The sequence below is a fragment of the Canis aureus genome, chromosome 5 (assembly GCF_053574225.1).
Source record: "Canis aureus isolate CA01 chromosome 5, VMU_Caureus_v.1.0, whole genome shotgun sequence".
Taxonomy (NCBI): Eukaryota; Metazoa; Chordata; class Mammalia; order Carnivora; family Canidae; genus Canis; species Canis aureus.
The window spans coordinates 57,985,364-58,273,721 of NC_135615.1; the positions used below are offsets into that span (position 1 = coordinate 57,985,364).

At 42.3% G+C, this 288,358-nt stretch overlaps 5 protein-coding genes, 3 long non-coding RNA genes and 2 pseudogenes across 28 annotated transcripts; 5 read left to right on the forward strand and 5 right to left on the reverse strand.

Annotated features, from left to right (window-relative positions):
• Window positions 1-11,307: 11,307 nt before the first annotated feature.
• LOC144313463 (uncharacterized) lies at window positions 11,308-16,059 on the reverse strand. The gene is made up of 3 exons (XR_013379110.1): window positions 15,785-16,059; window positions 13,688-14,503; window positions 11,308-12,220 (listed from the first exon to the last, which is right to left on the reverse strand). It is a non-coding gene; the product is annotated as an uncharacterized LOC144313463 (long non-coding RNA).
• Window positions 16,060-16,661: 602 nt separating this feature from the next.
• Window positions 16,662-45,727, forward strand: HEXB (hexosaminidase subunit beta). Its single transcript, XM_077898200.1, has 14 exons — window positions 16,662-16,888; window positions 19,651-19,796; window positions 23,136-23,201; window positions 25,261-25,307; window positions 25,540-25,650; window positions 37,340-37,441; window positions 39,602-39,731; window positions 41,069-41,249; window positions 41,864-41,950; window positions 43,094-43,166; window positions 43,835-44,009; window positions 44,813-44,903; window positions 45,071-45,175; window positions 45,559-45,727. Exons 1-14 carry the CDS (start codon window positions 16,677-16,679, stop codon window positions 45,605-45,607), a joined length of 1,575 nt encoding a protein of 524 aa, XP_077754326.1. The 5' UTR covers window positions 16,662-16,676; the 3' UTR covers window positions 45,608-45,727.
• Window positions 43,833-102,154, reverse strand: GFM2 (GTP dependent ribosome recycling factor mitochondrial 2). Of its 6 annotated transcripts, XM_077898186.1 has the most exons (22): window positions 102,009-102,151; window positions 101,438-101,496; window positions 96,478-96,564; window positions 94,421-94,505; window positions 92,816-92,873; window positions 92,274-92,371; window positions 81,286-81,411; window positions 80,345-80,433; window positions 75,063-75,151; window positions 73,463-73,523; window positions 72,824-73,003; window positions 69,184-69,264; window positions 67,054-67,202; window positions 65,663-65,803; window positions 65,479-65,578; window positions 63,259-63,448; window positions 60,296-60,372; window positions 57,055-57,193; window positions 52,039-52,218; window positions 50,534-50,649; window positions 46,520-46,702; window positions 43,833-46,122 (listed from the first exon to the last, which is right to left on the reverse strand). In XM_077898186.1, exons 3-22 carry the CDS (start codon window positions 96,538-96,540, stop codon window positions 45,985-45,987), a joined length of 2,343 nt encoding a protein of 780 aa, XP_077754312.1. In that variant the 5' UTR covers window positions 96,541-96,564; window positions 101,438-101,496; window positions 102,009-102,151; the 3' UTR covers window positions 43,833-45,984. The 6 variants fall into 6 exon arrangements, with proteins under 6 accessions (XP_077754312.1, XP_077754311.1, XP_077754313.1 ...); XM_077898185.1 differs by lacking the exon at window positions 101,438-101,496 and having other exon boundaries at window positions 102,009-102,154; XM_077898187.1 differs by lacking the exons at window positions 101,438-101,496; window positions 102,009-102,151 and adding an exon at window positions 97,235-97,378.
• Window positions 102,155-102,215: 61 nt separating this feature from the next.
• NSA2 (NSA2 ribosome biogenesis factor) lies at window positions 102,216-109,681 on the forward strand. The gene is made up of 6 exons (XM_077898201.1): window positions 102,216-102,373; window positions 103,719-103,906; window positions 103,994-104,144; window positions 106,042-106,221; window positions 108,176-108,368; window positions 109,437-109,681. Exons 1-6 carry the CDS (start codon window positions 102,371-102,373, stop codon window positions 109,502-109,504), a joined length of 783 nt encoding a protein of 260 aa, XP_077754327.1. The 5' UTR covers window positions 102,216-102,370; the 3' UTR covers window positions 109,505-109,681.
• A 945-nt stretch (window positions 109,682-110,626) lies between these two features.
• On the reverse strand, window positions 110,627-175,236 carry FAM169A (family with sequence similarity 169 member A). 9 transcript variants are annotated; one of them, XM_077898192.1, is made up of 14 exons: window positions 173,467-173,560; window positions 161,502-161,595; window positions 153,087-153,221; window positions 151,926-152,025; window positions 151,486-151,571; window positions 149,249-149,420; window positions 133,108-133,287; window positions 126,991-127,119; window positions 126,147-126,259; window positions 123,124-123,163; window positions 122,471-122,621; window positions 118,737-118,893; window positions 115,465-115,668; window positions 110,627-114,739 (listed from the first exon to the last, which is right to left on the reverse strand). In XM_077898192.1, the coding sequence occupies exons 3-14, from the start codon at window positions 153,216-153,218 to the stop codon at window positions 114,191-114,193; spliced, it is 2,013 nt and encodes a 670-aa protein (XP_077754318.1). In that variant the 5' UTR covers window positions 153,219-153,221; window positions 161,502-161,595; window positions 173,467-173,560; the 3' UTR covers window positions 110,627-114,190. The 9 variants fall into 9 exon arrangements, with proteins under 9 accessions (XP_077754318.1, XP_077754319.1, XP_077754322.1 ...); XM_077898193.1 differs by lacking the exon at window positions 173,467-173,560 and adding an exon at window positions 172,170-172,620; XM_077898196.1 differs by lacking the exons at window positions 161,502-161,595; window positions 173,467-173,560 and adding an exon at window positions 175,140-175,236.
• Window positions 173,894-188,322, forward strand: LOC144314268 (uncharacterized). 3 transcript variants are annotated; one of them, XR_013380095.1, is made up of 6 exons: window positions 173,894-174,104; window positions 174,869-175,032; window positions 175,283-175,423; window positions 180,966-181,122; window positions 182,837-182,941; window positions 188,027-188,322. It is a non-coding gene; the product is annotated as an uncharacterized LOC144314268 (long non-coding RNA). The 3 variants fall into 3 exon arrangements; XR_013380093.1 differs by lacking the exon at window positions 174,869-175,032 and having other exon boundaries at window positions 173,897-174,104; XR_013380094.1 differs by lacking the exons at window positions 174,869-175,032; window positions 175,283-175,423 and having other exon boundaries at window positions 173,902-174,104.
• Window positions 188,323-200,102: 11,780 nt separating this feature from the next.
• On the reverse strand, window positions 200,103-219,860 carry LOC144314269 (USP6 N-terminal-like protein). Of its 6 annotated transcripts, none has more exons than XR_013380099.1 (13): window positions 219,655-219,860; window positions 219,063-219,169; window positions 217,624-217,951; window positions 217,458-217,501; window positions 211,497-211,592; window positions 211,275-211,321; window positions 210,304-210,373; window positions 208,788-208,924; window positions 207,907-207,946; window positions 207,551-207,630; window positions 207,142-207,241; window positions 206,667-206,776; window positions 204,631-204,782 (listed from the first exon to the last, which is right to left on the reverse strand). XR_013380099.1 is itself a non-coding variant. In XM_077898203.1 (9 exons), the coding sequence occupies exons 3-9, from the start codon at window positions 206,771-206,773 to the stop codon at window positions 201,485-201,487; spliced, it is 966 nt and encodes a 321-aa protein (XP_077754329.1). In that variant the 5' UTR covers window positions 206,774-206,776; window positions 207,142-207,241; window positions 207,551-207,588; the 3' UTR covers window positions 200,103-201,484. The 6 variants fall into 6 exon arrangements, 2 of the variants coding, with proteins under 2 accessions (XP_077754329.1, XP_077754328.1); XR_013380098.1 differs by having other exon boundaries at window positions 207,907-207,944; window positions 208,821-208,924; window positions 210,304-210,496; XR_013380097.1 differs by having other exon boundaries at window positions 210,304-210,496.
• A 22,174-nt stretch (window positions 219,861-242,034) lies between these two features.
• LOC144313464 (olfactory receptor 2AP1-like) lies at window positions 242,035-242,968 on the forward strand (annotated as a pseudogene).
• Window positions 242,969-249,474: 6,506 nt separating this feature from the next.
• LOC144313567 (olfactory receptor 6C74-like) lies at window positions 249,475-267,901 on the reverse strand (annotated as a pseudogene).
• A 2,258-nt stretch (window positions 267,902-270,159) lies between these two features.
• Window positions 270,160-276,464, forward strand: LOC144314270 (uncharacterized). The gene is made up of 2 exons (XR_013380101.1): window positions 270,160-271,216; window positions 276,083-276,464. It is a non-coding gene; the product is annotated as an uncharacterized LOC144314270 (long non-coding RNA).
• The last annotated feature ends 11,894 nt before the right edge of the window (window positions 276,465-288,358 follow it).

Below are 288,358 nucleotides of genomic sequence, written 5' to 3' on the forward strand. Positions count from 1 at the left end.
AGCTCTGACTTTTGAACCTGATTCTAAAGGAACTTCAGCACCTGCAGGTCTAAAGTCACAGGAAAACTCATTCACGTTCTGGAAGGAAAGGCCGTTTCACAGACTGCAGGGCTTTCTCCAGGAAGGAGCCACGTGACCCCCAAGCTCCAGGGCGACCCGGGGAGCTGCCCCACGGTCGTCCGTGCGCCCAAGCACCCTGGGGCATAGCAGGACTTCGCCATCGCGTCCTGACCCTTGTGACAATGTGGTGATGGTGACACAACAGGTGTGACTTCCAAAACCATGTTTTAGTTCAAAGAGCAAATATTCGTTTGAAAAGTAGGTTTACTCTCAGCTGATTGTGCAGGTGTCCATCGCAGAAAGTTACAATACGTAGAAAAGTAGAGAAAAAGGGGGAAAAAAAATCCTCCACACCCCAAAGTAAACTACCATGAATTTAAAGTAATTTTTTAAATGAAACATAGTTGACGCGTAACGTCATGTTTCCAGCGTACGATTTGATGTTTGTATGAGTTGCAAAGCGCTCAGCATCGAGAGTCTAGTACCGGTCACTGTACCGGTCCCCACGCAGAGTTACATAGTTTTTTCCTTGTGAGGAACACTTTTAAGGCCTGTTCTCAGCGGCTCCCAAATACGCACGAGTGTTGCTCACTGCGGTGCTTGCCGCGCCTTCCGCCCCGTGAGCTTCTCATTCAGTCTTTGCACCTTCACGCTATTTTGACTCGAGCATTCCACCGCTTGGACGATTTATTTTGCACTTTTTTTTTTTACCTGCCATTGTAACGTGCATATTTTCTCAGGATATTGTTACTCTTATTGTCCTTTTTTATGGTTGCATACTACGATTTACTTATTACCAGTAAAGAAATGCTTTTCCCGTTTGCTTCCGGATTACCTTGTTAGTGTCCTTCAGGCAAAAATCTTCAAGAGTTTGGCCTTCGTAAAATCTACCCGGCTGACGAGTCCTCCTAACGGCGCGTTTTTCCTCAATCCTTCATTGTCTCATGAACATCCTCAGGTACGAATTCCTTCTCCATCTGCTACATCTACTTTTCCAGGCTGCATTATCACAGGTGGAGCTACTGCTCTAAAAGAAACAAAGCTTTGAGGTGCCTGACTGCAAAGCTGCCTCCCAAGCTGTGGTGCCAGCCTGGGCGCCCCAGGCGCCTGTACAGCCCGCCCTCGCCGCGCCGGGTGGGCATTTTAAAAAATATTTACTTGCTGGTAAAAGGTCATGTCTCATTATTAGATCAATTTACATATCTTCGATGACCACTGAGATTGGTACATCTTTCCAGCAATTTATTAACCACCTATATTTCACCTTTTCTGAAGGATTTTGGTCCTGGGTTAGAAGCAAACCTCACTTTCCCGCTAAGGGGGAAAGGTGGCTAAGTCGGGGAGCCCGGGAAATAAGTAATTTCCCACCCTGGCCCCCCACCCACTTTTGTCTTTAACTCCTCAATATCTAACAAAACAAGTACTTTTTAAAAGACATGCCGCAAGCTGGTGCGTCTCTGCCAGTTTACAAATGGGTAAACTGAGGCCCACAGCCTCACAGGAGCGTCTGTTGCAGACTCGGAATCCACTGTCCAGGGACGAGCTGCCCGGGGCCGTGCGCCCTCCACTTCTCTTAGGCTTAAGGCCTCCGAGGCCCGCAGCACAGAGGCGGTTCGTGTCGGAACTTCCTGCGCAACGGAGGAGCACAACTGAGAGCAGGCGTGTCCAGACCGGGCTGTGGGGACGAGGGCTTCGAAGTCAGGAGCCGCGGCCTCCGTCCGTGACAATAGAGGGGTCCCGCCTCGGGCGGTGCAGATGCACGAGGGAAAACTCACATGTGGGGGGACTGGCCAGCGTGAGCGCAAATCCGTTTTTAAAAGACCAAGACACAGAAATACCACAACCTCCACTTAAATCTTAAAAGATGGATTATTTTACAACGGGATCCTGAGCACGTGGCAGCGACACAAGCCGCCGACCTCTGGCAAAGGACAAGTCGGGCCCAACCTCGAGCAGCGCCCAAGGCGCTCTGGTCAAACGGGCAGCCCGGGAAGGTGAGACCTTAGAAAACGGGAAAACCCCACATTTAAGAAAAGCCTAAGAGCTAGAATCTGATTTCGAGCTGGCAACGCCTAAAAGCTAAGAAAGAGAAGATTCCTCAAAGGAAAAGATACAGAGAAAAGAAGTTTAAAGCATCGAGACAAGAGGGGAGAGAGGGAAGAGAACCTGGCCAAACAAACCGAAATTTCCAGCTCCTCATCCAAGCCGAGGGGCGAGGATCAAACCGGGATCGCACCGGGGACGCCCAGAGGAGGCAGAGCCGGCCTCGGTCACTGGTCACTGGTCCTGGGCCGGGTGGAACCAGCGAACACCGGGAACGGCGCACAGAACACAGCCGTGGAGATAGGAGCCCATACGCTCGCTCCGCTCCAGTAATTCGACTTCCAGGAAAGAACCCGAGCTATAGAGAGGTTTTCACATCCAGGGACCTGTCATAGATTATTTATGGAAATGACAATTTCTGAAAAATGTAAATGTCTCAGAATGAACTAGTTCGATAAAAAAAAGATCTCTCCATCAAAAGATATTTAATAAAAAGGGGAAAGTGTTAGTGGTGTTCGTAGTGACAAAAATTATAAAGTACGTGTGTGAGCAGTGGTGATACTCAATATAGTCACGGATAATTCCTTGGTTTTCTTCTTATACCTTTCTGTGTTTTCCACACTTTCTAAAATAGCTGCTGTGAGTGTGTGTGGTGCGTGGTGTTGGTTGTTGGTTCGTGAGATTTGTGGAACAGCAGCCCAGAGAAGTGTTCTAGATAGCCCTGCTCCCCTCCCCCTCCACACATGTTTAAAGCATCTTGTTGGAGCCGCACAAAGGACTATAAAATCGAGACTACACAGGTGGGTTACCAGCTAAGCTTTCTTAATGAGAAATTGGGAAGAGTGAATAGCAAGTTTGACGAAATCATTTCTTCATAAAGCTGTAAATATTACAGAAGACACATAAGAGCATAAACGACTGCAAGATCAAAGACTCTGTGGAACACATCCACTAGGAGCGAAGGAAAATTTATAGACCGAATTCTTTTTCTGAAGCCAGTTCTCTGTGAGTGTCCAGTTTAGTGACTGCTTAAGTTATACCTGCAATTTTCTGAGCCGTCCACTTACTTTTCAAGTTTGTAAACCAACACATCGACAATTCCCAATCAATGGGATAGCATTTCTCCAGAGAGCTACGAAAATATACCTTGCATTTTAAATGTAATAAAAAGCATGACTAAACATGCCTCTGTTCTTCATAACATAGAAGGACAACATCTGGTCATAAAAAAAATGCATTATACAGACTTGTAAGGATGCCAGATTCTTATTACAGAGAACTGTTTTATCCATTTAGCCCAATTTTCCAGATGTTTTATTACTTGGAGACAGGAGAATTGTTGAAACTAGTGATTGAAGCCCATTTATTTCAGAGGGCTCGTCTGCAAGCCATAGGAAGCGGTTCAGGGACAAGTAATTTATGACAGGCCACAAGGCGCTGTTTGAAGAGGGCTGTCATCTTATCCGGGCACAAGTAATCCCAACAAAGGGCAAAATACCCTCTTTTAGAAACACCCAGCTTCATTTGCAAAAATCGCCTCTCACTTAGTTGTCATTTCACATGCAGATATTATGCGTGTAATTGGAGCAATTTCCATAATAGTAGGTCAAGTTGGCAGTGATCCCGAGACTGGCCCGGGTTGGCTGTGACCAGAGCCTGGTTTCTCATCGTCCATGTGCAGCAAAATTCTCAGTTGGACCAGTTGGAGGTCTTGTGCTCAACAGGATCAGGTTCAACAGGAGCAGGTGTCACTTCCCCCACCTTTTCACCAACAAGTCTCCATCGCGCGTGTGCGCACGCACGCGTGTGTGTGTGTGCACACACACACACTAGCCTTGGGGCATTAGTGGAGGGGGGCCTGGCAGCCATAGTCACTGCAGCTAATTAGAAGGCACCAAACTGTGGCCCATTCTCCCCATCTGTCAATCCAAGCAGGGATTCCAAGGGAGTGGAACCCTTCTAGCGTCACACCTCTGAAGGTAGCATCCCGGCCTTCCCTTCACACTCAGAGGCAGGAGAAAGCCCTCGGGGCATCGTGGAGATGTATTCTCAGGCTAAAGGGCCACGTTGCAAACCGATTCAAGTCCCCGTGTCTACAGCAAGTGTTAGGTAGCTCACGCGTGTTCGGTCCTACGTGCTGGGGCCTCGGTGCTTGACTTGGCAGGATACAGGGAGAGGACTGTGTAGCCTCCGCATATGCCGGTCCTCCGCCTGACAGCCTCGTTTTATTACGATGAAAAGGATTCCCAGAGCAGATTGTGCAGCGTGTGCCCCTGTTCCCTAACATGCAGGATGAAGATGACCCGAGTCCGCTCTGCTGAGCTGGGCAAGGTCCCCTCCTCGGGCACTCCCGCATTCCAACCAGCTTTCTGCCTGAGAGGCTCACTCCGGGAAGGAAGGAGGTTTTTCCATCAGGATTAACCAGATTCCTGGCTGGGTCAGGGAGCTCAGTGCACGACCACCAGGAGAGCACAGGCCGTGCAAGCCTGAGCCGCGCTGCTCCGGCGGAGCCAGGCTGGGCCTGCGGACTCCCGTCCTTGCTCAGCCTTTCCAGTCAGCCTCGGATGCCAGTTCTGTATTCCACCAATGGGAAACCACTCCAGGCATTCCTTTATTTTATTTTATTTATTTATTTATTTATTTATTTATTTATTTATTTATTTATTTATTTTTAGGATTTTATTTATTCATGAGAGACACAGAGAGAGAGAGGCAGAGACCCAGGCAGAGGGAGAAGCAGGCTCCACGCAGGGAGCCCGATGTGGAACTCGATCCTGGGTCTCCAGGGTCACGCCCTGGGCGGAAGGCGGCGCTAAACCGCTGAGCCTCCCAGGTGCCCCACTCCGGTCATTCCTTATGCTGGTCAACTGCACTTTTGTCATTAAATTTCAAAGACAATAATTGAATGTGTAGTCCCGGGGTGTATCTTCTTGGTTAGGGTCCTTCGGGGACTCACTTCTCATGCCTCAAAGTGTGAATTTCTGATTACGGGTCCTCAAAGGCTGTTTCCACATGCATCACACAGTTTATGCTGGATAATGGTAAGCTGAATCATCCCCAGTTTATGGCATCCACCATCTAAGAAGGGCAGATTGGTCAGGGTCGAAGGTTCCCAGAGCACAGACACCTGTTCTGTTGCTCCACCAAAGGGTGGAGACTGGCTCTTTGATATGCGGCTGTAAACCAGCCTCTGTGAGGCTGGGCTGGGGGCAGAGTCCCTAATGGAGACCCGGATCAGTTGTGGGGGCGCCTGGGGGGCCGGGTCGTCTCCTGAGCAGCAGCAGTGAGTCTCTTCCAGCACCTACTTTTGTTTTCTCTGCACACTTTGTCTTTGATTTTGAATTCTGCTTTTTACTTCTCAGACTTCACTCTGATCTCTTCTTTATAACCTCTTCATCTTTCTTCTAGAAGGGGCATTACGGGGGAGGGAGGAAGCAGTTCTTTCAGATTCAGGCTTCAACAGCAGAGGCTGCCACCTTCTTTACCAGCTAAGAGTGTCTTTTCTTAATGTTTGTCTATTTGTTTAGGTAGTCTCTGCACCCAGAGTGGGGCCCGCCCTCGTGACCCCAAGATCAGGAGTCACATGCTCTCCTGCCCGAGCCAGCAAGCCATCGAGCCAGCGGGGGGCCCCTACCAGCTGAGAGCACTTCAGAGAGGAGCCTACCCCGGTGGGAGGAGAATGTGCGTGTGTTAGGCCAGATGGGGCCCTAACCCTGGCCCTCGAGCCTCCCAGCTGTGCCCCTCTGAGCTGCACTTTCCTGATCTGTAAAATGAGCCGAGCCCTCCGCATCTTGGAAGGTGGTCCTAAGGGTTTGAGAGACTGTGCGTAAAGATTCTGGGAAAAGCAGGGCTTTTCAAAGGATGGCACCTTAGCCCCCAGGAGCCGCTAGCTGTGGGCACAGCACCCACGGAGACACAGACACACAAGTCATGGGCAGTTGACCGAAGCGTAACCCATGAAGTGTTCTAACCATCTTTAGTCTTGAGTAATTTAGTCTATAAAGGATGGTGTCTCATCTCATTCTGTTTTTAATTGTACACGTATTTGAACACAGCAAATAGGGTTGAACATTTGTCCATAAGCTCCTTAGCCAACCTCACCAACTGTTCCTATGCCATTTATCGACCATCCTTCTCTGCCCTGCCCTGTGACGCCTTCTCCAGCCCTGTCACATTCTCACGTCTAACATGTGAGGCCAGAGCTCACTGTTGTTGGCCTGTCCCATCGGCCGAGCGGCAGCGCACTCAGTGCTGGAGAGTGCTGGCGAGCGGAGCCAGGCCACAGGGGCGCAGCACGGGGTGGCCACCCAGGGGCAGGCCTTCCAGGCCACACAGTGCCATCTGAGCATGAACAGGGCCAGGGGGCAGGTCAAGGCCTCATCAGAGAATGGAAAGCAGATATCTGGGCTTGGCTGGAGATGAGGGATATAGGGGATGAGGGAGAAGGATGGGAAAGTAGCAGGGGCCGCAAAGTGTGATGGGCTGGAGCCCAGGTCAACAAGGAACTACCCCGGGGGCTGCTATAGGGGTGTGTGACTGTGGAAGACATCGACTTGCTGTCCTTCAGGCCCAAGGCCGTGCGGCCACACCGATGACAAAACGCCAGCTGTAAGCAGGGACGAGGGTGCCACAAGAGCATCCCCACCAAAGTGCTCCAGGCTGGTAGACTCCCTGTCTTCTGGTTCATCCTACCCAGATGTGACCTCACCTCCGCCAAATCTCTGGAGGACTAGAAGCGACCCAAAGGTCCATCACCTGGTGAAGGGGAAAAGCCATTTGTGGTGTATCCGGTGGAGTATGACTCAGCAGTTCATGGGAATGAAGAGGGACACACGCCACACGAATCTCAAAATAATTATGCTGAGTGAAAACAGTAAGATCAAAGAAGAGGACAAACTGTGTGGCTTTATTTCTATGATATTCTAGACAATTCCAACCGATCCGTGGTGATAGGGAGCTGATCAGCTGTCGTCGTCTGGGTGGGGTGGGCGAGCTGAGTGGGGAGGGGAGGGAGGAGGAAGGGAGCGCAAAAGGACTAGAGGAGACATTTGGGGGTGATGGATCAGTCCGTTATCTTGATGTGGTGATGGCTTCGCTGTCACACAGATAAAACCTACCAAACTGTATACTTTAAATACGTATACGCGGTTTATTATATGTCACTTACACTCTATAAACTTGTAAAGAAAAGTCACCTTGCCTTACTCCTGCTAGTTCTCACTGGACAGATCTGGGCAGGGGCGCCTGGGTGGCTCCGCGGTTGAGCAGCTGCCTTCGGCTCAGGTCATGACCCCGGGCTCCCAGGATGGGGCCTGATCCCGCTCAGCCGGGAGCCTGCTTCTCCCTCTGCCTCTGCTGCTCCCCTCCTGTGCTCGCTCTTCCCATCTCTGTCAAATAAATATATAAGTAATCTTTAAAGAAAATGGATCTGGGCTGAAGCTCAACCGCCGACTCCTAAGGTGAGCCTGGTGCACGAGGAAGTTGTGACCCCTGGATATCAGAGCTGCTTCCTGGTCCTCAGACTCTGTCTCTCTACAGTCGGGTGCTGGGGCTTCCTCCACAGATACTAGGAACGTATTTTCCTCTCGAGTGGAGTCCGGCACCTCGGAAGGCCCAGGCAGTGGCCACTCCCTGACTATATTGTCCCTGCCTCTCTTCTCACCCAGGCCCTCATGCACTTTGCTCCTGGGGACGCTGCGATCTGAGCTCTTTCAGCTGTCCCCGCGGATGTGCTGCTTGCTCTCGGGCCACGGCCCGCACCCTCACCCTCTCTGGCCTCATGATGTCGTGAACTGTCAGGTGCGGTGACCAGGTCTTCGTCCCCCTGCCCGTGGTGTACCCGTGGGCCACTTAGGCTGCACCCCTTGTTCAGATGGGGTGGCTCTCCGAGAGCCACAGCTCCCTCATCCAACCAGTGCACCTTTCTTTTTTTTTTAGATTTTTATTTATTTATTCATTCATGAGAGACCCAGAGAGAGAGGCACAGACCCAGGCAGAGGGAGAAGCAGGCTCCATGCAGGGAGCCTGACGTGGAACTCGATCCCGGGACCCCCCAGGTCACATGCTGGGCTGGAGGGGCCGGCCAGGCCCGGACGCCTGCTGTGGCCAGAGCGGGAGCGCCAGGGCCACACTCACAGGCCAGACCCGGCTCAGGCCTGTTCCCGGGGTCGCGGCGCCCGAACCCCACATGCTTCAGGACCAAGGCTGTGCGTGGAGAGCCGAGAAGTGCCGTCGGGGGGCCATACAGGGCCAGGGTCGGAGCCGTCCTGCTTCCTCGGGGGCGGGGGCTGCCCAGGCCAGGCTGTCTGTCCCCCTCAGTCAAGTGCATCAGCTTCTGGGGGCGCCTTACCCTCCCACCCCGCACCCCCGCTCCAGCCCCGCACAGGCCTTTCCTGGCCTGAAGGCAGAGCGCTCCTGTCAACACTGTCACAGGCCCAGGTGGCATGAAGCCAAGAAGCGATGATCCTTAACTCAGGTGGAAAAAATGCTGAGCTTTCCCAGACCCCCAAAATAACCTCTTTTAGCTTTCCTGATACCAGAAGACACTCGTCACTAATGACACGTGGAGACCAAGCGCGGGGGCTCGGTGGCGGTCCGAAGGCTGGGCGGCCTGAGGCTCAGATGCTGAGTGTGGTCCTGGGAAGGAGGTGCCCCCCACCCCCCGCTGCCTTTTTTTTTTTTTTTTTTTCACAAAAGTGAAAGTCCTCTTTGAATTTCCTTCAGTCAGTGGAAACTACTGCTAAGGCAGGTCTTCTGCGATGCGCGGTGCCTGCTGTGACCCTCCAGTAAGTGGGGCACCTGCAGCAGGGAAGCTGGGGACTCCCCTTGCTCTGAGGTCCACGTGCTGACCAAACTGAAATCACAAGTGACTAAGTGACAGAGACGGCGCCCCAGGAACCCCTTTCCTGGCACCGCTGGGAGCTGAGCCGGTGCGACTCCAGGCTACAGCTGTAGCACAGGCTTCTGCACAAGGCGCCCGGCTTTCTAGTCCCACAGGAGCAGTCGCCCGAGGGAGTTCTGCCGCAAGTGGCTGTGGGCTCTCACAGGCCTGAGTGAGTCACACTCCTGAGTTCATAGCCTGTGCCCGACACCCTGTGGCTGATGCTGCTACGGCGGCCTGGAGTGGATCCTGCTCCTCACAAATAAGCCTTGAATGACGAATAAATTGCCCTCCAGGCTGAGTGAGAAATATAAATTTCCCGAATGCCTCTTTCCCCCTCAGTCCCCACGGCTCATCGATCCACAAATAGTATCTAAATAAGCTTGTTTTAAAGAAAGAATTTTTCTGGCATCTGTTAAAATGGGAAGGAAGGGACGCCTGGGTGGCTCAGTGGTTGAGCATCTGCCTTTGGCTCAGGGCGTGACCCCGGGGTCCCGGGATCGAGTCCCGCATCGGGCTCCCTGCAGGGAGCCTGCTCCCTCTGCCTGAGTCTCTGCCTCTCTCATGAATAAATAAATAATATCTTTTTTAAAAAAGGAAGGAAGACTTAATTCAAGACCATCACAATAGGTGTTAAGACTACCAAGAGGGGGTGCCTGGCTGGTTCAGTGGATAGAATATGCGACTCTTGATCTCAGGGACGTTGAGTTCAAGTCCCACAATGGGCATGAAACCTACTTAAAATTAAAAAAAAAGGGGGGGGGGATTGGGATCAACTCTGAATACAACAAAGACAGCTGGGGGTTTATAGCCAATGAGCGGAGTTGGGCTGGGGGATGTCAGTGGATGGAAAGTTACTGAAAGGAAACCTCTGCAGTAGGGCAGATGCTTGCTAGATGGCCTAAGAGGGTTGTTGTTAGAGGAGGCCAAGGTGATGGGGTATGGAAGCTGGAGGGAGACTTGAGGAACAGACTCAGTAAGAGTCTTGCTGGGACTGGGCTCTGCTGGTCAGGAAGAGGGCTCAGAAAGGCTTGACCCAAGTTGAGTCGAAGAGAATGTCTCTGTCAAGCGGTACATGCAAATATGCTCGGCCCAGGATATAAGAGGCTGTGCTAGTTCTGTTTCTCTTCCCCATTTTGCTAACGTCTTAGGTCAGGCTGGGAGAGAGGCTTTAAAGCTCAAGGAATGGAAGTCACCGAAGGTCAGAGCGTCCGGAGCAGGGTCATCCACGGAGGAAGTGCTGTGATCAGAGAGCTGGGCAGACAGATCCTGTGCCACTGTGTGAATCACCGGAAGGAACATTGTATTTTGTTCTTTGGGCAGGAGGAAACGAGCCGTTGATATGTTTTGAGGAAGGAAGTAGCATGACCTAGTTTATATTTTACAAAGATTTGAGCAAATGTTTTCACGCTGGTTGAGGTGGAAATGAGGCTGGTGGTATAAGTAGTCAGTGGAAAGATCTTTCCAGGCCAATGGCCTAAAGCTCTACTTCATTCTTTTGTCATTTCTGGGGTGGACTGGGGGAGGAATTCTATAATCAACAAAAAAATGAAAGACCTAGGAACATGCCTAAGAAATAAGAAAGTCCATGTAAAGTCATCTATGAGACTTTGGTGGCAAGCATAAAAACTTTATAAATTAAGGGAATTATTTCTAAGTGAGCAGACTCAGTGATGACAGTTCTTCCCCAGTTCATATACAGAATCTATGCCATTCTAATAATATTCGACAACTTTTCTGAACGTTGGCAATCAAGTCTTTTTTATTTCAGCAATCAGGTCTTTAAGTTAATGCGGAAGGACATATGATTTTAAAATGCCCAGAAATTTTAGAAATAAGAACAGTGTTTGTGTACGTCCTTCGAGATATCAAAGCACTATTCAAAATTATAGTGATTTTAAATATTATAACATTGATAGCTTAGCACTTGGACCAGGAAAAGATACATAGGCCAACAGAACAGAGATCCTTAGAATTACATATCTCTATGAAAATTTAAAATAAAGCATAGAAAGTGTTTTAAATCAGTGAAGAAAGAATGGCCTATTCAATAAATGGCATTTTGACAACTGGCTATCCATCAGGGTGGGAAAAAATTTACAGCCTTACCTCAACTATGCACAAAAGTAAACATCAGTTGGAGAAAAGCATATACTTCAAAAAGGAAACTGTAGAAGCATTAGAAGAAAATAGGAGAATTTGTATCATCTTTGAATTCTAATCAAGACAAGTCTTAAAGCCATAAAAAGAAAATTGAAAAATAAGAGCTCAATCTTTTTTTTTTTTTTTACGATTTTATTTATTTATTCATGAGAGACAGAGAGAGAGAGAGAGAGACACAGAGACACAGACAGAGGCAGAAGCAGGCTCCATGCAGGGAGTTTGACACGGGACTCAATCCCAGGACCCCAGGATCATGACCTGAGCTGAAGGTGGCACTAAATTGTTAAGCCACCCAGGCTGCCTGAAAAATAAGAGCTCAAAAATAGTTAAAACCACTTTAAGGCAAAATGTCACATAAAGACAAAAGAAAATGGAGGGACTGGTAGAACATTTTTGCAATATACAGTAGAGATTACTGTCCATAATTTTTAAAACATTCACACAAATCATTAAAGAAAGAAAACCCAAGGGATATGAAAAAAGCTCTTACTGGAAGAATATATAAAATGGTCATTTTATTCAACTTCATGAGTAATCAAGGAAGCACAAATTAAAACATGTTTTCAAATTGGGAAAGATTAACAACATTGTGATATGAAGTTGTGGGGAAATGGATATTCTCCTACACTGTTACCTATTTTGGAAAGAAACTTGGCACCATCTATCAAAATTGTGTTTGTATACATCTTTTAAGTGTTGTTAATGTGTCAGACAGCAATAGGTTAAAAACAACTATTTTGATCCCTGGAAGTCAGGTGCAGCCATAACGCACACCTAAAATGCAGGAGTGCTCTTGGACTCAGGCAGGGGACAAAAGCTGGAATGATTTTGAAGACAGTATTAGTGAAATCATGACCTGCCTTCAAAAGACTGTTAGTAGAAGGATATAGACCTGAGGAGGCTCGGTTACACTAAGGAGAGCGAGGAAACTCTTGCTGGAGCCTGGAGATGATATGATCCTTGTCACCCTGGCAGGAAGCCAGCAACGCACTGGCCTACAGGAAGATGTGCCTACTAACGAAGATTTCCAGCTAGAGTATTCAAGGTGCCTCCATGCTTCATCTTTCTGCTGTACTGAAATGTAAAAGGAACAAGATAAAGGAAAGGAAGGACTGGTAAACATCTCGCTGCCAAGACAATCGTTTTTTATAATTTCCAAATTTTCAGGGGCATTTGGGTGGCTCAGTGGGTTAAGCATCTGCCTTTGGCTCAGGTCATGACCTCAGGGTACTGGGATCCAGCCCTGCATTGGGCTTCCTGCTCAGCTGGGAGTCTGCTTCTCCCTCTCCCTCTGCCCCTCCCTCTGCTCATGCTCTCTCTCATATACATATATCATATATATATATATATACATATAAATATATATATATAAAGATTTTATTTATTTATTTATTGCAGATAGAGGCAGAGACATAGGCAGAGGGAGAAGCAGCCTCCCCGCAAGGAGAGCCCGATGTGGGACTCCATCCTGGATCCTGGGACCACGCCCTGAGCCGAAGGCAGACGCTCAACTGCTAAGCCACCCAGGCGTACCGGTCATCTAAATATTTTAAGGGATGCCTGACATCTAAATATTTTAAAGGTATGTTTCAATAAGACAATAGGGTTTCCAAGGATGCCATTCTCAGCAGAAGCCCAAAGTAGAGAAGTGCGTACCTTAAAAAAATTGGTGGGCATAGCTTTTGTGTAATGGCATAAGCCTTAGTCAGATTCACAGGGAATCAATGGTTTTTAACAGAAATACATCAGCAGAAATGCCTCCAGTCTGAACTGAGAAATAGGGGCAGTGCCAGGAGAAAAGACGTCCTTGGACTCCGAAGTTCCACAGGTGGGAGGGCTAGTCGGTTGCAAATATGTACTACCGTGAACAAGAAACTGTGACTCAGAAGGTAGAACCCAAAGCCAGAGAGTGGAGTCAAGAGACCTGGAGAATTATTTCCAGGCTTCGAATCCTAATCAAGGATCCTCCAAAATTTGCCTGGCTGGTTTTGGGAATTGCTATAGACCCCTTGGTGCTTCTCATTTTCCCTCTTTTGAACAGAACTGTCCATACTGGTTATCCCAGATCTTTTGCACCATAGTATTTTACAAGTGTACTTGTCTCAGATTATTTATTTATTCAAGAGAGTTCTGAAGTTCAAGAGAAACTGTACTAAAGGATTTTAAGGATACACTTAGGAGACTCATCCATACTTAGAACTAACTTAGATGCCAGCATTCTGGATTTCAAGCTAATGTTCTAAAAGAATGAGACTTTGGGGTTTCTTGGGAGGAAGGGAATATATTTTATATGTGGAAGGAATAGAAGTAATTTGTGGTCAGGGAGTAGACTCCTCCCTTCAAAAAGTGTAGCCTAACCTCTCTCCCCATGGATGTGACTGTCGTTAGCAACACATGTCTGTGAGCGTGAATGTTGCGGAAGTGTCACCTACAAGACGAAGCCATGGAAAGGTGTCGTAGCTTCCTCTTTGCTCTTGTTCTCTTTTGGATCACTTGGTCTGGGGGAGGCCAGCAGCACAATAAACCCATGGAGAGACTCACGTGGCAAGTAACTGAGGCCTTCAGCCAACAGCCAGCAAGTCACTTGGGTCTCTTGCCGACGACCGCGTCAGCCAGCTTAGACTCACATCTTTGGCATTAGCCACGCCTTAGAAAAATGTCTTCGGATGATTGCAATCTCATGAGAGACTGAGCCAGAATCACGCAGCAAAACTCCTGAATTCCTGATTCACAGAAATGGTGAGATGTTTATCATCTTATCATTTGTAGCTGGTTTTTTTTTTTTAAGATTTTATTTATTTATTCATGAGAGACACAGAGAGAGAGAGACGGAGATGTAGGCAGAGGGAGAAGCAGGCTCCATGCAGGGAGCCCGACGCGGGACTCGATCCCGGGTCTCCAGAATCACACCCTGGGCTGAAGGAGGCGCCAAACTGCTGAGCCACCCTGGCTGCCCTATTTGTTGCTGTCTTAAGCTATGTTTTGCAGTAATTTGTTGCAGCAAGAGACAGCTAATACACAAGGTAAAGTTGTCATTAAGGATATGGTAATTGCAACAATATGAATTGGAGATTAAATCTTGGATAAATTATGCTGTTAGCCTTCAATTAACAGTAAAAAGTGGCAGTGAAGGTGGATACTGCAAATTAAATTTATATTAATTATAAAAAAGGGAAAAATAGTGTGCCACTGATGCTTGGTCTTATGGAAGAAGTATATTTTAAGCACGTCCCATAAAGTTTCTTTGAAGTCTTTTCTTACAGCTCTTCGCCAAAATTTTGAGAATCCTTACTGTAGTAGATATGCAGTTTGGGCCTGTCTAGCATCCCTTTCTCTTTCTTCTGGTAACAGACCACCCTGTTAAAAAAAAAAACAAAATTCAACTGAGTAAATTTTAAGATCTAATTGGCTTTATTCAGCGATTCATGAATCAGACAGCATTCCCATCCAGCAAATAGAAGGGAGCTCTGCTGAGCTAAATAAGAGAAATGTTTTTAAAAGCAAGAGAGGGCATTTAAAAAAAAATGGAAAGCATTTATTAGCAAGGAATACATTGGTTAGGCAAGGTTGCCTTCCTTAGGAGTGTATGGGGTCTATCAGTTAAGTTTCCTAATGTTGACTGGGAAAGCCCATGGTGACTGGTTAAAGGTTATATTCCTGGGGGGTCGAAATCATATTTAGATTAGGTATTAAGTCTTGGTTTACTGACTCAGGGCTTTAACGTAAGTGATGCCGTTTTGGGACTGGAGTTCTTTTGTTTTGTTTTTCAGATTATTTATCTATTCAGGAGAGGCAGAGGGAGAAGCAAGCTCCCTGCCGGGAACCGATGCAGGACTCGATTCCAGGCCCCAGGAATCATGACCTGAGCCGAAGGCAGATGCTCAACCGCTCAGCCACCCAAGTGTCCCTGTAGTTTTCTTTTTAATTTGGGGAATATCAGCATCCTCCATTCCATGTGGGTCATGTGACTTCACTCAGTCTGCCTTAGGGGTGGGTGTGAAATTGAGCTTTTCAACTGGGATCCTTTATCAGGAATGACAGGGATGAGTGGAGGACCTAAGCTTCCTGGACAGGTTGTTCCTGCTACCCATGAAAAAGGCTATCACGAGGCCTGTCTGACAATGAAGCCAACAGGGAGAAAGACTGAGTTGAAAAATAGAGGCATATATGGAGAGGAGAGAGGAAGGGGGGGAGAGGGGACATCTGATCCTCACGGGGTCTGGTGACATTGTTTCTGCTTGCTTGTAGGTCTGCTATTTTATCTCCAAATATTTAGAGGGGTCTGCCACAATAAGTATTTAAGTTGTTCTTAGGAATTCATTATAAACGGAATCTTTCTTTCTTCCTTTTTTTTTTTTTGTAGGACGGGGGTTTCCACGTTTGGTCAGATGATGAGGGCTGAGTCATTGCAGCACACTTCCTAGTTGTAGAGCTAGTTTGCGTCCTTAAACTTTGCTCTATTAAATGGTCTTTGAACCAGACTTATTTAATAGTCTAATAAGGCCAATAAAGTATTCGACATATTTTTGTTCTCTTTTGTAATTGTCCTGTTTTTAGTTTTCTTGAAAATGACAGTCTGGCAATAATATTAATCCTTGGTTAAAACCTATTGCCTCTTTATATCAACTGCCTAATTACCTGGGTCCCTGGTGTCCTGCAAGCGCTTCAGGCGTCCTCGGCCCACAGCCTCTTTTAACCTGCCCCCTGTCGCGAACTCTGCCCGGGGCGGGGGGTGGTCCGCCGGGAGGTTTCAGTTCGGGCTGAGCTGGGTGGAGGACGGCCTGCGCTGCGGAGCCACCGACCCCTGCGTGGGCGCCCCCCAGCCCCAGGCTGGCTGCGGCGGAAGCGGGGCCGGGCATCGGGGGCGGGGCCTGGGCTTGGCCCGGGGGCGGGGCCCGAGGCCGGCTGTGGCGGGGCGGGGCTTGGACCGGGGGCGGGGCTTGGACCAGACGGCGGGTTTTGGATCAGGGGACGGGACAGGGGCGGTGGCGGCGGGGCCTGGGCCTGGGCCTGGGCCTGGCGGGGGCGGGGCTTGGGTCGGGGCTTGGGCCGGGGGCGGGCCCCGAGCTCGGCTGGGGTCGGGGACTGGGCGGAGAGGGCGGGGCGGGGGCGGGGCTGGGAGCAGGAGCAGGGCCGGGGCGGCACCGGGGCCTGGGTCGGGAGCATGGGCGGGGCCGGGGCGGAGGGGGCGGGGCTGGGTGCGGGGCTGGGAGCCGGAGCAGGGCCGGGGCGGCGGCGGGGGCGGGGCCTGGGGCGGGGGCGGGGCCTGGCGGGCGGGGCGGGGCCGGATCGGGCGGGGGCGGGGCCTGGTGGGCGGGGCGGGGGCGGGGCGGGGGCGGGGCGGGGGCCCAGCAGCCGCGGGGCAGGCCCGGGCGGGGCGCGCGCTGTCAGCTGACCCCTCCGCCCTGGCGCCGGCGCTTCCTCCCCGGGCTCGGGCCGGAGGTCGGGTCCCGGGCTGCGCGCACCTGCGCCGACCGACCGACCGACCGACGGACGGACCGAGCGAGCGAGCGCGCGCATCCGGGCGGCCATGGGGCCCCGCGGGCTGGGGCTGCTGGCGCTGCTGGCGGCGCTGTCCCCTCGCTCCGCCGCCGCGTCGGGCCCGGCGCTGTGGCCTCTGCCGCTGTCGGTGCGGACGACCCCGCGCGCCCTGCACGTGTCCCGCGAGAACTTCTCCGTCTCCCACGACCCCGGGTCCAGCGCCGGCCCGTCGTGCGCCCTCCTGCAGGAAGCCTTCCGGCGGTGAGCGCTCCGGGGCCCGGCCGGGCCGGGTGGGGGGGCTCGGAGGGGCCTCCTGGGCGCCGGGGGCTCGGGGGCCGCCGGAGGAGGTCTGGGGAGAGCCGCGCCCCCGGGACCCCGCGCCCGGCTGGGCCCCGCACCCCGAAATCCCTCCAAGGAACCGTCGGTCTCCGTGCGGCGCCCTGGCCGAGCTCGGGCCCCCGCCCCGCGGCCCCCCTCGCAGCCGCGTCGCCCCCCGCAGCCCGGACCCCGCGGAGGCCCCCGGGCTCCCCGAGCTGCCCTTGCTCCCCCAGGTTGCGCCTCCTTCCAGTGCACACTGCGGCGTGGTTTTCCCTGCAGGACAGAAGGCAACTGGTGGGGAAAGAAAAAAGCGAAACCAGAGGAACCTGCTGGCCCAGATAGGCCTGGAACGTGAGGTCGGGGTGCAGAGACCCTGCATGGCTTATTTCTCGTCTTCACTTTTGCACTGGACACGGCCACCTTAGACTCGTGCTTCAATGAGCCTTTGGGACTGAATCTGCTAAACCCCATCCGATGGCCAGACTCGGGGTGAAGTAGTAAAACCAAGCTGGCTGGTTGCCTCGGGATACTGAGGAGAAAGGTCATCAGGAAGGAAGGTCGGGGCTAGGAAATCTTTTTAAGAGGCAAACAGGGTGAACACATTTGCATTGGGACTCGGTCTGTAAAATTGTATTTTCCTTCTGTGCCATACCGTCCGTTAAACAAGGACTCAGGAATATGCTTAAAACGATGAGGAGTGTGGCAAGAAGGCGTGGGAGACAAGTTGATGGTGTGATGCCCGAGGCTCGAGTCAGCTGTGAGATGGTTTAAAAACAAGGCTTGGCATTTTGAGGCAGCGCGGGTGATTAGCTGAAATTTGGCTAATTCGTGCCTGGTGTGTGAGGCAGCTGTTGCTAATCATACCCTACATTGTTAGGAAGCAGGTTATAAAGCATCAGCCCGGACGCCTAGGACGTGAAGGTATTCGGGCGAGCATTCCAGGAACTTAGAGGGGTCAGTGTGGGTGTGGACTGCAGGGATGACAGGGATGTCCCAAGGCACTAGGTGCTGGGGAGCACACAGTCCAGGCCCTAGGTAGGTCAGAGGCTCCTGTCTTCGAAGGGCCCAGCCTACATCACAGACCCTGCTTTCAAATGCATTTTGCAAGCAGAGAGTTTGCTCTGGTGCGTGACAGCTTCCTCAACTTGTAGAGCAGGATCCATCACTCATACATCTTTTTTTTTTTTTTTTTTTTTTTTTTTTACAATGAATAACTCCATTCCCTCAGCTCCTGAAAGGCAAAATTAACCCCTGGACACCACTGCTTTAGAACCCTTTGAGTTTTCGGTTAGAAGTTTTAATACCCAGGACGAAGGTTTTCCTTATTTGGGACAAGCCAGCACCTAAGTCAGATCTCAGAACTGCTGGCAACTTTAATTTCCTTGTTTGTTTGTTTGTTTATTTTAATGTGCTTCACTGTGGTAAATATAGACGATAAAGTTTACCTTCTTAGCCATTTCTGAGTTTATAATTAGTGATCTATTTTTTTTTCAAGATTTTATTCATTTGATAGAGTGTGTGTGCACACCTAGCAGGTGGAGTGACAGGAGAGGGAGAAATAGACTCCCTGCTGAGCAGAGTCCAACGTGGGTCTCCGTCCCAGACCCCTGGGACCACGACCCGAGCCCAAGGTGGATGCTTAACTGAGCCACCCAGGCGCCCCAGCAGTTCAGTGATCTTAATTTTCTGTCTGGTACCCACATACCAGAGAAAGGGGAAATTAAAACAACATTTGAAAGTATCAGAAGACCAAATAAAGCTTCAAAGTAATTCTTTAAATAACATTTTAAATAGATTTTGATAAGCCAGAGAGGTTGTGTATGCTACTTATGTGTAAGAACATCTTGTGTGTTTCCAGAAAAGTAAGGAGAAGTAGGAAAGTTCCAATGAGTCTGGAAGCGTATGGAAGTTAACCAGCGAGAGTGGAAAGGATGAAGGGGCTGAGAGCCCTTCCCGTGGGAAAACTTTGGCAGATTCAGGAGAAAATTAAGATCGCTGAATTGTTGGGGTGCTTGGGTAAATTTTCAAGGCCCTGTTGAGAATTCTGTGGGCTGATGACCTCTTGGAGGGGGGAGTGGTGGTTATATATTAGCTTTTTGGGGAAGATAACAGGAACTGTGACTGAATCAAGCTTAAGCAAGAACAGCTCTTATCTCATACTTGAGGAAGTCCAAAATCAGAGAGGGTTTTAGTTGCCTCGGTGGCTCAGGTGGCTCAGCAGTATCGTTAGGAAATCCATGCTCTTGCCATCTCTGCCATTTTTAGTGTGGCTGCCACCAGTCCAGGTGTCACATACTGAAGAGTGGGGCTCTTGTGGCTCACTTGGTGTGGGAAACCTCTGCCCCCAGCACCCCTGATGGCCCACCTCCTGCTGGTGATCATCGGCTTAGGTACCCAAGAGGGTTGGGATTGCCATTACTGGTTCTTAACAGCAACTTCATACGAGGCACTTGGAAGCGTGGGCATAACTTCTCAAGTTCCCGTGCCTGTATCCCACTCTCAGAGATTCCGAGACGGTTTGGACAGCCCTATTTTCAGAAAGCTCCCCCAGAAAATCCAATGTGCAGTTGGAGTGAGAGCCTGTCATTGGACCAGGTCTGGGTAGCAGGGATTGGAGGGGTCAGCTGCAGGGTCCACGGCCACATATGCATCGAAAATGTGGTTACAGTACTTTAAAAGTTTGTTTGAATTTATTTCTCACACAGATACCATGGCTATATTTTTAATTTGGACAAGTCACAGCGTGGCCCTGCTAAACGTAACAGTGCGGTGGAGTTAAAGCAACTTCTCGTCTCCATTGTCCTTGACTCGGAGTGTGATCTTTACCCCAACGTCACTTCAGATGAGTCCTGTGAGTACCTGTGCAGCGCGAGTGCAGCGTGTTGGGAGCTGCTCGTTCTGGCCTTACGTGCCCCAAATAGGTTCCGTGGCATGAACTATTCTGAGTTCGTGGTCAATGAGTTAAGAAGTTTTAGTTTTAAAATTATCATTAAAGTTTGATGATAAAAGTAAGACCTAGTCATTGTAGAAAATCTTTAAGTGCAGTAAGTGAAGAGGAGGAAAGAAATCGTTCATAACCCCAGTGCTTAGTTAATGACCGTCGCCTTGGCTGTGTTGTTTCTGTAGATACGTTTAAATATTATACATAGATTTAAGTATAAACCTATAAAAGGGACACGAGAATGGGGTAATTCTGCTCATGTGGCTTTTGTATTCTGCTCTTTGGCCTAACGTCATAAACATGTATTAAATATTTTTCTGTGACATCATTTTTAGTGCAAGGACTTAATTGGCTAATCCCTTATTTTTGGACATCTAGTAATTTTTTTATTTTGAAGATAAATCTATGCTTATATCCATGATCTCTATTTATAATCTAATTTGATACAAAGATAATGCAGAACGGGGAGTGGGGCGGGGCTATTTCATTTTATAATACAGTCAACATTTACCTATAGGATCCTTTTGTTGCCTAAGACGTTCGGGCCTTTCCCAAATTGTGCAGGAAGGAAATAATTGGGCGGGCCTTTTTCCTGGTCCTCCTGACTAGGAAGAATATGGAACTACAGCAAGGAGGCAAGGGAAGCCACGCGAGGCCGTAGGTGCTAGATCAGTACGCACAGAGCAGACTGTGGGCAGGGCGGAAAGATAGAGGGTAAGAGAGGGGCCACTCCTGTGTCCTCAGACTGCTTAACAGATGGTTGAGTGTATCTCTTCATCCTTTGCGTAGAGATCAGGTTTCTTTCTTTCTTTTTTTTTTTTTAAGATTTAATTTATTTATTCATGAGACACAGAGACCCAGGCAGAGGGAGAAGCAGGCCCCTGCAGGGAGCCCGATGCAGGACTCGATCCCAGGACCCTGGGGTTACACCCTGGGCCGAAGACAGACGCTCCACCGCTGAGCCCCCCGGTGCCCCGAGATCAGATTTCATAATACATCTCAGAAGAATAAGTACATTTCTCTTCAATTCTCTAGCTGTTCATAGAGAAACAAGATTTTCCGACACCATGTGACATGTGATTTCAGTTGGCAGCACTCAGACCCTTCACGAATTAGGTTTTGTAATCTGAATTGAGACGGAAGTGGTCATTCACTCCCTAAGGAATCTCTGCTGTTAGCAATACTGATGACCTATTGTAAATCCCAGAAAATGGTAGTGTTTTGAAACTGGAGGGTTATAGCTTGTCATCAATTTGGCTTTGCAAACTTCTTTATTCTGAAAGGGAGGCTTCTTAGGACAAGCTGGTTGTGAAATTTTCTCATTTCTCATAAACTAGTCAAGTTTTGAACTAGTTGATAAAATGAACACAGATGCAAATATCAACTGTGGTTCCGGAGTGTGAGAAAATGTTGAAGGAAGTGACAGGTGCTACAGCATCACGTATTAAAATGAAATTATTATGCCCTGGGACCCAGAAGTGGACTAGTTTCTGCTGCGGAGAATTAATTACATGTAACGAGGATGTTCGATGCAGCTTGCTTGGGAGTGAAGAGCCCTGAACAAAACTACGGGTTCATCGGTCCAGGGATGACTGGGTAGACTTCGTGAGCTGGTGCTGAGGACTCCTGTGGAACAGTGAGGAATGAAGGCGCAGAGTGAGAGAGCGAGCTTGGAGAGCCTCAGGTGCACAGAGGCCCCGTGCAGGAGTTGCTGCCGTTAGTGTGTCCACACACGGGGCAGTACTGCGGTCGTTGCACGTCCGTGTGTCAGTGCGCAGGGGGAGGTCTGAGAAGTGTCTTCTGATGAAAGTAAAGGGAGGTGAGTGGGCATCTCGGGCCATTTTAGCCTTACCTGTTTTATTTTTGAAGAATCCTGTCTTGATGCTATTTGTGTGTCCGGTCCTAAACACAGAGTAGTTACAGTTACAGCACAGAGTTACAGTAGTCACAGTAGAGCACAGAGCGGGGTAACTGAGGTCAGGGGTGCCACTCCCACCCCACATCACGGAGGTCGTCGTTGACACCAGTAACTTGGTTTTGAAATAAAACTTGAAATTCTACAGCTTAGGTGTCTGTACGTACAGGACACAGTGTCCTTTTACCTGCTCTGTCTGGGGGTTTTGCATTGAGTTGAATCAGGACCCTTGTTACGATCGGCCGTCAGCTACCGGAAGTGTTTAGCCCGGAGAACACACACGTTAGTGGCTTTTAGGTGACTTGTGGGTGACCATGTCGCACTATTTCTGAGAGACCCCAAAACCATGTGCATTAAAAACTGTTGTGAAACAGCGGCCAGTGAGTCTGGTGGCCGAGAACTTGATGGAGACAGAGAGGAGGCGGGATTAGGCCGCAGCCGAGGAGCAGGCCTGCTAGCCCGGCCGCGAGCGCCCTCTGCGCCCCTCCCCAGGGAAGGCCGCCTCGTCAGAGGCTGTCACCCGGGAGGTCGCATGCTTCCTGGCTGTCGGTGGAACCCGCTTCTGGTAGGCGCTGCCGGGTGCCCTGAGAGCCGAGCCGGAGGGCAAGGGCGGCCCCAGCCCGTAGCGGGGCCTTCCTGCTCTGTGGCCAGTCCCCTCCGGGGTCTCGGGGATGGCATAGCCCAGCCAAGTGGCATTCAAGGCCCTGAAGCGTTGCCCCCTGTGTCCCCCCCCAAGCAGCCGGGAGCCGGAGGAGATGGGCGTGCACTAGTCTGTTGAGGGGCACGAAGCTGAGTGTAGCTCAGGTGAGGTGGCAGATGTGTCCTGGGGGGGGGGGGGGGGAACGTGCAGGCTCCATGCTCCACAGGGGTTCTGGGGGGGGGGGGCGCGCTTGCCCTCTGAAACCATAGCACGGGGGATCCCCGGGGGGCTCGGTGCCTGCCGTCGGCCCAGACTGTGATCTCGGGTCCCGGGATTGCGTCCTGCGTCGGGCTCCCTGCGCTCTCCCTCTGCCTCTGTGTCTCATGAATAAATAAAATCTTTAAAAAACAAAAACAAACAAAAAAACCAACCAAGGAACCATAGCCAAAGTAGGAAGCTCTCCGCCGAGGGTCATGGAGGGAAGCGGGGCTGGGGATTGTTGACCTGCGCCCCTGCTGGCTGGAGGCCGCCTGGGGACAGCGGGGACTGGGCCTCAGGAGCCCACGGGCGTCCCTAGAGAGTACGGCGGCCGAGGGAGGGCCTGCAGTGGGGGGCGGGGATGGTCCCGAGATGAGTCTGTGCTTAAATACATCGCGTGTCACTGAAGGATTAACCACCTTCTCCCCTCATGCAGATAGTTTGGTTGTGAAAGCACCGGTGGCTTTCCTCAAGGCCAACAGAGTGTGGGGAGCATTGCGAGGTAAGTTCTGTGTAGTCCGATTGTCGTTTTCGAGTAAAGATTTGTTTCCATTTGGTGCTTTGGAAAATCAAGCACAGCAGGAGTTTGCTTCCTCCGCCCCTCTGCAGGGGGTGTCGGGTATTCCCAAAATGACTTCCACGGAACGGGGAGAGATCCTTAGGCCTCGCAGGGGACGCGGAGGCGCGTTCGTCCACGAGCGGAGGTCGCTGGCCCCTTGGCTGTGTGTCCACAGGGCCTTCCCGGCCGCTGCGAGTGACCTCGTGCGGGGTGCGGCCTGGCTGGCTGCCTCGCCAGCGCGGTCTCCCCCTAAGAAACGGACTTAGTTATTCACAAACAAAAGGCCCGAATTGATTCCTGAACCTGCCAGGGCAGAAGCACAGAAACAGACTGAGAACATGGCCTGTAAGGCCCGCCTCCACGCAGCGGCCACGGTTCCCGCGGGCGGCCCTGGGAGGGACGCGGGGCCTGAGCTGCTCGGCTCCTCCAGGGGCCTCCTGGGCTCGGTCCTGCTTTTGTTACCGGTTTTCATCGGGACCCCTTGGAGAATTGGGTGATTCTGCTTTGGTTTCTGGGCCAGGAGTCACTTGATCCTGAGAGTATTGTGAGGGGACTGGGAGAGCCTCGGCCACAAACCCGGGGGGGGGGGGGGGGGGGGGGGGGGGGGGGGGGGGGTTGGTCCCCGGGGCTCGCAGACGTGAGTGCAGCCCAGGCGCGGGGAGCAGAGCCGCTCCCTGAGGGGCTGGAGGCAAAGGGTGGGAGGAAACCCCAGAGGCCCCTTCTGGATTTCAGAGCTGGGTCAGACTTTGGGTGTTGGCACATTTCCTTCCACTGTTCAGAAGCTGGTTTCTCTTCCTCTAATTCGAAGAGACTTCCAAGCAGTAGGGCTTTAAAAAAGGAGGAGACTCTTCCTTAATGTGAACGGACCAGGTTCGGGTCCTCGAACACCAGCGGCCTGGGTCTGCTGCGGGCTGGGCGCGAACACGGGGGCCCTCGGCTGAGGATTCCTGAATTTCTGTTCCAGGGGAGGCGGGCCGGCGGCTCTCTCCTCCCCTCTGGTTGCCTTCAGGGTAACACTGGGCTTGTAAAAGGAGTTCGAAACTCTTGCCTCCTCCTCCGTTTTTTTGGAAAAGTCTGAGAAGAGCTGGTGTTGCTTCCTTAAATGTCCCGTGGCACTCGCCTGCATGGGGGGCAGCCCTGGACCCCGCGGGGGGTGGGGGCGGCTGTGACCACCCGGCCTCCCTGGCCCAGTGAGCAGAGCTTCCCTCCGGCGTCTTCCCCTCTCGGTCCCAGGAGGGCGTCACACCTGTTGCCTTAATCGCTCAGCTGTCTCTCATGGTCTTTCTGTTCCCGCGGTGTCACTTAGGGCTCCTCCCTCCCTCCTGACCCCCAGGCTGCCTCGAGGGGCGACAAGGGTAAAGGCCCGGCTGCTCCCACGACTCTGTATCTCGGGTTGTGGGCTCCAGGCCCAGGGTGTGGAGATCAATTAAAAATGAAAATCTTTAGGGACAAAAATCATGGAAAAGTCAAGGGCAGTTGGAGGAACTGGCCCGTAATGTAGTGTATTAAGGAAACAATCCACTTAAGTGAAAAATGCCCGGGACAGAGTCTGCAGCTGTGAGCAAAACATCGTAGGCATTTACTTGGGCTCTTATTTATAGCTTCATGGTGGCTTGGGACCGTCTCCCCTCTGTTAACTTTCTGTGACCTCTGAAGTTTTGCTATATTTTATCATAAAAATTCTTTTTTATAATGCCATACATTTCCTTGGTAAGTGGTGTTTTGTATTAAATCGCTATTTGTTTTGTGTTTATCATTCAAACAAAACTCAGTGTGTGGGTACAGTGACGGTAAAACGTTTTAATGAAACAAAAGCAACAGGGATGTTTTTAAAAAGCTGAGCTTTGATTTTAGAAAATATGTTAGAAGGTGTAGGTCTAACATTATTTTTAGTTTTATTTGCCTTTTCTCATTATGAGTGTATGTTAGTATAATGCAACTTTTATTGACTCAATCTCATATATAAATTAAGGCAATAAACTATAAATTTTACTCTCCCTAGGTTTAGAGACCTTTAGCCAGTTAATTTATCAAGATTCTTATGGGACTGTAAGTATGATTATTATGTTACTAAATTGTTGGATAGATGTATTACTGTAAAAAAAATGTAAAGTCTTTAGTTGTTTATTGCATTTCTTCTTTCCAGATGTTTAACTTCTCTGGTAAATGTAAATTTCCTACTTGTTCTAAGTCTTTTATCCAGTGCTTGCATAAATGTAGGCCTCTTAACTAAGCTCAAGTCAAGAGAAAATTCTAAAGTTAATTTTATTTTGTTTTCTAGTTTACCATCAACGAGTGCAACATTATTGATTCTCCAAGGTTTCCGCACAGAGGAATTTTAATTGATACAGCTAGACATTTCCTGCCCATTAAGAGTATTCTTGAAACCCTGGTAGGTGATTATTTTATGTCACCCGTTTTCTGTTCTGAAGCTTCGTCCTTTCATGGTGTTACTGTGCCTGGGTTACTGACGCTGCTGTATGGGTGGGAACGGGGCGATTGCCGGTCCTGTACTCGGGCACTGAGCTCTGGAAGGGCTGTTTCCTCCACTGAGAAAGTCAGTGTTAAATATTGGGACTGCCACTTAATTTATTTGAAGTGGCGTAGAAAGGAGGCTGGGCGCTGCCCGTACCTAGGGAGAGGTTCCAAAGGAGCATGGACTTTTCCGATGGTGGGAGTTGGGGGTGAGGCTCCCAGGAACTGTTTCTTCCTGTCTGCTCCTTAGTGGTTCGTGCGCCCCGTCGCCACATGGGCAAGTTCTCCTCCCATGTTCTTCTGCATCTTCCCTTGATCGCTTATGAACGCACCATATTATTAGAAAGTGATTTTTACATTTGCATGAATATCCTAAATGTTTTTTCTCCAAAAGACATTATTGTTACTTTTGTGAAAGAAATAAATGCTTGGTGTAAAAAGTTTCAACAAATATGTGGCATAAAATAGGTAGCAATCCCATAATTGCTTTTACCAAAGGTTGACATAAATTTCGGTGTCCCATTTATCTCCTCAAACACTTAAAAATGTAATATATTAACACATAGGACATGGCTTTTTAAAAACCTTGAATGGAATTGCATTTTTTCTACCTCAAAAAAACTTGTTATGGCCATGTTTTTATGAAAAAATATGTAAGGTCTGTATCATCTTTTTTTTTTAATTTTTTTAAAATTTTTACTTATTTATGATAGAGAGAGAGGCAGAGACATAGGCAGAGGGAGAAGCAGACTCCATGCACTGGGAGCCCGATGTGGGATTTGATCTCGGGTCTCCAGGATCGCGCCCTGGGCCAGAGGCAGGCACCAAACCGCTGCGCTACCCAGGGATCCCCTGTATCATCTTTTTAAACAGTTGATTATTATATTTTATATACCATGATGTGAATTTAACCATTCTCATGCTGATGGACACCTAGGTTAATTTATCACAAACAGTCCTGTAGAGTAAGTATTCTAACATTTGCATATTCATCAGGATTATTTCCCAAATATAAATTCTTGCAAGTCAATTTCCGGGCTTAAAAATGGACACACTTTATTTTCGGGGAGATTTTAAATTGTTACATATGATCAGAGTGCCTTTTAGATGTGTGGGAAATATCAGAAAGGGAGACAGAACGTAAAGACTGCTAACTCTGGGAAACGAACTAGGGGTGGTAGAAGGGGAGGAGGGCGGGGGGTGGGAGTGAATGGGTGACGGGCACTGGGGGTTATTCTGTATGTTAGTAAATTGAACACCAATAAAAAATAAATTAAAAAAAAAAAAGATTGCCTTTTAGAGAGGTCGTGCAAGTGGATGCGTGGCCAACGGGGGCACACTTTTGCCATATTGTTTGTTCATCTAATATCTCTGTGTTTTAATTTTCACTTCTGTGATATTTTAGTGAATATAAGCCTCTCTTATTAGATACTTGTGTTTTTAATATTGTAAGCTGCAAATATATTTTCAGTGTCCATTTTTTTTCTTCTGGAATATTGATTCCTTGTTGATATAAGAGCTCTTTAATGTTATATTTGTTTATATATGTATCAGTGATACTTCGGTGTTTGTTTATATATGCTTATCCCTTGTATATTCTTGTGAAGTTTTCCAGATTTTTTTTTTTAAGATTTTATTTATTTATTCATGAGAGACAGAGAGAGAGAGAGAGAGGCAGAGATACAGGCAGAGGGAGAAGCAGGCTCCATGTGGGGACCCGATGTGGGACTCCATCCCGGGACCCGGGGTCACACCCTGAACCGAAGGCGGTGCTAAACTGCTGAGCCACCCAGGCTGCCCACCAGATGTGTTTTTTAAACTATAGTGTCTTTTTCTGTAGAAGTAAATAGTTTTATATGTAGTATAATCTTTCAATCTAACCTTTTATTATTTTTTGTCTTGGGAAGTGAGCTAAGAAAGGACTCCAGAACAAGGATATAAATATAAAAATAACCTCCCAAATTTTCTCTTAATATACTTTTTCAGGGTGAGTGGCTGGCTCAGTTGGTAGAGCATGGGGCTCCTGATCTCAGAGTTGTGGGTTTGAGCCCCACACTGGGTGTAGAGATTACTTAAAAAAAAAAATGTCAGGGGCATCTGAGGGGCTCAGTGGTTGAGTGTCTGCCTTCGGCTCAGGGCGTGACCCTGGGGTCCTAGGATTGAGTCCTGCATCGGGCTCCCTGCAGGGAGCCTGCTTTTCCCTTTGCCTGTGTCTCTGCCTCTCTCTCTGTGTCTCTCATGAATAAATAAATAAAATCTTTTAAAGAAAAAAAAAAGTAGGAAAAATATATTTTTTTAAACATTTTCTTTTATTTTTTATTTATTTTTTTTTAGATTTTTATTTAATCTAAATGATCATGCTGTCATCTACAGACCTCATTCTTTGATCAGTTGTTCTAATCAGGTCCTTTGTAAATTCAGTGTCTAATCTGGGATCAGGTGTTGAGTTTGTCATGTCTCTTTAGCACCTACAGTTTGGTACTATTTATCTCCCTTGTCTTTCAAAACCATGACATTTTTGAAGAGTTTAGCTCAGTCACTTTGTAGAATGCACTTCAGCCTGTGTTTTTACATGAGTAGATTCAGGTCACACATTCTGGCAGGAATAAGACAAAAGTGATGCCATGTTCTCTCCACGGCAGGTGGCACCTTCTTTATTCCATCACCGGTAATGTTAACAGCCAGGATGTTGACACAGGTCATCCGCCAGGTTTCTCACTGTGAAGTCAACTTAAAAGAATCTTGGATTGGGGCCCCAGGGGCTCAGTCGGTAAGGGTCTGCCTTAGGCTCAGGTCTGGATCCCCGGCTTCTGGGATTGAGCCCCATGTCAGGCCCCTGCTCAGTGAGGAGTCTCCTTGTCCCTCTCCCTCTGCCCCTCCCTTGGTTCGTGCCTGCTCCCTCTCACATAAAATCTTAAAAAAAAAAAAAAAAAAGTCCCCCAAAATGTATTTCGTATTTGTTAATAAAAAAAAAAGTCGGTGTGGGATCCCTGGGTGGCGCAGCGGTTTGGCGCCTGCCTTTGGCCCGGGGCACGATCCTGGAGACCCGGGATCGAGTCCCACGTCGGGCTCCCGGTGCATGGAGCCTGCTTCTCCCTCTGCCTGTGTCTCTGCCTCTCTCTCTCTCTCTGTGACTATCATAAATAAATAAAAGTTAAAAAAAAATTAAAAAAAAAAAAAAAGTCGGTGTCTTGCAGGTGGTATTTTGAGATGACGGAAGCTTGTTCTTCAGGCCGCGTTCCTCCGCTGGCCTTAGCATCCCCCCGGGGTCCTGCCTGGCCACTTAGCGCTGGGGCGGCCGCCAGGGGCTGGGTTCCCCGAAAGGGAGGTGCCGCGTCCAAAGGCATTTTCCTGTGAGGTGGAGCCTCGCTCGAGGTCCGCGTTTTCATCAGTAGGTGCTCGGGGTCTTTACCGAGGGCTGCGGGCCGCTCCTGGCCCTGTTGGCAGCTTGTGCCGCCGCCGCCCAGGTCGGGCTTCGCGCCGCATTCTCGGGAGGTGCTCTCGGCCCGTGACCTTCCGCACCCATCGTCTCTCTTTCCCGGTCCTGGAGCCACTCTTCTCCCAGGAACCCATGCAGCGGTGCGAGAGGCGGGGGCCTGAAACCTGGGCCGCGGGGACCCCTGCCTGCCCCCCCCCCCGCCCCCGGCGCGCAGGCCACAGCAGGGACCCCACTGCACCTCCACGAACACACGCACACATTTGCCTTTTCTAACACCCGAGCTCCGTTTGTTCCTGTCACTATTATTGAGCCGTAACTAGTGTGCAGCGGCCTGGCAGCTCCCGGGCACAGCCTGTGGCTCCAGCAGCGCCGCCGCCGTCCTTCCCGCCTCTTGTCACCCTGTCACCCGCGGCTGTTCCGGCCTCGACCTCCCTCCCCGCTGCGCTATGGGCTCCGCGTCGTCCACGTGTCAAGGCCTAAGTCTGTGTGTCTCTGTCTCCTCTAGCTGCTTGGACTCCCAGGCGTCCTCCGGGTTCAGGGGCTGCTGTCTTGCAGGTTCTTTGTTCACTGGTTTTGTTGTGGGGATTCGGCGCAGAAGGGCAGTCGTGGGCACCCGTCACTCTCCGACCTGCTTCTCTTGGCCTCTTACCTTCTGGGCCCTTCCGTGTTGTTGCAAAGGGCAAAATCTCATGCTTTTCCGTAGCTGATTTTCCGCTGTGTGACTGCGTATAAGCACGTGCTACATCTTGTTCATCCACTCGTCCCGCCGCGGACGCTGGCTGCTTCCGTGGCCCGGCCGCTGCGAGCAACGCGGGACAAACACCGAAAGCTGCAGAGGGGTTTTCAAATGAGTGTTTTTGTTTTCTTCGGGGAAACCACTAGTGGCATTACTGGATCATATGGTAATTCTGTTTTTGATTTTTTGAGGACACTCCCCATCCCACAGTGACAGCACCGGTGTACATGGCTAGTAGCAAGGCACAAGGGTTTCTTCTTTTTCTCCTCATGTTCCATATCCAACCCTTGTTATTTCTTGTCTTTTTTATCTTAGCCATTCTGAAGAGTGTCAGCTGATACCTCATTGTAGTTCTGATTTGCATTTCCCTGAGGAATGATGTTGAGCACCTCTTCGTGTGTCTATCGGCCATATGCAGATCTTCTTTGGAAAAATATCTCTTCAGGTCCTCTGCCCATTTTTAATTGGATTATTGGGGGGTTTTTGCTGTTGTATAACTTTATATATTTTGGATATTAACCCGTTATGGGATATATTATTTGCAAGTATCTTTTCCCATTCAGCAGCTCACCTTTTTGTTTTGTCGGTGGCTCCCTTCACTGTGCAAAAGCTTTTAATTCTGGTGTAGGCCCAGTAGTTTTGTTTTTGTTTCCCTTGCCCAGTGAGTCATATCCAGCAAGATGTTGCTCATGCTGAGGCCAAACAGATTACTGCCCATGTTTTTTTCCAGGATTTTTATGGCTTCAGGTCTCCCACGTAGGTTTTTAATCCATTTTGATTTTATTATTTGTGTATGGCATAAGAATGTGATCCAGTTTCATTCTTTTGCATGTGGGGGGGCCCAGCTGTCCCAACACCATTCATTGAAGATTGTCTTTTCCCCGTTGTATGTTCCTGCCTCTGCCTCCTCCTCCATAGACTAATTGACCTGTTCTGGGCTGTCTGCTCTTTTCCACAGATTCGTGTCTGCTTTTGTGCCAGTATCATGGTGCGATCCCTACAGCTTTGTAGTATATTTTGAAATCTGGGATTGTGATACTACCAGCTTTGGCCTTTCTCAAGATTATTTTGGCTCTTCAGGGACTCTTGTGGTTCCGTACAGATTCTAGAATTAATGTTTTACTTCTGTGAAAAATGCTTTTGGTATTTTGATGGGGATTGAACTGATTCTGTAAATTGCTTTCTGTAGTGTGGACATTTTAACGGTACGAATTCTTGCAGTCTGTGAGCCTGGGCTATCTTGCCACTTGCTCATGTTGTCCTCAATTTCCTTCATCAATACTTTATAGTTTTCAGAATATAGGCCTTTTTTCCCCCCTCATTGGTTATTTCTAGGTTATTTTATTCTTTTTGAAGCTGTTGTTAAGTGGGGTTGTTTTTTCCCTTTCTGCCATTTCATTATTAGTGTATAGAAATGCAACAGATTTCTGTACATTAACTTCCTATCCTGCAACTTTGTTTTTTGGTGGAGCCTATGGTGGACATATAAATATCATGTCATCTGCAAGCTGTGAGTTTTACTTCTTCCTTACCAATTTGGATGTCTTTTATTGTCCGCTTGCAGCAGCTGGGATCTCCTATACCTTGTTGAATAAAAGTGGGGAGAGTGGGCATCCTTGTCTTGCTCCTGACCTTTGAGGAAGAGCTCTCTCAGTTTTCCACCATTAAGGATGATGCTAGTTGTGCATTTTTCATATATGGCTTTTATTATGTTGAGGTGTGTTCCCTCTATACCCACCTTGTTGAGAGTTTTTATCATGATTGGATATTGTATTTTGTCAAATGCTTTTTCTGCATCTGTGGAGATAGTCACATGGGTTTCATCCTTTCTCTTGTTAAGAAAGTGATTGATTTGTGAATATTGAACCATCTTGCATCCCTGTAATAAATCCTACTTGATCATAATGAGTGATTTTTAATGTATTTTTTGCATTTGATTTACTGATACTTTGTTGGGGATTTTTACATGTATGTTCATTAGAGATAGTGGACTGTAGCTTTTTTGTAGTGTCTTTGACTGGTTGTGGTATCAGGGTAATGCCAGCCTCATAGAATGACTTTGGAAGTTTTCCTTTTTTTATTTTTTGGAATAATTTGAGAAGACTGGTTAGTAGAATTTACTTGTGAGGTCATCTGGTCCCTGGACTTGGATTTGTTGGTCGTTGATTACGGATTCAGTTCCATTACTAGCAATCCATCAGTTCAGATTTTCTATTTCTTCTGGTTCAGTTTTGGAAGATGATGTTCCCAGAAATTTACTCATTCCTTGTATATTGTCCAATTTACTGGCATATAATGTTTTATAATAATATAATCCTTTGTATTTCTGTGGTGGGGGTTCTTCCTCCTTCATACCTATTGAGTCCTCTCTGTTTTTCTTGATGAGTGTGGCTAAGAGGTTCATCAATTTTATCTTTTCAAAGAATCAGGTCTTAGCTTCATCTTTTCTATATACTTCTTTTACTGTCTATTTCATTTATTTTTGCTCTAATCTTTATTACTTCTTGCCTTCTGTTAGCTTTGCACTTTGTTCTTCTAGCTCTTTTAGGTGGAAGGTTATTTATTTGAGATTTTTCTTGTAACTTGAGATAGTCCTATACTGCTATAAACCTCTCCTTTAGAATAGCTTTTGCTGTATCCTAAAGATTTTGGACTGTCGTGTTTTCATTTTAATTTGTCTCCATGTATTCTTATTTCCTCTTTGATTTCTTGGTTGTTCAGTAGCATGTTATGTTGTTTAGATTCCATGTATTTGTGTTCTTTCCAGGTCTTTTCTTGTAATTTCTGGTTTCATACCTTTGTGGTCAGAGAAGATGCTTGATAGGATTTCAATCTTGATATATTGAGACTTGTTTTGTGGCCTCATATGATCCTAGAGGATGTTCCTTGTGCACTTGAGAAGAATGTATATTGTTATTTTTGGATGGACTGTTCTGTATATATCTGTAAGGTCCTCCATGTAGTGTAATATGTCATTCAAAGTCACTGTTTTCTTCTTGATTTTTGTCTGGATGATCAATCTATCTATTGATGTAAGTGAGGTGTGAAAGTCTCCTACTAGTATTGTAGTTTTGTCAATTTTTCTGTCTGTGTTAATTGCTTAATGTATTTAGGTGCTCCTGTGTTGGGTGCATAGATGTTTACAGTTGCGACAGCCTTTTGTTGAATTTTTCCCTTCTTCATTATATAGCACCTTTTTTGTTTGTTTCTTTCTTGATACAGAGTTTGTTTTGAAGTCTCTTTTGTCTCATGCAAGTATTGCTACCTGGGTTTTTCTTTCTCTTCCATTTGTATGATATATGTTTTCCAGCCCTTCACTTTCAGTCTATCTGTTCTTTTAGGTCTGAAGTTAGTCTCTTGTAGACAGCATGTAGATGGGTCTTGCTTATTATCCAGTCACCTGTGTCTTTTTTTTTTTTTTAATTTTTATTTATTTATGATAGGCACACAGAGAGAAAGAGGCAGAGACACAGGCAGAGGGAGAAGCAGGCTCCATGCACCGGGAGCCCGATGTGGGACTCGACCCCGGGTCTCCAGGATCGTGCCCTGGTCCAAAGGCAGGCGCCAAACCGCTGCGCCACCCAAGGATCCCACCTGTGTCTTTTAATTGGAGCATTTAGTCTACTTATATTTAAAGTAATTATTGATAGGTATGTACTTATAGCCATTTTGTTTATTCTTTTCTGGTTGTTTTTGTAGTTTTTGTCTGTTGCTTTCTTCCTTTGCTTTTTGTGGTTGATGCCTTTGTTTAGTGTTATGCTTAGATTCCTTTCTCTTCATTTTTGGTGTGTCTATTACAAGTGTTTGGTGCTTACCATCTTACGTATATAGCAGTCTATATTAAGTTGATGGTTGCTTAAGTTCAAACGTATTCCAAAAGCACTAAATTTTAACCCACTCTCCGTGTTTTATATATATCATGTCATATTCTACGTCTTTTTTGTATGTGTATCCCTTCACTGATTTTTGTAGATTGGAATTTACTACTAGGTGGTTTAACGTCCATACTGGCATTATAAGTAATCTGCTATTTTTATTGTGTTTGCTTTTACCTATGAAATTTTTTTCTTTCATGATTTTCTTCTATTTATTGCCTTACCTTTCCACTTAAAGAGTTCTCTTTGACATTTCTTTTAAGGCCAGTTAAATGGTGGTGAAATCTTTGAACTTTTTTTTGCCTGGGGAACGCCTTTTCTGAATGATAGGCTTTCTTGGTTGCCAGGTTTTTGCTTTCAGCACTTTGAATGTATCATTCTGCTCCCTCTGGCCAGCAAAGTTTCTGCTGTAAAATCAGCTGACAGCCTTATAGGATTTCCCTTGTGTGTAACTGTTGTCTGTTGTGGCTCTAAAACGCCTTCTCATTATGCTTGCTGGTTATTTATTTATTTACTTACTTACTTATTTATTTAGAGCAGGGAGTGGGGCAGGGACAGAGGGAAAGGAAGAGAGAATCTCAGGTAGGCTCTGCATTGAGTGTGGACCCCAACACGGGGCTCAATCCCACGACCCTAAGATCATGACCTGAGCCCAAATCAAGAGTGGGATGCTTAACCAACTGAGCAACCCAGGTGCCCCAGCATTTGTTGTTTTAGTTATTATGTGTCTTGAAGTGGACCTCTTTGTGTTTCCTGGATATGGGTGTTTATTTACTGCCCCAGATTAGCTAAGTTTTTAGCTATTTCTTCAAATAAGTTTTTTGCTTTCTTCTCTCTCTTCTCTTAGGATTCCTCTAATGTAAATGTTGTTACAGTTGATGTCACTGAGTCCCCCTAAACTATTCTATTTTTTTCATTGCTGTTCATTGTGGTTGCTTTCAGTTATTGTGTCTTACAGATCGCTGATCTGTTCTTATGCATCTTCTAACCTGTTCCCTCTAGTATGTGTGGTTCTTAAAAATTTCATTTACTGAATTCTTTATTCCTTCTTTGTTGATAGTCTGAGCTTCTCTACTCTTTTCTCAAGTTCAGGGAGTATCTTTATGACCATTTATTTTCTATAAATTCTAGTTAGTTAACATACAGTATAATATTAGTTTTAGGTATGACCATTACTTTGAATTCTTTATCAGGTGTATTGTTTTTCTCTGTTTCATTGAACTCTTACTTTGACTTTTGTCTTGTTCATTTGGGACCTATTTCTATCTTCTCATTCTGCCTCTCTGTTTCTATGGATTAGGGAGATCGGCTGTGTCTCCTGGTCTTGAAAATAGTGGCCTTGTGTAGAAGAGGTCCTTTGATGCCCTGTAGCGCAGCACTCCTGTTTCCTCAAACCAGCTGCTCGAGGCAGGTCTTTGGAGGCCACATGCACCCTACTGTTGTGCTTGGGCTGCGTTTGCCATTAGGACATTGCCGTTAGCCCATAAACCACCGTGCCTGCTCGGAGTACACACTCAGGGTTTGGTCCCTATACTGCTGAAGGGCCGGGGTCCATGGTGGGCTAATAGGTGGGGGGAGCAGCAGTCAGACTAGTTGTCTGGAGTTAGCCTCTCCGCCGCAGTTGCAGGAACACCGACCAACAGGACTTTATCTGTCAAGCCAGCTGACAGCTCAGCTGTGCAAACTGCAGGTGTGCTGGGATATGGGGTATCCTCCTCCTCTCCGCATGGCAGGAGTCACTTTGGAGGGACACCTGCTAAGGCTGGTGGGTTGAATGGGGCAGGGCATATGGTGTTAGCAAGATGGGTGAAGTGTTAGTGTTCAGCTGTCTAGGCTGGGGAAGGAGAGAGAGAGAAACGGTGCCTGCCAGCACTTAGCTTCTTGGAGAAGTCTCCTAAAGATCTCTGCCCTGTTCTGAGATTAGTAAATAAATCTCCTTCGGTCCACCCCAGGCTCTTTCCAAACTGCGACTTTGGTGCTGTGTCCATAGTTGCTTATCATGCTTGTTCTTTAAGGGCAGAACTTCGCTTCCTATTGCCCTCTGGCTCTTAGAGTAAGCCCATTGGTTTTTAAAGTCCCACTGGTTTCCAAACTAGATGTTAGACTCCTCTTCCTGGTTCAGGTCCCCAGTATCTGGGGTGCCTGGTGTGGGGTTTCATGTCTCTGCATGAGTCCCTCCTGCTTGTGGTTAGGTCTCACCAGGGCTTATGTTCCCGACCCCTTCTCCACTCCTGTTTCATGTGGCCTTCCCTCTGGGATCACCCGTGGAAGGTCTGTTGTGGCCGTCTTCAGTGTTGGCTGTCCACGTGCAGCTGTTACCTTGGCGTGTCAGTGGGACGAGGTGAACTTGGGAATCTTACTACCCTATCTTCTATCTGACTCCTACATCTCTAGGTCTAATTCTATATCTTATCCATATTAGGGGATGGCAAACTACAGCCCAAGGGCCAAATCCAGTCTGTCACCTGTCTTTGCTAATGAAGTTCTACTGGAATACAGCCACGTCCATTGGTTTATACTTTGTCTTGCTCTACAACTGCAGGATCAATTGTGACAGTAACCAAAAAATGCACAAAACCAAGATATGTACTGTTGGGCCCTTTATGAAAAAAGTTTGCAAGCCCCTGGTCTTTACTGAGGAACTCACTCCTCTGATGGTAAAAATCCTGTCACTATTCAATAAAAAACGTCTACTTCTTTGCATAATTCCCTTGTTAGGTAAACTATGTCCCAAATGCATCAGCAAATCCTTTAAGCCCTGATGAAGGAGAAGGGTTAAGTTTTTATCTTTTTCAAGTAGTCTGCTTATATTTTATATAAATATTAACATTGTTTATTCCTCCAGAATACACATAAAATTAATAATGATTTCCCCCCCAAATTTCTGGGAATATTGCGTTTTTACCAGGTTTCTTTAATTTCTAAAGGAAGGGATGGCACTCAAATCTTAGAATTGTGTTGAATTATGTAAATGACTTTTTCTGTAGGGATTATAAATCCTGGTGCTTCAATACCTCCATTGTTTCCCCTGCTCCATTCCCAAATATGATAGCAGCCAAGAACTCCTTTCCATTCTTGGCCAACCCTGAAATATTTGGAATGTACAAGAATGCTACCTTCTCACAGAACAAAGCTCTAGCTCCCTGTTTAGAATTAAATACAAATGCTGAATAGGCTTTTTGAAAAGTGATATGCCGCATGAAGTACAGATAAGTAACTTGGGGCACGTCGGTGGCTCAGTTGGTTACATGTCTACCTTCTGCTTAGGTCATGATCTCTGTGTCCTGGGATCGAGCCCAGCACTGGGCGCCCTGCTCAGCGGGGAGTCTCCTCCCTTTCCCTCTGCCTTCCACTCATGCTCTCTCTCTCCCTCAAATAAATAAAATCTTAAAAAAAAAAAAAGATAATTGAAATTTCTTTTGCATTCTTGCTTTGCTGAAAAGAATTTAAAAGGAAGTAGACACACTGGAAACAATCCTGAATACAGGTAAGTAAATTGAAATTGTATGGGTATCGTATCTGTGATATATAATTTTTTATATATGTTTGCTTGCAGGATGCCATGGCTTTTAATAAGTTTAATGTTCTCCACTGGCACATAGTCGATGACCAGTCTTTCCCTTATCAGAGTGTCACTTTTCCTGAGTTAAGCAACAAAGTGAGTAATTCATGTTATTGTACTCTGTCTACAAAAATGTTTGTATGGTTTCTTTGGAAGTTTTTAGCTTAAGTCTTACTTATGGATAGAATTAAAGTATAAAAGTTACATGTTTGTGGTTTAAAAGCTTTTTTAGTAGGCCGTGGCTTACCAATTTAGATCCATCCATAAAACTTACTATAATTGTTATTATGAATGAAAATAATCTCTAGTAGTTACACAAATAACTTTAAAAAACTTAATGTAAGAGACCTGAAGCACATATAACTAATGTAGGGTTGAGTATTTTTATCACGTAGTCTGCAGTTGTACTAGATTCTGTAAACGATGTTTTCTCTCTGAAAAACTACATAGAGAATTTTAGAGATGAGAGCTCCTTAGAAAATAATGGCTGTCTCATAAGTGTTCAAATTAAGTCTATTATGAAACCCTTGGAGGTGGGAGCAAGCCTCGGTGTCATCTTGCTTGGTAACTGACCTTCCCATCCAGAGTTGCAGTTAGGAAGGGACTCTGTGTGTTGTCCTCTGGTCACAATTCCCCACGCTTTCTCCAGTGTTATGTAGTATAGGTTGAAATGTTAGTAGTACTCCTGTTTGCACTTGCTTTTTATTACACAAAATCTCACACCTATGCAGAAGTAGATAATGACTTCCATGTTCTTGCCACATAACTTCAGTAATCAGTACTTGGCCAATCTTGTATCACCTGTACTCATCCTCCCTTGCCACCATTACTTTTAAGGAAATCCCACACACCATATCTCATTTGTAAAAAAAGGTATGTTTTTGTTAAAACAAAAACCCCATATTATTGCAGCTGAGAAATTAACAATCTAGCTAGCCAACAGTTATTTACATTTCCCCAAGTGCCTTTACCTTTTCTTAATGAAAAAAATTTTATTTGCAATAGGATGCAAATGAGTTACATATACTGTGGTCAGTTAATATGTCCATTAATTGTCTTTTGATCTATGGGTGTCCTCCCTGCCCATCTTTTTTTTTTTTTCTTGATAATTTGTTATTTTTGTTAAACTAAATCATTTGTCTAGTTCCCAAAGTCTGAGTTTTGCCGATGACATTTCCATACTGTCCGTTAACGTGTTCTTCTATCTCTAATATTTACTCTAAGTAAGTAGATCTGATCTTGCTTGGATATAAATTTGATGGGGTGCATGGGACAATACTACTTTTTAGGAGTTGAGCATTTATATTTATGTATAGCTTATAAATTATATGTAATATTTATTTATATCTTAAAGGTGCTACAGTAACACCTTTAATTGACCTTTATCTTTAGTCACAACCCATACTCATTATAAAGGGATTGAGAGAAATGATTTTTTTAAAAAAAAGCCACTTATCAGAGCATGTCTGAGGGAATTTTTAAAGCTGATAATAATTAAAATGACTTTGAAAGGTGACAGCCCAACTCTGTCATAGTGTGTGAATTTTCATTCTAAAACGGACAAGGCAGTGTATTCAGTTTTCACAGATTTGACTTTGGAAGTCAAACATTTTATTTCTCTTTTGTTGTATGGTTACGAGGTTGAAATAGCATGACGGTAAATGTTCCTGAAACAAGAGGAGCTAGTAGAGATAGTTCCATTAGTAAATCCAGAAATAACCCACAGTGTGCTAAGCCTACTGATAAGATATGGTAAATAGTTTAAATGAGTCCTCCAGGTGCCTGGCTGGCTCAGTCAGTAGAGCATGGGACTCTTGAGTGCATGAGTTTGAGCCCACACTGGGCACAGAGCTTACTCATGAATGCATGAATGATTAAGTGTTTTTTTTAAGATTTTATTTATTTATTCATAGAGGCACAGAGAAAGAGAGAGGCAGAGACCCAGGCAGCGGGGAGAAGCGGGCTCCATGCAGGGAGCCCGACGTGGGACTTGATCCCGGGTCTCCAGGATCACGCCCCAGGCTGCAGGCGGCGCCAAACCACTGCGCCACTGGGCTTGAATGAATGAATAAGTAAATAAAATGTGGGGATTAAAGAAAAATTTTTAAAACTGACTCCTCCAACATCACATAGGACTATTTAATACATTGTGATACTAGAAAAATGACTTGTTCCGGTATCATTGTGCAAATACAACTGTTGAGAGTATCCTGGACAGATCCACCCCATATATTTTAATAAATATGGCTTTTATAGGGAAGCTATTCTTTGTCTCACGTTTATACACCAACTGACGTCCATACAGTAATTGAATATGCCCGATTACGAGGGATTCGAGTCATACCAGAATTTGACAGCCCTGGACATACACAGTCTTGGGGAAAAGGTAAGGAGTGTCTGCAAGTTGCAAAGAATGAGTACCTGAGGTCCTCCATCTTTTATGAGCTGGTGTTTATTCATTTTGTTCATAAGTGTGGTTTGCACAAAAGTAGCACTGTTGACAGATGGAATTGAATAATTATTGTGAGCAAGGTACTTTAGGCTAGGCGCTGCCTAAAGTATGACAACAAGGGCTAGAGGAAGAATTAAAAGTAGAACATGCTAAGTGATTTTAAGAAATGGTTTCATGGATGAGAAGGACACTTAAAATGCTTTTGAGGGATTAAAAAATACATTTATGTTTCTGGTAAAGGGAATATCATGAGGAAAGGCAGAAGTTGGAGTGTAAGCGCAGCAAATAGTAAGCACTAGAGGGTGGTTAGGAACTGGCACTGGAGCCACAGAACCTGGCTTTGAATCCTGTTTCTGCCTTTTATAACCTGAATGGTCCTGAGCATGTTAAAGAATGTCTCATCTCAGTTTCCCCATATCTAAAATGTAGTAACTGTCATGTATTTTGTTGAGGGTTAAATAACAATTATAAATGCTAGCTTTATATTCATTCAGATAATACTGAGGGCAGACATGGGAGATAAATCTGATGAAATACATGTAGAGGGAGGTGGGGGGGCCTTGCGTGAGGAAGGTGGGCTCCATCAGGACACATGGAAACAAGTGAAAGTTAGAGGAGAATCATCACATGATGGGAACCACACTCCGGGAAAACCTATGTGAGGAAGAGGTGACAGACTGGAAGTGGAAAGAACCTGAAGTCCTAGACCAGAATGGCGATAATGGGAATGGAAAATAATGTACGGAACTGAGAGACATTCTGGATGTGTGGTCCATGGAACTTGGCAACTGACCAGCTGTGTGGAGAAGGACGGAAAGTTCCAGGGAAGGAGCAGGAGCAGCTACCCTAGGAACTTACTCAACGGAGAATTTAGCTTTTGTTAGACGGCATTTGAAGTGCAGCTGGAGTATCTAAAAGTGTCAAAAAAAAAAAAATAGGTAAATTTAAAAATAAAAAATAAAAAAAGAGTGTCGAGCAGGGAATCTGAAATACAGATTGAAGCTCAAGAAAAAGGGTTTGGGTGAGCTGGAGATTTGGGAGTTATTAATATTTGAGATATTTGAAGTAGATAAAATAGAATGATGGAAAAGGAAACAGGCACAGGGGATAGAACTCAAGAATCAGTTCCATCATCTTACTTGGAGGAATTTACCAAGGTAACTCCTAGTAAATGTGCTTATTTTTTTCTGTATAAACTCACAGCTTAAAAATAAAATAGTATAATCATGTGCAAAGCCTTGTCTTCGTGATTAAAATACTACTTCTTCTAGGTCAGAAAAACCTCCTGACTCCATGTTACAATGGACATAAGCAGTCTGAGACCTTTGGACCCATAAACCCTATTCTGAATTCAACTTACTCCTTCCTGTCTCAGCTTTTCAAAGAAGTTAGTGCAGTGTTTCCAGATCAGTTCATTCACTTGGGAGGAGACGAAGTGGAATTTAAATGTTGGTATGACAGTTCTTTAAAATCCTTATTTTTTTAACCATTGCATTTGAAGTAGGTATTTGAGGTCTCCACATGAAAAGGGAAGATGTGGGGAAAGATCTCTGCTTGCAAGGTTTTAAGTTAGTAAGATAACTCGAGAGTACAAGCTTTTAGGAAGGAGAATCAAGATGTGAGAGACAGTGGAGATTGAAGACTACAGTGAAGGGCGATGATTAAGCGGGGGAGAATTAAAAAGAAGTAAAAATGCTCTTTGCCAATAGCCTTAGATGGAGAAGAGAGGCATGAAATAGCAAACTAGGATAACCCATAAAGAAGTTATTCTCTTTTAAGATTATTGATTTGAGAAAGCGAGCGTGAGCAGGGAAGAGAGGGAGAAGCAGGTTCCCTGTGAGCAAGGAGCTCAATGTGGAACTCAATCCCAGGACCCTGAGATCCAGACCTGAGCGGAAGGCAGATGCTTAACCAACTGAGCCACTCAGGCATCCCTCATAATAAAGTTTTTAGGCTCAAAACTTTAAGTTTTAAATTTGCACAAATAAAGGTAGGGATGTGTGCTGCTTGACAGAGACTGGGTTTATCAAATTCTAATGCAATTGTAATCACTGTTTTTGTTGAAGGGAGTCCAATCCAGAAATCAGAGATTTCATGAAGTGGAAAGGCTTTGGTGAAGATTATAAAAAACTAGAATCTTTCTATGTTCAGAAGTAAGTTTTTGTAAGCCAACTTCTATTTTATTTGATCTGTGCCTTTTGTAAAACTTTTAGCTGTAGTAGTTGTTTCGTTTTCTCTCCACTCCTTGTCAAAGTGTAGATACTGTATAAACTTTGTTATACACAGTGTCAGTGAAAAATCATCAAAAGAAAATAGTATCCACGGCGTTCTTTGAAGCAATGCAATGATGACTAAGGCTTGCAGGAAGTGTCGGAGGGTAGCACTCAGCTGCTCAGAGATTTCAGTGCGAAGCCCTGGCTTCCCTGTGAAGTCTTTATCACTGTCCAACCTGTAGAATTCGTTCCCTTTGGTCAACTCCAGGAACATTTCTTTTACTTCCTGTGATGTCCAGTAGGATAGGCGCAGCTGCACGGGCTGTAATTCAGGGACTTAGATCAGCCACATTTCATGTGTTCAACAGCTGGATGAGGCTACTGGCTCCCATGCTGGAAAGCGTGAGATAGGATGTCTTGATCATTGCCGAAACTGGGCACTGCTCTAGATTAGTAATCAGTAAGCTTTTTCGTTAAAGGCCCAGAGAGTAAAATCTTTCATAGGCTTCATGGGCCCCATTCTTGTTTTTTAAACAATATTTACAAGTGTGAAAACCATTCCTCGCTGATAAGCCATACAAAATCAGGCTGTGGGCTATCGTTTGCCAACTCTTGAATCAAGGCAGCTCAGATTCCAGCCTTTTCCTGTTTTGCTCTTTGTGTGGTACATTCTAATTTTCTAATCCTGCAGAATAATTGGCATTGTCTAAATACCAGGAAGTATTTTTGAATTGTCAGCAATCGTTGAATGTTACGTAGTTGACATCACAGGCTAAATCAGTTTCTTCTAAGATAGCCATGAAATTACCAGAGATTGTGGTTTATATACTACGCTGTGAGTTGCCATGTCTTCCCCACTTTGGGACGTGCTAATTATTGGCCCATTCCTTCAGCACATGATTTTTAAGTCCTCTGCTGTGTGACATTCTGCACCATGTGCTTGAAAGAAGGAACCCCAACTTCAGGTTCTGCTATAAAGCTGTGCTGCAGTGAAAGGCCTGCCAACATGACAATCCTTTATAGAAAACTTTAAACATTGTTAAGCTCATGCTCTGAAATAACTTTTTTCCCCCCCAACGGTAGGATTTTGGATATTGCTTCAACTGTAAACAAGGGAGCCATAGTCTGGCAAGAAGTTTTTGATGATCATGTGAAGGTGAGAAGTATGAAGACTGCTTTTGATTCTGATAATAAGAGAGACTTATTAACATCTTGGAAGGAAGCAAAGTTGTCCTCAACATTACAGGGAAGTTAGCTTACCTTTTAAACTTTCTGTAGACTGAGATTAGTGCCACCTTTACATCTCTCCCTTCCACCCTCTCCCACGTTCCTCCCCCCACCATCACATTATGTCACAAATCAGAGTACTTTGAAGTAAATTCTTTTTTCACAAGGGCAGAACAAACAAGAATGAAGGAGTCTTTATAGCTACAAAGGTAGTTTTAAATTGTCAACAAACACGCTTTTTACTTTCCTTTGGGTAACTGACTGTTTCAAATCTAGTTACGCTATTACCCTTAGAGAAGGGTTAGCGACATCTTCCAAGTAAGGATAACAGCAGTGTACAGATGGGAAGAAAGCCTTAGTCCATTATACCTAACTGGTGTCCTGTATAGGCAGAGGTGAAATCTCCAACCTTAGGGTTGATGAAACTTCTAATTTCAAGTCCCTACAACCATTGTGTTTAGTACTAACTCAGAAGGGGAAAATTTTTTTTTTTTTTCCAAGAATCTTAGGTGGTTACTTTCCTAATAACTACGATGGCTTCAACTTTCATTTGTAATTGTTGGCCCTAATCGTACATATCCTTTGTAACTTTAATAGCTTCAGCCAGGCACGATTGTTCAAGTATGGAAATTTCAATCGTATAGTGAGGAACAAGCTCAAGTCACAGCCGCTGGCTTCCCTGTCATCCTTTCTGCTCCTTGGTACTTAGATTGGATTAGTTATGGACAAGACTGGAAAGGTTACTATAAAGTGGACCCTCTTGATTTTAGTGGTAAGTGACATACCCATCATTACGTTGATTGGCTAGTTTTCTTCCTTAATTTACCACTAGGATATTACCAACTCACTATCCTCACTTTTATGTTTGATTCTTGGTTTCTTAAGAAAAAGAGAAGGCCCTGTTCATTTTAAACCTTGTAAAAGTATCTCTTTCCACCAATGAGCATTGTTACTCACCCTACAGTTCAAAGACTCTGGATTGCATTAACCTTGTATCTCCTTCAATGGGCCTTTCCACTGTAAGACACTGAAGCAAGGCTATAGTCTACTTCCATGGGTTTCGGGCTGTGTCGTTTTTGGATCCTGAGGAGTTAGGCATCCTTCGAGGAGGCGACAGTAAGAGGAACAGAGTGGTGGAGCCTTAGGCTCTCAGATCCCTGTCCTTAAGACCAGCTCTGCTTTGTCCAGCTTTCTACACCAGATTTCACAAAATTTCCTTCAAGAAGAAGGATTTTAGTGTTAAAAAATACTTCAAAACTGTAGGTCTGTTAGGAATTGACCTTTCTGCAGAAGGTATTTTCTGAGAATCAGAAGGTGCATCACAGGAGTTAATTGTCATAAGTACCCGATTAAGTTTTCATAAAATTGAAATAAAGTAAAAATATGCTAACAAGCACTGTGGGGATAAAGTTTTCTACCCTTTTTGTGTGAAAAGCCATGAATACCTCCCATGGTTCTGTGGACCCCAGAAGTGTTGGCCTACAATAAAGGTAGAATGAGAAATCAGTTATTGCCTCTGTGTGAAAGCTTTGAGCAGCTTACTTCATTCATACCAATTCAATGATTTTAATGTAGGTTCTCCAGAACAGAAAAAACTTGTCATGGGTGGAGAAGCTTGTCTGTGGGGAGAATATGTGGATGCAACTAACCTCACTCCAAGATTATGGTATGGAATTTAAGTGGTAATATGTGAATTAAAAATTAAAGTGCCTTATTTTTCTTCTTCTCCATCCAAGTGGTGAAGCACTAGAAATATCCCCAAGCATATACTTTAGATACTTAAGAAAACATGCATTTAAATTGCTTTGGTGGACATGTTGGTTTACCTTTCAGGCCCCGGGCAAGTGCTATTGGTGAGAGACTGTGGAGTCACAGCGACGTCAAAGACCTAGAGGATGCCTACAACAGACTGACAGTTCACCGCTGCAGAATGGTCAGGTAAGACCTTGTCAAAGCAAGGACACGAAGTCCAGGGTGATTTTTTTTTCCTCTATAAATAGAAATGTATAGCCTCTAACAGTTTCCAGTTTATAATTAATCAGTAATTTCTGTAGGAAACGTAATTATTCCTATATGGAAAAGAGATACTTGATTTGAGAAAGAGCGAGGGAGAAGCAGGGAGCCCGATGAGGGGCTTGGTGCCACAACCCTATCATAACCTGAGTGCCCTGATATTGACCTTGGTGTAATTTTTAATTCCATCTTGACCACTTTAACAGTCTTTTTTCATTAATGAATGCTACAGCTAGTGATTCTGATTTAAACTATAACATCAATCATAACATCAATCTAAAACCTAATTCATACTTTATCTGTTCTAGCCGGGGAATAGCTGCAGAACCTCTTTATACTGGATATTGTAACCACTGAATACAAAACAAAAAAATGAGCCTAAACAAAGAAGAAAACGCTACAATCAACTTGATTATGAAATCATGGAAATTAAAATTTCGTATAGTTTTCAAATAAAATATCTTTTTAAAGATTGAACCTCTACCTCATTATATATTACATTTAGAAGACTGGCATCTTGTTAAAGAAGCTCAAAAAAAATATGGTGACACTGAACATATTCCATAGTAATAACTTTATACATAATACAGTTCATGTACATAACTTTCAACATCCAAGTTTATTATACAGAGCAGAATGTGCAGCTCCAGTGCCCCTGTCAGTTTAGTAAAACAATAAAAATTCTTCTTAAGAAAATGCAGTAGGTAGGTGCTCTCGAGTGTCTCTCCAAAGACCTAAAGCACTTGGGTCAAGCCACTTCGCCGGCTGAGCAGTATAGATTGGTCTTGAGGATTCATAGCTTGATAATTAGATAGTTCTAAGGCAAAAGTAGCTGAGCCCGATGTAAGCGTTCGAAGCACAGTTGAATAACCCTAATCAAAATAAAATTTAAGACCGTTGTCAAATTTAACCAGGAGGCTTAACCACTGTGGCAGGAACTATTTGATAGGGAGATACTGTGGAGGGCAGGTATCTAGTGTGGGTAAGCTTCAGGTGTATTCCCTGGTCTCCACACTCTGTAAGGTAAGTGCTGGGAAGGGGGAAAAATGGCCATTTAGGCTGGCGCCACAATTTGATATAGCTCAATCTTTGAGGAGAATGGAAATGATCCCACCAAGCTGATGTTACCCCTTGGATTTCCTTAATGATTTAAATCCAAAGACCTAACTAACCTGCCTCCTATAAATTAAAGCCCCGATTGTCTACTTTTCAGCATAAATATCCCCAGTATTAAAAAGAATATATACTTCACAGTCGTTGAGTACCTACCATAATTTCTGCTAAAGGCACAAATCCGATAACAATTTTGTTTTCCTGACGAGTCTGGATTTCCTGAATGGTCCCTCTTCTTTGTGCCAGATCTGCTAGCACAGGGCTGAGGTAATCTCCAGGCACCGTCACCTCGAGATTCATCAGGGGCTCTAACACTTGCTTATCAGCTTTCTTCAGAGCCTAAAGAAGTTAATAGAGTGTTAAACTCCCTTCCTAAAATTAGAAATCAAATTCCCATTAGATTCATAACCACTTGAACACAAATTTTGCCTGTCCTTGTAAGCCTAGAGCTCTAGCAACAAGACATAATAAGCCTGCTTTCACTGTCTACAAAGATAATAAACCAGGTACATGGCCAGGGGGTGCTTAGTAAAGCTTGGTTATATAGAGCACCTATGAACACATGGCCAGAGATAAAATGAAAGAAAATGGTTTTCCCTTTCCACTCATAGTCTGTGTCAGGGCAAATCAAGAAATGTACTACACAAACATTCTCAACAAAGGCAAGAAGAAAAAGCACATAAATAATGTATAAACTGAAAAAAGCCACTGAGGCACACAGGGCAAGTAGTTACTAGATAAAATGAAGGCATTAGGGTCCCCAGGAGAGACAGTCTCTCAGACTATCGCTACATCAGACAAACTGGGTAATGGGTTTTGGAGGACACTCCAAAGACCATAAGTATCAGTGGGTCTGATTTTAAAAGCTGCCTTACTGCTGGAGCCTGCCAGAGTTCAACAGTAACAAAACCATTTCCTATAAATTCTAAGCCTCTGGTTATTAGGTGGGATGTTATAAACTGAGACTAAGCAATGGCAACTAAATACGGGAGCTGGGGCTCTAGAATGTGCCCTCACCTTTACGGTTAGCTGTTCATCATTCTGTTCCCGCTCTACCACCCACCCCTCACTTCTTAATACTAAGGCCTTAGAGGGGGCATGATCACTGCCTGTATTGTTAAGTAAAGGTTCTGGGGCCTTGAACCCTTTCGTCCCTGATTTGTCACCACCTCCTTTCCTGCCCTTCACCCAACCATTAAAAATGGGATACATGGGCAGCCCGGGTGGCTCAGCAGTTTAGCGTCTGCCTTCGGCCTAGGGTGTGATCCTGGAGACGTGGGATCAAGTCCCACATCAGGCTCCCTGCATGGAGCCTGCTTCTCCCTCTGCCTGGGTCTCTGCCTCTCTGTCTCTCATGAATAAATAAATAAAATCTTTTTTTAAAAAAATGGGACGCATGAGTAAAACCAAGAGTATATTCTCTATCAAAATTTCAAAACACACATAGTAAAACAATCAGTTCAGTTCTTCATAGCTTTAAAATCTAGCCAACTGAAAGGGCTCGACTATAGAAAATACATCTAACAGTCCTTGAATGAAAATAATACTAAAAATAATGACCATCAATCAGCAAACAACTATAAATCCTTTCTTTTTGCAATTCTTATCCAGAGCTTTGTTGCCACTTCACGAAATATCTTTTGGCACAAAACGGAGTGGAACAAGATAAGAATTAAAAGGAAAAGCACTGCAACAAGGAAAGGACTGAATGCTGTGTTACTAAGATACACAGCATCTGTCCTCAGCTGCCTCTTCACATTCTTTCTCTTGGCAAAACCATACTTTTAAGTTTCAAAAACATCTATGTAGCTTCCTCAAAAACCTTTATACTCCACAGACTACGGTCTGAGTGCTCCGGCCTTTACACCACTGGCCTGCTTTGCAACAGTGTCCAAATGTCACAGAGCAACCCAAGATGACCTCATCATTTCCCTTCACAAACATTACTGTGTGCTTTCCTACTCTGTGGATGACTTCATAATCTTCAGTTCACCTGGACGTGCATCTCTGACTTTCCTTTCCCCAAGTAGCTGTAAGATTTCCATTCCCATTGCCAATAAGCTCGTTCAGACCCAGGCCCTTCTCTGTCCCGGACTGTCTCCTCCCTACTAGTTCCTCCTGTATTCCAGGGATCCCTGGGTGGCGCAGCGGTTTAGCGCCTGCCTTTGGCCCAGGGCACAATCCTGGAGACCCGGGATCGAATCCCACGTCGGGTTCCCGGTGCATGGAGCCTGCTTCTCCCTCTGCCTGTGTCTCTGCCCCTCTCTCTCTCTCTCTCTCTCTCATAAATAAATAAAAATTTAAAGAAAATAAAGATTTATTTGAGAAAGAAAGAACAAGCAGTAGGAAGGGGCAGAGGGAGAGGGAGAGAGCAGCAAACTCCCTGATGAGCAGGGAGCCCGATACGGGGCTTGATCTCAGCACCCTGAGATCATGACCTGAACCAAAGGCAGACACTCAACCGACTGAGCCACCAGGTGCTCCCAAGCAAACAATATTTAAATAATGCTTTTAGAATGTACAGCTTTTTTATTTTTATTTTTTTAATTTTTATTTATTTATGATAGTCAGAGAGAGAAAGAGAGAGAGGCAGAGACATAGGCAGAGGGAGAAGCAGGCTCCATGCACCGGGAGCCTGATGCGGGATTCGATCCCAGGTCTCCAGGATCACGCCCTGGGCCAAAGGCAGGCGCCAAACCGCTGTGCCACCCAGGGATCCCCTACAGTTTTTTTAAATAAAAAAAATCTTAGGAAGTATGGACTTGAGGGGTGCTTGGGTGGCTCAGTCAATTGAATGTCAGATTCTGGTACTCAGCTCAGAACTTGATCTCCACACTGGGCATAGAGCCTACTCTAAAATAAAAGGGGCGGGGGGAGAATGGGAACGCCTGGGTGGCTCATCAGTTAACCGTTTGCCTTTGGCTCAGGGCGTGACCCTGGGGTCCTGGGATCGAGTCCAACGTCAGGCTCCCTGCACGGAGCCTGCTTCTCCCTCTGCTATGTCTCTGCCCCTCTCTGTGTCTCTTATGAATAAACAAAATCTTAAAAAAAAAAAACACTACACACCTGAACACACAGAAACATTAAGGGCACCTTGGTGGGTCAGTTAGTGAAGCATCTGCCTTCAGCTCAGGTCATGATCCCAGGGTTGTGGAATCAAGTCCCACACTGGACTCCCTGCTCAGCGGGGAGTCGGCTTCTCCCTCTCCCTCTGTTCCTCCCCCTTGCTCATTCTTGCATTCTCTCTCAAATAAAAAAAATAAGATCTTTTTAAAAAAAGAGAGAAAGACATTAAATTCCACCTTCATAAATAAATAAATAAATAAATAAATAAATAAATAAATGAATGAATGAATGAATGAATTCCACCTTCCTAGGTCAGGGACTTAGGGTATTTACATCAACTTTTTATAATTGTGGATTCAAATGAGCTATAGAAAATGAAGTCTCAAACACAGTCTAAAATTTTAGAAAATTGTTTTAAAAAGCAAGTGTTTTAATGCACATCAGTCACCTACAAAACTATAGTCTTCCCACTCTGAGAGGAATGCATGGAGTCACCATTTAGCTTAATTCAGCTCTGGTAGCTTACTGAGGCAAGATGCTCAAGGACATGTAGGGAGGTAAACATTCCAAGAAGACCAGATTGCTTGATACTTTCATAAGGTTAGGTGCTTATCCTGAATTTTTTTTTCAATGAGACTTCTCTGATTTCAATGATCCTTGACTAAGGTAATCTTACTCAAACAGGAACTCCAGAATTGGAACCAACATTACATCTTTAATGTCCTTTATAGTTCATCTTGGGCCCAGGTGACCCCCAAAACATCCCCTACTCAAACCACCAAGCTTACCTCTAACACCTGTGTGTCTGGGATGGGGAAACCAGAAATGCCAGTTAAGGAAACCTGCCTCTTTGTCAAAATCAGAAGATATTTCCTGGCCATCACGTTAAAGAGTAATTTCCTAGGTCCTCTTTCAAAAATAACCCTGGTGATTAAGAAATCAAAGACTCTCTAAGGTAAAAAAAACTCTTATTGACTCTAAGGCTCAAAAAGCAACAATACAAGTTTAAGGCCATGCGAAGCACAACTGCCTGTGGAGCAATGGTGCACCGCTGTCAGGAGAGTCACCGTAAAGCAAAAAGGATAACACAGGACAGTTCTATACCTTTTGTACGCATCTTGAGACACAGGCGGAAATCATAGTTGTGGAGGTACCAGGATGGATTATCAGGGAATGTAAAGTAATTGCCACATCTTGAATTGGGGATCCAAGCAACGGTCCTAGGCAAGGGGAAAAAACAACTGGGTTAGCACTCAGTATGCAAAGAGCAGTAAAGACAGGGAGGGGACTTCTGGTTTCCAGTTCACGTAGGCAGTTTAGAAGTTGTTACTCTGTTCCAGCAAGAAAGAAGCAGAACAGACTGAAAAATCAACTCTTCTGGAATCCATAAGAGAGACAACAAAGGACAAAACCACTGCCCCAAAAAACTCGAAAGGCAAGTAAACACAGAAGTCACAGCTTCCTGGAGTAGAGGCTCACTAGCCCAGGAACCACTGCCAGGGTAGGAAAACCTCAACTATAATTGATGAACTGCTGGAAGCTCAGTGTGGACAAGTTTAGGAGTTAAAAACTCCAGGGGCACCCAGTCATAAATCATAAGGGGACCCCCACAACTCAGTGAGATTTACCTCCAGGAGCTCAAGCAGATTCTTACCAAAAGTGTCAGAGAAAAAGCTCCTTAAGCTGCCGACAGAAGGGAAAGGAAATCACTGAAATACTCCAGAGCACTCTGTTCTTACAAAGGCTTGCTGTCAGGAACTAGTTAACTAGAGCCTAACCAGCAGGGGCATCAGCAGGACCTAACTGACTTGGGTGAAGTACCAAACTCCAGTCTACCGTAGCCATCCTATCCATCCTATCCAACCAGGGTAGGGGTGGGGGCGTGGGGTTGGGGGAAACGCGTGCAGTTCCCAGTCCTGAGGCATGGGCTCACTGTAAGACTGAGTCCTAATCCTAGAATTAGAGAATGCTTCCCTTCCCCTACACTACCTCCACATTACTAAAGGTGTGTTTACAGCAGTTCCTTTTAAACAATACATCATTTCTGGCCACCAAGAAAAAATTACAAGGCATATTAAAAAGCAAAAGCACAATATGAATACAGAACAAACATCAGAACCAGACATGGTAAAGATACTGGAAGGATCATGTCACATGATTTACTACGGACTTGAACAAGGTAGACCACATGCAGAACAGAGAGATGGGCAATTGAAGCAGAGAGAGAGAGAGAAGTCCTAAGAAAGAACCAAAACAAATGCTTGAAATAAAAAACAGTAAAATAAATGAAGAATGTTTTTGATGGGCTTTTAAGTAGACTGGATACAGCTGAACAAAGTGCTGAGTTAGAAACTGTATCCATAGAAACCTCTAAAAGTGAAAAGCAAAGTGAAGACTGGGGAAAAAACAATCAAACAAAACCAAAAAAAACCCCACCCAGAACAGAATATCCAAGGACTGTGGGACAATGGAAAGGGTGTAACATACATATAATGGGAAGAAGAAAACACTATCAACGCTAGAAAGAAAGACTGAAATAATCTAGAATACTAGGAGCGACTCAGGGGTTGATTGTGATACTAAAGCTTACTCTTCTTTGAGTATCTTACCTTGGAGGCACGCACTGTGAATTCCATTTTCAATGGCCTCTTGGGAGGCCTTTGGAAGGTCTTCACTAACACATCCAGCATACTTGAGGACTGGCGTAACACAGCACGTTTCATTTGGTTTTACTTCCAGTTCTACAGTCACAAGATGTCGTTTGTCTCCTAAAGTTCTATCTAAGGTATCTATAAATAAATGGATTATAGTACCTCACAGATTTGTTCCAGAAAAGATATCAAGGTGCCACAACTCACAAAATTACCATCAACAAGTTCAAGGTCTTAAAGAAGATAAAGTGGGAGAAAACATTACAGTGGCACTAAATACAACATGAACAGGTAAGAGTAAAAAGTTCTACCAAGAAAACATTTGCTTCCGTCTTTACCAATGTTAAAAGCCAGCTATGAATCACTCATTAATGTTACTTCAGTGTTAAGATGTGTTATGGAAGAAGATCTCAGAGTTTTGATATGCAGATGACACATTTAAACTTTCTGAAATATCTTACATGACTGAAATTCTTTTAATTGCAAAACTGTTATTTAACAGTAAAACATTTAGAGTACAAAAGGTTATCGAATGAAAATTAAAAGGCTTTTTTAACCCTCTCACCCCACAAACTGCTAAATTCCATATTCTTCCAGTAATGTTTTTTTAAGATTTCATTTATTCATTCACAAGACACAGAGACAGAGACAGAGAGACAGAAACACAGGCAGAGGGAGAAGCAGGCTCCATGCATGGAGCCTGATGCGGGACTCGATCCCGGGACTCCAGGATCACGCCCCGGGACAAAGACAAGCCTCTAAACCACTGAGCAACCCAGGGGTCCCCTCTTCCAGTAATGTTTTATGCATTATGATTTTTCTCAAAACTAGTGACTTTTTTTTAAAGTATCTCTCATTTGCTAACAACCTATAGTTGTCACCAAAACTATGCTGTATTTACGTGAGGGACTGTGTAACAGAACGACACATAGCCCAAATTCAAACTAAGAATTATAACCTACAATTCCTCTTTATAATTCCTTTTTAAGCTTATTTCTATATTATGAAATATTTTTTACTTAAAAATATATAAATATATGCATAAGCTAAAAATAAAGGGAATATTTATGAAACCTAGAACTACTCAGAAATAGACCATTACCAGAAACCTACAAGCCTTCCAAAGCAACCACTATCATGATACAATCATCCCTGATTTTCCAGTCATACCACATATGCATGCATTCCTCAACAATACAGTTCACTCTGTTGTTTTGAATTTGCTATTCTATTATGTACCCTGCAACTTCTTTTGCTTCACATTTTTTTAAGATTTTATTTGTTTTTTTGTTTACTGAGAGAGAGAGAGAGAGAGAACAAGCGGGTGGGAAGGGCAGAGGGAGAAGCAGGCTCCCCGCTGACTAGGGAGCCCAATGCAGGGCTTGATCCCAGAACTCTGGGATCATGCCTGAGCCAAAGGCACCAAAGCAGACACTTGACTGAGCCACCTGGGACCCTCCATTCACTTTCAATCTGCAGGTGTCTGTCTGAAATGAGCCTCTTGTAGGCAGCATATAGATGGGTTCAGAGTTTCAACTTCTGGTGTTATGGAAGTCCTACCCTAACCTGGTTAGTAAGATAATTCTGTACTTACTTTCAAAATTTGAAGGTCTGCCTTTCATAAAATTTTGGGGTTTGCTGTTTTTCATATATTAGCATTTCTTTTTCTTTATACTTTTGTGCTATATAAGGAAAATTTGCGATTCTTCTTTCATGTTTAGGTTTTTAAAATATTTTATTTCTTAAATAATCTCTACACCTGATGTGGGGCTCAAATTCACAATCCTGAACTCAAGAGTCATACACTTTATTGGCTGAGCCAGCCAGGCACCCCCACGTTTAAGTTTTCTGATTCAGTTGGAAGTGATTTTTGGTTATGGCATGGGGTAGGAATCTAATTAAATCTCTTTCCATATGGATAATTATCACAGGCCCATTTATTGAATACTCAATCCATCCTTTGCCGACTGTAATAACACTCTGGCATAAATTAAATTTCCAAATATGTAGTAGTCTGCTTCTAGGTTTTCTGGTGTGTTCCAATGGTCTATTTGTCTGTTTCTAGCTTAATTAGTATCATAACCACTGTGGTTTTATAACATATACTCATGTCTGATACACTTCTTTGGGTAAACTTGGTGGCTTCACAATATTTAGTCTTCTTATCAATGAATACTATGGTTGTCCATTTAACTTGGTCTTTTAACTTTTGTTGTAACTTTTAACTTTTAAAAATTTTGTGGATGTACACAATGCCAACCTGCCCCTCATTAGTGATGCATCATATTACTACAGCATCTACTTAGTGGTTTTTTTTACCTTGCAACTAATAAGCACTCTGTGCGGAGACACTTCAAAGACTATGCAAAGATATGGTGCTCCTCAACAAGATACCCAATATTAAACAATCACAGTAACTACAAAATGACTATTTTCCCACTCCAACCCTCCTGTCTTAGCATCTAAGAGTCAGCAGTTGGCATTCCACTCTAAGGAAGAATCCCCTCTTCTTTCCCATTTGTTTATCTATTGTTAGTAGGGGACTCACGAATCCCTACTTTGTCTCAATGGCCTATACCTATTAGACTTAAATGCTATTCTAGTTCATTCAAATATGGCCAGTAGAGCCTCTTCAAGTTGGTTCCTGTATGCTTATGACCTGTCCCCACCGATATTGAGCATTTCCTTTCTTTTTAATACACCATAACGTTCTACTGCTTATTCCAATGGTCTCTTGTTCCTAATAGGTTTTATCTTTTATTTCTTCAAAAATAAATATCCTTCTTTTATATTCTGCATCCAATAATTCCAATATGAGAAGCCTTAACTGTTCTGACTGATGATGTTTCTACTGCTTTTATGCTCACTGCCTTTTCTCATATTGTAATTTTAAAATATTTTTTGAATTGTAAATTAATACTCCTTTATCTGTGGGATTTTCTTTGCAGAATGGGTTAAAGATACATTTATCTCTGTTTTTTCCATTAGCACTTTATTATTTTTTAAAGATTTTATTTATTTATGAGAGAGACAGAGAGACAGAGAGGAGAGAGAGAGAGGCAGAGACACAGGCAGAGAAAGAAGCAGGTTCCATGCAGGGACCCCAACACGGGACTCGATCCCAGGTCTACAGGATCACGCCCTGGGCCAACGTGGTACTAAACCGCTAAGCCACCCAAGGCTGCCCTCCATTAGCACTTTTTTTTTTTTAAAGATTTTATTTATTTATTCATGACAGACACAGAGGGAGAGAGAGAGAGGCAGAGACACAGGCAGAAGGAGAAGCAGGCTCCATGCAGGGAGCCTGACGTGGGACTCGATCTTGGGTCTCCCAGGTCTCCAAGATCAGGCCCTGGGTTGAGGAGGCACTAAAACGCTGAGCCACCCGGGCTGCCCCTCCATTAGCACTTTATACTAAATTCTTCTCTAGAGTTTTTCTTCCAAAACCTGGTTCTTATGAATTTAGACTAAAAACCCTATCAGAAGCCAATGATTACAAATTCTTAGAAATTTTGACTCTTGCCCCCAGATATAAACAAGTTTCCTTGTCCTCTTCTTTTATGGAGACTCTCCTAGTAGTTCATTATTTGCATGATCACGTGACCTTCAAGTATTAGGTAAGAGATAACTACTACAGATACCTCCAGAATAGCCAGTAGCTTTGGTGCAGACTTCTTTTCTGAGATTCCTGCTCCAGCTTCCTTTCTGACTTCTGGAAACTTCTATCATGTTCTAACCAGTTCAGACATTAATTAAAAAGATGTTATTTAGGGGCATATAGGTGGCTTAGTAGGCTAAGCAGCTGACTCTTGATTTTGGGTCAGGTCATGATCTCAGAATCATGAGATCAAGCTGAAGCTGTGCGTCGGACTTTGTGCTGCTCGTGGAGTCTGCTTAAGATTCTCTCTCTCTCAAAAATGAGTGAAAATAGCAGTGAGGGTGACAAAACATGACAGACACCTAATTCTGGGAAATAAACAAGGGGTAGTGGAAGCAGAGGTGGGCAGGGGGTTGGGGTGACTGGGTGATGGGCACTGAGGGGGGCATTTGGTGGGATGAGCACTGGGTGTTATGCTATATGTTGGCAAATTGAACTCAAATAAAAAAAATTTTAAAAAAAAGTTCTCTCTCTCTGCCTCCAAATCCCCAACTTGTACACACTAAGAAAATTTTAAAAACTAAAGATTTATATTTTTCCAGCATTTTAGTTTTTCCAAATAAAAAATCCAAAAACAGAAATCCTCAGATCATTTGCTCCTACATTCTGCTTGTTTAATTTTTCAAGTTTTACTGAGAAGTAACCACCCAGCCTTTTTTTTTTTTCCTAATAAATCACTGACTTCCATCTAGTTATCCTTTTTTTTTCCTAGTTATCCTTAGTATCTTTTTTTTTTTCCCCCCAGAAATCTATCCAGGTTTACTCCTTGGGGGATGAGCAAGCATGACTGTCATGTTTCTGTGCTTAAGAAAACCAAACTGAAACTACCATATACAGAAAAAACAAGAATTCTTAAATTTTGGGACAGAAATATAAAACTGTACTTTCTCAAGAACATCACCAGCAACAGATGATATTATTTTCCACTCTAGTGGTAGAGTAAAAATAACACAGGGACTTCAAGTTCTTATACTCATTCTGGTATTGAGTATTAGCATGAGCCACCTGCACCAAGGGCTTATTCTACCCCAAGACCACCACTGAAAAGCGTACTTCTTTGATGAGGCTTATCATTTGCTTGATGTAATGAGTGGTAAAGGAAGAGAGCTGGGTTAAAACAAAGCAGAACAAAATCCTAAAAAAACAAGAAAACATATAAAACCTATCCCCAAGGATGCAAGATACTAGTGAATGTGAACCCTGCTTTCAGAAAACAGATCCTGGAAAGACGGAGACAGAGACAGAGACAGAGAGAGAGAGAGAGAGAGAGAGAGAGAGAGAGAGAAATAGCAAAGTCTAAATGTTTTATTTTTTACCTGTGGCATGAACTACATTTAGGATGGTTTCTCGGTATGCTACCTGGAGAGGCCCTAAATAGGTTTCCAGTCCATATTCCCTCTTGATTCGGTCATGAATAATCTCAATATGTAACTCCCCCATACCACATAGGATGGTCTGGTTAAAAGAGAAAGAAAATAAAACCAAAATCAAAAAATTATGTTTATCATAGAATACTATATAAAGGTATGATATCAATGCTATTTTTTGATAATTAGAAACTAAGTTTCTTTGCAAATTTTTTTGGCTCCTCCTCAAAACAGTTTAACTTTTCTGAGTGGAAGAAGTCAATTAAAAGGGAATTAATTGCTGGGTACCTGGCTGGCTTAGTCAATAGAGCATGCAACTCTTGACTTCAGAGTTGTGAGTTCAAGTCCCATGTTGGGCATAAATCTCAGTTAAAAAAAGAAACAAAAAAATTAAAAAGTGAATTGGGGGGAGCCTGGGTACTCAGCAGTTTAGCGCCGACTTCGGCCCAGGGCGTAATCCTGGAAACCCAGGATCGAGTCCCACACATCAGGCTCCCTGCATGGAGCCTGCTTCTCCCTCTACCTGTCTCTGCCTCTGTCTCTCATGAATAAACAAAATCTTTTTAAAAAATTAAAAAATAAAAATAAAAAGTGAATTGGTACTATTCTGTCCTTATTACATGGTAGCTTAATCAGGCAAGTAGGATCTAGCTAGTACTATACTCCCCAACCATATAACTTGGTTCTAGTCAATGCGACATGAGTATAACTGATGCAGGCAACCTCTGGCTATCCCTTTAAAGAAATAATAAAGCTCTTTTCTTTTTTTAAAGTTTTTATTCATTTATTCATGAGAGACACAGAGAGAGAAGCAGAGACGTAGGCAGAGGGAGAAGCAGGCTTGATGAGGGACTCCATCCCAGGACCCCCAGGATCACACCGCTGGGCCAAAGGCAGACGCTCAACTGCTAGGCCACCCAGGCGTCCCAAGTCCTTTTCTTACTAAAGATGTAGGAAACTGCCTTGAGAAATGCAGATGAGGGCAGCATCTTGTTAACTGGAGGATAGGATAACCTTTTCCCCAAACATTCCCAACAACATGGGCATTTTCCAATCATCCTGGGCACCTTACAGTTTTGTGAGCAGTCAAATCTTTCAGGCTAGCTTGGACCTTTATTCAACAAAGAAACTGACTTTTATCTTCTTTGAACCAGCGTTATATTTAGGGCCTTTGTTAGAACAAGTCAAATCTCTATCAAAACCAATTAAGACATGCTTTTTAGAAAATTTCTGTAGAACAATGGTTATTCCTTAAGAATATCTTTGTGTATGAGAAACAGTGTAGTGCAAGGGACCCATAGCTGCTCAATCTAACTCCTATGCCACCTATGTAGTGTAGAATTAACCTCACCCAAAGAGAGATATGGTCCTTTCTCTCAGCTACTCTCTCAGGTACATTATCTCTAGGCCAGGATGCTGCCCGACAAAAGTGTCTTTGCTTGTCTGGAGGCTATGCCCACCAGATTTATGATGTAGGCTTTGAAACAGCCCCTATCAGTTCTAACCTGGAGAGTAAAAGTAGTGTAGTCTCAACTTAGAGGATTTACTAGTAACTACAGGTCAACCACATTAGCAGTGTGTATCAAGCCTTAATAAGAACTCTGAACAGGGCTGGGGTGAGCCTCCCTGGTTGGCAATACTCTTTAAAAAAAGGGTTGGGCAGCCTGGGTGGCCCAGCGGTTTAGCGCCACCTTCAGTCCAGGGCCTGATCCTGGAGACCTGGGATCGAGTCCCGCATCCAGCTCCCTGCATGGAGCCTGCTTCTCCCTCTGCCTGTCTCTGCCTCTCTCTCTCTCTCTCTCTCTTTCTGTCTCTCATGAATAAATAAATAAAATTTTTAAAAAAGGGGGGGGAGGGTTAACACATCCCTGAAGATGAATGAAGATATGCATTTAGCATCCTCCCAGATTTTGCCCTATTTGTCTCTTCCTTTGGCTGGTTCTAATTTTATATTTTTGCTACACTAGAACTATAAATGTAAGGAACAAAAGAAAGAGGAGAGGATTATTTTGTGTAAAATTTTTGTACTTTAATATAAAGTTATAGAATTGGATTATTTGTGAAAAATAAGTTGTAGAATACAAATAGAATGACTTGTTAGAATATTTGTGTGTGTATATATCATATATATATATGAATATATATGGCAAAAACATATTGTGCTTTAAAACATAGCATAAGACATCTGGTAGTGTGAAAAGTTATTCACATTTTCAGTGGTCACCTGTGTAAAAGACAATGAAAAAAAAAGGGAAACTTTAATTTTGTACTTTGTATCCTTGTGTGTTATTTGCTATTAAAAATATATATATTGGCATTTTTAACTTTTTAATTATTTTTATTGCTTTATTCATGAGAGACACAGAGAGGCAGAGACACAGGCAGAGGGAGAGCAGGCTCCCTGCAGGGAGCCCAATGTGGGACTCGATCCCACCCTGAGCCAAAGGCAGACACTCAACTGCTAAGCAACCCAGTGTCCCAATATTGGCATTTTTTAAATGAAAATTCTTTCAAATAAAAAGTTCGTTTTAACTGCTTGTTTTATCCTACAGTATTAATAAATCACTACCTCATTTAGCTGGCATTTAGGAAATAAAATATCTCGGTTTTTCAGATTAACTAAATCAATTTATCTGTAAAGACAAATGTATAATCTTTTAAAGAAACTTTCTCTAAAATTTTATATACAATTTACCCAGCCTTCTTAAAAGATGAAGAATGGAACATGTGTCCTTCTACTGTAATATAACATACACAAACTTCATACCACCTACTTTAGCTTTACTTCCTCCCACTCTGTTAGGGTGTAAGCAGTCACTGCTCCCCCACAGTGACATTAAAAGCACCTGTGCACCCTCCCTTTTGTATGCTGAGTCTATAAGCCTTAGCATTAAAGGCTCAAGGCTTTGTCTTGGGGCTGAACCTTATTTCAAAATTTCACAAAAGGTTGTCTTCTGGAAAGCTGAAATGATAAAGAGTGGTTTACAAAAGTGAAGTGTAAGTAATTGTATTGAGAAACTAACAGCTTGACAGTCAATGTTCTAATCAGAAATTTGTATTATGAGAGAAATTTTTTCTTTCAGAGGCCCAAATCAAGCTCTTTTAGATCTATGCATTTAAACACACAAACATACACACACACAAATGCTATTATTGAAGGATTTCTGGGATTAATTAATAAAATGTGTACCTGTCCAGAGTCAGGATCTAGCTTCACTTTCAAACTGGGATCTTCACGCTGAAGGCATTTCAATGCATAATCCAAATCTAGAGCATAAACGGTAACTGTTATCTCTACAATTCATTTTTTAAATAATGTAAAATAAGTATTAAAGGGGGAAAGAATGAACTAGCAAACAAACTTTGAAAAAAAAGAATTCAAATGGTTATAAATGCTTTATAGAGAACAAAAGAAGATAGTAAGATAGTGATAGGAGGTTATCTGAGAATGAATGATTTGCAAAAGGCCTCTCCAAGATAACTTAAATGAGGGCACAAAAAATCCTGAAGAAAAAGAATACCAGACACAGACTGCTAAAGGAAAAATAACAAGATATAGCCAGAATAGCTGGATATTAGTGGGTAAAAGGGGGAGCAGCATCAGATGAGGTGGTGAAGGTGTGCCAGGAATCATATCACATAAGGTTTCATAAGCTGAGGTGAAGAGTCTGTATTGACACTGGGAAGCCACTGAAGAGTTTTAATTTGGACAGTAACCATAGATCAATCTAGGAGCTGACAAAAGAGCAAAATGCCTTCAGAAACAGAAGCAATATTGAGAAACTGACAAAAGGAAACTAAATTAAACTGAAGAAAGAAATGCTAATATGATCATTCTATGCTGAATTATCGCACCCAAAGAGGAAATAAGACTATTTACATTAAATATGGGCTCTGAAGTCATATGACATTTAAATACAATCAACTAACTGTTAAATGTATTGTCCCTCTTTACAAGAGATGTTAGAAGTTTCACAGACATAAAATGTGGCTGAAGAGTTGAGCAATGGATTAAAGAACCAACCTCATCAGCCACACATTTAAAGTGGTTTTAGGGACATAAAGCAGGAATACAAACTTCTGGACATGCACTGTCCAAGCAGTAGTCAATAGCCGACTCATTAGGATATTACCAGTACAAACTGACATGTGCTCTATGTATAAAATACACACTAGGTTTCAAAGACTTAATATGAAAAGAAAGTAAAATATCTCATTAATTTATGTTGATTACATGTTGAAATGGTACTGTTTTTGATAAACTGAGTTAAATAAAATACATTATCAAAATTAATTTTGCCAGTTTAACTTTTTTTTTATGTGGCTCTAAGACAATTTTAGGTTAAAGTGGATATTGTATTTCTATTGCATCGTGCTCTTCTAGACTCCTGACATCCTCTAGTCGGGTCCAAGGACCAGCAACACCGGCATCACCGGGAGCCTGTTAGAAATACAAATCTCAGGTTCCAGACTGAATCAGAGTCTGCACTTAACAAGAATTCCAAGAGATGTATTATATACGTTAAAGTTAAGGGGCATTATTTTAGATAGTATCTTATCTTCAGATTTTCAAAGAAAGAAAGCAAGCTTATGACACTGTAGCTTTTGGAATGAAAACACAGAAAATTTATTATAAATAAATTCATTCAAAAACACTTATAAATCTATCCTTCAGGAGTGTATTGAGATGAAAACAGGGTGTCAAGTGCTAAAAACACGATTATGGGTTAAATACAATGGAGGGCCAGAAAAAAGAATGTGGAGATCTGTTTGAAAGAAGTCTAAGGAGGACTCTAGGACATCCCCTGCCCAGTGGGGCTTGGGACCTCTAAGCTAATGCCCGGAGACTTAGTTTGGACACCAAACTTCTCCTCAAGGAGTTAAAGCTGAGGCAGGAAATTTAAAGTTGGCCGGTATAATTTAACCTCAATCCCACAATTTGAATTCATGTGCTCACATTATGTTTGAAGTGACTTTCAAACATATTTTTAAAAACTCAGATATCTTGTTTGGGGTCTAATGTAAATGGGCAGTCTGATCCTCCTCCACTGGAGTCAAGACTACACTTAGTTGACCTCATGGCATTTTAAGGTGACAAGAAAACTGCTGCTACGCTTGTTTTAGGTTAATTGCTATTTCTTTGCCAACTAGAGAAGCAGAGACTTAGCTTCCTCCAGTATTTAGGGGGCTGTCTTAGACCAGTACTCAGACTTCTTTCATGTGAACTCCAGTTCCACAGGTGAGGAACTAGAACCCCTAATTTGGCTAAGGATCTTCCCCTTTCTTTCGTCCTCAGTACTCAAGAAGGAATCTTAAAAGGAACACATCTTCTTCCTCCTTACTCCATTCCTCTGTCAGGAACTACTCTGTGATGCCAAAGGCTCTAGTAGCCATTGTGCTGTAACTAAGGACTGGAGCTATGCACTCAGAGTCAAGGCGGAAAAACTGGAGGCTGGGTGCCTAGTGACCTGGTAGAGCCACCCTCTGACCCTGGGCTACCAACTCAAGTCATATTTTACAAGGGAGAGAAATAAACTTTTCATTAAAATATCTGTTATTTGGGGGGCTTCTGTAATATGTAGCCAAAGCTAAGTGGAAATAATACAGCTGAAATCATATTTATATACCATATTAAGGAGTCTGAATTTGTGCTGTAAATAATGAGGAGCCATTGAAGATTTCTGAGGAAACAGGCTAAAGAATGAAGTACACAACACTCAAAAAGGTCAAACAACTTTAACCAGAGTATGTAATATCTTCACTGAGTTCTAAAGGTTGGGTGAGGAAGAAAGGAAAAGGAGTATTTTATAAATGGTGATGAGAAAATGAATCAGTTATAAATTGGTAACTGTCTATTAATATAACTGGAAAGGCAGTCCCGACGCTGGTTACTTATAATGCCACAGACAGTACCACAAGAACAAGAGTAAGGAAAAACAGGATATGCAAAAAATGGCCAATATCTAAGAAAATAAATAAGTTTGTAAAAATCAAAGCATCTTAAATAATAAATGAGACTAATCACAAGTAATACTTATCCATAAATTCTGATAAAATTGAACTCAATCATGTAAGAAACCTTTTGAGGATATAACATAACTATTTCTATCTAAATTATCAGAGCACTAATTAATACATCAAAACTATTTGTACCTGGCTGCTTAGCCACTGATGGAGGCTCTATGGTACAGAAGAAAACAGGTTCTGGAATCTCCACCCCAGCCAATAAAAGTCTCTCTGCCTCACTGTTTTGCCTATGCTTCTTTTCTCCTTCCCTTTCGGCTCGACGAGCTGCAGCTAATGCACTGGACTTGGATGAGGCAATGGTGTCTCCAGTGGCTGTCTGTAAGCAAACAAGATGCCTTGGAAAAAAAAAAAAAACAAGCTCTTGGCAAGCACTCAGCTTCCACCAAGATTCACCAAACAGGAAAAATTTTCATGTGACACTTTCAACAGAACTTAAAACAGAGACAAATTCATAAAACTCGCTGTAACTTTGCATAGGTAAATTTGAGTAAAAATTCTATCCAAAATGCTGCTATAATAAATCCTAACAATAAAACATTCTCTCTCTCTCTCTCTCTCTCACACACACAGACACACACACACACACAGGCCATCCCCCCCCCCCTATTCCAAAATTCATCTGGTAAAACAAATGTACCTTCCTAAATTTTCAATCAGGGCAAAATAAGCTAGTTCTACTAGAAGTCCATTCTAGAGTTTTCCCACCAATAAAAAATTATTTTGGGGACGCCTGGGTGGCTCAGCGGTTGAGCGTCTGCCTTCAGCTCAGGTCATGATCCTGGGGTCCTGGGATCAAGTCCCACATTGGACTCCCTGCATGGAGCCTGCTTCTCCCTCTGCCTACGTCTCTGCCTCTCTCTTTGTGTCTCTCATAAATAAATAAAAAAATAAAATCTTTAAAAAATATAAAAAATTTTTTGCTCTTTTACAGAAAATCTATTAACTAAAATAAGCAATAAACCAGAATTTTCTATGCAAAATTGATAGCTTCTTAATAGACTCGTTATTTTTTAAAACTGTAATTTCAAAAATAAATAAATAAATAAATAAATAAATAAATAAATAAATAAAACTGTAATTTCACTTTTAAACTTAAATATTATAAAGTTGGGTGCCAGTTTCCTTCTCTGTAAAGATATTCCCAGGCAGCCCCAGTGGCGCAGCAATTTAGCACCGCCTATAGCCTGGGGTGTGATCCTGAAGACCCGGGATCGAGTCCCACATCAGGCTCCCTGCATGGAGCCTGCTTCTCCCTCTGCCTATCTCTGCCTCTCTCTCTCTCTCTCTCTTTCTATATGAATAAATAAATAAAATCTTAAAAAAAAATAGATATTCCTACTGAAGCAATAGTTCAAATGTATTTGTGTAACTCCAAATATGTACATGGAGCTCCTGCCTTTGGGTAGACAGAGGATATTTTCAATGCTGAAAGTCCAATATTTGGACTGTGGTAATTTTATTAATTTTTTTTAAAGATTTTTATTTATTTGTGAGAAACAGCGTGAGAAAGCGGAAGGGGTAAGGGGAGAAGGAAAAGCAGACTCCCCACTAAGCAGGGAGCCCAATGTGGAACTTGATCACAGGACCATAGGATCATGACCCCAAGCCAAAGGCAGATGCTTAACTGACTGAGCCACCAAGTGCCCTGGACTGTTGAAATTTTATACTAAGAGATCTTGAATCCATCAATTAATCATTAAGAGATTAAAAAATGTTCAAAGTAACAATGTTTATCCTAAATGCCAAATATACCAAAGTTTAATGAGAAAATGTATTCAATTTAATCCATATATAAATGAAATGTCTTTATAGTTTTAACCTAGCAAAAACACATACATCAACTATTTTCAGCCATTTACCTGACGAAAGTTATGAACTGCCTACTATGTGTGATGCACTGATCTAGGGACTAAAGATAAAGAAAAGACACTAAAATCCTTGCCCTCAGGAAGGATTCTTCTCAGGAAGGAGCCTTCCTTCATTAGCAAAATATCTTCAGTTATTATCTGGATCAGTTATGAGGTTAAACTGTCAGCAGTGATCAAAACAGGAGAAAACCCAGTAACAAAATATTTATTAAACTTATAACACAGGTATGTAACCATGAATAGTATATTATTTTACTCGAAGTTGAACTTCATGTGAATATACTCCATACTGTTTATAGTCTTCTGTAATCTTCTTTCCTTCTATTATGAAATTCAGCCACATTGATGACTAGGCCTACAATATTCATTATCCCCCTACTGATGCTATTTGGATTGTGGGGTTTTGTTACATCAAAATATCTGCTTTCAACTAAGCATTTAAGTTAGTATTTCCTGGAGAAACCATCTGGTCACTTACATGTTTAAGGCCAACTGTCAAAGCAATATTACCAGCGGTCAGTGAAGGGATTTCTATATGTTGGTCAGCAAATGGCAAAAGAAGACGGCTTATTCTCTCCCTGTAAAAATCATCACTCATATTAGTAAAAGAATTTTTAAAGAAATGAGTACAATTTTACAAAATAACCTAAGCTGCTACTTACGTGCAGTTTCCATTAATATTATAGATGGCCGACTGGGGTTTTATCGTGCCAGAGTAAATGCGCATAAACACCAGTGGTCCTCGCTGCTTGTCATGAAGAACTTTAAATGACAGGGCACATAAGTCACCCTTATACCACTGCCTATAAATTAAGACATTACAGAAAAGCCTTTAAAATACACTTCTCATGTTTCTATGAAGATCATATCAGAATCATTGTACAAACCTAACCTTAATGTCCTCCCTCTTATCTTCTAGTTTAGCTACTCAGACTGATTAAATAATGTCAGTACTGACTACAATTCCCTTCCTCCACTGGACTAAATTATTCCTCAAAACTAAAATAATAGATCCTTTCACAAATATTACCTCTACTTGCAAATAATTCCAATGCATAGAGTTAATTCCTCAGAAAATATACCTAGGGACATCATACTACTACTCACAAAAGCCTGCACACGGTATACATATAAGGTAGGTACTTTCCAATTACTACTTTCACTCCTTCCCACTTTCTCTCCAGTTGCATAACCACAGAAATCTACACTATAAACTTGAACTTGTTTACACGACCAAGATTCTCACAGATTGATGTCCTTAAATTAGTGTGCATTAGTAAGTTTCAGAAAACCCGAATCCTTATGAAATTACCAAATTTTAGAAACAGGCACATTTTTCTAAGGAAAAGCTCCCTGTTCTCCTCAGTTTCAAAGGAGCCCATGACTCAAAGTAGGTGAGACACTTCTATTAAATATTATTGTATATGTTATATTCTCTGCCATTTTACAGGTAAGAGGTTAAATAACTTGGAAGACCTGGAATTTAAATCCAGACAGCATACAGTCCAAGCTCATAATCACTTTACCATTAATGCTTCTCCAATTGAGAGACATGTAAAGTGATTCATGTTCTACTTAAAGGATTAAAGCCCATTTCTAACTGCCATTTTGTACAATGCTCACGCAGATTTTAGAGGATTTATCACTAAGTACAAAGCTGTTAGCAACAAAAGTAAAACGATGACCTTTCTTTATAGCCACAAAGTATTTTGAGCTTATTAAAAAGCTTGAAATCTAGTATAAACATAGTTACAGAATATTTATCAAACATCCCCCCCATACTGTTTTGTAAAAAAAATAAGACAGCTTAGTAAACACTTTTACTTTTATACAGCAAAAAAGCCACATATTCTACCTCTATCTGTAAACATAGCAGGTTACAAGAGATAATGACAAATGTCCCTTTCAAGTAACATAGAGTTCTGTATTATTTATAATTTATTCTTTGCCAATGTTATTCAAAAATGATGATTCAACTACTCTTTGTGAAACAAGACCTATCTGCCTGTTTTTTCAAGGATGTAAGATTTTAATTTAACACGTGCATACTTACAAAAATTCATAGTTGCGCTCTTCGGGTGAAGGCAAGTACATAGTGATAGCATCTAACAAGGGCTGGACCCCTTTGTTTTTCAGGGCACTTCCACAAAGCACAGGCACTGCTGTCTGAGCCAGGGTTACTCTGTGTATTGCAGTCTGTAGCTATAAGGCAGAGATAGAAGTATTCTGTGTGCGGTATACTGGCCTCGACCAAAGTAACTCAGAATTAGATGACCTCCCCAACAACTATGCAAAACAGAACTACTTAGCACACTTCCATTGTTCTTTCTGGCTTTATTATTCTTTACTTTTCTTTATAACATTAATCACTATTTGGTATCTTGGATATGTATTTATGGTTTATTGTCTGTCTCCCCACCCACTAGAATACAAAATCCATATAAGCATTATAACGAGTCCCATAAAAACACTGCTAAATCCCCAGAAGCTAGAAAAATTACTTCGAATAAGTAGGTTTAAAAATATTTCTTTTTTTTAATTTTTATTTATTTATGATAGTCACACACAGAGAGCGAGAGAGAGAGAGAGAGACGCAGAGACATAGGCAGAGGGAGAAGCAAGCTCCATGCACCGGGAGCCCAACGTGGGACTCGATCCCGGGTCTCCAGGATCACGCCCTGGGCCAAAGGCAGGCGCCAAACCGCTGCGACACCCAGGGATCCCCTAAAAATATTTCTTGAATATACTTCTGATTTAGCATTTATAGTCTAATAGAGGAACTGACCAGAAATTAAAAATGTAACTATGAATTATAATTGTTCAAAGGAATCAGACCCACATCCAATCAAATCCAAAGAAAAATGAAAAATCAAAGTGGAAATCAAATTTGAAAGACCTCAAAAACCTAGAAAAACTTGGGTGCGCTTGCAAGTTATTGATAAGAGACATGGTGGGTCAATTCTATCTCAGATTATAAGCTTTTGAAAACAGAAATCATGTTATGCAACTATAAGGCACAATAAACATCACACCTAACATTTAAACATTGAACAAGGGGATCCCTGGGTGGCGCAGCAGTTTGGCGCCTGCCTTTGGCCCAGGGAGCGATCCCGGAGACCCGGGATCGAATCCCACATCGGGCTCCCGGTACATGGAGCCTGCTTCTCCCTCTGCCTATGTCTCTGCCTCTCTCTCTCTCTCTCTCTCTCTCTCTCTCTCTCTGTGACTATCATAAATAAATTTAAAAAAAAAATAAAAAAATTAAACATTGAACAAAAAATAATTTCTGTAATTAAGGCATTCAAAAGAAAAATACTTTTTTCTGTTTCTAACTTCAAGGTCTCAAAATTAATCTAGAGACTCATGTTTTTCTTAATTCCTTTTGTGAAAAGTAAGTAATTTTGCTGGGCTCATCCTGGTCCCCATTACACATACCACCACCTAAAAACATGTTACTTGCAGGGGGTCCCTGGCTGACTCAGCTGGTGGAGCATTCAGGGCCTGACCTCAGGCTCCTAAGTTCAACCCTCCATTGGTCACAGAGTTTACTTAAAAAACAAAACAAAACAAAAATCAACTTTAACTGTGTAACTCTTGTTTCACAAAGAAAACTAAAAATTAAGTTTGCCAAATTTGTGGGGTAAGGTTCCTGGCAGAAAATAACAGAAATGCCTTGAAGAAATCTGTCCTAATTCAATGACTACCACTATTTAACATGGCTATTGTCTGGCTTAATGTATTTGAAAAGAAAACAAAAAATTAAAGACCTGTAATGAGCTTCCAAGAAAAATTAAATCATATTTAGAAAAAATGAGAAAAATAATCACTTGCAGCAGTCTATAAAACAAATTTTCAATACAAAATTTCTACCTGTAATTTACCTTAGCTACTTAGAAAAATGATCTCAATGAAAATGCTGCAAAGAAGGAACATTTAGCTTATGCTGACTCAACAGCAGTAAAGATTCAATTTCTGATTTTGTAAAGTATATATGACAAAAGCAAATCATTATCATTATTTAAGTACTTGTATTAATAGTGACTTTACCTTAAAGTTCTCCTAATGCTTTTTTTTCTCCTAATGCTTTCTAATGCTATGCAAAGTTGAAAAAAACAAGACACATGAGACAAAAATCATACCACATCTGATTAATAAAATTTCAAAGCAAATGAATAAAATTTACCTTTTCAGCTGGTAGCAAATCAAAATTTTCACTAAATTCTCCTAAAACCAAGTCAGCAAATTCATCATCCAAATCTGCAACCTATAAAAAAAGGTTTTAGTTCTGTTACTTTTATTGTCACAGCTGTTAAGTCCAAATACCATAAATGTGCATTATCCAAATATTTCAAGACAGCTACATGATCTATCTTATCCAGGTCAAGGAACTCTCCACATCTGCTCAGGAGACAAATACTGCTTCTTTCAAAGGAAAGGAAAAGGGATTAAAAGCTGAAGATAGGCTATTATGAGTTCCTTATATTATTCATGGAAGCAATAGCCAGATAAAGTATGTCAATAAAGTGCTATCTACTCAGAGTGCTCAAAAGAAGATACAAAATTTACCATCAGTGATAATATATATGATGGATTGCTGTTTTTAGGTAAATTTGGAAGTCTTAGTTCATAAAGTTTCACCTGGTAGTCCTTTCACATTATAAATGTTCACATCTCCTAAGGCACTCCAATTAAAATAACTCATCTTATTGTAATCCTGCACTGAGGGAACAGATTTAAGTTGGGGGTGGGGTAGGGATCAAAGGCATCATTTCAGCAATAAAAATGCAATTATCTAATTCATGTTCTTAATCATCTGCCTGTATGAAATAGAATTCAGCTGACAATAACTTTAATAAAAGTTTCAAAAGTTTGTGAAAGTACAAGGGAGCAAAACATTCAAACTTGAGGGAGAAAAACACACTTCTAACTGCTAACTACTGTAGAAACATAACTAATCATTCTACTGAAAAGCAGCAGATATGATGGTTAAACACAGCTTCTGGAGTAGCTCCACTACTTACTAACTTGTTCAAAATCTTAGGTCAGGTTACATCATCCCTCTTTACCTTGGTTATGCATGCAGATAATACTAGTACCTACCTCATAGGACAAGGATTAAATAACCAAATCCTCTTTCTAGGACATACATAAGTATACAGTAATTATCACTATTCACCTCCAGAACACAGGAAGTTGATTCTAGTCCACATTAATTTTACTCTCTAAAAAAAATTAATTGTGGTAAAATATAACATAAACATTACATAAAATTTACCATTTTAACCATTTCTAACTGAACAGCTGAATAGTGTTAAATATATTCACATTGTTGTAAAACTAAACTCTGGAACTTTTCCAATCCACAAAACCAAAAAATCTGATCCATGCAACAAATTCCTCCTCAACCTCCACTCTCTTAACCCTTGGCAACTATGATTCTAACTTCTGTCTCTATTAATGTGACTACCGTAAATACCTCATATAAAAGTGGAATCACTACAGTATTTGTTTTTGTGATTGGCTTATTTCAATTAGCATAATTTCATCAAGGTTCATCCACATTGTACTATGTATCAACAGCCTTCCTCTTTAAGGCTGAATAGTATTCCATTATATGTATATACCACATTTTATCCACTCATCTTGTTGATGAACACTTGGGTTGCTTCCACCTTCTGGCCATTATGAATAAGGCTGCTATGCATAAGGATATGCAATTATCTCTTCAAGACCCTGCTTCCAGTTCTTTTGGCTATACATCCAGAAGTAAAACTGCTAAATCATATGGTAATTCTATTTTCTGGTTTTCTGAGTAACCCCCCCACCCACCCACCCATTTCCCACAGTGGCTGCCTCATTTTCATTCCTCCCAACAGTACACAAAGGCTACAGTTTCTCCATATCCTTGCCAGCACTCTTCTGATTTGGAGGTTTCACAGGAGATATCCTAATGGGTGTAATGTGGTCTTAAATTCTAATTGTATACCTACATATATATTCCTTGTAATTAGCACGTTATTATTTTGTATAGTCTCAAATTTTATTTTCATTCTATACCATCATGTTCTAAGACATGCACAGACAACAAAGAAAACCTCAAAGGGGAACCAACTATGTACCCATTTATTAATAAATGTGAATTCCACTTTCATTATGTTTATGGCCTCCCAAATTAGAGAAGTGGTTTAGCAAAGTGGCTAAGAGCTCTACCTCCAAATGCAGACAGTCCTGGGTTTAGACTCCAGCTCTGCTACTTTTTAGCTGTGTAACAACTTATTTAAGGATTAAATTATAATGTAAAACACTTAAGCTAGATCATCATAGGTCCTCAGTAACTGTTACCCAATAATAAAAGTAACAACAATTGACATCCTGTTCATGATAAATTTAATGATTATTATGTAGGATAATGGAAAATAATTACTTCAAAAAATAAATTCATACAAAAGATGAATGAAATGGTGTGAGGATCTATTCTGAACAGTTTAATTTAGAACTAAAAAAAAAAAAAAAATCAGGCAGCCCCGGTGGCGCAGCGGTTTAGCGCCACCTGCAGCCCAGGGTGTGATCCTGGAGACCCGGGATCGAGTCCCACATTGGGCTTCCTGCATGGAGCCTGCTTCTCCCTCTGCCTGTGTCTCTGCCTCTCTCTTGCTCTCTCTGAATGAATGAATAAATAAATCTTTAAAAATATATAAATTGAATGAATGAATGAATGAATGAATGAATAAATCAATCAATCAATCAATCAAATGGTTTGGACTCCAATATTTTTCTCTACCAGAAGATTCAGAGAGTTTAAGGCATGTTTTACTTATTAATCTATATATACCAACAGTACTATATAAATATTATAAGTATTAAGAATCTTAGTATTTTCCATTAAAATTTGAGGGTGAGGGCACCTGGATAGCTCAGTCCATTAAGCATATGCCTTCAGCTTAGGTCATGATCTCAGGGTCCTGGTATTGAGCCCTAAGTCATGGAGGGGGTGGTGATGAGGGAGTCCCTGATCAGCAGAGAGTCTTTTTCTCCCTTTCCCTCTGCCCCTCCCCCTGTCGTACTTCACTGTCTCTCTCAAATAAAATCTTAAGAAAAAAAAAAAAACCTTGAGGGTGGATGAGGTCCAGAGTTCTTTATTAAATATAAAATTAATGATTTTAAAATTTTCTAAGTTAATGTGACTTTTGATACAGTAAAAGATGGACATAACTTTTGACTCAGTAATTCCATTCCCAGGTGTGATCCTAAACAAATTCTTTCACGTGTGCACAAGGAGATACCTACAAAGATGTTCACAATACTATTTGAAACAGCAAAAAATACATAACCTCAAAGTCTATCCACAGAAGAACAGACAGTAAGTTGTGGTATATTACTTCTTGAACACTGTGAAAGATTGCAAATGAAGCATAATCACACATAACAGGAATGAATCTGCAACAAAATGTTATAGAGTACAAACAACATCATTTCATTTATGAAAAGTTGAAAAACATGGAAAATTAAGTCCTTCATGAATATATCCATTTGTAGTAAAGTAAAAAGCAAAGCAATGAAAGAAAAACACTAGAGTCAGGATACTGGTGGAGACAGGTGTAAATGATTAGTGGAAAAGAGAGAGAGAGATAGTAAATGGCACACAGAGATTCAAGAGTATTGCTAATATTCTATTTCTTAACCTGGAATGGTGCAAATGTGGGTGTTCATTCTATTATTCAGTATACTTCATATCCCATATGCAATTTTATATAAAATTTCACAATATATGAAATATTTCTAAAGTTTCTAAATATGTATACAAATAAAAGTATTTATTTCACCTGTTCAATTAAGGCATTCCTTGCTTCCGTTGTCTCCTTCAACAGTTTAGCATCACTCATTTCCAAGAGAGGTTTCCTCTCAAAGTCTTTTCCATCCTCTGATTTACGATTCCAAACAAGTTTTTCTTTACTTACAACATCTACAACTCCTTCAAAAGCTTTGCCTTCACCAAGTGGTAACTGCAAATCAGAGATTAACTTCGTTAAATGACCACTCAATTAGAATTGCACTGGTGCTGATAAAACTGATCTTTCTCTACTTTCCCCCAACTGTCTATTATCATTATTACCACAGTCTTTATTTTTATGCCAACTTCTTTCAAAAAAGATGTGAGACAGTTTTAGAAATATGTCAGTTGCAATCAAACAAGCTGATAAGGAAATGTAGAGTTGTGTTTTTTTTTTTTTTTTTTTTTTTTGAGAAAGCGAGCAAGTGAGCACAGGCAGCATGTGCCAGCACAGAGGGAGAGGCAGAGAGGCAGAGGGCGAGGGAGAAAGAACCTTAAGCAGGCTCCACACATGATCCTACGACCCCGAGATCATGACCTAAGCCGAAATCAAGAGTTAGACACTTAACCAACCACGCCACCCAAGTGCCCCTGGAGTTGCTATTAATCAACCAAATATTTATCAACCAACCTGTAAAAGCAAAGGCTTTGCCTTCAACTTCTCTCTGATGCTTTCAACTGCATACTTAAAACTGCAGAAAGCAAAATAACTAGAGTTAAAAACATTAAGATTCGGGCACCCCAGGTGGCTCCACAGTTTAGTGCCACTTTCAGCCCGAGGTGTGATCCTGGAGACCCAGAATCCAGTCCCATGTCCGGCTCCTTGCATGGAGCCTGCTTCTCCCTCTGCCTGTGTCTCTGCCTTCCTCTATCTCTCATGAATAAATAAAAATAAAATCTTTAAAAACACAAAAATAAAAACATTAAGATTCTTAGAACAGGTTTAAGAATGTTCTCTAAAATTAGAACCCTTTGTACTGTCTCTCAGGTTCATCACTTAACAGTTTTCCATAGAACAATATGTTGAAAAAACTTTCAATGTCAATTTCAGATAAGAGTGCTTGAGTATTTACTGTAATCCTGCCACACAGGTATCCAGGGTACTACTGTAAGCTTCACTTATACTCTGAAATTAAGATTCAATAAACTGATTAAGGTCACTGATAATAAATTGCAATTAGGAGATTCAAATGCATGATTCGTGATTACAAGTCCATGATTCTTTCCAACAACTTGCTATCACAAACAGCTACCTTTTTTCCAAAAGGCAGCCTAATTTTTCTATACCTTTATCTTAGGCATTCTTAGTATCACGTTATCAGTTTTAGAATTACTGTAGATAATTAGATAGACAGCATACTGCGTGGTTTTAGGAGAAGGATAGTTTATGCTTTGTTTTTGCCATTCTCGTATCACAGACCAGGATCTTTTTTTTTTTTTTAATTCATTAAAGACACAAAGATACAGAGAGAGAAAACGTGAGCTGGGGGAGAGGCAGAGGGAGAAAGAGAATCAGACTCCCCACTGAGTTGGGAGCCCAACGTGGAGCTCGATCTTAGGACGTGGAGATCATGACCTGAGCCAAAAGCACACACTTAACCATGTAAGCCACCCAGACACCCTAGATCTCTCTCATCACATTTCCCCAAAATTCTTAATATTCTTGATTCTCTGAATTCTCATTTCCTCAGAACCATTTATCCATTTTGGATTAGCATCCTGTGAGTCTGAGCATTACCACCACATCTCAGGATTAACCTTTTTGCCCTATATGCAGGTCTTAAAACATCTATATTCTCTCCCAGTTGCCAAGGGAGAGCCCATTAGCCAGTAACTAAGGAAAATCAGAGGACAGGAAACAATCATCTATCCTCTACCTTTAGCAATGATGAGAAGCACCATAGCCTTCAGCAAAACAGTGATTATATAATACTGCCCTAGACAGAACCAGTGGAATCAGCAAGATATCACTGTCAGGATTCTAGAAAATAGGATACAGCCTCTCTGCGTTAGAATCATGATTCATCACCTGTCAGCTCTCTATTAATCCCACACTGCTATTCAAGCTACGAACTACCTGCTTTGAAACTTTTTAAAAATGGGATTGAACTGAGATTCCATGGAATATTTATACTCTACAGGAAACAGCTGTTTGTAAATTTAAGTTATAGTCCACTAAAGCTCGAAGTATATTTCTACTTTAATAAGTGAAAACACAACACTTACAATACCTTGCTCCAGTTTTGTCCATTTTGTTTAAAAAACAGATTCGAGGTACCTTGTGTTTATCAGCTTGCCTCCATACTGTGAGAGTTTGTGCCTAAAGCAAAGAAAAAGGAAGAAATACTCATACTAGACAAAAATAACTGTTACTATGTACGGAACAAACAGATCTAAGAAACTATTATAACATGGATTTGGGCTCTGTTCTAGCACAGAATTAGTCCTGTTGCATTCACACTTCTAGAGGCAGTCACTCTGCTGCTAGTAGGCTAACAAAGCTAAGAATGTAATGAAGTCTGATGAAGAGCAAACTTCAAACTAAGAATACTAATTTGGGTGATTTAGGTTGCTACACAAAGAGAACAATACATCTGGAAGGTACGGAGAGTCATGGAAAGATGCCTTAAAATTTAAAAATGTAATTTTTGTCTGGTTTCACCTTACTTAGTACAGATCAAATAATACTGAACTCCTAAGCTTGCCTGTGAAATATGGACAAATAATACTGAACTCCTAAGCTTGCCTGTGAAATATGGACTTTTGTCTTAATTCATATAGTTTTGTCTTAATTCATATAGTTGTTGTGTCATTAAAAGAATAGGAGTGTACTACAAAAATGCTATTGTAATAAAAACATGTATTTGTGAATGTGTGAATGTTGTTGTAAACTAAAGAGGATTTAAAGAAGAAAAAAAAGCCAGTAACTGTATTTTTTTTTAAGATTTTATTTATTCATGAAAGACAGAGAGGCAGAGACACAGGCAGAAGATCAACCACTGAGCCACCCAAGTGTCCCCAGTAACTGTACTTCTAAGTAGCAATTTTCATATACTTTTCTATTTCACTCCTTTTGATTCTACTTTTTTAAAATATATTTCAATAGTTCCAGTCTATTACAGTATCTGTGCCTAGTGGATCCCAAAGCCCTGAAACAGCATAAAAAGACTAATGTAATGACATTAGCTAAAATAGAAGCCACTTTATAATTTATTAACTAAAATTTATATAGAATAAAAACACTCATCTTAAGTGTACAGTGAGTTCTGATAAGTATAGTATAGCTATCCCAATCAAAATATGGAACATAAGTTTTCTTAAGCTCTATCCCCCAATAACAATCTGTTCTTATATTTGTCACCACAGATTCATTCTCCCTTGTTTTGAATCTCATAAATAACGGCTTTTTTTTGCTCAACATAAAGTTTCTGATACTCATTTATATTGTTGGGTATACCGGTTCATTTTTTCTTTCTCTCTTCTTTATTTTTTTTGGCTAAATTCCTTTGTATAAATGTGCCAGCTGGTTTTCCTATCTGCTTGTGGATGAGCACTTAGATTATTTCTAGTTTAGGGCTATTACGAATTTAGCTACTATAAACATTTTGAACAAGTCTTTAGAGGACAAATGTTCTCATTCTATTGGATAAAGATGTAGGAGTTTCAAGTGCGGAGTCGAAGGACATGTGCAAATTTCACTTTATAAGAAACTACCAAGGTGCCTCAGTAGCTCAGTCAGTTAAGCATCTGCCTTTGGCTTAGGTCATGATCCCATGAGCCCTGTGTCTGGCTCCCTGCTCAGTGAGGAGCCTGCTTCTCCCTCTCCCTCTGCCCTTCCCCACTACTCATGCTTGTTCTCCCTTGTGGTATCTCTGTCAAATAAATAAATAAAATCTTTAAAAAAAAAAAAAAACAATCTGCTAATCTTCTAAGGTATAATTAATATTTTATAGTCCCACCAACACTGTATAGGAGTTGTTCCACCTACAGTGGAACAGTGAGTTGTTCCACCTCAACCAATATTTGCCATCATTATTCTTCTTAATTTTAGCCATTCCTGTGGGTATGAATTGTCTCTTTGTAATTTTAATTTGCATTTCCCTGACAACCAGTGAGACTGACCATCTTTTCATGTGCTCATTGGACCATTCATATATCTTCCTTGGTGAACTATCCACTGAAGTCCTTTGTCCATTTTTTTTTCTTGGGTTGTTAGTTTTTATCACTCATTTGTAGTTCTTCAGATATCCTGGATACAAGTCCTTTATTATACCCATGTACTGTGAAAATTTCAGCACATACTTCCTAAAACTGATATTTTCCTACATACTCAGTAGTGTTAAAGCACTCTGGAAATTTAACATTCATACAATACTTATATAACATGACAAATTTTCTCATAGCCTATAACCTGTCTTTTAATTTTTTAATTTTTTTCATTTTAATAAGATGTAATTTTGGTAAGTTCCAATGAATCAACTTTTCTTCTGTGTTTTTTATGCTTTGTGTCATTAAAAACTGTTAACCTATCCCTAAGCTTGTAAACAAATGTTACTTTTCTTCTAGAAGTTATACAGATGTAGCTTAACACTAGATGCACTCCAAGTTAATAGTTGTGTATGGTGAGGTGGGGAAAGGTACACTATACATTTTCTAAGAAAAGATACTAAAAAATAAACAAAAACTCCCATCAACACCTGCTAGCTAAAAGTCCACCTACCGTTGTAGCAAATAAGTGGTTTCTGTGTCACAAATTCAGAAACTTTCTATTCCAACATTTTCAATCTTGTAAATGCCATCTGTCAATGACTATGAAATTTACAAGAGTCATAATGACAGAAGGAACACAACCATTAGGAAATGAAGTGATTCAGAAAGAAATGGAAATAACAATGCATAATCAACCTCAGACCTCAGGGTCAGGCTTTCAATAACTGTATTATTTCCCCCAATAATTTTACATTAAGAAAAATGTCAAGCCTATAAAAAATGGTGAAAGAATAATACAATAAACATCTTTGTACCCTTCATCTAGATTCACCACATATGAACACTTTGCCACACTTGCCTTTTTTTAAAATATGTACATATACACACATTACATGAGTGACTATGGGAGTGTGCCATTTCGATCTACAACAAAGAGCATAATTAACTGACAGCATGGTCTCCCAAAGCCCAGCTAATGGCTGAGTACAGCAGAAACGCTAATGTAAGCTATTCCTTTAAGACACGTGGAACTTAAAAAAAAAAAAAAAAAAAAAGACACGTGGGACTTCTCCAACAGGTGATTTTGGCTTGAGGATTCCCCATCAATTTCACCAAACCCTTTTGGGAACTGCACTGTAATCTGAGCCTCTTCCTACCCAAACCTTCTTTTATGGTCTCCTAATGGACAGATGTCAGATCTGCCCTGTGGTGTGACTCTTCTCTCCCATTGCTCTTTTCTCTTCTTTATTCTACACAAGCATTTCCCCCAGTAAATCTTCTATATATCTAACCCTATCTTGGCATCTACCGCACAAAGTACCCAAACTAACAATATACGTGTATGTGTGGGTGGAAGGTGAACCACTAGATTAAGATGCACGTATCATGACATTTTGATCCTAAATACTCCAGCCTGTATTTTCTAAAAATAGGGATATTCCCCTACATAATAATTTTCAATCATCACATTCAGAAAAATTTAAGCTGACACAATACTTTTTTCTAATAACATATAGGCCAAATTAAAATTTTTCTGGTTTTCCTAATGATGTCCTTTTTAACTTTCTGGTTTTGGATCCAGGATCCAAAAGATCATATTACATTTAGTTTTCTTGTATCTCTATTTTTTTTTTGTTTTTTTGTTTGTTTTTGCTTTTTTTTTTTAAAAGCAAATTCTTTTTTCTTTTAAGGTTTATTTATTTATGATAAACAGAGAGACAGGCCAGGAGGAGAGAGAAGCAGGCTCCATGCAGGGAGCCCGACGTGGGACTTGATCCCGAGTCTCCAGGATCGTGCCCTGGGCTAAAGGCAGGCGCTAAACCGCTGAGCCACCCAGGGATCCCCGGTATCTCTATTTTTAAAAAAGATTTTATTTACTCATTTTAGAGAAAACACAAGTGTGGGGGTGGGGTGGGGGTAGAGAAGGGCAGAGGAAAAGGGAGAAGCAGACTCCCCAAGGAGTAGGGAGCCCAATGCAGGACTCAATCCCAGGACCCTGAGATCATGACCTGAGCCAAAGGCAGATGCTTAACCAACTGAGGTACCCAAGCACCCCTTCTTTTATCTTTAGAATCATTTAAAACAAAACAGTACCTCAACTTTTTACTCCCAATCATTCACCTTCCTTGCACTTACTTTTTTTTTTTTTTCAATTTCTGAAAAGCCCCATCCAGTTGTTTTACAGAATGTCTTTCAATTTAAATTCATCTGTCTTCTCATGATCAGATTGGGGCCAAGCAGTGTGTCAGGAATATAACATTGGTAAAGTTGTGTCCTTCTTAGTGCATCCTATCAGGAAGCCCATGGTGCCAGTTTGTATCATTTGGAGTTATGTTAATTGTGATCACTTAATTAAGGTATCATTTTTAGTAAAACTTTAAAATTAGAAGAGCTGAAGATGATTCTATATTCAACTAGAAGAGCTGAAGATGATTCTATATTCAACATGGAGCCAATCTTGAGATTATAAGAAAAATGGAGATAGGTATCAGCTAAAAAGTGTGTAAATAACCCCAGTATAATTTATTATAAATCCATTTTTAAGATTCATTCAAGAATTTAATACGTATTAACTGTTGGGAGATAATTCTTCATTGGTTTTTAACCTTTCTACATATTTTGTTAAGAGAGGCAGTGAATGCCTTTGTTCTGGACTATGTTTTTAAAAGATGTTGATATAATCAACAGCTTAGCAAGACAGAGACAGTGTCTCCCTCTGGATTGAAAGGTCGATTTTGCTTGTAACCCTGGAAGATAATATCTGTCTCCAGAGCAAACAGCAAGTAGGTTTACTGCCCATTATAAAATATATGTGTTTTCCAACCACAGGGTTCCCCTGTATGTGCAGCTATCACTTGGCTCCCTTTGGGTCATCCTGTGGAACTGGGGCTTAGGGAACTAATGCAAGATAATATTGATACTCTGGCTATTGCTATTTCATTGCTATTTCTGTGACTAATAAAGTTCTTTGTCTCTGACTCAAGAGTCTTTTGTCTTCTGCCACCATGTCATAAAACTGTGGCAGATTAACTAGTTAGCTCGAAAGTAAGGTAGAAGAACCTCAAGCCCGTCATAGTTCTCACCACAACTTTCCTATTTCCTACAGAAAAGAAACTTTCCTCTTACTATGAAACATCTGAGATCACATATAGATCATACTACAATATTAAATTCCAATTCTTTCACCATAATTTGATTTATATAAACTTCTATCAGGTTATAGTTAATTAAATCTGATACATTCTACTTTAAAAAAAGATAATCATGTTATTGTAGCTTCATTTTACTTTGGCAGTATTTTTACCTCTACACCAGCAGAAGCATCAAACACAGCTACTGCACCATCCAACACTCTAAGGCAGCGCTCAACTTCCAAGGTAAAGTCCACATGACCTAAGAAAAAGATGAGAAACATACACTTAATCTTTAAAAAAGCATGATCCAGCAATCCTACTTTTGGGTATATATTCAAAAGAACTGAAAAAGGAGTCAAAGAAATATTTGCAAACTATGTTCATAGCAACACTTTTCACAATAGCCAAAAGGTGGAAACAACCCAAATGTCCATCAATGGATGAATGGTATAAAGTTTTGTATATATACAAATATGTTACATAGGTAAAATGGAATGTTATGCAGCCTTAAAAAATGAAGGAAATCTTCATATATTACAACACAGATGGATTCTGAAGGACTTCATGCTAAACAAAAAAAGCCAATCACAAAAGGACAAATACTGCATGATTCTACTTATATGAAGTATTAATCTCCTAGATAAAAAAAGGTAGACAGGTAGTTAGTTACAAGGGACAGGAGGTGGGGACAAACAAGAGTAGTTGTATAGTAGATACATAGTTTCAGACCTGAAAGATGAAGTACTTCTGGAGATCAGTTTTACAACAATGTAAATATACTTAACTACTGAACTGTACACTTAAAAATGGTTAGGATGGTAAGTTTTACCTTACATATATATTTTAAAGATTTATTTATTTGAGAGAGAGAAGGAACGAGTAGGGGGAATGGGTTGGCGGGGGGGAGGAACATCCTGCTGAGCAGGAAGCCTGACTTGGGGTTCGATCCCAGGACCCAGAGATTATGACATAAGCCAAAGGCAGACACTTAACTGTCTGAACCACCCAGGTACCCCAATATATATGTTTTGTCACAATTTAAAAGAAAACACATCCACAACAAAAACCTCCAATAATGTAGCATCTCTGCATTGCTAGAACAGTACCATACCTGGAGTATCAATTAGATTGACTCTATACCCCTTCCAATCAAATGTAACAGCAGCAGATTGAATGGTAATGCCTCTTTCTCGCTCTTGAGCCATAAAATCTGTCACCGTGTCTCCATCATCAACATCTAACAAAGAAAAAGACAACACAGTTAAGCTTGATACCAAATACATTTCACTGTGGTATGATATCTACTAGACAGTTTATTTATTTATTTTTTTGCAGAGAGAGAAAGAGAGATACTCTGAAACAGTGTGTGTGGAGTGTGAGCAGGGGTGGAGGGACAGGCAGAGGGAGAGAGAGAATCCCAGGCAGTCACCACCTGAGCAGAGCTTGATCCCAGGATCCTATGATCATGACCCTGGGCTGAAATCAAGAGTAGGATTTTTAATCAGTGAGCCATCCAGGTGCCCTTCTACCTGACATTTTAATTTGCTTTAAGACTGTTTATAAAATATTTGGTTTAAAAAAAAAATTTGGTTTAATATTTATGGCCCTTAGATTAAATAAGTCCTTATTCCAGAAAAAGCTTTTCCAGCAAAATTAGTAATTTTTCCATAAAAAATAATTTTTCTGTAATAATTAAGATAAAATTTGTTTAAATACTTTAATTTTACTGAACTTGATATTCCTTTCATTTTTTTCCCCCTAGTTTACCTTTCATTATCCTTTATGTTCCTCATGGCTGATTCCTTGACAGGGCAATGAAAGGGCCCAGACAGACCTAGATTTAAGTCCCAACTTTACCATTACTACTCTATTATCTTAAACAAGTTACTTAACCTAGTTTGTAAAATATGAATAAAGGCAACCTTGCAGGGTTGCTCTAAGAATGAAATGAGTAAGTAAATGGCAGGTACATGGAACAAGGTAGAGAAAAAATTCCTCCAAAGTTAAATTCTCCTTTTCAAACCCTTTTCATTAAATGTTCCCCCCAAAGGCATTTATTTGTACAAATGAAAATAAAATCTTGGTAGAATTTCTACAGTACAAAGCCATGGATAAAGTTCATCTTGACTACACAAAAGGTCAAATTATTCTGCATTAAAATTCTTGAATTATAAACATTGTATTCTGATTAAACTTATATAGAAGTAATGAAAATGAGCTCATCTTTATCATTCAAAATTCAAAATCCAAATTATCATGGCCTTATACTACCACTACTTATGTCAGCATTAAACCTCTGAAATCCTAGCCAGGTTCACCACTGTTTATGTATGTAAACGTGCATATAAATGTATAATGTACCAAAAAAGGGAGAAACAGCAAGAAATATGGATTTGTCAGGACCTCCAAATATCTATGTTAAAGAATTACATCGTTATTCACAACATAACCAAGCAAACAAGCACCATTAATGAAACAATAACCAAGTAGCTAACCAAAAGTTCTAAACAGTTTTTTAAACATCTGTAGGAGGAGGGAGTACAAGATGACAGAGTAGGAGGACCCTACACCCACCCCAGTCCACGTTTACCACTAGGTTATCACTCACATACACGTCCATTAACTGGAGAGCAATCTGAAGACTAGCAGAACAAACTCCACAGCCCGATGCAGAGAAGTAGCCAGCATGGGAGAGGTTAGGGAAAGCAGAAAGGTGGTGGAGAGGTGCCCGCAGGAGGGAGAGAAGAAGAGAAAGCACCAGGGAAAATAAATCCCTGTACAATCTGGCCTAGAAACCAGAAGGGCTGAATTCCATGAGTTAGTATAACCAGCAGACTTGGAGTCTGGAGCTCTGAAGGTCAGCTGACTCAGCACTAGATGAGCAAGGAGGATGGGCGATAGCCAGGTCCCTGCCCTTTAAGAGGTAAGAGTCTGCACAAAAGGCAACATAGAAGCAACAGATGGCACAAGGGGAAGGAGATCCATTTATTTGGATTTCAGGGCAGATTGGGGAACTTCCCTGGGAACAAAGGAGCTGGCAGGTGGCATTTTCCTCCCCTATTCCTCGGCATTAACACAGAGCCACCTGCCAGGAGAGTGCTGCACAGACACTTGCTACTAACTTGTGAGCAATGCACCATGACCATGAGTTCTCCCCAGGACTCGCCCACTCTAAGTCTGTCATCCCTGGACTCAAGGCAAATTTTTTCAGCATTATGCGTGCCCCACCTAGTCGATGCCTCTGCCTACTGTGCCACCACTGCACTCTGGGGGGATGTGGCCAGGCCTAGCAGCTTGGTGCAGACTTTGTGAAGACACGTGTGCCCTGCCCAACCGCCACAGGCCCCCAGCCACCATGCACACAGACCCACGTGCCCCTTGCTGTGACCTCAGACATGTGCCTTGTGCCAGGCTGCTAACATGTGCTGCACAAATGGCTACCACCACAATGTAGGGGATCTGGACCTAGGACTAGTGACTCCACAAATTTTGAAAGCAATGCTGTACCCGCCCCCTAGCCTTTCTATGGTCATGCCTCCTCATAGCCAGTCTGCCTGGGTCTCACTAACACCCAGAGAAAGCAAGTACAGCTCCCAACAGGGAGAGTCTGTGCAGAAGTCTAAAATGAAAAGGAAAGCAAAATAGTAGGATGCAAGAAACACACAGAGGGGACTCCATTGAAGTGTCACATTCTGCTGAACAGGAAACACTGTGCTGCAGGGAGATACAGAACCTCTCCTTCATGAAGCCACTACTTTAAAGAGCATGAGATTTTAACTGACTTTCCTACCACACAGAAAAAGAACACAGAGATAGACAAAATGAGGAGACAGAGGAATGTGACCCAAAGGAAAGAACTTGACAAAATCACAACTGGAGATACAAGTGAAAAAGAAGTTAGTATACCTGACAGAGAATTTAAAGTAATGATCATTTAAAAAATAAGTAAAAAGTAATGATCATAAAGATATTCACTGAACTTGAGAAGAGTGGACATTATCGGTGTGATCCTTAGCAAAGAAATAAAATAATATTATCAGACATAAAGAACTCAATAAATGAAGTTAAAAATATGATAGATGGAATAAACAGTAGGCTATAAAAAACAGGAACTTACTAGTGACCTGGAGGACAGAGTAATGGAAAGCAAATAAGCTGAACAGATGAGAGAGGAACAATGCATAACAGAAATAGACTTAGAGAACTCAGTGACTCAATCAAGTATAACAACATTCGCATTATAGTGATCCCAGAAGTAGAGAAAGGGGGGGAGAAAATGTATCTGAAGAAAAAATAGCTGAAAACATCCCAAATGTGGGGCAGGAAACAGAGATCCAGATTCAAGAGGCACAGAGACTCCCAACAAATTCAATGCAAGGAGGTTCACACCAAGACACATTAAGAATTAGAACAGAAAAAATAGTGATAAAAAAAGCACTTTAAAGAGAAAAGACAGTTACATACAAAGAAAACCTTATGAGGCTATCAGCAGCCTTTGAGTGGAAACTTTGCAGGCCATAAAGAAGTGGCATGATATATTCAAAGTGCTGAAAGGAGAAATATTTGCAGCCAAGAATACTCTATCCAGCAAGGCTATCATTTGGAACAGAAGGAGAGAGAGTTTCTCAGCCTAACAAAATCTAAGGGAGTTCAAGACCACTAAATTAGCCCTATTAGAAATATAACAGGGGACTCGCAAAGACCACAGTGAAAGTATAAAAGGTAAAAAACACAAAAGTATTAAAAATAATTATTTCTGTAAAATTCAGTCCATATACCTAAGATGTTGCGGGGAGAGGAGTAAAGAATAGGTTTAAATTTTAAAAGAAAGTGAAGGGACGGAGAAACATTTATCATGCAAATGGATGTCAAAAGAAAACTGGAGCAGCAATATTTGTATAAGACAAAACAGACTTTAAAACAAAGTCTATAACAAGAAACAAAAAAGAACACTATATAATAATAAAGGATACATTCCATAGCAAGAGAATATAATAATCACAAAATATTTATGCACTCAACATGGGAGCATCCAAATACATTAAACACTTAATAACAAACTTAAAGGAACTAATTGATAATAATATAGTAATAGGAGCAGATTGTAACGCACCACTTGCATCAAGAGACAGATCATTCAAAGAGAAAATACACAAGGAAACAAGGACTTTGAATGCCAAACTGGACCAGATGTATTTAACAGACACATTCAGAAATTTCATCCTAAAATAACAGAATATACATTCTTTTGAAGTGCACAAAGAATACTGTCCTACTGAGAAGATCACATATTAGGCCAAAACAAGTCTCAACAAATTATAAAATTATAAAAATCAAAGGTATATCACTAATCTTCCCTGATCACAACACCATGAACTAGAAATCAACTACAAGAAAAAAATCTGGAAAGAGCAGATATATGAAGGTTAAATAACACACTTCTAAACAATGAATGGGTCAACTGAGAAATTAAAAATTACATGGAAACAAATGAAAATGAAAACACAACAATCCAAAACTCTGGGATGCATCAAAAGTGGTTTTAAGAGGAAAGTTTATAGCAATATAGGCCTACCTCAAGAAAAAAAAAAAATCTCAAAACAACTTAAACTTACATTTAAAGGAGCAAGAAAAAGAACACATGAAGCCCAAACCCAGCAAAAGGAAGGAAATAATACAGATTAGACCAAATATGATACGTAAACTAAAAAAAAAAAAAAAAAATAGAACAGACCAACGAAACCAGGAACTGGTTCTCTGAAAAGTTCAAAATTGATAAACCTCTTGCAAGACTCATTAAAAAAAAGAGGACCCAAATAAAATCATTAATCAAAGAAGAGAAATACCAATACCATAAAAATACAAACTTTACAGAATATTATGAAAACCTATATGCCAACAAATTGGACAATTCATAAGAAATGGATGGATTCATAGAAACATATTATCTCCCAAAACTAAAGCAGGAAGAAATAGAAAATTTGAACAGACCAGTTACTGGCAATGAAATTGAATCAGTAATTAAAAAACTCAAAAAACAGACGTCCAGGACCAGACCGCTTCACAGGCAAATTCTACCAAACATTTATAAAGGTAATACTTATTCTTCTCAAACTGTTCCAAAAAATATAAGAGTAAGGAAAACTTTCAATTTTATTCTATGAAGCCAGTATCATCCTGATACCAAAACCAGTAAAGACACTGCCAAAAAAGAGAACTACAGGCCAATCTCTCTCATGAATATATATGTAAAACCCTCAACAAGATACTAGCAAACTGAATCCAATGTATTTTTTTTTTAATTTTTATTTATTTATGATAGTCACAGGGGGAGAGAGAGAGAGAGAGAGAGGCAGAGACATAGGCAGAGGGAAAAGCAGGCTCCATGCACCGGGAGCCCGATGTGGGATTCGATCCCGGGTCTCCAGGATCGCGCCCTGGGCCAAAGACAGGCGCCAAACCGCTGCGCCACCCAGGGATCCCTGAATCCAATGTCTTAAAAAAATCCAATTGGGGCAGCCCCAGTGGCGCAGCGGTTTAGTGCCACCTGCAGCCCGGGGTGTGATCCTGGAGACCCAGGATCGAGTCCCACATCGGGCTTCCTGCATGGAACCTGCTTCTCCCTCTGCCTGTGTCTCTGCCTCTCTCTTCGCTCTCTCTGAATGAATAAATAAATAAATCTTTAAAAAAAAATCCAATTGTATTAATCCAATGTATTAAAAAAATCATACATTCCTAGGATACAACAGTGATTGAATATCTGTAAAACAATTAACATGATATCTCACATCAATAAAAGATAAAAACTATATAATCATTTCTTTTTTTTTTTTTTTTTTTAATTTTATTTATTTATGATAGTCACAGAGAGAGAGAGAGGCAGAGACATAGAGGGAGAAGCAGGCTCCATGCACCGGGAGCCCGACGTGGGACTCGATCCCGGGTCTCCAGGATCGCGCCCTGGGCCAAAGGCAGGCGCCAAACCGCTGCGCCACCCAGGGATCCCTATATAATCATTTCAACAGATGCAAAATAAGCATTTGACAAAGTACAACATCCATTCATGATAAAAATGTTCAACAAGGGATCCCTGGGTGGCTCAGCGGTTTGGCGCCTGCCTTTGGCCCAGGGCGCGATCCTGGAGTCTCGGGATCAAGTCCCACGTCGGGCTCCCGGCATGGAGCCTGCTTATCCCTCTGCCTGTGTCTCTGCCTCTCTCTCTCTATGTCTATCATGAATAAAAAAAACAAAAAAAAAATGTTCAGCAAGGTAGGTCTAGAGGAAATATACCTCACATAATAAAAGGCCTTATATGAAAAATCCACAGCCAACATTTTACATAATAGATAAAAACTGAGAGTTTCCCCACTAAGGACAGGAACACGACAGATGTATCTACTATCACCCCTTTTATTCAACATAGTACTAGAAGTCCTAGCCGCAGCAATCAGACAACATAAAGAAACAAAAGGCAACTAAATTGGTAAGGAATAAGTCAAACTGTCATTACTTGCATTTGACATGACACTATACATAAAAAAACCCTAAGCACAGAGTTGGGCACCTGATGGGATGAGCACTAGGTATTACACTGTATGTTGGCAAATTAAATTTAAATTTAAAAAAATCAAACAGGATCCCTGGGTGGCTCAGTGGTTTAGCACCTGCCTTTGGTCCAGGGTGTGATCCTGGAGTCCTGGGATCAAGTCCCACATCCGGCTCCCTGCATGAAGCCTGCTTCTCCCTCTGCCTGTGTCTCTACCTCTCTCTCTCTCTCTCTCTCTCTCTCTGTGTGTGTGTGTCTCTCTCATGAATAGAAATAAAATCTTTAAAAATAAATAAATAAAATTTAAAAATGAAACAAAACAAAACCCTAAAGACTCCACCACAAAGTCAGGTCATAGGATACAAAATCAATGTTCAAAAATCTATTGCATTCTTACAAACTAATAGTAGAGCAGCAGCAAAAATTAAGAAAACAATCCCATTTACAACTTATAATTGCACCAAAAATAAAATACCATCAAATAAACTTAACCAAAGACATGAAAGACTTGTACTCTAAAAACTATAAAACGGGGCAGCCCGGGTGGCTCAGCGGTTTGGGGCCATCTTCAGCCCAGGGCGTGATCCTGGAGACCCTGGATCGAGTCCCATGTCGGGCTCCCTGCACGGAGCCTGCTTCTCCCTCTGTCTGTGTCTCTGCCTCTCTCTGTCTCTCATGAATAAATAAAATCTTTAAAAAAAAATAAAAATAAAAACTAAAAAAGATAAAAACTATAAAACGCTGATGAAAGAAATTCAAAATGACACAAAGAAATGGAAAGATACTCCATGCTCAAGAATACTGTTAAAATGTCCAAAATGCCTAAAGTGATCTACATATTTAATGCAATTCCTATCAAAATATCAACATTTTTCACAGAACTAGAACAAATAATCCTAAAATTTTTATGGAACTCAAAAAACCCTAAATAGCCAAAGCAATCTTGAAAAAGAAAAGTAAAACTGGAGGTATCACAATTCCAGATTTCAAGTTATATTACAAAGCTGTAGTAATAAAAAGTATGGTACTTGGCGTAAAAATAGACACATAGATCAATGGAATAAAACACAAAACCAAATATATAAATATTATATAAATATAATATAAAACTTAGCATTTGACAAAGGAGGAATGATTATCCAATGAGGAAAAGTCTCTTCAATATATCATGTTGGGAAAACTGGACAACCACATACAAAGAACGAAACCAGACCAGTTTCTATCACCATACACAAAAATAATCTCAAACAGAATAAAGACCTAAATGTGAGACCTGAAACCATACAAATCCTGAAAGAGAACACAGGAGGTAATTTCTTTAACCTAAGTTTTAGCAACATCCTTCTAAATATATCTCCTGAGGAAAGGGAAATAAAAGCAATAATAAACTAATGGGACTACACTGAAATAAAATGTTCTGTGTAGCAAAGGAAACAACAAAACTAAAACACAACCTATTGAATAGGAGAAGATATTTGCAAATGACATATTCAATGCTGGATTAGTATCCAAAAATATATCTAAGAATTGATACAACACCCAAAAACAATCCAATTAAAAGATGGGTAGAAGATGTGAACAGATGTTTCTCCAAAGAGGACATACAGATGACCAACAGATGCATAAAAAGATGCTCAAAATCACTCTTCATCAGGGAAATACAAATCACAACCACAATGAGCTACTGCCTCACATCTGTCAGAATGGCTGGGCTCAAAAACACATGAAAACAAGTGTTGGCAAAGATGTGGAAAAAAAGGAATCCTCTTACACTATTGGTGGCAGTACAAACTGGTAGAGCTACTGTGGAAAACAGTTGGGAGGTTCCTCAAAAAGCTAAAAATAGAACTACCCTAACAACCCAGTAATCAAACTACTGGGTATTTACCCTCAAAATACAAAAACACTAACTGAAAGGGAAACATGCACCCCTACGTTTATTGCAGCATTATTTACAACAGCCAAGATATGGAAGCAATCTAAGAGTCCAACAATAGATAAATGAATAAAGATGTGGTGTGTACATACATACACACACACACACACACACACACACACACACACACACACAGGAATAGTATGGCTATTTGTGGCTTTCAGCCACAAAGAATAATGAGATCTTTCCATCTAAACACAGATGGAACTAGAGGGTATCAGGCTAAGTAAAATAAATCATACCAAGACAGACAAATACCATATGATTTCACTTATATGTGGAATCTAAAACAAACAAAAAGCAGAAGCAGATCCATAAATACCATGAGAACTGACAGCTGCCAGAGGCAAGGAAGATAGGAGGATGGCAAATGAGTTAAGGGGACTGGAAGACTTCTGGTTACGGAATAAATAAGTGCTGGTGATGAAAGGTACAGCATATAGACTATAGTTGATGGCGTTGTAATAGTGTTGTGTGGTGTCAGATGGTAGCTACACTCATGGTGAGCACAGCATAACATACAGAGCTGTTGTAGAAGCAGAGCTGTAAAAACAAACCCTAAGGACATGGGGCTACATATTAAATAAGCCAGTCACAAAAAGACACTCTACGATCCCACTTACATGAGGTATCAAATTAACAGAAAGAGTGGAATGGTAGTTTCCAGGAGCTGGGCAGAGGAAAATATGTGGAGTTATTATTTAATGGGTTTAGGATGGGTTACACAAGATTAAAAAGTTCTGAAGACTGGTTGCCAACAGTATAAATATATATAACACTACTTAAACGTGCACTTACAAATGGTTAATATGGTAAATGTTACATGTTTTTTTAACACAGTTAAAAAAAAGGTAACTTGAACATTACTTGTGCCACCTCATCTGGACCCTTGCTTCAGGGATATCAGCTGGGATGTGAGGGAAGAATTAAGATCATATTTGTGTCACGACAAAGGAAGCCTGATAATGTTCCATGTTTTGCTGTTAGAGCAGTAATTTTATGAAAAAAGCATGTGTTCATGTTTTGGAAACTATCACCATGAATGTTCTTATGAACATTCTATGTGAAGTTTCAACCAATTTCAAGGGTCTAGAGAAATGGTTCCCAATAGAATGCATTTCAAAATTTCTGTGGAGCTTTTGAAAAAGATATTTATTTCCACTTCTGGTAATAAAGACATCATGACCTTGACATTTCAAATTTCAAAACAAAGTATTTTACCAGAGATAAAGAGAGGCATTTCATAATGATAAAAAAAAAAGTGGGTTTATCAGAGACAACAATCATAAATGTGTAGGAGATAAACAGGTTCAAAATATAGGACACAAAAATACACCAGGGGCAGCCCCCGTGGCCCAGCAGTTTAGTGCCGCCTTCAGCCCAGGATGTGATCCTGGAGACCTGGGATCGAGTCCCACGTCAGGCTCCCTGCGTGGTGCCTGCTTCTCCCTCTGCCTGTGTCTCTGCCTCTCTCTCTCTCTCTCTCCCTGTGTCCCTCATGAATAAATAAAATGTTTAAAAAAAAAAAAATACAGACACTAGGCCACACTACATACTTGCTGAATCTTAATCTCCAGAATAGAGCTAGGGCACTGTCATTTAAAAACAAAATAAACAGGGCAGCCCGGTGCCTCAGTAGTTTAGTGCCACTTTCAGCCCAGGGCCTGATCCTGGATACCCGGGATAGAGTCCCAAGTCGGGCTCCCTGTATGGAGCCTGCTTCTCCCTCTGCCTGTATCTCTGCCTCTCTCTCTCTCTCTCTCTCTCTCTCTCTCTCATGAATAAATAAAATCTTAAAAAAAAAAAAAAAAACACAACTACACGGGAATTCAAATGTGCACAACTGGTCAAGAACCACAGTTTTTGACACAATTAAAAAATAAAAACAGGTAAATACTACTACTACTGCAGGTTGGATTAACAAGACTTTCTTCTACAGGAGAATTTGACCTTTGGTTAACTTTCTGGTTCTTTTCTTCTAGAAGCCAGAAAACACAAGTATGTCAACTATATTGCAAGGCAACATATCACATAGAAAAAATAATTTGTGATTGGTAAGCTACATCTGAACTGGGAAGAGCTTTATGTGAACTGTAAATAGCTGATGGAGATACATAGCTTTACGGTTCGGAGTGGGATAGGACATGTCCTTTGTAGTAAACCTCAAGATAGCCCACGGAGCTAGAACAAAAGGTATCTATTCCTAAGGGACATGAGGATGGTAAGCCACATTGTTTCCTGTGAATCTTATTACGTTTAAGTAAACTATCACTTTTAGGGAGCCAAAGATGGATAGCTCCCAGAAGCTATGTGGACTTGAAGTGCGGAAACAAACCTCTATCACCGGTGTACTGGGAAACTATGGTTCCTGTCCTAATAGCCTTCTGAGTAGACCAGGGTGAACTATGGCCCAAAATAATCCTGTGAATCTGAATGTTTAGTTGAACCTAAGAAGACTCTTTAGTGGATGTCACAACTACCTTATCTTTGTGTTGTGGTTTAGATCATCATTGCTTCCGTGCCATACTCACGATCTCTAGGTTGACTTCTTAATCAAAATATTTTCCAATGATGTGTTTGCTAATGGGGGTTGGGAAGAGGAGGAATCCATTCTAACCTCCCAGTGATCTTGTGTATCCAGAATAGTACAATATTCTTTCTGTCGTGGTCGTTTTGCCTGCATCAATATGAGCCATAATTCCAATATTACGGATTCTGTTAAAACAGTAGGAAAATGAAGCACATAGTACAAGATGGACATTACTAAAAATGTAAAACCAAAATGTCTGTGCAATACAAATTTCAAAGCTGGTTAATATTTCAGGAATTTTTATAAGGCATAAAACCCAGATAAACAGAAAACATATCCCTACCAAATTATTCTGACAAAACAGCTAACAAAAGAGCGAACTATCTTACAAATCTTTTATTTCTATGCTGCTTTTATTTCTAATGCTGTTACTGCATTAAAAATACTTAGTATTGAATTGAGCAAAAAATAGCTTTTAAGATACATACCAACACTTATCTATAATTAACTATGATTTATAATTAGCTAGGGCAGAAAGCTGAATTAACAATGCTAAATTAAGCCTATGACAGAAACTCTTAACTTTTTAAGCAGTATACAGAAAAGAGTATATCAATAATAGTACTTACTTAGCTATGGGAGGACTGATGATAGAATGAAGAGATTTGATATCATTTCCAACTAAACCTAATGGAAAGAGGGTTATATATATAAAAGTTTAAAATTTTTCCCTTTAATTTACACATCAAAGAAGTAATTTTATGCAAATACTATAACTCCAATTAAAGAAAATTCCAAGCTCAATAAAACACTCATTTACCTAAAAATTATTTCCCTGTACTTTGTAAAGAAAAGGCAATGGAAAAAAAGAAAGAAGAAAGAAGAAAGAAGAAAGAAAGAAAGAAAGAAAGAAAGAAAGAAAGAAAGAAAGAAAGAAAGAAAGAAAGAAAGGACAATGAACAAGATAAAGTTTTTAAAAGTCAATTTCTAGATCATATTTTTAGAAAAATATAAATTTACCCCAATATTTGCCACCCTCTATAATTCTGTAATAGACATAGTAACAGATGTAGAATTAGAATATTCATAGCAATAATCTTAAGGCCACAGCTAGTGAAACAAAGAAATATAAAATGCAGTCCTATAAACCTACACTGTCAAGGCTTGAAGAGTTAAAGAGTGATCCCCATATCAGATAATAATGAATTTTTGTACAATTTGAATTCTATCTTCCCTCAGTAATTCCAAGCACACAGTACCTTTAAAGATGGCCTGAGAGAAATCACTGAACAGGAGCTATAACAATCTAATACTTTTAAAAGGTCAAGTAGTATTTCTGGAATACAAAAAGCCCTTAATAATCTACTCAGTGCTTATCATGTATTTTATTAATAATATTAAAGCAAAAATGCAGTTACACTTTTAATTTTAAGCTATACCTTCCTACTATTTAAATCAGTTCTGCAAAATTTCTCTAATAAGAACAGTTCTACTGTATTTTGAAAACCTCATGGCAGTTTTAAGACTTACAGGTGATCTGCATGGCTATAGATAAATCTGCATGACAAAATATAGAAATGCAGATACAAACCAGTAATGCAGGCCATTCAATTCACATACTATTACAACTCACACAGCTAATCAGTATTTTCACTCTATGATTCTCACATGAAAAAGATGGTAATGAGAACAGCCACATAAGGAAACCAGTTTCAAGTCTCCCATGTGCTAGCTTACTTCAAACCCAGGAGGACCATTCAGAATTAGTTCTTCAAGCATCAAGCTTTTAATAACCATTTTACCTAATACAAACTGTCCCAGATAAATATTTAACCAACTACTCTTAAGAACTTTCAAAATAAATTATTTAGGCAAACCTCTATTGACAGAAAATACTTTTGTATAAAAACCGGAAACGAACTAGACAAACAGTATTTTGCAGCAAGAGCACTCTACAAGTAGACAGCCCTCTAAACTTCTGAGGCAGCTGCTAAAGCCAGCAACACTTCTCTTTGTTTAGCTCATTTGGACAGCCAGTAGGTGAGAAGTACACACCTACTGTTACTCCCTCCTGGCATCTATCAGAATACTTCCAACTCCTAATAATGTCAAGAAAAGAGCCAAGAAGTAAAAAGAACTATTTTCAAAATGGAGACCCTTAATAAAGGAATGTTTGCCAACAAGAGAAAGCAAAAAAGCAGCTTAAGTACAGTGAGAATAATCAAAATTTGTACCTGGTAGAGAACTGTAATTTCTTCCAGGAGGCACATACGGCTTTAATCTTTTCAAACTTGCTCTTATTTTAGAGCAAGGCATATTCTAGTGAGGAGAAAAAGAAACTTGACATTAATTTTATTTTAGCATGACTTCTTAGAGTACTTTTAACATCTAACTATGCTTTGTCAGAGAACAAAGTACTCTTGAATCTCCTCAAAGTAGTCCCAATTTAACTCCAGCTCCTTTAAAACGTGACAACCCAAAACTAAACTACAGGAAATAACAAAAATAAAACTAATGGGGATCCCTAGGTGGCTCAGTGGTTTGGCGCCTGCCTTTGGCCCAGGGAGTGATCCTGGAGTCCAGGGATCGAGTCCCACATTGGGCTCCCGGCATGGAGCCTGCTTCGCCCTCCTCCTGTGTCTCTATCTCTCTCTCTCTCCTTCTCACTGTGTCTATCATAAATAAATAAATAGGTCTAAAATAAAATAAATAAAATAAAATAAAATAAAATAAAATATAAAATAAAATAAAATAAAACTAATACTGACATGGTATTTTGACCTGAGTTTAGAAGGTGGTTCTCTGAGATATGCAGCATTATCAACACGGGGAACACAAATTCTCTGGACTTACTCCAGACAAGAGAATCAAGAACTCGAGGATAGAGGCAAACAGTCTGTGGAGTTCCTTTTATTTTTTTTTTTCAATTTTTATTTATTTATGATAGTCACAGAGAGAGAGAGAGAGAGAGGCAGAGACACAGGCCGAGGGAGAAGCAGGCTCCATGCACCGGGAGCCCGATGTGGGATTCGATCCCGGGTCTCCAGGATCGCGCCCTGGGCCAAAGGCAGGCACCAAACCACTGCGCCACCCAGGGATCCCTGTGGAGTTCCTTTTAAAACTTGAAGTAAAATTAACATAATGCTATATTAGCTTCAAGTGTACTGAACAAGCTGTGGTTCAACAAGTCCTCCAGGTGATGTTTTTAAAGACTGATTTATTTAAGAGAGAGAGGCAGAGTCCCAAGCAGACTCTGCATGGAGTGCAGAGGCTGAGATAGGGCTCAAGCTCACGACCCAGAGATCAAGACCTGAGCAGAAACAAGAGTATGATGCTCAACCGACTATACCACGCAGGCACCCCAACCTCCAGGGGAGTCTGAGAGCTACAGTTTGAACACCAGAATCCTGAAATTTCCAGAGAACCAGAAAAGTTAAACGTAATCTCTCACACTGGCTACTCCTTGATTCTCCTCTATAAGTGCTAAGAGCTGGTGGGGGTCCCAGAACTCAGGATTTATTATAGTGGCTACACCTTAGAATCACCTGGGAAACTTTAAAAATATCTGAGGGGGAAGAAGTTGGAAGAACTAGGATCTGGCATTTCAAAAAAATTCCTGACGTATCTTCTCCCAGTGTTTCCACACAGAGGTTGAATATTCTCCATCCCTATTTATCCCCAGACCATTAGATATACACATTATGACTGGAATACATTTATTTCCACCATCACCACCCCACCAATACATTTAGAATTGTTACACTTAGTATATATAATAATTCTGGGTTGTCACAACATGCCCTTTTTGATATCTTGGAATGCATTCCTGTGTTTTCTGTATTACTTGTACATTAGTTACCAGATTTTTAGAAATAAAACACTATTATCCTAAGGAAATATTTCAAGAGTAGAGACTCAAAGCTATTTCAATTTCCACTGCATAATAACCAGGCCAAGACCGTAGCTACCTGTCACAGATGTGCAGTCTAAAAGCATCAGCAATGAAAACACCAAAGAAAACTTGTGTTAACTCCTCCCTCGGGCCACACTAATGACCTCAAAATGGAATATACAAATGGATAATCTTTAAAATGCTACAGAGGGAATTTTAAAGTAACAAGATAAATTTACAGACTAGTAATAAGGTGTGCTGATTCTTGGTCACAGTTTCTCCCTGTTAAGAAAAACTGATGAAAATAAAGATATGCTAGTTTAAGAGTACATTAGGCATTTTGGGAAGTAAAGTAACTGAAGTTGCTGAAGTACATTTAATTTTATAAGAAACGCTTACATTAATGTTCAGGATGGGTATTTTCTTATTATTTACTCCAAACTTCCTCAAGTTGGACAACATGTTGACCCTCTAAACTGTTATTCTCTGAAAAAGAAATAAACAAGATTTTAAAACTAAGTTTATGTATTATATGTAAGACATACACAAAGCAAGGCATATGTAATATATACGGTAAAATTCTATTTTATAAAGTAGGTACAATATTTTTAGCTATCAAAAACTCAGTGCATCATTCAGAAAACAAAAATTCTGAAAAATATGAGAAATGGTTCTCAAATTAAAATATTTTTTTCAACATGCTTTAATTCTTCAAGATATGAACATGTTAAAAAAAAAGATATGAACATATTCTGGAAAAAGACAGAAATTAAAGAAACTTACCACAGCAATTACAATGGTTTTTTTGTTTTTGTTTTTGTTTGTTTTTAGATTTTATTTATCCAATGAGAAACACAGAGAGGCAGACACATAGGCAGAGCTACCTAGGCACCCCAATTACAATGTATTTATGTAATTATACAAAATTTAGTATAGGAAGGTAAGCATCTACATGTTAAGTCAGTAAATTCTCATTGGCAGTCTTACTGGTTTATCTGTATATTCTGATTTTTCTACCATAAATAAGTAAAAAATATAGAAAATGAAGTCCTCTTCAGGAATTATAAAACTAAGTATCTTTAGTTTAAAAACATTCCCTGAATATTAACTACGTTTCAAGTACATTATCAAAGCTATGAAAAGTTCATGGAAGCACCTGAGACTGGTTGGAAGCAGACAGCAGGGAGACCCTGTGTGCCATGTTACAATAGAAGCCATGTCCAAACTCTTTACTTTGGGGCACCTGGCTGGCTCAGTTGGTGGAGTGTGTAACTCTTTACCTTGGGGTTGGGACTTTGAGCTCCACGCTGGGAGCGGAGATTCCTTACCAAAAAAAAAAAAAAAAAAAAGGTGAAATCTTTAAAAAAAATTCATTATTTTTACTCCTAAATCTCTTCCTTTTTGTCTCAAAACAGCCACACTAACTCTCATTTATTTTTTTAGCGAGAGCATAAAGAGTGAAGGGGGAGGGGAGGGAGAATCTTATGCAGGTTCCATGCTCAGCAAGGAGACCGATGTAGGCAGGGCTTAACGTCACCACTTTGAGATCATGACCTGAGCTAAAATCAAGAGCAGACTGATTAACCCACTGAGCCACCCAGGCACTCCTCACTAACCCTCATTTAAGAAGTCACCAAATCCTTTTGATTTTATTTCTTAAATATATCTTGAACCCATTGACTTCCAGTGCCAAAGTTCAGGATACTTACAACACTCATGCATGTTCGATCCATTCAATGTAGAACCACAGATTTTAACACTAGCAGATACAAATAAACTCCCTAATAAGGTTTGACTCCACATTGCAACTAAGCAACTACCACTTGTCAAAGGCTGGTAGAGCATCTAAGGTCATCTACAATTGTCTGAAAAGACTTAAAATACTCTTCCCTTCCCCAATCACCTATATGACCTATGTATAATGAGGCTGAATTTTCATCAGATAGTTCAACCAAAAATAAAAATCATACACACATAGTAACAAATACAGAAAGTGAGAGGAGATGCCAGCTATTTTCTATTATGCCCAACACTGAAGAAACTTGCAAAATTGTAAGGCAATGTAAAACTTTCCTCAAACTAAGTTATTTTTGCTTTGGAAATAATAGATATTTCTCATACATCTATATTACTTATATTAAGATTTAGTGGATTAAGTTTAAGTGAATTTCTAAAGTATTGTAAGGTTTTAATTCTTAACTAGTTGAATATAATAAACAATACTCTTTAGAGTTCTAAATCATTTTTAAGAGTGTTAAGGATTCCTACAGATTAAATTTTGAAAGCTTATTCCAACATCTTGTTTCCTCCAAGTGAATGCCCATGGTTATTTTAGGTTATAGAAAAACAAAAACGGTTTACTAGATAAATATTAGAAAAACTAGCCAACAGGACCCATTTTGCAGATACTAATGCTTAAGAAGGTAATTTTTTTTTTACTTTAAAATGTGAATTTGAGGAAAATTAAGTAAATAACACAGGTGACATTCAGATATAACCAGTCTTAAAAAGTAGTATTCAAATCACTGAAGTGGGAAATACTGCTTTATTCCATATCCTTCAAATAAAGAACCTCCTCTCGTCATTTACCTACTCAAAAAACATTTAAAGGTTTCTAATACAACAAAATCTATCCCCAACTACTGTCACAGCCTTATACTCTCCTATTCCCTACTCTGTATCAGGGAGCTCTTGCCAAAATTCCCCCAGAAACATTATACTCTGGTGCCTTCTCACCTTAGTATGTAACACAGCCACTGCCTGAAAGCAGTCCTAGAATCCTCAAGACCCTGCCCCCCCATACCTTTTCAATTACTATTAGATCTTCAAGGCCCCGCTTGAAAGCTTTTCCCAATTTCCTGTTTCCATAAGGCTTGGACCTTACATCTACTTGTGACAAATAGAGTATTTACAAGCTCTCCTTTATTGTGAGCTCTCCAAAAGGAGGGATCTTTTTCTAGCACTGCCCAGCAAAATGCTTCATTTCTTCACCTATTAAGTTGATTAGGGCCCTCCAGTGATTTTCTTCTTCCCCATGGATCAATGATTTTCAATAAAAATAGCTGCCTACCACTGGTGCCATCAAGTAAGTTATGCTATAAAAGGTCCAGACCTCCTTAAGGCCTAATATAGTACTCATTAAATGCTCTAACACCTGATGGTAAAAGAGCAATAATGAGGGAAAAAAAACAGGTAATACCCATCCTACGTTATTAGCAACAAGTTACACTACCATAAAAAAAGAATACATGGATTTCAAAAAAAAAAAAAATCAGTAGACTATCATGCCTGTGAAGCTTAATATACAAAAAGAGAAATCATAGGGGCACCTGGGTATCTCAGGTGGTTAAGCATATGCCTTTGGCTAGAGTCATGATCCCAGGGGTCCTGGGATGGAGCCCTACATCAGGCTCCCTGCTCAGAGGGGAGTCTGCTTCTCTCTCTCCCTCCTGCTCCCCCTTCTTGTGCTCTCACTCTGTTAAATAAATAAAATCTTTAAAAAAATCATAAAATATATCAGTATGCAAGCAAAATTGAAGGTGATGTTAAATCAAGTAATATAGGAAAGAAGATCCTAAAGCAAGCATCAAGTTAAAATGGTCTGTGTTTGCAGATGGTATGTTACTGACTTAGTAATTTCTCCCAAATTAGAAACTCCACTTTAGATTTGTATCATATCCAGTGCTTTTTAGAAAAAAATATCAAGTATGAATTAGGCCAGTATGTTTATTATTGTCAATCCTTAATATCATCTTTTTTTTCTATACTGAATAGATCATCTCATACTATTAAACATTCATTTTTACAATATTTCTAGCACAAGTTCTAAAATCTAAAGTTATGTAAATATTAAAATTTTAAATATCTAAATTTTAAAAATCAGTTCTAGCCTTTATCTTCGTTCATGAAAAAAGCTTACCAAAGTAACTTTTACTTGCTAATAAACAGCTCAAGTACTTACTTTTAAATTTAGGTCAACTGTATCGATAAAGCACTTTCCAATTCCCTTGTTTATCTAACATTTATTGGAGCAATGCAAGAAGCTGGTTATTAGAAAATGTAAAAATGAGTAACACATGATTCCCAACCTTGAGAATACCGTTAGCTTTAAAAACTCTAGTCTGTCTCCTGCGTATCACAATAGCAAATGGCTTCATTCATAGTAATTTTTACAAAGCTCTTACTATACCTGTTCCTCTTCTGTAAAACAAATAAGCTTGGCTTAACCATACACAATCAATAAAAAGCATCGTCTCACATCCTCCTGATTTCTCACTTATAATCTCACCTATAGCAATAAATACTATCTAAAGTTTCATCCAATCAGAGGAATACACTTCATGCTTCTGATTGCCAAAATGTAGAGTGGGTATCTACTTGCCAGGTATATAGGAAGTCAATTTTTCTAAAAAAGTTTGACGTTGATCTGCTTAGGCCATTTTTAGCTGGCAATCACCGCTGAAAATAAGATAAACAGCCAACCAGTATGCCGCCTCTATTTTACACAAATCAAAATAGGTCTACTGCCTAACCTTTAGAACTTACTTTCTATTCCTGGATCAGATGGCAAAAAAGGGCATGAGTGGATTTGAGAATCATAAATGGAAAAAATCATACTGATGAGTTCACAACTTAACAGCTACTAAAATTCTCCTTAAGCTGAAAGAACTATAACAGGAAAACAAGAAGGATAAATCTCACAATATTAAGCGAGCGAAGCCAACACAAAGAGTTCACACTGTACGATTCCAATTATATAAAATACAAAACAGGAAAAGCTAATCCGTTATGTTACAAGTCAGGATGGTATTTTCACGGGAATGGCAGTGACTGGGAAGAGGCAGGAGGAAGGCTCCCGGGGGGGCGCGGGTTAATGTAATTTCTGGACTCAGGGGCTGCTTATCTGTGTGGTCAGAGTCCGAAAACCCACTGAAGCATATGTCTACGGTACGCACTTTTTACGTGTGTTTTACGCCTCTTTTTAAAGCTTCCCATACACTTCTCATAACAGAAATATCAAGTGGGCAAAGACCTGACTAGTTTACAGAAGACTTGCTGGGGTCCCAAGTCTTCTGTGACCTCGGGTCAATCACGTAAAGTCTCTGCACCTTTCTTTCCACCTATCACATTCCCGGGTCATTCCCGGGTCAGTAGGAGAGCTAAGTTCGGGGGCGCCCGGGGGCTCAGCGGCGGAGCGTCAGCCTCGGCCCCGGCCCAGGGCGTGAGCCCGGGGTCCCGGGATCGAGTCCCGCGTCGGGCTCCTGCGTGGAGCCTGCTTCTCCCCCGCCTGCGTCTCTGCCTCCGTGTCTCTCATGAGTAAATAAATAAAAACTTAAAAAAAAGAACTAAGTTCACTTACTCAACAAGAATTCGTCGTTACTCTGTCCTATCACTGCCTCCTAGTAAACGTGTTGAAAGCTGAAACGAAAGACATCCCTGCCTCAGGCCGTGTCTATCCTGGCCAGTGGAGACCGGCGATAAACAGAAGAAATTAAACACTTGGCGGAGAATCAGGCAGGAAAGCGGAACCGGGTGGGAGCTGCAGGCAAGGCCCCTTAAGTGATACTTAAATGACGTTTAAGCAAAGACGTCAGGCGGTGGGGGAAGCAAAACCCGCTGGAGTTCTAGGAAGCGACATCACGGACTTCACTGCGCCTGAACATGCTGGTTCGCATTCGGGTCTTAAAGAAAATACCCTCCCCCCCCCAAAAAAAAAAAAAGAAAATAAATCGCCCTAGAAGAAGGGGCGTGAAGAGCCTCACACCGCAGACCCACCGAGGTGCCTCCACTCCGGGCACGAAGACTCGGGGACGGCCGCGGCCTCGGGCACTCGTCGTCCCCCGCCCCTCCCGCTGACCGTGTCCCCGTCCCCGCTCCCGCCCCGGCTGGCCGTCGTCCGGTGCCCGCGGGCGGCGGGTCCCGGTACCCACCCGGCACCAGGTCGCTCGGAGGCCGGCTTCCTCCCGCCGGGACACGCCACCTGCCCGAACGCCCCGCCACCCGCAGGACCCAGGGCCCTGGAGCCGCCGCTTCCGGCCGCCGCGCCCGCCACTTCCGGGAGTGCCACGCTCAAACGCCGCCTGCCGGCACCTTCCGTCCTCCAGGCCGAACGCGGAGAATGCGGGCCCGGAACCAACGTGGCGCGCCTGGCGCGCTTCCCCCGGAGTCGGTGGGCGCGGGGCCGTCTCTTTCCGTCGCGGCCGGCGCGGAGCGAGCTCGCGGGCCGGGAGCCCGAAGCTAGAGAGCCTCTTGGCGCCCGGCGGCTGCTCGCGGCGGCCCGGCGGCCGTCACCATGGTGAGGGGGCAGTTCGGGGCCCCGGGGAGGCGAGGGGAGGGGAGGGACGGGACGCAGACCGGGACGGCTGCCGGCGCCGCGGTGTGAGGTCTCGGGCTCCGCGCCGCGGGCGGCCGCTCACCCATGCGGAGCGAGCTTCCAACTAGGCCGCCCGCCACGCGCGCTCTTCCGGCCGCCGCCTGGTCTGCGGAGCCGCGCTGCGCTGGCTTCTCTCCCGGCTTCTGCCCGGGCGGCCACGGCCACGGCGGTCAGGTGGCACCCGGCATTGTTCCGCGCTGGGGCGGCTTGGCCTCGGCAGTTTATTTTTGCGTTCTTTAAATCCAAGCGGGCTGTGACCACATGTTCCGAGTAAAAGTGGCGCCTCAAGTAAAAACAGGCGCTTCGAGGCCACTTGTGAGGACGGCGTGGCGTGTGGCCACACGAGGCTTCCGGTTTCATTCGCTAAAGACGGGAAACAGCCCACATATCCGTGAGCCGGTCAGAGGGTCGGGGGTGACACGTTCCCGCGTGGACCGCTGTCTGGCGGTGGAAAGGGTCCGGGTCCTGACACGGGTGGGAATCCGAGGAGCCGTAAGTGGAGGCGGCCGTCCGAGGAGCCCTCCGTGGAGGCGTCGGAGGAGCCGTAAGTGGAGGCCGTCGTCCGAGGAGCCCTCAGTGGAGGCGGCCGCCCGAGGAGCCCTCAGTGGAGGCCGTCGGAGGAGGAGCCGTAAGTGAAAGCAGACACCAGAGGCTCCGTGCTGTAGGTGCCGCTTCAGGTCCTTCCCGGAGGGGGAAGGCTAGAGGGATACCTGCAGGTGCGAGGTGGACCACACTGTCCCCAGAGTACGGCGAGGTTTTCTGAGGTGATGGAATGTTCTCTATCCGATTGGCGGTCACAAAGCTGGGTAGTTTGTCGGAGTGTAAGACTGTACGCCTCTTAGCACATCTCATCATATGTGGATTGTACTTCGATAAAGCTGAGAGATTTCTCTGATAAAAACTATGAATAAAAAAAAAAACTATGAATAATGATGATGTCATTGAAAAACCAGATTGCTGGTGTTCCCGAGGGGAAAAGAGACCCTGGAATGAGGCCGTCCTCTGTGGTCCAGCTGATTTTGGACAGATCCCCTCAACGAATGGTGACTTTCCCTGAGATTCTTGCAGACGTAAATCCTCGCGTCTGATACCATCCAGGACCGAATGTACTGGGCGCGTGTCATGGACGTGGGCTTAATAGCACGAGAGTTACTTAAGCTAGGGAACATTGGGGTGACTTAAGGCCTTCTGTACTTTAGGTGGTGCTCAGAAAATTCTTTTAGTTTAGTTCTGTCAATTTTTTAAATTAATGTTTCTTTCGTTTTAGCCACAAAATGAATATATTGAGTTACACCGGAAGCGCTATGGCTATCGTTTGGATTACCATGAGAAAAAGAGAAAGAAAGAAGGTCGAGAGGCTCATGAACGTTCAAAAAAAGCAAAAAAGATGATTGGTCTGAAAGCTAAGCTCTACCATAAACAGCGCCATGCTGAGAAAATACAAATGAAAAAGACGTAAGTGCTGAGTTCTTTAACAAGCTAACATGTTTTGAGTAATAGTTTTTAAAACTAATGATCTTGAATATTTTTCCTTCTTGTCAGTATCAAGATGCATGAAAAGAGAAACACCAAACAAAAGAATGATGAAAAGACTCCACAGGGAGCAGTACCTGCATATCTACTGGACAGGGAGGGGCAGTCCCGAGCTAAAGTACTTTCCAATATGATTAAACAAAAGCGAAAAGAGAAAGCGGTAAGAGATAAAAATTGAAGTCTTTTATTTCTTTTTTGTTCAGGAGAATTACTAAAATTTAATACTAGTTACTTTCTTCAGTTTAATTGGAAACATGATGAAGTCCAGCTACTCTTCCCATTATTTAGACACAAAGTCTTTGTAAAGTTCATTTTGTATTAAATATTGGAGTAATAGGCAGGCAGCCTGGGTGGCTCAGTGGTTTAGCGCCGCCTTCAGCCCAGGGCGTGATCCTGGAGACCCAGGATTGAGTCCCGTGTCGGGTTCCCTGCATGGAGCCTGCTTCTCCCTCTGCCTGTGTCTCTGCCTCTCCCTCTGTCTTTCTTTGTCTCTCTCGTGAATAAATAAATAAAATCTTTAAAAATAAATAAATATTTGAGTAATAAAACATGCTTTCTCATTAAGAGAACATGTTAGCATTTAACAGGTTTTTAAAGTTATTAAAATAGCAGACATTTTTAGTGTTAAAAAAGTATCTAAAAAGTTAGGCATGAATCTTAAATTCAGTATTTTAACAGCTTCCTATACGTGACACTTCCTAATGCTGTGCTCCTATGGAGAAAGATACAACTGCTTCTATCTGTTGGCCTATGTTGGTAAAATTTGTTAAAAAGTAGAATAGTGGAAAACCCTTTAACTGATTTAACTTAAGTACAAATTTAGCATTTTTGTTTAATACGCTTAGTGTCCGTTTTGTGTATTATGTAATACATTTTGTGTATTATGCTTAGTGTCAGTTTAGAGTAAAGTCTGCAGAAATCAGAAAACGGCATAAATACTGTTTATAAACATCTGTAGATAAATTGACAAATCCAGGTAGCAACAGATCCTAATTTGATTTTAAAAATCACACAACCAGATACCTGGGTGGCTCAGTGGTTGAGTGTCTGCCGTGGGCCCAGGGCGTGATCCTGGGGTCCGGGGATCGAGTCCTGCATCAGGCTTCCTGCGAGGAGCTGGCCTCTCTCTCTGTGTGTCATTCATAAGTAAATAAATAATGAATGAATGAATGAATTTTGATCACACTGCTTATATTTTGGTGTGCGCTATCTAAAGTTAGAATGGTGTAAATTGAGAAATGTTAGAGGTTGTCCACTTAACTCCTCTTCACTTTACAGATAAAAAGAGTGAAGTCCAGTTGGTTGTAAATCATTCTGCATGGTCATATATTAATGGAGTGTGATAGAATTGCTTTTAGAATCTGTATTGCTTCAGTTTTTTCATAGAATTTTCGTTCTGCAGAGGTTCAAAGTATATGGCAATGATTTTGTCTCACTGGTAATGTGATCTAAAAGGCCACTCAAGGTAGATACAGAGATACATTTTTTTTTTTTAAAACAGAGATACATTAAGAGGTGTTTTGACACTACTAACCATCTAGTGGTAAGCACATACACTGTTTCGAGAAATCACTGCCTTATTACAGGTGGCATTTTTCATCCATAACAAGGCATTGAGATCTTTAGCTTAAGCAGACTATTTTATTTATTTATTTTTTAAGATTTTATTTATTAACAGAGCCAAGGGACAAGTAGAGGGAGCAGCAGGCAGAGGGGGAAAGGGAGAAGGAGGCTCCCCACTGAGCAGAGACCAAGATGGCCAGTCTTGATCTCAGGACCCCAGGACCATGACCCGAGCCAAAGGCAGATAGTTGTGTTAACCAACTGAGCCACCTAGGTGCCCCACAAACCATTTAATATATCCATGATAAGAAGCTTAATTAATTCCAATTAATTTGGGGCTTTTGAAGAGACCGTGCAGACCTCTAGAAAACATTGGAGTCAAAATCTTGATTTAGGAAAAAAGTGAATCCACTATTTTGTACACTAAAACATACTTAATTTTTTGTTCTCATTGCCTTTTACTAATATAAATTTTGACTGTGGTCTATTTTTAGGGAAAGTGGGAAGTTCCTTTACCCAAAGTTCGTGCTCAGGGAGAAACAGAAGTATTAAAAGTCATTCGAACAGGAAAGAGAAAAAAGAAAGCATGGAAGAGGATGGTCACTAAAGTCTGCTTTGTTGGAGATGGCTTTACTAGAAAACCACCTAAATACGAAAGATTCATTAGGCCAATGGTAAGTCCCTTGCTAGAGTGGGATGGATTAAATATTTGTTATGTTATATAAAATACAATTTCCTGTGAAAAAAGATTGAAAGACATTTTTAGGTTTTTTTTTTTTTTTAAGTTATTGATAGGGATGGCTTAACAGTTTTCCACTACCGTCAAGAATCTTGTCTTCATCTTTGTAAGACAGGAGATGAAAAATAATTATTACAGACAGTGCTGGTGAATCCTGATTTTTAAATATGTCATATTAGTATCTTCATTTTCCATGTGAGGTCATTGTACTCATTCCACAGGTTATCTATATGCTGATACTTGTTCTGAGAACAGTTAGAAAACGGGTAGGACTGCTTTTTCAAGAAGCAATTCCCATTTAATAAGAAAATTATCTTAATGCTTTTGAAAACATTCAGTATGTAGTCACTGGAAAAAGAATTTAATATAAAAGTGGAACTTTAATTTCTGTAGACAACAGTGATGGTCAAAACCATTCTCCTCCCCTTTCCCAAATGTAACTGAACATTTGGTTGACCATTGAACAGTGGGTGCCCACCCCCTGCAAAGATGTAAAATCCACATAAAACTTTGACTCCCCCAAAACTAAACAGCCTACTGTTGCCTATAGCCTTACTGATAATCTAAATGATCAACTAATATATACTTGTATGTTATGTGTATCATATATTCTTAAAGCAAGAGAAAAGTATTCAAATCATAAGAGAAAATAGATCTGTAGTACTGTATTTATTGAAAACATCTGCATGTGAGTGGATCTGTGCCGTTCAAACCTGTGTTCTAGGTTCAACTATCTACTTTTCCAGAATCCTTTTAAACTGACTGAATTGCTCCCCTCAGTGGATCTCCAACTTGCTTAGAAAAAGTCAGAGGAAGGTTAGCCGTGTTACCTTAGCTTTCACTTTGAATAATTCTTAATGGATTAAAATGTTGGCCAACAGCCTGTTTGTATAATTAAGATTCTGTTGGAACCTGGCCGTGCCCTTCTATTTACATATTGTCTATGGCTGTTTTTCTCCGCAGACTTTGAGTAGTTGCAGGAGACACAGTATGAGTGTTGACTGTCTATTTTCAGCCATCCCTGGATTGTATCATGAACTGCTCTGTGTTGATTTCATACTCATAATCTTCTAAATATAGTTTGGTAACTTTATCAGTTCTGTAGGGAGGAAATATACTAATAAGCTGTTACAGGCTTTCTGTAGCCAGGCAGGTACATCTCATGAATGAGTCCGTTACTAAGAACTTAAGTATCATTACCCTTTATTCTCCCAAACAGGCAAGAATCAGTTAAGAGACTGTAAAGTGTTGTGGCTTCTGAAGTGTTACACTCCACAAGGTCAGATGTAGGTGACTGGGGTGATTCCAGGTGATTAACAGACCTCTCTGGGCTCTCTCCAGAATCTGACCAGTATTCTCATTAGTGAAAAGCTGACAGTCCACCCTCCTTTTTCATCATGTAAAACAGCTGAGGTCTAGAGAGCCTTGAGGTCAGGATAATTTAATTCCATCCACACACACCACACCGTTCAAACCAGGAACCAGTCATTTCACCTGCCAATCTTCAGCTTATCATTCAAAAAAGGGGGCGGGGGGGGGGGGAGCTGTAAGGTTAATATGCTTGAATGAGCTATTTGTATGCTCCACCATAGTGCCTGGCATGCAGCAAGTCCTCAGGAAACATAGGTAACAGGATAAATCTGAGCACGATGCAAGGCAACATGCTGTGGTAAAAACTTAAGGAGAATGTGTTAAGGGTTTTCTCTCATGTATTTATTAGGTTTTTAATGTGTAGAATTTTAAGTATTTAGTTTGATGCCTTAATATTTGACATTGTTCATCCATGGGGGGATTTTTGACTTGGAAAACAATTGGAAAATCAAAAAGGAAGAAGCTCATCGTTGTTAACATTTTAGACTCGTATAATATTTTTGTGTTTGACTTACTAGGGCTTACGTTTCAAAAAGGCCCATGTAACACATCCTGAACTGAAAGCCACCTTTTGCCTGCCAATACTCGGTGTAAAAAAGAATCCCTCATCCCCACTATATACAACTTTGGGTGTTATTACCAAAGGTACTGTCATTGAAGTGAACGTGAGTGAGTTGGGCCTTGTGACACAAGGAGGCAAAGTTATTTGGGGTAAGTAAACTTTTGAATACGGAGCTGCTGCTGTTCAACAATCCTAAGATTAAAATTTTTCAAGTTGATAGAAAGCACACAGCAAATTTTAATGCAGAAGAGCTAGATTAAGTTAAAATAATGTAAATCAGGTTTAAATCTTTAGGAAGAATACTTTTTGTAGACAAAGTAGTGAATGTGATTCTTTTTAACTTAGATTATTGGTTTCAGTTCTATAAAGTGTACTTTATTGTTAGATTTAGGACTGTTTCAAAAGGCATTCATTAGGAGGGAAGCAGATGGAATAAGTTATAACCAAAATACATTGGAAGAAAATACAATATATTAACCATGAGCAGAGGAAGGGAGACCTATATTAAACACATCGCCACACTATTTCAGTAATTAAAAATAGGTGTCATGCAGCAATTTTAATTCTTCCCTTTTCTTAGTTTTCTGCTTTTAGTGTCCAGGTATTTTGAAACTTTAATGTTCTCTGAAATTAAAGAATACCTTCCAGCTTCTTGAATCTTTGAGTCATTCATACTTCATATTGGCTGACCTCAACTTTAAAATAAGTTTCAAATTAATTTAACCTAATTAAAACTTGTTGCATTTTCTAGTAAGAAAAGTATGTGGAAGGGATCCCTGGGTGGCGCAGCGGTTTAGTGCCTGCCTTTGGCCCAGGGCGCGATCCTGGAGACCCAGGATCGAATCCCACGTCGGGCTCCCGGTGCATGGAGCCTGCTTCTCCCTCTGCCTATGTCTCTGCCCCTCTCTCTCTCTCTCTCTCTCTGACTATCATAAATAAATTAAAAAAAAAAAAAAGTATGTGGAAAAGCAGCAATGCTCAGGTCAATCCAGAGGCTTGTTGATACAATGCACTAACAGAATGGAGCAGACCACCATTTGTAAAAAGTGTAAAAACAGTATATGAAAATTGTTTCCGGAACTGGTTTGATTTTGAGTAAAATCTCATTGATCCTACTATCACTTTTTTTTTCTTAAAAGTGGTAATAGAAATATTTTGGGCAAAGTTCATTTTTATTAGTATTAATATCCCTCTTTTTCCCATTTTGTTTTTTTCAGGAAAATATGCCCAGGTTACCAACAATCCTGAAAATGATGGATGCATAAATGCAGTCCTGCTGGTTTAACAGCAGTTTCAGACGAGTAATCCCTTATAATTACTGAAGACTACACACCTGTCAGGAAGACCATTATTGTTGTGGTTCTGGATGCTACCAAACAGCCTTACATATCTACAGTCATCAAGACATTTATTCTACTATAAAAAAGTTGAAATAGACATTTATTAAAATAAGTGGTCTTTATTTTTGAGTCTTTTTAGCATTTAGATGTTCATGAATTTGAATAATTTAGAAAAACAATCATAGTTAATATCTTGGCCCAGGGCACCTGGGTGGCTCAGTTAGGCGTCTGCCTTCGGCTGGGGTTGTGATCCCAGGATCCTGGGATGGAGCCTTGCGTCCAGTTCCCTGCTCAGTGAGGAGCCTGCTTCTCCCTCTCTTTCCCCTTGCTTGTGTGTGCGCACGCTCGCTCTCTCTCTCCAATAGATGGATAAAATATTAAAAAAAAAAAAAAAACTCTTGGTCCAGATCTGCATTAAGAAGTGGACTCAGCAATGCAGACCTTTTGTTCCTGGAAAACACAGTGTAGTTGAAATCCTCTTTTATCCTCTTATCATGAAGGTCAGTGCACACTTAAAGACTACAAAATGGTCATTTCTGAGACCTTACCTGAAGTCTCTTCCACCTCATTTTTCTTAATGCTACATTTCTTAAGATTAATAAACACACGGTAGCGTTCATTTAGAAAGTATTTATACCAAATTACAGGAGAAAGAAGGCACACTACACTAAGAGTTCAGAAGGGTTTAGATAAATCTTTTCACCTCTATTCATAAGTCAGTGAACTTATATTTTAAACATTTTTCTCTCCATCATGTATAGTAATACCTACCTGGAACTGTATTTTCTACTCCAAATATATGGAGAAAAATGCACCAAAATGTTTATGCTTTCACATTTTTGGAATGGTCACAAACTTAAGTAATGCCAGGTAAAACCATTTAAGAAAAAAAAAAACTGCACTGATACCCTTAAAGAGAAATTTGTTGGCAGTTACTTCAGTAATATAAAAAAAGGCCATGTTTTAGGTTTGTAAGCTTGGTCAAAGCACTTTTGTGATCTGAATTATGTTTGTGGCTTTGAGCTTTAAGGTGTCCATAGTATTACATTAATCTATGATCACGTTAATGGTTTTAAATTCTGTTTATTTTTAAAGTCTGTCTTGAAAGTACAACCAATGTGATTAATTGTGCCTTTAACAAAATCATTTAATGTTTAAACAAATTCAATATCTAAACACATCTTTGTCTATTAAAATAGGGAAAAGGGAAAGAATATCAAAACACAGGCCAAGAAACAATCACAAAACATACTACTTTTAAACTTAAAAAAAACTACCAAGAAAACAAACTTGAGTACTTCAGTAAGACTTGCTATTCTGAATAATGTAACATCTTTTCTAAGTTCTGTAAACAGAAGTTTTAGAACACACACACTTAGGAAAAGAAAGGCTAGTTCCTTGGGAATGACTATCCAATATGATACAATTACTTCAGGATGACAGAAGCTGGACCTTTCTCACAATTAGATTTTAACAACTGATTTTGCCACTAATAGAAGTGGGGAATGTGTGAATGACTAAGATTTGGAAGGTGAAAAAAAAAATAGACTAAAGGTAAGCACAATCCTACAAAACTCAGTCTGCTTATTTTTTAGAACCCAAAATAAGCAAATTATCTTGTACAAAGAAATCTTGATAGTAAGTATGCCAACAAAAGCATAACACTTGTAACTAATCACACCCATGAAAGACTGGATAACACCTTAAAAACACCAGATTATACAAGGCAGAAATTTCTAAAATGCTGTTACACAGATGAGTAATGTTAGTATAAATTCTGTATTTACATTAAGATCTGTATCAGTTTGCTGGTGTGACCAAACCTTAGACGGTAATCCCTAAAGGGAAAGCAGTACGTTAGAGCAGATATTTAGATACTAGGGAAAGACTCGATTTGATGTAATCCTAAACCTTCAAGATGATTTCTCAAGTCACGGAAACAATGTTTTAGGTAGTGTTCTGGTCAGCTAAAAGTGAACCATTAATCACCAGTGTGATCCTTGCCGTTTTATTCTCTGCTGTGAATGGAAACATCATGAATACAGACATTTTAAGTAGAAGACTGACATTGTCATGCTATTTGATTTTATAAAAAATCATAATAGATCCTCTCACCTTTAAAAGGTGCAGAGGAGCTTTATAATAAATTCTTAAATATATTTCTGTGATGTCTAGCAATTGGATAATTTAAACTTGAAGGAACTAAAACTCTGCTAATCTCTATGTTTTATATTACACAAGGAAATATACATGTATTTACACAAACTGAAGTGAAATCCTTTTCCAGAAATAAAACGTCTAAACAAGAAAAAAGTTCACAAAGGACTATATAGAATGTTGACAAGACACTCAACAACCAGACTGGCTGAAATCAGATTTCAGTCCTCTGTAATTTTTGAGTTTTTCTAATGCCTTGTAAAAACTAAGTATCTGATTAGTTTTATTTAGATTCCTTATGGAGAAGTTTGGTTATAAATTCTACACTTACTGAGTATAGAACTCATACTGAACATGAACGTGTTACTGAACACAGAAGTAAGGTTTTTCTATGCTACCTAGCTTTCTCTACGATCTACGAACCCCCAAAATAACATTTTCAGTCAGAGATGATATGCAATAAAAGTTTTCTTGAATGCTAAGCAAAAAGTACTGAAACTGCTTAAAATGCTCTTGCTGTTTAAGAATAAACCAAACAAGTTTAACAAGTATGAGTTTATACTGTTTAGTCCCGTTATATAAGAATAACCATGTTCTGTGAACTCCGCAACTATATTCAGATATCAATAGTTGTCAGTGAGCTCAATCTTAAAACTACACCCTTTTAAAGTATTCTCAAGAGAGCAATCCAAGTAAAAAAAGTAAACTGTTAGGTTTTTAAATCTATTTTGAGAAATTAAAAATGGAAAAGTTAAGAATTTACTAAATCTTCGTATCTTTATTTCCCTAATTGTGGTAGTAAAGTTTCTCACAAAATCTATAAAATAGCATAAACATGTGACAGATATACTAGTCCTAGTACCAGTCATACTTATTTTTTCAATTAATTAGCATTTGTTGAGAGAACAAATGGCCAAAGTGCTTTAATTTTCATTTGGGGTGAAATCATCTGGCTTGTCTCTGACAATTAAGGGAAATGTAAGGGATACAAGTATTCAAAATTTTACATGAATAGGAGGGTTTACTGTTTTGTCTGTTTCACATTTTAACTTAGCTCATTAGACCTAAAACATCAACATTCCAAAATAAAATTTAATGACATCACCGGACTGCAGACTGGATAAACCTTTGACATCAGTCCTCGTGAGCACCTCAAATAATGACACAAAGTCACAATGTGTTTTTATTTAAGGACCAAGTGGTTTTAAAAACAATCCACATGGTGCCAAAGCATTCTATGAGTTAACTGCAAATCTGAGCACACACAATACTTCCAAAGAGTAAGACTGTTTTAAGATTCTCTCTGGATTCTAAGAATAACCATTTTATTCATTTTCAGATAAATTATGTAAAAATTAACAAGAGAATTTGTTTTTTAAGTTTTACTAGGCAAAGGCCTTTGCTGTCATACCACAATGTATACACACAGGCTAGCTTGTAACCCTGTCGTCACAGAGCAAACTAAGAGTGAGCAAGACCAAAGCAACAAGCAAGGCCTCCAATGCAATCTCAGCTCATTCAGCTGTTCCTGCCATCTAGATCTAAGATAGTGGGGCACAGTCCAAACCCATCCAGAAGCCGGCAGACAGGCAGGCAGATCTCTCGGCAGGAATCACTCTGAGTTAGGGAAGTGGATGAAAGCTGAGAAGAACAGACGATTCTAGAGTAAAGGCAGTGGCAGGATTAAGGAGAAGCCTTAGGAAGGTTTCTCACACTTCTGAAGTACACGTTAATTACATGAGGACAAAAGTATCGTCCCCCGCTTCAAATGAAATTTTCTATGATTATATTAGTGCCCACACACCAGAGTTAAATCCCTAGCAGTACTATAAATATTAGACGTTAAAAGACTGAGGTGGAACCAGATTTTATACCTTTCCTCAGACACTAAAGTCAGAGAAGAAACTGCATCTATACAACTAATTAAGAAGCCGATATACCACCTTCATAAACCTTTCACCATAAATTTCTGTATTTGTGCTCTCGTTTAGTTGAAGTACATTTTCATTTACTGACATTTTTGTTTAGACATGCCTACATTTAAAAAAATGATTAGTTTTGATCTTTGAGATAAAACTTCTAGAACCCTCACCAAGTTTACTATTAAAATCCATAGTATAAAAGATTTCTGTGATCCTTACAAGTAACGGAAAGCCTACTACTTTCAGTTTAATTTAAATTTCCTGAAATATTAATGGTCAGATGTCTCCAATTGCTAAAGAAAATATAGTATGATCTGGTTTCCATGGTTAATAAAAATAAAAAATTGTATTTACACTGAACAGCCTGAAAAATTAAAAAGAATGGTGAATCTTAGGTCCTAAGGGGGAAGGGAAAACTGGTATCATAAATAAGTTCAAAGTGGAATTTTGGAATTTTTGCCCTGTGCCCCATGCCATTTATTAATTGCCATATTTTAAAAACAACAATTATTTTACAAAGAAGAGGGTTTATCATCTGCGTATCTTCTTCATTCATGTCAGCTTGGCTTTCTTCTTAGCAGGTCCTTTATGCCCTTTGGCCTTTCTTCTTAAATTCCGCCTGTCTACCACAGGTACTTCCACTTCTATTTCCTCTGAGCTGCTGTCCACAGTTTTTTCTGTTGCCTGTGCAAACTGATCCAGTTGCTCAGAAGATGCTTCAGACTGCTCCTCTGACTGATTCTTCTGTCCCGCATTCTGTGAAAACGGCACATCTTCAAGTTCAACCTCTATCAGAGAGCTCTGAGGAAGAGCTGTAGATGTTTCCTGGGACTCAGGTACCCCCTCCTCACCCTGGTCTTCCAATGAAGAAGTAGTGTTGGGTGATAAATTTTCAGAGATTGATTCCTCAGAAAATTCCGCTATCACAGAGTTTGGAAAACCACTGTCGGATCGTTCTTCATTTGGGATAGCAGCAGCATTGTCTGAACTCCCAAAATGTGCTTTCTTTCTTGAAACCAGCGGCAGTTTCTCTTCAGTGTGCCCTTTTTCATCAGATGGGCCTTCATCTAGCAACATTTCTGAGTCAGTTACATGTGAGGTCTAAAAATAAAGAACCCGGTGAACAAACTTTTGCAGTACAATTCTTACATAAATCACACACTAATACGCAATGACAATGAACTGCGTTGTCAAGAATTCAGTACGCATAGCTTTTGTTAATTAGGTGTACTTAGTCTGAATACAAGTCTTATTTCACAACTGTCTTACGTGATAATCTGCTTCTTGCTTTGAAGATACAATGAAAGTAATCATTTTATCTCAAAAAGTACTTAGAACATTTTAAACTTATCAAGTTTCTTCAAATCAAGTTTCTAGTTTCTTGGTATTACTGGAGCCAGAATCAAGAGCCCTTTGGAGTTTGACACTGGGCCAATCCACTAAGTTTGACTATAATTTCATTAGATGATATGTAAGGACAATGGAAATATTATTCATTTATTTATTTGAGACACTAATAAGATAACACTATACAATAGTTTTTTAGTCTTAGGTTGGAATATTTGAAAGTAAAAATGAAATTTCTCTTAAAATACTCTATCAGCAATCAGATATGTGGATAAGGTTAGAAAGATTTGAATTTATGGACTATTACTGATTGCATTTTCTGAAAATACCTAATTTAGCATAATAATTAACATATAACTAATCTTCCTGAAGGACTATATACATCAAGGTGGAGGAAAATATACAAACCACAATACCGCTTCCATTTCACCGACACTGGAACAGCTGGACTAGAAAAAATTAAGTTACTTCCCTCTTACCTTGTCCTGTGCAACAGTTTCAGGGGGTTTTGAAGGTTCTACCACCAGTGGAACAAAAGCAGTAGAGTCTTCACTGGAATTAAGAGACTGCAATTTCATTTCTTCATCTAAAACTTCACTGGCAGAGTCCTCCTCTTCAGTTATAAGTGAGGCTTTAAGAGTATCATCCATTATCTCACCATTCATAGGCTCTAATTCAGAGTCCTGCATCATTGGGGGGAAAGAAGTCAGGACACAATGATAGACTAACTTATCGGTCTTGCCAGGGGTCCACTCTCAGTCTCTACCTGTCATACAGCAGGACTCAAGATACAGTCTCCCAAATAGTCCTACTGAGGGAAAGAGGAAACTTTTCAGGCGGGGTCAGTAAAAAAAAAGAACCCACAAGAAACCCAAACTCCCTCTGTTCTCATGCAGACAACAGAGAGACCATGATGCTTTGCAGACGAAGTACAGGTCAGAGATGCAGGGAAGAAACCCTGCCCCCTTCTTGTTCTTTCTTATACAGCCATCAAGAGTGGAACCTTTTCGGTAATAAAAAGGCCCCAGATACTGTAGATTTGATGCCAGCCAGCTCTTTACAGGACACTAGCTAATCAGCACTTGGAATCTTTGGGGACCATGGGAAGTTAGGGGTTACCGTGCCAGGGGGAAGCAGCGGCACTACCAGTCTTGTGGGAAGCTGAGTTTGGATACAGCTTCTTACTGTAAGAAGAAAGCCCCCAATCTCAGTCAGCTCCCTATCCAGTCAACTTTGGGTCATTTTTTTGAACAATCTTACTCCTTATATCACACTAAATATAGAAATATCAGTGAAGTGATAACACAAACTTTGCATTTCTGAAACTCTTCTGCCAACATTTATCAATGTAAAATACTTCTATTTAATGTTTAATAGTTCTAATGAGTCTTAGTGACATTCTGATAGAGGGCATTTTATTACCATTATAAAAATTAAATAATGATGCAACTCAACTCAAGAGCTCAGTAACAGGTTTGTCCAGATTATGTAGGATCCCTAAAGTCGTAGGGATACTGAAATCAAGGACTAAAAAAATTTATCTTGCCAGACAGTATGCAGAGAATAGACTGCAAACAGAAGGTAATTATAAGAAAGCTCATAAAATGATCAACTAGGGTAGGAAAAAATGTTGAAAGGAAGAAAATGATATAATCAAGCAAAAGCTTAAAAAACTCAGAATGTTGGTAACTAACTAAATGTAAGAAGCAACAGAAGAGAGAAACCTGGTTTCTTTAAGTTTTAGGTTTGGGAAAAGAATGGAAGATTATTATTATTTTTTTTTAATGATGAGGCTCTATCTTCTTTTTTTTTTTTTTTTAAGATTTTATTTATTTATTCATGAGAGACACACAGAGAGAGAGAGGCAGAGACACAGGCAGAGGGAGAAGCAGGCTCCATGCAGGGAGTCTGATGTGGGATTTGATCCCGGGGCTCCAGGATCATGCCCTGGGCCAAAAGCAGGCACTAAACCACCGAGCCACCCAGGGATCCCAAGAATGGAAGATTAAAAAACAAAAACACACACAGGAAAAAAAGGCTCAATACAGAAGTGATAAGAAAGAATAGATTAGAATAGATTATGTTGAATTTAAGATGATAGAAGACATCTGTCTACATAGAATATTCAGAAGACAAGTAATACTGTGGCATTATAGACTGAATCAATATTCAAAGTCTAGAGTTATTGGTCACCCCACAGAATTGAGAGTTCAACCATCCAACTGGATGCATTTTCATAGAGAAGACATGAACCAAGAGCAGAAAGCCAAGAACTGAGTTTTCTAGAATGTCCACAAATAAAGGCGAAAAAAGGAAGAAGCACAATAGTCAAATAATAAATAAAACCAAGACAGAACTTCAGAGATAGGAAAACCAAGAAACCAAAATACAATGGTGTTGGGCAGCCCCAGTGGAGCAGTGGTTTAGGGCCACCTGCAGCCCAGGGCGTGATCCTGGAGTCCCGGGATCCAGTCCCATGTCAGGCTCTCTGCATGGTGCCTGCCTGCTTCTCTCTCTGTGTTCTCTGTCTCTCTCTCTGTGTCTCTATGAATAAATAAATAAAGTAAAAAAAAAAAAAACAATGATGTTATAAAGCCTACATTACAGGGGCCTAGAGAGTATTAAGGAAGACACAATGGTCAGTGCAGGTAAGGAAACCACTGGAACTCAAGTGTCAATGCTGACCTACGAGAGCATGTGCTCAATGTATCGCTGGACAAATGACACCTATTACATGAAGCACACACAGCATAGTCTTCAGTTTTTAAAAGAGAAAATAACACAAATATATATTCCTTTAAACATCTGGGTGCACATAAATCCCTTTTAAAGATGTGCTTAAGTGTCCACATTTTTTACAAGACAAGAAAAAAATGCATTTACAAATACAGTTTCATGCAACAGAGAAAGCAGGATCAAACTGGAGTAAGTTAAGAAAATAAAATTGGTAATGTAGTTTCACTTGTTTGGATGCTGGCTGACTTGGCAAACAGGTAAAAGACTTTTTTTTTTTTTTTTTTTAAAGATTTATCCATTTATTTATTCATGACAGACACATAAGAGAGAGAGAGGCAGACACACGGGAGGAGGGAGAAGCAGACTCCACGCCAGGAGCCCGACGCGGGACTGGATCCCAGGACCCCAGGATCGCGCCCTGGGCCAAAGGCAAGTGCCAAACCGCTGAGCCACCCAGGGATCCCCAGGTAAAAGACTTTTAAAGAAATGTAAGCACCTATAAAAAGAAATAAGGAATCTCTAGAGAGCCAAAGATAGAAGACACTTAGGGAAAAGAAGAGAAAAATAGGAAATGGTAAAGAAAACGAAAAAAGAAGGTTAAGGATAAATACTTGAGGAGCTACAGCCATCAGACAAGACCTTACAGCAATTCTAACTGATTCTACAAGACAGACCCTGTGGTCATATAATTTGTGTCACTTAAGTATGTTTACTCTCTCAAATTAATCTGTATTTTAAATGTACAGAGGGATCTTACTAACTAAACATCTTCAACTTTACCTTTACTGTAATTCAAACTTTTAAAAATTCAGTTTGATACAAGAAATACTTGTAACTTTATCCTCTCCCCAACTTGAGTACCTGACCTTGCTTAGTATAGATATATGCTTTTTAGCATTAAACACAATTCTACTACAACTCTAAAATATATCATATTTTTCTAACAATACATGATTACAAAAGTTAAAATTTAGTCTACGTTCATTCACTTTATTTAAGAAGTGAGATCTCGTACCTTTTCACCATCTTGCTTTTCCAGGCGTGGCTGGGCTTCTGGTGCAGGCCGAGCATCCTTATCACTACTTTCATCCTCAAATTCAATCACACTTTGTTCAGGTTCTTCTTCCAGGAATTCTTCTGAGCTCTCTGATGTGCGTGCAGTAGATTCCAATCTAGAAAAGAAAACCACTCTTACTTGTTTTATTAAGGATGAATAAAGTAACACTTTAGAGAATCAACCAAATGTTCTGTAGTCAACAACTAACCAATCTAACAGGTCCAAAACCAATCTCCTCCTCTCACAAACTTGTCCTCTTTCCTACCTTATTCTCCAGTCTGAGTAGTAACACCACCCCATGCCCTCAATCACGTAAGCTAGATTCTTCTTTTACTCTATCCATACCTCATTGGCTCTCATTCTATTAAATGAACACACATCCCAATTTACATGAAGACAGTCCACCTTCATAATTTTGTCCCAGCTTTGGCACAATCATTAATAATGCCCCTTTCATTCTCAAAGATATCAGTTTGGACAATAAATGATATAGTTTTGTTCTACCTCCAAAATGCCTTTCAAACATATCCCTAATTTTCTGTTCCCATTTCCATGGCCCTCCCTCAGGCCCCAATTCTCTCTGGACCACCATAACTTTGTTCCAACTCATCTCTATACCTGCAGTATGTACATTCTTTAGTAAAGCTGTCAGAGCTCTGTTTATAATACACCCATTTCTACCTGTGACAGTCCGGCTCAGAAAATTCTTTGGTTCTCTATGGCTTAAGGGAAAAAGTGTACCTTCTTACAAAGCCTAACATGACTAGACCCTCATATATATATGTATCTTAATCTATCAGTCGATTGATAGACATATTTTTTTTAAGATTTTATCCATCTATTTATCCATGAGAGAGAGAGAGGCAGAGAGGCAGAGAGACAGAGGGAGAAGCAAGCCTGACACAGGACTTGATCCCCGGACAGGGATCACACCCTGGGCAAAGGCAGATGCTCAACTGCTGAGTTGAGGGACATCCAGGGGTCCCTAGTTATATATTTTTTAACACCTGAAACATCTTGTTTCTTTGAATTAGGAATCTAGGTGTGGTCTAGCTGGGTATCTCTGGCTCAAGACCTCATAGAGTTGCAATCAAGCCGCCTATTGGGGATGCAGTCTCATCTGAAGCCCTGACTGGAAGTGTTCCCCTCTCCAATCACCCCATCAAAGCTCTCACTCATGCAGTTGTTGGCAGCATTCAGTTCTTCATGCAGGCTAATAGACTGAGGGCCTAATTCCTTGGGGACTCTTGACACATGGTACCTCCTCATAGTGCTGCTCACAGTATGGCTACTTGCTTCCCCTGCATGAGTTATTTTGCTGTGACACACCCACCAGGCAAAGGAGGTCTTCTTGCTCATCATATCACCAAGTACTTCAAGGAGTCATTCATGCTGCTACAGTACCTAATGGCCTGGGACCCAGACTCTCATATTTTTATTTCCTACTAGATGGTAACATTTACATTATAAATCAGTTATCCTTATTAGCTTTTTGCCTTTGCTCATGCTATTCCTGTATTCTAGATCTGCATGGTGCAAAGCAGTAGCCACAACACGTCATGATTTACATTAATTAAATAAAATGAAATTTAAAATTCAGTTCCTAAGTTGCACTGGCCACACTTTAAGTGCTCAATGGGCATACTAGGTAGGGCCATTTTGGACAAGGCAGATAAAGCATATTTTCATCATCACATTAAGTTTTCTGGACAATTCTGTTATACATCAGAAGTCAACAATCTTTTCTTTTAGGTTTTATGGGCTACATGGTCTCTGAACAACTACTCAGCTTTGCCACTGTAATGCAAAAGCAAACATTCAAACATGTAAACTAATGAACATGGAAGTGTTACATTAAAGTCTTATTTATAACAATAGGTAGTGGGTCAGATTTGATCTACAGACCATAGTTTGTGGACCCTTGGCCTAGAACATCTCTCTCAACTATGCTCATCGAGTTTCAAATTATCTTTCAAGCCCTGGTCCGAATGCCCAATCTCTCTATCCCCTCAATTAGATTCAATCAAATCTCTCCTCTGCATCTACACTGTTTTGTACCATCACAAGCCACCCTATATATTGAATTAGAAACCACTATGCAGCAAATTTTTCAAAAGCAAAGAGGAAATTTTGTTCTTCCTAACAGGTGAGTAAGGAGTCAACCATTTAGTTTTACTGTCACTGTTCTATTTAGGAAAAGCAAAATTCCAAAATAATTCTGGGATGTTCAAGAGAAAATGCACTGTGAAATTCCCTTCTAAAAAGGGTATTACATTGAAATGTTACACAGTAAGAAAACTATGCTTATCTAACCTCTTATCTTTTCACAAATTACTAGATTTAAATATTTAGTTAGATTTGCCTTTGGGCAGCCCTGGTGGCTTAGCGGTTTAGCGTTGCCTTCAGCCCGGAGCATGATCCTGGAGACCCAGGATAGAGTTCCATGTCAGGCTCCCTGCGTGGAGCCTGCTTCTCTCTCTGCCTCTGTGTGTGTGTGTGTGTGTGTGTCTAATAAATAAATAAAATCTTAAAAAAAAAAACAATAGTTATATTTGCCTTTAACATGAATTTTCCACTAATATAAAGCATTTACATAATTACTCAATTATTCTAATTTAAAATTTACATAATGAAATTAGCATAGCGACAGAATCTTCTACTTGAGTAAAATAATTTCACAAATAAAATGGCAAACCTATGAATGGTTTAAGTCCGGAACAGCTGGTAGGACTATAAGGATAAAAAAGTCTAGTTTTACAGTAGAATTTGAAATCTTGCTTTCTTTAAGATTCCAAGGAAGATAGAGGATAAAGGTTTTTTGACCCAAATGTTCTGTTGATGCACCTGGCTATTAAGTTCCTAGAGGAGATGACTGAACCACTTACAGTTATTGGAGATGACTGAACCACTTACAGTTATTGCTAATTTGTGTCAGAGCCAATAACCCAGTAAATGAATCAGTTATAAAATAAAACTTAGGGTTTTTTAAAAACTGACTAAACTTTAGCATTTTTTTTTCAAAGACTTTATTTATTCATGAGAGACACAGAGAGAGAAAGAGAGAGAGAGAGAGAGAGAGAGAAGCAGAGACACAGGCAGAGGGAGAAGCAGGCTCATGCAGGGAGCCTGAGGCGGGACTCAATCCTGGGACTCCAGGATCACGCCCTGGGCTAAAGGCAGTCACTAAACCACTGAGCCATCCAGGGATCCCCAAACCTCAGGATAATCACTAGAATATTCTCTTGGATTTTCAGACATGAGAGATTAAATCGTGATTTTACTCTCTTACTAGCAACTTCTCCCCATAATATGTCAAAGTGAGTGCAATCAGTAATCCTACCGAAGAACTGAAATACAAACTTTTACACGAAGGTGATTTGCTACACAAACAATATAATAATAGCCTCCACCTTAAATACTAAATACTAATATATGAAAATAAGAAGGGGCGCTTGGGTGGCTCAGTCAGTTAAGCGTCTGCCTTCAGCTCAGGTCATGATTTCAGGGTCCTGGGATTGAGCCCTGCGTGGGGCTCCATGCTCAGTGAGGATTCTGCTTCTCCCTCTCCCTCTGCCCCTGCCCCTTCTTCTGCTTGTGCTATGTCTCTCTCTCTCTCTCTCAATTAAATAAAACCTTTAAAGAATATGAAAATAAGAATAACAAAATAATGAGAATAAAATAAATAACTTTACTTGTTTATTGAAGCTGTAGGTAAAGCCTGGAGCGTCTTTTCATCTTCTCCCTGAGAACTACTAAATTCAGAATCTTGAAACCTCTTCCCAATCTTTGGCCGCTTTAGATGACTACTTCGAGTACGAGTGGAAACTGGTGTCTTATCTTGACCTGAGAAAAAGACAGCAGAACTATATAATTAATTCTGTATGTCCTGAAAGGATTACCTGTTACAATACACAGAAATGTAAGAACTATGCTAGCTTACATATATTCCCACAATTACACGTCTTTCTCAAACTTACATCAGGCCATGAAACAATGTCTTTTTTCAAAATTATGAAATAACTTTGTGTTTTCATTCCTCACATTTCCATATTGCCCTGAGCTCTGCAATGTATATTTTCATCTTCATTTATATTCCCTCCCCCCAGTAATCTTGGGAAATAAACAAGGAAGACATCACTCTCCCTATTTTACAGATAATAAAATGAGGAAGAGAGAGGTATGATAGCTTACTTTGTTCACACGGCAAGACCAGTGGCAGTGGTAGTAGCATTATAACTCCCCTCTAGATCTTAGAGCAGGATAAGTCTTCACTTACTTTAAGGGACATCTCCCAACTCTAAATTCTAAGCATCTCAAATACTGGTAGATTAGCTGAGTTTCTTACCTTCAGAAGTGCTTGCAAAGGCATCTTTTAGAGAGTCAATCTAAAATAGAAATACAGATTAAAACCAGAAGTTTTAGAACATTTTTTCTCCCTGTGAATCTACTTAAGTCGATGTCAAAGACAATCTTGTGAAACATTTTTCAAATAGTACTTTTTATATTCACTACTCATCAATTAAGGAAACTTAAGAAATTAAAAGGCTATGTTACAGCCTGTTTATCTTGAGGCTGAGCCCTCACCAAGCCATCTAATATGTTACCGTGTGACTCACTGGAGGTTCCTAGTGTCCCATCCTCAGCTACTCTCCTCTTCTCTGTCCATATGCTCTCCCTGTGTAATTTTATCTACTACCTTTACTTCAACATCTATTTGCTGACAAATCCAGATATACCATTTAATCTCCCCAACTTCTTTCTTGATTTCCAAAGCTCTTTTTCCAATGAAATGTGGATGCTCCATCCAATTTCACAACCAACCTGTTTCAAGCTGAACTCTTATCTATTCCCAATATTATTCCTATCTTAATTAATGGCAATGACCATTCAGTTAGCCATTCTGGCCAAAAACCTGTGAGTCAGTAATGACTTCTTCTTAACCTGCACTCAGTGAACTGCAAAGCCTCTCAATTCTAACTCCGAAAAAAAATCTCTCAACACTGCCCCTCCTTTGTATTACTAATGCTTTAGTTCAGGCCTTTATCATCTTTAATGTGAATTATCCCAAGAGCCTCATCTCTGGTATCCCTCACTCCAATCACATGCTCTGTAATCTGCAACCTGATGACAGAGATGCTTCCAAATCACAAACTGTACTACTCTTTGCTTTAAAAAAACAAAACCTGGGGCAGCCTGGGTGGCTCGGTGGTTTAGCGCCTGCCTTTGGCCCAGGGCGTGATCCTGGAGACCTGGGATTGAGTCCCACGTCGGGCTCCCTGCATGGAGCCTGCTATCTCCCTCTGACTGTCTCTTTCTCTCTGTGTGTGTGTCTCTCATGAATAAATAAATAAAATCTTTTAAGAAAAAAAAAAACCTTTAAAAGTTTATCATTGCCTAGAATACAGACTCTCAACCTCTTCAAAACTAAATACCTTTTACATACCAAATGTTCCATTTTCTATCACACCTGTTTTGGGGTTTTTTTTCCCCTCATGCTAGACTCTGGAATACCCTAACCTTTGTTATGTAACTCACAAATGCCCTATGAAAGTCAGCTTGGTTGCTACTTCACCTATTCCAATCCTTGGGTAGAGTTATGCATACTCTGCTATGTACCTTCAATCGCTTGCTATGTGCTCTATTAAGGCAACTGTAATCCTGTAGTCTTCTTATCTGTTTCCAATAATGGACTATCTATTTCTCCCAGGCTTGTAAGAACCATATCTTTGCATATTCAGTGCTTGCCACAGTATCTACTTTATTATATAAACTACAATTCATTCATTCATCACATACTTAATGTCACCCTACCATATAGTAGGCACAGAGACTTTAAGAAGGTCTACTGACAGGACACAAACAAGGATAAACTGTGACAGGTAAGACAAAAATCCTATCTTCAATAAGTCTGTAGTTCAACTAGAAGGTTAACACACAAATAAAAATTTTAAAAAGGTTACAAAGAGCATAAAACAAGTGCATGTAACGTTCTATGCCACAAAACAAGAAAAAGCAAGTAGAAATACCACCATCACCTAAAGAAGAAATTATGTAGTGATTAATTCACAGTCAAAATATCAAGTTGAAAAAAAAAATCAAGCTGTACACCTTAAATATATACAATTTTTGTCAATTATATACCTCAACAAGCTAAAAAAAAGTTGTTAAAATAAGCAAACAAGACCACTTCCCCATTTGTTTAGCAATAAAGAGATAAAATAGTTTAATGTGAGAAATATTTTCCTTGAATTAAAATCTTAAAGTAATCTGAAGACTATGAATTTCTAAAACAAAAGAAAGTTGAATTTATGCTGCCAACCTTATGACCTTTACCCAACCATTTAAAATTATTTGGCTTATTATTAAGGTAAGTTATTGCTCTCACCACATATATAGGAAGAGGTCTTTTTCTACGTTCCCTGATATTATGCTGTCTAACCAATGCTGAATAAATCTGAATATATCTGAAGAATTTGGACCATATATAATCGAATGCAGGCTTATCATTTAATTTCAATTTCCAAATGTAGAAAAAATAAAAACAAAAAATCTAACTCCTTATGTAATTGTGTGATTTATGTTATCCTTAAAAATGTTTCAAAAAAGTTGAGTCAACACTCATGCTAATTACGGAAGGAATAAGAGACACAAATAATTCCCCAAAGCACTTGTCCCTGGAAAGGTTTACCTAGTACTTTCAAAATGAATTATATTCTACAAAGACTTAGCAAATAGACTCAAACTTCCCACAGTAACTTCATAACCTTTGACCTACTATTAATTTCACTCCTAGAAATTTATCAATGCAAGAAAAGAATTACATAGGCAAAAAGATGTATGTATAAATGTGTTCACTGCTGGGTCACTTACATATGCAAAAACCTTAATATGTCAAAGAAATAAACAATGGAATTTACAAACAATAGAAAATAGTATGCTGCTATTTAACAATCATGTTTTAAAACAGTAATACCAAAAAAAGTAAATAAATAAAACAGTAATACCATGGAAAATTCTTATAATATCATGTTAATGGAGGAAAAACAAGCATGACAGAAAACAAAAATATATACACGTTTTATAACATATTAAATACAAACACAAAAATGTTAACAGTTGCTGTATTTACGTTAGTGGGATTACAGATTTTTATTTTCTTTTATATTATTTTGTGAAATTCCAATTTTTTTTCCAAATAAAGTCCTTAGTAAGCAATTAACAGGGGATACCAAGAAAACTAACACAGTAAAAATTTTAAAATTACGTAACTTTGATGAATGAACTGTAAGATTTACAAATTAAGTATCAGCTGAATATAAAGAAATAGAAAAATTATTATTTCCTACAATAAACATACATTGTACCTACAGTTAGCTGCATCTCACTAGACTGGTTGTCTTCAGTTTCTGCTTCATATTCTGGAACAGATGCAAGACCATATTCTCCAGACATAGATCTTTTAGCTTCATTTTGAGAAACTGCTGTGTATAGAAGAATTTTAAAAAATTGTAAGCCAATCAGTATTTCATTTTAATTATAACATGGTTTGTACTGATTTTCACAAAAGCCCTGAATAGCATCCTGAACAGAAGAGTGTTAAAAATCTAGGTGTGGAATAAAATCTCCTTCACCAGTATCTTATAATGAAACCCCGTAATTATAAAAGTACTAGTTATCTGTATTTAGTGAGTTTGAGGAAAGATGCATGAGACCAGGAACAACTCTTTGATTCCCTGATGCCTATTCTATGCTGATTCAGTATCTGTTTCCTTTTCACCCACCAATTCCTACCGAAATGTTAGATTCTGCTGGGCTACTATAATACTAGGTCTTCTTATTATTAGTGACTCATGTTAATACACAACAAAAATTCAAACTTTAAAAAAGAATGTCTGTTACTATAGAGGTCACACTACAATATAACAACTCTGGGGGATCCCTGGGTGGCGCAGCGGTTTGGCGCCTGCCTTTGGCCCAGGGCGCGATCCTGGAGACCTGGGATCGAATCCCACATCGGGCTCCCGGTGCATGGAGCCTGCTTCTCCCTCTGCCTGTCTCTCTTTCTCTCCCTCTCTCTGTGACTATCATAAATAAATTTTAAAAAAAATTAAAAAAAAAAAAAAAAACAACTCTGGGCTAAGTGACACAAACATTAAAAGGCACCGCTCTTTAAGCTGGACATGTGTTCAATCTTGAAACCTGTAATTATTACCTGTAATTTTAAGTGTTTCTCTCTGCAATGCTCTGGTGACTGGTATTCGCTGGTACCAGTGTCCAACACCTTCAACCTCCCAAAGGAGTTCATGGTCTCCTGGATACTTTTCAAAGTACTGCTTGCAAGCTGAAAAATACATTTACAATTTTCTAGAAATCCCAAATATCAACTTTTTTGGAAAACAGAAAGAAGACAGAAAGTTAGCTGCCCAACTCACTTAATGGGACTAGCATAACACCAATGCAACTCAATTACAGTCTCATTTATGAAAACTTTAATATGACCAAACAATTAAAAATCCTAATAGAAGATGTGCTTTACCTTTAAAAATTACTAAATATTACTGAGGGACGTAAAATTAGAATAAAACGATTATTAGATTCAATGAGTATAAAACTACCCATTCTCACCAATTAATTGGCAATTCCCAACAAGTTTGTTTTGTAAGAGAACTTGTCAAAACTTGATCCCAAATTCAAAATGAAAGAATAAAGGGTTAAGAAAGGACATGGAAGAAAAGGAAAAAGAAAAATTAAGGGGAAAAAAAAATCCCAACAGGAAAGCAGCACTTATACACTAAAACCTGGCAAACAACAGAGGAGGCATTATATCTCGGGGTAGGGGGTAAACTATCAAAACCATAATGCTAGAACAAAAATCCATATACAAGAAAATAAAGTCAGGGCAGCCCCGGTGGCACAGCGGTTTGGCGCCGCCTGCAGCCTGGGGTGTGATCCTGGAGACCTGGGATCGAGTCCCACATTGGGCTCCCTGCATGGAGCCTGCTTCTCCCTCTCCCTCTGCCTGTGTCTCTGCCATTCTCTCTGTGTCTATGAATAAATAAATAAAATCTTAAAAAAAAAAAAAAGAAAGAAAAAATAAAGTCAGATCCAGACCTCATATCAATACCATTAATAAAATTAAATTCTAGATGGATTCCAAAACCTACTAAGAAAAGCAAATAAGATAATATCTCCTGGACATAAGGGTGCTAAATCACTTCTCATGAAGAAAGATACAAAAATCACCATCCATAATGAAATATTATGATAAACTTGTTAAAGTTTAAAACTTTCAATCAGGAACTGTGCAAGAGAACTTTCTTTAAAAAAAGTTCTAAAATTGAATTAGAAAGACAAAACAATCCCCAAAACAAGCTGGCAGATACTATAAAAAAAGAAATTTACAGGTAATGAAACTTGAAAGGTCACTTAATAAAGGTAAAGATGGCAAACCTCACTAGCTGCCAAGGAAATGCAAGATGAAACAACTAGATACCTTTTCACAAACACCCAATAACTCAAGCATCCAAAGAATAAAGAAAATGGAAACTCCCACATTCTCCTGGTGTGAGAATAATTATGCAAAGACACAACGTATGCTACAATTCTACTGCTGGGTATATACCCTAATGATTTATACATATGCATGAGATGACTTCTATAATATTCATTACAGGGCCGTTTTTATTTATTTTTTTTTAATTTTTATTTATTTATGATAGTCACAGAGAGAGAGAGAGGCAGAGACACAGGCAGAGGGAGAAGCAGGCTCCATGCACCGGGAGCCTGATGTGGGATTCGATCCTGGGTCTCCAGGATCGCGCCCTGGGCCAAAGGCAGGCGCCAAACCACTGCGCCACCCAGGGATCCCACAGGGCCGTTTTTAAACCGGGGTGAGGAGTTCAACCTAAGAGCCCATCATTAAGAAATACATACATTAACTTTAAAAGTATATAAAATACCACACAGCCGTTACAACAGATTTCAGCTATATATCAACAATGAAAAAATCTGTAAAAAAGATCAGTAAAAAAATAAGTTAGTAAATGCAAAAATGTCATTTATATAAAGTTTAAAAACACATTAAACACGGGCAGCCCAGGTGGCTCAGAAGTTTAGCACCACCTTCGCCCCAGGGCCTCATCCTGGAGTCCCAGCATGGAGCCTGCTTCTCCCTCTGCCGGTGTTTCTGCCTCTCTGTCTCTCATGAATAAATTTAAAAATCTTTAAAACACATGCAGCCTCTGTGGAAAATAGTTTGGTAATTCTTCAAAAAGTTAAAACACAGGGGCACCTGGGTGGCTCAGTGGTTGAGCATCTGCCTTGGGCTCAGGTCGTGACCCCAGGGTCCCAGGATCGAGTCCCACATCCGGTTCCCCACAGAGAGCCTGCTTCTCCCTCTGCCTATATCTCTGCCTGTGTGTGTCTCTCATAAATAAATAAATAAAATATTTTTTTAAATGTTAAAACACAGAATTACCATATAACTTAGCAATTCTACTCTCAGCTATATATCCAAAAGAACAGAAAGCAGAGACTCAAACAGTTATCTGTATACCAATGTCCACAGCAGCATTTTCCACAGTAGCCAAAAGGTAGAAACAACCAACAGTCTGTCAAAAGATGAATGAATGAAATGTGACATATACACAGAGTAAAAATATACTCAGCCATATAAAGGAATGAAAAATTTTTAAAGGTTTATTTGAGAGAGAGACAGCACACGCATGCGCGTGCACTTAAGCAGGGGGAGAGGGAGAGAGAATTCTCAAGCCCACTTCCCACTGAGCATGGATCCAGTCATAGTGCTTGATCCCAGGGCCCTGAGATCATGACTGAAGCCAAAATCAACCGTGGGGTGCCTGGGTGGCAGAGTCAGCTGAGTGTCTGACTCTTGGTTCTGGCTTAGGTCCTGGTCTCAGAGGTGAGATTAAGCCCCACGTAAGGCTCCGTGCTCAGGGCAGTCAGCTTGTGTTTCTTTCTCCCCTTCGCTCTGCTCCTCCTTCCTTTCTATGCATGAGCTCTCTCACTGTCTCTCAAATAAATAAATCTTAAAAAATAAAAAATAAAAAAATTTTTTAAAAGTCAACCACTTAACCACCTGAGCCACTCAGGCACACCAGGAAAATTTTGATATATGCTACAACACGGATGGTCCTTAAATCCTATGCTAGGTGCAGTAAGACACACATAGAAAAACCAATATTATATGATTCCACTTCTATGAGGTACCTAGAATAGGCAAATAAAGACAGAGAGTGAATGTGACTAACGCCACTGAACTGCACATCTACATATAGTTTAAATGATAAATATTATATATATTATAGCCCCCAAAAAACTTAAAAATTAAAAAAATAATAAAGCAAACTAGGTACACCTCGCTGGCTCAGTCAGTAGAGCATACAACTCCTGATCTTGGGGTTATGTGTCTGAGCCCCCCACTGGGTGTAGAGATTACTTAAAGATAAAATCTTTAAAAATAGAACTACCCAGGGTGCCTGGGTAGCTCAGTCTTCAGCTCAGGTGGGTCCTGGGATCAAGCCCCATATGTTGGGCTTCCTGCTCAGGGGAGACTCTGCTTCCCCCCCCCCCGCCCCTCCCCCTGCTCATGCTTTCCTTCTCTTTATTTATTAAATAAATAAAATATTTTTTAAAAAGAATTTTATTGTAAGAGTGTCCTAATGCTGTATGTAGAAATACTCAAAACTTTTTAAGGAACAGCTAATACTGAGGCTCCTGGGTGGCTCAGCGGTTGAGTGTCTGCCTTTGGCTCAGGACATGATCCTGGGGTTCCGGGATCAAGTCCCACATCGGGCTCCCTGTATGGAGCCTGCTTCTCCTTCTGCCTGTTTCTCTGCCTCTCTCTCTTTGTCTCTCAGGAATAAATAAATAAAATCTTAAGAAAAGAAAAAAGAATAGTTAATGCTGCTTAGCTGATAAATGTTCTTTCTTGTGGGCTAGACAAATCGGGATTGGGAGCTTCAACTCTAGTCACTTTTTCTAAAATGCTTCTTTTGGACCTCATACTAATTATGTAAGGCATTCTCTCCTATTTTAGTCATTAAATTCAGACAACTCAATGTGGCCTACTGTGCTTCTTTTCTCCAGCTTGTTCCTTTAGGAAAAAAAAAAAAAAAGATTTTATTCATTTATTTGACAGAGACAGAGAATAAGCAGAGGGCAGGCAGTGAAAGTGAAGCAAGCCTCTGGCCAAGCAGGAGCCAAATGCAGGGCTCGATCCCAGAATCCTGGGATCACGACCTGAGAAGGCAGACACGTAACTGAACGAGCCACCCAGGCACCCCTCAACTTCTCCTTTTATAGGTATGGAAACTAAAACTAAAAAACATGAGAAACCTGTTTTATATATTTATACATACAGGGGGAGAAAATGAGAGAATAGTATCCTAATGTCAATGTCTCTATTAACCAGAGTAACAATATTAAAGTTTTGCCATATTGTTTTCATTTAAGGAGAATTAAATAAAACATTGTAGATACTGTTGATGTTCCCTTTGGACCCCTCCCTAATCCCATTCGCCTTTCTCCTTTTCTCCCCAGAGATAACTGTGTTCCTGAAGTTGGTGTATATCCTTCCTGTCCACAGTTTCAAACTCAGACCTATGTCCATAAACTCTATAAAGTGCTATTTAGTTTTTTTTTTCTTTCAGCCATGTGCCCAGGGTAGTTCTATTTTTAATTTTTTGAGGAAACTCCATATGGTTTTACACAGTGTCTGCACTAGTTTGCACTGCCACAAACAGTGCAAGTGGGTTGGTTTTTCTCCACACCCTTGCCAACACTTATTTCTTGAGTTTTTTATTTTAGCCATTCTGACAGGTATAAGGTGGTTATCTCATTGTAATTTGTTTTTTTGTTTTTTTTTTAAAGATTTCATTTATTTGGGGATCCCTGGGTGGCTCAGCGATTTGGCACCTGCGTTTGGCCCAGGGCGCAATCCTGGAGTCCCGGGATCGAGTCCCACGTTGGGCTCCTGGCATGGAGCCTGCTTCTCCCTCCTCCTGTGTCTCTGCCTCTCTCTCTCTCTCTATGTCTATCATAAATAAATAAATCTTAAAAAAAAAAAAGATTTTATTTATTTATTCATGAAAGCCACAGAGAGATAAGGTCATCAAAGAATAGTAGACATCTAGCAGCCTCAAGGAACTACGAATTAAGTTGAAAGAGAAAACCAAATGGAAATCCAAGTTCTTCAAATATAATAAGCATTGTACAAAACAGGAAGAGCAAGAAACAGAAAATGGAGATCGCACATAGTCTAATATTTTCTATTTTCAGTATATTCCTTTATTTTCACACTTCAAAGAGTGTTACTCACAAAATGATACAAGTGAGATCAATAAAACATTATCAGGCAATCTCCTACCTAAAGGATAAATGGCATTAAAACTCACTTAGACTTTATCCAAAAATAGACATGCACCTGTAATTCATTTGGTATTCAACTTATCATTAGAATTAGAAAAGAGGTTTTGTTTTTTTTTTTAATTTTATTTATTTATTTGAGAGACAGCAGAAGCAGTGGGGAGGAGCAGAGAAACAGATTCCCCACTGAGCAGGAGGCCCGACGTGGGGCTCAATCCCAGGACTCTGAGATCATGACCTGATCAAAGGCAGCTGCCCAACAGAGTCACTCAGGCACCCAGAAGAGTAAGTATTCAGAGATTCTGCCTACAGTGAGTGTGTTTACATTCCTTCCCAAATTCAATAAAGCCATAATTAGACTTTAAGGAAAAGGTCATTTTCAGATAATCCAGATGTACACAGGGGTCATTCCATTCTCATGTAGGGGTCTACCCAGCAATTACAATTCAAGATTGACATGCCATGCCTGTTCTTGTCTTCTGGATTTCTGATATTAAAATGAGGGAGCAAACTTAGAACAAAAATATATTTTCAGTGGAAATAAACATCTCCAACTAGACTAAAATCAATGGTAAATTATATTTTATGAAATATACTATATATACATATACATACAATATATACAATACACATATTTTATGAAATATTAGATACTGGTTCTGGTTGTTGCACAGCTATGAATATAGTAAAAACCGCTGAATTATACCCTTTAATAGAGTGAATTTTATGGCATGTGAATTATATTTCAACTTTTTAAAAAAACCCACCACACCTCCAAAAAGCCATATACATGAGATAAGGACACATTTGCAAAATGAAGCCCTACAGACCCAAAGAATTCAAATTTAGTTAACAATGACACATGCACATTTACAATATTCTGCAGAAACAACTCAGGAAGTGACGTGGAGACAAGTTTAATAAATGTTTTAACTTAATTTACCTGTGTACATGAGAGAGGAGAGAGGATACCGCAAGCCAAGTGCATCTTCTGTAAAGGAATCAACAAAGTCCTCCAGCATATGAAGTCCAAAATCTTTGCCTCGGTATTTCTTTCTTACAAACATTGTATCAAGAACTGGCAGTTGGTAGCTTTGGGTAAGAAATGAGGCACATATGCTTCCTGCAGTCATAAGAACAGAAACCCAACAATTTTTCACATTAAAAAGGCCATATATGTATCTATGTTTAAATAACGTGAGTTAGAATTTTTTTTTCGTGAGTTAAAATTTTTAGTTAAAAAAACTAAAAATGGTTAGTTTTTTTCCTACATCAAGAGTGTTAAAGAAATGTACCAATTTCACAACAGAAAATACTTCCCAGGTGCTATTACATCACAATGTATACATGTGATAATGAGAAAAGCTATGTATTTTATGTTTATCAACAGTATCATCTAATACAAATCACTATTACCATATTATGAACTATATACTAGAATATGTATGCATCACTGCCTACAGACTTGTACAACTTTAAAACTCATCAACTATTACATTTTAAAACTGGAAGAGTATCTGATGACTGTATATAGCATATAATGCATGAAGTATCTCATTATAACTTTAGTACCTGAACATCCATCTTCTCCCTTTTTACTAGAGAGTACACTTTCATTTTTATCTACTCCATGATGGCAAAGAAATGTATTGGTTCTCCAGATTTTTAAGGACTACAGATTAGGACTAAATGGAAACAAACATGTGTCTTAGAAATGGCTAAGTCAGCAATCTTTTTGCTGTGAATGTATTTTTTAAAATATCCTGTACGCTTAAGGTTAAACAGAAGAAATAATGTAACTAAATATGTCTATTACACAGCTATAGCGATTTATCTTTTTAAGGACACCTGATTTGTGTTCTGACCCTCCAATTAGATGTGTTATTTAACACATTTTAACACATTTTAAGACAGTATATAGGTTGTAGACATCATGGTGGGGCATCCCTCTATTAATTTGAGAGATAGTTCATAATTATCAGTCAATATTCTATTCTTTTTATGCCTCAAATTAAAAAAACCTATTAAAACAAATTTAAAAACCTATTAAACCTATTAAAACAAATTTTAAAAACCTGTCCTCAGATCATTCATATGATTTCAGGTAATTCTAATAATGTAGTTTAAGGAAGACATAAAATTTCAGGTAACAAACTTCTCACAAATTAACTTTCACTAATCATATCATTTGATGAATTGGTCAATATGACAAGATCTTTTTTAGTTGAACCAAATAATTTGAATTGTTTTTGATGAAATTGGAGAATTTCAGCAACTTTCAGCAATAGTTTCCAAGACCATCAACTAATTTAAGCTTAGAACAGGTAATTCTTACTGCTTAGATCCTAACTGGTGACATTCAGTTAAAAGGTCTTATATAATGGATATAGTTACCAATGCTATATACTTGAAATTTGATTTTTAAAAAGTAGATAATGTTATCACTACAAAAATCGAGAGAAAGAGAGAGAGAGAGAAAATGGTAACTATGTGCAGCAGTATCTGTCAATTAGCTTGATTTTGGTGAGTATTTCACAATGTACACACATATCAAATCACCAAGTTGTACACCCTAAATATGTATCACTTTTGTCAATTTTACTCAATAAAACTGAAATATATAAACAAATTACTTGTAAGAGTCTAACAGTTTCACCAACATGTTACTATGACCCTAATTATTTTTTAATGCCTTGAAATCAGAGTTCCTTTCATAACTGCTAGAAGTGATGACAAAAATCAAGAGACATTACTTTATAAGCACTAATAGTTCAAAGGACAAAGCAAAAATGAGAAGTGAAAGCACTATCTAGTTCTAATTCTCAATATAGAGTCTGATGATTTACTATGGTTGTTTTACTATTGTACACACTTCAGGTTTCTTACAAAAGTATAGTAATTATATGAAGGAAATTTTCCACAAATTGATTATTTTTGTTTCACACAAGCATTTCTTCTAACAGAGAAGAGGTAAATTCCAGAGTCTTATATTGTTAAAATGGTAAATTTATGGAACTAGTAGTATTCATAAGGTTTAAAGTTCTTCTATTATTCATTTGTCATGTACATATTCATTGCAAAAAATGATGCCGATTCTCTTCCTTTACTTAAAAAGTTATATACACTTACCCTTGAACAACTTGGGAATTGGGGGCACTGACCCCCTGAGCAGCTGAAAATCCACATATAACTTCTGACTCCACAAAAACTTAACTACTAATAGCCTACTATTGACTGGAAGACTTACTGATACCAAACAACACATTTTTTTGTTGCTGTTTATGTATCATATACTGTTATTCTCATCATACAGTAGGCTAGAGAAAATAAAATGTTATTTAAAAAGTCATAAGAGGTTCACCTGGGAAGGCTCAGTCATTTAAGCATCCTACTCTTGGTTTCAGCTCAGGTCATGATCTCAGGATCCTGGGATCAAGCCCTGTGTCAGCCTCCACACTCTGAGCTTGTCCCTCTTCCACCTCCTTTGCTCCTCCCCCGACTCATGCTCTAATAAATAAAATCTTTAAAAACATTTTTGAAAAGCCATAAGAAAAAATATGTTTATAGTACTATACTGTTTTTATTGGAAAATAAAACCCACATATAGTAGACCCATGGAGTTCAAACCTGTGTTGTTCAAGGGGCAACTATACTTTGTAAATGTTCTATCAGGGGATCCCTGGGTGGCTCAGCAGTTGAGCGCCCGCCTTTGGCCCAGGGCATGATCCTGAAGACCCAGGATCGAGTCCCATGTCAGGCTCCCGCATGGAGCCTGTTTCTCCCTCTGCCTGTGTCTCTGCCTCTCTCTCTGTGTCCCTCATGAATAAATAAAATCTTAAAAAAAAAAGTTCTATCAGTATACAATATCAAATAAAGAGCAGAAAAACTTCCCATGTTACCAGTCTTCAGACCCATCAACAGCTGTAAACAATAATACAATTACCTAGTAAAGCAAAACCACAATCTAATTTAGATGAAGTTTTCATTAAATTTATTAGCTATAATTGAATTTAGCATTGCACATATTAGGCTGAATACTTATATCCTCAAAATTCCATCTTTGGCCACATTCTTCTATATATTCTGAGAAATCTCACCTTCTCCTAAGGCTTCAACCATTGATCTAAATTTTTAATTTCCATAATGCATGAAACTTTTCCAAGATCAAGAATGGAAAAGCCCAAGGGACACCTGGGTGGCTCAGCAGTTGAGCGTCTGCCTTTGGCTCAGGGCATGATCCTGGAGTTCTCAGATTGAGTCCTACATCGGGCTACCTGCATGGAGCCTGCTTCTCCCTCTGCCTATGTCTCTGCCTCTGTCTCTCATGAATAAATAAATGAAATCTTAAAAAAAAAAAAAAAGAAAAAAAATGGAAAAGCCCATATAAATGTAACAAAAATCACACGATTAGTTGAATAGAGAAAAAACATTTGACAAAATCCAACACTTTTCATGATAAAAATTCTCAATGTCCTAAACCTGATAAAGGGACCTACAAAAAACCCACAACTAACAGCACACTTAATGGTGAAAGACTGGATGATTCCTCCTAAGATCAGGAACAAAACAAAACTGTTCACTGTCACTGCTTCTATTTAACACTGTACTAGAGGTTCTAACTAGGCAAGAAAGGAGATAAAGGGCAGCCAGACTAAAAAGAAAGAAGTAAAACTACATTTATCAATGACATAATTTTATATAGAGAAAATCTTAAGGAATTCACTGAAAAATTATTAAAACTGATAAAAGTTCAGCAGTTCAACAAGGTTGCAGGATGCAAGATCAATATACAAAAACCAATCGTATTTCTATACACCACCAATGAACAATTTTTTAAAAAGATTTTTATTTATTTGAGAGAGAAAGAGCACAAGCAGGGGAAGCGGCAAAGGGAGATGCTTAACCGATTGAGCCATTCAGGTGCCCCAGCAGTGAACAATTTGGAGATGAAATTAAGGAAAACAATTCCAGGGGCAATTGAGTGGCTCAGTCAGTTGAACATCTGAATCCTGATTTTGGCTCAGGTCATGAGATCAAGCCCCACATCGGGTTCCATGTTCAGCACAGAGTCTGCTTGAGATTCTCTTTTTCCCCCTCCCACTCACGTGCACTCTGTCTGAAATAAATAAAATCTTTAGGAAAAAAAGAAAATTCCATTTATCACAGCATTAACAAATAATAAAATTCTTACAGTTAAGTTTAAGAAATGCAAAGCTTGTATACATACTAAAACTACAAATACTGTTCAAAGAAATTTAAGAACATCTAAATAAATGGAAAGACATCCATGTTCATGAATCAGAAGACTTAATACTTTAGATGTCAATATGTTCCACAAATTGACCTAAAGAATCAAAATTCTCAGCTAAATCTTTTTACAGAAATTGACAAGGTGATCCTAAAATTCATAAAGAAATGCGAACGCCCTCAAAAAGCCAAAACAATCATGAAGAAAAAGTTGGAGGACTTGTATTTACCATCTTAAAGCTTACAAAGCTCCACTAATCAAGACAGTATGGTACTGGCACAAGAATAGACACAAAAATTAATGGAGAAGAACCAAGAGTCCAGAAACAAAACCTGGTATTCATGGTTAACTGATTCTGGCAGGGGTTCCAAGGCAATTCTATGGAAAAAGAACAGTCTTTTCATTGAATAGTTCTGAGGCAACAAGATATTCACCTCGGCAAAAAAAAATAAATAAATAAATAAAAAGTTGGACTCCTTTCCTCATACCATATACACAGATTAACTGCCAATGGATCATCAATCTAAATGTAAGACCTAAAGCTATAAAATTCTTGGAAGGAAACATAGCAGTAAACGTTTATCACCTTGGATTAGACAGAGCTTTCATACATAAATACCAAAAGCAAGAAAAAAAAATTGGATTTCATCAAAATTTTAATATTCTGTGCTTCAAAGGACACCATCAAGATAGTGAGAAGACAACCCACAAAATAGGAGAAAATATTTCCAAATTATATGTCCAGTAAGAGACTTGTATCTAAAATATATAAAGAATGTTTATAACTCAATAATAAAATAACAAAATCCAATCTTAGAATGGGCAACGGATTTAAATACTTATTTTTTCAAAGAAGACATACAAATGGCCAACAGGTATGTAAAAAACTGTTCAATGTCACCCATCAGTGAGGATATATAAGTCAAAGCAACAAAGGATGCCTTCACACCTGTAAGGATGACTACCACCAAAACAAAACAAACCAAAAACCCAAAGACAACAATTGTTAGTGAGAATATGGAAAATTGGAACCCTTGTACATTGTTGATGGGAATACAAAATGGTATAGCCACTATGGAAAACAGTTTAGAAGTTCCTCAAAAACTAAAAAATAGAACTACCGTATCATCCAGCAGTCCCACTTCCGGGTATCCAAGAATTGAAATCAGGATCCCAGACCTCAGCAATCAGTGTTCACTGCAACACTATTCACAATATCCAAGAGGTTATGACAACCTAAATGTCTACTGATGGATGAATAAAGAAAATTGTGGTATATACATACAATAGAATAATATTCAGTCTTTTAAAAAATAAATCTTGTGATACATGACAACATGGATGATGAAGACATGCTAAGTAAAATAAGTCAGCCACAGAATACTATATAACAAATACTATATGACTCCAACTATTTAAGTTATCTAAAATAGTCAAACTCAAAGAAGCACAGAACAGAACCATGGTCACCAAGGGCAGGGGAGATGGAAATGGGAAGTTGCCAATCAATGGGAATTTCAATTAAAGCTTCATTAATGCAAGATTAGTAAATTCTATGGATATTCTGTAACATTATTCCTATAGTTGACAATACTGTATTCTACACTTAAAACTTTGTCAAGAGTAGATCTTTTGTTACCTGTTCCTAAACCATTAAACATTAGAAGAAAAAAAAAGATAAAGATTTATCTTTAAAGATAAATAATCCAGACAGAACATAGTAGATTAGTGGTTCCTAGGGATCATGGGGTAAGGGAAATAAGTGACTGCTAATGGTCACAGGGATTCTTTTTGAGGTGATGAAAATGTTTTGGAATTTATGCTGATGCTTGTACAACTTTCTAAATATGCAAAAAAATCACTTTATAATAGAGTGAATTTTATGATACGTGAATCTTGAAATAACTACAATGAGTGAAAGAACCCAGGCTAACACAAAAATATATATACTGAAATGATCATAAAATTCCAGAAAAAGCAAGCTAATCTATAATAATAGACGGCAGATAAGTGTTTGCTTGGCAATTCATAGTGGGAGGAGGGATGGTTACAAAGAAACACAAATTTTGGGGGATAATGGGTATGTTTATTATTTTGATTATGGTAATAATTTCACAGCTATAAACATATATAAAATACAACAAATTGTAAATTTTAAATATGGGCAATTTTTTAATGTCAGTTACAATAAAGTGGGGAGGGGAGTAAAAAAAAAAAAAAAGACAAACCAATTTAAAAATGGGTAAGATTTACTGACCCAAAAAAAAAAAAAAAAAAGGCAAAGGATCTAAATAGACATTTTAAAAGGAGACATATAAATGGCCAATACTACATGAAAAGATGTTCCACATCCTTAGCCATTAAGGAAATGCAACTGAAAATGACAATGCCCTGACACTTCACATCTACTATACTGTCCTAAAATCAAAAAGATAAACAAAAACAAGTGCTGGTAAGGATGTGGAGAAACTGCACTTTGCTGATATGGGAATGAAAAATGGTGCAGTCATTTTGGAAAATCATTTGGTGGCCCCTCTAAAGGCTAAAATTAAGAGTTACTATATGACCCTGCAACTCCACTCTTTGGTGTATACTCAAGAGAAATAAAAACATATCTACACAAAAACCTGTACACCAATGTTCACAGCAGCCTTATTCATAACAGTCAGAAAGTAGAAACAATTCCAAAGTCCAACAAATGATGAAAGACAATATTGGTACGTCATAAAAGGCATGTTATTTGGCCAAGAAAGGAATGAAGTGGTAATGACATGCTGTAACATGGATGAAATTTGAAAATAGTACTCTAAGGCAAAGAAACTACTGTGTCTGATTATATATAATATGTATGATTCTATCTGTATGTCCAGAAAAGACAAATCTACAGAGACAGAAATCTATAGAGGCAAGTTTCTGGTTGCCTAGAGCCAGGTGCTGAGAGCTGAAAGTGATTGCCAATGAGTATATGGTTTCCTTTTGGGGATGATCACAGTGATCTAAAATTGGTTATGATGACAGTCGTACAATTTGGTGACTCTACTAAAAAAAAAAATCAAATTGTATAATTTACATGGGTGAATAGTATGAAATGTAAATACTACCTCCAAAAGCCATTAAAATTTTAAAAAGAACAGGGGCACCTGGGTGGCTCAGTCAGGTTAGTAGCCAACTCTTGGTTACAGCTCAGGCCATGATCTCAGGGTGGTGAGATTGAGTCCTGCATTGAGCTCGGCACTAATCGGCACTAAATGGGGAGTCTGCCTGGGATTCCCCTCCCTCCCTTGGCCCCTGCCCCCATGTATGCACTCACTCACTCTTTCAAAGTGTTCTCGCTAAATCTTCAAAACATTTAAAAAATTTTTAAATATAACAAAACAAATTTATACATGTGATTCTATTAAACCATTTATAATCAGATTTTTCACAGATTCTCAACCAACCTGACCTTCCCTTAGTGGACCTAAATCTCATCACTACTCACCCAGCTGCTTACAGCAAAAAGTCGAGAATTCATCCTTGACTCATTTCCTACATAGCTCATGTACAATCCATCAGAAGTCCTGCCTCAGTAGCTTCATAATTTATCTCAAATACGATTACTTCTATCTGTATCTCCCTTGGCTAAGCCACCATCACCTCTTACCTGCAAAAGTCTCTTAACTAACTAAACTCAATACCTGCACGCACCCTCTCCTGGTTTTGTTAGTTAAAAGAGAGTTAGTTACCGGTTTTAAAGGCAAATCAGATTGTGTTAACACCCATGTTCAAAACCCTTCAGTGAATTCTCATTACCCAAAGAATAAATTCAAACTCTTTCCTAGTCCTAGAACACCATTCAGGATACGGCCCTGCCCCTCTGCATCTCCATATCACACACTCCCTCTGTTGTTCTTTCTGAAACACCCTGAACTTGCTTCTGCCTCAGGGCTTCTGCATTGCAGTGCTTTGCCTCAAAATCTCTTCTCCCCAAGCTTCACATATCCCATCACCCCTAACTTCCCTCAGAGACCTTACCCTGACATTTCTATATAAAACAGTACCCCACACACACATACCCCCAAATTCTACTCATACCTACTTCAGTTTTCTTTATAGCATTGTCTACCTGATTTATTGCCAACTCCTCTAAAATCGAAGCTCCCTGAGGTGAGTCTACACAATTTTTATTACTAACTCTCCATTTCTCCTTCTTGCTCTTTCTCCTGCTCACTTTCTTCTGTTCTTCCTTCTCTATCTACATAGCATGTTTCAAAATAAAATTTTCACAGGAAAAAAAATTTTTTTTTCACAGGACCATTCAGGATCTATTCAAATTCAAGAACAGATAACTCTGTCACACTTGAGTGACCTTCTCCCCTTGTGGAATCACCATTTCTTCACTGTCCACCAGAAATAGGTCTTCCCTCACCATCAATAAATATTGGTCTAACGCCTCACAGAGGCAACAACATTTGGTGGTCCCCATAGAACACATACATAAGGTGAATTCTAAACAAATAATGTGATTATAGCTACATGAGCTCTCGTCATATACCATCAGACAAGTATTCTCACCACAGTCTTATTTTTTTTTTTTAATTTTTATTTATTTGTGATAGTCACAGAGAGAGAGAGAGAGAGAGGCAGAGACACAGGCAGAGAGAGAAGCAGGCTCCATGCACCAGGAGCCTGACGTGGGATTCGATCCCGGGTCTCCAGGATCACGCCCTGGGCCAAAGGCAGGCGCCAAACCGCTGCGCCACCCAGGGATCCCCTCACCACAGTCTTGATGCTTTCTAAATCAGTTACAGTCACATCAGCTGTCATTAGCAAACCAATACGAAAAGCTTAACATAAGAAAATACTCCAAATAAATAAATAAATAAATAAATAAATAAATAAATAAATAAAAAATACTCCTTTTTTCCTAACAGTCCCACATAGGTGTTCCTGCACAGTGAATGTACAGTCATCCAAGAACTGTTTCAGTTACCTGTTTTTGCTCAACAAACCATCCCAAAATGTACTGGTTGAAAACAAAATCTTTCATTTTTTATCACAACTTTCATGTGGTATCATATGGGTAACTGGAACAGCCAAACGTCCAAATGGCTTCACTCCTGTTAGGTAGTTTGTATTGGCTGCTGACCGGAAGCGGAGCCGGGCTCGCCACTGGGAACCTCAGTTCTCCTGACCGCAGCTGTCTGGGCTTCCTCACCACACGGCAGCCTTGAAGTAGTCATATTTCCTACAGGGTAACTTAGCTTCTAACTGCACCAAAGTGCAAACTTCCATGCTTTCCTAAGGTTTAGCACAGTGTCACTTGTGCTGCATTCTACTCGTAAACCATGTCACAGGCCCAGCCCAATACAAGCAGACTACACAAGCACAGAAATACTGGAAACATGTTCACTGGGGGACACCAAAGTAACAGGCACTCAGGTTCCTTCCATCTTGTGGTTTCCCATCCCCCAGGTCTTCAAAATCCTTTGCATTCAGCAGACAGATGAAGAAAAAGAATGAATCTTAACCACTTTGATCCAACATCAAACATACTATTTTTCATGATTTTAGGAACAACTAGTCACACAGCCCCATTTAGCTGTGAAAGTGAGTGGAAAACAGAATCCCTGACTGGGTAGCTACTGGCCAGTGACTAGAATATAGAAGATTAAGCACAAATATTTGGTGAACAGTTGGCAGCCTCAGCTAACTTTCCCCTTTCACTTATCCCCCAGTAGATTAACATTTCCTTTTTAACTGTCAGGAAGTCAATGAGCACTTCTCAGCAGACAGCACCTTCTGCTGTCAGACTCCCTCCACAGTTATATTTGGTTATCTCAGGCTGTTTCCAGTAACTTATATCCTCACACCAATATTCATAAACACACTCACTTTATATAAAAGTTTTGACTGATATCATCTACATTTTAAAATTACACTGATTTCTGAGACACCTGGCTGACTCGGTGGAGCATCCAACTCTTAATCTTGAGGTTATGAGTTCAAGCCCCACGTTGGATGTGGAGATTACTTAGAAATAAAATAATAAAAATCACAAATAAATAAATAAATTACACTGACTTTTGTCAAAACCCACACCTCCCCCATGTGACTGAACTTCATTTCTCTATGATCCACACACACACGCTTTCTGATCCCTATAAACGACCACTTTGAAATTGTTTAACTGATCTTTCTGGTATTTACTTCCATATCTCTAAACAACTCACTACTTTTCTCAATTGTTTCCATTTTAGGCATCAGCAACCGCCTTCCCAGTAGAGCAGATGAGAATTTAGCTCTTACATACATTCGTCCACTCCAGTCCCAGTTCCACAGAACCACACTTCCTTAGTGCCCTGCGGGCATCATTTCACTTCCAGGGTGCAGGACTCACATGGAGGAATCTAGTCATTCTGATTCTTGATCCTCTGTACAAATACTTCTCTCATTCTCTGGAGACTTAAAAAGTCTTCTCTCTATCCCAGATTTCTGAAATTTCATAATAATCTATCCCAATCCATTCTGACAGATGCTCAATGGGCCATTTTAATGTAGAAATGCATGTTCTATAATTCTGAGAATTTCTCTCGAATTTTCATTGATAACTTCTTCCCCTCTGGTTTCTTTGTTCTCTCATAAAACATCTATTATTCAGGCCATTCCTGTAATTTTCTTACATATTTTCCATCATTTAGGGTTTGGTTTTTGTTGCTCTTCTTTATGATGAATTTCCTAAACTTTATCTTCCATACATTGAATTGTGAATTTCCAAGAGCTCTACATTCTTTTAATGAATCTCGTCCTCATTTCATCAGTGTAAGGACTACTCTTACATTCCAAAATTAAGTCTTGTTTTTCATTGCCTCTTCCAAATTGCTTTAATTCTCTTTTGTTCTGGTCTCCATAATTCATACCAGCGGCTTTCCCTAACTAAGCTGTTTGTTCATTGTTATGAATGAGACATTTAAAAGCTGATTAGATGTTCTGCGTGCATGGCGGCGACTGCCAACAATGAACTTCATGGAAGGGTGATCTGACTGGGACCTTTCCTAGGCAAACAACTTATATTGGTATTTATGGAATTTTTCTCTCTTGACCAATTCAAATTCCTCAAAGGAAACATTTTTGCTCATGTTGTAACCTCTAAATAATTTGGGAATACCCTGTATTCACACATCTCTGGTAACATCTAAAAATTTCACCTTAAATTTCAATAATTTCAAGGATGGAATTTCTGGCATATTATCAATATTAACTTTTAAGAAACTATTATAAAATTATAGACATATAGAAAAGTCACAAAAATATACAGAGTCTCATATACCCTTCATCCAGCTTCCCTAATGTTAACATCTTACAACATCAAAGTATTATCATCAAAACCAGGAAATGGGGATCCCTGGGTGGTGCAGCGGTTTGGCGCCTGCCTTTGGCCCAGGGCGCGATCCTGGAGACCCGGGATCGAATCCCACATCGGGCTCCCGGTGCATGGAGCCTGCTTCTCCCTCTGCCTGTGTCTCTGCCTCTCTCTCTCTGTGTGACTATCATAAATAAATAAAAATTAAAAATATTTAAAAAAAAAAAAAACCAGGAAATGAATACTTGCAAGATACTATTGACTAGCAATCTTATTCAAAATTCACCAGTTTTGCCACTAATGCCTTTTTTCTGTTTTAGAATCCAATCCAGGATTCCATACTCGATTTACTGTAATCTCTTTAATTCTGGTCTTTGATAATTACTCCATCTTTCTTGTCTTTCATGATTTTGACACTTTAGAGATTACTGATCAGTTATTTTCTAGAACAACCTTCAGTTTGGCTTTGTCTAACATCCTCTCATTATAAAATTAAGGTTATGTGTCTTGAGCAAACAAGAAATGATGTTTTGCCCTTCTCAGTACCTGATAGATCAGAAGTCCATGGTATTGCTAGGTCTTATTTCTGGTGATATTAACCATGATCTATTAGTTAACATGGTGTCTGCCATGATGCTTTATGTAAATTTACTCTTTTTCCCTTTTCAATTAACAAGTAATATTAAAGATAAAATTACATCACTCTTCTAAATGTATCACATGGACCCTAGAAAGTATTTAGGGTCAAAATTTAATAACCTTCATCAAACATTCATTGAACATCTATCTATTCCTTGACTACTGAACTAAGCAATCCTTAACACTCAAAAATGTTACCATGTTCCTTTTTCTTGAACTTCTATTGTATTTTTTCTATAAAAGGTTATCCTGATGTAACATATTTTTATACTTGGATTACATACTTATTATCCAGCTGTTGTTCACTGCAAAAACATACCCCTACATAAATATTTTTTAAACTTCTTGTGACCATAGGGTTCTAATTATCAAACCAAAAGAAATTCTGGAATATCATTATCATTAACATTAGTACCCGATGGATCAAAACACAAGTGTATTATACACTGGGAAAACTAATTATTAGGCAAAAAACAAAATTTCATTAAATGTATATCTATAAAATAAAAGGAGCTTACTCATTTTTTTATGGTTTATGAATCCATGAATGAGTATTACTTAATATGAGAAGGAGACAAGGTTCAGCATTAATCCTATTCCCTTTTTTTTTTTTTTTAAGGTTTCACTTATTTATTCATGAGAGACACAGAGAGAGAGAGAGGCAGACACAGGCAGAGGGAGATGCAGGCTTCATGTAGGGAGCCTGATGTGGGACTTGATCCCAGGACTCCAGGATCACACCCTGAACTGAAGGCAGACAGACCCTTAACCGCTAAGCCACCCAGGCATCCCCTACTCCTATTTTTTTTTAAGACAAAAGTGCTTATTAATAACCACAGAAGGGACTGAAAACCTTGTTATAATGTTATTCAATTCTCTGAGCTCCCTTAGTTATATGCTAGATTTTGCATAACAATATACTGAAAAGAATGGTTTTTAATAATCTGACATCTATGTAACCCAAAAAACACACAAATAAACTCTAAGTCCCCCACAGTAAACTCTCTATTTCAGGCTAAAAAGAATTTATATAGTTTCTTAAATTTCATTGTACTGTAATAGGATTTGACTTCATATACAGTCTCCTCTTATATATCAAAACTATTTTTATAACCCAACAAATGTCCCAATATAATGATTTGCTATTTAATTTAAAAATCATAAACATAAGCGATATAAGGCTACAAATTTGTTTAATCAAGATTTAATCTTTTTGCTAATGGTACAGGTTTTTTTCCTGATAGGTATATTAGCAATATATCTATCACAAAGTGTTTAAGTATTTGTTTTGGACAGTTTTTCCAAAATGTTGTACATCTGAGTTTCCTTTAAAAAGAATACTTCCAGACTGAATTAAACGGTTACTAAGTCAGGACGCCTGGGTGGCTCAGCAGTTGAGTGTCTGCCTTTGGCTCAGGGCATAATTCCAAGTACGGGGATTGAGTCCCACATCGGGCTCCCTGCAAAGAGCCTGCCTCTCCCTCTGCCTGTGTCTCTGCCTCTCTCTCTGTGTCTCTCATGAATAAATAAAATCTTTTAAAAAAATGGTTATTAATGCAAAGCCTTGTATAAGCACACCCAAGTCCACTTTTATCTGGTAGATGACAGCCAGAGCTTAAAGAGGGAAAGAACTAGGTAGCCGGGGTGGCTCAGCGGTTTAGTGCCGCCTTCAGCCCAGGGCGTGATCCTGGAGACCCGGGATCGAGTCCCACCATCAGGCTCCCTGCATGGAGCCTGCATCTCCCTCTGCCTGTGTCTCTGCCTCTCTCTCTCTCTGTCTCTCTCTGTCTCTCATGAATAAATAAAATCTTTAAGAAAAAAAAAAGGGAAAGAACTAAAATAAATAGTAAGGAGGTAATCCAATTAGTAGAGAAGTATGGAAATGCTAAAAGTGGTAGACAAGTAGCATTTGAAAGCTCAAGGATATAAAATTTAGTTAATTTCCACAACAAGCAAAAATAGAGGTCAGGTTGTAAAGGAGAGAAGGAGCCACAAAAGCACATAAAAGAAAAAGAGGCACACTCTTGGAATCAAGTACTGATTAGAAAACTGAAAAAGGAATATTATGCCCTTTAACTGTGTACTTTTAAGCTCTAAATAAATTAGTATAAACTAGTATGTGCTCTAAATGTTTATGAGCTCGTTTCAAGTAAGAACTTTTCTGGAGGCAGTATGAGAAGCTTAAAAAAAAAAAAAAAATCTCCCAACTGCCATAGGAATAACCTTGTATAAAAATAAAGCATAAAGTAATCAAAATATACCCTAACCCCAAAGTTATTAAACATTTTTAAAAACCCTAATGCCGGGGATCCCCAGGTGGCCCAGCAATTTAGCGCCATCTTCAGCCCAGGGTATGATCCTGGAGACCCAGGACAGAGTCCCACATCAGGCTCCCTGCATGGAGCCTGCTTCTCCCTCTGCCTTGGTGTCTCTGCCTCTCTCTCTCTCCCTCTCTCTCTCTCTCTCTCTCTCTGTGTGTCTCATGAATAAATAAAGTCTTAAAAAAAAACCCTGATGCCTTTTATGCAATGCTTCCATCCAACATTATTATTCTGCCCTTGTGTAATGATATTTTTCTCAAGTTACATAAAGAATTGGTTCTATCTCAAATTTATACAAGAATAAAACAGCCTATTAAGGAGAACCAAAGTATTTATTAAAACAGCAAACCAGCTAGGATGCCTGGGTGGTTCAGTCAGTTGAGCATCCAGCTCTTGATTTCGGCTGAGGTCATGATCTCAGGGTTGTTAAGACTGAGCCCCATATCAGGCTCTGCACTCATCGGGGAGTCTGCTTGAGATTCTCTCTCTGCCCCTCTCTCCCGATTGTGCATTCTCCTTCTAAAATAAAAAAATCTTTGAAAAAATAAAATAAAACAGCAAACCAGTTTAAGCTACCGATCACAATTTTTTATTCCTGAGAAAAAGCAAACTTCTCACTGACTACATGAACTAATTCTTATCCTAAGTGTTGTCCTGATCATGTAATGAACCCATCAGTCACAACTGTCCTGCAAATCAACAGTGAATTTGGTATGATCTTTAGATGTGATCAAACCAAAAGGGATAAATTTGGAAGGCATGACTTGTGAAAAAGGCTGAAAATAATGTGAGTGTTCTCTATGAAAGGTCTTTTGTTCAAGGTACAGAAAAGGCCAACTTTTTAAAAACCACCTGGTGGTTTTAAAGTGTAGGGTGAATGTGTGTACATGGACCAAGCACATTAGATCTTTCTGGCTCCAATACCTCTATAGAGGAGAAATGGCAGGAAAATAGGGAAGGCATGATGAAGTTGCACCCATCTTTTAGGAACAGGGTCTAGTTGGATCTTAGGATCCAAAAACCCAAACTTTAGAAGATTAAGGATTTCGAAGCTAGCTGAATTCTATAAATATATTGTTTTTTATGATAATCAGCAAACCTGCCTTTGATAAATCAGGCTGAATCAGCTATGTGAGGCAGACAAAGACAATACATTTTGTCCACGGGTAGATAGCAGTTTTAGGAGGAGACCGTAATAGTGATAGCAGCAGGAATCAACTACTTTAAATGAAGGAAAGGACATGGTAAGGAATCAAGATAGCCAAATATGAGGCTCAATGCACAACTCTCTTTGTACATACATGGAGAAATCAGAAATCCTACCCTCTGTCAAATGTTTATTTTTGTTGTTTTTCAAACTTTCCTAACAAGCCTCATGTACACAGATAGGTAGACTCAAAGCACTCCCAAGAAATACTAAGTAAAGTCACCTCAATTTAAACTCTAAAGAGTCACTTGAAAGGATACTGACATAGTTGGGGTCTAAAAAGGAGGTTTCTATAATAGATACTTCAAGTAACTTTTAAAGACTCACCTGTAGGCTTAACTGAATAAAAACCAATGGCCTCTCCTTTCTTCCACAGAATCTTAGCGTAATCAGTACTGCTATGACACAGGAATGGTATCTCATTTCTCTCCATTTCCTGCTTTCTATAAATAATTCGATTCAGAACATACAGAACCACTCTCTCCCCAAGAGTTCTCACCTGGAAAGAGAGTCAGACACCAGGCACAACAGTTATGATACGCATCCATTCAGAGATGCCATCTACCTTGCTTCCTGCTTCTACAACTCATACTAGCATTCAAAGCACTGGAAATACACTCAAAATGATTTCTTAAACCTTCCATCACACAGATGAGATGAATCATTCACAGCAATAACAGTTCATATCTACAAACACATACTATGCATGGAATACTGCCTCTCAGCAAAATTCTAAAACAGGCAAATGAGTTTCTAATGTACCAATCCTCAGCATCTCTTCCTTAGCACTCAAGTGTTTTCTTTCCTCTTCCAGTTGCCCAGATCCAGAGTTTCCCCCACCATAAGTGCTGCCCCCAACACCTCTACTGCTTCAACTCTTTTTCACCCCATTCTAGCCTCAATAGTAAATTAAAAAAGAACAGGGGGAACCAAAAAAAGTTATGTTATCCTCGAAGACTTTGAGAACAATAACTTATTTGATGAGCAAGGCCATATTTATCCTCTTAGAAAAGGAATCTGTAAAAAAAAAAAGAAAAAGAAAAAAAAGAAAGAAAAGGAATCTGTCTCATCTTTTCCAGGTAAAATGTTCATTTAACAGTCATGTCTTGGGCGTCTTAACTATAAGGAATACCCACTTCACCCCACATACATACCCACAGACCCTACAGTGGCACAGGAAAGTCTGATAAAAACAAACATGGGACACTCACAGGATGGAGGCAGAGGTTCACTTCCTACATGCAGAGCCACATGGTCACCGGGACCCCCTCACCAACTTTCTGACATCAAAGGATGTGGTTTTCCTTAGACATCTTTTCACCACTCAAAACAAGAGTTCTATCCATAAAGTCTATTTCTCCTCAAGTCTCCTCAAGGAAAAACAAGAGTGCCCTCTAATTAAACGAATGAAGAACAAAAAGTGTTAACTATATACACACTACTCTCAAAAAATAAAACAACAACAACAAAACTACCTTAACCATACTACACACTAGGGGATGCCAGATACCAAATACAAGAAATGACAAAGCTCACTAGCTTTCAAGGCAACCCATTCCTTCCTTGAACAGCTCTGACCACTATAAAATTCTTCTTCATACTAAGCAGACTATAACCAAAAACTGTACTTTGAAGAAGCCAAAACATTCAACTAAAGAAAGAGACTGACTGAATGCAATGTGGGGTCCTCTCCCTTGAAACTGCTCCAGATCCTTAACGTCTCTCTTTCCACTGGGACTTGGCAGACATTAACAGATCCGAATGCTGAAGATATTGCTAAGACAATGGGACTTTGCTATATAGGCATATTTTTTATTAGCTGTTTTTCTTACCTTGGCTTTAGTCCCAATTAACTATAGCCCAAGCGTTTTCATATGCACTGTTTTAGCTTGTTCTTCATGGTGCACATGTGCAGTTAATTTTTTGAACCTCCGGGTACTACTTTTCATTGTGTTACATCCTGCTCTTTGTTTCTGAACTCTGCCTTTCATAGACTGGTTTCTCCCATCAAGCACTGTGGCAGGCAGAAGTGATCAGCATATCAGCTATGTATGCCTTCCTCTCAGTAAATGATAAAATGATGACCAGGACAGAAAAAAAATGACAAAGTTTGGTAGTACGCCCCCGAGGACCTCCCTTCTACTCCACTCTTTAGAACACTTGAGTAGACCACGTAAAATGGCCCCTTCTGATAGACAGGTTTCCTGGTCAGTCTCTCCTATAGACAGAGAATACAGGCAAACACACAGACATTACTAGCCTTTTCTCTACCCTTTAAGAAAACCAGAAGTTAACAGGTCGATTCAGGTCACTACATTTCAAGTAACCCCAAGGTATTCACTCTTCCTCACCCAAATTTGATACTTTTTGGAACCACGTAAAATTAAGGAAGTTCAATCAGACTACCAGTTTCATCATAACATTGAAACTCTAAGGGTTTAATACAACCTGGTTATACTAAAATGGAGACGTGCTCAATAATTTCATCAACTATCAATGTTTAGGGGAAACATACTGTAAAACAGCCTCAGAAGAAACACTTTTAAATTACAGGATCTTGTTACCTGCTTAAGCCCTTCTCTAGAAGGAACAGATGTTTTCACAATATCATCAATAGCCCACCACTGATCAGCAAGGTAAAGTGCCACAGCTAAAACAGAATAAATGATTATTAACATTTCAGTCTTATAGTATGCAATATTACTATTTGGAAAAGCTTATACAGATAACCTTATTAAATACACCCACACTTTTAAGACAATGTGGCCCCATTTACACCATTTTTATTTCACTCAGTAAACATTTAATTACAAATAAGTAAAAAAAAAAAAACAAAAAAAAATTACAAACAAGTGAAAATTTTATTTTCTGAAATTTAGTTTGAAACAATTTTTTAAGCTCCTTCAAGTAGCTACTTTTTTTTTTTTTGTAGCTACTTTTTAATAAAGATCTTATTGTTTGGAGAAAACTTCCTCAATTGATAAAGATTAAGCAGAAAAGAGACCTGTGAGTGAGTCCTCAGGTGCAAAAAGAGCAAGAATTTTCTCAGTCTGATCTCCACCATAAAGAGGTACAAAGCCTACATTTGACAGGCTAATAGGAATCTGAAAAGACAATTGATTAGAGTAGTGAAGAGTTTGTTAAGAAAACATAGGGCAAAAACACCATGCTTCTACCAAAATATTGAACTTTCTCTACATTAATACAAATTACATAATTTAATTTCATAGAAAATATTTCTAGTCTCAAAAAAATTAGTAATCAGACTTCCCTTTTGCAAGAATCTTGTTATTTGGGGGAAAAAATTAAAGTTTACTTCAATAAATATTACTACTATGCTCTAGCCACACATCTGAATAAAAACAAAGGCATGATACGGAACAAAAACTCATTAAAAAACAACTATGTTTATCATCTGTTATTTAGACAATCTCACGGGGTAAATCTCTCATTTTATGGTCAAAGACATCAGATAGGTACATTTGTTTTCCCTGTGAGACACAGATGATACTTTTAAGATTTTTCTACCTTCATTTATCTGACCATAATTCCCCATTTAGAGATAATATTACAATTCAGATAATTATAAAATATTGGCGGTTTATAAGAATAAAATTTTTAAATCCTCGTGCTTTGGAAGAATAGATTTTAAAGAATCCTTTAAACATCATTTTCTGGAAGAAAACTCTGAGGCCAGCAGAGTGTACAGAACTGGCCTACCATCTATTTCACAGTGGAATGCTAATGATCTTTCCCTCACAATACATCACACTTATAAATTAGAAAGTTGGATAGAAAAAAAGATAATTTGTGACATAAAAATATGTAATTGTTTTGCTGATTTTTTAATTAAAAATTTCTAAAGTCACAAATTCCAAATCTAAAGTAAACTTAATTTAGTTAGCTCAAATGCCATAACCAGTCTTAGCAAAACAACTTACATATAATTTTAAAAGCAAAATATAAATATTAAGCAATAACTGTCTTTTTAAAACTTGATCATGCTGCTGTCCTAACCAACCAATATTTACCCATTTTACTCAAGTCTTTGGAGGAAAACTTCAAAGGTGATTAACATTTTTAAATGAAAAATAATAAGAAGATACTGATTTCACGTATAAACTCAACTTAAAAGGTTGACAAAAATCACCTTCGCACACCTTACCGTAATATTGAGAAGAGAAAAACGTTCAGGATTTTCAGGGTCCCCACACCTTAGATCTGACATATAATCTTCGGCAGAATTTTCCAGTTCCTCATGACTGCAATTATCCAGCATATCCACAGGGAATGCCATTCTCTTCAACAAACAATATGGGACAAATATTTTAGAAGACGAAATGTTATCTTCTTTTTACTCATAGAAAAAACTTTTTACTTTAATACCACACTTTAAAAAACCTTTGCTCAGAAGAAAAAAAAAAAAAAAAAAAAAAAACCTTTGCTCAGACAACAATCTGAGCCTGATGATGAAAATATACATAAAAAAAAAAACTTTGAAATATTCATTTGTACTAAAAATAAGCAATGAAATAGGAAACAATGGGTAATTTCCTAAAATATAAAAATATACAGGCTAAGGTATACATATTTGCATATATACACATGCATTTTTTTTAGAAGATTTTATTTATTTATTCATGAGACACAGAGAGAGAGAGGCAGAGGGAAAAGCAGGCTCCCTGCAGGGAGCCCAATGAGGGATTCCATCCCAGGACCCCGGGATCACAACATGAGCCAGAGACAGATGCTCAACCACTGAGCCACCCAGGTGTCTCTATACATATGCATTTAAGTATATCCTCCTATATCTGTCAACATATAAACCACTATATAAAAGGACAGACACATGGGAACTTCTGGGATTAACAAAAATATTTTACAATCCTATAAATTTTCTTTAAAAAAAATCGCTGAATTGGACAGTTATGATAGATAAATATTATGGCATGTAAGTTACATCTCGTATATATGGATGTGCACATATATACATTTTTAAAGCCAGCATCTTAGTTGGGACACACTAAAGACTTTCCTAGTCGGGACACACTAAAGACTTTCCCACTGGTGTGCCTGAGTGGCTCTGTCGGTTAAGCATCTGCCTTTGGCTCAGGTCATGATCCCAGGGCCCTGGGACAGACAAGCCCCAGTTGGGCTCCCTGCTCAGAGGGGAGTTTGCTTCTCCCTTTGCCCTCCACTTCATGCTCTCGCACATGTCCTCTCTTTTGCACTCTCTCAAATAAATATTTTTTTTTAATTTTTATTTATTTATGATAGTCACAGAGAGAGAGAGAGAGGCAGAGACACAGGCAGAGGGAGAAGCAGGCTCCATGCGCCGGGAGCCCGACGTGGGATTCGATCCCGGGTCTCCAGGATCGCGCCCTGGGCCAAAGGCAGGCGCCAAACCGCTGCGCCACCCAGGGATCCCATAAATAAATATTTTTTAAAAAGACTTCCACTACAACCAAGAAAAATAAAGACTCTACTACTATATAAAATTATATAGGTATTAGTCAATGCAATTAGACAAGAGAAAGCAATTAAAGGCTTAACAACTCGAGAGAGGTGTAAGGGTTTGGGGAGAGACTCACTCTACTTCTACTTGCAAATAACATATTTAATTGAAAAATCCAAAAGAATCTACGAAAAATTATACCAAGCAGTAGGAAATTGTAGTTGAATAGTAGGATATAAAATTAAACACATACATCAAGACTTCATATATATAATAACCACCAGTAAAAGGAAATAATGAATGGAAAAATTAGTAAAAAGGGAAAATAAGATCCCATCTACAAAAAAAAAAAAAAAAGATCCCATCTACAAAAGCAAAAATTAAAATAGGCTTAAGTTTAACAACAACAAACAACAGGAAATCTATTTAAGTCTAAAACACTCCTGAAAGAAGCAAAGTAAACAAACTAGGAAAAGACAAACCATGTTCTTTGGAAAGGACACCTCAATACCAAAAAGATAGTAGCTCTCCCTAAAATAATCTATTAATTTAAGGCAATCCTAATGAAAATAGCTTTTTTTTTTTCCTGAAGCAAAAAGAGTTAATTATAAAGTTAATTTGAAAAGGTAAATAAGCAAGAATAACTAGAAAAATCCTCAAAAGGCAGAGCAATGGCTGGAGAAAGGTGTAAGACTTGTCAGATATTAAAACATAGTCTAAAACTTCTAGGGACTCATGGCTGGCTCAGTTGGTAGAGCATGTGACTCTTGATTTTGAGGTTGTGACTTTAAGCCCCACATTGATCATAGGACTTACTTAAAAATAAATTAAAAAATAGAATAATTTTTTTTTTAATGGGGAACGGAGTGTACCCGGGTGGCTTAGTCGTGGAGCATGCAACTCTTGATCTCAGGGTTGCAAGTTTGAGCCCCCACCTTGGGTGTAGAGGTCACTTAAAAATAAAACCTAAACAAAACAAAACAAAACCATAAAACTTCTGTAACAGGCACATGAATACACAAACCAATGTAATAATAAGATATGGAAATAAACCCTAAGATCTATGGAAATGGAATACAGGATTAAGGGGAGCTATCTCAATCAGAAGGGGTAAAAAGAACTTTTTAATAAGGTAGTATTGTTTCATCGGTCTTATGGTATGGTTAAATCAGACAATTTCACCCATCTTTGAATTTCTTATATCTAAAATCATACAGCAGGCTTTCTATTATGTCAACTCTTTTCATTCAAGGTTATTTCTGTGAGAAATAGCAGCAGTTTTGGTGATGCCAGTTAATTTGTCCCCTTTTATTGCTATGTAGTATTCCATCATACCCAAATACAGTTTATTTACCTATTCTCTTACTGATGGGCAGGTGGGCTGCTATGAGCGTTTGGGCAGGAGTATTTTGGCACGTATAAATGCATTCATATGTGCTAGGTATGTATATCCACACTTAACCAATCTTACTAAAAGTAGGATGAGAACTCCTATGCATCCTCATGTGATATGACAAGAAAACTGGACCCAAATCTAACCAAATCATTAGACAAATGTGAAATGAAGCCTTACGTATATGGTCAGCCAAATTTAGAACTCTGTTTCTACAATAAATATACAGTATGGAGTTTTACAAAAAAAAGGTGAACACTAATGTAAGTTAAACGAAACTTAAGAGACGTATCAGATGCATGGAGAGGATCCTGATTTGTGTACTCTTTAAAATGTCCATCATAAAGTTAAATAAAAACCTACAATCTACATCAAATACCAAGCTACTAGTTCTTAAAAGAGTATATATAAAGCAATATAGATCATTTTGCTTTAAAAATTCCCTATTTGGGGGGTGCCTGGGTGGCTCAGTCAGTGAAGTGTCCGACTCGACTTCAGCTCAGGTCTTGATCTCAGGGTTGTGAGATCAAGCCCCGTGCTTGGCTCCACACTGCGCTTAGAGCCTACTTAAAAATATATAAATACCTAAATAAAATAAAAATTCCCTATTTTGTATTTACCCAAAATAAAAACTGGGGAGCAAGAACAGCTATATTTGTCAATAACCTCTTCAGTTTTCATAAAGGAAAATTCAAAAAGGGAAAGAAAGGCAGAAGAAAAGCAACTGAGAAAAGCAAAGTTACTTTTCTCTGAAATGACCTTCAAATCCATTTTATCACAGCAACAGTATTAGACAGGAATTGAATATCTGGTGGAAATATAACAAACACATAAAAGGACATACACGGTAACAGTTATAGTTAAATACAGTTTTCTGGGGTAGCCTGGGTGGCTCAGCGGTTTAGTGCTGCCTTCAGCCCAGGGCATGATCCTGGAGACCCAGGATCGAGTCCCACGTCGGGCTCCCTGCATGGAGCCTGCTTCTCTCTGCCTCTCTGTGTCTCTCATGAATAAATAAATAAAAATATTTTTTAAAAATACAGTTTTCTGAATTTGGAAGATATGGTGATAATGAGATAATCTGAAATATTGGTCTTAGGGACTTTAAAACTTGGTGTACATATGACTGGGAGCCTAATTTTATTCAAATAATGCTGTGTGTATATGTGGCTTGGTTGGATCTCTCACTTCAGCTCAGGTCGTAATCTTGGGGTCCTGGGATCAGACCCCACGTTGGGCTCTGAGAAGTCTGCTTCTCCCTCTCCCTCTGACCCTCCTCCTACTTGTACATGGTCACCCTTGCTCTCTTTCACAGAAAAATAGATAATTAAAGGGGCTCCTGGGTGGCTCACTTGCTTAAGCATCTGCCTTCGGCTCAGGTCATAATCCCAGACTCCTGGGATGGGGATCAACACCCACGTGAGGCTCCCTGCTCAGCGAGGAGTCTGCTTCTCCCTCTCCCTTTGCCCCTTCCACTGCTCTTCTCTCTCTCTCTCTGTCTCTCTCTCTCTCTCTCTCCCTCTCCCTCCCACTCTAATAAATAAAATCTTTAAAAAATAATTATAATAAAATAAAACCTAGAAATAGAACAAATTCAGCCCCTCTGTTAGTAACCATAAATGTCTAAATAAAAGCAGAAAGAAAGAAAAATTTGCCAAACTACTGATGAAAGCTGTACCACAAGACTTCTAGCCAACTTACGAAAATGGAAAAAAAAAAAAAAAAAAAAACCCTTTATGTTTCAAGAGAGATCAACCAGGAGCTTGGGTAAGTTAAGAGTAAGGAAAGGCTCAATAAAATAAAATAGCAGCTCTACTGTGAAGGCAGCTTACTTTTTAGTTTGAGTAACTCTTTTCATCTATATCAAACTCAGTGTATAACAGCAAACTAAAGTAGTGGGAATTCAGGTCATGATCTCAGGGTCCTAAGATCAAGCCCTAGGTGGGACTTTGCACTCAGCGGGGAGTCGGCTTCAGAATTCTCTCTCTCCCTCTGCCCCTCCCCTCTTCTCACTCATTCTCTCTAAAATAAATCATTCTTTTAAAAAAAATTTAGATCAAACTAAAAACACAAGATAAATGGTGAGTAGTGATGAAAGAAGCACTAGTTGGGATCCCTGGGTGGCGCAGCGGCTTGGCGCCTGCCTTTGGCCCGGGGCTGATCCTGGAGACCCGGGATCGAATCCCACATCGGGCTCCCGGTGCATGGAGCCTGCTTCTCCCTCTGCCTGTGTCTCTGCCTCTCTGTCTCTCTCTGTGTGACTATCATGAATAAATAAATAAAATCTTTAAAAAAAAAAAAAAAAAAGAAGCACTAGTTAAGAGAATGTATCAACTGTTTTTACTCTCTTATAGAGAAGACCCCAGCTTTATATCCAAGCAACACATTAAGAGATTTTTAATATACCATACCATACCACTGACTACATGAAGCTCAGGAAAGATTACCATTACCCTTAAACCAACTCAAAAGACTCTCTTGAAAATTAACAGCCACAACAAGCTATGAACGAATATATTTAAAAATTTCAGTTGCTGGCAATGCCTAGGTGGCTGTCAGTTAAGCATCCGACCCTTGATCTCAGCTCAGGTTTTGATCTCTGGGTTGTGAGTTCAAGCCCCATGCTGGGCTCTACACTGGATGTGGAGGCTACTTAATTTTTTTTTTTCATTTGCTGGGGTACCCCGCTGGCTCAGGAGGTGAAGCATGTGACTCTTGATCTTGGGGTTGTGAGTTTAAGCTACACCTTAGGTGAAGAGATTACTTAAAAATCTTTTTTTTTTTTAAGATTTTATTTATTCATTTATTTAAGAGAGAGTAAGTGGGGGAGGGGCAGAGGGAGAGGGACAGGCAGATACCACGCTGAGCGCAGAGCCTGACTCATGGCCATACCATGACCCTGAGATCAAGACCTGAGCCAAAATCAAGAGTTGGATGTCCAACCGACTCACCCAGGTGCCCTAAAAAGATTTTAAGTTTTTTTAAATAATAAGAATTTCATTTGCTGACGGTAATCATAATCTATAGGATGAAACATAATGTTTAAACCCTGCTGACAAAACTTGGTCTATAAAAAGCACAGTTGACTCTCATTCTCTGTCAAATAAATAAAATCTTTTTTTAAAAAAAAGCACAGTTGATTATAAAATCATACAAAAATATGGCATTCTAGATCACACAAAATGGACATAGAAGGAAAAATAGTCTTGACAGAGAAACAAGCTTATAAGTGATTTTCTTTTTCATCTGCTGTTACTGTAAAAAGATTTCAAATGCTAATGTCATGTTTTAAGTACATTTTTTTTTGTTACATTACTGAAAAGAAGACAATTCTGTTACACAGGCAAAGTAGGTGATCTGAATAAAGAACCCATTTCGGGGATCCCTGGGTGGCGCAGCGGTTTGGCGCCCGCCTTTGGCCCAGGGCGCGATCCTGGAGACCCGGGATTGAATCCCACGTCGGGCTCCCGGTGCATGGAGCCTGCTTCTCCCTCTGCCTATGTCTCTGCCTCTCTCTCTCTCTCTCTCTCTCTGTGACTATCATAAATAAATAAAAATTTTAAAAAATTTTTAAAAAAAAAGAACCCATTTCGCAGAGCCCAGAATAATTTTAGGGCAGTATACAGTCTGAGATGAGAGGTCTTGGTTTCTTACCTAATATGCTTCAAGTAAGAGTGAAATGCAGGCCCACCCACTAGTCCACAGCAGATTAAGCCTGAATAGGAGCTGGTCTCCCTAAACCATTGATCAGTTCTCTACCCTGGTGTTGTCCAAGCTTCAATAATGCATACTACCATGGACATTTTCCTAGGGTGTTAAGTGCCTATATCACTATTTAATATGTTTCTCAAGTCACTTCTCTTTTTAATTTTCTTTTTTTTTTTTTTAAGTAAGTTTTGAACTCACAACCCCAAGATCAAGAGTCAAATGTTCTACCAATTGAACCAGTCCAGTCAAATGCCCCTCAATTCACTTCTTTAAAAATACACACATACGTCTCTCCATCTTCTTTTCTTCCCTCCTCTTTTTTAAGTTGGTAAAACATGCATATAACACTTACCATTTTAACCACTTCTAGATTTACAATTCTTAGCAGTAAGCACATCCATACTATTGTACCACCATCATCAGTCTCCATTTCCAGGACTTTTCTTTACCATCCCAAACAGAAATTCTGTACCCGCTAAACAATCATTCCTCATTCCCTCTTCCCCCATCTCCTGCTAACCACCATTCTATTCTGTCTCTATGAATTTGCCTATTCTAGGAACTTAAGTGGAATCAACAACAATTATCCCTTGATGTCTGGCTTATTTCACTTACCATAATGGTTTTAAGGTTTATCCATGTTGCAGCTGGTATCAGAATCTCAGTTTACTTTTTTAGAAACATTTACCCTAAACTATAAAGTCACCAAAGTGACATTAGATTATACATTTTCCTAGTCAGCATTAAAATTTCTAACTACCATCATTTAAATGTTCATATGAATACTCCTAGGGGTACCTGGGTGGCTCAAGTCTGTTAAGTGTCTGCCTTTAAGTGTCTGCCCCTAGCTCAGGTCATGATCCAGGGTCCTGGGATTGAGCCCCGGGGCATGCTCCCTGCTCAGTGGGAAGTCTGCTTCTCCCTCTGCCCCTCCTCCCTGCTCATGCTTGTGGTCTCAAAAACTAACTAACTAAATAAGTCTTAAAAAAAAAAAAAAAAAAAAAAAAAAAACTAAATCACCAGTATTATATCAGCACATTTTAGAAAATATTGCACTACAGGTATAGGCGTGCATACCAGAAGGAAGGTGCTATTACAAATCAAAGGCAATTAATTACAAAATGACTAAATTAATTAAAGTGTAAAAACGGAAATTCATTATCTTTCATTCTTTAATCGATTTAGATGACCATTTTTAAACAGAAAAATAATTGCTTCTGGGCTTATTGTTAAAGAATATTCACATACACACACACACACACACACAAAATGAAACAATTGTTTTCCTGCAGTCCAACAATTTAAAAACTTTGAAATTTGCATAAAGAGCATTACTGGGAAGAGAAATGTTGCCAAGAAGTTGTAATTTATGAATACGGTTTAAAAACAACTATAGCATCACAGTTGTTAAAATGAAAAGAATTAGCAAGTATTTCTCTAATTCCAAAGGCCCAGAGACACACACATACACACATCCCCCTTCTAAAATGTTTATGAGTTGCAAATCTGTTCTTAAATCCATTACTTTTATTACTAGTTGCTCTTAGTGCTCAATTTTATTGGCTAAATAATCACCTAAAAGTAAGTAAATGAAGATTAAATAACTAGAAGTTATTATAAACCAGTAAGTTAACAGCAGCAGGTAACATTTACTGAGAAATGACCATATATCAGACTTTTAAGAGATGGCCACATTAAAAATATAGTGAGATATTTCTATTATCCCCTGTATATTGATGAGGAAACAGAATGTCCTTACCACTACTGAGGCTAAAATAATAGAAATCTAGACAATTAAATATACCTTCCAATATAATTATTTTTACTCAGTATGCAAAATCATATTTGTCATGGTTATGTGACATCTCCTTTTGTAAAATATTGCTATAATTCCCTTGTTATTAAATATACTATTCACATATTACACGAGAAAGAGCAACTGGAATTGGAATTCTATGCACAACCCTGGTTCTTGGGTCAGCTCTACCACTAGCTAAGTCAGTGACCCTGGGCAAGTTACTTACCCTCTTTAAGCTTCTGTATTCTCATTGGTAATGTGATGCAACTGGACAGGATAATCCTAAGGACCTTTTCACCTCTAAAGGTTTGTAATGGCTTCTAAAAAAAAAATATACTGGTGAACTTACAACTGTAAACTACCAGCCTTATGGTGGTTCTGCCACAGTTTAGCAAGAGAAAAGTGGTAAAGCTCTAAAGAGAAATATAGGTTGCTATGATAAATCACTTCTTTGTTTTTCAGCTTCTGTTCTGTGTTACATAACTGTAAAGCTGTCAGATCAAATTTTGTCAAATACTTTAAGCTCTACCCATGAGATAAACCAAAAGGGCTAACTAGATTCTACATGAATGAGAGAGCTTAGTGTTGCCTTAAGCAAACTAACTCATCAAAAAATTTGCGCAGAATGAATAATGAAGTGTAAAAAGTGTCCAAATTAATTTATAAATTAAGCAAATGTTCTGCTCATTAATCCTGACTAACTTGTATAAAAACACAATACTAATACCTCTTACATAAGAATTTTAAGATGCTCAGCTGCTTTTTCACATACTTCTTTTAAAAATTCCACTCCTTTCTCCTGAAAAATCATATAACTATTTGAAAGAATGAATGTTCATAGGAAGAAAATATGAGAATGAGAAAACAAATTCCTATTATTGTGATTTTTTGGGATCCCTGAGTGGCGCAGCGGTTTGGCGCCTGCCTTTGGCCCAGGGCGCAATCCTGGAGACCCGGGATCGAATCCCACGTCGGGCTCCCGGTGCATGGAGCCTGCTTCTCCCTCGGCCTGTGTCTCTGCCTCTCTCTCTCTCTCTCTCTATGACTATCATAAATAAATAAAAATTGAAAAAAAAAATATTGTGATTTTTTCCCTATTAAAGGTTAATTATTAGATGTCAACTACAGGGCAGCCCCGGTGGGGCAGCGGTTTGGCGCCGCCTGCAGCCCGGGGTGTGATCCTGGAGACCGGGTATCGAGTCCCATGTCAGGCTCCCTGCATGGATAAATAAAATCTTTAAAAAAAAAAAAAAAAAAAAAAAGATGTTAACTACACTCTTAAAAACGAAGAATGTATTTTATAAATTCGTTTCCTAAATTTTCAAGATTCTTATAGATTATTATGATCATTTGGAGACTTTAGGGGGAGAGGAATATTTTTAAAATATGGACATTTTAGAGCTGAAAGAGTTCTTAGGAAAAAAAAAAACAACAACAATTATCTCAACCGATCCAAGTCGTGATCCTACCTCTCCTGATTGTTTCTCCAACACTGAAAATGGGTTAGGTATCCAGGCAACATAATTGGTAATGCTCTCAAACTTTTACAGAAAAAGCCTGTTTCTGAACCTTATTTTGATTCTTCTCTGATTGTTCCATTTTCTCTTTTCTCTCTAACATCATTTTTTCCCTAACTAACCTAGTCCCTGTATTCCATTAGCTCAATGATCTCTTTATCTTACCCTTTATTCTTCTACTCTTCCTGCTCTACAAAAGACCCTAAACCCTACCTTTATCCTTCTCCAGTGTTAGAGCTGAGATTCTGAATATGATAGAATAAAACTAGTGAATAAACTGCTCCAACCATTAAATCTCAGGTTGGCTCCATGCTTCTCACAAACCCTCTCCTGTTCTCGGAGAAAGAAAAAAGATTTGATCACTTGTGGGTGAGGACTGCCTATACATTTAAGGCTAACAGAGCAGGAAGTTAGAAGGGGAGTTCATGCCTGTTGCTTGTTTTAAGTAGGAAGCAAAATCAGCTAATTTGTTCAAGGATACATTCTGGTAAAGTGGCAGAACTAGTATTTGAATCCATGCAGTCTGGCTCTGATGTCTATTCTTTTTACCACAACTCTATGTTTAAAAGTAGAGCATTAAAAATAATAAAATAAAATAAAATAAAATAAAATAAAATAAAATAAAATAAAATAAAATAAAATAAAATAAAATAATAAAATAAAATAAAATAAAATAAAATAAAAGTAGAGCATTTTAGGAGTCCTGCAATGGTTAAAGACTGCTTACACCTATCAGAAGTCTTACACAGTTTCTAAGAATTTAATTCTCTCTTCATATTCAGGAAGATGGTCCTAGATCTAAGACATCATTTAAACAAGGAAGTACAATCTCGGGTGGCTCAGTGGTCGAGCATTTGCCTTTGGCTCATGGCATGACCCAGGAGTCCCAGGATCGAGTCCCGCATCAGGTACCCACAGGGAGCCTGCTTCCCCTTCTGCCTCTGCCTGTCTCTCATGAATAAATAAATACTTTAAAAAAAAGTGCTCTTTCTCTTGGATGCATCTGACTGACAAAATTTAGTTTACCTGCCTGCCTCCAATCAGCAAGGGAGCGAGAATGTGATGGGGTGGGGGGAGGTCTACCTTGGAAAGGCAAAACAGAACCCATAAGGCTAAATTGTTATCTTACTATCTATACACTTTGAGCAAGATCTAGAGAGAGCTACTTACACTACTCAGATACATATGCAAAGAAGTAGAAATGTGCTTATAACTGAAGCTTCCACTTGACTATTGTAGTGCAAAAAGGAATACATTTGCCTCTAGAAGATGCCAGCTACTCTAGTACTTCATGACCCAGATTACTGAACACTATTTATGATCTCCCAGAAGCAGTTTCCAAACTCAGGGGGAAAAAAAAACAAAATAAACAAAACCAAAATAACTATTTAGATGAATACATCATAAAATTTTGTCTCTCTCAAAACAAAATCCTTTTACCTGGCTTCTTTACCCCATAACAGATCTAATTTTATAGTGCTTCATTAAAGTTAACAGGAATTTGGCACAGTAAAACTCAAGGACACAAGCAATTATTAAAAACAGGAGTCTCAACAATATGTGCAATGTTGTAGTAGATATCTTCAACATAAAGTATCACAGAGGCTTATCTCATTTAGAACCATAAAGTCTGATGTTTTCACTTTAAAGGAAATACATCTAGCCCAAAACAAAAGCAAAAACAAAACAAAACTTGGTGCTTAATTTTGGCATACGATTTATGAAATATTCTGCTGATTCACGATCACCATGACCCACCCCACTGCCGAATATTTTCACTACACAACTAAGAAACATAATCAAGGGTTGCCACTATGGGCAGAGATTAATACCAACTTGGAAAAAAACAGATTCGGAACGCAGGCTCCCCATACCTCCTTCCCTTTCAGGCTTCTCCAACTCTGCACTTCCATCCATGGCCCCAAACACCTGTTCTTGCAAATCTCTTGCAACCACAGGTGGGTTTGCTCACCCAGATTGAGAAAACTTGTTTTCTCATCTCTCACTGGCAATAAGCCTTCAGAGAAAGAGGTAAGTAATAGTAGTAACCTTCTTACCTGACTTCAATACGTATTTACTAAATAAATGAATGAGTGAATGAATAAAAGTTTGTATAAACAAATCACACGGTGCTAGGAGGAAGAACTGCCGCAGATGATACATGTAAGGTTTTGCTGCTAGATGAAAAGCAGTACCTGGAACTTCAACAGGCAGGGACAGAGGGGGAAACGCTCTAAAAAGATGGAGCACACTAAATGGAAGCCAGAAAGCAAGCTGAAAACGGCAAGCAGTTGGATTTACCAAAAGACATAAAGTATATTAAGAGAAATACTAGTAGGAATGCAAGAAAAATCCACTGAAGACAGAACATAAAAGTGCAAGAATACCATACTAAAGAGCTGGAGTTTACTTGGGATGCAGGAGGCAATTTAAGGATTTTGAGCAGGAAAGAAACATTCTAGCATATGCTTTCAAATAATCTGTCCCACAGCTGTACATAGGATGGATTAACAGAACTGAAGGGAGACAAACTGAGAAACTCTGAGAAATACCTTGTGCATACTTCTTTTAATATACTTAACATATTAACATGTGATCTTTCTTCATCTGTCTATACTGTCACGTTCAGAACTCCACGGAAGTATAATACATTTGGGTCAAATTATTTGCCGTGTCTTCTAACTAATAACTTATGTGTTTATACTTGATTACTTGAAGAAAAAAGATAGGAAAAAGAAGTCTTAATTTACAAAGGAGTAGTATCAAAAATTCATTTATAATTATTTTTTAAAACTCAAACATGATTTCCAATGATGACAACAGAATTACCCTTTATGGCTTATTTGCTTTGCACCAGGTATCATGCCCTACACGTTATCTCGTTGATTCCTTCAAATGATTCTACAAGGCAGATATTCTTCGTTTTTTTATTTTTTTAAGATTTTATTTATTTATTCATGAGAGACAGAGAGAGAGAGAGAGAGAGGCAGAGACATAGATGGAGAAGCAGGCTCCCTGCAGGGAGCCTGATGCAGGACTCAATCCCAGGATCCGGAGATCACAACCTAAGTCGAAGGCAGATGCTCAACCGCTGAGCCACCCCGGCATCCTGAGGCAGGTATTCTTAACACGCAGTCTCCCAATAAGGAAACTCAGGTTGAGTAAGTTGCCCAAAATCACACAGCTAGTAAGTGGCAAGCAGGCTCTATATTTAGGCAATCTGTCTCCAAGGGATTTAACCTGGAGCCCAGATTCCCAGGTCAAGACAAAAGGCCAATATAATCCAGGATGTATCTCATCACACAAGTATCACTGAATACATCAAACATATTGTGTAGTCACTCCTTAGGAGTTAGATATTTTAAATCTTGTAAAATCTTTTCTTCAGACTTTAATGCCTGTTCTAATAACTATGGTCCACTGTCTTCAGAATTTTTAAATGGTTATTACACGATACAAAGCAAACTTTATTATTATAAAGATTCTCTGCTTTATTCATAATCAGGACAATGCAAATTGGGACCACAACTAAATGCCACTTTGTACCCACTGGATAAGCAAAAATTAAGGAATCTATTAAGTGTGGGTAGTGAATCAATAAGACTATTTAGACATACTGGTAAGAATGCAAATGGGTTCAAATACTTGAGAAATAATAATGGTTTCATGTGTCATGTTGCTCATGTAAACAACTAGAGACATTCCAGGAAACATGAATGAAAATATTCTGAGCAACACTCTTAACAATAGCAAAACTTTGAGAATAACAGGATAGTGGACAAGTCATGCAGTCAGTACAGCCACATTTCACAATGGGCACATGGAAGTAACGAGTAAAAAAAAAAATCAGGCATCAGAAAATATAAATGCTATGAAATACCTTCCAGAATTTCAAAAATAAGAGGTACCTGGGTGGCTCACTGGTTGAGTGTCTGCCTTCAGCTCAGGGCATGATCCCAGGGCCCTGGGATGCAGCCTCGGTTGGGCACCCTGCTCAGTGGGGAGCCTGCTTCTCCCTCTCCCACCTGCTCCTGCTCTCTCCCACACATTCTCTTTTCTCTCTCTCTCAAATAAATAAAGTCCTTTTAAAATTTAAAGTAAAATAAAAGGGAAACATAAAAACTGTCAAAGTAAAATCCCTACCAAATATTTCTTTAATTACGACAAAACAGAGCTAAAGAAAAAAATGAAATTCACTAAGTTACATTACAGTTTTTAAGTTATTCATTGCTGAAGGACAGAGATAAGACCTTAAGTTTTAGATGACAGTAGACTGTAACATGAACCATGAGCAAAATTTTTAAGTTAAAGCAAAATAACCCTAGAATAGGGCTTCTTTATTACTGTTATGACTGTCCAGATCCAGAGATGGAAAAGCATCCCTTTACTGTTCATGGGTCAGACAGCATCCATAGTTTTTGATTCCACTCGGGTAACTTTTTAAGAAAAATCACACTGAAAAACTGGAATGCCTCCAATGGAAAACAGCCAGGATGGCAAAGGATCTAGACACTACGGGTACAATAGATGAGGAACAGGAATTGGGAGAAATTAGTGAAGGAAAGCCTTGGGTAAAGGAAGCAAGGAAGTTGCCCTTCAAATACGTGAAGAGTCGATATGCAGATAAAAACTTGAGAGTTATTCTGCATGTATCTCAAGGGCAAAAAGAATGGGCCATTCCAAAACAAATGCTACCCACAAATGAATTACATCCACATGAAAACACAGCCAACTAGCTAGTCAAAGAGCAAACTCAGGATAGGAGAAACATCTCTCGGCCCTAAGTACGTATGCACAGACAAGAATGTCTCCAAGCCAGTGTCAGAGTTCTGGAGAGGAGCATCAAGAGCGCACAGATTTTAGCTGAGTGGTCATTTACACATCAAACTGTAAAACCATATAAATCATTTCATAAAACTATGCCCTTTTTGGCCATTCTGAGAAGCTGCTCAGATAGAAAAAGTATTCTCCAAACAAAACTTACTCAGAATCACTTCAATTTCTTTTTTATAAATATATATATATTATCAATAAGTCTCCCCAGCCTTGATACGAGCTAGGGGCGGTAGAAAGGGAGGTGGGCGGGGGTGGGGGTGACTGGGTGACGGGCACTGAGCGGGGCACTTGATGGGATGAGCACTGGGTGTTATTCTATATGTTGGCAAATTGAACATCAATAAAAAAATAAATTTAAAAAAAAGACCATAAATAAAAGAATCCAATCTGTAAAAAAATGATAATAAAATAAAAATAAAAAGAATCAATTCTGATTTTAAAAATCATTGAAAAAAAAGTCTCCCCAGCCTTAAAATTAATTTCAAGTACTTTTAGATATATCTTATTTTCCAAAGCCAAATATCAAGACTTCAAATACATGCTTGCTTTTTGCTAAACTTAGCTATATAGTCCATCATGAGCATAAATAATACAAACAGGACCAGATTTAAAATTAGAAGGTAAGGGATCCCTGGGTGGCGCAGCGGTTTGGCGCCTGCCTTTGGCCCAGGGCACGATCCTGGAGACCCGGGATCGAATCCCACATCAGGCTCCCGGTGCATGGAGCCTGCTTCTCCCTCTGCCTGTGTCTCTGCGCCTCTCTCTCTCTCTGTGACTATCATAAATAAATAAAAATTTAAAAAAAAAATTAGAAGGTAAGTTCTGGGGCACCTGGCTGGGCTCAGTCAGAAGAGTGTGCAACTCTTGATCTCACGATCATGAGTTCAAGCCCTATGCTTTGTAGAAATCACTAAAAAAATAAATAAACCTAAAATAAAAGATAGGTTCTTAGTCTAGAATCCACAAAAGCCGCAAAGGGTTTAAAGGGTTTATACTTTATTTCATGCAGTGCAAAAGCTCTGGTTGACAAGCAGATCACAATTAATTTTAAAAATGAAAAGCAAAGTATTACATTGTACACAGGGTGGGTATGAGAAGGTAACAAAAGGGAGAAAAACATGAGGGACACTGAACTTGGTACTTAAAACTATGCTAATTTCCTCAATATTAATAGCTCACCTTTTGATATATCATCACACTTAACTCTGCCAACATTTTAAGATAAACTCTGTTATAACTACTCTTTTATAGATGAGAAAACTGGGGCCCAAAGAGATTAAACATCTTAAAAGGCAGCTAGAAACAGCAAAGCCAGGTTTCAAATCCATGTCTATTTGCCTTGAATTGTGGATTATTATACTGCCTCTGAATAGTAACTACCGTTAAGTGAAGAATCAGAGTCAGTTGATCAGGTATTAATTGGGGGCTGACCCAAACTTGAAAGCACTGGTATTTACGTGTAAAAGATTTCAGACTAGGGGTGCCTGGGTGGTTAAGCATCTGCCTTTGGCTCAGGTCATGATCTCGGGGTCCTGGGATGGGGCCCCAGTCCGGCTTCCTGCTCCGTGGGCAGCCTGCTTCTCCCTCTCCCTCTGCTGCTCCCCTTGCTTGTGCTTTCTCTCTCAAATAAGTAAACATAGAATCTTAAAAAAAAAGAGAGAGAGCGATTTTAGACTATAAAATTACTTAATACGGGATCCCTGGGTGGCGCAGCAGTTTAGCGCCTGCCTTTGGCCCAGGGCGCGATCCTGGAGACCCGGGATCGAATCCCACATCAGGCTCCCGGTGCATGGAGCCTGCTTCTCCCTCTGCCTATGTCTCTGCCTCTCTCTCTCTTTCTCTCTCTGTGTGACTATCATAAATAAATGAAAAAAAAAAAAATTTAAAAAATTACTTAATACTACAGTTTATTTCCTCATCAATTGTTGTATAACAAAAAGTCAAGCTCCTAGTCAGTCCTCAATTGGCTTCTCCCCTCGTCATTACGCTGACAGTACTCTTCTTAAAGCCTCCCTGACCTCTTAACTCTCAAATTCAGTGGATTATTTTCACCCTCACCCTCCTGACCTTACAATAGACCAAACCCAACTGATGATTCTGCTATTTCCATATTTCTCTCCTTCCCTGGACCCTCTCTCAATTCTATTTCTTAGTTTCCTTCCCTCAGTTCCTTTCAGCAGCTGACCACTCTCCACTGCACAAATCATAGCTGCAAAACTCTGTGTACGTTTATAGACTTGAAGGAATCTTTAACATTTTAATCCACAAAAATTGGGGATCCCGAGGTGGCTCAGCAGTTTAGCGCCTGCCTTTGGCCCAGGGGTGACCCTGGAGACCGGAGACCGAGTCCCACATCAGGCTCCCTGCACGGAGCCTGCCTTTCCCTCTGCCTGTGTCTCTGCCTGCCTCTCTGTCTCTCTCTCTCTCTTTCATAAATGAATAAATCTAAAAAAAAATCTTTAAAAAAAATAATCCACAAAAATTCACTTAACTATAAACTTCATGAAGGTGAGGTTTATTTGGTTTTGTGTCCCTTCACATACAACAGACACTCGGTGTCTGCTGAATTAAAGGAAAGCTATCTTTAGTGTCGGCTAAAAGTAATGTCTCACTGGAGCCAGCAGTACCTACAAATGGTATATATTTTTTAAAAATATGTGATGTCACAACCTTCTCAGACAAAGAATAGGTGGGGCTAAGGGAGTGGTTCCCTCCTCCAGAGAGGATAAACCTTAAGGTCTCATATACCAGCCCTGAAACTGAATGAGCCTAATTATTTTAGGATGTCTTTAGTAAATTATCAGCTTTTCCCTGATTATTTTAAACCAGGACACCTTTTCCATAATAAATTCAACTCTGAGTAATTGTTGGAAAGAACTGTGAAATATCCTACTACCTATGAAGCATACCAACTTTCGAACTTTCATTTCAGGGTTAAATATACAACAGATCAAAAGCCAAATGATGTGTGAGGAGAAAATCATCTTAAACACAGCAATTATGCAATTCCTTTCTCATTTTAGAATCACAAAATCTTAGAAACGAGAAGAAACATGAAAGTTTTGTTTCATTTCCTGTTCAACCAATAATCCTTTCTACAGAATCCTTTGTAAATCCTTTGGAACCTCTGCCTGAATATTCAATCCTCTTATATTCTAATTACCTTTAAAAAGTAAATCTCTGTGCATTTTTAGGCACATAACATAACACACGTAAAACAGTTAGCACCAGTAGGCTGAGTGACAGACTCTTGATTTTGGCTCAGATCACATCTCAAGATCAGGGGTAAGATGAACCCACCTCAGGCTCCCCATTCAGCAGGGAGTCGGCTTCAGATTCTCCTTCCCTCTTTCCCTCCCCTAACTCCTCCCTCTCCCTAAGTAAAAGTTCCCTAAAACAAGACTCATCTCCTCTCCAGGTCCAAGCTAAGCTCCCTTTCACCTCCATATTTCTCCTCCTAGGCCACCAGGCACCTGGGTGGCTCAGTTGGTTAAGCATCTGGCCTCAGCTTAAGTCATGATCTCAGGGTTCCTGAGATCCAGCCCCGTGGTAGGCTCCACACTCCTTGTCCCTTTCCCTCTGCCCCTCCCCACACCCATGCTCTCCCCACCACCCCACCAAAGAAACCTTAAAATTAAAAAGGGGGGAGGAGGAATAGGAGCTAATGGAAAAAAAACATTAAGAGGATTTTTTTTTCCCTCTCAATTTCCCAAACACTGGTAACATGATGCTCAAAATCACAAACCACATTAATCCAAGCCGGAGTTAATAAAATACTATAGTACCAATTTAGTGAACCTCTATAAACTGTGTATTAACAGAATCAATGTAAAGGTGTCAGAACTGTAGCTCGGAGCTGAACTTGCCGGGAGGATCAATCTTATTCCCCGCGGACCTAAAATAGCGCCAACCCCTTGCAGACAATCTGTACTTTTGCTCAAGTTCCCTACAACAAGGCTCATCTCTCCAAGGTCTCTTTCACCTCCGTGATTCTTCTCCTAGAACGTGTCACTAATGAGAGGCAGGACATTTCTGTTTAGAGCAATTTCATAAGAGTGACAAATTTTACTCTTATTATAAAACACTGTGTTTTATCCGAATCAGAGTTGTGCCCTTTACTGTACCTTTACTAGAAAAGGATACCACCTGTAATGATTCTAATACGATTCCGGACTACTGTCAAGTCAGACTAATTTGAAACCTTTCACAACCTTAAATCCACAGGTGAAGCATCTTAGGCCATTACAATCACTCGTGCAGCAGGCTCATATTGCTACTTATATTCTAATTTCCCTAAACCAACCTTCATCATAAATTCAAAGAGAGGGGCAGCCCCGGTGGCGCAGCGGGTTTAGCCGCCGCCTGCAGCCCGGGGCGTGATCCTGGAGACCGTGGATCGAGTCCCACATCGGGCTCCCTCTGCCTGTGTCTCTGCCTCTGTGTGTGTGTGTGTGTGTGTGTCTCATGAATAAATAAATAAAATCTTAAAATAAATAAATAAATTCAAAGAGAGGAGGCTGCTAGGCCACCCGCAAACTTACCCTGCAAGACTGATGCTGTAAGGCTTATCATAAAGGGCCGTTCCCGGGCTCCCCTGACTATTCCACGCCCTGTCCTCCCCTCAACACAGGAAGTTAATCTGGTCCGTGTGAGGCACCAAAAATCTTTCCTCCTGTGGTTTGCAGACAGAGCCCGCACACCTCGGGTGCAACCAGGCCACCTACGTAAACACACGATCCGTGGAACCTCAAAGCCAGACCCATCCTGGTGAGTTCCCTCCGAGGCCCAGCCGAGGCCGAGCGTGTGTCTTATGCAACACCACCGGGCCAGGTTCTAAGCCCGCGTCGCCGCGTAAGCTGCAAACGGCGCCCACTCAATCCACCAGGCGCTTCGCCACAGTTTCGAGAAAATACATCAAAACAGGAATTACCAGATCCTCAACAACCCTGAAAATGACAAACTGTGGCAGCTGTGATTCTCAGTTACAAATGTCCCTTCCGCAGGCTTCGAGGGCCCGCTTCGGCGGCCCGGCCCCCTCCCAGGTCGTCCCGCGGGGGCACGGGGTCGGCGAAGGGGGAAGGGGGCCTGCAGCAGGTGGACGCCTCCCGGAGCCACAGCGGCCTCCGGGACCGACGAGGGAGCAGGATGCGCCACCGTCCCTGCCGCTGTAGCGCGGGTCCCTGAGGCGTAGCGCGCCGGCTCCAGGCCCCGCGCCCCGCTCCCCGCTCCCCGCTCCCCGCCCCCCGGCTCCCGGGCTCCCGGGGCTCAGGCCTCCGCACAGCGGGCCGCGCGGGGTCAGACCCGGGGGGGGGGGGGGGGGCGTTCCAGGGCAGCACCTCCGCGGTGGCCGCGCCGGGAGGCGAGGGGAGGGACGCGGTCCCAGCGTCGCCGGGGTCCCCCTCAGCACCCGCGCGGCCCCGGAGGCGGAGGTGAGGGACGCGGTCCGAGCATCCCCGGGCCCCCGCGCGCCTCAGCCCCCTCAGCCCCCTCAGCCCCAGCGTCTCGGGGCCGCTCCCCGGGCGGCGCTGCACCCAGGCCGGGCGGCGGCGAGCGCGGGCGGGCGCGCGCGATCCCGGCCCCGAGGACTACGCCGCGGCCCCTCACACAAAATGGTGGCGCCGACGCGGAGGCCGCGCACCTGGGGAGCGCCGCACGCCCCTCGGGGGGCCCGGCCGGCCGCCGGCAGCTGGACGCGCGCCCGCGGGGAGGAGGGCGGGGGGGGCCGCGGCCTCGGCCTCCGGGAGGCCCGCGTCGTCGCCGGCGGGGCGGGGGGCGCGGGGTCGGGCGCGGCGGCCGCGGCCTCAGCCCAGACCCCGCGCGGGCGGGCCGCGCACTCACCTCGGACGGGCCTCCGCAGCCGCCGGCGCCGGGCGAGGAGGCGGGGCCACGGGAATGAATGGAGCGGGCGCGGCGGGCGCGGCGGGCGGGGGGGCGACCCCCGGCGGGTCCGGGCCGCGCCGCTCGCGGCTGCCAGGCGGGTGCGGCCGCCTCGGTCCCCGGGGCCCCGGCCGCCCGGCTGCTCGTCGGCGGCTCGGCCGCAGCCCACCGTGCCCTCCGCCGGCGTGACGCACTCGCGCCGCCGCGCCTCAGCCCTCGCGCCGCGCCGCGCCCGCGCCCACCGCGAATCCCCCCGCCCGCGCCGCGCCGCCCCCCCGCGCCGGGGACGCCGCCCTCCCCCCGCCCCCCCCCCCGGCTCGGGCGGCCGCGGGCAGGTGCGCGCTCCCCCCCCGCCCCCCCGGCCGTCAGCGCGCCCGCGGCTGTGACCGCCACGCTCCAGCGGCCTGGGCCGTGTGGACGCGCCGGGGCCTGGGCGGAGGGGCTGCGCCCGCCGGGACCCCCTGCCCCCCGGCCGGCCCGACCCCGCGCCCCACTCCCGCCGAGCCCCTTCGCTCGCTTCCCCCGCTCGGAACAAAGATGCGCTCTCCGGGATGTGAAGAATGGCGGGTTCCGCGAAGGTGGCGCTTGCCGCGGCTCAGGTGCGTTTGAGAAATGTGAGGATGGAGTGTGCAGGGAATTCTAAGATTTCCTTTTACGTAAATTCTGGAAAATAAACTCACCGTCCAGGAGCCGGGGCGTTGTTTTCCGCGCATCCAGGAGGTTTGAAATGATTTCTTGCTCGGCTTGCAAATACTTAGCAATCACAACACCAATCTTTCACAAATTTAATAGTGATCAAACTATTGATCGCTATTTATCCTTTCATTTTTTTTTCTATTTATCCTTTCAATAAATACTTCAAAGGATACTTGTCGATAGAGACCTATTAGACTCGGATTTTTTTTTTTTTGTAATCAAATAGGCTTTTCTGCCTCCAGTTGCTTTTAAGAAACAACCTCACATCAACCATGTTTCATTTATAATATTTAGCAGAAATCTTAAATGTTACACACCAGACATTTACCATTTGTCCTAGACCTTAAAAAACTAGACCTAATTGAGCAGGAATTTTGAATATAGCTGGGTTTTACACAGAGCAAATGTTGAATGAACTCATAAAACTTAGAAATTTGTATTTCTGGAGTTGTATGTAGGTAGGAATCCCCACCGTAAACCCAAACAATTGCCGCTTTGGGAAGACCTTTCTTTTTTTCTTTTTTTTTTCTTTTTTTTTTTTTTTTTTTTTTTGCTACCAGAGGCTGCAGTTGTTGAAACCTTAGGCCTCAATGCTAAACTAGCCAGAGCAACCTGTTTGTAATGTTTGAAATGCATGGTCTTGTCTGACTTTTAGCCCTACTTTTAGTCAGGGGGTGCTCGTGCCTGGGAAGCGGGTCTCCCAAATGTCTGGCCACGGCTTGGAATCACAGCGGCGCCCCCCCAGCCCCATCCAGGCAGCAAAACCCAGCTCTTCCTGTGGCAAGGATGCTACCTTCTGAGACCCACTGAAGAGATGCTGCCTCCTCTTAGGTGAGGAGTGTCCCATGAGGACACTGGGACTGCATTCTCTTTACTTGCAACATCATGTGGCCTTGAGTGTTTAAGGAATTAAAAAAAAAAAAAACCCATTTACTTACCTCTGGCAGAAATTCATTAAATCTTGCTTGTCCGTTTACCTATACTCTTGAGGATCCATTGAGCCCTTAGTGGGCAAAGAACTAAAAAATAGTGAGTCTATTTTTTTTTTTTTTTTTTTTTTTTTTTTTTTTTTTTGTGATAGTCACACAGAGAGAGAGAGGCAGAGGGAGAAGCAGGCTCCATGTACCAGGAAGCGACATGGGATTCAATCCCGGGTCTCCAGGATCGGGCCCTGGGCCAAAGCCAAGCGCTAAACTGCTGCGCCACCCAGGGATCCCAAATAGTAAGTCTTTATCATAGTACATGCTTTAAGCCACTACCAAAACATTTTGAAATAGGTTTGAGGCTTTTGTCCAAAAACTTTTGTGGAATGTAAAACGATTATCATCTTGGCTTTTGTTGTTATACATGCTTCCTTTAATTGTTATTTTGTTAAGTTATAAGCAGAATCTTGTGAGACAAGATTCCATCAAAATCCTAGAGAAGGGATCCCTGGGTGGCGCAGCGGTTTGGCGCCTGCCTTTGGCCCAGGGCGCGATCCTGGAGACCCGGGATCGAATCCCACGTCGGGCTCCCAGTGCATGGAGCCTGCTTCTCCCTCTGCCTGTGTCTCTGCCTCTCTCTCTCTCTCTCACTGCGTGCCTATAGTAAATAAAAAAATAAAAAAAAAAATCCTAGAGAAGAATACAGGCAACACCCTTTTTGAACTCAGCCACAGTAACTTCTTGCAAGATACAGCCAGAAGGCAAAAGAAACAAAAGCAAAAATGAACTATTGGGACTTCATCAAGATAAGAAGCTTTTGCACAGCAAAGGATACACTCAACAAAACTAAAAGACAACCTACAGAATGGGAGAAGATATTTGCAAATGACACATTAGATAAAGGGCTAGTTTCCAAGATCTATAAAGAACTTATTAAACTCAACAGCAAAGAAACAAACCATCCAATCATGAAATGGGCAAAAGACATGAAGAGAAATCTCACAGAGGAAGACATAGACATGGCCAACATGCACATGAGAAAATGCTCTGCATCACTTGTCATCAGGGAAATACAAATCAAAACCACAATGAGATACCACCTCACACCAGTGAGAATGGGGAAAATTAACAAGGCAAGCAACCACAAATGTTGGAGAGGATGCGGAGAAAAGGGAACCCTCTTACACTATTGGTGGGAATGTGAACTGGTGCAGCCACTCTGGAAAACTATGTGGAGGTTCCTCAAAGAGTTAAAAATAGACCTGCCCTATGACCCAGCAATTGCACTGTTGGGGATTTACCCCAAAGATACAGATGCAATGAAACGCAGGGACACCTGCACCCCGATGTTTATAGCAGCAATGGCCACAATAGCCAAGCTGTGGAAGGAGCCTCGGTGTCCATCGAAAGAGGAGTGGATAAAGAAGATGTGGTTTATGTATACAATGGAATATTACTCAGCTATTAGAAATGACAAATACCCACCATTTGCTTCAACGTGGATGGAACTGGAGGGTATTATGCTGAGTGAAGTAAGTCAATCAGAGAAAGACAAACATTATATGTTCTCATTCATTTGGGGAATATAAATAATAGTGAAAGGGAATATAAGGGAAGGGAGAAGAAATGTGTGGGAAATATCAGAAAGGGAGACAGAACGTAAAGACTCCTAACTCTGGGAAATGAACTAGGGGTGGTAGAAGGGGAGGAGGGTTGGGGGGTAGGAGTAAATGGGTGACGGGCACTGGGGGTTATTCTGTATGTTGGTAAATTGAACACCAATAAAAAACAAATTTAAAAAATAAAAATAAAATAAAATCTGCATGGAAATTTTCGATGAAAGAAAAAAAAAGTTATAAGCAGAAGGAGGGCAGCCTGGGTGGCGCAGCAGTTTAGCACCGCCTTCGGCCCATGGCGAGATCCTGGAGACCCAGGATCGAGTCCCGCGTCGGACTCCCTGCATGGAGCCTGCTTCTCCCTCTGCCTGTGTCTCTGCCTCGCTCTCTCTTTCTGTGTCTGTCATGAATAAATAAAATATTTTTTAAAATTAAAAAAAAAGTTATAAGCAGAAGGAAACACAGTAAGAGTTTCCATTTCATTTTTAGTATATGTTAAAAAGAGAGTGGAACCATGTTAAGAGAAGCTTGCCACAACTGGATTTTGGAGTTTGCTGACACAAATGACCCAGAGAAGAGCCCTTAAATTGCAGTGGAAAAGAGGAATTTCTAATTGCTAAAATAATGGCTAATGTTTTGGACTGCCAACAAATGGCAAGGTGCTCTACTAGCTTCTTTGTGGAAATTAACTCATAATCATCCTTTGAAGTACATGCTAATGTTATCTCTTTTATGTGTACAAAATCCTATGCCATATGATTGGATTTTGCTTTTGAATCCCTAAAACATACCAAATACTCAAACATACCAAATACTTCATGTTTCAGTTATTTCCTAGATCTAAGTTTTTTTCAGGTTCTAGAGCACAATTATAAGTTTTACTTATATTTATTTAGTGTATGGAAGAAGCACGATTCCCCAGAAGAGATTTGTTACCATCTTTGACCCTCTATTAGCTTTAAATGGGTAGAATTTAGGATCTAATATGTGGAATACATGTATTTGAAATTCATAAAATCACAGTGAGAAGCTTTTAATAACTGAGGCAGCCCAGGGACTTCCAGATCTAGAATATTAACCAATTAGTTAATTAGTTAGCTAATGTCAGCCATGGCAAAGGAGAAATGAGAAAGCAACCTTTCCTCCTTGAGCTAGAAGAAAAGGGACTCCCATTTCCTAGAATGTCCTGTTTATTTCCCTGGTACATAAAATATGTCACAGGAATGATTTCAGGATTAAATGCAGCAGTTTGATAGGGTTTTCTGTGTCAGGCACTACATTTATCCACAGATTTAAAATTCCTGAGTGATACTATGCACCATGGGTGGGGAAAAGGTAAAAAGAACCTGAAGAACAAGAGAAATATCAGGTTTGAGAAGCCCAGTTACACTTGTTTCTTCTGATTCGGTTTGGTCTAATATGAAATAGATGTTTAATCACAGAGTAAGTATTTGGTAAGTTTAGTTTGAGTTTAAGAGAAATAACATGGGATTTTTCAAGTTAGTAATGAAAAACTACATACATACATATTTGCATCTGTGGCAGATACTATACAATTGCCTAGGTCAATATTTGTTCCCCCCTTTTCTCCAACCAACTCAATGTTATTCAGGTGACAATGTGCCCAACTAAAACTATTTTCCTCTCCAGACTCCTCTTGCAACTAAGATGGCTATATGATCATTTTTGGGCAATGGAATGTAAGCAAAAAATCATTAGGAATGGCTTCCAAGAAAGCTGCTTTTCTGATAAAAAAAAAAAAAAAAAGAAAGAAAGATTCAGATACCCCTTTGCCTTTTGCCATTTGTACTTTTTTCTTCTTCCTGCTTGAAAGGAGGACTTAAGTCTGGGATCAGAGTAGCCACCTTGAAACCATGAACTGACCACCTTGAAGCCATGAGCTGACTGACCATGGGAATGAAACCCATATGTAACTATCCCAGAACCAAGAGATAGGAACCAGGGACAATGATGACTTTATGGAGCTGCCACACCAATTACACACACTGCCTACCTCCAACTCTTCTCTGTTACTTGCCAACAAATGCGATCCTAACTAAAAGTCAAACACTACCTCCGTGATAGATCTAAAAATAAAATAAAAATAAACAGTCTTCTCTAGTGTATATACTATATAGTAATTATTCTTTGATTTTGCTGCTGTATTAAGTAACTGAATTTTTTGCAGATATCAGTGCTCTCTGTCACTTACCTACCTAATAGTTAGTGGGGGGGGGGGGGATAATTTTTGACTGTAAAAAGAATCTCTTATTTTTTCATTAATTTTTCTAGAGATGTGGGAGGGGAAGAGAGAATCTGAAACAGGCAGCATGGAGCCTGACACTGGCCTTGATCTCATGACACCAGCATCATGACATGAGCCGAAATCAAGAGTCCGACACTCAACCAACTGAGCCACCCAAGTGCCCGTTATATTTAATCCTATATAGTGTATTTGATTTTAACACATTTCACACATGACCTCAGGAAGTCTCTAATATCACCACGGGAAAGGATAAATGGCTATAGTCATCTAGAAACAAGGTGGTGGCCAAACTGATCACCACACCATATACATAAAACACAGGAAAGCAAAATTATGTTTTTTGTTTTTAACTAAAAACAAGTAGAAGGGATCCCTGGGTGGCTCTGTGGTTTAGTGCCTGCCTTGGGCCCAGGAAGTGATCCTGGAGTCCTTGGATCGAGTCCCACATTGGGCTCCCTGCATGGAGCCTGCTTCTCCCTCTGCCTGTGTCTCTGCCTCTCTCTCTCTCTCTCTCTCTCTCTCTCTCTCTCTTTGTGTGTGTGTCTCTCATGAATAAATAAAATCTTAAAAAAAAAAAAAAAAAGTAGAAGACTCAGGATTTAGAGAGGGCTCCTAAAATTAGATTATGTAGTTTGTACTTTATAGAAAGCAACCTGGTGATACATATCAAAAGTGTCAAAAATATGAATGTGTTCCCATAATACTACTACTAATACTACTAGAAACCTATCTGAAGGAAACCTTAGGAAGAAGAAAAAAGTTATGCTTATGAAGATGTCACTGAAGCACTTTTTTAAAAAGATTTTTTAAATTTATTTAATAGAGAAAGAGAGAGAATGGGGGTGAGCAGAGAGAGAGGGAGAGGCAGACACCCCGCTGAGTAGGGAGCCTGATGAGGAGCTTCCTCCCAGGACCCTGGGATCATGACCTGAACCCAAGGCAGATGGTTAACCATCTGAGCCACCCAGGCGGCCCTGAAGCACTTCTTTCAAACTTTTTTTTTTTTAAGTTTATTTCCTTTAGTAATTTCTGCATCAAATGTTGGGCTCGAACTCATGACCCCGAGATCAAGAATCACATGCTCCTCCAACTGAGCCAGGCAGGCACCCTTGAAGCATTTATGTTTTTAAAGAAGGCCAAAATGTATAAATACTGTAACAAATGTCTAATAATAGATATTAATTAAAGAAATGCAAAATGTTTGCCTATCTTATTGCAGGCAGTAAGAGGAAATATTTTTAATTGCTAATAGCAACTGGGAAGGCTTATTGAAATAGCTAAATGCTATAATAGGATGGCATGCAAAATGGAACACCCATCTGGAAGCAATGCATCATAATCTCCATTGTCATTATTGTTGGATTATATTTATTGAACACTTCTTTCCCAGATACTGTACTGATGGGGTTCAGAGCCTGCCATTCCAGAATATGCCACTTTGGCATGCAGATTATTTGGAGCTAAAGATAATTGAGGCCCAACAAACTCAAAAAGAACTTTTTACTGCCCCTTTAACTGATCTAAAGAAATTCAGATAAAGGGCACCTAGATGGCTCAGTTGGTTAAGTGTCTGCCTTTGGCTCAGGTCATGATCTCAGGGTCCTGGGATCAAGCCCTGCATTGGGCTCCCTGCTCAGTAGGGAGTCTGCTTCTCCCTCTCCCTCTGCTCCCTCCCAAATAAAATATTTAAAAAAAAAAAAAAATTGAGAAAGGCTGTACCAGGAAGAGAGCTATAACAAAGATAATTTTTTTTAACATAAGAAAGACTTCTCTTCATGGCATGGCAAACATTTGTTTACCAAGTATTTGCTCTTACTATCTTTCTCCCCTTTGAAATCCCAGATCCTTACCCTCTCTTTAGTTCAGGATAGCATGTGAACCTCAAATGCCTGATTTTTGGAGAGACTCTCAGGTCTTAATCGGGCTCCTGTACCTTTTTTTTTTTTTTATTTATGATAGTCACACAGAGAGAGAGAGAGAGGCAGAGACACAGGCAGAGGGAGAAGCAGGCTCCATGCACCGGGAGCCCGACGTGGGATTCGATCCCGGGTCTCCAGGATCGCGCCCTAGGCCAAAGGCAGGCACCAAACCACTGCGCCACCCAGGGATCCCTCCTGTAAGTTTTAATTAAGATTTTCTCCTGTTAAAAAAAAAAAAAAAAAAAAGATTTTCTCCTGTTAATCTGTCCCATGGTAGTTTATTTATTTTTTTATTTTTATTTATTTTTTATTATTTTTTTTTATTTATTTTTTTTTTTAGTTATCTCTACCCCCAATTTGGGCCTAGAACTCATGACCCCAAGATCAATAGTCTCATGCTCCACCAATTGAGCCAACCAGGAGCACCTGTCTCATAACTTAATTATTAGACCAACCAAAGAAATTAGAATGGAAGAAAAGCTTTCTTCCCCTGCAGTACTGAATATCTGACCTTTGTTGTCTTCCTTAATTCTCACGCTATTTGAAGTAGACACTATATCTTCATTCCGGAGATGAGGAAACAAGTTTAGAGAGGCACAGAAACTGACCAAAGATGCTGGAGCAGGTAATTGACCCCCAGTGTAAAGCAGGAATTTGCCCATTGCTCTGAATTACTCTAGACTTAGGCATGAGACTATAGACTTAACTATACCTCTTCTCAACTAATATATATCTACCTTCTAGAAAATTTTTGTATTAACATCCTCTCACCCAGTATTTATACACCTATTAATTCAACACATGTCTTTTAAAACGTTTATTATGGGTAGCCCAGGTGGCTCAGCGGTTTAGTGCTGCCTTCAGCCCGGGGTGTAATCCTGGAGACCCGGGATCGAGTCCCACGTCCGGCTCCCTGCATGGAGCCTGCTTCTCCCTCTGCCTGTGTCTTTGCCTCTCTCTCTCTCTATGTGGGTCTCTCACAAATAAATAAAATCTGGGATCCCTGGGTGGCGCAGCGGTTTGGCGCCTGCCTTTGGCCCAGGGCGCGATCCTGGAGACCCGGGATCGAATCCCATGTCGGGCTCCCAGTGTATGGAGCCTGCTTCTCCCTCTGCCTGTGTCTCTGCCTCTCTCTCTCTCTCTCTCTCTCTGTGACTATCATTAATAAAAAAAAATCTTTAAAAAAAAAAAAAAAAAAAAAACAAATAAATAAAATCTTTACAAAAAATAAAACATCTATTATGTCAGGCATTGTGCTAGATGGACTCTGTGATGTGGTAATATGATGAAGGGGATGGGCAAAGCCAACAAGAAATGTAGATATGGTGTGTAGAATAACGGTTTCTGGCAGAACTGAAAAGACAACCAAGGCTTTTAGCAAAGTGCAGAGTGTCAAGAAATGAGGTTATTCTTTTAAAAAGTCCTGGTCAGCCATGATAAGGAGTATGGACTCAATCCCAAAAGCAATGGGAGAGCCATTTTAGGAGTTTAAATTTCAGAGTCACATGACTACACTTGCATGTTAGCAAATATTCTCAGGCTGCAATGTGGAAATTGAATCTAAGAAAATAAGACTGGAGTTAAGCCAGTTATGGAACTGATACAGACTGATGACAATCTGGTCTAAAGGTCATAGTGAAGATGAAGAGAAGTAAATGAATTCTCACACTCAAAGGTAAGAAGCAGAGTGAACAGGACTTGGCAAAATGTGCAATGTACTAGAGAAGACAGGTAAGACCACAAGGTTTTTGGCTTGAAGCATTGGGTGGATGATGGTGCTGCTTCCTAAAATGCCCAGTCAAAATCAAATAGGATCTAGATTTTTTTTTTATTTATTTTTTATTGGTGTTCAATTTACCAACATACAGAATAACCCCCAGTGCCCGTCACCCATTCACTCCCACCCCCCAGGATCTAGATTTTGAAGATCTAATCTTCATAAGAAGATCTTGCATGGGAAGCCGAAATGTGACCAGAGAGGAAAGGGAGATTGTGGGAGCTGCGTGTTCGGTAAAGGTAAATGCACCCTTCAGAATTTATCCAAAGGAACTAATTAAGGATAAACACAATGATTTGCCTATACAACTATTTCAATATTGTTTGTGATAGGGAAACATTGCTGGTGGGTAAAGGGCTGGAAAGTCCACCAAGAAGTTGCTAAATAAATGATGGCACATCCAGTATAGCAACTGTAGAATCTTGTATCATTTTAAAATTGCATTTTTTAAAAGATTTTATATATTTATTCATGAGAGATACAGAGAGAGAGAGGCAGAGACACAGACAGAAGGAGAAGCAGGCTCCCTGCGGGGGAACCCGATGTGGAACTCGATCCCAGGCCCCGGGATCACAACCTGAGCCAAAGATAAACACTCAACCACTGAGCCATCCAGGTGCCCCTAAAATTGCATTTCTAAACAATGTTTAATAATATCGGAAAATATTTTTTTAATATTTTATTTATTTATTCATGATAGAGAGAGACAGAGACACAGGCAGAGGGAGAAGCAGGCTCCATGCCGGGAGCCTGACGCAGGACTCCATCCAGGGACTCCAGGATCACACCCTGGGCCAAAGGCAGGAGCTAAACCACTGAGCCACCCAGGGATCCCCCAATATCGGAAAATATTAAGTGGAAAAGACATCTGTTTAAAAAGCACAGTACTACTTTTGCTTTTAGAATTATGCTAATCATACAAATATATTCGGAGAATATATAGATCATAAGGATATATATATTGAAAAGTTAATAGAAGTTAGAAAATGGATTAGAAAGAGGCAAAAGTTGGAAAATGGATTAGAAAGAGGCAAAGCAGGGTAGTGGGAACACTGGAAGGTGATTTATATTTTGTGGTTATTTTTATCATTTTGCATGATGAACATAAAAATCCTTTTATAATTAAAAATTTAATGTTTTTTCTTGTTAAGAAATGTATAGCACGGGGACACCTGTGTGGCTCAGTGGTTGAGCAAATAGTAATTCTCTTGGCAGCCATGAGCTGTTCCAGACAGAAACTTAAGCAGGATCAGATCATTCCAGGGCTCTGGGCTGCTAGAAGCCATGCTATAGTTTGCTCAGTTCTCCTACTGTAGGGGTCTGGATGCGGTCATTCTTGCCTAGAGTTTGGATCAGTCCATTAAGCCTCTGCATTTGGCTCGGGTCGTGATCCCTGGGATTGAGTCCCACATTGGGCTCCCTGCTCAGCAGGAAGTCTGCTTCCCCCTCTGTCACTTCCTCTACCCCTTCATTCTCTCTTTCTCTCTTATATAATTAAATAAAATCTTTATTAAAAAAATCCCAATGCTATCTTAAAAAAATAAATGAGGGGGCAGCCCAGGTGGCTCAGCGGTTTAGCGCCGCCTGCAGCCCAGGGCGTGATCCTGGAGACACTGGATCGAGTCCCACGTCAGGCTCTCTGCATGGAGCCTGCTTCTCCCTCTGCCTGTGTCTCTGCCTCTCTCTCTGTGTCTCTATGAATAAATAAATAAAATCTTTAAAAAATAATAATAAATAAATAAAAAATAAATGAGGGGGATCCCTGGGTGGCTCAGCGGTTTGGCGCCTGCCTTTGGCCCAGGGCGCGATCCTGGAGTCCCAGGATCGAGTCCCACGTCGGGTTCCCGGCATGGAGCCTGCTTCTCCCTCCTCCTGTGTCTCTGCCTCTCTCTCTCTCTCTCTCATAAATAAATAAATAAATAAATAAATAAATAAATCTTTAAAAAATAAAAAATAAATAAATGAGTTCCTGTACTTTTAATTCTCACCCACTGCCCTACCAGAGTCAATTTGTTTTATCCATAAATTGGAATGTTTTTAATGAAAGTAAATTTCTAGCATATTATTTTGGGTATTGTGGCATATTCCACACTCCGAGAACATTGTTATGCAAACACTCTACTTAACTAACTAAACAGTATATAGTACTTACACTTGTGTTTGCTAAAGATACAGGAATTATAATCTCACCCCCACCCCCATTCACCTCCCCACCCACCTGTTCAACACCCCCACCACCAGCTTCCTTTACTGATTTAGAAAAATATTGCAAAGTAGAAAGTGGCAACATTATTAATTAGCTTTCTTCACGTCAGCTACCTGCACAAGGGACTCCATTAACAACTAAATTCTGTCCTGCAGATAATGCTAGGACGGAAAATGCTTTCCACATAATGATTTACATATGGAAGCCGTAGATATTGTAATTAAGAAAAACATAAAGCAAAGAATCCTTTACTGCAACTTCAAAACCCAAAATCAAACCAACAAAAACCTATGAAACTCTGAATACTCTAGCTCAACTAGGATGATTAGAGGGGGATAAAAAATACAAGCAAAACACCCGAATTCCTTTATATTGGAAAGGAGCAAAATAGAAGAGTACTTTCAACCCAAAGACACATCCAACAGCAAAAGGCACGTCCTGCCTGCCTGCCTGCCGAGGCTTCGAAGGTCTTCTGCTTCCCCCACATCAAGTCTGAAACAATACACAATGTCTCTCAATTTTTCTGCCTGGCCCAGGGTTGAAAAGCTACAGTGGAAATGAGTAGAGCCGGGTGGGGGATGGGGTGGACTAGGCCTTTGGAGTGGCGCAGGCCTCCTCCTTCGCTCCCTGCTGCCAAGCTTTTCCAGCTTCCGTGCTAAAAATGCAGAGTTCTGAGTCTCTTCCCTAAAGATTTCAATCCAGGAGATCCAGAATGGTGAGTTAGGGACAAAGGGGGCTAGCCAGGGCTAGGTAGGGGCCATGAAATCGAGCTCACAAAAATTCAAAAAATGCTGAGCTGTGAGGAACCCAGAGATAAGGGAACAAGCCAGGCTACCCTGCCCTAGGTGTGGGCAGGGAGGGTGCCTTTTTTATGACAGTCATCTGAGACCAACAAAGAATAACCTGACCCCAAAGAAGAAGTAGCCATTAAAGATATTATCACTATTCCTTACTCCACGCTGATATCCACAGATGGGTTAAAAGGATTTAAGTTCCCTGGTTGGCTTTCAATAAAAGCCCAACCGTACAAGCCCTCAGGGGCAACCCTGTTGGGACCTCTCTCACTTCTGACAGCTTTCTCTGTCTCTTTGCTTAATAAACTTGTATCCCTTTACTCACCCTTCTTTGTCCATGAAACTCATTCTTCAACTGCGTGAGACAATAACCAAGCTCCCCTGTATCGATGGGACCAAAGAATCCTTATTTTATTTTTTATTTTTATTATTCTTTAAAAAGATTTATGTATTTATTTATTTTTGAGAAAGAGAAAGAGTGCACAGAGCAGTGTTGTGCCCAAGATTACGTATCTGAGAAACCACCAAGGAGCCGACACCGATGCAAACACACAAGGGTTTATTAACAAGCTCCAGCTTGGGTCCAAGTGCAGGGACTTGGACCCCAAGGGGGGACCTCCAGAAGGGGGGGAGGAATTTCTCAAGTTCTGTTTACATTCTGATATGGGGCTTTCAAGGGCATTAAGCTCTGTTCTCATTCTGATATGGGGCTTCCTGCCACTGGCTTGAGCTCTGTTCTCATTCTAACATGGGGCTTAACTGCAGTAAGGTAAAGGTCAGCTCTTATTCCCAGGGGTCTGGGATGGCTGTACTTGGGCTAACCCTGAACTTCAGGTGGAATGGCCTTAATTTCCTCGGCCTCCACAAGCAGGGCAATGGGCAAAGGGAGGAGAGAAAATTTCGAGCAGACTCCATCCTGAGCTCAGAACCTGACCCAGGGCTCAATCTCATGACCCTGAGATTATGACCTAAACTGAAATCAAGAGTCAGATAGATGCTTGACTGACTGACCCACTCAGGCGTCCCCCAAATCCACATTTTATTTATCCATTTTTTAAAATTTTACTTAAATTCAATTTGCCAACATATAGTATGACACCCAGTGCTCATCCTGTCAGGTGCCCTCCTTAGTGCCCGTCACCTAGTACTGCATCCCCCCAAAATCCACATTTTAAATAAGCACCATAGCTATGATCTTTAAGACTCTGAATAGATAGTGAGGCTAATTAATACAATAAAAACACTGAGATGAGACAACGAGTATCATACATGTATGACTAAGTGAAGGGATTTAAACTTCTGATTTTTTTTTTAAATTAAGATCTGATATTTACAGTAAAGGGCATACAGTCTCTAGTATTCAGTGTATAGTTAGTTCATTGAATTTTTAGTGTGAACAACTAGATAACACCACCCAACTGCTATACTAAATAGAAATTAGTATACTTCTATTATGAAATGTTTTGTATCTAGCTTCTTTTGCTCACCCTTATGTGTATGAGAATCAACTGTGTTGTTGACTGTTGAAGTAGCTTTTTTAAAATTTCTGTGTACTATCCCATTGTATGAAAATGCCATGATTTATTTACCCCTTTTCATATAGATAGACATCTATCATTTCAAAATCGCTTGGCATTTCCATATGAATTTTAGGATCAGCTTGTCCAGTTCTGCAAAAAAGGCAATTAGATTCTTATACAGATCACATTGAATCTATAGCTCAATTTGTGTAGTATTGTCATGTAAAAAAATATCATGTCTTCCAATATATAAACAGTGGATGTCTTTCATTTATTTAAATCCTCTGCTTTTTTTGGGTCTTGTTTGCAGTATGTAAGTCTTGCACCTCCTCAGTTAATTTATTCCTATTTTGTTTTTTTCTGATGCTACTATACATGAAATTGTTCTTAATTTAATTTTCAGATTGGTCATTGCTAGTATATAGAAATTCAATTGATTTTCATATATTGACCCTGTATCCTGCTACTTGAATTAACTTATCAGCTTTAATAGTTTTTTGGTGGGTTCCTTAGGGTTTTCAACACACGAGATCATGTCATAAGGCAAATAGGAGTGTAACAGCACTTGAGCTGATCTTAAGGATTAACTTGCTTCAGGCTAATGCACTCCCCAAGTGCTGACCTAAGTCTCTGGATCATGGGGCTTGAAGAGTGAAGGCCCCAGTGTTCCCAGGCCCCAGGGGCCAGCAAGCCTCTCTGAGGCTGCCTTGGCTTTCTGATTAGCATAGCAATTTTTTAGCAAAATGTTTTTCTTTTTTAGGCCACACAAATGATTTTACTAACCTTCCTTTGTGTATCTTGTAGACCTTGCCCTCCTTTGAGGAAAGAACAAAGTAGTCCTATGCATCACAAAACAGGAACTGTACCTCCTCACACATCCCTCAAGCACTGAGATAATGTCTGTAGCTGGCACCACGGAGTCTGCACATGATCAAGACATGTTGCAGGCCACTGCGTTCCCTTTGCTGAGTAACTGCCCTAAACCCTTTTAAGAACCCCTGGGCAAGGCAGAAACCTTGCAGTTGGTTTTGGTACAAGACTCTGCCTTCTCCCCAGGTGGCTGGCCTCCTGAATAAAGCTCAAATTCCTTTCCAATGAAACCTTGTCTCTTGAGAATTTGTCTTTTCAGTGACAGGCAAACTTGGGATTGGGATTCAGAAACAGAAGTAGTTTCACTTCCTCTTTTCCAGTCTTGATTCTTTCTTTTCTTCTTCTTCTTCTTTTTTTTTTTTTTTTTTTTTTTTTGCTTTGGCCTAATTGCTGGGCCAGAACCTCCCACACAATGTTAAATAGAAGTGATGAGAATGGACGTCTTTGTCTTTCTTGTTTCTAATCTTAGGGAAAATGTTTTCAGTATTTTACCAGTAAGCATGATTTTAGCTATGGGTTTTTCCTGAATGATCTTTAGCAGGATGAGAAAGTTTCCTTGTATCCTATTTTGTTGAGTGTTTTTATTATGAAAGGGCGTTGAATTTTGTCAAATGTTTTCCTCTATTTAGGTGATCCTGTGGTTTTCCTTTATTCTATTAATATGATGTATTACATTGATTCTCATATGTTGAACCAACCTTGCTTTCTTGGGGATAAATACCACTTGGTCATGGTGCATAATCCTTTTTTTATGATATGAGATTTAGTTTTCCAGTGTTTGCAGAGGATTTTTGCACCTATGTTCATAAGTGATATTGGTCTGTGGTTTTCTTTTTTGTGATACCTATCTTCATTATCATATTATATTGAACTCATAGAACAAGTTAGAAAGTAATCTCTCCTGTTTTTTGATAGACTTTGAGGATTTATTCTCTTCCTTTCCCCCTTCCTTCCTTCCCTCTTTTCTTCCTTCATTCCTTCCTTTAACCTCTACACCCAACGTGGGGCTTGAACTTACACCACTGAGATAGAGTCACATGTTCCACTGTCTGAAACAGCCAAATGCCAAATTAATTCTTTAAATGTTTGATAGAATTTAGCAGTGAATCAATGTGTACCTGGGCTTTTTTTGGTGGGTATCTTTGTTTACTAATTAAATCTCTTTACTAACTGTCAGTCTATTTAGATTATCTACTTTTTCTTTTCTTTTTTTAAAGATTTATTTATTTATGAGAGGGATAGGGAAGCAGAAGTAGAGAATTTTCAAGCAGATTCCCCACTGATTGTGGAACCTGATGTGGGGCTTGATCCCATGACCCATGAAGTCATGACCTGAGCTGAAACCAAGAGTAGGATGCTTAACCACCTGAACCATCCAGGTGCCCCCTATTTCCTTGAATCAGTTTTGAGTATTTATGTGTTTTTAGGAATTTGTCCTTTTCATATAGATTGTCTAATTTGTTGACACACATTTGCTCATAGTGTTCCTTTATACTCTTGATTTCTGTAAGATGGATAGTAATGACCCCCTTTTACCTCTGATTTTAGTAATTTGGGTCTTTTTGTCATGGTCAGTCTATCTAAAGGCTTTTTAATTTTGTCATTCATTTCAAAGAACCAGTTTTTGGCTCTGTTGAACTTCTCTGTTATTTTTCTTTTTCAATTTCACTTGTTTACACTATAGTATTTATTATTTACTTCATTTGTCCATGCTTAGGATTTAGTGTGCTCTTATTTTTCTAGTCTCTTTAAGTAGGAAGTTAGGTTATTGATTTGAAATCTTCTTTATTAATCTAGGTCTTTTTTTTTTTTTTTTTTTTTTTTAATCTAGGTCTTTACAGGTATAGACTTCTCTCTTGGCACTATTTTTGTTGCTTCCCGTAAGTTTGCAATGTTGTATTTTTGTTTTCATTCACTTCAAAATACTTTTTAAGGGATCCCTGGGTGGCTCAGCAGTTTAGCAGCTGCCTTCAGCCCAGGTCATGATCCTGGAGACCCTGGATCGAGTCCCACGTTGGGCTTTCTGCATGGAGCCTGCTTCTCCCTCTGCCTGTGTCTCTGCCTCTCTCTCTCTCTCTCTCTCTCTCTCTCTGTGTGTGTGTCTCTCATGAATAAATAAATAAAATCTTAAAAAAAAAAACTTTCTAAATTCCATTGGGATTTCTTCCTGGACCCATTAATTATTTAAGAGCATGTTGTTTGGTTTTCATATACTTGTAAATTTCTCAAATTTATGTTATTAATTTCTAATTTCATTCCACTGTTATCAGATAACATACTTTGCATGCTTTTAATCTTTTAATGTTTATTGCAATTTGTTTTATGGCCTACAAGAAAGTCCATCCTAGAGACTATTTCATGTGTATTTAAGAAAACGTGTATTATGCCGATGTGGGGAGGACTGTTCTATATATGTCCATGAGGTCCATGAGTTGGTGAATAGTCTTGTTAAAGTCTTCTATTTCCTTGCTGCCTTTTTTTTTTTTTTTAAGATTTTATTTATTATTTTGAGAGAAAGAGAGGGAGATAGAGAACAGGCAGAGGGAGAAGCAGACTCCCCACTGAGCAGTGAGCCTGATGTGGGGCTCAATCCCAGGACCCTGGGATCATGACCTGAGTCAAAGGCAGACGCTTAACTGACTGAGCCCACCCAGGCACCCCCTTTGCTGCCTTTCTTTCTAGTCACTCTATCCATTATTGAAAGTTGCATTTTTAAGTCCAACTATAATCACTGAATTGCCTATTTCTCCATTCAAGTCTGTCAAGTATTGCTTCATGTCTTTTGGGGCTCAGTTTTAGGTAAATATGTACATCTGTATAATTATTATATCTTCCTGACCGTTTTATCATTATAAAATATTCCTGTTTACTAACTTTAGTATTAAAGTTTACTTCGAGGGATTCCTGGGTGGCTCAGTGGTTGAGCGCCTGCCTTCGGCCCAGGGCAGGGATTGAGTCCCACATCGGGATCCCTGCATGGTGCTTGCTTCTCTTTCTGCCTGTGTCTCTGCCTCTGTCTCTGTGTCTCTCATGAATAAATAAATAAAATATTTTTTTAAAATTTTTTTATTTATTTATGATAGTCACAGAGAGAGAGAGAGAGGCAGAGACACAGGCAAAGGGAGAAGCAGGCTCCATGCAGGGAGCCCGACGTGGGAGTCGATCCCGGGTCTCCAGAACCGCGCCCTGGGGCAAAGGCAGGTGCCAAACCACTGCGCCACCCAGGGATCCCCATAAAATCTTTTTAAAAAAATAAATAAAGTTCACTTTGATATTGGGAAGCCTGGGTGGCTCAGCGGTTGGGCGGCTGCCTTCGGCTCAGGTGGTGATCCTGGGATCTGGGATCAAGTTCTGCATCAGGCTCCTGTGAAGAGCCTGCTTCTCCCTCTGCCTATGTCTCTGCCTCTCTCTGTGTGTCTTGTGAAGGCCGAGAAAAATCAAGGCCATTCCACCTCAAGTTTAGCATTAGCACAAGTACAGCCATCTTAGGCCCCTGTGAATAAGAGCTGAACTTTATAGGAAAAACTGCAGAATGTCCTCAATGTCCTAGGCAGGTAATCCCATATCAGAAAGACAACAGCTCAGAATTGCCCTCGGCAGAGAATCCCATATCAGAAAGACAACAGAGCCCACACCTGTGGTAGAAAGTCCCATATTAGAATGAAAACAGAGCTCAATGCCCTTGAAAGCCCCATATCAAAATGTAAACAGAACTTGAGAAATTCTTCCATCCCTTCTGAAAATCCCCTAGACCAGCCTATAAAAAACCCAGCTGTAACCCACTTCGGGGTCCAAGTCCCTGCTCCACTGTGTCTGGTATACTTGGGCCCAAGCTTGAGTTTGTAAATAAACCCTTGTGCGCTTGCATCTGTGTCGGCTCCTTGGTGGTTTCTCGGATTCGCAATCTTGGGCACAACATGTCTCTCATGAATAAATAAATAAATATTTTTTTTAAAGATTTTATTTACTTATTTTGTGGGCAGTGAAGGGAAGTTTATATATTGCTAGAATTTTGGTGGAAATGAGGAGGATCCAGGGAGTCAGCCAGATGGCCAAGTGAGATTGTTCCCAAGTGAATCTAAGTGAAGACTTTGATCTTTCTTTGGTAGAGGATCTCAAAAGAAATGCCCTTGGGGCATAAATCAATCTACTAAAACTTCAACCTGGCTATAAGCTAACATCAACTGAGGAACTTTTAAAAATAAGGGCCACGTCAGACCAATTGAACCAAAATATGATAATATGTGGAAGTGACTCTGGGAAAATGTGTGTGTGTGTGTGTGTGTGTGAACTCCCTAGGTGAGTCTTACGGACCAAGAGTTTTATTTTTTTTAAGTTATTTATTTATTTATTTATTTATTTATTTATTTATTCATAGAGACACAGAGAGAGAGAGAGAGAGGCAGAGACACAGGCAGAGGGAGAAGCAGGCTCTTTGAAGGGAGTCTGACGTGGGACTCGATCCCAGGTCTCCAGGATCCCGCCCTAGGCTGCAGGCGGCGCTAAACCGCTGCACCAATGGGGCTGCCCCCAGACCAAGAGTTTTAAATCCCACAAAGTCGAAGCTGATATGCATAACATCAAATTACACTGTTGGAGAAAACAAGCATTTATTTAGGGGTATGGTTATTATGAGCAGTTTCTTTTTAGTTTAAGTATAATAAAATTAGGAAAAAACTGATAAGTGACATGAACAGAGAAAAATGAAATTATAGTTCTTTTTAAAGCTCTCTATATATGTTTTTTAATGATTTTCATTCAATGGACATTTATTGAGAATCTATAACATACAAAGCTTTGCACTAAGACTATGAGGGTTTTTTTCCTTAAAAGTAGGAAATGGCTCTTCAATGTTATTACAGTCTGGTTGGGAGATATAAATGATTAGTGATAGAACAAGGGAGATAGAAATACCATTCTTGAAGAAACAGAGGGCTGTGAAAACACTGTGGAGGTAACTCTACCAAGCAGTGGGAGTGCAGAGGCTTTACAGAGAAACCAAGATTTGAACTGAACAATGTTCAGCCTTGAAGGATGAGCAGAATCTCAGTAGGTAGAGAAATGGGGTAAAGAGGGCAGATTCCCCACTTTGGGAAGAGTAGGAGCAAAACCTTAGCAATGAAAGAGTGCATGTAATTCACACCTCATTTTCTCCTGGACCTACTGCAATGGGTCCTGGCTGGTCTCTAGCCTGTCCCCACCTCCATCCTCCTGCAGCCCAGGCCTCTTGCCACGCAAAGGGCCACAGCTCTTGTATTTCTATAAAACACTGGGCAACTCATTAAAAAAATGTTCATTATATTAAAAAAAAGTTCATTATTAGTCTATATCCACATGACGTTATCTAAATATGCATTTAAGATTTTTGTATTACCAAATCAATGTATGCTCTTCTATTAAACTCAACCCAGCAGGGTATAAAATAGGAAGTAAAACAATTCAGCCCTGAGGTAAGCACTTGATATAGGTAGGTATGTATCCAGTTTCTCTGTTTGTCTATCTCTGTTTCCCTCTCTTTCTCTATCTATATATATCTCACCCTTAAGTGAGAGGCTAGCTGAAAACTGCATTCAAGGGACACTTGTTTCTGAGTTAAGGACAGCCCATTTCCCTGTGTCTCTGCACTTACTGTTAAGATAGGTTCTAGCTCCCTTACGTAAGAGGCTAGTGGAAAGCTGCATTCAAGGAACGCTTGTGTCCCAGAGATATTGCAGTGCGTTTTTACTGAGCCTCCACACCTACTGTGGATATTTGTTCTAACTCTCTTAAGGAGACGCTAGTTGAGAGCTGCATTCAAGGAGTCCTTGTTTCACAGTTAAGTAAATAGTATTTCCATGGCACCTCCACACCACCTACTGTTGAGATAAGGTTCTAACTCTGTGCGGCTTTCCCAAATGGCACCATGTCAATCTGGGTGGGTGGCCGGGCTTTCTGGTGTTACTCAAGTGTCCTCAGTCCCTTGGGATTTAGAGCCAGGCCCTGGGACTTGTTTTGGATCAGAACCCAAACTAGGGTTAGGGTTAAGGCCCTGGAGCTTGGAAGGTCCATCCTATCTGCCTCCCCGGAGGGCTGAGTTGAGGGGGAGGCTCAGCATGAACCTCAGGTTCTCAGCTGATGTGCAGGGGGCACTGAACATTGGCCTGGGCTCAAGGAGCCCTTTGTCTGTCTTGGGCTCCCCCTCTCTGCCCTTCATCCAGGTGGCACTTTTCCGCCTGGGGGGTTGACCAACCTTTAAGCTGTCGCTCACTAGTTCCCCATCCTTTGGAGTTCAGAGCCAGGCCTTGGGGTGTGGTTGGGGGAGAGCCCAAATTAGGGCTGGGGTTAGGGCTCCGGAGCTCAGATAGTCCTATCTGCCTGCATGAGGAGACCTCCTGGGAGGCCTGAGTTGAGGGCAAGGCTCAGCATGAGGCTCAGGTTCAGAGCTGATGTGCAGGGGGCCAGGGAATGTGTTTACTGGGCTTTGGAGGCCCTTCTGATTTTTCAGGTTGGAATCAATTGCCAGAATTCCAAATTTCACAATGTCATCTGGGTGCATGGGCGAGTTTTCTGGTGTCACTCATGTGTACTCAATGCCTTGGAATTTGGAGCCAGGCTTGGGGGCCTGGGTCGGGACCAAACCCAATCTAGGGTTAGGGCTAGGGCCCAGGAGCTCAGATGTTCCAATCTGTTGGCATTGGGCTAATCTTCTGGGAGGGCTGAGTTGAGGACAAGGCTAAGCGTGAGGCTCAGGTGCATGGCTTGGGTGCAGGGAGGTGCTGAACTTAGAGCCTCAGGGGACTGGTCTCAAAGGTCCCTTCAGATTGTTCAAGCTCTATCTCTGTGCTGCTTTCCTAAATGGCACCATATCAATCTGGGTGGGTGCCCGAGCTTTCTGGTGTCACGCATGTGTCCTCAGTCCCTCCGTAAGTAGAGCCAGGCCCTGGAGCTGGTTCAGATCAGAACCCAAACTAGGGTTAGGGTTAAGGTGTGGAGCTCCTGGAGCTCGCAACCTTCTATCAGCCTCCACGGTGAAGACTTCCCCGAAGGGCTCAGTTGAGGGTGAAGCTCAGCGTGCAGCTCAGGCTCGAAGCTGATGTGCAGGAGGGCGCTGAATATTGGCCTGGGCTCAGGGAGCCTTTTGTCTATCTTGTGCTCCCCCTCTCTGACCCTCATCCAAATGGCAGTTTTCTACCTGTTAGGGTTGGTATTTGTTCTTTCTTTCTTTTTTAAAAAAAATTATTTATTTATTCATGAGAGATACACAGATAGAAGCAGAGGCAGAAACATAGGCAGAGGGAGAAGCAGGCTCCCCAAGGGGAGCCGATGTGGGACTCGATCTCAGGACCCCAGGATGACACCCTGAGCTGAAGGCAATCGCTCAACCACTGAGCCACCCAGGTGTCCCTGTGGAGGTGGAGAAAAATCAAGGCCATTCCACATCAAGTTTAGCGTTAGCACAAGTCCAGCCATCCCAGGCCCCTGTGAATAAGAGCTGAAATTTACGTTACTTCAGTTACAGGAAGAAGACAGCTTACAGCTTAATGTCCTACAAAGCCCCTATTAGAATAAGAACAGAGCCCAAGCCAGGGGCAGGAAGCCCCTATTAGAGTAAGAACAGAGCTCAATATTCTTGAAAGCCCCATATCAAAATGTAAACAGAACTTGAGAAATTCCTCCACCCCTTCTGAAGATCCCCTAGACCAGCCTATAAAAAACTAAGCTGAAACCCACCTCGGGGTCCAAGTCCCTGCTCCGCTGTGTCCGGTATACTTGGACCCAAGCTCGAGCTTGTAAATAAACCCTCGTGTGTTTGCATCGGTGTCGGCTCCTTGGTGGTTTCTCGGATTTGCAATCTTGGGCACAACAGTGACTCCTGTGTTCTTTTCCAGCCCAGCTACTATCCTTATAATCAATGTTTTAAATTCTAGTTCAGACATCTTACTTATGTGGAGGCCAAGAAAAATCAAGGCCATTCCACCTCAAGTTTAGCGTTAGCACAAGTACAGCCATCCCAGGCCCCTGGGTATAAGAGCTGAAATTTATGTTACTTCACTTACAGGAAGAAAACGGCTTACAGCTTAAGGTCCTAGAAAGCCCCATATTAGAATAAAAACAGCCCAAGCCAGTGGCAGGAAGCCCCTATTAGAATAAGAACAGAGCTCAATGCCCTTAAAAGCCCCATATCAAAATGTAAACAGAGCTTGAAAAATTCCTCCACCCCTTCTGAAGATCCCCTAGACCAGCCTATAAAAAACTAAGCTGAAACCTACCTGGGGTCCAAGTCCCTGCTCTGTTGTGTCGGGTATACTTGGACCCAAGCTCCAGCTTCCTAATAAACCCTCCTGCGCTTGCATCGGTGTTGGCTCCGTGGTGGTTTCTCGGATTCACAATCTTGGGCACAACACTTATATCTGTATTGATTAACTGCCTAGCTGTGAGTACTACCTCATGTTGTTTTTTGGGGGATGATTTTCTCCATCTCCTTATTATGTCCAGAAAAGAAAGAAGAAAGAAAAACAAAATATAGGAAAAACAACAATAATAAAAACAAAACCCCCCAAAACTAGATCCTGGGTGTGTTTTGGCCTGCTTGTTAAAAGAATCTAGATCCCAAAACAAGAGGAAAAAAAGGTAAAGTACAATGAAAATAAACAAAAATAAGAAATACATAAGGTATATACGAAAAATGAAAGTTAAGCAATTAAAACAAAAGAATCGAAGAAAATAAATGAAAATAAAGCAAGCCCCGCTCTCCCCGCAGAGCCGGAGCTCTGCGGCCTCTGCGGTCCGTTCCCCTGGCGGCAGCAAGGGGTCGGGGCGGGGTCTGGGGGCCGGGCCGCGGCGCCGCTGACGTCAGGTGCGCATCTGCCTCCGGGGCGATGCACCTGCCTCGGGGGCGATGCACCTGCTTCCGGGGATGCACCTGCCTCGGGAGCGATGCACCTGCAGGTCAGAAGCGGGGTCTGGCCTCCTGCCGGCGGCGCCGTGCTGCTCCTCGAGCCTCAGCGCTGACGTCAGGTGCGCACCTGCCTCCGGGGAGATGCACCTGCCTCGGGGGCGATGCATCTGCCTCGGGAGCGATGCACCTGCGGGTCAGAGGCAGGGTCTGGCCTCCCGCGGGCGGGGCTGTGCTGCCCCAGAGCCTCGGCGCTGAGGGCGGGATGTGGGCGGGGGCGCCGGGTCCCCTGGGCCTGGGGCTGAGCATCCCGTCCCCCGGTCTGCAGGGGCCTCCGCAGAGGAGCCTCTGGGCCCCGGGCCTCCGCCGCTTCTACAGACCCTGCGTTCACCCTGCCTGCGTCCCGGCTTCTGTTTGTTTTTTGATCTCAGACAAGTGACTGAGTTTCAAACCTCCAAGTTTTAGGGGCTGCCCTGGAGGAGACCCGTGCTCCTCCTGCCCGGAGGGTCTCCTCCCACTTCTGGCCTTTGCTGGCCTGGCCCAGGGACGGGCCCCGTGACTGCACAGGGGTTTGCAGTTTAGGCCACACAGGGCAGACAGCTGGCCCTAGTCCCACGGCTCTTGGCTGGGGTCCCTGCTCCTGGGCCTGGGAACCATTGGCGCCATCGTCCTTGGGACCCCGGGGATCCTGAGCCCACCCTGTCGCTCCAGGGGCCGCCCCCCACTTCGCCTCCCAAGCACCGTCAAGGCCGGCATGTCCCCCACTCTAGCAGACTTCTGAAAGTTCTGAATTTGTGCTCTGCTGCTTATAATACTGTGTGTAGACCCGTCAGCTGGCTCCCTGCCCCTGTGGGATCCGGGGCTGTGTCCCCCCAGACCAACTGATTGATTTTCTTTTTAAGATTTTATTTTTCTGTCATCTCTACACCCACATGGGGCTTGAACTCTCCACCCCAAGAACAAGAGTCGCGTGTTCTTACGAACCACACCGAGCGGCCAGGCTCCCTTTGATTGATTGATAAGTATTAATTGAAGCCTATGTGCTGCCTGTGTCAGGGCAGAAACAGCCCCCGCATAGAGGTGCGGTGGAGTCATTGGGACCTTGATCGACGTTAAAGAAAGCAGAGCCTCCCCGGGAGCCCAGGGAGCGGGGCCCACACACATGACAAGTTGGCCATTTCCTTTACCAGGAGTCATTTGACTGCCAATTTATTTAAATTGCTATTCAATGGCGAAGGTCATTCTAGGATGGGGATACAGTGAGAACGTTCTAGGTTCAGAGGTAGCTAAAGCTCCCCCGTCATGGACTCAATGTCCCAGTTGGATGCAGAGGTAGGCGAGCCAGCAAAGAGATGAGAAACATGGCCCTGGGGTGCCTGGCCGGCCTGGTCGGGGGACCTTGATCTCAGCATTGTGAGTTTGAACTCCATGTTGGGTGTAGAGAGGACATAAAAATAAAATCTTTAACAAATAATAAATGGATGAACTAATGAAGCATGACATCAAAGGTAAGTGCTTGCTTCAGGACAAACCTCAAAGCGGACTGTGTCTAACCTGCGACCTGTTCTTGATCGCCCCGCTTGCACTCCTTGGCCCAGATGACATCCTCCATGAGAGACGGTCCTGCCCGAGTGGGAGTGGGCTTCCTTCCCTGTAAGGCCTCTGCCTCCCCTCGTTCTGCTGGAGAGAAGAGCCGTGAAGGCACGAGCTCGGGGGATCAGCATAAACCTCGGCGATGATCCTTCCCGATCCTGGGAGCCAGAGCTCGGCCTCCTTTTGGGGCCCAACGTCGTAAAGAAGCCCGTGTGGTCAGTGGCTCGGATGCAGGGTGGAGGCCGAAGGAGAATCAGGAAGAACAAAATAGGGGGGAAACCAGAAGCTGAAGGAGAGAACAGATGTCAGCATCCGGAGCCTTTGCGGGGACCCGGCATCCTTTCCCAGGAGGGGCCCGCCTCTGTAGGGTGCTTCCCGCCACCCCGCGCTCCCCGTCGGCACCCGCAGGCACATCCCCGGGCCTCCAGCGCCTCTGCAGCCGTGGTCTGTAGCATCCTCCGTGTGTCCTACCGGGGACCCCAGCATCGTGTCTGTACCCATCTGGCTGCTGTCTGACAACAATCGGGGGATTCCGACGTTTGTTGGGTTTGGGGTGTGTGTGTCTGTCGCCGTGCCGCCATCTGATCCTCAGGCCGCGTCATCCTGACGCCGAAATGGTTGAAACACCATCACTTCTGGTGCTGGCGCTGGGCGGCTAACTGGGTTCTCCTGGCCGACCCGGGCTCCCTCGTGCCGTGCCGTCCCACCGGAGGGTCAGCTGAGCTGGAAGGTCCGGCTCGGCCACATTCCCGTGGGTGGCAGTGGGTCCCCGCCCAAGCGCCGGCTGCTTCTCTTCTCCCCGATGCCTTTCCAGCAGGGAGCCAGACCTCGGGGCCACCCTGGGGGGAGCTCCTGAGGAGCCAGCTGCCCATGGGGGGAGCCCTGGGGCTGCCTGTGTGTGGGAGTCGGGGTGGGGACGGGGCTGGGGTCCCTCGGTCCCCTGCGCTGCCTGCCCCCAGGCCGAGCCCCACACTCACCCAGCCCCTACTCTCTAGGGCGTGCAGGGTGCCCTCCACACTCTGGTGCGAGAGATCCAACAGCACCAGGTGTGCATGCTGAGCCCGCCCGGTGAGGGTGGTCCAGCTGTGTGAGCTGCAAGGGCCTGCTGTCCTGACTTCCCCTCCAGGGCCACACTGACCGCCCTGTGGGCCCTCTGTGCCCCAGGCGCACAGGCACGGGGCGGAGAGGGGAGGAAGCGCCCCGGAGCCCGGGCAGCCCAGGCCCCCTGAACAGAGGGAGCACAGACCTCCCAGGGCGCTTTGCACAGACCCTGGTGACCTGAGGTTCCCCGGCTGTCACTCTGTCCCAGGCCCATCCTGGCCCCAGGCACAGGCTGAGTCGCAGTAGAGTCTGTGGGGTCCTGACCCTGGCGTCTGGCCGCTCCTGGAAGGCACGTGGGGACGTCAGCTGTGTGTGCCTGGCGGCGCCCCTGCAGGGGCTGGTCGGGGCCTTGGCAGTGCCCCTCCTCCTCTCTGGGGGGTCCCTCCGCACCCCGTGCACAGAGCTCCGGGAGATGCAGAAATAAGCCGGCCATGCATTTTCACACAACACTTTATTGAACTTGCAACAGCAAACAGGGGCTCAGAGCAGAGGGTGTGTGCCTTCCCCTGGGAGACCTTCCTGTCCTTAGAGGAAAGCGGGAATCCCACAGGGGTGTGGGTGCTGGAGTCCCCCACCTGGGAGCCTGTGCGGACTCTGGGTGGGGCGCGTGTCCTGAGGTTGGGGCGTTGAGAGGTGGTTCTGAGGACAGCAGGGCTGACCTGGACCTGCGGCCCATGGGCTCCTGTGCTGGGTCCCCCCGCAGGGCAGCTGGACCTTGGCCTCGGGCCCCTGGGGCCAGGTGACTGACTGCTGGAGCCCCAGCACATGGAGGAGCCTGCCTCCTGGTGTGGGTGCGGGTGGGGCCCACGGGCCTGCCCCTGCTGCCCTGCCCTGGGGTGTCCCAGGATCCCCAGGGCTGCCCTAGGTCAGCGACCTGGATCTGTGGGGCACGCCCAGGCCCAGGAGGCCACATCCGGCTGTGAGAGGGCTCACTCAGCCCGGGACCAGAACCCAGGCCTGGCCAGGGCCCAGGGGGGCTGGATCCCATTAGTCTTCGTGCTGGGCCTGGGGGGGGGCTTGAGTCGCCCCTGCCCCCACAGAGCCTGGGGGCAGGCCAGCCCAGGTCCCTCTGCGTCAGGGGCTGGTGTCCTGTGCGGGGGGGGGGGGGGGGGGGGGGGCTGGGGAGGGGGGGTGCCGCCCTCTGGGAGGGACAGCGAGACGAGGCAGGGCATGGTGACAGCGGGCCAGAGCCTCTGGGCCCCCGCACTCACCATCACACTCTGCCCCCGAGGCCTGCGAGCATCGAGCTGCCCCGTGGATGCGGAGGGCAGAGGGTCCCGGGCTTGTGTGGGGCCTCGTGGCAGCGGGCTCAGCGCCTCCCTGGCTCTGCCCTGGCTGTGCCCGTCACTGCCCAGCGAGGGGCACGAGCTGCAGTGGCCGCGGGGCAGGAAGGGTGTCCTGGGCCCGACAGCGTCATCCCTAGGGGGTTGGGGGACCCCGTGATGGGAGTCCCGGGAATGCTCCAAGGCCTGGTCCGTCGCAGGGTCTCTGGGGTGGCCCAGGTAGGTGCCGAAGGGAAGGGACCCCATTTTTTGTTTTCAAGCCCATGTCTGGGGGCCACCTGCCTGCACCCTCTTGTTGCACTGGGAGGATGGGGAGGGAGTTCCATCGCTGGGGGGAGTTGGATGATGGCCTGGCCGGGAGGGGGTCCAGGCGGCTTAGGCTGGGTGGCTGGGCCCAGTAGGAGGCCTGCTCCTCCACCCTGGGCGGTGTCTCAGAGGCCGGAGAAGGGAGGAGAGGCCCCGGGCGCCAGGGACACTAGCTCCAGGCCCAGGGGCCTTGTGGGGAATTCCTCAGGTCCCGCTGGAAAGAGGCCGACGGGGTCAGCGTCTCCAGCAGGCTGTGTGTCCCCCGCTGGGGGCCCCGGGGGTCCTCACGGCTCCCACGTGGCCCCCCGGCCCTGACCCTGTGCTCAGCCCCCCACACTGGTGCCCGGGCCCTGCATTGGGTGCCCGCACGCCCAGCCCTGGCCTGGGGTCCCCGAGGCTGGAGCCGAAGAGGAGAGCCCCAGAGTTGAGGACGGGGGCCCCGGGGGCTCTGTCCCCTGTGGGCAGCCCCAGCAGGCCGAGCAGGGAGGGGCCGGGGCCCTGAGCCACCTGGGGGAGGGGCAGGTCACACCGCATCCTCCGGAACTGGGTTATGGAGGCCCGAAGGTGTCTGAGCACCGCCTCGTCCTCCAGGGCCCAGGGCTGGGCCAGAGAGTCCCGGACGAACTCCCAGAGCCCTTCCAGGGGCAGCTTCAGGAGGCATTCTGGGCGGTGGGCGAGAGTCAGACCCAGAGGGCCCTGTCCTGTGGCCCCCGGTGCCCCCAGGGCAGCGGCTGGGGTCTCGCTGTGCCCAGGAGCGCTGTGGCAGTGCACTGGCCAGGGTGGCCCCTGCCCGCTGCTCCTCTCAGGGAGCCCCGCTGCACCCGCCTGCCCCGCCGTCACCCCTCCCCAGGTCTGGGTGCTGCTCAGAGCACAGGGTCACTGCCCCTGCCCCCCCGCCCCGGCACACCTGGGCTCCCAGGGGCTCACTTACTCCTGTGCACCTTGAGGATGGTGTAGGCCATGGCCGTGAGCACCCGCTCCCCATCCAGTATATACACATCCCGCAGCTTCTGGGTGAGTGAGAAGGGGGTCTAGGGGACAGTGGGGTGGGAAGAGCGGCCTGAGCAGGGCCCCTGGGGGGCTCGGCTGGGGCTAGGCTAGGCCTCCCATCTGCCCACAGCCCCTGCCGTCCCCCGGCTGCCTCTGACGAGGCCCCACAGCCCCCCTTTGCGTGCCCTCCTCCCAGTGAGATCAGGGCTCCCGGCCGCTCCGGGTTCTGACCCCGGCCAGCACCCCCTGCACCCCTGGGGGCACAGACTCTGCCCCCACTTGACGACACCACGCCTCGAGAGGACCCCAGGCTGGCCGCCCAATGGGCCAAGGGTCCGTCCACACCCAGGCTGACCCAGCCTCCCCTGGGGGAGCTGAGGAGGCAGAGACGGCCCGCCCCCCGGAACCTCCTCCAGGGACCCTCTGGGCTTCTCCAGGACGGGCTGGGCTGCGAGCCTCAGCCTCAGGGCCCCGGGGTGGGGCCTGGCTCGTCTGGAGGGTGGGGTGAGCTGAGCCCTCCCCAGGGGCAGGGGGCAGGTCCGGGAGCGGGGGTCCCGGGGGGCCTCACCTGGCTGAGGAAGCATTGGGGAAACCACTTCGGGGTGTAGATTCCGGTGGACATCTGCTCCTCATCCTGGCGGAAGGGCAGGAGGTGCTCAGGCCCCACACCGCGGCCCCTGGAGCCAGGTGGACGCATGGCCCATGGCCCCACCCAGCCCCGAGGGCCCCCAGGCCCCAGAGGAGGATCGTGACCCCAACTCTGGGCAGCTCGGAGGACCGTGCCCCCCACCCCCTGCCCCGGGCCCTGGGGACGGAGCCTCAGGAGCTCCCACTCACCATGTGCTTCTTCAGGTCGGGGACAGCTCTTTCGAGGACGCGCTCATGATGAACCTGGAACCTGAGGAGCTTCTGGAAGCCTGGGATGAAGAAGCCTGAGAAGGCCCCAGGCCCCCACGATCAGGGCCTCCTCTTGCACCAGGCAGGGTGGGGGGTGTCGGGGCAGGGGCCTCCCCCCACGCCCTGACCCCCGTGTGCCCACCGCCCTCGGAGCCCTGACTGGACCCGCTCTTCCCAGAGGGCAGGGCTGCCTCCCAGGCTGGGGGGGCGGGGCCCGGGGACCCTCGTCCTCACAGAGACCCTGCGGGTCGTGGGCTGGGGGCTGAGGACCAGGCCTGGCTGACCCAGCACCCTCTCTCCTGCAGGGGCCGCCGCGGGGACAGGCGGGTCCCCAGCCCCGAGGGGCAGTGGGTGCAGGCCACGGGGAGGGTGATGGGTGTGCATGGCCCTCTGTGGGGCTTGGGAGTGAGGCTGGGGGTCCCCGGGAGGGGGAGACGCTGCCCCCTGGGCCCCGTGTGGCCGTGGGCTCGCAGGGAGGCCTGGGGGGCAAGCAGGCAGCCGGGCGGGAGGCTGGGGGAGCAGCGGGAGTGCGAGCCTGGCCTGCAGATGGTGGGGCGGGTGGCCATAGCTCCGGACCCCGAGGCCACCGGGGAGGCGGGGCCCTTGCCTGTGGTGGGGCGGGCTGGGGGGTCCCCGCCTGCCCCCCGGTGCAGCAGCCTGCAGGGAGGCCCTCCTGAGCTCCCCTCCCGCCCGGCGGCCCGGCGGGCCCCTACCGTGCATGGCGTGCCTGTCGATGGTCATCAGCTGGGCCAGCGCCCAGAAGGCGTCCTCCTCGGGCAGGAACATGAGGAGGATGGCCGCGATCTCGCTCATGCCCTGGCAGTAGCCCACCTCCTGCAAGAGCCAGAGCCCCACGGAGGGCGTGCACCCCGAGCCCCCTCTGAGCCCTCCCCGCGGGCATCAGGCTCCCCCTGCTCCCTCACAGCCCGGGTTCCTGGAGGGGGGTCCCGGAGGGGGCTCCCAGAGGGCGGGGCGGGGCAGGTGAGGGCCACCCGGACCAGCTCGGGCGCCAGCACCCTGGGCCCCACTACCGAGCCCTGCAGCCACCATACCAGGGCCCCCGTCCTCAGACCAGGAGGAGGGGCCTCTGTGAGCTGTGCCAGGCTGCAGGGGACCCACCAGGTCTGGAGACCCCCCCACTGAGGGCAGGTCGGGGGCCTGACTGTGGCCCCTGGGAGGTCCCACGAGGGGAGCAGGGCCAGGACACCCCACGGGACCTTGGAGTGTGTGAGCTGGGGTCCTCCGGGGGGCCCTTCTGGAATGCACCATGGAAGGGAGCAGCCTCCTGGGCACCTCGGCCTCGTGCCCTTCAGGGGAGTGGGAGCCTTCCCGCCCAGGTTCTCATCAGTAGTCCCATCTGTCAGGGTCCAGATCCGAGTTCTAGGACGGCCGCGGTGCACACGGGGGCCCTGGGGTACGCAGGCCCTGCCTCCCCTGGGAGGTCTGCACCCAGCCCCCTGCTCGTCCTGGAGGAGAGAGACCCTCCCCGGCATCTCGGGGCGGTGGAGCTGGGGCCCTAACCGTGAGTCCCGCTGGTCACCAGCACTCAGGACAAGGCCGCCTGCGGGGCAGGAGGCGGGGGCCAGGGACACTCACGGTGTCGTACACCGAGTAGGCCGCCAGCACGTGGAACAGGGCTCGCTGCCTAGGAGGGGGGACAGCGGGGGGCTCTGCTCAGTCAGCCCCCGCCCAGTGAGGCCCCCGAGGTGCCGACACCCGCCCCACAGGCCCCACGGCCTCAGGGCCCCTCCGCAGGGGCCGATCTCTGGGGTCAGGTCTGGCAGCGACCTCACACGTGCAGTGTGCCGGGGGGTTATGTGCACCCTGGGGTGTCCGATGCCTCCGTGCGGTGTGCAGCTCCGGGCTCCCCCAGCGCCGCCAGCGCCCCCTCCAGCCCTGGAGCGGCACCCCTGCACGCCCCCTGGGAGACAGCGCTCCCCCTGTCCCGGTCCCCACAGCCCCTGACGCCTCTCCTCCCCTGCCCTGGCCTGGCCCCGTGTCCCGGGAACACCACCAGCCCCACGTGGCCCCTACCCTGAGCCCACACAGCCGGGGCATCCGTGGCCCTGAGCGCACTCCCAGGCCTTCCCAGGTGTCCCTGGACTGGACTCTGTGGGGGGGACCCCGGGCCCGCCCATCCCAGAGCATCTCAGGGCTCCAGGTCTGAGCCGCCATGAGGAGAGCAGGGAACGTCGTGCAGGTGTGACCCCGATACAGTCTGCGAACCCCTGGGGTCACTATCTGAGCCCACGGGGGGGTATGGGGTGCGGCCCCCTCGGCGCTGCCAGGAGCCACCTGATGCCCCCTGCACAGAGGCCTGAGACTGCACCCCGGCTCCGCGGCCCCCGGGCCCGGGCTGCTGGAGGCTGGCTCCCCCTGGGCCGGGGTTCACAGGTCAGCCTGACCTGGCTGTGCTCTGAGGGCCGCGGGGGCCCCAGGGGGCAGCAGGTTCCCTGCAGGGAGGAGCACCGAGCTCTCATGGAGAGACGGTTCCAGCGGCCCCCCGGGAAGCCCCAGCGCACCCCTGCCTGGCAGCTCCTCAGCCCCACCCCTGGCGCCCCTGCAGGTCACCTCTGGGGTCCCGGGCTCCCACACCGCCTCGCCCGCTGCACACAGGGAGCTGCACCCCCTGCTCCACCCATCTGCACCCCCCTGTCGGGGGCTCCTTGCCTTCCCCCCTCCCCACGGCCCCTGGGGACTCTATGGGACACCCAGGCTTCTGATGGGAGCAGGCTGTCCAGAGAACCCCAAGGTGGCCGGGGAGGCTGAGCATGTCCTACAGGGGGCAGCTGCACTGCGTCCTAGTGGGGGTGGGGGACCGATAGTGTAGGGGTGGGGGGTGTGGGGGTGTGGGGGATGGTGTGGGGGGATGATGTAGGGGGATGGCGTGGGGGCGGTGGTTGAGGGGGATGGCATAGGGGCCTGCAGACACAGGGCACCCCCTTCTCTAAGGTGCACATGGAGACGTCTACAGATAAAGGCGACCCCAGTCTGGGGTTTGCTGTGACCCCTGCCCCTGGGGCCCCGTGTGCTCAGGTCAGGGCCTGCCTGGACTGGGGGCGGCATCTGGGGGTCGTCATACTATGTGTGCTCACCAACTGCAAATTGTCTAAAATAAAATGCACCGAATTCAGAAGTACATAAAGCACCGAGGGTGGGTGTCACCCTGACCTGTCCGACCCTCGTCAGGTCCATGTGTCCCTGTCCAGCCACGGCCATGCACCCTGGCCCCCAGGTCCCCTTACTGCCCCCCACGCCCCCACCCCGGCCCCCTGCTCTTCACGGGGCCGTCCTTCACCCCCCCTTGGGGTTTAGCTCAGATGGTGACCCCTGGAGGCCCCGTCCTGGGGCCTCCCCATCCCCGAGACCCCGGGGGTGGGGGCACGGGGGTCATCCCCAGCACCTTACCATGTGGCAGTGTGTTGTTTGTTGCTGTTGCTCCCCCCGGCCTCAGAGACCCTGTGTCCCCTGCACAGAAGCCCCTGGGCCTCCCCCGGGCCCCCGAACCCTGCTGGCCCAGCAGCCTCACCTGACCCCGTAGCGGTCCCAGAACATGGTGTGACTGCGGAACGTCCGGTTGACGTCCAGGTTGATTTGCATGATGTCCCAGGAGGAGACCAGGGCCGCCTCCTTCATTTCCTGTGGGGAGACCCCGGGAGGAGCTGGCATCATGGACACAGACCCCAACCTGTCAGCAGCTGCCGTCCTGGGCAGGGAGCCCTGGGGCCACCATGGGAGTGTGTCCTGCAGGAACTTCCTTCCTTCCCCTGGGAGGCCGGGGATGGCGGGAGTGTCCACCGTGCCCGCGGGGCCTGCGTGAGGGCCTGTGCCCAGCTGTCTGTGTGGTGGAGAAGACCGAGGGTCAGCCCTGGACAGGGCGGGGACATGGAGGATCAGCCCAGTGGGGAAGGGACATGGGGGGTCAGCCCTGGGTGGGGAGGGGACAGGGGGTCAACCCTGGTGGGGAGGGGACTGAGGGTCCATGGGGAGTGGAAGGGCCCCACCTGGTATTTCCCGGCATTCCTGGCCTTAACCTGGTTGACCTTCAGCAATCGCAGCCACACCTGTTCCCGGACCTGGGGCGGGACCCCCTTGAAGACTCAGCTGCAGGGAGGAAGGCAGTGCTGGTGAGAGGGGCCCAGGGAGGCCCCTTGGAGCCCAGGGAGCGCGAGGCATCTAGAAGGTTCCGGCTTTGGCTCCACAGTGTCTGCGGAGAGGCTGGGTCTCCTTGGAGCTGGGCCCTGTCCCCCACGAGGAGCAGGGACAGTGGCCCCGACCTGACTCTCCCCCACCGCCATCCTGGGAAGACTCTCCCCAGGCAGTGGGCTCCCCCAGGACGGGGCAGGAGGACACTGAGGGCGACCCCCCAGCTCCATCAGGACGGAGAGCCCTCGGGGGCACCCACCACCCCACCTTCTCGCTGGGGAGGTAGTGGTCCCATCGCTTGAGCATTTTTATCCATTTGTCCACACTTGGGTCTCCTGGTAGAGTTTCTGGAAGAGGACAAGCGGGGGCCACAGATGAGGCTCCAACCACAGGAGGTGGGCGCTTGGGCTGCGTCCAGTCCCCCGCGGGACCTGGAGGAGCCAGGAAGGCACAGGGCTCCCTGCCGACTGCGGCTCCAGGTCTGGGGTGCATTCCCGGCAGCCCGTGCAGCGCTGGGACGGGGGACTGGGGAGACGCCCGGGGATGTCCTGGGGGACGGGGTGCAGACAGCTGGCCCCAGCCCCCCCCCCAAGTCCTGCCCGGGGCCCAGGACGGGTTCTCACCTTGGCCTCGCGGGGGCTGGGGCCGGGCAGCTCCTTGTCCCTGGAGGGCAAGAGACGCAGAGCCCTGAGGCCCCGGCCCCACAGCCACCCCCCCCCCCCAATCTGCACCCAGGGGCCTGGGGAGGGCAGGGCTTCTCCAGGGAGGGCAGGGGCTGCCAGCAGCCTGAGGGCGGGCAGGGGCGGCGTTCTGGGGGGTCTGAGAAGGGTGTTTGCCAGTGGTGGGCTGGGCGGGGACCCCTCAGTGCCCCCAGGGGGTGACCTGCCCCCCTCCTCGATGGACCAGCCCGAGAGCTGTTAGCGTGGCCCAGGTGCCCCATGACCGTCCCGCTGAGGTCCCCCCGCCTCCCCAGGGCCTGACTGCCCAGCGTCCAGCCGGCCTCACCCTGCCCCCTGGCCGTCCCCCTGCTGTCCCCTGACTCCCCTCTCTGCTGTCACCTCTGCCTCTGGCCCATTTCACCTCCTGTCCTGTCAGAGCCCCTGAGCACGACCCACCCCTGAGCCATCCCAGCAGCCACTGGGCTGTGAGCAGGGCTGAGGGGGCCCCACCTGGGGTCTCCAGCCTCCGTCAGGTTCTCATGGGGCTGTTGACCCATCAGCCTAGTCCCCTGCGACCTAGGTCACTGGGCTGTCCCCTCCCTCGTTCCCACCCAGGGCAGCCCCCTCCTCCTCTTCCCTCCTCCTGCCTGGTGGGGCCCTCCCTCTGCGGCTCCCCCTCCCTCCCTGCCCTGGACTGGTCCCTGGCATCTATCTGCAGCCCCGTAGAAGCCTTCGGGACTGTGGGGGCCCTGGCTGGGGGGTGTGGGTGAGAGCACTCCTGCGGACTCACCCCAGACCAGGCCGTCCCCCAATGGAGAGCACGCCCTGGCCCCAGAGCCCCTCACCTGCAGGAGCCCCTGCTGAAAGGGACTGCACCCCCCCTGAGATGGATGAGAGGTGTCCAGGGGACTCATTGCAGAAAGCCCTGGTGGTCGGTGACCTTCCACAGTGACAGGTCCTGCGGAGACCCTGCTTGGTGCGCCTGCAACAGAGGGGGCTCCGTGGTGGAGACTGATCAGAGGAGAGAAATGGGGACAGGAGAGAGCAGAAGGGGTCCTCCCTCCCCTGAATCCTGAGGGAGTGCTGACCCTCTGAGATTAGCCAGGCACCAGAGGAAGGGCCTGTCTGCCTGGTGGGCGCAGCCTGACAGCCTCACCTGCTTCTATCACTGACAATCCCCACCTGGGCCTGACCTGACCTCGTGACTGTGGTCCCCACCTGGGCCTCACCCGGACCTGGTGACTGATCCCTACCTGGGCTCCCCTGACCTGGTGACTCTGATCCCTACCTGGCCCTCAACCGGACCCGGTGACGGTGGTCCACACATGGGCCTCACCTGGAACTGGTGATGCTGGTCCCCACCTGGGCCTCACCCAGACCTGGCGACTGTAGTCCCCACCTGGACCTCACTGGGACCTGGTGACTGTGGTCCCCACCTGGGCCTCACGTGGACCTGGTGACTGTGGTTCCCACCTTGGCCTCACCTGGACCTGGTGACTCTGGTCTCCACCTGGCTCTCACCTGGACCTGGTGACCATGGGCCCTACCTGGGGTCCCCTGACCTGGTGACTATGGTCCCCACCTGGGCCTCACTTGGACTTGGTGACTCTGGTCCCCACCTGGGCCTCATGTGGATCTGCAACTGTGGTCCCCACCTTGGCCTCACTTGAACCTGGTGACTCTGGTCCCCACCTGGACCTCACCTGGAACTGGTGACTGTGATCCCCACCGTGGCCTCACCTGGACCCAGTGACTGTGGTCCTCCACTGGGCTTCACCTGGACCTGGTGACTGTGGTTCCTACCTGGACCTCACCTGACCTGGTGACTGTGGTCCCCACCTAGGCCTCACTTGACCTGATGACTCTGATCCTACCTGGCCCTCACCTGGACCTGGTGACTGGTCCCCAATTGGACCTCACCCAGACCTGGTGACTCTAGTCCCCAACTGGGCTTCACCTAGGTGACTCTGGTCTCCACCTGAGCCTCATGTGGATCTGCGACTGTGGTCCCCACCTTGGCCTCACCTGAACCTGGTGACTCTGGTCCCACCTGGGCTCACCTGGACCTGGTAGCTGTGGTCTTCATCTGGACCTGGTGACTGTGGTCCCCACCTGGGCCTCACCTGTACCTGGTGACTGGGCTCCTCAGCTACCAATGACTAGGATCCAGGATGGACCCTTAGTTGCTACTGACACCGGGACCATCCCCAGGGTCTCACTTGTTCCTAGTGACTATGGTCCTTGTCTGGGCTGACCTGGCTCATCCTTGGCTCTGATCCCCTCTTGAGCCTCACTTGCTCTTGCAGGTACGGTCCCCCCTGCCGTGGGTGTGTAGTGTCTATGGTCCCTTCTGGGCCTCACCTGATGGTACTGAGCCACCATATTGGCCCTTTGCAAGGCCAGCAGGGTCTCCAGGTCCTCCTGCATCGTGCTGCAATCCAAACACATCCAAGAATGACGGCGCATGAGAACCTTCCGAGGACACATGCGTCCAGGTGCTCCCCGTGGGCAGGTGCCCCTCTGTCTGACTGGAGCCGGAGACAACCCCGTAGCCCTGAGGGGCACAGGCTGGGCTGGAGCATCACACACGGGCCCTCGCTGCCTGTCTGTCCCTTGCCCACCTACAGTCCACCTTCCCAGCCACTGTCCCAGGACACGCCGTCACGCTGGGATCACAGAGCGCTCCCACCCCAGTATCAGGAGCACAGGGGCTCTGGGGAACTGCCAATCTGATGCTTGGGGTGATGTCTCCCAGCCCCGGGGGATCAAAGGTTTCTCTTAGATTCCACAAGCACAACGACCAAGGGGAGAAAGCAACGGACTGGACTTCATCAAAATTAAAACCTGATGCCAGCAAGAGTGCGACCAAACTCCCTACCCTGAGGGCAGCGATGTGTGAATAGCCTGAGGGGGGCCTGGGGGAACACAAGGGACTCCACATTCCAGTGCGTGAAGAGCAAGCCTGCTCAGGGGCCAGGGGGACCCAGTGGGCACAGGGCAGGATGGGGGTTGTCAGTCACCCCTGTCGGGGTCCATGCGTCTAGGACAGGCTGCAAAGGTCATGGCTTGGGTCTCTGCACAGCACAGGGCTTACAGGGGAGTGGGGATCCGGGGGAGCTGCCCGAGTTCTGACTGCAGCCTCCTTCCCTGGACAGGGGCAGCAGGGTGGCTGCTCTCACCCCATGGGGCTGTGGAAGGGCTGTAGGAGCTACTCACGGTCATCGCATGGGGGGTCGGGGTGTTGTGGACCCCAGCCCGGGAGGCCTGTGCCCCAACCCGGACCCACAGGCCCCACTGTGGCCCGCAGGGAGCAGGAATCAGCTGCCACTCACCTGTGACCTGTCACTGTGTGAGCGCCTCCTCTTTATGCACTGGGGTACTGAGGAGAGTGGGAGGGTTGGGGTACTGGGGAGAGTGGGAGTATTGGGGTACTGGGGAGAGTGGGAGTATTGGGGTACTGGGGAGAGTGGGAGTACTGGGATACTGGGGAGATTGGGAGGGTTGGGGTACTGGGGAGAGTGGGAGGGTTGGGGTACTGGGGAAGGTGGGAGTACCGGGGTACTGAGCAAAGAGGAGTACTGGGCTACTGGGGAGAGCAGGAGAGTCGGGTTGCTGCGATCCAGATCCGGAGCACGAGTGCCTCCAAAGGTCTGTGGACGCAGAGTGGGCACCAGGCAGCGGTGGAACCTGGGGGCACCACAGTTCCGCCCACAGTGGGGTCCTGCATCATCACTGTGGGCAGGCGGGGTCCAATCAGCACTTAGCCCTTCACCCTGAAGGCCGAGGGTCCCGGGGGAGGGTCCTGTCCCCACACCGAGCGGGAAGCGGATGCAGGCACCCTTCCACATCCTCAGTTCCCATCCTCGGGCCCTGCAGGCCTCCCGCCCTTCAAGGCAGACTGGGGGTCACAGATGTCCCCGTCCCCCAGGGTTCACAGCATGGGGTTGCAGTTAGGAATATTTGAGGGGCTTCTGGGTGGTTCAATCGGTTCCACATCGACTCTTGAGTTTGGCTCAAGTCAGGATCTTGAGGTTGTGGCGTGGAGCCTCGTGTGGGGCTTGGGCTCCGGTGGGTGAGGAGTCTGATCCAGGTTCCCTCTCTCCCTCCACCTCCCCCCCCCCCCCCCCCGCACCCTCTCTCAAGTAAATCTTCTAAAAATTAGCATGAAGACATGTGAGCATCTTTATCTCCTCTGCAGAGGTGCCTTCGTGTGTGTAATGACCGTGTAAATGCCTTTCACGGACCCACTGGGAGTCCTACCAGAAACCCTTTTTCCTTGATATTTATTGAAGTACAGTCGACACACAATGTGACAGTAGTTTCAGGGCTACAACTAATGACTTGACAATTCTGTGCCTTACTCAGCTCTCCCCACGAGAAGCGGCGTCACTGTCTGTCCCCGTACAAAGTTGTCACAACAGTACTGACTCTATTGCCAGGCTGTACTTTCTAAATTTCTGGGATTTATTTATTTAGAACCAGACGCTTATAGCTTTTACTATTGTTCATCCATGTTGCCCACCTCCCCACCACGGCCCCTCTGGCTGTCAGTCAGCACGATCCATCCCATTAACCAGAGAAAGGACATGGGGCGGCCCGGGGGGCTCAGCGCTTTAGCACCTGCCTTCAGCCCAGTGCGTGATCCTGGAGTCCTGGGATCGAGTTCCAAATCGGGTTCCCTACATGGAGCCTTCTTCTCCCTCTGCCTGTGTCTCTGCCTCTCTCTCTCTGTCTCTCTGTGTCTCTCAAGGATATATAAATAAAATCTTTAAAAACAAAAAACAAGAGAAAGGACAAAAAGCATACGATCCCCTCAAGAGTTGCAGAAAAAGCATTTGACAAAATACAACATAAAAAAGCACAGTGGGGGGATCCCTGGGTGGCGCAGCGGTTTGGCGCCTGCCTTTGGCCCAGGGTGCGATCCTGGAGACCCGGGATCGAATCCCACATTGGGCTCCCTGCATGGAGCCTGCTTCTCCCTCTGCCTGTGTCTCTGCCTCTCTCTCTCTCTCTTCTGTGACTATCATAAAAAAAAAAAAAAAAAAAAGTACAGTGGGTTTTGAGGAAATGTCTATCAACAGAGTAAAGGCCGTGTAGGAAGGCCCGCAGCTGACATCATCCTCAAGGATGAAAACCTGAAATCGTCTCCCCTAAGAGCAGGAACAAGCCAAGGAGGTCCCCTCTCAGCGCTGGAAGTCCTAATGTAGTCAACAGACAGGAAACAGCAGAGGTTCCACACCTGGAAGGGGGGCGTCACACTGTCCCTATTTGCTGAAGACGCGGCACTAGAAACAGGAAACCCGAGAGCCTCCACCAAAACCTGTTAGAACTAAGGTGTGAATTCAGGAGGATTCAGGGACACAGAACGACCCTACAGAGCTCAGTAGCCTCTCTGTGTCCCGACAATGAGCCTCAGGAAGGAAATTAAGGACGTGACTCCCTTCTCAGGAGCATCACAGAGAACAAAGTAGTTAGACTGAACCAAGGGAGCGCGAGACTTGTGCGCTGAGACCCTCCAGGCTCTGGGAGGCCGTCCTGGGCTCATCGGGCCGGAGCCTCAGCTTGTGAAAATGTCCGCAGTTCCTGAAGCCACTCTCAGTTTCAATGTCACTCCTATCAAAATCATGGTGGCAGTTCTTAGAAATAGGAAAAAAAAACAAAAAAAACCCTAACATCCGTCCGCCCCCACGAATGACCCCGGACAGCAAGTCAGTATTGGAGAAGCAGGACAGAGCGGGACGCAGCACTTTCCTATTTCAATCGATGTCACAGAGATGCAGGATGAACCAGCGCGGTTCTCGGCCCCGGCTGGCTCCGTCGGTGAAGCACCCGACTCCTGACCTCGCCCCCGGTCCTGATCTCGGGGTCGTGAGTTCTAGCCCTGGGCTGGGCCGTGGACGAGGCGTGGAGCCTACTTAAACAAACCAGACCCACGGGGGGATGGTTCCGGCATCAACTGAAGGAGCAGAACAGAGAGCCCGGAAGGACATGTGCTCTGATACAAGGGATTTTTTTAACTTAATTTAAACCCAGTTAGTTAACAGTGTAGTGTATTATACTTTCAGAGGTGGAATTCAGGGATTCACCAGTGCCCTCCTTCACGCCCGTCCCCGTTACCCCGCCCCCGCCCCTCCCCTCCAGCGACCCGCAGTGTGTTTCCTAGGATTAAGAGTCTCTTTTCCCTCCGTCTCTGTTTCCATCTTATTTGTCTTTCCTTCCCTTCACAGATGTTCCTCTGCTTTGCTTCTTTAATTCCACCTGTGAATGACACCACACGGTCATTGTCTTTCCCGACTGACTTATTTCACTTAACATGATCCCTCTAGTTCTGTCCGTGTCACCGCAAACGGCGAGATGTCCTTCTCTTTGATAGTTGAGTGACATCCCAATCTCTCTCTCTCTCTCTCTCTCTCTCTCTCTCTCTCTCTCTCGCCACCATCCATCTCCATCCTTTTTATCCATCCTCTGCCGGAGGGCGCCGAGGCTCCACCCACAGCGTGGCTGCCGTGGACATCGGGGCGCAGGTGTCCGGCGTCTCCCCGCGTCTCTATCTCCCAGCGAGCTCCAGGCCGCGCAGCTGCGGGTCGCAGGGCGGCTCTAGCGGGAACTCCCCGAGGAGCCCCCGCGCTGTCTCCAGGGCGGCCGCACCGGCCCGCGGCCCCGCCCGCAGCGGAGGAGGGTGGAGTGGGTTTTGCGGGACGTGGTGAGAGTTTGGTCCACGTGTCTCGTCGCGTCTCGCGGCTTCCTGGGGAAGCGGGGGTTGGGCTCGGTGTCAGGGAGACGTTCCCGCCGCTCACCCGCCTCCGCTGGAGCCTGGAAGGAGGCGGGGGCGGCCCTGCGCGGGGGACGCCACCTCCCAAACGGCCTCCTGCAGCGCCTGCGCATCCCGCAGGGGGCGCCCGAGCCCAGGCCTTGCCCCGGGAGCGCGTGCGCAGTAGCCTTGTCCGCCTGCACTGACGGGAACCTGGGTGCGCTGGGGAGGCTCGGGGAGGACGTGGGGCTGCGTCCACGCTGACAGGGGCCCGGCCTCAACAGGGCCCGCGGGAGGGCTTCCGGGGATGAGGGGGAGCGTCCACGCTGAAAGGGAACCCGGCCTACTTAGGACCCGCGGGAAGGCTTCAGGGGGACGTAGGGTTAGGGTTAGGGTCAGGGTTAGGGTCAGGTTTAGGGTTAGGGTCAGGTTTATGGTCAGGGTTAGGGGTTAGATTTGGGTCAGGGTTAGGGTTAGCATTAGGGTTAGGGTCAAGGTAAGGTCAGGAGTTAGGGTGAGGGTCAGGGGTTAGGGTTAGGGTTAGGGGTTAGGGTTAGGGGTTAGTGTTAGGGTTTAGGGTTAGGGTTAGGGTTAGGTCTGGGGTCAGTGTTAGGGTTAGGCCTAAGGGTTAGGCCTCAGGGTTAGGGTTTACGTTTAGGCCTCTGGGTTACGCCTTGGGGTTAGGCCTCAGGGTTAGGGGTTAGGGTTAGTGTTAGGACTCAGGGTTAGGGGTTAGGGTTAGGCCTCAGGGTTAGGGTTAAGGTCAGGGTCAGGGTTAGGTTTAGGGTCAGGGTCAGGGTTAGGGTTAGGATCAGCATTAGGGTTAGGGTTAGAGTTAGGGTTAGGGTCAGCATCAGGGTTAGGGTCAGGGTCAGTGTTAGGGTCAGGGTTAGGTTAGGGTCACGGTTACAGTTAGGGTCAGGGTCAGGGTCAGCGTTAGGGTTGGGGTTAGGGTTAGAGTTAGGCTTCAGGGTTAGGGTTAGGGTAAGGGGTTAGGGTTAGTGTTAGGCCTCAGGGTTAGGGTCAGGATTAGGCCTCAGGGTTATGGGTTAGGGTTAGGCCTCAGGGTTGGGGTTAGGGGTTAGGCTGAGGGGTTAGGGTTTGGGGTTCGGCCTTCTGGTCAGGGTAAGGGTTAAGGTAAGGTGTTAGGGTTAGGTTTAGACCTCAGGGTTAAGGTTAGGGTTAGGCCTCAGCGTTAAGGGTTAGGGTTAGGCCTTAGGGTTAGGGTTTAGGGTTAGACGTTAGGGTTAGGGGTTAGGCCAAGGGCTTAGGGTTAGGGGTGAGGCCTAGGAGTTAGAGTTAGGGTTAGGGTTTAGGGTTAGGGTTAGGGTTAGGCCTAAGGGTTAGTGTTTAGGTTTAGGCCTCAGGGTTAGGCCTCAGGGTTAGGCCTCAGGGTTAGGCCTTAGGGTTAGGGTAAGGGTTAGGGTTAGGGGTAGGGGTAGGGTTAGGGTTAGGGTACAGTTTTGGGTTCAGGTTCAGGTTCGGGAAAGTTAGGGTTGGGTGAGGGTTCGTGTTGCATTTGGGGTTAGGATTCAGGTTAGGATTCGGGTTAGGGTTAGGTTTAAGGTTAGGGTTCAGGTTCGGGTTAGCGTTAGGTTTCGGGTTCGGGGTGAGGTTTGTTTAGAGTCAGGGTTTGGGTCCAGGTTAAGGACCCCACATGCCGCTCCCTTTGACTCATTTGTCTCTTCAAAAGAACATCCCAACATGAAGCCCTCCCTTTGGAAATCAAGAGATCTATGTGATCCTGGGCTGACAGTCGCTCCCCAGTGACAACCCCTGTAGTCTCCCAACCTGCTCTGTGGAGGCATCAATGTTCTCCTTCTGGATCCAAGGACCAATCCGAGGTTTACTTGATAGTTTACAAACACTTTTAAGGATGTTTTTTAAATTCTTGGAGAGAGGGAAAGAGAATAAGCAGAGAGAGCTGCAGGGGGAGAGGGCAAACAGGCTCCCCACTGAGCAGGGAATCCAATGGAGGTCTCAAAGCCAGGTCCCTGGGATCATGACCTGACCTGAATGCAGGGGCCTGACTGACTGAGCCACCCAGTGCCCTTCCTTGATCTTATTCTCCATCTGAGCTGTCGAAATGTGGGTGGATCCATTCATCCCATGCGGCGGCCATGAAGATACCACATCTAACCAACTGTGGACATGCGTGCCTACGACAGGTCGAGTGATTGACTGTCTGACACTCTGATTAGACTTGAGACCGAGACACTGTGTCGACTGTATTCTTTCAATGATCTTAGTGCTTAGAGATGTGTCTGCAATCCTAGGCACTTTATCTCTATTCTTGGAGAAAGGAATCCCAACCAGCACTTTCCGTCTACTGAGTGGACCTTGAGCTGCTCTGCCTTCCCCAGTGACCTGTGCTCTGGGCACGTGAAGGACAAGGAGCAGGGCCAGTTAGATGGAATCCCAAAAGTCTTTTGCAAACAGGAAAACGGCCTGCTTTCCACGTGCTTCTGTACACCCAGGGTGCCACAGGCCCATGAGGCTTGATGTGGAGAGCTTCTTCGCTGGGGAGAGACAGCTGCTCCACAGGAAGATGCCCAGCAGCCTTTTCGACAGGCCAGGCAGCAGAGAAGTCTAGGCCATGTTTTCTGCCAGGATTGCCCACAGTAGCCCCATGAGGTTCATCCTCTTCCACAGCCCTTCTCAGAGGAGGGAAAGGAAGCTCAGAGAGGTGCAGCGACATTCCCAAAACATGCCGGTAGTAGAGGCGAGCCTCAGGCCCTGTGCTGTGTATGGGGTGGTCACTCACCTGTGGAGCTGCTGGCCCAGAACCCTTTGGGCTGTGCTGAACACCTGGTAGACACAGAAAATGACTGCGTTTTCTGAGAGGCTCCTCTCCTGGAAGGATCACAGCAGGGACTGTACAAAAGTATCCATTCTGCCTTCGTGGAGCATCTGCATGGTCCAGGCCTCACCCGGGGTCAGGGTGGATGATTCCTTTCCAAACCGGAGACACAAGGAGGGGCACTGCAGTCTGCTTCCAAACCATGGGCCACTGGGAAGAACAGGGTCTGGCGCTCAGCCCAGAGACACCCATCCCCTCGGGAAGTTGTGCAGGACAAAGGACTTCAGGGCGCACATAGAAAAAGGTTCTAGGCTTCAAAATACCATTGGTTGGTTGGCACGCAGGGCAGAGCATTGGCAACTTCAACACATTCCAGTAGCTGAGCAACACCTGCATTTCTCTCAACTCAGAGCTTTTACGGAGACCAGTATTCCATGGAGTCATCCGTAAACATCCCACTGCAGATAGAACACAGAGGGTTAGCACCTCAGATGCTGCTTCTGATCCCACAGATTGGGCCTGAGAAGAGACCAAAGCATGGGCTGCGTGGCATTTCCCCTAAGCTGATGGACCTTGGTCTGTTCCTGAACTATGGAGGAAGGATCAGGGAAGAGCACCTTCTTTGGCAGGCCCCATGGCAGCCAATTGTTTCTAGTCAGGGCTCTTGGCTTGCTCTGATCATCTGTGGGTCCTGACTTTCACCATGAATGGGTCTTGCTCTCAGCCCAGACCGGCCATGCTTGTAGTCAGTGGCCTGATGCACCTGTGCTTCTCAGGGGGAGATGGAGTAATTGAACCCTTGGAGCAACTCATCCAAAATTTCCTGTGTGGATCTCTACACAAAAGACAGAGCCAGCTACTTGGGTCAAGAGGCATCAGAGGGCTTCCACCCAAACTGGGCTTCCAGGTTATGGCAGATCAAGCAACTTAAACAGTCTGTGGGGACACACAAGGTGCTCCTTGCAGCACGGCAGACATGGCAAGAGAATGGCATCATGTCAACTGCCAAGGGCCTTGGATGGCTGAATCACTGTGGCAGAAGGCCCCATTGATGGAGTACTACGAGGACCTCTAAGGACACAGCACATGACCCTTTGGGCCTACAATGATCTGATGTGTTCTGGCACATGACACCTTAGAGATAAACACAGAGAATGGCTTCATCCCACCCTTCCTTTTGTCTTAAATCACCCTCTTTAGTGTGATCTTTTGTGAGGCCTGCAGACGTTGTGCAATGACAGTGGAGCTGCATTCTACACAGGATACCTGAGGCACGTGGGTGAAATAAGGAAAATGGTAGTGAAACGCAAAGACACTCATTGCTCTGAGTGAAAAAAACAAACCACCCCCACTCCTCAAAAGCATGAAATCTATTCTGCACCATTCCAACCTAGGGGAACAGTGTCTTATCACCTCAGACGTAGCCGCAGGTTAGGAGTGTAGGTTCAGGTCTCTTTGCGTTTGGGCCTGTGCAGCACTCATGTGGAAACACTACGGGAGGGTTCCAGGTTTCTCTCCATGTTTGTGTGGGGGCCATCTCTCAGTGGAGAACCCTCTTCCCATTCTCACCTGAGAACAGCACTGCTCCTTGTTGCCTGGTGCACCTGATCATTGTCTAGGGAGTTAGAAGAGTTGAAGCCACAGAACATCTCCTCTAAGATCTCCTGGGTGCAGCTCTGCAAATACAGTGCCCTGTATGAACAGGGCCAAGAGACATTAGGGTACTCCCTCCACAACACAACAAGGGGACATCTCCTTTAGAAATCGTGTTCTCTGCTTCACATCACAGGGGCAGCTGAAGGGACATCTGGCAAGGAGAAGCCAGATGAAAGAGACTCTTGCGCTCATGACTTAGATACCTGAAGTTGAGCTTGGCCCTCAGCACTCACCTTCTCATCTTGCCTGCTATGACCTGGCGTCTGAACACCAAAGATGTCCCAGGCTTCCCAATCGTGGCAGCTGGTTTCTGCCCAGGAAGGGCATGTTCCTCTCCTCTGTCCCCTCTACACACACACACACACACAGTCTCACACTAACACACCCTCTTACACATACACAAACGGACACACACCCAATGAGGGTAAAAGAGGTGCGAGCCCCCTCAGCTGAGATTACAGTGTGGCCTGCTCTCCAGTGGCTTCGTCCAGGTGCCTTGCAGTACCTGTTGAGGTCTCCCGCACATAACCAGAAGCCTCGGCGAAGAGGGCTGAGCTGACGTCCATAGCGACATGAACATCTCTCTGTCTGGACTCTCTTAAGCCCAGAGCCACTGAAAGTAGGGCAACAGCGACAGAGCATCTTGTTCTCTTGACCGGCTCCAGTTAAGTGAGCTGGAAAGAGGGACAATGTTCAATGCAGCTTCCTGGTTACCAGAGTTCTAAATCTGTTACACGCTTGTCCAAGGAAGTGATGTCACTTTTTCAAGATTCCAGCCCTTGGGCCCCTCCCTTCTGTCAGACCTATCCAGAGCCCCTTCTTGGCAGATGACTGCTTACCCCATGCCATCTCCTTAACTGTACCTCAGGAGCCAAAAATGCCATAGCCACAACTCTCTGAAAATGCGAGGAAGGTCCTACTTTTCTGGAGATGGAGCTGATTTCAGACCTTTCTTTCTGTGCTTGCTGTCCCAGATCTGTGACGTATCTAACCCACCGTGTCTCTCACATAGTCCCCAGGTTCCCACCCTGCATGGTGATAGAAGAGGCCGAATCTCCTTCCTAGGGACATCATCAGGGGTCTATGGATGATATTTGTAATGCACGTGAGCTGGTGGCCTGTGTGTCTGAGGCGCAATTTTAATTATGGTGCATTGACATGAAGGGGTGAGATGTGGCATGGGGTTACCACTTGAAAGTGGCCTGGGTACCGCAATGTAATATCACAATGGTCACTTTACCTCTGGCCTCGTTTCAATGGGGGCAGCATAATGGGGTGGGAATGCTACAAGATGCAGCCATGGTCATCTTCTGTAGTCAAACCATCCAATTGTGTCCTGTTCTATTTTGAATGAGACCGAGGTGCCTCCTTCTGGGCTCTGGGGGTCGCAGCCTTCACAATGGCTCCCAGCGATAATGACCTGTGGCATAAATATCCCTGTGTCACCGCGGGGTGTTTCGTGATGGGTTTTGACCAACACGATACATCCAACACAATGGCATGTCACACCTAAGTTCCAAATGGAACTATGCTTAATGTTACTGTTAGGTTTTGGGTTGGGGTTAGGGTTAGATTTGTGGTGTAGCATTAGGGTTAGGGGTAGGGTTAGGGTTAGGGTTAGGATTAGGATTTAGTGTGAGTGTAAGGGTTACTGTTAAGCTTGCAGATTAGGGTTATGGTTTAGGGGTAGGGTTAGGGTTCAGTTTTGGGTTCAGGTTTGGGAAAGTTAGGGTCGGGTGAGGGAAACCCTTGTGAGCAGCTGTTACTAATTAATTATGGCCTGTTGTGGCCCAATCAAGTCCAGTATTTCTAGATCTTTGAATTTTTAAGCTAGAATATGGATTTTATGTGAAATCTCCAGATCTTGTAGATGTTTGCTCATTTTAATACACTAAAAACTGAACAAATTACACCTATGGGTTAAACTTGGTTCTTCTGCAACAAGTTTGCAATCTTTGTTATAGAGTAGTGGTTCTCCAGGTGGTCCCTGGATCAGTAGCATCAGCATCATGTGCCACCTTAATAGAAATGCAAGTTCCCAGGCCTCACTTCATCTCTCCTGAATCAGAATCTCTAGGGCTGAGGCCCAGGAATCATGTTTTATTTTATTTTATTTTATTTTATTTTATTTTATTTTATTTTATTTTTTTAATTTTTATTTATTTGTGATAGTCACAGAGAGAGAGAGAGAATGAGGCAGAGACACAGGCAGAGGGAGAAGCAGGCTCCATGCACCGGGAGCCCAACGTGGGATTCGATCCCGGGTCTCCAGGATCGCGCCCTGGGCCAAAGGCAGGCACCAAACCACTGCGCCACCCAGGGATCCAGGAATCATGTTTTAATAAATCCCCTGGGTGGTACTGATGTGTACTGAAGTTTGAGAACCATTCTTTTGTAGCCTGGAAGTTGATAGCACAATTTTTATCTGGGGATAGTTGTAAAGACAAAAGTTTATTGAATACCCTCCTGTAGATTTATCAAGTGCGTGTATCAAAAATACCAGATGTATATTGTTGCAGATACAGATGACTGTTTATGTATATATACATTTTTGCCAGCATCAGAATATACAATGATTAAATCACATTTTGTTCTTTTTGTCCTTCTTCTCCTTCCTTGCCCCTCTGCTCCTCCATCACAAATGAATTTAATAGTAACTCTGCCACATTTTGACTTTACTAGAACGCATCTTAGATTTTATTTACTGGTGATTAAAAGATATGTTTGTTGCTAAATTGAGTTTTATGGGATCCCTGGGTGGCGCAGTGGTTTGGCGCCTGCCTTTGGCCCAGGGCGTGATTCTGGAAATCCGGGATCGAGTCCCACATCGGGCTCCCGGTGCATGGAGCCTGCTTCTCCCTCTGCCTGTGTCTCTGCCTCTCTCTCTCTGTGTGTGACTATCATAAATTAATTAAAAATTTAAAAAAATAAAAGATTTAAATTGAGTTTTATTTGTTAGAACTTCCATCTCTAGTTACCTTTTAATTTGAGAGTGAAGTTTAACTTATATGGTTTTATGTAAACCTGGCCTCCTAATAGCTGACCAGGTTGTTCACATTTTAAAGGCCAAGTATACCAATATTTTCCTCCATTCTCAAGTGTTGAGATGATTGCTATCCTGATGATTGTTCTGAAAATGCTCCTTTTTGTGTTACCCATAAGCATAATTTATTCATTTAAAAGTCCTGAATATCTGGCTAATCAAATTAATCATGCATTACATATAGATAATTTCCTTACATTTTAAAATACACAGAAAACTTTTTATAAAAAGTAAAGCTTTTTATGATAGGAAAACTTCTTGTATGTCTTGTATAATGAAGTGCTAAAAGTGTCCTTTCGAGTATTTATAATGCTGAGTTTGAGAAGTTTGGTATAATATGATTTAAAGTAATGGATAATGGTATTTCTCTGACTTATTTCACTTAGCACAATAATCTCTAGCTCCATCCACGTGATTTTGCTCATACGTGGAATTTAAGAAACAAAACAGGTGCCTGCCTGGCTCAGAGGAGCATGTGATTCTTGATCTCACGGTCGTGAGTTCGAGCCCCACATTGGATGTAGAGATTATTTAAATAGGTAAACTTAAAAATCAAAGGGGAAAAAAAGAGACAAACCAAGAAACAGACTCTTTGGTTATAGAGAACTGATGGACACCAGAGGGGAGGGGGTTCGGGCATGGGTTAAATAGATGATGGGGATGAAGCAGTGCACTAGTGATGAGCACTGGGTAATATATGGAAGTGTTGAATCACTGTGTTGCACACCTGAAACTAATACTACACTGTATGTAAACTAACTGGAATTTAAAAAAAACTTAAAAGTAATGGATAATGAATTAATAAAAAATGGACCAAATTATATTTATACATAAAATTTATTAATGAAAACATGCTTATATCCACCGAGTAAACCAGACTTGAATACAACATTGCCAATGAGACAAACCACATCAATTTTCAAACAACCAGTAACCAAAGTCACAACTCACCCTAGTAATAAAGTGAAATCAGACCCCTAGTAATAAAGTGAAATCAGACCCCTACGTCAGGTAAGGATCTAATTGGTTCTCCAATCCTATTTGTCAGAAAATTCTGTTATTTTTACCAGACATAGTTCAAGTAAACTGGTTAAAATGGAAGATATTTGGAAAGAAAATTGTTTTATGTTCTAGGCTATTACATGAACGCTCGAGAATAACTGTAATATAATATTTAGGTAAAATGTTTTAAGAAAAAAGTTACTAGATTGAATCTAAATATTATGGACTACATTTTTATGCTTTTGTGTGGTAATGTACATCAGATTTGCTTCTGCTAATATTAGTTTTTTTTAAGATTATCTTTCCAGAGGATAATATTTCCTAAGGGGATGAAGCATGCAGTTTGTTTTGCTTAGTTTAAAAATATTTTCTATTACATAAAAACTACTTTTGTTCTAATTTCTTATTATATGAAAGCTGTCCCTCCCCTTTTGAAAAACAGAATTAAATAAACTTTGTCAATATGGTATATTGTCTTGTGACTTCTTTTTGCATAAATTGAGTTTATATTTCTCTTTCTTATTGCTTCAAGCTGTATTACACCAGAATCTGTTCTTAGAAAAAAAGCATTATCTGAGAGGCCTCTCTGCAGCTTAATAATGTCACATAGCCAGGGGAGGGAGACTTGACAAAATGTTTACCTTTCCAATTAACCTTGCTTATTCACTCCCTAGTTGTGGTCCATAAGTTTAGTCACTTTGGAAATTTTTAGTAGCAATTGGGGTGAGGGAGTTGAGGGAGAAACATCTGTACCTACTTTTTCTCTCCTTTCTCTGCCTCCTCCCACTTACAGATTAGAAATGCTGATTTACCTAAGACGGTCATCTTTTGCTCTCATATTCCCCATTTAGATGCCTCACTCCACCTTTTCATTTGAATTTTGTTTTCCACTAGTCCCTCAAGTGTCTCATCTCCAGTCTTCATAAAGGATTGGGCCAAAACTTTCAGACAGTTGCTCTAGAAGAAACTACATAAAGAAATTCAGTTCCCACATCCTCTGTAGTGTTTTTTCCTCTTCAGGTGAGCCAGGAAAACAGAAGATATTTGGAACCACATTGGATCAGCATCTTGCTAGAGATGTCTCAAGATATGAAGTTCTAAACTTGTTTTACTGTTGGTCCCCAAGAGATTCAACAGGGGCCATGTAAGTGGATCACATCCAGTATAAAAGATGTGTACCTGTATGTGCCTTTAGGTTCTTGTCACCACTTAGGTTTTCTCTGAGCCAGTCAGCTTTCTGTACCAGGCTTTCCCCTTCTGTTTTACTACTGTAACCAGTGATAGTCACCAAACCGCTGGTGGTTTTCATATATTCATTACAACAGGGAAGGAATTCCACCATTCTGACCTCTGCCCACCTGATTGTAGCCATTCTCTGATTGTATTCTCTCTTAGATACTGTCTAAAGTCTTGAACATCTCGTCCTTTGGCTTTTTGGTGATTTTTAAATCATTTCCTTGTACAGATTTTTATCAGTTGAAAATTTTAAAGCATGTAATTGGGTAAGACAGTTTGCATCAAAAACGCCCAAAAGATAAAGAAAGTGGAATAACTACTAATAACAGTTCCAAACCGGAAACTGGAGTTCTTATTGAGAATAAGTAGTAGATGGATTTTATCCTCAACTTTTCTTTGCAAAATCATTCTCAATATAGTCTATCTATAAACGCACGTATTTTACAGGCCAATTGAGTAGCAAATTATGGTGATTTAAACAGCAACTTAATTGTTTTCTGTACCTAAGTTCAGTCACAGATTTTAACAACTGTACTAACTGTATTTGCTGGGTATTTACCTGGCTCTAGAGAACGCTGGTAACAGAGAGTTTTAAAGCTGAAGTAATCAGTCAGTTGTTCCTTATTCACTGATACATTGAGTCATTTTGTATTTGCCTTCTCTTATTAAAGTTTGTGGCATTGTGCTCAGATGAAAAGAGTATGTCAGAAAAGCTAAATCCCTCCCCTCCCCACCTGCACCCAATCTTCTATCATTTTAACCCAGATCTTTTGAGGATTTTATCTTCCTTTTAGCTTGCATAGGCAGGAAGTGTTAAAAATATTTAGGAGGTCAGCTCTCCAAATGTTTGAACTGTTTTCCCTTTATCCTCATGTCACCTGACAGTTTTGGCGGTTTTTGATTATAACAAGGCATTAGTTGTCTTTCCCCTGTCTTTACCTTCAACATAAGAATTGAGGTAATATTTGGCTACTGTCCCACTAATAGGATTTCAAAATAGAGGACGGGGCATTGGGCAACTGTAGGAAAATAGCAGAGACAACTTTTATATTAATGTTTAAAAAAAACATTCTGTCATTCTGATTATTCCAGTATAGATTCAGGTTTTTAAGTAAAGGAAAGATGTTGATTCAAAGTATATTTTGACAGATATGTGCTAATCAACTGTTGTTGTTGAGGAGATAGTTGACCCAAAAAATAGACAAATATAATTCTTGCAACTGTGCTTTTACACAGCCTCGTTGAACTAGATTGGCAGTATAAATTGCCAGATATTCCATTTGGAGAAGTTATTTTGATCATTCAGAAAAAAAAAAAAAAAAAAAAAAAACTAGACAAAGAGGTTTTTAGTTTTGAGACTCCTGTAGATACAAATGTTTTTATTCCTTCATGCCACAGTCTTTTAAGAAGGCACTCAAGCTAGTGGTATTATAATTATTTTTAGAGGATTGAATTTTGAGACCTAGAACTAGGATTAGATTTTTGGATTTTAACTAGGTTCAACCTTGAATAGGATAGGTTGAAGTGATTAACTTAGATGTGAAGCTATCATAGAAATTAATAATTCTGTCTTATATAACAAACATCAGAAAGGGAGACAGAACGTAAAGACTGCTAACTCTGGGAAACGAACTAGGGGTGGTAGAAGGGGAGGAGGGCGGGGGGTGGGAGTGAATGGGTGATGGGCACTGGGGGTTATTCTGTATGTTAGTAAATTGAACACCAATAAAAAATAAATTAAAAAAAAACCAAACATCTTATGCTTGCATCATAATATGGCAGTTTGATTTGAATTCTATAAATTAGATGACGTATAAATTTCTAATGTATTGATTACTTGAAAAATGCCTTAGCTTTAAAATTGCAAATTAGGGGAGAGGGGGAGGGGCAAGATGGCAGAAGAGTAGGGTCCCCAAATCACCTGTCCCCACCAAGTTACCTAGATAACTTTCAAATCATCCTGAAAATCTACGAATTCGGCCTGATATTTAAAGAGAGAACAGCTGGAATGCTACAGTGAGAAGAGTTCGCGCTTCTATCACTGTAGAAAGGGGGAAAAAAGAATTAAAGAAACAAAAGGCATTCGAGGGGTAGGGGCCCCGCAAGGAGCCGGGCTAAGGCCAGGGGAGTGCCCCCAGGACAGGAAAGCTCGGTCCCAGAGAAGCAGGAGCTTCACCAATCTTCCCCGGGTGGAAAGGCACCCGCAGGGAGTTAGAGCAGGACCCCAGGAAGGGCGGGGATGCCCTCAGGCTCCCTGGGACACTAACAGAGCAACTGCGCGCCGGGGAGAGTGCACAGAGCTCCCTAAAGGACTGTAGCACACGCACACGCATTGACCCGGGAGCAGCTCGGAGGGGCTCGGGCAGCGGCTCCGCAGAGGGGGCTGCGCGCCGGGAGCGTGAATCCAACAGCGCAGGCCCCGGAGCACTGGGCGTCCGGGACACAGCCCAGGATCCCGCCTCCCCCTGGGACAGACAGAGGCCAGGAGGGCCCAGGACAGCAAGGACGCTCCTGCCCCGAGCTGAGCCAATCAGCAGCACCGCCCCTGGAGCATCCAGGCCCCTGAAGACAGAGAGCTCCGGAGTTCCTGCGGGGGCTGAATCCAGGGCTCCAGAGCTGGCTCCGCCACTGCGGTTGTTCCTCCTGGGGCCTCACGGGGTAAACAACCCCCACTGAGCCCTGCACCAGGCAGGGGGCAGAGCAGCTCCCCCAAGTGCTAACACCTAAAAATCCGAACAAAAGACCCCTACCCCAGAAGACCAGCTAGACGGACAAGTTCCAAGGGAAGTCAAGGGCCTTAAAGTGTACAGAATCAGAAGATACTTCCCCATGTTTTTTTTGTTTTGTTTTGTTTTGTTTTTTGCTTTTTAATTTCTGTTTGTTTCCTCCATCCTTTATTTTCCTTTCTTTCTTTTTCTTTCTCTTTTTCTTCTCTTTTTTCTTTTTTTCTTCCTTTTTCCTTTCTTCTTTCTCTCTTTTCTTTCCTTCTTTCTCTCCTCTTTTTTTCTCCTTTTCCCAATACAACTTGTTTTTGGCAACTCTGACTGAGCAAAATGACTAGAAGGAAAACCTCACCACAAAAGAAAGAATCAGAAACAGTCCTCTCTCCCAAAGAGTTACAAATTCAGGATTACAATTCAGTGTCAGAAAGCCAATTCAGAAGCACTATTATACAGCTACTGGTGACTCTAGAAAAAAGCATAAAGGATAATTTAGATGTAATCAGGCAGAAATTAAAAATCAATTGAATGAGATGCAATCCAAACTAGAAGTCCTAACGACGAGGGTTAAGGAGGTGGAAGAATAAGTGAGTGACATAGAAGACAAGTTGATGGCCAAGAGGGAAACTGAGGAAAAAAGAGACAAACAATTAAAAGACCATGAGGATAGATTAAGGGAAATAAATGACAGCCTGAGGAAGAAAAATCTACGTTTAATTGGGGTTCCCAAAGGCGCCGAAAGGGACAGAGGGCCAGAATATTTATTTGACCAAATCATAGCTGAAAACTTTCCTAATCTGGGAAGGGAAACAGGCATTCAGATCCAGGAAATAGAGAGCTCCCCCCCTAAAATCAATAAAAACCATTCAACACCTCGACATCTAATAGTTAATCTTGCAAATTCCAAAGATAAAGAGAAGATCCTTAAAGCAGCAAGCGACAAGAAATCCCTGACTTTTATGGGGAGGACTATTAGGGTAACAGCAGACCTCTCCACAGAGACCTGGCAGGCCAGAAAATGATGGCAGGATATATTCAGGGTCCTAAAGGAGAAAAACATGCAACCAAGAATACTTTAGCCAGCAAGGCTCTCATTCAAAATGGAAGGAGAGATAAAGAGCTTGCAAGACAGGCAGGAACTGAAAGAATATGTGGCCTCCAAACCAGCTCTGCAAGAAATTTTAAGGGGGACTCTTAAAATTCCCCTTTAAGAAGAAGTCCAGTGGAACAATCCACAAAAACAAGGACTGAATAGATATCATGATGGCACTAAACACATATCTTTCAATAGTAACTCTGAACGTGAACGGGCTTAATGACCCTATCAAAAGGTGCAGGGTGTCAGATTGGATAAATCATCAGGACCCATCTATTTGCTGTCTACAAGAGACACATTTTAGACAGAAGGACACCTACAGCCTGAAAATAAAAGGTTGGAGAACCATTTACCATTCAAATGGTCCTCAAAAGAAAGCAGGGGTAGCCATCCTCATATCAGATCAACTAAAATTTACCCCGAAGACTGTAGTGAGAGATGAAGAGGGACACTATCTTATACTTAGAGGATCTATCCAACAAGAGGACTTAAAAATCCTCAATATATATGCCCCAAAGTGGGAGCTGCCAAATATATCAATGAATTAATAACCAAAGTTAAGATATACTTAGATAACAATACACTTATATTTGGTGACTTCAATCTAGCACTTTCTACCCTCGATAGGTCTTCTAAGAACAACATCTCCAAAGAAGAGAGCTTTAAATGATACACTGGACCAGATGGATTTCACAGATATCTACAGAACTTTACATCCAAACTCAACTGAATACACATTCTTCTCAAGTGCACATGGAGCTTTCTCCAGAATAGACCACATACCGGGTCACAAATCGGGTCAGAACTGATACCAAAATAAGGGGTTGTCCCCTGCATATTCTCAGACCATAATGCCTTGAAATTAGAACTAAATCACAACAAGATGTTTGGAAGGACTTCAAACACGTGGAGGTTAAGGACCATCCTGCTAAAAGATGAAAGGGTCAACCAGGAAATTAAGGAAGAATTAAAAAGATTCATGGAAACTAATGAGAATGAAGATACAACCGTTCAAAATCTTTGGGATGCAGCAAAAGCAGTCCTAAGGGGGAAATACATCACAATACAAGCATCCATTAAAAACTGGAAAGAACTCAAATACAAAAGCTAACCTTACACCTAAAGGAGCTAGAGAAAAAACAGCAAATAGATCCTACACACAGCAGAAGAAGAGACTTAATAAAGATTCGAGCAGAACTCAATGAAATCGAAACCAGAAGAACTGTGGAACAGATCAACAAAACCAGGAGTTGGTTCTTTGAAAGAATTAATAAGATAGATACACCATTAGCCAGCCTTATTAAAAAGAGGAGAGAGAAGACTCAAAATAATAAAATCATGAATGAGAAAGGAGAGATCACTGCCAACACCAAGGAAATACAAACGATTTTAAAAACATATGAACAGCTATGCGCCAATAAATTAGGCAATCTAGAAGAACTGGACGCATTCCTGGAAAGCCACAAACTACCAAAACTGGAACTGGAAGAAATAGAAAACCTGAACAGACCAATAACCAGGGAGGAAATTAAAGCAGTCATCAAAAACCTCCCAAGACACAAAAGTCCAGGGCCAGATGGCTTCCCAGGGGAATTCTATCAAACGTTTAAAGAAGAAACCATACCTAATCTACTAAAGCTGTTTGGAAAGATAGAAAGAGATGGAGTACTTCCAAATTCGTTCTATGAGGCCAGCATCTCCTTAATTCCAAAACCAGACAAAGACCCCACCAAAAAGGAGAATTACAGACCAATATCCCTGATGAACATGGATGCAAAAATTCTCAACAAGATACTGGCCAATAGGATCCAACAGTACATTAAGAAAATTATTCACATGACCAAGTAGGATTTATCCCTGGGACACAAGGCTGGTTCAACACTCATAAAACAATCAATGTGATTCATCATATCAGCAAGAGAAAAACCAAGAACCATATGATCCTCTCATTAGATGCAGAGAAAGCATTTGACAAAATACAGCATCCATTCCTGATCAAAACTCTTCAGAGTGTAGGGATAGAGGGAACATTCCTCAACATCTTAAAAGCCATCTACGAAAAGCCCATAGCAAATATCATTCTAAATGGGGAAGCACTGGGAGCCTTTCCCCTAAGATCAGGAACAAGACAGGGATGTCCACTCTCACCACTGCTATTCAACATAGTACTGGAAGTCCTAGCCTCAGCAATCAGACAACAAAAAGACATTGAAGGCATTCAAATTGGCAAAGAAGAAGTCAAACTCTCCCTCTTGGCCTATGACATGATACTCTACATGGAAAACCCAAAAGCCTCCACCCCAAGATTGCTAGAACTCATACAGCAATTTGGTAGCATGGCAGGATACAAAATCAATGCCCAGAAATCAATGGCATTTCTATACACTAACAATGAGACTGAAGAAAGAGAAATTAAGGAGTCAATCCCATTTACAATTGCACCCAAAAGCATAAGATACCTAGGAATAAACCTAACCAAAGAAGGAAAGGATCTATACCCTAAAAACTATAGAAGACTTCTGAAAGAAATTGAGGAAGACACAAAGAGATGGAATAATATTCCATGCTCATGGATTGGCAAAATTAATATTGTGAAAATGTCGATGTTACCCAGTGCAATTTACATGTTTAATGCAATCCCTAACAAAATACCATGGACTTTCTTCAGAGAGTTAGAACAAATTATTTGAAGATATGTGTAGATGTGATTTGTATTTCCCTGATGGCAAGTGATGCAGAGCATTTTCTCATGTGTGTTGGCCATGTCTATGTCTTCCTCTGTGAGATTTCTCTTCATGTCTTTTGCCCATTCATGATTGGATTGTTTCTTTCTTTGATGTTGAGTTTAATAAGTATAGATCTTGGAAACTAGCCGTTTATCTGATACGTCATTTGCAAATATCTTCTCCCATTCTGTAGGTTGTCTTTCAGTTTTGTTGAGTGCATCTTTTGCTGTGCAAAAGCTTCTTATCTTGATGAAGTCCCAACAGTTCATTTTTGCTTTTATTTCTTTTGCCTTCGTGGGTGTATCTTGCAATAAGTTACTGTGGCTGAGTTCAAAAAGGGTGTTGCCTGTGTTCTCCTCTAGGATTTTGATGGAATCTTGTCTCACATTTAGATCTTTCATCCATTTTGAGTTTATTTGTGTATGGTGAAAGAGAGTGGTCTAGTTTCATTCTTCTGCATGTGGATGTCCAATTTTCCCAGCACCATTTACTGAAGAGGCTGACTTTCTTCTAATGGATAGTCTTTCCTCCTTTATCGAATATTAGTTGACCATAAACTTCAGGGTCCACTTCTAGGACCATTGATTCTGTTCCATTGATCTATGTGTCTGTTTATGTGCCAGGACCACACTGTCTTGATGAGCACAGCTTTGTAGTACAACCTGAAATCTGGCATTGTGATGCCCCCATATACGGTTTTCATTTTTAAAATTCCCCTGGCTATTCGGTGTCTTTTCTGATTCCACACAAATCTTAAAATAATTTGTTCTAACTCTTTGAAGAAAATCCATGGTATTTTGATAGGGATTGCATTAAACATGTAAATTGCACTGGGTAACATTGTCATTTTCACAATATTAATTCTGCCAATCCGTGAGCATGGAATATTTTTCCATCTCTTTGTGTCTTCCTCAATTTCTTTCAGAAGTCTTCTATAGTTTTTAGGGTATAGATCCTTTCCTTCTTTGGTTAGGTTTATTCCTAGGTATCTTATGCTTTTGGGTGCAATTGTAAATGGGATTGACTCCTTAATTTCTCTTTCTTCAGTCTCATTGTTAGTGTATAGAAATGCCACTGACTTCTGGGCATTGATTTTGTATCCTGCCATGCTACCAAATTGCTGTATGAGTTCTAGCAATCTTGGGGTGGAGGCTTTTGGGTTTTCCATGTAGAGTATAATGTCATCGGCCAAGAGGGAGAGTTTGACTTCTTCTTTGCCAATTTGAATGCCTTTAATGTCTTTTTGTTGTCTGATTGCTGAGGCTAGGACTTCCAGTACTATGTTGAATAGCAGTGGTGAGAGTGGACATCCCTGTCTTGTTCCTGATCTTAGGGGAAAGGCTCCCAGTGCTTTGCCATCGAGAAGTATATTTGCTGTGGGCTTTTCGTAGATGGCTTTTAAGATGTTGAGGAATGTTCCCTCTATCCCTACACTCTGAAGAGTTTTGATCAGGAATGGATGTTGCATTTTGTCAAATGCTTTCTCTTCATCTAATGAGAGAATCATATGGTTCTTGGTTTTTCTCTTGCCGATATGTTGAATCACATTGATTGTTTTACGAGTATTGAACCAGCCTTGTGTCCCGGGGATAAATCCTACTAGGTCATGGTGAATAATTTTCTTAATGAACTATTGGATCCGATTGGCTAGTATCTTTTTGAGAATTTTTGCATCCATGTTCATCAGGGATATTGGTCTATAATTCTCCTTTTTGGTTGGGTCTTTGTCTGGTTTTGGAAATAAGGTGATGTTGGCCTCATAGAATGAATTTGGAACAATGATATATCACTTCCCACCAGTGAGAATGAGGAAAATTAACAAGGCAGGAAGCCACAAATGTTTGAGAGGATGCAGAGAAAACGGAACCCTCTTACACTGTTGGTGGGAATGTGAACTGGTGCAGCCACTCTGGAAAACTGTGTGGAGGTTCCTCAAAGAGTTAAAAATAGACCTGCCCTACGACCCAGCAATTGCACTGTTGGGGATTTACCCCAAAGATTCACATGCAAAGAAATGCCGGGACACCTGCACCCCCATGTATCTAGCAGCAATGTCCACATTAGCCAAACTGTGGAAGGAGCCTCAGTGTCCATCGAAAGATGAATGGATAAAGAAGATGTGGTTTATGTATACAATGGAATATTACTCAGCCATTAGAAACGACAAAAACTCACCATTTGCTTCAACGTGGATGGAACTGGATGGTATTATGTGAGTGAAATAAGTCAATCGGAGAAGGACAAACAGTGTGTGTTCTCATTCATTTGGGGAATATAAATAATAGTGAAAGGGAATATAAAGGAAGGGAGAAGAAATGTGTGGGAAATATCAGAAAGGGAGACAGAACATGAAGACTCCTAACTCTGGGAAACGAACTAGGCGTGGTGGAAGGGGAGGAGGGTGGGGGGTGGGGGTGAATTGGTGATGGGCCTGACGGGGGCACTTGATGGGATGAGCACTGGGTGTTATTCTGTATGTTGGCAAATTGAACACCAATAAAAAACAAATTTATTATTAAAAAAAGAATATATTATGTGTAGCTATTACTAACATTACATAGTGTAATATGAAAATATGTCCGTTGTTAAAATGAAAATATTTTATGGTTTTTCTGAGTAGAGAAAAGCAAGATAAAGAGATATCCTTAATATCTCTGTGCCTGATGATGAAAAATATTAAAAGAAAATTTTAAGGGGCTTATGCATACGCTTAGTTGGAAATTTTATTTGCATAAAAACCACAGCATTTATTAAAATAGCGGTATGAATCTAAAAATGTCAAAAATATTTCACATTAAATTTTTACCAAATCTGTACAATTTTCTGGCCTCTGTATAAAATATATAGAGAAATGAGACCTTATTCTAAGGGGTAACTCATTTATGTTAAAATTGGACAGATAAAACGTACATACTTGATGCAACTGGAAAACAATTTGACTTTATTATCAAGTTTTATGCTGTGGTCAATTTTATTTATTTATTTATTTTTTAATAATAAATTTATTTTTTATTCGTGTTCAATTTACCAACATACAGAATAACACCCAGTGCTCGTCCCGTCAAGTGCCCCCCACAGTTCCCTTCACCCATTCACCTCTACCCCCCACCCTCCTCCTCTTCCACCACCCCTGTTCGTTTCCCAGAGGTAGGAGTCTTTATGTTCTGTCTCCCTTTCTGATATTTCCCACACATTTCTTCTCCCTTCCCTTATATCCCCTTTCACTATTATTTATATTCCCCAAATGAATGAGAACATACAATGTTTGTCCTCTGATTGACTTACTTCACTCAGTATAATACCTTCCAGTTCCATCCACGTTGAAGCAAATGGTGGGCATTTGTCGTTTCTAATGGCTGAGTAATATTCCATTGTATACATAGACCACATCTTCTTTATATATTCATCTTTCGATGGACACTGAGGCTCCTTCCACAGTTTGGCTATTGTGGACATTGCTGCTAGAAACATCGGGGTGCAGGTGTCCCGGCGTTTCATTGCATCTGTATCTTTGGGGTAAATCCCCAGAAGTGCAATTGCTGGGTCGTAGGGCAGATCTATTTTTCACTCTTTGAGGATCTCCTCACAGTTTTCTAGAGTGGCTGCACCAGTTCACATTCCCACCAACAGTGTAAGAGGGTTCCCTTTTCTCCGCATCCTCTCCAACATTTGTGGTTGCTTGCCTTGTTAATTTTCCCCATTCTCACTGGTGTGAGGTGGTATCTCACTGTGGTTTTGATTTGTATTTCCCTGATGGCCAGTGATGCGGAGCATTTTCGCATGCGCATGTTGGCCATGTCTATGTCTTCCTCTGTGAGATTTCTCTACATGTCTTTTGCCCATTTCATGGTTGGATTGTTTGTTTCTTTGGTGTTGAGTTAAATAAATTCTTTATTGATTTTGGAAACTAGCCGATTATCTGATAAGTCATTTGCAAATATCTTCTCCCATTCTGTATGTTGTCTTTTAGTTTTGTTGACTGTATCCTTTGCTGTGCAAAAGCTTCTTATCACGATGAAGTTCCAGTAGTTCATTTTTGCTTTTGTTTATTTGCCTTCGTGGATGTATCTTGCAAGAAGTTACTGTGGCTGAGTTCAAAAAGGGTGTTGCCTGTGTTCTCCTCTAGGATTTTGATGGACTCTTTTCTCACATTTAGATCTTGGGGTAGAGAGTTTTGGTTTTTCTATGTAGAGTATCATGTCATTGGCGAAGAGGGAGAGTTTGACTTCTTCTTTGCCAATTTGAATGCCTTCAATGTCTTTTTGTTGTCTGATTGCTGAGGCTAGGACTTCCAGTACTATGTTGAATAGCAGTGGTGAGAGTGGACATCCCTGTCTTGTTCCTGATCTTAGAGGAAGGCTCCCAGTGCTTCCCCATTTAGAATGATATTTGCTGTGGGCTTTTTGTAGATGGCTTTTAAGATGTCGAGGAATGTTCCCTCTATCCCTACACTCTGAATAGTTTTGATCAGGAATGGATGCTGTATTTTGTCAAATGCTTTCTCTGCATCTAATGAGAGGATCATATGGTTCTTGGTTTTTCTCTTGCCGATATGATGAATCACACTGATTGTTTTACGAGTGTTGAACCAGCCTTGTGTCCCGGGGATAAATCCTACTTGGTCATGGTGAATAATTTTCTTAATGTACTGTTGGATACGATTGGCTAGTATCTTGTTGAGAATTTTTGCATCCATGTTCATCAGGGATATTGGTCTGTAATTCTCCTTTTTGGTGGGGTCATTGTCTGGTTTTGGAATTAAGGTGATGTTGGCCTCATAGGACGAATATGGAAGTACTCCATCTCTTTCTATGTTTCCAAACAGCTTTCTTAGAATAGGTATGGTTTCTTCTTTAAACGTTTGATAGAATTCCCCTGGGAAGCCATCTGGCCCTGGACTTTTGTGTCTTGGGAGGTTTTCGATGACTGTTTCAATTTCCTTCCTGGTTATTGGCCTGTTCAGGTTTTCTATTTCTTCCAGTTCCAGTTTTGGTAGTTTGTGGCTTTCCAGGAATGGATCCAGTTCTTCTAGATTGCCTAATTTATTGGCATATAGCTGTTCATAATATGTTTTTAAAATCGTTTGTATTTCCTTGGTGTTGGTAGTGATCTCTCCTTTCTCATTCATGATTTTATTATTTTAAGTCTTCTCTCTCCTCTTTTTAATAAGGCTGGCTAATGGTGTATCTATCTTATTAATTCTTTCAAAGAACCAACTCCTGGTTTTGTTTATCTGTTCCACAGTTCTTCTGGTCTCGATTTCATTGAGTTCTGCTCGAATCTTTATTAACTCTCTTCTTCTGCAGGATGTGGGATCTATCTGCTGTGTTTTCTCTAGCTCCTTTAGGTGTAAGGTTAGCTTTTGTTTTTGAGTTCTTTCCAGTTTTTGAATGGATGCTTGTATTGCGATGTATTTCCCCCTTAGGACTGCTTTTGCTGCATCCCAAAGATTTTGAACGGTTGTATCTTCATTCTCATTAGTTTCCATGAATCTTTTTAATTTTTCCTTAATTTCCTGGTTGACCCTTTCATCTTTTAGCAGGATGGTCCTTAACCTCCACGTGTTTGAAGTCCTTCCAAACTTCTTGTTGTGATTTAGTTCTAATTTCAAGGCATTATGGTCTGAGAATATGCAGGGGACGATCCCAATTTTGGTATCGGTTCAGACCCGATTTGTGACCCAGTATGTGGTCTATTCTGGAGAAAGTTCCATGTGCACTTGAGAAGAATGTGTATTCAGTTGAGTTTGGATGTAAAGTTCTGTGGATATCTGTGAAATCCATCTGGTCCAGTGTATCATTTAAAGCTCTCGTTTCTTTGGAGCTGTTGTTCTTAGAAGACCTATCGCTTATAGAAACAGCTACATTAAAGTCACCAAGTATAAGTGTTTTATTATCTAAGTATTTCTTCACTTTGGTTATTAATTGAGTTAAGTATTTGGCAGCTCTCACATTCGGGGCATGTATATTGAGGATTGTTAAGTCCTCTTGTTAGATAGATCCTTTAAGTATGAGATAGTGTCCCTCTTCATCTCTCACTACAGTCTTTGGGGTAAATTTTAGTTGATCTGATATGAGGATGGCTACCCCTGCTTTCTTTTGAGGACCACTGGAATGGTAAATGGTTCTCCAACCTTTATTTTCAGGCTGTAGGTGTCCTTCTGTCTAAAATGAGTCTCTTGTAGACAGCAATTAGATGGGTCCTGCTTTTTTATCCAGTCTGAAGCCCTGCGCCTTTTGATGGGGTCATTAAGCCCATTCATGTTCAGAGTTACTATTGAAAGATATGAGTTTAGTGTCATCATGATATCTATTCAGTCCTTGTTTTTGTGGATTGTTCCACTGGGCTTCCTCTTAAAGGGGAATTTTAAGAGTCCCCCTTAAAATTTCTTGCAGAGCTGGTTTGGAGGTCACATACTCTTTAAGTTCCTGCCTGTCTTGCAAGCTCTTTATCTCTCCTTCCATTTTGAATGAGAGCCTTGCTGGCTAAAGTATTCTTGGTTGCATGTTTTTCTCCTTTAGGACCCTGAATATATCCTGCCATCATTTTCTGGCCTGCCAGGTCTCTAAGGAGAGATCTGCTGTTACCCTAATAGTCCTCCCATAAAAGTCAGGCATTTCTTGTCTCTTGCTGCTTTAAGGATCTTCTCTTTATCTTTGGAATTTGCAAGATTAACTATTAGATGTCGAGGTGTTGAATGGTTTTTATTGATTTTAGGGGGGGAATCTCTCTATTTCCTGGATTTGAATGCCTGCTTCCCTTCCCAGATTAGGAAAGTTTTCAGCTATGATTTGGTCAAATACATATTCTGGCCCTCTGTCCCTTTCGGCGCCCTCGGGAACCCCAATTAAATGTAGTTTTTTCTTCTTCAGGCTGTCGTTTATTTCCCTTAATCTATCCTCATGGTCTTTTAATTGTCTCTTTTTTCCTCAGTTTCCCTCTTTGCCATCAACTTGTCTTCTATGTCACTCACTTATTCTTCCACCTCGTTAACCCTCGTCGTTAGGACTTCTAGTTTGGATTGCATCTCATTCAATTGATTTTTAATTTCTGCCTGATTGGATCTAACTTCTGCAGTCATGAAGTCTCTTGAGTCCTTTATGCTTTTTTCTAGAGCCACCAGTAGCTGTATAATAGTGCTTCTGAATGGCTTTCTGACATTGAATTGTAATCCAGATTTTGTAACTCTGTGGGAGAGAGGAGGGTTTCTGATTCTTTCTTCTGAGGTGAGGTTTTCCTTCTAGTCATTTTGCTCAGTGCAGAGTGGCGAAAATTAAGTTGTATTGGTAAAAAGAGAAAAAGAGAGGAGAGAAAGAAGGAAAGAAAAGAGAAAAAGAAAAAAGAAAAAAGGAAGAAAGAAGAAAAAAGAGAAGAAAAAGAGAAAGAAAAGAAAGAAAGGAAGAAAAAGGGTGGGGGAAGCAAACAGAAATCAAAAAGCAAAAAAAAAAAAACACAAAAAGCAAAAAACAAAAAAACAAAAACAACAACAACAACAAAAACAAACCACGGGGCAGTATCTTCTGATTCTGTACACTTAAATCCCTTGACTTCCCCTGGAACTTGTCCGTCTAGTTGGTCTTCTGGGGGAGGGGCCTGTTTTGCTGATTTTCAGGTGTTAGCACTTGGGGGAGCTGCTCTGCCCCCTGCCTGGTGCAGGGCTCAGTGGGGGTTGTTTACCCCGTGAGGCCCCAGGAGGAACAACCGCAGTGGCGGTGGCCAGCTCTGGAGCCCTGGAGTCAGCTCCCACAGTAACTTCAGAGCTGTCCATCTGCAGGTCCTGGAGGCTCCGGGGCAGGGCCGCTGATCTGCTCAGCTCGGGGCAGGAGCGTCCTTGCGGTCCTGGGCGCTCCTGGCCTCTGCCTGTCCGGGGGGAGGCCGGATCCTGGGCTCTGTCCCGGCGCCCTGTGTCCCGGGCCTGCCCTGTCGGATTCGCGCTCCGCCAGGCAGCCCCCTCCGCGCAGAGCCGCGCCCGTGCGCCTCCGAGCTGCTCTGGGTCCTGCCGAGCCGGCTGCAGTCTTTTAGGGAGCTCGGCCGTGGGTTACGGCTCACTCTCCTGGGCGTGCAGGTGTCTGTTAGTGTCCCAGGGAGCCAAGGGCATCCCCGCCCTCCTGGGGTCTTGCTCTAACTCCCTGCGGGCGCCTTTCCACCCGGGAAGGTTGGTGCAGCTCCTGCTTCTCCAGGACGAGGCTCTCCTGTCCTGGGGACACTCGCCCCGGCCTTAGCCCGGCTCCTCGCGAGGCCCCTCCCCCTTGGATGCCTTTCGTTTCTTTAATTCTTTCTTCCCCGTTTTCCTACCTTGATAGAAGTGCAAACTCTTCTCACTGTAGCATTCCAGCTGTTCTCTCTTTAAATCTCAGGCCGAATTCATAGATTTTCAGGATGATTTGAAGGTTATCTAGGTAATTTGGTGGGGACAGGTGATTCGGGGACCCTACTCTTCAGCCATCTTGCCCCTCCTCCCTGTGGTCAAGTTTAAGAAAGAAGAGGAGACAAAATTATTGGTGATTGTGATTATTAGATAAAATTTATGAAAAGCTGAGCTTGAGCTGACATTTAAGGAACTATAATTTGCTGATGGGACCTGCGTTCAGCCAGAAAGTACCATCAGTCATATTTTGAATTTTGCCAAGTACTGATCAATCCATGTATCTATATTAAATGGCGATAGTGTTTATTGAGCCCTTGCCATGAGCCAGGAAAGGTAAGTAGTATGATTCCTAACATTTTATTAACAATTTCGGGGCTGACGGGTGGGGGCTGGGGGGCTCTAGTGAACCCCACAGCCCATGCAGTCCCCAGCCCCGAGGTCTGGCCACAGGTGCAGGCTTGAGCCCCAAGGCTCAGGCACAGGTGCAGCCCCCAGCCCCAGGTCCAGGTATAGGTGCAGCCCCCAGCCCTGGCCCGCCGCAGGTTTAGTCCCCAGCCCAGGGTCGGCCGCAGGTGCAGCCCCCAGCCTGAGGCACAGGCACAGGTGCAGCCCCCAGCCCGAGGCACAGGCACAGGCACAGGTGCAGTCCGCACCCCGCACCACCTCCTCCACGACCATGCTGCTATTTTTCAACCTCATCCTCTGGGAGCAGTTGGTATTTATGCTGTGTGGGCGCCTATGTCCTTGTCACTTGAGATGCCTGTGGCCATTTCCTTGAGGACGTGCCTGCAGTCTGCACACTGAGCTCAGGGGTGAGGAGGCTGCTTTCGCCCTCGGCCTGGCTGGCGCTGCCCCCCTGTCTCGGAGAGCCGCCTGCATCTGCACACCTGCCCCCCCCCCCCCCCCCCCGCCGGGTGTCCGTACAGCAGCTGCAGTGGCTTTGGGACCGGCTTCCGAGCTGGGCCGGGGTGTGGGGTAGCGGTGCAGCCGCTCTCAGGTGAACAGATGGCAGCACCTGCCCCCCCACCCCCCGCGGAGGGCTGCAGGGATGGGGGCCGAGGGGCCGGGTCCTTCCAGCCCCGGGGTGGAGAACTCGGCCCAAAGGCTCTCGCAGGAGGAGGAAAGGAGCTGCAGTTGAAGTGGACATCAGACGGTGCCCTCCTCAGCGTCCTTTTAAATACCGTATACTGGGGATCCCTGGGTGGCGCAGCGGTTTGGCGCCTGCCTTTGGCCCAGGGCGCGATCCTGGAGACCTGGGATCGAATCCCGCGACGGGCTCCCGGTGCATGGATCCTGCTTCTCCCTCTGCCTGTGTCTCTGCCTCGCTCTCTCTTTCTCTCTCTGTGACTATCATAAAAAAAAAAAAAAAAAAAATTTAAAAAAAAACCGTATGCTGTAGTCCAATAAGATAGCAACTGTATAGATTTGCTAAAATAGATTTTAGGATCCTAAAAAAAAAGAATTAGGGAAAAATCGATCCAAATGTAGAGCTTTAGTAAGTGCACAGAATTATAATTTAAAATGAGAACATTGAAATAAAAAATACAAAACAGCAAAAAGAAGAAAATAACCAAGTTCAGTTTTTTTTTTTTTTGCAAGTTCAGTTTTATTCCTGTAGTTCATACCTTGATTTTTTACTCCATTGTCCAGAAACTGAGAGTTAAGAGGTTGATTTAAGAAATCTATTTAATCAAATGAAACCTACTCTCTAAAGTTGTTTTAGGTTTGTCTACATACATATGACAGCATCCAATGACTTTTTTTTAAAGGATTTTATTTACTCATGAGAGACACAGAGAGAGAGAGAGGCAGAGACACAGGCAGAGGGAGAAGCAGGCTCCACGTGGGGAGCGCGATGGGGGACTCGGAATCACGCCCTGGGCCCAAGGCAGACGCTCAACCGCTGAGCCACCCAGGCGGCCTGACAACATCCAATGACTTAAAGAAAAATCAAAATACAAAGATTAAGAAGGAAAACATAAATGAATGAAAAAAATGGTGAGAATAATTGAAAATGTTCTCTTTTTAAAGATTATTTATTGATTGATTGATAGAGACACACACACACACACACACACACACACAGAGGCAGAGACACAGGCAGAGGGAGAAGCAGGCTCCATGCAGAGAGCCTGACGTGGGACTAGATCCTGGGCCTCCAGGATCACACCCTAGGCTGCAAGGCGGCACTAAACCGCTGCGCCACCGGGGCTGCCCAATTGAAAATGTTCTTAAGAAGCAAGACCTTTGATAATTATAAAGTAAAATAATAAAATGCAGATGGAACTAGAGGGTATTATGCTGAACAAAATAAGTCAATCAGAGAAAGACACCATATGGTATCCCTTATATGTGGAATATAAGAAATATCACAGAGGACCATAGAGTAAGGGAGGGAAAACTGAATGGGAAGTCATCAAAGAGGGAGGAAAACCACAAGACTCTTAACTATAGGAAACAAACAGCATTGCTGGAGGGAAGAAGGGTGGGGGGAATAGGGTAACTGGGTGACGGGCATTAAGGAGGACACATGATGGGATGAGCACTGGATGTCATACACAACTGATGAATTATTGAATACTACATCAGAAACGGAGTATGTACTATATGTTGGCTAATTGAATTTAGAAAAATAAGAAAATATGTTGATCACTTCATGTTATTATTATTTTCTGTCTTATTTGTCTGACGCTAATGATGGGAAACCAGACATCAGTGATAGAATTCATTCTTCTTGGACTGATGAATGACACTGAGCTTCAAGCTGTGCTTTTCCTTTTTCTGCTGCTAACTTATGTCTTAAACATCATGGGAAACTTTACCATCATCATTCTGACCCTTTTGGATTATCGCCTTCAGACTCCTATGTATTTCTTTCTCCGGAATTTTTTTGTTTTGGAAATATCTTTTACTTCTGTCTTTGTTCCCAAAATGCTAGTCAATATTGCAACTGGAGACAAGACTATCTCCTTCGCTGGTTGTTTCACTCAGTATTTTTTTGCCATCCTTCTGGGGGCAACTGAATTTTATCTTTTAGCTGCCATGTTCTATGATTGCTATGTTGCCATTTGTAAACCCCTGCATTATACAACTGTAATGAGCAGGAAACTGCATTCAGCTTGTTCTGTGTTCCTGGTTCTCTGGTTTTTTGGTTGTCATTGTGCCACATACAATGACTCTCCAACTGCCTTTCTGTGCCTACAATGTCATCAATCACTGTTGCTGTGACTATACCATACTGCTGCATCTGTCCTGTTCAGACACACAGTTCATAGAAGTGATGGAGTTTATCTTTGCAGCAGTTACCCTCATCTTCACCTTGGTGCTAGTGATTCTTTCCTACACGTACATAATCAGGATAATTCTGAGAATCCCTTCTGTTCAACAAAGAAAAAAAGCTACATGCTCCTGTCACATGATTGTGGTCTCACTTTCTTATGGAAGTTGTACCTTTATGTACATAAATCCTTCTGTTAAGGATGCAGAAACTTTTAATAAGAGAGTGGCTGTTTTAAATACCTCAGTTGCCCCTCTGTTGAACCCTTTCATCTATACCCTAAGGAAAAAGCAAGTGAAAATAGCCTTCAAAGATATGGTCAGCAAGATAATGATGTTTTCAGGAAAATGAAAGTGAGGTTCATAATAATAAATAACAAATAAATGTTTGGAAAATTATAGATGTACATTATTATAACATTGAAGTGTTTGCTATTATCTATCATCAATATTCCTAACAGGACACAAAAACAGTAAAACTGCTTATTTAATGAAGCTTATTTTGCCATCACTTTATTTCTTAAAATTTTACAGGCCTGTGTGTATATGTGTGTGTATCCTCAAACATTTTCATGCTACTTTTCCTTATCTGTACCTCACTTTTAAGGAAAGGATTTGGGAGAAAGGCAGATTGGGAATATGACTTCCAATAGTTTACTTTTTGCTACTGAGTTTTGCTTATCTTATTCACTGCCATATGGTGTTCAAATGCTGCAGTTGATAACTGAATAGTCAAATATACACCCAGAAGAAATCTACTTTGGTTTGTTAATAATAGCTTAAATAATATATTAGTGAATTAATAGAAAGTTGGTTATTTTCAAATTATATTATTCAGATTTAAATTTAGTGTTTCGCTTATTGAGAACTTAGTCTACTAAATATTTGAGATAAAGAAAGTTCTGATGAAGGGAAAATCAATACATGTTTGTTTTCAAATTGACAGGAAATTCGTTAATAATGATTTATACACACATTAAACTCTGAGTGAATCCAGAAAAGAGGTAAAGGGATGATTCAAATTTAGGTTAATTAGCGACATATCATTATGGCAAATTCTTACAATTTAGTGATGTGCCTAATCATTGTTCTGGTTCTCTTTAACAAGCATATGAAACAAAACTATATTAACAGTATCTGTGGTGTTAATAATCTTGTAAGCTTAAATCATATTCTTTGTAAATTTCTTACTAAACTTTACATTTTTGTAATCTGATCTCTTCAGGCAGAATGTCCATCACAAGCTGATATTTTCTGAACATTGCTTGTTCATATTAATTTCTCAGAAAGCATGGGCCAAACTCATACTATAATTTTTAAATTTTTAGATTTAAAGAAGCCAAAAAATGAATTAAAGAAGCTATAAATGTTTCTACTTTAATCCTTTCAATGTACAGATGAAGAAAATTGAATACTAAAGGTATTAACAAACTTTTATTAAAGCATATAGTTAAATTTGTACTCTTGAATTCTTTACTCACCCATCATTAGATGCAGATTCTATTAAGTAGCAGAAATACTAAAACAGTGCTCTGGGAAGCCATGGGGAAAGACGATTGAAAATGTAGAACTTGTTAGTTCATATACACCTGCCATAATTTCATCAGAAAAAAACACCTAAGTACCTGACACATGGCTGATGTTAACAGGTGAGTAAGTTAGATATTGTGTTAGTTATTTAGATTGACAAGTAACTGACTCATTAGTTCACTTGATTATTTGTTTTCTACATCATCAGTGTATGTCAATTATAGTTATCCAAAACATTATGTCACATTATGGTGGCTGCTCAATTTCAGAAGACAGATCACATAATGATATGTAGCTGAACACTATTGACAGAGGTGACTGCTTTTCAAACAGACAAAATTCTGTTAATCACTGATTGGATTAAAACACAAAAGTAAATCAATCAACCAACCAACCAATCAAAAATCCAGGAACATTATGTTGAAGTAGTTGAAAATCTGCAGAAGATGGGGGAAAAAAGTTAGTCAGGATGGAGGAACCCTAGGACATCCAGGAGAATAATAAGAGGGAATAATAACTGAGTCTCTTAATTCTTTTTTTTTGTTTTTTTTTTAATAATAAATTTATTTTTTATTATTTATTCAAATAGAATCTGAGTTAAGTTCAGGCTGAGTTGCAGGTTTTATTGCTGTTCTATTTTCCCTTGTTTGTTTAGTTATTTTTACAATTTTATGGAGTTAACAATTTATGCAAAATAAAGTGTATCCAATAAAGTTTAGAACTTGAGATTTGATACCTGTATATACCTGTGAAACCATTACCAAAATCAAGATAGTGAACTTCAAAAGTTTCCTTAGGCACTCTGGCAATATATCCCTGGAGGCGTTGTAATGTTTCAATTGGCTAGGCTGAACTATTTCTCTAGGATGTCCCTTCCCTGTTTGTTTCCTGTTATGGTGAACCACCAGAGAGATTATTGGGATATTTGGAGAATAGAATAAAGCAGAAGCCATTTGGTAGCTCACACAGGTTGTGTTTATCTGCTGGTTTACCTTGTTGGTAGGAGACGGGTGGGTTTATTTTGTCGGTAATTGTTCCATTTTCACCTGGATTTTTTTCATCTTCTCCAACTCCAAATCTGGTTATCAATGTTTAGCTCTGTGGCAAAATGTCCAAGCTTTTTTTTTTTTTTTTTTAAAGATTTTATTTTATTTATTCATGATAGTCACACAGAGAGAGACAGAGAGGCAGAAACACAGGTAGAGGGAGGAGCAGGCTCCATGCAGGGAGCCTGACGTGGGATTCGATCCCGGGTCTCCAGGATCGCGCCCCGGGCCAAAGGCAGGCGCCAAACCGCTGCGCCACCCAGGGATCCCCAAAATGTCCAAGCTTTTATAGGACACCAGTACACCTGAGCTCAGAGGCGACAACAGCTAACACAGGTTTCAATTCTTCCTCATGCTATGTTAGACACTGGCTTTACATTCATCACATAAATGAACTCAAAATTGAGAGTGGACCTATATGTACACGGCAAAACTTTAAAACTCCAAAAGTAACAGAGAAAATCTAGATGACTTTGGGTTTAGTAATGATCTTTTAGATACAACACCATAATCCATGAAAGAAATATGGATAAGCTGGACTTCATTAAAATTAAAAACCTCTGCTCTGCAAAATATAATGTCAAGAAAATGAGAAGACAAGGCACATACAGGGAGACAAGATTTGAGAAAACACATCTAAAAAGGATTGTCAACTCAAATACACAAAAACTTAGAATTCAACAATCTGAAAAAGAACAACAATATTAAAAAATGGGCCAAAGATCTTGACAGACACCTCACCCAAGATACTACAGAGATGGCAAATAAGCACACAAAAAGATGATCCACATCACGTGTAATCAGGAAAATGTAAATTAAAACAATAAGGAGATACCACCACTACACACAATCCTAGAACATGACAACACCCAACGCTGATGAGGATGTGGAGAAAAACGAACTCTCATCTGTTGCTGGTAGAATGTGAGATGGTCTAGCAACTTTGGAAGACAGTTTGGCGGTTTCTTGCAAAATTGAACACATTCTTACCATACGATCCAGCAATCACTCATCTTGATATTTACCCAAATGAGATGAAAACATGTCCATGCAAAAACCTGCACACGGATCTTTATAGCAACTTTATTCATAATTGCCCAAACTTAGAAGCAGCTAAGATACCTGTTAGTAGGTAAATGGATAAAATCTATGATACTTCTTTTTTTTTATTTTTTTTTAATTTATTCATGATAGAGAGAGAGAGAGAGAGAGAGGCAGAGACATAGGCAGAGGGAGAAGCAGGCTCCATGCACCGGGAGCCTGATGTGGGATTCGATCCCGGGTCTCCAGGATCGTGCCCTGGGCCAAAGGCAGGCGCCAAACCGCTGCGCCACCCAGGGACCCCCAAATCTATGATACTTCTAGAAAATAGAATATTATTCAGTGCTAAAAATAAATGAGCTATCAAGTCATGAAAATACACAGAGGAAACTTAAGTGCACGTCACTAAGTGAAAAAACCAATCTGAAATTTTATGATTCCAACTACATGGCATTCTGGAAAAGGAAAAACAATGAAGACAGTAAAATCAATGGTTTTCAGTGGCTGAGCGATAGGGAGTGATGAGTAGGCAGGCCACAGAGAATTTATGTCTATATATCATCAATATCTGTATTATTATCAACAACCTATATCATCTACCTAGCTATACCTTTATATGTCTATCAATCATTATACATTTTTTCCAAATCTATAGAATGAACACTCACTGAGAGTGAACCATAATGCAAAATATGGATTTGGGGTAATTATGATGTATCAATATAGGTTCATCAGTTGTAACAAACATACCTCTCTGCTGAAGGAGGTTGTAAATAGGGAAGGCGTATGTATGTGTGTGTATGAGGTCCATGGGTATATAGGAAATCTCTGTACCTTCCTTTCAATTTTGTTCTATACCTAAAAGTGCTCTAAAATTAGCACCTTAAATATTGTCCCTTTCTGAAACAGATTTCTAGGACTATCTGGCCTGATGGTATTTGCATAAACATTAAGTAAAATGTAGTAGACAAAAAAATAGGGAGTAAAAGTTTTCTTAGTTTTCATTTTCTCTTGCTTTCTACCTGATGACAAAGCCACCAAGGGCCAAGAGGTACAGCCCTACCCACCAAGGGCCAAGGGGTAAAGAGAACATTTAGTAGATAGGACAATTAGATAGATTCACCTTAGTTATGAGTCCCACCTGAAATTCCAAGGGATGAGCTTTCATTATTATTGGTTACGGAGAATCAAATTAAGTTATTGGCATTCATATTCTTTCAGTTTATTTCTTGGCTCTGCTTTTCTTTACCCTAGATTCATAGTGGTAAACATGCTCTATTTAATGAACTCCTGAAAGTTCTGGGTTTATTTTTATAGCTGTAATTATAACAGAAAAGAATATTCTAACATTTACAAAATTGTTATCACATCGAGTTTTACTGAACTGACTTTAGTTTCATGCCCAACACTAATTGAGTTCTTATTTGTAGAGAGAATATGATCATTTGTAAAGCCCAGAGTAGAAGTGTAGTCTTGAACTAATCATGGAGTCCAAAGCCTTGATTAGCTAACTATGGTTTATAGATCCGCATATGACTTACAGAAGTCATTCTACCAAAAGAAGATAATGAAAAAAAAGAAAAAAAGAAAAGAGAAGAAATGGAAGAAAAAAGAAAAATTTATTGAAATAGAGAAAGGTGTGTATGTGTGTATGTGTGTATGTGAGAGAGAGGGAGAAAGAAAAAGTTAGAAGAGACAGCGAGAGAGAGGGAGATTATTTAGGATATACAAAAGCAATTATTTACTTCAAAACAATTTGACTCTATACCAGACCATATGGTAAAACTGTAGGAAGCGTCCTCTAAGTACTTAACTGCTACATTACAAAGTTTTCCAGATTTTTAAGTAGCATATCACATATATAAAATGACAAAGCACTACAATAAATTACATTAGCAAGCAATGGAATCAGCATGAGAATCTCTAATTGCATCTCTACACTCAACCCCAAAACTGAATCCATCATCATTTCAGAATACACGTAGACGAGTCTTTGCTACAAACTGATGGGGGATTGCTGGTACTGGATAGACATAGCCTCTGGAATCAAGCAGAAATGAATTTGAATTCTGTTTCTCTGACTAGCTATGTGACGAGAGTAACTTATCGTACCTCTCCGAAGTGCATTTTTTTACAAGATAAAATCAGAATAATTTATTCTACAAGTTTTCATTTTATTTTGTTTTTTAATCTGGAGAATACTGATTTTATACTTTCAAATTAGCCTTAAAATGTCTCAAAATAAAAAAAAAAACTTGTTGTTGCTATGTTATAGATGTAGAATTTAAGGAACACAGTTAGTTCCAAGATGAATAAAGAATAGCTGATAAAGCATCAAATGTGATCTCTCTCTACAGGATGCATTTTATTCTTAATCAAAGTTACTTGATTTAGTACACATACATGAGTCAGTATTTATTTACTTATTTACTTATATGGCATAAAATGTAAAATAAAAATAATATACAATATTTTATTACACTAGCATAGTGGGTTTTTTTTCAATTCTCAAGACAAAGGATGATATTGATATTTTAATCTCAACTTCCCACTTTTAAATATATTTATTTAAAACAATAGAGAATGTGTATCAGGACATAAAAGCCAAGGAAAAGTAAAATCCCAAGGAAGATATATAATTGTTTCAAACTTATCAAGATTTTGCAGAAAATCAAATATAAGAACAAAATATACCGCATAGATATAAAAATAATTAAGTCTCCATGAACTAATATATAGAGTTGACTAAAATAATCTTTCAAGTATTTGCTACATTTAAATGGAAGAAGCAGAGAAGAAATGAGTCAAATTTGAGAATGTTGGGATGCCTGGGTGTCTCAGTGGTTGGGCATCTGCTTTCAGCTCAGGGCGTGATCCCGGGGTCCTGGGATCTAGTCTCAAATCAGACTCCCAAAGGGGAGACTGCTTCTCTCTCTTCCTGTGTTTCTGCCCCTCTCTCTGTGTCTCTCATGAATAAATAAGAAAAATATTTTTTTAAAATGTTTTTTTAACATTTATTTATTTATTATTTTTTTTAAATTTTATTTTATTTTTTAATTTATGAGAGAGAGAGAGGCAGAGAGGCAGAGACATAGGCAGAGGGAGAAGCAGGCTCCATGCAGGGAGCCCGATGTGGGATTCGATCCCGGGTCTCCAGGATCGCGCCCTGGGCCAAAGGCAGGCGCCAAACCGCTGCACCACCCAGGGATCCCCTAAAAATGTTTTTAAAAATTGAGAAAGCTTACAATGGAACAGAAAAATAAAATGCTTGCTTCACCTGCTGTTTCCTTAGAGTATAAATAAAGGGATTCAAAAGTGGAGCAACAGAAGTATTGAGAACTGCCACTCCCTTCATCAAGGATATCCTCTGTTTGACTGAGGGTTTAAGGTACATAAAGATGCAGCTGCCATATGAGAGGGAGATGACAATCATGTGAGAAGAACAGGTGGAGAAAGCTTTTTTCTCTGGTTGGCAGAAGGAATTTTTAAAATTGTTAGGGCAATATATGTGTATGATAGAATTACTAATGCCAAAGTGACCAGCAGAGTCACCAAAGCTAAGATGAAACTCATCATTTCCAACACGTGTCTGTCTGTGCAGGAGATCTGCAGGAGGGGAGCAGTGTCACAGTAGAAATGATCAATGACATTGGAATCACAGAAGTCCAGGCTTAAGCCTAAAATGAGTCCTGGAAAGATGATGAGGAAACCAGTGATCCAAGAGCTAAGAACTAGCTGGATACAGATTTTGCTGCTCATAATGGTTGTGTAATGCAGGGGCTTGCAGATGGCTACATAACGATTGTAGGACATGACAGCCAGGAGGTAACATTCAGATGCTCCAAGAAGGAAGGCAAAGCAACTGAGTTGCACAACAGTTAAAGGAAATGGTTTTGTCACCAGTGGCCATGCTTAAAAGCAATTTGGGGATGCAGACTGTCGTATAAGAAATTTCTAAGAAAGAAAAATTTCAAAGAAAGAAATACATAGGGGTCTTGAGATGTGAGTCCAGCAAAGTGAGGGTAATAATAACTAAGTTGCCTGAGATGCTTAGCAAGTAGGTGAGGAGCAGGAAGACAAATAGCACAATCTTCAGTTTTGTGTCCTCCGTCAATCTGGCTAATATAAATACTGTCACAGTTGTATGATTTTCAATCTTGACCTATTGATACGCTTCTGCTCTGGTAAAAATATTGAGAAAACAATATGCACAGGAACCAATAGTAAATTATTATTATTTTTTCTTTATTTTTAATTATTTTTTAAATAAATTAATTTTTTATTGGTGTTCAATTTATGAACATACAGAATAACACCCAGTGCTCATCCCGTCAAGTGCCCCCCTCAGTGCCCGTCACCCAGTCACCCCCACCCCCCGCCCTCCTCCCCTTCCACCACCCCTAGTTCGTTTCCCCGAGTTAGGAGTCTTTTTTTTCTCCCTTCCCTTCTATTCCCTTTCACTATTATTTATATTCCCCAAATGAATGAGAACATACACTGTTTGTCCTTCTCTGACTGACTTACTTCAATCAGCATAATACCCTCCAGTTCCATCCACCTTAAAGCAAATGGTGGGTATTTGTCGTTTCTAATGGCTGAGTAATATTCCATTGTATACATAAACCACATCTTCCTTATCCATTCATCTTTCGATGGACACCGAGGCTCCTTCCACAGTTTGGCTATTGTGGACATTGCTGCTAGAAACATCGGGGTGCAGGTGTCCCGGCTTTTCATTGCATCTGTATCTTTGGGGTAAATCCCCAACAGTGCAATTGCTGGGTCGTAGGGCAGGTCTATTTTTAACTCTTTGAGGAACCTCCACACAGTTTTCCAGAGTGGCTGCACCAGTTCACATTCTCACCAACAGTGTAAGAGGGCTCCCCTTTCTCTGCATCCTCTCCAACATTTGTTGTTTCCTGCCTTGTTAATTTTCCCCATTCTCACTGGTGTGAGGTGCTATCTCATTGTGGTTTTGATTTGTATTTCCCTGATGGCAAGTGATGCAGAGCATTTTCTCATGTGCATGTTGGCCATGTCTATGTCTTCCTCTGTGAGATTTCTCTTCATGTCTTTTGCCCATTTCATGATTGGATTGTTTGTTTCTTTGGTGTTGAGTTTAATAAGTATAGATCTTGGAAACTAGCCGTTTATCTGATACGTCATTTGCAAATATCTTCCCCATTTGTAGGTTGTCTTTTAGTTTTGTTGACTGTATCCTTTGCTGTGCAAAAGCTTCTTATCTTGATGAAGTCCCAATAGTTCATTTTTGCTTTACTTTCTTTTGCCTTCGTGGATGTATCTTGCAATAAGTTACTGTGGCTGAGTTCAAAAAGGGTGTTGCCTGTGTTCTCCTCTAGGATTTTTTAATTTTTTTTTTAATTTATGATAGTAACAGAGAGAGAGAGAGAGAAAGAGAGAGAGAGAGTCAGAGACATAGGCAGAGGGAGAAGCAGGCTCCATGCACCGGGAGCCCGATGTAGGATTCGATCCAGGGTCTCCGGGATCGCGCCCTGGGCCAAAGGCAGGCGCCAAACTGCTGCACCACCCAGGGATCCCCTCCTTTAGGATTTTGATGGAATCTTGTCTCACATTTAGATCTTTCATCCATTTTGAGTTTATCTTGGTGTATGGTGAAAGAGAGTGGTCTAGTTTCATTCTTCTGCATGTGGATGTCCTATTTTCCCAGCACCATTTATTGAAGAGACTGTCTTTCTTCCAATGGATAGTCTTTCCTCCTTTATCGAATATTAGTTGACCATAAAGTTCAGGGTCCACTTCTGGATTGTCTATAGTGATACATTGATCTATGTGTCTGTTTTTGTGCCAGGACCACACTGTCTTGATGACCACAGCTTTGTAGTAGAACCTGAAATCTGGCATTGTGATGCCCCCAGCTATGGTTTTCTTTTTTAAAATCCCCCTGCCTATTCGGGGTCTTTTCTGATTCCACACAAATCTTAAAATAATGTGTTCTAACTCTCTGAAGAAAGTCCATGGTATTTTGATAGGGATTGCATTAAACATGTAAATTGCACTGGGTAACATTGACATTTTCACAATATTAATTCTGCCGATCCATGAGCATGGAATATTTTTCATCTCTTTGTGTCTTCCTCAATTTCTTTCAGAAGTCTTCTATAGTTTTTAGGGTATAGATCCTTTACCTCTTAGGTTTATTCCTAGGTATCTTATGCTTTTGGGTGCAATTGTAAATGGGATTGACTCCTTAATTTCCCTTTCTTCAGTCTCATTGTTAGTGTATAGAAATGCGACTGATTTCTGGGCATTGATTTTGTATCCTGCCACACTGCCAAATTGCTGCATGAGTTCTAGCAATCTTGGGGTGGAGGCTTTTGGGTTTTCCATGTAGAGTATCATGTCATCGGCCAAGAGGGAGAGTTTGACTTCTTCTTTGCCAATTTGAATGCCTTTAATGTCTTTTTGTTGTCTGATTGCTGAGGCTAGACTTCCAGTACTATGTTGAATAGCAGTGGTGAGAGTGGACATCCCTGTCTTGTTCCTGATCTTAGAGGAAGGCTCCCAGTGCTTCCCCATTGAGAATGATATTTGCTGTGGGCTTTTCGTAGATGGTTTTTAAGATGTTGAGGAATGTTCCCTCTATCCCTACACTCTGAAGAGTTTTGATCAGGAATGGATGCTGTATTTTGTCAAATGCTTTCTCTGCATCTAATGAGAGGATCATATGGTTCTTGTTTTTTCTCTTGCTGATATGATGAATCACATTGATTGTTTTATGAGTGTTGAACCAGCTTTGTGTCCCGGGGATGAATCTTACTTGGTCATGGTGAATAATTTTCTTAATGTACTGTTGGATCCGATTGGCTAGTATCTTGTTGAGAATTTTTCATCCATGTTCATCAGGGATATTGGTCTGTAATTTTCCTTTTCAGTGGGGTCTTTGTCTGGCTTTGGAATTAAGGTGATGCTGGCCTCATAGAATGAATTTGGAAGTACCCTATCTCTTTCTATCTTTCCAAACAGCTTTAGTAGAATAGGTATGATTTCTTCTTTATTTTATTTATTTATTTTTTTTAAAAGATTTTAGATTTTTTAAAATTTTTATTTATTTATGATAGTCACACACACAGAGAGAGAGAGGCAGAGACATAGGCAGAGGGAGAAGCAGGCTCCATGCCCCCGGAGCCCGACTTGGGATTCGATCCCGGGTCTCCAAGATTGCGCCCTGGGCCAAAGGCAGGCGCTAAACTGCTGCGCCATCCAGGTATCCCTGATTTCTTCTTTAAACATTTGATAGAATTCCCCTGGGAAGCCATCTGGCCCTGGACACTTGTGTCTTGGGAGGTTTTTGATGACTACTTCAATTTCCTCCCTGGTTATTGGCCTGTTCAGGTTTTCTATTGCTTCCTGTTCCAGTTTTGGTAGTTTGTGGCTTTCCAGGAATGCGTCCATTTCTTCTAGATTGCCTAATTTATTGGCGTATAGCTGTTCATAATATGTTTTTAAAATCGTTTGTATTTCCTTGGTGTTGGTAGTGATCTCTCCTTTCTCATTCATGATTTTATTATCTTGAGTCTTCGCTCTCTTCTTTTTAATAAGGTTAGCTAATGGTTTATCTACCTTATTAATTCTTTCAAAGAACCAACTCCTGGTTTTGTTGATCTGTTCCAATTCTTCTGGTCTCGATTTCGTTGAGTTCTGCTCGAATCTTTATTAACTCTTTTCTTCTGCTGGGTGTAGGATTTATCTGCTGTTTTTTCTCTAGCTCCTTTAGGTGTAAGGTTAGCCTTTGTATTTGAGTTCTTTCCAATTTTTTAATGGATGCTTGTATTGTGATGTATTTCCCCCTTAGGACTGCTTTTGCTGCATCCCAAAGATTTTGAACGGTTGTATCTTCATTCTCATTAGTTTCCATGAATCTTTTTAATTTTTCCTTAATTTCCTGGTTGACCCTTTCATCTTTTAGCAGGACGGTCCTTAACCTCCACGTGTTTGAGGTCCTTCCAAACTTCTTGTTGTGATTTAGTTCTAATTTCAAGGCATTATGGTCTGAGAATATGCAGGGGACGATCCCAATTTTGGTATCGGTTCAGACCCGATTTGTGACCCAGTATGTGGTCTATTCTGGAGAAAGTTCCATGTGCACGTGAGAAGAATGTGTATTCAGTTGAGTTTGGATGTAAAGTTCTGTGGATATCTGTGAAATCCATCTGGTCCAGTGTATCATTTAAAGCTCTCGTTTCTTTGGAATGTTGTGCTTAGAAGACCTATCAAGGGTAGAACGAGCTAGATTGAAGTCACCAAGTATAAGTGCATTATTATCTAAGTATTTCTTCACTTTGGTTATTAATTGGTTTAAATATTTGGCAGCTCCCACATTCGGGGCATATATATTGAGGATTGTTAAGTCCTCTTGTTGGATAGATCCTTTAAGTGTGAGATAGTATCACTCTTCATCTCTCACTCCAGTCTTCGGGGTAAATTTTAGTTTATATGATGTAAGGATGGCTACTCCTGCTTTCTTTTGAGAACCATTTGAACGGTAAATGGTTCTCCAACCTTTTATTTGCAGGCTGTAGGTGTCCTTCTGTCTAAAATGAGTCTCTTGTAGACAGCTAATAGATGGGTCCTGTTTTTTTATCCAGTCTGAAGCCCTGCGCCTTTTGATGGGGTCATTAAGCCCATTCACGTTCAGAGTTACTATTGACAGATATGAGTTTAGTGTCATCATGATATCTATTCAGTGCTTGTTTTTGTGGATTGTTCCATTGAACTTCTTAAAGGGGAATTTTAAGAGTCCCCCTTAAAATTTCTTGCAGAGCTGGTTTGGAGGCCACATATTCTTTCAGTTCCTGCCTGTCTTGGAAGCTCTTTATCTCTCCTTCCATTTTGAATGAGAGCCTTGCTGGATAAAGTATTCTTGGCTGCATGTTCTTCTCATTTAGGACCCTGAATATATCCTGCCAGCCCTTTCTGGCCTGCCAGGTCTCTGTGGAGAGGTGTGCTGTTACGCTAATAGTCCTCCCCATAAATGTCAGGATTTCTTGTCTCTTGCTGCTTTAAGGATCTTCTCTTTATCTTTCGAATTTGCAAGCTTAACTATTAAATGTCGGGGTGTTGAATGGTTTTTATTGATTTTGGGGGGGTGGTTCTCTCTATTTCCTGGATCTGAATGCCTTTTTCCCTTCCCAGATTAGGAAAGTTTTCAGCTATGATTTGTTCAAATACATATTCTGGCCCTCTGTCCCTTTCGGCGCCCCCGGGAAACCCAATTAAATGTAGGTTTTTCTTCCTCAGGCTCACTTATTTCCCTTAATCTATCCTCATGGTCTTTTAATTGTTTGTCTCTTTTTTCCTCAGTTTCCCTCTTTGCCATCAACTTGTCTTCTATGTCACTCACTCGTTCTTCCACCTTGTTAACCCTCGTTATTAGGACTTCTAGTTTGGATTGCATCTCATTCAATTGATTTTTAATTTCTGCCTGATTAGATCTAAATTCTGCAGTCATAAAGTCTCTTGAGTCCTTTATGCTTTTTTCTAGAGCCACCAGTAGCTGTATAATAGTGCTTCTGAATTGGCTTTCTGACATTGAATTTTAATCCAGATTTTGTAACTCTGTGGGAGAGAGGACTGTTTCTGATTCTTTCTTTTGAGATGAGGTTTTCCTTCTAGTCCTTTTGCTCAGTGCAGAGTGGCGAAAAATAAGTTGTATTTGGAAAAAGAGAAAAAGAGGAGAGAAAGAAGGAAAGAAAAGAGAAAAAGAAAAAAGAAAAAAGGAAGAAAAGAAAAAAAGAAAAAAAAAAAGAAAAAGAAAGAAACAAAAAAGAAGGGTGGGGGAGGCAAACAGAAATCAAAAAGCAAAAACAACAACACGGGGAGTATCTTCTGATTTTGTATACTTTAAGTCCCTTGACTTCCATGTAGCTGGTCTTCTGGGGGAGGGGCCTGTTGTGGTGATTTTCAGGTGTTAGCACTTGGGGGAGCTGCTCTCCCCCTGCCTGGTGCAGGGCTCAGTGGGGGTTGTTTACCCCGTGAGGCCCCAGGAGGAACAACCGCAGTGGCGGCGGCCAGCTCTGGAGCCCTGGAGTCAGCTCCTGCTGGAACTACGGAGCTCTCTGTCTTCAGGGGCCTGGATGCTCCAGGGGCGGCGCCGCTGATCTGTTCAGCTCCGGGCAGGAGCGTCTTTGCTGTGCTGGGCCCTCTCGGCCTCTGCCTGTCCGGGGGTAGGCGGAATCCTGGGCTGTGTCCTCAGCGCCTTGTGCTCCCAGCCAGCGCTGTTGGATTCGTGCTCCCGGCCGTGCAGCCCCCTCCGCGGAGCCGCCGCCCGAGCCCTTTCGAGCTGCTCACGGGGCCCGTGACACAGAAGTGTCGTGTAGTTTTTAGGGTATAGATCCTTTACGTCTTTGGTTAGGTTTATTCCTATCTACCTGATGCTTTTGGGTGCAATTGTAAATGGGATTGACTCCTTAATTTCTCTTTCTTCAGATTGTTAATGTATAGAAATGCCACTGACTTCTGGGCATTGATTTTGTATCCTGCCACACTGCCAAATTGCTGAATGAGTTCTAGCAATCTTGCGGTGGAGTGTTTTGGGTTTTCACTAGAGAGTATCATGTCATCAATGAATAGATAGAGTTTGACTTCTTCTTGTCAATTTGAATGCCCTTCATTTTTTTGTTGTCTGATTGCTGAGGCTAGGACTTCTAGTACTATGTTGAATAGCAGTGGAGAGAGTGGACATCCCTGTCTTGTTCCTGATCTTAAGGGAAAGTCTCCCAGTGCTTCCCCATTGACAATGGTATTAGCTGTGGGCTTTTCGTAGATGGCTTTAAGATGTTGAGGAATGTTCCCTCTCTCCCTACACTCTGAAGAGTTTTGATCAGGAATGGATGCTGTATTTTGTCAAATGCTTTCTCTGCATCTATTGAAATGATCATATGGTTCTTGTTTTTTCTCTTGCTGATGTGATGAATCATATTGATTGTTTTTTTTAATAATAAAGTTATTTTTTATTGGTGTTCAATTTGCTAACATACAGAATAACACCCAGTGCTCATCCCATCAAGTGCCCCCCTCAGTGCCCATCACCCATTCACCCCCTCCCCCTGCCCTTCTCCCCTTCGACCACCCCTAGTTCGTTTCCCAGAGTTAGGAGTCTTTTTGTTCTGTCTCCCTTTCTGATATTTCCTACCCATTTCTTCTCTCTTCCCTTCTATTCCCTTTCACTATTATTGATATTCCCCAAATGAATGAGAACATATAATGTTTGTCCTTCTCCGATTGACTTATTTCACTCAAGTGCAAATGCTGAGCAAGTGCTGAGTGAAATAAGTCAATCGGAGAAGGACAAACACATTGATTGTTTTACGAGAGTTGAACCAGCTTGTATCCCGGGGATAAATCCTAGTTGGTCATGGTGAAAAATCTTCTCAATGTATTGTTGTATCCTATTGGCTAGTACCTTGTAGAGAATTTTTGTATCCATGTTCATCAGGGATATTGGTCTATAATTCTCCTTTTTGGTGGGGTCTTTGTCTGGTTTTGGTATTAAGGTGATGCTGGCCTCACAGAACGAATTTGGAAGTACTCCGTCTCTTTTCTTTCCAAACAGCTTTAGTAGAATAGGTATGGTTTCTTCTTTAAGCATTTGATAGAATTCCCCAGCAAGCCATCCGGCCCTGGAATTTGTGTCTTGGAGGGTTTTTGATGACTGCTTCAATTTCCTCCCTGGTTATTGGCCTGTTCAGGTTTTCTATTTCTTCCAGTTCCAGTTTTGGTAATTTCTGGTTTTGAGAAATGCGTCCATTTCTTCTAGATTGCCTAATTTACTGGCGTATAGCTGTTCATAATATGTTTTTCATATTGTTTGTATTTCCTTGGTGTTGGTAGTGATCTCTCCTTTCTCATTCATGATTTTATTAATTTGAGTCTTCTCTCTCTTCTTCTGAATAAGGCTGGCTAATGGTTTATCTATCTTATTAATTCTTTCAAAGAACCAACTCCTGGATTTGTTGATCTGTTCCACAGTCCTTCTGGTCTCGATTTCATTGAGTTCTGCTCGAATCTTTATTAACTCTCTTCTGCTGGGTGTCAGATCTATTTGCTGTTTTTTCTCTATCTCCTTTAGGTGTTAGGTTACCTTCTGTATTTGAGTTCTTTCAGTTTTTGGATGGATGCTTCTATTGCGATATATTTCCCACTCAGGACTGCTTTTGCTGTATCCCAAAGATTTTGAACGGTTGTATCTTCATTCTCCTTAGTTTCCATGAATCTTTTTAATTCTTCCCTAATTTCCTGGTTGACCCTTTCATCTTTTAGCAGGATGGTCCTTAACCTCCACGTGTTTGAAGTCCTTCCCAACTTCTTGTGATTTAGTTCTAATTTCAAGGCATTATGGTCTGAGAATACGCAGGGGATGATCCCAATCTTTCGGTATCGGTTCAAACCTGTTTTGTGACACAGTATGTAGTCTATTCTGGAGAAAGTTCCATGTGGCCTTGAGAAGAATGTGTATTCAGTTGCGTTTGGACATAGTTTGTAGATATCTGTGAAATCCATCTGGTCCAGGGTATCATTTAAAGCTCTTGTTTCTTTAGAGATGCTGTGCTTAGAATACCTTTCAAGTGTAGAAAGTGCTAGATTGAAGTCAGCAAGTATAAGTGTATTATTATCTAAGTATGTCTTAACTTTTGTTATTAATTGATTGATATATTTGGCAGCTCCCACATTCGGAGCATATGTATTGATGATCGTTATGTCCTCTTGTTGGATAGATCCTTTAAGTATGATATAGTGTCCCTCTTCATCTCTCACTACAGTCTTCGGGATAAATTTTAGTTTATCCGATATAAGGATGGCTACCCCTCCTTTTCTTCTGAGGACCACTGGAATGGTAAATGGTTCTCCAACCTTTTATTTTCAGGTTGTAGCTGTCCTTAGGTCTAAAATGAGTCTCTTGTAGACAGCAATTAGATGGGTCCTGCTTTTTTATCCAGTCTGAAACCCTGCACCTTTTGATGGGGTCATTAAGCCCATTCACGTCCAGAGTTACTATTGAAAGATCTGTATTTCGTGTCATCATGATACCTATTCAGTCCCTGTTTTTGTGGATTGTTCCATTGGACTTCTTCTTAAAGGGGAATTTTAAAAGTCCCCCTTAAAATTTCTTGCAGCGCTGTTTAGATGGTCACATATTCTTTCAGTTCCTGCCTGTCTTGGAAGCTCTTTCTCTCTCCTTCTATTCTGAATGAGAGACTTGCTGGATAAAGCATTCTTGGCTGCATGTTTTTCTCATTTAGGACCTTGAATATATCCTGCCAGCCCTTTCTGGCCTGCCAGGTCTCTCTGGACGTGTCTGCTGTTAATCTGATATTTCTCCCCATATAAGTTAGGGATGTCTAGTCTCTTGCTGCTTTAATGATCTTCTGTTTATCGTCGGAATTTGCAAGCTTCACTATTAAATGTCGAGGTGTTGAACAGTTTTTATTGACTTTAGGGCGGGATCTCTCTATTTCCTGGATCTGAATGCCTGGTTCCCTTCCCAGATTAGGGAAGTTTTCAGCTATGATTTGTTCATACATATTCTGGACCTCTGTCCCTATTGGGGCCCTCGGGAACCCCAATTAAACGTAGAATTTTCTTCCTCAGGCTGTCACTTATTTTTCTTAATCTATCCACATGATCTTTTAACTTTTTGTCTCTTTTTTCTTCAGTTTCCCTCTTTGCCATCAACTTGTCCTCTATGTCACTCACTCGTTCTTCCACCTCATTAACCCTCGTCGTTAGGAGGTCTAGGTTTTATTGCATCACATTTAACTGATTTTTAATTTCTGCCTGATTAGATCTAAATTCTGCAGTCATGAAGTCTCTTGAGTCCTTTATGCTTTTTTCTAGGGCCACCAGTAGCTTTATAATAGTGCTTCAGAATTGGCTTTCTGACATTGAATTGTAATCCAAATTTTGTAACTCAGTGGGAGCCAGGACTGTTTCTGGTCCTTTCTTTTGAGGTGAGGTTTTCCTTCTAGTCATTTTGCTCAGTGCAGAGTGGCCAAAAACATGTTGTATTAGGAAAAGGAGAAAAAGAGAGAAGAGAAAGAAGGAAAGAAAAGAAAAAATGAAACAAGAAAAAAAGAAGAAAAAAAGAGAATAAAGAAAAAAGAGAAGAAAAGAAAAAGAAAGGGGCAGGGAGCAAACAGAAAATAAAAATCAAAAAACAAACAAAAAAGACCAAGGGGTTATATCCTCTGATTCTGTATACTGTGAATCCCTTGACTTCCCCTTGAACTTTCCAGTGCTGGTTGGTCAATAATTTGTTTTGCCCTTGTCCCTCTAGCTGATCTTCTGGGGGAGGGGGCTGCTGTGCTGATTTTCAGGTGTTAGCACTTGGGGGAGCTGCTCTGCCCCCTGCCCGGTGAAGGGCTCAGTGAAAGATGTTAAGCTGTTTATACGGTGAGGCCACTGTGAGGCTCAGCGGGGGTTGTTTACCCCGTGAGGGCCCAGGAGGAACAGCAACAGTGGCGGTGGCCAGCTCTGGAGCCCCGGGTTCAGCTCCTTCAGGGACTGCGGAGCTCTCAGTCTGCAGGGGCCTGGATGCTCCGGGGTCGGGGCTGCTGATCTGCTCAGCTTGGGGCAGGAGTGTCCTTGCTATCCTGTGCCCTCCTGGCTTCAGCCTGTCCGCGGGGGAGCGCCGGATCCTGGACTGTGTCCCGAGCGGCCTCTGCTCCAGGGCCTGCGCTGTTGGATTCGCGCTCCATGCCGCGAAGCCCCCTCCACGGGAGCCGCCGCCCGAGCCACCTCTGAGCTGCTCCCGTGGCCGGGCAGCCCCCTCCACGCAGAGCTTCTGCCTCTGCCGCCTCCAAGCTGCTCCCAGGGTTGCGCAGCCCCCTCCATGCTGAGCCGCCGCCTGAGCCGCCGCCTGCGCCGCCTGAGCCGACTCTAAGCTGCTCCCGGTACCCACTGGGCATGCTGCAGCCCTTTAGGGAGCTCGGCTGCAGGGGTGTGGTGAGCTCTCCCTGGGGCACAGGTGCTCCTTTAGTGTCCCAGGGAGCCTGAGGGCATCCCCGCCCCTCCTGGTATCCTGCTCTAACTCCCTGCGAGCCCCTTTCTGTCCGGGAAGGTTGGTGAAACTCCTGCTTCGCCAGGACTCCTGTCCTGGGGCACTCTCCTCCTCCTTAGCACAGCTCCTCGCGGGGCCCCTCTCCCTTGGATGGCTTTTGTTTCTTTATTTCTTCCCCCACCCGGTCTTCCTACCTTGATAGAAGCATGAAATCTTCTCACTGTAGCATTCCAGCTGTTGTCTCTTTTAATCTCAGGCCGAATTCCTAGATTATCAGGATGATTTGAAGGTTATCTAGGTAATTTGGTGGGGACAGGTGACTTGGGGAACCTATTCTTCTGCTGTCTTGCCCCCCTCCCACCGGTTTCACTTAAGATATCCTTTAATATTATCCTCATGTTTTCATTTTCATTTCTTCCATGTATTTTTTAATTTATACTTTATTTTCCCTGTTAACCCATTCATTGTTAGCAGGAGGATATTCCGTAACCACCATGTATTTGTGGTATTTCCATTTTTTTTCTTGTGGTTGACCTTAAGTTTCATGGCATTGTGGTTGGAAAATATGCATTGTATAATCTTAATCTTTTTGTAGTTGTTAAGGGCTGATTTGTGACCTGGGTGTGACCTATTCTGGAGAATGTTTCATATGCACTCAAAAAGACTGTGTACTCTGCTGTTTTAGGATTAAATGTTCTGAATATATTTGTTACGTTCAAAAAAAAAAAAAAAAGAAACGAAAAGAAGAGAAATGACAAATACCCCCCATTTGCTTCGATGTGGATGGAACTGGCTTATTATGCTGAAAGAAATAAGTCAATGGGAGAAGGGCAATCATTATATGGTCTCATTCGTTTGGGGAATATGAAAAATAGTGAAAGGGAATGAAGGGAAAAGGAGAGAAAATGGGTGAAAATATCAATTGAGGATGACAGCATATCAGAGTCATAACTCCGGGAAATGAACAAGGGATAGTGGATAGGGGGGTTCTTGGGGGGTTGGGGTGACTGGATGACGGTCACTAAGGGGGGCACTTGAAGGGATCAGCCCTGGGTGATATGCTATTTGTTGGCAAATTGAGCTCTTCTTATTTAGGACCCTGACTATATCCTGCCAGCCCTTTCTGGCCTTCCAGGTCTCTGTGGAGAGGTCTCCTGTTAACCTAATACTTCTCCCCATAAAGTTTAGGGATCTCTTGTCTCCTGCTGCTTTGAGGATCTTCTCTTTATCCTAAGAATTTGGAAGTTCCACCATGAAATATTGGGGTGTTGAAGGGCTTTTATTGATGTTAGGGGCAGATCACTCTATCTTCAGGTTCTACATGCCTGTTTCCTTCCCCAAGTTAGGGATGTTCTTGGCTATGATTTGTTCAAATACACTTTCTGGTCCTCTGTTCCTTTTGGTACCCTCTGGAACCCCCAGTAAACGTAGATTTTTTTCTTCTGAGGCTTTCAGTTATTTCCCTTAACCTTTCCTCATGGACTTTTGTTTACTCTTTTTCCTCAGCGTCCCTCCTTGCCATCAACTTGTCTTCTATGTCATTCACTCATTTTATATCTCATTAACCTCATCGTTAGGACCTTCAGTTTGGATTGCATCTCATTTAATTGATTTTTAATTTCGGCCTGTTTAGATCTAACTTCTGCAGTCATGAAGTCTCTTGAATCCTTCATGCTTTTTTCCAGAGCCACCAGTAGCTTTATATTAGTGCTTCTGAATTGGCAATCTTATATCAAAATGTAACCCAATTTCTGTAATTCTGTGGGAAAGAGGACTGTATCTCATGGTTTCATTTGTGGTGAGTTCTTCCTTCTAGTCATTTTGATCAGTGCAGAGTGCCTAAAAAACAAGTTGCAATGGAAAAAGAAAGGAAATAAAGAAAAGAAGAGTGAAAAGAAAAAACAAAAACAAAAACAAACAAAACAACAAAAAACAAGAAACATTTCAAAATTTAAAAAAATAACAAGGAGGGGTTTCCTCTGATTCTATGTGTTGTCAGTCCCTCGACTTTCCCTGGATCTTTCCAGCGCTGCTTGGTCAAGAACTTGCTCTTCCCCTTTCCTTCCAGCTGGTCTTCTGGGGGAGCGGCCTACTCTGCTGATTGTCAGGTGTGTGCTGCTGGGGGAGCTGCTCCGCTCCCTGCCGGGTGCACAGCTCTGTGGGACCTTTTCATCCTGTGAGGCCCATGTTCCCTGGGGGTCCAGTTCCATCTCAGGCACAAGGTGACATAGGGAGTAACAACCACACTGGTGGCGGCCAGCTCTCCAGCCCTGGAGTCAGCCTCCGCAGTAAGTCCTGCATCTCCCAGTTTGCAGGAGCCTGGATGCTCCGACTGTGGGGGGCACTGACCTGCACAGCTCGGGTGTGCCCGGCAGCAGGAGCGTCCTCGCTGTCCTGTGTCCTCCCGGCCACCACCTGTCCCAAGGGAATCGCCGGATCAGGGGCTGTGTCCCCTGGCACCCTGGCCTGGGGCCTGCACCACTGGAATCATTCTCCCAGAGATGCGCATCCCCCTCCTCGCCGAGCCGCTACCCCAGCCGCCACCTGAGCTGCTCCTGGGGCCCGCTGGGCTCACGCTCCAGCCCTTTTCGGAGCTCGGCCCATGGTGTTTGGCGCAGTCTCCCCACTTCCTCTGTTAGTCACCCTGGGAACCTGGGGGCTCCACTGCCCCTCCTGGGATCCTGCCGGAGTTCCCTGTGAGCGCCTTTCCATCCGGGAAGATTGGTAAAGTTCCTGATTTTCCTGGCCTGGGCTTTCCTGTCCTGGAGGCTCTGCTGCCCTGCGTTAGCCCGGCTCCTCTTGGGGGCTCTCCCCCACTGGAGTCTATTTATTAAAAAAGAAAACCAGAGCCGGGGGCATCACAATGCCAGATATCACATTGTACTACAAAGCTGTCGTCATCAAGACAGTGTGGTACTGGCACGAAAGCAAACACATAGATCAATGTAGCAGAATAGAGAACCCAGAAATGGAACCTCAACTCTATGGTCAACTAATATTTGACGAAGCCGTAAAGACTATGCACTGGAAAAAAGACAGTGTCTTCGAAAAATGGTGCTGGGCAAATTGGACAGCCACATGCAGAAGAATGAAACTAGAGCATTGTCTTACACCATACACAAAGAAAAACTCAAAATGGATGAAAGATCTAAATGTGAGACAAAATTCCACCAAAATCCCAGAGGAGAACACAGGCAACACCTTTTTAAAAATTGGCCACAGTAACTTCTTGCAAGATTCATCCACGAAGGGAAGAGAAACAAAAGCAAAAATGAACTATTGGGACTTCATCAAGATAAGGAGCTTTTGCAAAGCAAAAGATACCATCAACAAAACTCAAAGACAACCTACAGAATGGGAGAAGATATTTGCAAATGATGTATCAGATAAAGGGTTAGTTTCCAAGATCCATAAAGAACTTATTAAACTCAAAAGCAAAGAAACAAACAACTCAATCATGAAATAGGCAAAAACATGAACAGAAATCTCACAGAGGAAGACATAGACATGGCCAACAAGCAAACAAGCACATGAGCAAATGCTCCGCATCACTTGTCATCATGGAAATACAAATCAAAACCACAATGATATACCACCTCACATCAGTGAGAATGCTGTAAAGCTGTAAAGACTATGCACTGGAAAAAAGAAAGCAGGAAACCACAAATATTGGAGAGGATGTGGAGAAAGGGGAACCCTCCAGCACTGTTGGTGGGAATGTGAACTGGTGCAGCCACTCTGGAAAACAGTGTGGAGGTTCCTCAAAGAATTAAAAATAGATCTGCCCTACGACCCAGTAATTGCACTGCTCGGATTTACCCCAAAGATACAGATGCAATGAAACGCCAGGACACCTGCACCCCTATGTTCATAGCAGCACTGTCCATAATAGTCAAACTGTGGAAGGAGCCTCAGTGTCCATCGAAAGATGAATGGATAACTAAGATGTGGTTTATGTATACAATGGAATATTACTCAGCCATTAGAAATGACAAATACCCACCATTTGCTTAGGCGTGGATGGAACCGGAGTGTATTATGCTGAATGACATAAGTCAGTCGAAGGAGGACAAACATTATATGGTCTCGTTCATTTGGGGAATGTAAAAAATAATGACAGGGAATAAAGGGGAAAGGAGAAAAATGAGTGTGAAATATCAGAAAGGGAGACAGAACATGAAAGACACCTAACTCTGGGAAATGAACTACGGGTGGTGGAAGGGGAGGTAGGCGGGGAGGGGGGGTATGGGTGACTGGATGACGGACACTGAGGTGGGCACTTGACAGCGTGAGCACTGGGTTTTATTCTATATATTGGCAAATTGAACACCAATAAAAAAGAAATTAAAAAACTTTTAAAAAGTCTTCCCAGTTGGAAAGGTTCTCACAGGCTCCTAAATGAGAATTAAATTTGCCAACATACAGCTTAAAACCCTGGGCTCCTCCCTTCAAAGACCCCCCTCAGCTCCCAACTTCCAGTCACCATAACCCCCAAAGCACCTCCCTTTCTTTTTTTTTTAATTTATGATAGTTACACACACAGAGAGAGAGAGAGAGAGAGAGGCAGAGACACAGGCAGAGGGAGTAGCAGGCTCCATGCACCGGGAGCCCGACGTGGGATTCGATCCCGGGTCTCCAGGATCGCGCCCTGGGCCAAAGGCAGGCGCTAAACCACTGCGCCACCCAGGGATCCCAGCACCTCCCTTTCGTTAGTTTCTCAGAATAAGAAGTTTCTCATATTCTGTCATCCTCAATTGATATTTTCACTCATTTTCCCCCGTTTTCCATTAATTACCTTTCACTTTTTATATTCTCCAAATGAATGAGACCATAAAATGATTGCCCTTCTGCAATTGACTTATTTCTCTCAGCATAATACCCTCCTAATCCATCCACATCGAAGCAAATGGTGGGTATTTGTCGTTTCTTTTCTTTTCTTTTCTTTTTATTTTTGTTTTTGGAACTTAACAATATATTCAGAACATTTAATCCTAAAACAGCAGAGTACACAGTCTTTTTGAGTGCATATGAAACATTCTCTAGAATAGATCACATACCAGGTCACAAATGAGACCTTCACAAGTACAAAAAATGAAGAGTACACCATGCGTATTTTCCAATCAAAATGATATGTAAGTTAAGGTCAACCACAAGAAAAAATTTGGAAAGATCACAAATACATGGAGGTTAAACCATATCATCCTGCTAAGAATGAATTGGTTGACCAGGAAATTAAAGTATAAATTAAAAAATACATGGAAGGAAATGAAAAGGAAAACATGAAGGTAATATTAAAAGATGTCTTAAGTGATCCTCTGATTTTCACACAGGCTCTACATAACCTCCATTGTGTAGTTCATCCAATTTCTTCCAGGTATTTGGGATTAATCAGGCAGCCAGCATAGTAACGTCCTTCCTTGCCTATTGATTCAGAGGCATGAAGAGCAAAAAGTGGCCAGGCAGCAGTATCAATTTCCAGATCACTGGGATTTTTTTTGTGTCTCTCTTGAAACTGAGACCTTTATGTCAGCAGAAGATAAAATCGTGGTAACAGAATGTAAACATTTTGCAAAGAGATCATGAAGAGTTATAGTGAGCAGTACCACTTCCAGTTCCAATCCTTGAGTCCTGAACCTATGAATGTGAGCTATGAGATAAAGAGCATTGATATTAGAAGCTGATTTGGAATATATAGAGCCCGCTGGAAACGTTGTCATAGCCTGCAAGGAATTGCCAACTAGCTGGTACTATGGCTGCAACTTCTATTTTTTTAATTTTTTTAAATTTATTTTTAATGGTGTTCAATTTGCCAACATATAGAATAACACTCAGTGCTCATCCCATCAAATGCCCCCCCCAGTGCATGTCTCCCATTCCCCCCCACCCCCTGCCCTCCTCTCTTTCTACCATCCCTAGTTCGTTTCCCAGACTTAGGAGTCTCTCATATTCTGTCTCCTTTTCTATTATTTCTCACTCATTTTTTCTCCTTTCCCCTTTATTCCCTTTCACTATTTTTTATATTCCCCAAATGAATGAGACCGTATAATATTTGTCTGTCTCCCAGTGACTTATTTCTCTCAGTATAACACTCTCCAGTCCCATCCACATCGAAGCAAATAGTGGTTACTCGTCGTTTCTAATGGCTGAGTAATATTCCATTGTATACATAGGCCACGGCTCCTTTATCCATTCATCTTTCGATGGACACCGAGGCTTCTTTCGCAATTTGGCAATTGTGGACATTGCTGTAATAAACATTGGGGTGGAGGTGTTCCGGTCTTTCATTGCATCTGTATCTTTGGGGTGAATCCCCAGCAGTGCAATTGCTGGGTTTAGGGAAGTTCTATTTTTAACTTTCTTTGACAAACCACAACCCAGTGTTCCAGAGTGGCTGCACCAGTTCACATTCCCCCCAACAGTGCAAGAGGATTCCCCTTTCTCCACATTCATTCCAACATTTGTTGTTTCCTGTCTTGTTAATTTTCACCCTTCTCCCTGGTGTGAGGTGGTATCCAATTGTGATTTAGATGTGTATATCCCTGATGGCAAGTGAAGCAGCGGATTTTCTCACGTGCTTTTTGGGCATGACTGTGTCTTCTCCTGTGAAATTTCTGGTCATGTCTTTGCCCATTTCACGATTGGACTGTTTGTTTCTTTGCTCTTGAGTTCAGCAAGTTCTTTAGAGATCTTCGACACTAGCCCTTTATCTGATAGGTCATTTGCAAATATCTTCTCCCATTCTGTAGGTTGTCTTTTAGTTTTGTTGACAGTTTCTTTTGATGTGCAAAAGTTTCTTATCTTGATGAAGTCCCAATAGTTCATTTTTGCTTTTGTTTGTGTTGCCTTCATCGGTGAATCTTCAAGAAGTTAATGTGGCCAGTTCAAAAAGGGTGTTGCCTGTGTTCTCACTGGGATTTTGATGGACTCTTGTCTCACATTGAGATCTTTCATCCGTTTTGAGTTTCTCTTGTGTATGGTGCAAGGGAGTCGTCTAGTTGCATTCTTCTGCATGTGGATGTCCAATTTTCCAAGCACCATTTATGGAAGAGACTGTTTTTTCCAGTGGAGAGTTTTTCCTCCTTTGTTATTAGTTGACCGAAAAGTTGAGGGTTCACTTCTGGATTCTCTATTCTGTTCCATTGACCTCTGTGTCTGTTTTTGGGCCGGTACCACACTGTCTTGATGATCACGGCTTTGTATTACAACCTGAAATCTGGCATTGTGATGCCCCCAGCTGTGGATTTCTTTTTAATATTCCCCTGGCTAATCAGGGTCTTTTCTGATTCCACACAAATCTTAAAATAAGTAGTTCCAACTCTCTGAAGAAAGTCCATGGTATTTTGATAGAGATCCAGTGTCTGGGTGATTCACATGCCCGGGGGCACGAGGGTTAAGAGGGTTCCCAGTTGAGGGATCCTGGTAGGTGCTCTGTTCAGGGGACTGAATTTCTCCATGTCCTGCTGTGTTCGAGGGTTTGTGGTGAATGGGCGCCTGGTCAGCAGGGATCTGGAGCATCCATTTGTCCACTACTGAGCTGGGGCAGGCAGCTTGTGGTCTGAGGGCCCGTGTTCCAATGACCCCCACCATGTCCAGTGATGTGGTGACTCCTTGTCCCAGGACATACTTGTTTCCTACAATCCCTTCTCTGCCGGGTGCCTGGAGGCACTGCAAACACTGTACACATGGGGGTGGAGTGGAGTTTTAGGGCATTCGTGTGCCCTGTAGTGAGCTGGGTTGGAGAGCTGCAGAGAAGCAGTGAGTGCCCTGGGTTCCCTCAGGACAGGGACTCACAGCTTTCCTGTGTTGAGCCCCGGGTTGACCCCAGGGGTGTCGGAGAGGCATTTGCCCTCTGCCTGAATACCCATGGTAGCGATTCCTGGTGTCCCGCTCCCACAGTCCACCTGCGAATATGTCCGTGAGCAGCCAGGCCAACCTCTTAGTGGGAAATGGGAGCAAGAGTCGCCTGCTGTGGGTTCGAGGACTCTCAGGACCACAGAGGGGGATGAATGGATGTGCAAACATGCAGGTGGACCCCAAAGTCTTGGTGAGAGGACTGGGGCAGGAGGGTGGTCCGGGGGCTTGCCATGGGCATGGGCAGAAAACAGGGCAGACAACCTGAGGGAGAGCAGGGAGATCTGTGGCTGAAGTGCCATCTCTGTCATCATGGGCACCTGCTCGGTTGTCATGCTTTTATATCAACCCAGGTGCATCAGGGTGCCCCTCTGTGATGTCACCGCCATGCCCCGGCCAATCACACACGCTCTCGGAGGGGCCTGGTTCAGGTGGCCAATCACCATGCAGCTCAGGTGGCCAATGTCAGATGGCTTTCTCATTGAGCCTCCTGATACCGTTGCCTAGAGACAATTTTAAACGGAAAACAGAGTAGGAGGGGGCAAGATGACGGAAGAGGAAGGTCCCCAAGTCACCTGTCCCCACAAAATTACCTAAGTTTCAAATCCTCCTGAAAACCTATGAATTCGGCCTGAGATTTAAAGAGAGAACAGCTGGAATGCTACAGTGAGAAGAGTTCACGCTTCTATCAGGGTAGAAAGATGGGGTGGGGGAAGAAATAAAGAAACAAAAGGCATCCAAGTGGGAGGGGCCCCGCGAGGACCTGGGTAAGGCCACGGCGAGTGTCCCAGGACAGGAAAGCCCCATCCTGGAGAAGCAGGGGTTTTACCAATCTTCCTGGGAGTTGGAGCAGGATCCCAGGAGGGGCGAGGATGGCCTCAGCCTCCCTGGGACACTAACAGAGCACCAGCGCCCCAGGGAGAGCGCGCCCCACTCCGCGGCCGAGCTCCCGAAAGGGCTGCAGCGTGCATCTGGCGGGGCCCCACAACAGCTTGGAGGTGGCTCAGGCAGCGGCTCCGCTGGGAGGGAGCTGCGCCCCGGGGCGCAGCTCGGAAGTGGCTCAGGCAGAGGCTCCGTGCAGGGGGCTGCGTGGCCCTGGGAACTGCTCAGAATGCGCTCGGGCAGAGGCTCCCCATGGAGGGGGCTGGGCGGCCTGGAGCATGATTCCAACAGCTCAGGCCTGGGAGCACAGTGCGCCGGGGACTCAGCCCAAGATCCGGTGCCTCCCCTGGGACAGGCAGAAGCCAGGAAGGCTCAGGACAGCAAGGACACTCTTGCCGCCGGGTGGCCCCGAGCTGGGCAGATCAGCGGCCCGTGCCCCCAGAGCATCCAGGCTTCTTCAGACTGCAAGCTCCATAGCTACTGCGGGAGCTTAGTCCAGGACTCCAGAGCTGGCCGCCTCTACTGTCGTTGTTCCTCCTGGGGCCTCACAGGATAAACAACCCCACTGAACCTCACAGTGGCCTCAACGGATAAAGAGGTTAAACATCTTCCACTGAGCCTCCCTCACCAGGGAGGGGGCTGAGCAGCTCCCCCAAGTGCTAAAACCCGAAAATCAGCACAGCAGGCCTCTCCCACAGAAGACCAGCTAGAAGGACAGGGGAAAAAAGAAATTATTGACCAAGAAGCACTGGAAAGTTTCAGGGGAAGCAGAAGGATTTACAGGATAGAAAATGAGAGGATACTCCCCCTTGTTTTCTGTTTTTTGATTTCGATTTGCTTCCCCCCACCCTTTTTTTATTCTATTCTCTTTTATCTTTCCTTTCTTTTTTCTTTTTATTATTTTTTCTTCTTTATTTTTCTTTTCTTCTTTCTCTTCTGTCTTTTTTTTATTTTCCCAATAAAACTTGTTTTTGGCCATTTTGCACTGAGTAAAATAACTAGAAGGAAAAACTCACCTCACAAAAGAATCAGAAACAGCTCTCTTTCCCGCAGAGTTACAAAATTTGAATTACAGTTCAATGTCAGAAAGCCAATTCTGAAGCACAATTATAAGGCTACTGGTAGCTCTCGAAAAAAGCATGAAGGATTCAAGAGACTTCATGACTGCAGAATTTAGATCATATCAGGCCGAAATTAAAAATCAACTAAACGGGTGAGTGACATAGAAGTCAAGTTGATGGCAAGGAGGGAAACTGAGGAAAAAAGAGAAATCGACTAAAAGATCATGAGGATAGGTTAAGGGGAAAAAATAGCAGCCTTAGAAACAAAAATCTATGTTTATCTGGTGTTTCCGGGGGTACCAAAAGGGACAGATGTCTAGAATATGTAATTGAACAAATCATAACTGAAAACTTCCGTAAATTGGTGAAGGAAACAGGCATTCAGATGCAGGAAATAGATAGATCCCACCCCAATATCAATAAAAACCGCTCTACACCTGGATATTTAATAGTGAAACTTGCAAATTCGAAAGATCAAGAGAATTTCCTTAAAGCAGCAAGAGACAAGTAATCTCTAAATTTTATGGGGAGAAGTATTAGCATAAGAGCAGACCCCTCCACAGAGACTTGGCAGGTCAGAAAGGGCTGGCAGGATATATTCAGGGTCCTACATGAGAAGAACATGCAGCCAAGAATACTGTATCCAGCAAGGCTCTGATTCAGAATAGAAGGAGAGATTCAGAGCTTCCAAGATAGGCAGAAACCGAAAGAATATGTGACCACGAAGTCAGCTGTGCAAGAAATACTAAGGGGGATTCTGTAATAGAGGAAGTCCAAGGGAACAATGCACAAAAACAGGGACTGAATGGGGATCATGATGACACGAAATATAGATCTTTCAATAGTAACTCTGGACGTGAATGGGCTTAATGACCCCATTAAATGCGCAGCTGCGGTTTCAGACTGGATAAAAAAGCAAAACCCATCTATTTGCTGTCTACAAGAGACTCACTTTAGACATAAGGAAACCTACAGCCGGAAAATAAAAGGTTGGAGAAAAACGAACCATTCCAATGGTCCTCCAAAGAAAGCAGGGTAGCCATCCTTAGATCAGATATACTACATTTCTTCACAAACTGCAGTAAGTGATGAATTGGGACACTATATCAATCATACTTAAAGGATCTATCCAACAAGAGGACCTAACAATCATCAATCTTTATGTCCCGAATGTGGGAGCTGCCAAGTATATCAATCATTTAATCACCAAAGTTAAAACATACTTAGATAATAATACACTTATACGTGGTGACTTGAATGTGGCACTTTCCACAATCGACAGGTTTTATAAGCGCAACATCTCCAAAGAAACAAGAGCTTTAAATGATACACTGGACCAGATGGATTTCGCAGATATTTACAGAACTTTCCCTGCAAACACAATTGAATCCACATTCTACTCAAGTGCACATGGAACTGTCTCCGGATTAGACAACATACTGGGCCACAAATCAGGTCTTAACCAATACCAAAAGATTGGGATCGTCCCCTGCATCATTTCAGACCATAATGCTTTGAAATTAGAACTAAATCACAAGAACAACTCTGGAAGGATTTCAAACACGTGGAGCTTAAGGACCATTCTGCTAAAAGATGAAAGGATCAAGCTGGAAATTAGAGAAGAATAAAGATTCTTGGAAACTAATGAGAACGCAGTACAACCATTGGAAATCTTTGGGAAACAGCAAAAGCAGTCCTGAGGGGAAATATATCACAATACGAGCATCCATCCAAAAACTGGAAAGAACTCAAATACAAAAGCAAACCTTGCACCTAAAGGAGCTGGAGAAAAAACCAGCAAATTGATCCTAAACACAGCAGAGGAAGAGAGTTATTAAACATTCGGGCAAAACTCAATGAAATGCAGATCAGAAGAAATGTGGAACAGATGAACAAACCCAGGAGTTGGTTCTTTGAAACAATTAATAAGATAGATAAATCATTAGGCAGCCTTATTAAAAAGAAGAGGGAAAGGACTCAAATTGATAAAATCATGAATGAGAAAAGAGAGATGACCACCAATACCAAAGAATACAAACAATTAAAAAAACTTATTAGGAGCAGCTGTATGCCATTAAATTAGGCAATCTAGAAGAAATGGGCACATTTCTGGAACACCACAAACTACCAAAACTGGAACAGGAAGAAATAGAAAACCTGAACAAGCTGCTTACCGGGGAGGAAAATGAAGCAGTCCTCAAAACATCCCAAGGCACATAAGTCCAGGGCCAGATGGCTTCCCGGGGGAATTCTATCAACCTATTCTACTAAAGCTGTTCCAGAAGATAAAAAGAGATGGAGTCGTTCCAAACTCATTCTATGAACCCAACGTCACTTTATTTCTAAAACCAAACAAAGAACCCACCAAAAAGGAGAATTACAGACCAATAACCCCGATGAACATGGATGCAAAAATTCTCAACAGGAGACTAGCCAAGAGGATCCAACAGAACATTAAGAAGATTATTCACCATGACCAAGTGGGATTTATCCCCGGACACAAAGCTGGTTCAACACCCATGAAGCAATCAATGTGGTTGATCATATCAGCAAGAGAAAAAACGAGAACCATCGGATCCTCTCAATAGATGCAGAGAAAGCATTTGACAAAATACAGCATCCATTCCTGATCAAAACTCTTCAGAGTGTAGGGATAGAGGGAACAATCCGCAGCATCTTAAAAGCCATCTACGAAAAGCCCACAGAAAATATCATTCTCAATGGGGAAACACTGGGAGCCCTTCCCCGAAGATCCGGAACAGGAAAGGGATGAGCACTCTCACTACTGCTATTCTACAGAGTAGTAGAAGTCCTTGCCTCAGCAATTAGGCAACAAAAAGAAATAAAGGGCATTCAAATTGGCAAAGAAGAAGTCAAACTCTCCCTCTTGGCAGATGACATTATACTGTACCTAGAAAACCCAAAAGACTCCACCCCAAGATTGCTAGAACTCATACAGCCATTTGGCAGTGTGGCAGGATACAAAATCAATGACCAGAAGTCAGTGGCATTTTTATACACTAACAGTGAGACTGAAAGAAGAGAAATTAAGGAGTCAATCCTGTTTCAATTGCACCCAAAAGTATGATACCTAGGATTAAACCTAACCAAAGAGGTAAAGGATCTATCCCATAAAAATCACAGAACCCTTCTGAAAGAAAGTGAGGAGGACACAACGAGATGGAAAAATACTCGATGCTCTTGGATTGGAAGACTTAATATTGTGAAAATGTCAATGTTACCCAGGGCAATTTACACGTTTAATGCAACCCCTATCAAAATACGATGGACTTTCTCCAGATAGGTAGAACAAATTATTTTAAGATTTGTGTGGAATCAGAAAAGATGCCGAATACCCAGGGGAATATTAAAAAAGAAAACCATAGCTGGGGGCATCACAATGCCAGGTCTCAGCCTGTACTACAAAGATGTTGTCATCAAGACAGTGTGGTACTGGCACAAAAACAGACACATAGGTCAATGGAACAGAACTGAGAATCCATAAGTGGACCCACAACTTGATGGTCAACTAATATTCCACAAATAGGAAAGACTATCCACTGGCAAAAAGACAGTCTCTTCAATAAATGGTGCCGGGAAAATTGGACATCCACATGCAGAAGAATGAAACTAGACCACTCTCTTGCACCAAACACAAAGATCAACCCAAATTGGATGAAAGATCTTAATGGGAGACAAGATTCCATCCAAAATCCAAGAGGAGAATACAAGCAAAACCCTTTTTGATCCTAGCCACAGTACCTTCTTGCAAGATACATCCATGAAGGCCAGAGAAACAAAAGCAAAAATGAACTATTGGGACTTCATCAAGAGAAGAAGCATTTGCACAGCAAAGGATACAGTCAACAAAATTCAAAGACAAACTTGAGAATGGGAGAATATATTTGAAAATGATGTATCAGATAAAGGGCTAGATTCCAAGATCTATAAAGAACATATTAAACTCAACAGCAAAGAAACAAACAATCCAATCATGAACTGGGCAAAACACATGAACAGAAATCTCACAGAGGAAGATATAGACATGGCCAACAAGCACATGAGAAAATGCTCTGTATCACTGGCCACCAGGGAGATACAAATCAAAACCACAAGGAGATACCACCTCACACCAGTGAGAATGGGGAATATTAACAAAGCAGGATATCACAAATGTTGGAGAGGATGCGGAGAAAGTGGAACCCTGTTGCACTTTTGGTGGGAATGTGAACTGGTGCAGCCACTCTGGAAAAGTTTGTGGAGGTTCTGCAAAGAGTTAAAAATACAGCGGCCCAACAACCCAGCAATTGCAATGCTGGGGATTTACCCCAAAAATACAGATGCAATGAAACGCCGGGATGCCTGCACCCTGATGTTTATAGCATTAAACAAGCATTAAAATAGCCAAACTGTGGAAGGAGCCTCAGTGTCCATTGGAAGATGAATGGATAAAGATGTGGTTTAGATGGATAAAGATGTGGTTTATGTATTCAATGGGATATTACTCAGCCATTAGAAATGACAAATACCCACAGTGTGCTTTGACGTGGATGAAATGGAGGATATTATGCTGAGTGGAAATAAGTCAATCAGAGAAGGATAAACTAAACATTATGTGGTCTCATTCATTTGGGGAATATAAAAAATAGTGACACGGAATAAAGGGGAAAGGAGAAAACATGAGTGGGAAATACCAGAAAGGGAGACAGAACATGAGAGACTCCTAACTCTGGGAAATGAACTAGGGGTGGTAGAAAGGGAGGTTGGTGGCGGGGGGATGGGGGGAGACAGGGAGATGGGCTCGTAGGGGGGCACATGAAGGGATGAGCACTGCATGTGATTCTATATGTTGGCAAATTGAACACCAATAAAAATAAATTTTAGAAAAAAATTAAAAAAAGAAGATGCACTTTTTGTGCCAGCTGGGTGACAATTCCTTGCAGGCTAGGACAAGCTTCTCCAGAGGGCTATATATGTTTGAAATCTGCTTTTAATATATGATGCTGTTTCTCCCATAGGGCACATTCACAGGTGCAGAAATCAAGGCCTGGAACTGGAAGTGGTACCACTCTCTATAATCCTTCATGATCTACTTGCAAACTGTTTACTTTCTGCTCCCACAATTTTATATTCTGCTGGCCTAGAGGTCTCAGTTACAAAGAGAGACACAAAAACAATCCCACTGATCCGGAAATTGAAACTGCTGCCTGGCCACTTTGAGCTCTTCATGCCTCTGAATCAATAGGCAAGCAAGGAAGTTACTATGCTGGCTGGGTGATTAATTCCAAATTCCTGGGAGGAATGGGATGAGCTCCACAATGGAGGTTAAGAAGAGCACGTGTGAAAATCAGAGGATCACTTAACACATCTTTTAATATTACCTTCATGTTTTCATTTTCATTTCCTTCCATGTATTTTTAAGTTTCTACTTTAATTTCCTGGTTAACCCATGCATTATTAGCAGGAGGATATTCTTTAACCCCCATGTATTTGTGGTATTTCCAATCTTTTTTCTTGTGGTTGACCTTAAGATTCATATCATTGTGGTTGGTATAATCTTAATCTTTTTGTACTTGTTAAGGGCTGATTTGTGACGGGGTATGTGGTCTATTGTGGAGAATGTTCGATATGCACTCAAAAAAACTGTGCATTCTGCTGTTTTAGGAAGAAATGTTCTGTATATATTTGTTAAGTTAAAAAAGAAAGAAAAGAACAGAAATGACAAATACCCCCCATTTGCTTTGATGTGGATGGAACTGGCGGTATTATGCTGAGGGAAATAAGTCAATTGGAGAAAGGCTATCATTTTATGCTCTCATTCCTTTGGAGCATATAAAAAATAGTGAAAAGGAATAAAGGAAAAAGGAGATAAAATGAGTGGAAATATAAGTTGAGGATGACAGACTATGAGAGACTCCTAACTCTGGGAAAGGATCAAGGTGTAGTGGAATGGGAGGTACTTTGGGGGTTGCAGTGACTGGATGATGGGCACTGAGGGGGGCACTTGACGGGATGAGCTCTGGGTGATATGCTATATGTTTGCTCTGTGTTGGGATTTACACATCAAAACCACAATGACATACCTCTTCACCCCAGTGAGAATGGTGAAAATTAACAAGACAGGAAACAAATATTGCAGAGGATGTGGAGAAAGGGGAACCCTCGGTGTTGGTAGTGATCTCTCCTTTTGTCATTCATGATTTTATTAATTTGAGTCTTCTCTCTCTTCTTTTTAATAAGGTTGGCTAATGGTTTATCTATCTTATTAATTCTTTCGAAGAACCAACTCCTGGTTCTGTCGATCTGTTCCACAGTTCTTCTGGTCTCGATTTCGTTGAGTTCTGCTCGAATTTTAATTAACTCTCTTATTCTGCTGGGTGTGGGATCTATCTGCTGTTTTTTCTCTAGCTCCTTTAGGTGTAAGGTTAGCTTTTGTATTTGAGTTCTTTCCATTTTTTGAATGGATGCTTGTATTGCGATGTATTTCCCCCTTAGGACTGCTTTTGCTGCATCCCAAAGATTTTGAACGGTTGTATCTTCATTCTCATTAGTTTCCATGAATCTTTTGAATTCTTCCTTAATTTCCTGGTCGACCCTTTCATCTTTTAGCAGGATGGTCCTTAACCTCCACGTGTTTGAAGTCCTTCCAAACATCTTGTTGTGATTTAGTTCTAATTTCAAGGCATTATGGTCAGAGAATTTGCAAATGCAAATTCTTTTTCTGTGCCTTCCAGGTATAAATCTTCCCCCAGAAATGTAGACATCTAGAAAAACAGTGCCCATACCTTCAAGTCTGTGTGAGAGAGTGGAAGCCCAACTTGATAAGCACTCATGGGCAAACAGAAATGGCCTGGTCACATTGACAACCCTCCCCATTAATATCCTTCAGGACTCTTCCACTAGCTCACCCCAGAGCTTCTAAACTCTCCTGCCTTTTGTTTCAGTGGAGTTGACCCACACTGCAATAGTCTTTTTTTAAAGATTTTATTTATTTATTCATGAAAAGACACAGAAAGAGGAGACAGAGACATAGGCAGAGAGAGAAGCAGGCTCCATGCAGGGAGCCCAATGTGGGATTCTATCCCGGGACCCCAGGATCTCACCCTGGGCCGAAGGCAGATGCTCAACTACTGAGCCACCCAGACATCTCACATTGCAATAGTTTGAATAGAGTCTTCCTTAACATTTTCAACAAGTATCCAGAGCAATTTTTCTTTTATATTGTGAGTATCTCAGTTGGAGTTTCTTAGGCCAGACTGCATGAATCTCTATTAGCCTATTTTACGGTTCCTTTATCAGATCTTAGGAATCCCAGGAATACAGATTTATCTAAAGACATTAATAGGATATGGGTTCTCCGGTGCAATGTATTTGCTCTGAAATGAGGTCTGGAGCAGCTTGTACTGACAGTGTATCATTGCAGCAATGGCACTCTCTACCTCAAAAGGTTCAGCTGATGAAATTTCACATTTGGAATTTGGGGCCTCCTATCATCTGCCTTGCAACTCTTCAGCCTTTAAGAGCCTCTGGCTGAGCCTATTCCTTTAAATTGGCTACACAATCAGGTTCATAATTCATAATGCAATGAAGATTCATTTTTTTTCTAAACTAATATTAATACTCTAGAAAGTACAAACTAGGTGGTTCTGTAATCACTCCACTGGTCAGAATCTTCCCTTTGTCATGGCTCAGGCAGACCAACTTGGATTGCAAGGAGCCAGTTAGGACTGTAAGTGTGCAATCTGAAAAAAAATTCCAAAATAGCCAATGAAATGAATCCAAGCCAGAGTCCTTTACACAGAATTATAGAGCAAAGACAGAAAACAAGTAGAAATGCCTGGTCCAGAGGACAGGAGAAAGTGAGGTCAAAAGTTAAAGACAGCGTTTAAAGTCTGAAACCCAGTATGAAATAGTTAAAACAGTAATAGTTGAAGCACAAAGAAGAAGACAAAGAAAAATAAGAGGGAATATTCACCTTTAGGACTACTATTTGTTTATAGAGGGCTAAGTATGCATCTAGGATAAATAAAATCACTGTGTGTTAAATTTCCAGTGTTCACCTGTAATTATAACTATTTCTGTAATTAAAGAAGCAGAAGAAAGAGGAAGCCAACTACTTGGTGTTATCAGGGTATAGTATGTCTGCAAACACATTTGTGTTACAAAAATAGAAGTCAAGACAGAGCTTATAAATTCTAATTATAGGCCAAGTCATTCAGAACAACTTTATACCTCATAATCTAAAAGAATTCTCAAATAACTGCCTGTTAATGGCAATGGTACCCAAATATCATAGCAGATGATAATGAAAATCCTTTATTTGGTAGGTTTTTCAAAGTAGTCACAGTGGCCAAGTAATTGCATCAATTTGGCAATCTACTGTTAAAATCAACAACTTTAACCCATGTCTAGGGTTGAAAACAATATTTGTCAGGCCTAAATTGGCTTATTTTAACTGCAATTTTTTTGAATTGGGACCATTTGAACAACTATGATAAATTGAAAACAGCCTTTGAAATAGCCTAAGTAGTGTTGTTTAGACTGTCACTTAAATGTTTTATAAACTGTTATTTTCTGTCCAAACCCTTGTTTTTGAAACACTTATTTATAATACCATATAATTCATTAGTTTTTACCTGGATACTTTTAGAAGATAAAAACTCTTTTTTGGGAAAAAAAAAAGTTTTGATCCATTTGACAATCTTTGTCTTAGAATTGGTGCATTTAGACCATTGACATTCAAAGTGACCGTTGATACAGTTGGATTAATATCTGCTATATTTGTTGGTTTTCTTTTTTGCTGCTCTTGTTCTTTGCTCCCATTTTTGTCTTCCATTTCCTTTTCTGCCTTTTGTGGTTTTAACTGAGCATTTTATATCATTCAGTTTTTTCACCTTTCTTACATACCATTTGTGCTTCTTTTTTTTTTCACTCTTTTTAGTGGTTGCCTTAGAGTTTGCAATATACATTGACAGTTAATCAAAGTCCATTTTCAGAATATTACTCAGCCATTAGAAATGACAAATACCCACCATTTGCTTCGACGTGGATGGAACTGGAGGGTATTATGCTGAGTGAAATAAGTCAATCGGAGAAGGACAAACATTATACGGTCTCATTCATTTGGGGAATATAAATAATAGTGAAAGGGAATAGAGGGGAAGGGAGAAGAAATGGGTAGGAAATATCATAAAGGGAGACAGAACATGGAAGACACCTAACTCTGAGAAACGAACTAGGGGTGGTGGAAGGGGAGGAGGGCGGGGGTGGGGGTGACTGGGTGGTGGGCACTGAAGGGGGCACTTGACGGGATGAGCACTGGGTGTTATTCTGTATGTTGGCAAATTGAACACCAATAAAAAATAAATTTATTATTAAAAAAAATCAAAGTCCATTTTCAAATAACACCATACCACTTTACAGGTACTGCAAATATCTTATAATAATAAAATAATCCTAATTCTTTCCTCTCCTCAGTTACATCAGTGCTGTCATTCATTTTTCTTCTATATAAGCATATATAATAAAGCACATGTATAAAACAATACATTGTATACATAATCAAATACATTGTTGCTGTTATTACTTTAAAAAAAACTCTTATTTGTTAGCTCAATAAGAATAAGAAAAACTTCTATTCCCTTATTCATTCTTTGATGCTCTTCCTTTCTTTAAATCAAGTTTTGACCTATATAATTTCACCACTCCTAAAGATCTTTTAAGATTTCTTGTAAGGCAGGCTTACTGGCAACAAATTCCCTCTTTTTTTTTTTTTGTCTAACAAGGTCTTTATTTTTCCTTCACTTTCAAAGGATAATTTCACTGAGTATAGAATTCTAAGGTAGTAGGGGGGTTTCTCTCAATATTTTAATAGTTCACTACTCTCTCTTCTTGCTTGCATGTTTTCTAAGTAAATATTCGATATAATTCTCATCTTGGTTCCTTTGTAGGTAAGGTATTTTTCTCCCTGTAGCTTCTTTCAATATATTTTTTTCCTTACCCTTGATATTCTGTAGTTTGAGTATAATATTCCTAAACATAGCTCTTATTACTATTATTATTTTTACATTTATTGTTTGGTGTTCTCTGAGATTCCTGGATTTGTGGTTGGATGTCTGACATTAATATGGAGAGATTCATTATTATTTCAAATATTTCATTTGTTTCTTTCTCCGTTCTTCTCCTTCTGGTATTCTCATTACTTGAACATTACACCTCTGTACTTGTCCCACAGCCCTTGAATATTCTGTTTTATCTCTTTACAGTCTTTATTTTCTTTGGTTTGAAGTTTTGAAGATTCCTATAAAGGTATCCTTAAGTTCAGAAAGGAGGGGAAATGAGTGGGAAAAATTAGAGAGGGAGACACACTATGAGAGACTCCTAAGTCTGGGAAATGAGCAAAGGGTTGTGGAAGGGGAGGCAGGCGGGGGAATGGGATAACTGGGTGACAGGCAGTGAGGAGGGCACTTGATGGGATGAGCACTGGGTGTTATACTATATGTTGGCAAATCAAACTTCAATTAAAAGAAAAAAAGATATCCTTAAGCTCAGAGATTCTTTCCTCAGTCATGTCCAATCTGTTTATAAGTCCACCAAAGGCACTCTTCATTTCTCTTTCAGTGTTTTTTGTTTTGTTTTGTTTTCTAACCTCTAGCAATTCTTTTTGGTTCTTTCTCAAGATTTCCATCTCTTATAGTGCCATCCGTTCTTGCATGCTGTCTCCTTTATTCATTAGAGCCTTTAGCATTTTAATAATGGTTGTTTTAAATTCCCATACTTGTTTTAGATTCCCATAGTTGCTTTAATTCCATGACTGGTTCTAATGCTTGCTCTTTCTCTTGAAACTGTATTTTTTGCCTTTTGATTGTCTTATATTTTTTAAAAAATGATTTTATTTATTAGTTTGAGAAAGGGAGAGAGAGACAGAGCATGAGGTAGGGGTTAGGGAGAGAGAGAGAGAGAGAGAGAGAGAAGCAAACTCCCTGATGAACAGGGAGCCAGACATGGAGCTTGATCCCAGGACCCTGAGATTATGACCTAAATTGAAGGCAGATAGATGCTTAACTGATTGAGCCACCCAGGAGCCCATGTAGTTATTTCCTAATCGCTGGATATGTGTACCGAATAAAAGGAACTACTATAAATAGTCCTTTAGTATTGTGGTAGAAAAGTGTGGGGGAAAGGGAGGCATTCTATAGTCCTATGATGAAGTCTCAATCTTTTAGTGAGCCTATAACCTCTGGACTGTGAACTTCGCAAGTATTTTTCAGAGATCCCCCCCCCCCCCCCTTTTAGGTGGAAGAGGCTGACTGGAGTAGGCTGGAGTATTTTCCTTCCCCCACATTAGTTAGTTTCTGATAACATCCCAGCAAGATAGCCTCTGGTTAACTAGTTTCTCCTGAGGGCAGGGCTTGTTAAGAAAACTTAATCTCATGAGTCTGTTTCAGTGAGCTAGGACTCCTTGTGTTCACCTGTCTTTTCAGTTTGGGGATTTGACCTGTGTCCTCATTTCTCTTAAGAATTCAAGAATTGATTTTTCAGCCTGTTCAGCTTTTACTTGTTAGGACAGGGTGGCAATTTCCAAGCTCCTTACATGCAAAAGCCTCAGTTGTCCTTTAATTTGTTAGAGGTATTCCTTGCATGCAAATAATTTTATTTTTGTGTAGTCAATGTATCAACTTATTTATTTCCTCTAGATTCTGAATATGTTTTAAAAGGCTTTCCCAATACTGAGGTTAACAGAATAATCTACCTGTGTTTGCTTCTATTATTTATATGGTTATCTATCGTTATCCCTGTTCCATTTATTCTTGTGTACAGTATGTTTAGATTAGTATAGCAGCTTATTCTTGAGTATAGCATAAAGTCTAAAATCTGATTTTGTTCTTTCTCTATATTGTTACCCAATTGTCTCAGCACCATTTACTACAAAATCCATCTTTCCTGTGGTAATGTGAGATGCCACTTTTATCTTACACTAATTTCATATGTGCTGTGTCTAGTTTTGGATTTTTTTTTCTAGTTCTATTCCTTTAGTCTGTCCATTCAAGAGGCAGTACTGGATTGATTTAATTATGGTGGCTTTGGGGTGTGTTTTAATGTAGAGCTAGTCCATCTCATAATTTTACCTTTTAGTGTTTTCATGGCTACTTTTGAGTTTTTTCAATATAAACTTTAGAATCAATTTGTCAAATCCATAAACTATTTGCTGGTATTTTTATTGAATTGAATTAAAATTATAATTTAGGGAATACTGAAAACTTCATGATGGTGCATCATTTTACCAAGAACAGGGGATATTTTTTTGCACAAGTCTACCTCTGTGTCTTTCAAGAGAAATTCACTCATACATACAAAACCATGTAAGTGTATATTCATTTAGCAAGTCAAAGACAGCAATCTGTCCAATCCAGATTCCTATTCTTTATATTCTGAGACCAGGGCCCAATAAAAAACCATGCATGGACATCAAGATGATAATGAATCCCTTAAAATTACATATAAAACTTGTGTGTGTGAGTGCTTTATTATTTTTTTTAAAGATTTTGTTCATGAGAGACACAGAGAGAGGCAGAGACAGACATAGGCAAAGGGATAAGCAGGCTCCCTGTGGGGACCCCAATGTAAGACTTAGTCCCAGGAACCCAGGATCATGACCTGAGCTGAAGGCAGATGCTCAACCACTGAACCACCCAGAAGCCCCGTGTGTGGTTTAAGTGAAATTTTTATTATATGTTGTTTTCTCTGAGAGATCATTAGGATTTTCCTCTGCATTCTCATTCAAGCATAAACTTTCTAGTCTGTAATTTCCCCAACAGTAGCAATCTCATGTATACGAAGAAAGAAACAAATACACATGACTTTTTTGTTGTTGTTAGTGCTTCTAAGTACAATGACCCAAGCAACAAGTAGTTTCTCTCTACCCAAAATTGAGCCAAGCAATATGATAGAAAAGGATATTAGAATGATCCTTATACTAAAAACAAAAAAACAAAAAAACAAAAAAACAAAAAAACAGAGCAAGGCAGACTTATTTGGGACAAAGCACTAAAATCAAGTAGAGAACCATAATAGTCCCTTGCAACCTAATTCAATAAAAAATACAACAAAGAAGAGATCATAGAAGCATACTGTCAGTGTTGTGCCCAAGATTGCGAATCCGAGAAACCACCAAGGAGCCGACACAGATGCTCGTGCTTGGGTCCAAGTATACCCGACACAGTGGAGCAGGGACTTGGACCCCGAAGTGGGTTACAGCTGGGTGTTTTATAGGCTGGTCTAGGGGATTTTCAGAAGGGGTGGAGGAATTACTCAAGTTCTGTTTACATTCTGATAGGGGGCTTTCAAGGGCATTGAGCTCTGTTCTCATTCTAATATGGGACTTCCTACCACGGGGGTGTGGGTTCTGTTGTCTTTCTGATACGGGATTCTCTGCCTAGGGCAATTCTGAGCTCTGTTGTCTTTCTGATATGGGATTCCCTGCAGTTTTTCCCATGAAGTTCAGCTCTTATTCACAGGGGCCTAAGATGGCTGTACTTGTGCTAATGCTAAACTTTAGGTGGGATGGCCTTAATTTCTCCCCGGCCTCCACAGTCAGCAGAGATTCCTTAAACTTAGCCCTTACCATCTGGGAAGAGGAGAAAAGATAGTCTAGATAGCATGATGTAAGTTGTAAAAACATGACTGTGTTATTTCTTACTCCCAACAGTTATCCACATTCAGGATTTTCATTTCTCAACAGTGACCACAGAGTCACTGTTTCTCCTTCTTTTTTCAATGGAGCAATAGTCTTCATTAAATTTTCTAAATGCAGTGACAAGTAGAATTAGAGGATCCCCACCAGGTGGCACTCTATTTTCCTGTCTTCTTCCCAGATTATAGTCTGTATGTTCAACACTCTCTTTCTTCTTTTTCTTTTTTTTTCTTTTGTATCTCCCCGCGCCCCGCCCCCCCCCCCCCCCCCCCAGGATTATGCCTACACCTTTCCCTAGTGTTAAGAATGTTGTTTATCTCCAGTAAAGGTTTTTACCTTTATTATCTTCCTGGTTGTCTAGATCAGTGGTTCTTAATCTTTTCTGTGCCCTAGAATTGCACAGAGCACTTATTAACAACCACTGACACCCTTCTGTTGAGTTGGTCTGGGCGGAGCCCTTGCTATTATTCAGAATTCTCCCCAGTGAACCAAATCAGAAGCCAGAGTTAATAATAGTGAGCCAGAGTTACAATCCATCTACAAACTAGTTCTGTGCAAGAGCCAGTAAGTTAGCTTTTCATAAGGAATGAAAACCATCTCAACCTATATCTTTCACCAGTTAAACTTGCAATTACTTTCCCCCTTACTCTGTAGTTCTATATGGCAGTTGTAGAATTTTAGAATTGTAGTGTCCATAGAGATTATCCAGCTCAATGCCCAGAGAGGAAACAAAAACAAACCTTCCCCATGATCATACATCTTATAAATAAAGTACCAAGACTATATTATGTAATTGCTTTTAAATTATGGGTTTACCACTTTATTTTTTTCAGATAGCCCTAGATATATATTCACTTGTTAGCTTCCTCTACCCAAATCTCTACCTTCCTTTTTGCTTTCCTGCTTGTATGCTTCCCACCCTATGATAATAAGACTATGACCTTCTATTTGTTGGAAGAGCTTTTAGATGTGTCCTTTCTTTCACCTTATATCACAAATTCTTCCTCACCAAAAATTTCATTCCTTCTAGCACTTTCACTCCCAAACTCTACCTACATCTGTAAAATAAGCATAAGAAATCATTAGGTAAAGTCCTGGTAGCCCAGAGGACCATCCTAAAAATGGCAAAACATGAAACATCAATGTTGCTTTGACTTCATTATCTATATAAGAAAATTGTGACATTTTTCTCAATATAAAAAATCCTAAAAAAAAAAAAAAAAAAAAAAAAAATTCCTAAAGCAAAAATACAGTGTGAGCGCCATCTCCTGGAGAGGGCATCCCAACTTGAGCATGTGCCCTCCCTCCCTGACACATTCATTGTAGTGTTTTGCTTTTATACTTCATTTTATGAGTTCATTGATTTATCATTGTTCCATAATAGATTTAAGTTAGCTTACAAGATACACAAACAAGATAAAAGTAAAGTAAACATTTAATTTAAAATATCCATTGGAAAAGCAAGTATAGGACCAGGAGGAGAAACAAAACACTGATAACCAAGGTTTCCACACAGCAGCAAAGGAGCTATAAATTTAGTAAAGGATCGGGAGTTTATGAGTTTATTTTATTCTCTAAGTTTGAGTTGCCTGTAAGAATCCATGAAGAGCTTTCAAGTGTGCGCTGTGTGTTTAAAGCTCATGAGATAGATCTGAGAGAGGAATATAGATCTGAAGGTGATCAGCGTGTGGTCGCTGAAGCACTGGGCTGCATAGCATTGCCCAGAGTGTGGAGAGAAAGAATAAAATAAGATCCAGCACAGAGCCCAGAGGAATATTGATATTTAAGGGATGGTCCCTTAATCCCTGTTCCTCTGCTGAATAAGAATAACATTTAAGCACAGTGGGGAAAAAATATTTTAGAATTGGCTTAGTATATAACTTCATCATGTTAAATTGACTTGGAGGGTTGGTTGGTTGGTTTGTTCTTAAATCTTTCTCCAATCAACAGTTTCTAAACACTTTGGAACTGCTCTTCCTGATACCTAAAACTCTGATCTCTGACCTGGGAGGAGGGTAGACTAGAAGACAGAAAATAATTATGTCTCATTATCTCTGTTTCTAAAGGTGGATGTCAGCAGGGCTGACTGCCTTTCTGTCCTTCTCCACCTATCTTCCAGGCTGTAGAATCCTCGGTTGGGAAAGGAGCAGGGGCCTCAGCAATTTTTCCTGTCCACACTTGCCTTGGTCACCTTCTTAGCTGTAATTTGACTTCCTGCTCTTAAGGAGGAACGTGGAAAGGATTGCCATGATTCTTTTGGCTACATCTTATTCTCTTAGAATTATTTAGAATGTTTTTTCTCTTTGCTCTTTTTAAATATCTCATGTGATTATAAATGTTGCTTGTTTCAGCAAAAATCTCATTTCAATTATTTTCCATTATGAACAAGATGAACTTTTTCACTGAAATAGGCACAGTGTCTCATTGAATTTCAGGTCACTTGCAATTTCTTTTTTCTTAATTCCACAGAGAGAAGAGGACTGAATTCCTAAAAACTGCCCTACTCTCACACACACTCCCCTGGTAGAGCTCCATTTCAATTGAAATCCCCACATGTTAATTCTTGTCAGGAGTGTAGTTAAAGGAAATGTCTTCTGTATGGCCCAGAAATGTGGCTAATGGTTCTGTAACTCTTTATGACCAATTCCTTTAGCAATTCCACTCTCAGAACTCTGTAATAATTTCTACCAAGGTTAAAAAAAAATGGGTTTATACATTTCCTTAATCTACTGGAATGTTCGGTGCCGTTGATTACTTTAATCTATTAGAAAAACATGGCCTCTCTTTCCATCTGTGCCAGTAGCATACCAGTTGCTAGTGTTTCTTCCAGTCAAGGAAACTGTAGCATTTTCCTCTAGCACTTTCCATATGTTCCCTTCATGTAGGTCTGTGTATCTATTACAGATCTCTTTTGATTCAATTCTATACTTAAATGATGCATTAAATCTCTAAGATAATATTTGCTATGTATACTTTGAATTTTCTTGCTTAATTCGGGGATAGTTTTTATTTTTCATTTTTATTTGTTTTGTTTTTTTAATAATAAATTTATTTTTTATTGGTGTTCAATTTGCCAACATTCAGAATAACAGAGTGCTCATCCCGTCAAGTGCCCCCCTCAGTGCCCATCACCCGTTCACCCCCACCCCCTGCCCGCCTCCCCTTCACCACCCCTAGTTCATTTCCCAGAGTTAGGAGTCTTCATGTTCTGTCTCCCTTTCTGATATTTCCACACATTTCTCCTCCTTTCCCTTCTATTCCCTTCTATGAATGAGACCATATACTGTTTGTCCTTCTCCGATTGACTTATTTCACTCAGCATAATACCCTCCAGCTCCATCCACGTTGAAGCAAATGGTGGGTATTTGTCGTTTCTAATGGCTGAGTAATATTCCATTGTATACATACACCACGTCTTCTTTATCCATTCATCTTTCGATGGACACCGAGGCTCCTTCCACAGTTTGGCTATTGTGGACATTGCTGCTAGAAACATCGGGGTGCAGGTGTCCCGGTGTTTCATTGCATCTGCATCTTTGGGGTAAATCCCCAGCACTGCAATTGCTGGGTTATAGGACTGGTCTATTTTAAACTCTTTGAG

Bases quoted from the DNA above. Each gene is read 5' to 3' on its own strand.
- GFM2 (XM_077898185.1), bottom strand. From the start codon at position 96,540: ATGTTGTCCAACTTGAGGAAGTTTGGAGTAAATAATAAGAAAATACCC. The intron at 69,265-72,823 runs GTGAAATAAATA...CTTTTTTTATAG, and splicing joins GGAATGCCTTAATTGAACAG to GTTGCAGATTTGGATGATGA. The intron at 65,579-65,662 runs GTAAGTAGCAGC...TGATTTTTACAG, and splicing joins AATATTAATGGAAACTGCAC to GGAGAGAATAAGCCGTCTTC.
- LOC144314269 (XM_077898202.1), bottom strand. From the start codon at position 204,630: ATGCCGGGGAGGGTCTCTCTCCTCCAGGACGAGCAGGGGGCTGGGTGC. The intron at 203,972-204,354 runs GTCCCGTGGGGT...TGGCTCTTGCAG, and splicing joins CCCAGCTCACACACTCCAAG to GAGGTGGGCTACTGCCAGGG. The intron at 201,913-202,181 runs GTAAGTGAGCCC...CCCACCGCCCAG, and splicing joins CATCCTCAAGGTGCACAGGA to AATGCCTCCTGAAGCTGCCC.
- NSA2 (XM_077898201.1), top strand. The intron at 103,907-103,993 runs GTAAGTGCTGAG...CCTTCTTGTCAG, and splicing joins AAAATACAAATGAAAAAGAC to TATCAAGATGCATGAAAAGA. The intron at 106,222-108,175 runs GTAAGTCCCTTG...TTGACTTACTAG, and splicing joins AAAGATTCATTAGGCCAATG to GGCTTACGTTTCAAAAAGGC.
- HEXB (XM_077898200.1), top strand. From the start codon at position 16,677: ATGGGGCCCCGCGGGCTGGGGCTGCTGGCGCTGCTGGCGGCGCTGTCC. The intron at 44,904-45,070 runs GTATGGAATTTA...TTTACCTTTCAG, and splicing joins AACCTCACTCCAAGATTATG to GCCCCGGGCAAGTGCTATTG. The intron at 45,176-45,558 runs GTAAGACCTTGT...TATCTGTTCTAG, and splicing joins CACCGCTGCAGAATGGTCAG to CCGGGGAATAGCTGCAGAAC.
- FAM169A (XM_077898196.1), bottom strand. From the start codon at position 153,218: ATGGCATTCCCTGTGGATATGCTGGATAATTGCAGTCATGAGGAACTG. The intron at 118,894-122,470 runs GTAAAGTTATTT...TTTCTTTTCTAG, and splicing joins CCTACAGCTTCAATAAACAA to ATTGGAATCTACTGCACGCA. The intron at 114,740-115,464 runs GTAAGAGGGAAG...CTTTATTTTTAG, and splicing joins AAACTGTTGCACAGGACAAG to ACCTCACATGTAACTGACTC.